Source organism: Odontesthes bonariensis, chromosome 3, assembly GCF_027942865.1.
Source record: "Odontesthes bonariensis isolate fOdoBon6 chromosome 3, fOdoBon6.hap1, whole genome shotgun sequence".
NCBI lineage: Eukaryota > Metazoa > Chordata > Actinopteri > Atheriniformes > Atherinopsidae > Odontesthes > Odontesthes bonariensis.
The window spans coordinates 4,840,707-5,129,064 of NC_134508.1; the positions used below are offsets into that span (position 1 = coordinate 4,840,707).

General features: G+C 41.6%; 7 protein-coding genes across 9 annotated transcripts; 4 read left to right on the forward strand and 3 right to left on the reverse strand.

Moving 5' to 3' along the window:
* Positions 1-5,486: 5,486 nt before the first annotated feature.
* Positions 5,487-27,508, forward strand: LOC142376663 (solute carrier family 41 member 3-like). Its single transcript, XM_075460114.1, has 10 exons — positions 5,487-6,213; positions 8,202-8,309; positions 8,538-8,609; positions 11,141-11,285; positions 11,413-11,559; positions 13,248-13,392; positions 13,508-13,587; positions 18,303-18,437; positions 19,537-19,685; positions 25,031-27,508. Exons 1-10 carry the CDS (start codon positions 6,019-6,021, stop codon positions 25,208-25,210), a joined length of 1,356 nt encoding a protein of 451 aa, XP_075316229.1. The 5' UTR covers positions 5,487-6,018; the 3' UTR covers positions 25,211-27,508.
* A 43-nt stretch (positions 27,509-27,551) lies between these two features.
* Positions 27,552-58,591, reverse strand: LOC142376664 (carbohydrate sulfotransferase 11-like). Its single transcript, XM_075460115.1, has 3 exons — positions 58,084-58,591; positions 39,200-39,279; positions 27,552-29,021 (listed from the first exon to the last, which is right to left on the reverse strand). The coding sequence occupies exons 1-3, from the start codon at positions 58,169-58,171 to the stop codon at positions 28,176-28,178; spliced, it is 1,014 nt and encodes a 337-aa protein (XP_075316230.1). The 5' UTR covers positions 58,172-58,591; the 3' UTR covers positions 27,552-28,175.
* A 15,867-nt stretch (positions 58,592-74,458) lies between these two features.
* On the reverse strand, positions 74,459-92,061 carry txnrd3 (thioredoxin reductase 3). The gene is made up of 16 exons (XM_075460117.1): positions 91,691-92,061; positions 90,590-90,650; positions 87,860-87,969; positions 87,344-87,451; positions 86,457-86,529; positions 86,231-86,350; positions 84,497-84,639; positions 84,087-84,202; positions 81,953-82,178; positions 81,740-81,832; positions 80,953-81,029; positions 78,557-78,713; positions 78,322-78,429; positions 77,274-77,369; positions 77,064-77,198; positions 74,459-75,477 (listed from the first exon to the last, which is right to left on the reverse strand). Exons 1-16 carry the CDS (start codon positions 91,805-91,807, stop codon positions 75,415-75,417), a joined length of 1,803 nt encoding a protein of 600 aa, XP_075316232.1. The 5' UTR covers positions 91,808-92,061; the 3' UTR covers positions 74,459-75,414.
* A 5,721-nt stretch (positions 92,062-97,782) lies between these two features.
* bin2b (bridging integrator 2b) lies at positions 97,783-114,663 on the forward strand. 2 transcript variants are annotated; one of them, XM_075460119.1, is made up of 12 exons: positions 97,783-98,124; positions 100,372-100,452; positions 102,385-102,439; positions 102,903-102,997; positions 104,008-104,103; positions 104,270-104,377; positions 104,499-104,584; positions 104,690-104,765; positions 104,864-104,946; positions 110,587-111,271; positions 111,786-111,878; positions 114,245-114,663. In XM_075460119.1, the coding sequence occupies exons 1-12, from the start codon at positions 98,032-98,034 to the stop codon at positions 114,356-114,358; spliced, it is 1,665 nt and encodes a 554-aa protein (XP_075316234.1). In that variant the 5' UTR covers positions 97,783-98,031; the 3' UTR covers positions 114,359-114,663. The 2 variants fall into 2 exon arrangements, with proteins under 2 accessions (XP_075316234.1, XP_075316233.1); XM_075460118.1 differs by having other exon boundaries at positions 97,788-98,124; positions 110,584-111,271.
* A 16,597-nt stretch (positions 114,664-131,260) lies between these two features.
* LOC142376667 (integrin alpha-5-like) lies at positions 131,261-207,981 on the forward strand. The gene is made up of 30 exons (XM_075460120.1): positions 131,261-131,621; positions 146,250-146,374; positions 148,369-148,469; positions 150,737-150,860; positions 151,022-151,083; positions 151,261-151,306; positions 151,864-151,989; positions 153,415-153,459; positions 153,665-153,708; positions 153,861-153,917; positions 156,518-156,570; positions 157,587-157,795; positions 158,925-159,116; positions 159,201-159,246; positions 159,326-159,439; positions 162,354-162,409; positions 163,317-163,474; positions 165,557-165,694; positions 179,366-179,433; positions 186,471-186,621; positions 188,111-188,203; positions 188,493-188,572; positions 190,573-190,653; positions 190,759-190,864; positions 190,975-191,133; positions 191,255-191,362; positions 204,591-204,704; positions 205,858-205,959; positions 206,085-206,207; positions 207,301-207,981. The coding sequence occupies exons 1-30, from the start codon at positions 131,428-131,430 to the stop codon at positions 207,382-207,384; spliced, it is 3,159 nt and encodes a 1,052-aa protein (XP_075316235.1). The 5' UTR covers positions 131,261-131,427; the 3' UTR covers positions 207,385-207,981.
* A 1,437-nt stretch (positions 207,982-209,418) lies between these two features.
* On the forward strand, positions 209,419-218,047 carry fbxo2 (F-box protein 2). 2 transcript variants are annotated; one of them, XM_075460121.1, is made up of 6 exons: positions 209,419-209,544; positions 210,862-210,920; positions 214,384-214,510; positions 216,380-216,472; positions 216,555-216,693; positions 217,543-218,047. In XM_075460121.1, the coding sequence occupies exons 2-6, from the start codon at positions 210,884-210,886 to the stop codon at positions 217,675-217,677; spliced, it is 531 nt and encodes a 176-aa protein (XP_075316236.1). In that variant the 5' UTR covers positions 209,419-209,544; positions 210,862-210,883; the 3' UTR covers positions 217,678-218,047. The 2 variants fall into 2 exon arrangements, with proteins under 2 accessions (XP_075316236.1, XP_075316237.1); XM_075460122.1 differs by having other exon boundaries at positions 209,424-209,544; positions 210,859-210,920.
* Positions 218,048-223,224: 5,177 nt separating this feature from the next.
* Positions 223,225-227,776, reverse strand: svbp (small vasohibin binding protein). The gene is made up of 3 exons (XM_075461987.1): positions 227,614-227,776; positions 224,726-224,858; positions 223,225-224,630 (listed from the first exon to the last, which is right to left on the reverse strand). Exons 2-3 carry the CDS (start codon positions 224,837-224,839, stop codon positions 224,544-224,546), a joined length of 201 nt encoding a protein of 66 aa, XP_075318102.1. The 5' UTR covers positions 224,840-224,858; positions 227,614-227,776; the 3' UTR covers positions 223,225-224,543.
* Between the last annotated feature and the right edge of the window lie 60,582 nt (positions 227,777-288,358).

Consider the following 288,358-nt stretch of genomic DNA (forward strand, 5'->3'; position numbering starts at 1 on the left):
CCAGTATTGATTAAAAACAAAGAAGAATTTGGTTACCCTCCGTTATCTGACTAACAAGGCTCTCGCAAGAGTATTAAATGTATTAAATGATGGATTTTAGTTTCCGCATACGCTGTATGTAGTCTGTGCATGAGTCTGTGGATATCTGAGGGGAGGAAACGTTAGTTTTGGGATAGTGGTGTGGCTCTGGAGGTCACAGTGACCCTGTAGATTAGAGAAGGGACCTTGCTCCACGGCAATAAATACACAAACCGGAGTGATAAAACGCTGCTGAATCTACACATGAATTAATCTGCAATCATGGGAAACAACTGAGAATGAGCTGAAGTCCCTTAATGATTTGTTATGTTTGTGTTTAAATGACTTCTTCTATGACTTGATAAAGTGCTACTCCTGCGATATATCTTTTTTCTTTTTTTTTTATCTCAGTAGCAACACCTACTATTTGGGCAGGAGACTGCAGTGAATCCATTGCACTTTATGCACCAGTATAAACACACTGGAAAAAATCTAAATCTTAACAAGTATATTTGTCTCATTGAGTATCTTATTACACTTAATATAAGACACAACTGCCTAACAAGTACCATTTCAGCCAGATATAGGGACTTGTTTTAATATGATACATCTTGAATATCTTGTTAAGTGAAAAAGTCTTGAAAACAAATTGTTTTGAGTCATATTTCACATGAAACAAGCTTTTTTTTTCATTTGAAGAGGTTTTTAAGCTAATTTCAAGATCACTTTTATCTCAAAAGTCCTAAATATCACATTTTATTTCAAGAAATCTTGACAAGCCGATTTTCACTAGTTCCATTGGCAGATTTTTTAGCTCATTTCAAGCAAAAACGTCTTTTATTTGTTGTTTTTTAACTTATTTTTGGAGGGGCATTTTTTCCAGTGCAGTTATGGTGCCACGTTGACGTCTCAATTCCGTTGTGCAACAACTAATGCAGTGAGCATAATCAGCACTTAAGTCTCACTCTTTGAAAAATAACTGCTGCCATGTTAAAAAAAATGGCTATATGGATCATGACTTCATCTTGTTAAAATGAGGCGCATTGTTTAAGATTTGATTAACATCATTAAAGGGTCTAGTTCTTGTATGATCTCGAAACATTTGTCTTGGATTTTCATATAAAAGTTGCCATCATTTTTAATCAAGGTTCTCACTCAAGCAGCAGAAGCTAAAACAGTAGCCTAACATTAAAAGAGTGAGAGCTGGCAGCTCTGCATGAAGCTTTTTTTAAGCTTTAGTTTAACAAGGCTACGCTAATGAAGCATTTGATTAGCTACACTGTCAACTAAGTATTACAGGAATTTCCAATAGCAGCAGTGTTTGCTCTTTACAGAGTTGCATCTATCTCTCACTGAGAAGCATCTTTACAATGGAAATTTTACCAAGATAACTTGGTATCAAGCTAAAGTTAGCTTTTGGTATCTTCATGATGCTGTAATAATACAGCTACTTAACTAGCTGGTTAGCAATCATGTGATTTTTTTTAGCTAAACAAGTAGCAAGTTAGCTTTTTTTATTAACACTATCAACCAGCTAGTTTATGTCTTTAGTAATATTCTGACATTTTTAGCACTGTTTTAGCTAACTCTTAAGATTTGTCAGGCTTGTGACTAAATTAAAAAGAAAATGACAAAAATAAACTTAAAGCATCCGATTACTTACATTAACGTCTTTGGTTTGAATAAGCTGATGCCGTATTATGAATCAAAATTTGAATTTTCACAAAAGAAATCAAAATTCAACCCAAACTGTATAAAGCCAGGTTCTAAATCTTTGCTAAATGTTGTTCGTAATTTTGTGTTTTGCCAAAGAAAAATGAGGAAAATATCCTCAAAGATATGGACTATTGATTGATTGAGTGTTTATTTCAAGCTTTTTTTTTTCCAGGCAGATTACAAAATAAATACATTTCCATAATACATATGAATTTACATATTCATCTAGAACAAAGGTAACAGAAGTCAATACTCGCTCGAAAGGGAGTGAGATGAAGTAAAAATACTTATTTGCTCCCACCCCCATTCGAAATTACAATTTGTATGGATGCGTCTTACATACATTGGCATAGATTTTAACTTTCAACCTAATTTTAACATATTATTACACATATCTTCTCATCTCTTATTTGATGTTAATCACAATTTATATGATGATAACATAATAGCCCGTGAATATACATTTCGAAATTTTGTAATGAATATTCACAGATATAAAACAGATGATTTTTTTTTTTATTTGTTATTTTTTATAAATACTATAAATTCTAAGTTCTGCTTGGATACGCATATGTTTTACTACCCTAGTTGATACTTCCTGTCCTGTTCAAATCTGGACAAGAGGACAATTTCCAGTTTTTATGATATCTAATTTGCCACTGAGAGAGGTGGAGATGCTATGAGTCATCACTGAAACTGTAGTGTTGGCAGCCTCTGCACTCCATTTACTTCTGTGTAAGGAAACTAGCCGTGACCAACATTCGACAAAACGTCCCCGATTGTGACCTGAGATTAAAAACCCTCTCAACTTATTATTCATTGCTGCTTTTTTATAGTCAGTTTCCGAAGATATGGCAAAAGATCATCTTCAAGAAGAGAAATGAAGCCCACTCCATGTCCAGTGAGTGAGCTGATCTGTTAATTGGTGCATGTGAGCAGCACACAGCACCTATACCGCTCAGTCTTTAACAGCTGTCAGGAGGGGGAGCTGCAGAGTCCGGAGCCCCTGCAGAGCCGTGCCTCAAGGACACTTTTCAGCTGAGTCACCGTCCTTCTGTCTGAGTGTCTGTGAGGAATGTGAGGACGTACTTTTTCGAAGCATTCTGCACACATTTATGTTTCTTTACACTTTCTACTTGATGTAGTGTGGCCAACGGAGTGCCCAAATGCACAAAACTGGAGCAAAGGGCCGGAACATGTTGAATTTCTATCTCTTTCTCACATTGGAAACTGAATTTTAGCCCAAAGGGGTTTGAATTTCATATCTTTCACTTTTCACTAAACATGAAGAAGCAGCATTTAGCTGTTATGCTGCAAACAAGTGGAACAAACTGCCAGTGGAGATTAAACTTTCACCAAATGGAGACATTTTTAAATCCAGGTTAAAAACATTTCTGTTCTCATGTGTCTATGCATGAAATCTGCACGATATCTTTGAACTTATCTGGACTGTTGCTTGTTTTTAAATTCATTTAAATGATTTTATTTGTTTCTCTTTATATTCTTTTATGTATTTTTAATGCTTCTTCCACTCCCTGCTGCAATGCTTTTATTTTATGTAAAGCACTTTGAACTGTTTTGTACATGAAATGTGCTATATAAATGAATTTGATTTGATTTGATTTGATCTCTGTCCAGACAGTTTTATCTGTTTACATTTACAATTTATCGGAATTGTAAATGACAGAAGAAATAGAGTGATGTGTTTAGAATAGAATCGCATTTATTGTCATTATAATTTACATTACAATGAAATTTGGTTGCAACTCCAAAGGTGCTTATAAAACAATCAGAAATTAAAACAAAACTATGTTTAAAATAAATTTAAATATATTTAAATAAAATGAAATAAAATGAAGGCACAGTATGAAATATAAAATAATATATGGTAGTGAATAGAACAGAGTTATTTAAACTAATAAAATATTGCACCTTTTTCCGGAATGAGACTGAAAAAAGACAATTAGTGGCAGCTTGTCTCGTGTGTCTATGCATGAAATCTGCACGATATCTTTGAACTTATCTGGACTGTTGCTTGTTTTTAAATTCATTTAAATTATTTTATTGGTTTCTCTTTATATTCTTTTATGTATTTTTAATGCTTCTTCCACTCCCTGCTGCAATGCTTTTATTTTATGTGAAGCACTTTGAATTGTTTGTACATGAAATGTGCTATACAAATAAATTTGATTTGATTCGACTTGTATGTTCCCTCCAGTCGGGGAGGAAAATCTGTGTCCTTCTCAGGCAGCAGCAGCACCACGTGTTGGTGACAGGTACAGCACCTGCTTCTACTTAGTGCGTCACCCACTTAATGTGAGGACGCTGAGGTGGAGGGAAAGGAGGAGCTATCAAAGAGCACAGCTGCAGTACCCTCTAAAGTGGTCTGCAAAGAAGCCAGAAGGAAGAGGAAAACTCTCGTCCCCTTATCATTCGTCATCCATCTCGCCTCTCAGCCTGGACGGACGGCCCGGCTCTCCCCTGCTCAAAATGAAGAAGGGGCTCCGGTCAAGTGGTCAAGCTCCCACGGGGCATCAGCACAGCAGCGAGGAAAAAGAGACAGAGACGTGGACGGACAAGAAGCAGAATGAGTGGCAGCACAGGAGGGCTGAGAAGAAGCTGCTGGCCTTCTGGATGTCCCTGTCCCACAGAACCTGGACCCTCTTCAGGCTTCAGCGCTCGGCTTCGGCCGCCCGGCTGCTCAAGAGTGAGCCATGAGGAGAGAAAGTGTGTGTGTGTGTGTGTGTGTGTGTGTGTGAGTGCATGTGTGTGTGAAGGCCTTTCAATAGCAGAGTGTCAGAGGAGACATCACAAACCTGCCGTCAAGTGGACCTGTGGGAGTGATTAAAGGTTGCGTGCCACCATTTACAAAAGGACTTTTTGCTGCTGCCCTGTTAGAACTGGAGTACAACCGAGGGGTGAAGCACGCTCAGCAGGCTTTTTTTCTTTCTTTTTCACAGAGGAAAACCGTCACCTGTGATCAGAGATCGGGACTCGAGTCGCCGTGACTTGGACTCGAGTCGACTCGAGTCGCTGTTTCGATGACTTGAGACTCGACTCGGACTTGGAAGTTAAAGACTCGGCACTTGACTTGACTTGAGACACGATGACTTGAATGACTTGAGTGTTAAGCATCTAGCATAACTTCCAACTTTGTTCGTCATTTGAAGATCCATTCTGACCAGTAAGTGCTCGTCAAATTAGCTAATATTATCCTGTTAGCCTCATTGGTAGTTAGCTAACGTTAGCTTGATATGATACGGGGTGGACAGGTTGGACAGATTGGCCAATGATGTTTACTGACAGTTACTTATATCTTGTCTTTTCACTTTATTAAGATCAGATTCTGCAGGTAAAATTGCAATAATAAGGTGACTTTACTTTGACTTGACTTTGACTTTGACTTGACCTATTACAGGACTTGGACTTGGACTTGACTTTGACTTGACCTATTACAGGACTTGGACTTGACTTGGACTTGGACTTGACTTTGACTTGATCTATTACAGGACTTGGACTTGACTTGGACTTGGACTTGACTTTGACTTGACCTATTACAGGACTTGACTTGACCTTGACTTGACTTGACTTTGACTTTGACTTGACTTTGACTTGACTTTGACTTGACTTTGACTTGACCTGTTACAGGACTTGGACTTGACTTGGACTTGGACTTGACTTTGACTTGACCTATTACAGGACTTGACTTGACCTATTACAGGACTTGACTTGACCTATTACAGGACTTGACTTGACCTTGACTTGACTTGACTTGACTTGACTTGACTTGACTTGACTTTGACTTTGACTTGACTTTGACTTGACCTGTTACAGGACTTGGACTTGGACTTTGACTTTGACTTTGACTTGACTTTGACTTGACCTATTACAGGACTTGGACTTGACTTGGACTTGGACTTGGACTTGACTTGGACTTGGACTTGACTTTGACTTGACTTGGACTTGGACTTCACTTGGACTTGACTTTGACTTGACCTATTACAGGACTTGACTTGACTTTGACTTGCCCAAGAAAAAATGACTTGGGACTTACTTTTGACACTTGCACATGTGTGACTTGGTCCCATCTCTGCCTGTGATTCAAAGAGCCTTGACCGAGGTTTGACCACCTGGGAACATTAAGAAAAACACGTGACACCTCCAGCTCAGCGGGATCGTCAAATAGCCGTCAAACCAGCCGTCAAACCGGCCGTCCTTATTCTACTCCCTTTGGGACTCAGAGGCCTCTCCAGACAGGGACGGGTTAATGTGTCACCTGCAGCCATGGTGGTGACACATCTGGCTCTGGAGCTGCGTTTCCAGGGCAAGAAGCTGAGAGGCTTCACCTGCAAACTGACCCGCTCGGCCCACAACTTCCTACCCGAGAAGTCGTGGATCATCGCGGCACAGGTCCTCCTGCCGTTCCTGGTGTCCGGCCTGGGCATGGTGGCGGCCGGCATGGTCATGGATATAGTGCAAGTATGGGAAACTAGAGCTCTCGAGTGTGTTAGTGTGTGAGACTCATTCCGTACACGTAATTCTAAAGTTCGAAAGTGTTACTACAGAAGGTGAATCTTGGTCATGCTTTGACTTTTCATGATCACCACTCTTTTTATGTTTCCTTCAATTGAGTAAATCTGAGTGGTCGGGATGAATGTTGACGCTCATGATGCTAACAGGCCATGAAGAAAATATCGTAGGGCTTGGCAACAATTAAAATCTTTAATCTAATTAATCACACGATTTCCCCGATTAATCACGATTAATCGCATTTGTACGCAGAATCCAAAAATGAATCCAAAAGTAGTGTATAGCTTTTAGCATTTAGCTTTATTTTAAATGTGCTGCCATATGAATGAAAGTGCCATAACATTTGTTGTGCAAACACACTTTTAACATCAGCATCTTTCTGTAGTTTTTATGTAGAAGCCTCGCTCCACTGTCTGTTTCCTTGAATGACTTGCTGCTATCAGTTGTGTGTTTTGCCTTTAAGTGATATTTTAGACTGGAACTACTACGCTGAGAAGACAATTCAACTTGGCAGTGTTTACAGATGACTTTGGTTCTGTCGACTCCGCCGTCTGGAAGAACTTTTAAAATGAAAATGGCCGAGTAAAAGTTCCGTACCCTTCTCCATGTTTGGTGGATCCGCCGATTACTTTCTTTTCCGGTTCCGCAGCAGACAGCAACAGACCTTTACAAAATAAAAGCCTGTGAGCAACAGACTTTTACAAAATAAAAGCCTGTGAGCAACAGACTTTTACAATAATAAAATAAATAATAAAACAGGGGTGGTCTATGGCGTAGTGGGTTGAGCAGGAGCCCCATGAACAAGAGGCCCTGTGCTGCGTGTTGTTCCCCCTCTCTCTGTCCCCTGCTTCCTGTCTCTCTGAACTTTCCATTAAAGGCGCAAAAGCCCCCAAAAAAAAGTTTTAAAAATAGTACCTGCGTTAATGCGCGATAAAATATTTATCGACGTTAAATAATAACGAGTTAACTCGCCCAGCCCTAAAATATAGACATGTTAAACAAACTTTACAAATTGAGTCAGGCAGCACAGAGCCTGCTTATAATTTAACCCACCAGCAGTGCAACATGAGTGGCAGTGTGAAATATTCAGCCGGTCAGGGTCCTGCTTGTTGAAGTATAAATATCTGTCACATCTGTCAGGTTTTAAGGGAGATACACGGAAATTCAGGCACTCATCAAATCAGTCTGCACTGATGTGTCAAATACCTCAGGACGTCGAAATCTTGAGAGATAGTGAAAAGAATGGTTAGTCATTTTGAATGCATATGAACGTACAGCATAAAGGTCACTTAATACATACAACCCCGATACCAAAAACATTGGAATGCTGCGTAAATTTCATCAAAAATAGAATGCAGGGATTTGCGAATCTCTTAAACCTAACATTTTACTCAAAGCAGTGGTGAACATATAAAATGATGCAAATGAGACATTTTATTATTTCATGAAAGACATTAATTCGCCTTGAATTTGGTATCAACAACACGTCTCAAAAAGGTTGAGGCAGGGTCTTGTTAACCACTGTGTAGCACCTCCCTTTTTTTACAGCCTGTAAGTATCTGGAACTGCAGGGGATTCAAAGATCACGGGCATCCAATATTGCCTTTTGGTCGAATGGCCTGTTGGCAGTGATGTTTCCAGAGTCTCTGAATCTTTTGATGAAAATGGAATATCCAAACTTTTTGTAATTCTACAAACAAAAGTTCAATATAAAATATTTTGTCCAAGTATTTTACAATAGTCTGCATGAGGAGATTATTAACTGAAAATTAAATATATTGACCACATTTAGCAGGTCTCTAAGGTATATAGTATTCAAGGGGGAAAAAATACTAAATTAGGCTAAAAGTCAGGTTGAGAAAAAGTTGATTTGCTCGGTGGTTTCCCTGGGATACATTTAGACAGTGGCATCAGAGGCCCACTTGTGTGTTTTTCAGCACTGGGAGGTGTTCAAAGAGATCTCAGAGGTGTTTATCTTGGTGCCAGCTCTGGTGGGACTGAAGGGAAATCTGGAGATGACATTGGCATCCAGACTGTCAACAGCAGTGAGTGCAAACACACAAACACACACACACACTCATCAGCAAACCACACAAGTATGGAAACAAAAAACGATTGAAAATGTTTAATACTGAATTGATATCAATGTTCTTAAGTACAATGTTGAGCACTGTCCTCACTCTTGGCGCCAGCTTCCTTGAGAAATTTCCACACCAACACTTGAGACCATGTGATGAGAAAATAAGGTTATGTAAACTTGTTTCCACCCGCAGGCCAACACGGGGCAGATGGATGAGGCCGAGCAGCGGTGGAGGATGGTGCTCTGTAATCTGGCTCTCATTCAGGTGACACTGCATCCTATTAATAACACCCACTATCACTTGATTCTCTCTCTGCTGGCTTCAGGACAATTTGATTTAAATCAAGACTCTGCTAGTGTCATAGCATCACCTTCCATTTCAAAATACTCCACTTACGCAACTGTTCTGAATGGTAAAATCCCAAAGTTCGACGCTTTCTTTTATCGCCTGCTGGTCGTGGATATTATTCTCTTACAGCCTCAGTTGGAAACAGAATAATTTACAAAAATAAATAAATAATAATAATAATAATTATGATAATAATAAATAAGACTTCAAGTTTCAAGTTTATTTATTGAACAAAGGGACAGCATATATTACTAGCATTTAAAACAAAATGCAAAATATACAAGATTGTAGTCATATGGCTAATTTCTATCTTTAGTCCCTTGACAGGTTTGATGTTCCTTAAAAAAGAAATAAAAAACAAGTATTGCACACAATTGTAAAATTAAAAAGTCAAAGATATCTCACTCATTTTAAAATAAATAATACAAAATACAAATACAAAGTTAAATACAGCAATAAGTTAAGAACAACTGCCAGTACCAACTATATTGAATTATGTTGACAGTATTGTTTATCCAATTTTGATAAATTAACCCTAAATGAAACCACAAAATACAGTGGGTGAAAAACAGCAGGTCAGTTCACGATAACAAGTGTACCTAAACTGGCAGATTTACAACTAAATCTGACTTTTTTTGATGGAATATTATTCTCTGTCTAATCCCTGTGAGTGAGACGAAGTGGCAGTCTTGCTTAAAGCTTGAATTTTAAGATAGATACTAACTGACTTTCAAGGGATGGAGGTAACGTTTAATTAGGCACATTGATTTTGAAAATGTATTTGTGCAAACAAGCATGTAGGAGATTTATTCATGTTCTTAAGCCCTATTCGGACGGGACTAGTTCAATGGGGGGACGCATGGTAATGTTGGTTAACCAAACGACGCCAGGGAGAAGAAATGACCAATTCGGACGGGACAAGAAATCCCTGTAATATTCATCTAACATGGGAGGAGTTGTTGGTTATGCACAACCATCACATCCTGCATGCTGCACGTCTTCATTTCACTTCCGTAAACCCCATCTGTAAACAGACATGGCGCCGACCATGCGTGCTTGCAAGCAGCGCTTCATCCAGAACCTCCATGTTTGCAAACAGACACACCTAATTGTTTCTCTCTTTAAAAGGATGTGACGACATATTCCATTCTTATTACCGAAGGTCGCATTCGCACGGGATTAGTATTACCTATGGTAGATACTCCGGACCGTTTCACAGGAGGTAGAATTCTCAGCAAAGTTTACCGACATACTCCGCTATCTTTACTGACATGGCGCGTTCGGACGGGACTAGATTTCCCGGTTATTATTACTTTACCCCAGGTCCCCCCATTAAACTAGTCCCGTCCGAAAAGGGCTTTAAACACGACCTGTGACGGTGTCCTTTAAAGTTTAGGCCTTACAAAGCTACAGGAGGTAGATACGTTTCTAGTCTTTCTTTCCACAAAGTACTGATAAGGAGGATTTAAAGACAAAAGCTTTACTAATATAACTACGTCACTTCCTGGTGGGTTTAGATGATAACGTTACTTGGTAAGGGCTGGAAACCCATCACGATTACATTTAAAATACATTCTTCATACAATTCAACCACACTGTCATAGAAGCCATTTTTACTCTTCACATGCAGTTGCTCCCACGACCACTACTGGTCGAATACCCGTCATAGTAATTAGGCGTTCTATTTTCAATTCAATTCATTTTATTTATATTGCGCCAAATACAACAAATGTCATCTCAAGGCACTTAAATAATAAAGTCCAATTCAAGCCAATTGGAATTCAATTAATTGTAATCATAATTATTTATAAAATAATCCAATTCGTTCATACATTGGCCTGCATAAGCCTTCGACCCATCGAAATGGTTTGAGCAGGATATCAGTTCTAATATTTCGTGGGGGCATTTTTAGGTTTTAAAAAAGTATTTGATATTGATTATAGATTATAAATGGAAAAATTGAGAGGCATGGCATTAAGATATTACATACTTAAAAGTTAAGTTACTATCATAACAAATATCAGTATGTACAACTCAATAATGTGAAGTCTTTTTTTAATTGAAATGTACTTGTGTGGTTCCACAGAGTTTATTGCTGGGCCCATAACTTTTTATACTGTATATGAAAATATATGTTTTGCGTCTTAATGACTTTAAAAGATTTTACTTGCAGATGATACTAACTTATAATCTGAAAAGTGTGGAACAGAACGTGGCCACAAAACAGTGAACTTTTGCCTTTTGAAAACAACTCAAACCTCAAAACTTTGCCTAGCTGCTAGCTAGGGTTAATTATCAACATTAATTTATTCTCTGCCTTGTCTTTCTCACATATTTCCCCCTCTGCTTTCTCATCATAAACCTTTAAACGTTTTGTCCTTTTGCGATGAATAAACATAAAAAAGAAGAAAAAAATCACATCTTTCTGCTTTGTTTTTTGTTTTCAGGTGCAGGCCACAGTTGTGGGATTCCTGGCAGCGATAGCAGCCATGGTTCTTGGTAGTCTGTCCAGAGGAAGAGTGGATGTTACCCAGGCTGCCATCCTGTGTGCCAGCAGCGTCACCACTGCTTTCATCGCAGCGCTCGCTCTAGGTCAGACAACGGCATGAACCGCTGCAGAGGAGTGAATTGCTGAGAATGTGACAGACACACAGAACATCACTGATTATGTGAGGTTGATATTCTGCTAACTTGAACTTTTTGTCATGTGCCATGTCAGGTCTTGTGATGGTGGCAGTGATCGTTTTCTCCAGGAAGGTGGGCATCAACCCTGATAACGTGGCTACGCCCATTGCTGCAAGCCTCGGAGACCTAATTACCCTGTCTTTGCTCTCTGGTGTCAGCAGCTTCTTCTTCTGTTACAGAGGTCAGAGGTCATTCACTACATCAGCATACAACCACAGCCATTATAACTAACAGCCTTGCCACTTACTATTAAGCCCCATTGCACCGGCTTTTGGCTGCAGTTCCACCAGAATTCCACTGGGGGCGTCGGTGGAGACCAGAATGAATGGGGCCCAATAGAGCTAGATGCTACAAATGGTCAATTTCACCTAAGTCTCCTCAAGAGCGCTCAGATTTGAATGTAGTTTCTGAGAGCTCAACATGGGTTTCAAGTCAAAAATCTACTGAACGAGTACATATATCGCTTTGATTTCTTACAGGTTGGCTTCTTGTTGTCCACCACGCGCTAGCATTGTGCTAATGACAGCTGGTCGACCGGCGAAATAATGAATTACGACCAGAGGCACCGCTTGACGGCTCTCTCCATACTAAGCGACAACAGAATTAAGATGGACTTTTTCCGCTTATGTTACCACACATTCTCTCTTACTACAGCTCTTCCTTGAAAACGCTGCTGCCTTTGAGACCAACAACAAGCAGGATTGTTGCCGTAAAGCGGCATCTCCGGTCGTAAGCTATGTATGACGTCATATACACTTAAAATCCTTTTTTTAAGCAAATGAGTGGCTCTAAAAATCTAAAACTCAGCCATGGGTATTTTCTAAACACCCTTTTTCGAAAACAACATTCAAATTACTAAAGAAAAAATTATATCTTGAGATAAGGGCACGAAAGGGCGTATAGCTCCATAGGACTCCATTCATTCTGGTCTCCAAAATTGAGCGCCCCACGTGGAAAAAGGGTGGAACTGCAACCAAAATCGCCTCGTTGGAAACCGGAAATGCACCGTGAGTTGCGAATCTGTAGTATTATAGAATCTGTGATACAACAGAACTACATAGTATGTCCATATGCATTTGCAAGCACACTAATTTGCAGATCAGATGAGCGTCTGAAATACGAGACTGTTAAACGTATGGACTAAGCAAGAAATGTTGTGACGGGGTGGGTTGGCAGGACACGGATGCAGACTCAGAGGTGTAAGGCAAAAAAAATCTGGGTTTTATTCATAAAACAAAGTTAAACAAAAGGTGCGGCTGAGCCGGATGACAAAAAAAACTAACCCTAACCCGAAAACGAAAACAAAAGACTTGACATGATATTGGGAAAAAACACTTATCTTGGGTACGTAGCGTTGTAGCATGAAGGAGTGAAAATCAGAAAAAGGATTTCACAAAATAACAGGGGAGCTTGGAAACTAAATAGGGAACTGGGAGTGCAGCTGGGGACAATGACAAACAGGTGACGTGAGTGAATCCAATGAGCAAACAGAAACTATGGGGAAGGCAACGGCAAAACTAAATACAAGACCTGGACTAGAAAACTAAAAACCAAACATGAGCCAGAAAACCAAGACATGAAACAAACCAAAACATGATAAAAACACAAAACCAAGAACTCTAAAACATGGGGAACAACCCCCATGGACTTGACAAGAAATAGATCAGAATTCACACAGCTGGATAAAAGAAATGTTGTATTGCTAGAGGGGTGTTTCCGTCAGAAGAGGGCAGCGAAATCCCTCTTGCAAAAGTTCACTGAGCAGAGGCAGTAAAACTCTTCCTGTTTTCATAATTCCTAGAACAGCTAGATATGTTTATTTCCTGTCCACTGAGTGTCAGATATAATCTCTGCTACGTTGCTCTGCAGACATGTGGTACCTGCCCTCTGGGGTGTGTGTCTTCTTCCTGCTTCTCATCCCAGTGTGGGTCATCATTGCCAGCCACTCTCCACCAATAAGAGAGGTCCTGAAGTCAGGCTGGCAGCCAGTCATTTTGGCCATGTCCATCAGCAGGTGAGCCAACCGGAGACAGGTCATCTTCCTCTCCCTAATCTGACCTGATAATAATTTTTCATCATATAAGTGCCCCACTGAGACTCTGACGAACTGTCATTTCTCTTCGGCTCAGCGTTGGTGGTCTGATTCTGGATAAAACTGTGAGCAACCCAAACTTTGACGGTATGGCAGTGTTCACTCCAGTCATTAATGGTGAGTCGAAGATGGGGTGATGGGGTGCACATGAAAATGATCCATTTGGCAGTGAAATACAGTATACAAACACATTAATTAATGGTTTATAACACACAATGGTAGACCATAATTTTTTGTATTTTTTTCTTATTTCAGGCCTATTGCATGTTTAAAAAAAAAAAGTTGAGAGGTCTAAAAAAAAGTGGTTTGTTGCAAGTGATTGTGATCACTATTGGTTACACAACCAGTAACCACCAAAGGCTGAGTCCTATCCTGGCAGTCTTCCTAAATAAATATTTGGATGGGATTTGCATATTTGAGAAAATCATTAATCCATTCAAGCAATCTGGAGGATTTTCAGTGCGGAAAGGGGAAGATTGATTGAGTGTTTATTTCAAGCTTTTTTTTCATTTTTTTTTTTCAGGCAGATTACAAAATAAATACATTTCCATAATACATATGAATTTACATATTCATAGAACAAAGGTAACATAAATCAATACTCGCTCGAAAGGGAGTGAGATAAAGTAAAAAATACTTATTTGCTCCCACCCCCATTAAAAAATTACAATTTATAAGGATGCGTCTTACATACATTGGCATAGTTTTTAACTTTCAACCTAATTTTAACATATTATTACACATATCTTCTCATCTCTTATTTGATGTTATTATTTATTGTTTAATAACAATTTATATGATGATAACATAATAGCCCGTGAATATGCATTACAAAATTTCTTCAGTTTTGTATTTTGTCATTACTTCCACTTTATATCTGGCCTTGAACTGATGAATAGAAATACACTGCTTAAGTTGTTCCTTCAACCCATTCCAGAGCCGAACCCCAATCACAGACACACACATGCTTTTTAACCACATGGAAAAGGGATTAAAGTGGGAAAACCTTTTTCAAGCATTACAATGCAAAGGTACAATCACAAATGTCACAGTGCAAAAAAGAAGCCTTATGTTAAAGGGATAGTTCGCCTCTTTTGACATGAAGCTGTATGACATCCCATATCAGCAACATCATTTCTGAACATCTTCTTACCCCCTGCTGCGTCCTGTGAGCAGAGTTCCAGCCTCGTTTTGGTGTTGACGAAGGTAGTCCGGCTAGTTTGCTAGGGTCCCGAAAATAAAGCGTCTTGCTTCTCAAAACAATATGCGTTCCACAGAGTAATACATTTGTATCACAAAATCGTTCATCCAGAAAAAGTCAGACCTCACAATCGCTTGGCCCTATTTTCTCTCCCTTCTATTTTCATATCAATGCGTTCAGCCACCTAGCGACAGCCGCGCCTGTTACGGTGTTTCCTGCTCGGTCTACACAGCAGGCAGTGATACGAAGGGAGAGAAAATAGCACCAAGCGATTGTGAGGTCTGACTTTTTCCTGGCGAACGATTTTGTGATGCAAATGTATTACTCTGTTGAACGCATATTGTTTTGAGAAGCAAAACGCTTTATTTTTTAAACCCCAGCCAACTAGCCGGACTACCTTCATCAACACCAAAACGAGGCTGGAACTCGGCTCACAGGACGCAGCAGGGGGTAAGAAGATGTTCATAAATGATGTTGCTGATATGGGATGTCATACAGCTTCATGTCAAAAGAGGTGGACTATCCCTTTAACCTCATGGGCTCAGGGGCATCTGGGATGGACCATCACACTGCAGGAACGTGTTCTGTGGTCGGACCAATGAGTGTTCCAGATCGTTTTTTTTTTGGAAGAAATGACTAAAGGCATCCAGAGAAGTCATAAACCAGCCTCTGGGGTTCGGGGTTGTTCTTCGTTTACACCTCTGCGATGATGGCAGCATCAATGCAGGAAAATACGATGACACGTAGAGAAACAGGGACTGCTTGGAAGACCACATCTTCTTCAGAGACCTTCGTGTGTTTTTCGACAACACAGCGTAAAACCACATTCTACACACAGTACAAAGGCATGACTGAGAAGGAAGAGGGTACGAGTACTGAACGGATCTGCCTGCAGGGCTGACCTGTCCTCACTGTGGTGCAAAGGAAAATACAGAATATAAAACTAAAACAGAGTTTGTGGAATACTTAACGAGCTTGAAAGTGATTCTTTATCATTTATCACAGCCTGAACCCTCTCAGACGAGCTTTCTGGCCTTTCTTTAAGGAGTCTTCAGGAATAGTTCTCCAGGCTTCTTGAAGGACATCCCAAAGCTCTTCTTTGGATGTGGGCTGCCTTTTGTTGCGTTCTCTGCCAACATGATCCCACACTGCTTCAGTAATGTTGAGCTCCGGGCTCTGGGGAGGATTCATCCCTCCATCAGACCTGCTGCCGCTGATTTTCAGCCCACTTCTTGTGTCCTTTGGCACAGCTCAGCCTTTTCTCCCTGTTTCCCTTCCTTAAGAACGGCTTCCTGACAGCCACCCTTCCATGGAGCCCATTTCTGATGAGGCTTCAGTGAAAGGTAGATGGATGAAGGTCCAGATGCATCTCTCAGGTCCATAAGGACATCACCTTTAGACACTGTTCATCTGCTGTAGATAGTTCTTCTTCTTTTGTCCTCCACTTGGCCAGTTTTCTCAAATTTCTTGAGGACACACTGTTCACTCTGCTGAGATATACCAAGTTTTCAGCTAAGAGCTCTTTGGGAATCACCTTTTTGGTGCAAAAATAGTATTTCATGTCTGTCAAACTGTTGTGTCTTTGGTATTTTTCATAGATGCAACTAAGGAAAATGGAAATAAACAATGTGTCTGCAAATGGCTGCTACTAAGTGCTTAAAGTGCCAATTTATCATTCAAATAGTTTCTTCACTAAGTTGCCCATTATCTGTAGACACAACACTGGCTCATCCAATGAGTTATGTTTCTTTTATATGCTTGAATGATTCATAGGTCAGTGTTAAGAGATTTAGCAAACAAAAAAAAAATCACATTCCTCTTTAAAAATGCTCAGGAACGAGGACTGGACTGAAAATGAGTGAAAATGCAGCCAACGTCCAAAGAAACACTTTCAGAAAGACCTTCAGAAAGGCTAAAGAACTATAGCTCAAGACCACTTAAACATATTACATGAAAGTCTGGCTGCTTGGAAGCTAAATCTAATGAGATGAGGAGTGAATCAAGACTTTTGCACAGTACCACATGTTTATGTAAAGATGTGAGTTACTGCTTGTTTGCATAAAGAGGAACTAAGCGATGAGGGGACGAGGGGCCACGGCCAGCGATCTCATACTGTGTCTGCAGGCGGCCTCGCAGCCTTGCATAGAACTGTTCATGTGCAAGTCATAACAATTTAAAAGTTTCAGTCACAGGACCTTCATCACCGCAACTTCAAACGGACTCTTCGGGTGTCAATTTTCTCAGGTATTGTTCATGTAGGAACGAAATCATACTTCTATACTTAAGTCTCAACAGCTTTTTGTGTTTTTTTCTTTGGTCCACCTGTTTTGGAAGCCCCAAATATTTAGGGAGACTTAATTCTGCCAGCCCTCCATTTGTGAGCCTTAAGAGTGTAAGAAAGGATGATAATGCACATTACTTTCCCTATAATAGAGATCATTGTGGATTTTACTACTTTAATTGTGCTGAAACTATGTGTGACATTTCTTCCAGATGCCCTAAATGCTGTTGGAGTAATTAAACCCCGACAGTGTTTTCCTGAGGGAGTGAGCAGAGCTGGGATTTGTAGTTGTGGTTGTTTCAACATTCTTAATCTTTAAAATAAATAAAAAAAGGCTTTGAAACTTCATACTCTGCTTATTTGCTCAATCAATAGCAAAAAAATGAAGCCTAATGCCAAATTATGACATGTGGAAATTGTTTAAGCATGCAGAAACCAGGCGGTTAATTCTGTTATTTAATAAGTTGTGCTCTTTGTACATGTCCTGACTACGAGGCTGTAACACCACATGCTGAGGCTGAGCTCGACTCCAAATCTGACCTGTTCATTATTCACGAGGCACAAAAGTGCCGCCAACGTTGAGGATTCTCCTCTCGATCGAAAGAGCTTCGGAGGGGCGCACACGGCCAGATCTTCCCTGACTGAGATCTGCTGACTGCAAAGCGGCATACTAAGTGGAGACGAATAACAACGCTCTTTACATAAGCCACAAGCCTGATCCGAATGCCAACCAAAGACTCCTGCATGTATTGCCGTCGCAGTCAGAGAAGTGCATTTGTATTCCTTTTGAGTTCTCTCCTCTCATGCCTTGTTGACCAGAAACGCTCCTCCTGCTTTGTTCAAATGATCCATGTGCTTCAAAGCTCTGCAAGCCAAGAGTTTTTTGTTCTGCTCCTAATGAAATCAGCCCGAGGGGTGAGCAGCTTTATGACAAATATGGCATAACAATGAGATTGCCTTTCCAGACGTTCTGAGGAAAAAAAGAAAAAGACACTGGAACTCCTCAGAAGGAATAACTGTCAGTACAGAGAAAACTCTTCTGTGTTTCAGTGTGCTTACTCTGCAGCGGCTGCTCAGCCTCTCATGTCACTCCCAGATGAAAAGAGGACATTGGGCTGAACAATCAATGCGACTCTACGACGAAACCTGCTCTGACTGCCAAAGCAAAGCTAAAAGTACTAAATATAAATGCTTGTCTTGGACATGAACCCATTTGAAATGAAAACCTTACTTTCTGTCACAAAGAGCAGCACCAATCCCCAACACTGCTGTCAGCCAAACACGAAATCCATCTCTGTTTTGTATCCTCTCGTTGCTCCCAGTGAATGCTCCATCTTACTGTCCCTGCAGGTGTAGGGGGGAATCTCGTGGCCATCCAGGCCAGCAGGATGTCTACCTACCTCCATTACTGGAGTGTCCCTGGAGCTCTTCCACTCAAAATGGGCGCACGCTGTCCTGGACCCTGTGATGCCTTCTGCTCCTCGGGTTAGACACTGAAAACTGTTTGGCAACTTTCTTCCTTAACCGTGTAACTTTTAAGAGCATGTCTTAAAAAGTAATGACCACCCAGCTCAGCCTTTGTGCTTCATCCACATTCACACAAATCAACTTATTAGCTGATCTCAGACATAGAAGCTGGAGTTCGGCAGGGGTCAGCTCTATGTTCCCACAGCCCATTGGTCCCACATCATAAAGACTTTTAACATTGTTTCTTAGGCCCATTGGTCTAAAATTTTGAATTTTGATGAAAGTTTTCACTAATCTTTATTGTCACTTAGCACAGTGAGGGAGGCCCATACAGAATTTTTTATGTGGGGTCTGCATGGGAATGTTCCTCAACTACATGAGGAACACATATATCCAATAAATAAATTTTATTTTATGGCTGCTTACCACCGGGTCATGAATGACACTGGTCAAGTGCGCCACCCCGGACTGTGATGATATTTTATAGGCCACTTTTTATTGTGTAAAGCCAATTTAGCCATGAAATACATATTATTATTGTTATTATTAGTAGTACCAGTGCAGTTGTAGGTGAAATGAAGCTAAAAAAAACAGCTGAGGAAATAATAAAAAAAAACTAATTAAAAAAAAGGTTAGCATGTGCAGGCCAAATGTCTTTACACCTTTTTTGCTATTAGTTTACTCAGAAATGTGAGAACATGGAGTTGTGGGACATAGGGCCTAAGCTGTGGGACCAGTGGGCTGTGGGACCAGTGGGCTCTGGGACCAGTGGGCTGTGGGACCAGTGGGCTGTGGGACCAGTGGGCTGTGGGACCATTGGGCTGTGGGACCAGTGGGCTGTGGGACCAGTGGGCTGTGGGACCAGTGGGCTGTGGGACCAATGGGCCTAAAAAATAAAAAAAGTCTTAGTGACGTGGAACCAATGGGCTGTGGGAACATAGACACGCTCCCGTTCGGCAGCTAGCTTAAAGAGCAACATTTCAAGAGTGGCTTCAGTTTGCCCAGATCACGTATTCTACAAACCATGTGGGGGGCCAAATATTTAATCCCAAATAGTTGTTTTGGAAAAAAAAGATGACAAGTAATGATTGTTGTCTCTCTTTCTATGTTTACACAGATGTTAACTCCAAGTCAGCCAGAGTGCTGCTCGCCCTTGTAGTCCCGGGTCACCTCCTCTTCCTGTACACAATCCAGCTCCTGCAGGGAGGCCACGCTGCCATGACGCCCAGCTTCATTATCTGCTACCTTTCTGCAGCTCTGCTTCAGGTGATAAACACTTTATTGTTCACAAAGAAAAAAAAAACCTGTGCACTCTTACATCTCTTCTGAGCCAAACCGACGTGCAGAACCAGAAACGATGAGAGGCCCCCTGCTGGGTCTCCTTGCATCGCCAGCGCTGTAAAGACAACTTCCAACTGCTGGACAGGACGGACGATCTGTGCAAGAAGACATAGCTCAGCTAAGCAGAAGGAGGCTGTAGCGCGTATGCTATACAACAAGGCCTAGATTTAAAGCGTAGATTTAAAGGAAAAATGTTGGTTGGTAATGACAAACAGAACTGGTCTCTCTTGAGTCATGATTATCAGCTGGGCTTCAGTTTCTTCACTCTACATGGATGTTTTGCTGTGGAAGTATTGCTTGTTTTGGAGAAATGAAAATGACAAATTAGAGGAGATTGTTTGTGACAGAGATGGGACCAAGTTACACATGTGCAAGTCTCAAGTAAGTCCCAAATAATTTTTTCTTAGGCAAGTCATGTCACCTTATTATTGCAATTTTACCTGCAGAATCTGATCTTAATAAAGTGAAAAGACAAGATATAAGTAACTGTCCCCCACCACGTATCATATCAAGCTAACGTTAGCTAACTACCGACTAGGCTAACAGGATAATATTAGCTAATTTGACGAGCACTTACTGGTCAGAATGGATCTTCAAATGACGAACAAAGTTGGAAGTTGTCGTCTGGCTGTCTGAGATGTTGATGCCGCATGTCTTGCACTGAGCTGTTCGTCTTTTGCCATCAAAATGGTAATTACAGAAGCCGAAGACAACGACTCTCGGTCCCACTGACATGTTGATGCATATCTGATATGAGTTTATTCTCTCCAATAAACACTAAGGTATGTAGAGAGGGCATCGCTGATTGACAGGGTAGGGATCCAATCATGACGCCATTCTCAGCCTGCGCTCCCACCGGGTAATCAATGTTATTTTTTTAAATTAATTTATTCATTTTAGATTCAAACTGAAAACATGAACTGAATAACACTCAAGTCATTCAAGTCATCGTGTCTCAAGTCAAGTCAAGTGCCGAGTCTTCAACTTCCAAGTCCGAGTCGAGTCTCAAGTCTTTTATTTTTTGTCAAGTCAAGTCACAAGTCATCAAAACAGCAACTCGAGTCGACTCGAGTCCAAGTCACAGTGACTTGAGTCCCCATCTCTGGTTTGTGATATGTTAGGTAAGCCATTAGCTTTCTTTTGTTACTCCCGCCTCCCTTCTTGCGCACTCATTGGCTACTCTGAACAGCCAATTAGATTGAGCTCTATGACCAACAGACGCAACGCTGATTCTACAAGACAAACCGGCTGAAAAGAGATAGGGACGATTTCAGAAAATGGCAATGTGGAACATATACTGAAAATACGCCTTGTATGCCTTATAGACCGTAATGGCTATTCGTCCTCTTGTGTCAATAATCAAAACTAAAAAAAATGTCAAAACCATAATAAACTAAATTAAATCAAACGGCCAGTGAGACACCTAGGGAGTGAATTTACGCAGGTAAAAGGAGTCCATTGTTCAGGCAAAAAAATTAGGTTTCTTTAGGTTTATTTCTCCAACCGCAAGCAAACAAACAAAGAACAATGGGCCTTTGCTGCCTCTCTTGCCCTGGTAAAAAACCATTAGCCCTCCCAGTTGCCTGCTCACCTAAATGAACTCTCCCAGTGAGCCCCAGCTAACCAGTGCTTTCAAAATAAAAGCATAATTAAATACCCAAATTAACTCAAACAATACTAAACATCATAAACAACCAAAAAAGGTGTATTCCCCAAACTAACCCCCCAAAAGATAACTAAATAATAAGTGAGCCAAATATACAAAATAACAAATAGCTCCTACACAGACCAAGCCGTGGGTCATCTGGAGTGTCACTTAACGCCCGTCTCTCTTGTGTTTTTGGTACGTACACCTCATTGCCACGTCATACTTCGTCAGATTCAACAAATTGTTATCGCATCTATTTGTGACGGAGCCCACCCCGATTGGCTGCTCAATCTGTTAACTGAGTGCACGAGAAGTTAGATGGCCAAAGAAAGCTAAGGGCTAACTTTACATGTCACACGGTCTCTTCTTAAAGCAATACTATGTAACATTTCTACCTTAAAATAACAGCTTGAAAAAAATTGTGCGGCTAGAATGAGTTTTAATATTACGATTGGCCTGTCTCCTATGCCCTTCGGGGGTCTGAGTTGGAAAAACTGCGCTATGTAACTTTGCTGGAGCGGCCCGGGAGCTGAGCGGAAGTACTTCGACTTGCTTTCTGGCACACCTACCGCAAAAACAAATAGACCCCTCTCACGCTCCCAGGTATAAGGCTAAGCTAGCGCAACATTGTCAGTACGATCATCATGGCAGAGGCACCGAAGAAACAGAAGAAGACGTTGACTGATGAAGCAAGGAGAGGCCGACAAAGCAAGAGACCGGACTAGAGTTGCTGTCGGAACAGCCTTTACTCGTTGGCGAGAGCTGAAAGAAACATTTGGATACAAGTTCGATTCAGAGCTAGCCACCTTTCTGCTGGATTAGTAAGTAGCTTATTTGCTGCCACGCTTTGTGCTGTGTTGTACTTGCTTGATGTTTCAATGTGTTCAGAAAGTGACTCGCTAGTTTGTTATAACTGACGAAAACTATTTTCAACTGATTTCGCTAGGTTTAGCCGCTAGCAAGACCTCTCGTTAGCGATGTTAGCAGTCGTATTTCTGTAAAACATTTGATTACTCTTACCTTCTCGGTCGACATAGCTTGCACTTTCTGACTCCTCGCCGGTTCGTCAACAAACGTGAAACGTGAAAGCGAAAGGGTGTTGTATTTACGACAGTGTAACCGTACATTACCTCCAAGCCTGTAGGGGGAGCTCCATAGTGGGCTTTTTGAGAAGTTACATTGTATTGCTTTAATTGTCTTCTTCATTCTCTAAAACAAGAAACATTGCCACAACAATGTGTCAGTGTAAAGTGAAGAAACTGAACACCAACTGATGGTCGTGACTCAGGAGACACACAAAGCACATGCTGCCACTTGTGGTTTTTATTAGCTACACAGTCTTTTGGTTTCCCTTATAGTATGATATATACGCACTACTGGCCCCTGGTGCACTGGCGGGTTATGTCTTTCTGCATCGCACAGATTGTACATCCCAGCCAGCAGTTGGACGTTATGTTGGCAGAGCCAGGAGTTGTTCAGATGCTGGCAACACGAGGAGAACCAGCTCGGTGTCTCTCGTCACTGCTGGTTCGTCACATCTGTTTTGCATGTAAGATCCCTGAGTCAATATCAATTAACAATGACTTTTGTAGGAGTCTTTCTCTTCTACTAGTCTGAGATATTCTTATTGGAAACTGTTGTATGATATGACATACTTCATTGTACCCGTAGGGAAATTGGTCTTGGACTCCAAGTGCTGCGCATTTAGCTGCCTAAGAAGAAACAAAAGTAATAATAACAATCCACCCTGCACAGCTGGGGCAAATTCCAATGGAAAGTCATACAGTGCATCACTCATGTTGCACAATCCACATAAAATAAATTTAAAAAAGACTTCAGATGAGCAAAATACATCAGAATGGATAAAGATAAAGAGAATTAAGAAAGTTCATTCAATATTTTCATTGAGGTTGGAACTAATGAGTTTTTAAACCGGTTCAATTTACATTTGGGTACCATGAATTGTTTGCCAGATGGTAAAAGTTCATACTCAAAGTTAACAGTGATGGACATGAGATGGGTCTGCCTACCTGAGAACAGTCTGTTCATATATAGATGGTACAAAGGGGTTTCAGTCCTCCTCACAATCTTCATCAAGCTGAGATTTGAACTGAACAGAGAGATTCCCACACCACACAGACATCCCATACTTTATAATACTCTCCAACACAGCCTGATAGAATAAATACATGGTTTTCTGACTGATGGCAAACATCCTGAGTCTGCTTCGAGAACACAGTCTTTGCTGTGAGTGACCCACTGACCGAGGGTCCAGCACCATCTATTCTGTTTTCTTAACATTTATAATAAGATAGTTGTATGAGATAACAGCCCACTAACAAATGCCTCTGCCTCCTTAAAGGCACAATGTGCGATTTTTATGTCATTTTGAAGTGTATTGCATACAAAAAACACCTATACATACCATAAGAGTGTGCAGAAATAATCCTACTGGCATGTCCTAACCAAAGTTTATACGCAGCATAGCTGAGTTTTACTGCAGAATTAGCAGGCTAAACTGATAGCGCCGGCCCGGCAGTTTTTCTGGCCAGGAGGTGGGGATATAGAGTAAAATCAACCTCCGTTCAACCCCAGGCAGTAGAAGAAATCGCTGCTCAAAGCGAATTTCCATGGTCTCCATTAGTTGCCTCCATCTGATGAAAGCATTCCCTATATTAACGCGGGCTTGCCCCCTTCTTTGTCTGATATTCTTTTAGACAAACTTCTTTCGGATTTTCCGCTAGCATCTGCCATCTCGTTAGCCTCTCTGAAGCCACTAGCACCTGCTCTGAGGAGGAGTGAGTGGGGTGGGCCGGCGGGGGCGGGGCCAGCGCCATACCAGCGATTTCTTCTACTGCCTGGGGTTTAACGGAGGTTGATTTTACTCTATATCGCCACCTCATGACATAAAAATCGCACATTGTGCCTTTAAGGTATACTGGAAAAAATGCCCCTCCAAAAATAAGTAAAAAAACAACAAATAAAAGACGTTTTTGCTTGAAATAAGCAAAAAAAATCTGCCAATGGAACTAGTGAAAATCGGCTAGTCAAGATTTCTTGAAATAAGATGTGATATTGGGGACTTTTGAGATAAAAGTGATCTTGAAATTAGCTTAAAAACCTCTTCAAATGTAAAAAAAAAGCTTGTTTCATATGAAATATGACTCAAAACAATTTGTTTTCAAGACTTTTTCATTTAACAAGATATTCCAGATGTATTGTCTTCCAACAAGTCCCTATATCTGGCTGAAATGGAACTTGTTAGGCTGTTGTGTCTGATATTAAGTGTAATGAGATATTTTGACTAGAAATGAGACAAATATATTTGGTAAGACTTTGATTTTTTCCAGTGTAAGATGTGATGTCAGTGTAGACCGTCCCGGTCCCTGTAAGCAAACTGGAATAGGTCCATCAAATATTGAACCTTAGTTTTTAAGATGGATGCTGTATTATTTTTTAAAACATTTCATGAAGGTAGAAGTTAAAGCCACGTGTCTATAATAATTGTTTTCAACTGGACAGGGTTTTTTTTTAGGAAATGGAGTAATTGCAGATTGTTTTGAATAATAAAAACATTGTAATTGTATATAATTGGGTAATAAGTGTAGATTGTTTTACCCAGGTGGTGATTCTGCTTTACATGGCCAGCTTGATGGTGCGCTGGCTGTGGCGAAGGGGCCTGGATCCGGACAACTACTCCATCCCCTACCTCACAGCTCTGGGTGATCTACTGGGGACCGGCTTCTTGGCTCTGAGTTTCAGACTTATCCTGATGGTCAGTTCTACAGGGACTGGAACTTGACACATATGTAGTGCTGCATATCTCAGTGCACGGATACCAATATGCAAGTAACTGAAAAACAGTGTTTAGCTCGTTGGAGTCAAGGAAAAAAGAAGACGAGTGGTTAACTCTGGTCTGGTCTTCATGTATCACTACTGAACAGGTGATGGTGCCGTTTAGGATAAGTGAAAATGTATTTTCAAACCACATGCTTATTATGTAAAACCCTTTGTGCGATATTTATAAAAAGGGGTTCTTCTGCACGTATGACATTGAATTAAATGTCATCAAATTCTCCCTTAGGACCTAAAGTAGATACTCATTTAATTATTGAGGAATATGATCCAAAATTTAATTAAATTTGTAGAATTTAATTGTTATTAAATTATGTGAAGACCTTATGTTAATGGAAAAACACATTCTGCAACTAAAAGGCTTCCTACAAGCAAAGTGATCAGACTGGTGGAAACATTGGTCTTGCTTTGTAAGATTGAGAATACAATTCCCAAACCAAATCATGATACGACCGCCACCATGTTTCACTGATATATTAGGTTCTGATGCAGTATTTTCCTTTTATGACAAATGTCCTCCTCTTTTAAACCAAAAAGCTATATTTAAGTCTCCTTCTTAAAAAACTTTTTCAACAGCCCTCTGTTTTGTTCATGAAATCTTAGGCCTAATGCAGACAGGCAGCTGCTTCGTTATTCTTGGAAATGAGCACAACTGTTCTTCAGTGTTCTAATATGGATTGTTAAAGTTAAAACAGAGTTTTTACTACTATACAAGCTTAAACAAGCCTGAAAGTCAATATTTGGCATGACCACGCTTATTCTTCAACAGGGCCTGAACCCTCTTAGACAAGTAGTCTTCAGGAATAGTTCTCCAGGCTTCTTGGAGGACATTCCAAAGCTCTTCTTTGTATGTTTGAAGTCACAAGAAACGTCATCTCAAGGCACATCGATCATCATCACTTCATTCATCCCAATAATCCTACTATCAATACAAGTGGAGACTTAAAGAATCCGTGGTAAGACTTATTGACTGATGTATGGCAATACTTAGGCCAATATCGATAGAAATACTTGCAAAAAAAATCTTGTTCAATTCAAAAGTTGTAAATCCACAAAACAAAAAAAATTGGAAACAGGGTGAATACTTTACAACACACTCTAACACTGTGTCACCTCGACAGCGAGAGAGACACCAGATGTGCAACAGTTTGGGAGCACACGGCCCAAAGTACACAAGTCCAACTATGTGAGAGGTTATTAACGGGCTTTTATGTACATAGTTGCGTAGACGTTTATGGACCACAGAAGTGATTTTAATAAGCGAAGTTCCAAGTTATTCTTCTTGTGGTAAAAGTTCCTCCTCAGAATGTAACTTGTACTGCGTGCTTGCTTACAGTTGTCTTATTTATATGTACATGTTGAGACTGCAGGCACAAGTCCAACACACGTTAGAAAGAAAAGACAAAGAAATAGACAAAGTTAGACAAAGTGGTCAGAAAACAGAAAGAAAGGGAAAAAAAGGGGGAAGGCAGCGCGGACTTTGGTTCCTGTATGTTCCAGCCCACTGTGGTCAATATTTGTACTCTGTTCTCTGAAGTTCCACTGGCCACGATTCAAATCAATTCAGTTTATCTATATAGCGCCAAATTACAACAAATGTCATCTCAAGGCACTTAGACAATGTAGTCCAATTCAAGCCAATTGGAGTTCAATTCATTGTACTCCAATTGGCTTGATGTCCTCAGCACTGTTTACTCAGTGTACACTGTCAGCTCTTCAATGTTAGACTGCAAATGATTGTATGAAGGCAAAAATATATATGTAAGAGTGTAAATGTTTATCAGTTTAAACTAGACACTGCACAATCTGGGTGGATGTTTGTTTTGTGTAGATTTGTGCCTTTAAACGGTGATAGGCCTTCAGTTGGTCAAATTTTTACTGAATATTTTATTTTCATGTGCACTAAGAGCCTGTTGTGTTGAAGTCAATGTCTATATGTGCAAGTATGTGTACCAGCTGATGATTTTAACAGTTTTTGTGAAAACAATTGGTTCAGTATCCACGTGGAGCCTCTTCAGTACTTTAATATGCAATTTTTTTGGAAAGGTGCTCGTCCTTACCGAACCGGTAAATAGCATCTGAAAGCAGTCGTAAATCTATTTTCACAGACGTGAGGATTGACTGGACTTTTGAGTGCTGTTTTATTTTTATTTTTTAAAAACTTGTAGATGTTAACTTTGCATCCATGAGTGCTCAACTAAATAAAAAAAATAAAAGAAATGCAGGTATTAACTGCTGCACTGCATTCTGGCCTGAATTTCTTCAAGAACTCAAGAACACATTCTCGATTTAATGCATTTATTTGAAAACTGTCAGAGAAATGATAAATCTATTTTGGTTTGACTTTGCAAGGTCGTAAGTAAGACAATAAATAAAAACCACATCGTAGTTACACAAAAAAAAAAAAATCTCCTCCTACAGTACAAAATGGGAAACAAGAGTCACAATAAGCTCTCACTGGTGCCTGGTGACAGAAGAAGACCCACGATCAAAGGCACACGTTTGGAGACATTCACTGTCTAAATCTTATTTGAATATTTGACATATTATGCTACTGCATCGTGTAGAGATAACATTAGTCGTGCAAATTCACTTGTGAAACAGCAGAAAACCAACGACAGTTGCAGTGACCGACATCCATTTCATTATTCTCAACAATAAAATCTCAGTTGCCTTCTTCAAGCAAAAACCTTGATCTTGCGATGGAAGGTACTCTCAAACTTGAATCTGTTTTGGGCACAAAAGTTCTTCATCCCGACACTCTTCATTTGAAAATAGTTATTTTTTTCTTTTCTTTGTGTCCGTAATAAAGCCTGCAAAGAAAGAGTAACACCCCAGAAACAGCTACTCAAACATGCGCCTGAGCCCCGGTAAGTTCGGCTTGAGTTCCACGGGTGGGTGCCGTCCCAGCCTCATCTAAACTTGAGGTAGGCTGGCACAGAGTAGTTGAAAAGCAGGAAGTCCATGCGATAGAGATTGTACAGCTTCTTCTGATAAAAAGGGCTGATGTTTTGGAAGAACTGGGCCGCCATGTCTCCTGTAGTCCTGGTGCTTTTGGACGAGGCGGGGAAGCTGACCTGGTCCTCCACCCCGGCCAGCTGCAGCACGTAGCGGGAGTCCTGCTCCAGCGTCTCGTATTTCCCCACCACGTCGTAGTGGATGAGGCAGGGGTGGCACAGCGAGTGCACCCGCTCCCAGTGTTCGTTGAAGGGCTCTTCTCGCTGGGTTGCCGGGTCCACGAGGTAATACACAAACTCCTCGAAGGAGACGTCGTTTCCCTTCTCCAGAGCTTCCGGCTGAGGGTCCGGCCTGTGCCGTCGCACTATCTTTGTGCCGTATCGTTTGTGGAAAGCCGTGTTGTAGCTCCGGGTGAATTTGTTGCGGTACGCGGACACCAGACGCTCGAAAGGCTCACGAACAAAGATAAACTTCAGGTACGAGCGCAGGCGCTGGTTGATCTCGGAGGTGGAGTACTCCGACAGGGTGCGGAGGTTTCCTGCCACGTGGGCCTCGTTGGCGGGGATTGCTAGTGGGTCGCTATGGGCGCCGGCGACGCCCGTCAGAACCATGAGCACCCGCTTCCAGTTGGTGCAGGCCACTTTGGGCACGTAGCAGTACAGCATGCCGTGCTGGTCATCCACAATGACATGCTTCAGGTCCTCTGGGATCAGGACTCTGCGTTTGCGGGTGTATGAGCGACAGGCTTCTTCTAACAGCTCCCGCCGACCCTGATGGATGGCTTGTACTGCCGACTCAACCTGCAGAGAAGAAAAGAAAAGGAAAAATCAAGTCCCCCACCACATTTACTTTCAACCTTGCTATTATGTCCAGAACGAATTTCCCGAATTTCCATGTTTTTTATGTGCGAAAAGACATATCATGAGCAAAATCGGCTATCTGTGCTATGGCAGGGTAGCCTAGCAAGCCAGACCCGTACAGCAAAAAGATGTACAGGGGTCTAGTGATGCTGGATAGCAGTGTGGGCGGGATAAACGGTTGTCTGTCAAGTTGCCTCTGCACTCGCACGCAATAGGATGGCGCAACAACCAATCAGAGCGTCGTCCCACCAACGGAGCAAGCTGGTAAATTAAACTTTTATCGTACCCGGTGAGCAAAACTCAGAAAACGTCCTTTTTTTTTTTCAAGAAAAACTTAAGTGCAGTTATCTGTTCGTCTCGCAAAGAAAAATGTATATTTAAATCTTCCAGAGTCGCTGCCAAAGCCAAATCGAAAGACTGTTCGCTGGGCGCAGCCATTGTTTACCTCTCTCTGGAACTACACACCGAAACGTCGCACCTCTGTCGTCACCAGGTAGCCCGGCCTCCGACCCCGCTCCTCACGATTTGATTGGCCCGATTAAGTTTCGATTTGCAGCCTCGCAAAACGACCACAAGTGACTAGACTAGCCCCGGAGCAAATTCAATTTGCGGTCGCTAGGGCCGTCTAGATTTCTAGGCTAATGGCAGGGGATTTCTGCTTTGAATCAGCATGGCGCTGCCTACAGTCTCAGAAAGACGAGGTCAGACAATCTGTATGTTCCACGTAGAACATTTGAACCAATCCTGACCATCTGCGGGGGGCTTTACAGATAGCGTGGGCGCTGAAGCTTTAAACCAGGTTGACTGGATGCAAAACAAGAAACGTCCACAGGACTCCGGTGTAAAAGATTAACGCAATGTATTTATTCCAAAGTTTTCCGAGGAATCTTGTTACAGGAGTATTCCAAATCAAAGTTTCTCATCCGAAAAGGTACTGCGGTTAGTAAACTGTGTCGCTCGGTCCTTAATTAAGCCTCAACTGTCTCCAAACACCTGTGTGCGCTAAAGCGCTGCTTTCTTAAAGCGACAGTAATATAAACAATGGCTTCTAACAAAATGTTACAAAATTCTATTCAAATAAACATGAATTCAATCAAATGAATTAAATAACCTTCCACCTATTTCTAATCAATGTTTTATTAAATTGACATTCATATGAACTTTCACACTAAACAAACAAAAGCATGTAGAAACACCCATTGGCTGTAAATGGGGTTGCCAACCGTCAACTTGAAAAACGGAATCGTCCCGTATTTAGACACAAAAGCCGTTCCTAAATCCCTTCCGATTCAGCTTTTCAAGTTGACGGTTGGCAACCCCATTTACAGCCAATGGGTGTGTATTGTGAGGAACAGATGAAAACGATAACCTCAAGCTGCAAGTATCAGAATGGTAATGTTCTATCAGTTTCAACAGTATTAGAAATGCACTCTTTGTCAGCTGAATGAGCAAGTGAGCAGGCGTTAGCAGCCCCAGCCCTGCGAGGTGCGGCTAAAGGCCGTAGCTCCTGGGCAGCCACTAGCATCTGCAGCTAGGCCAGCCAAGCTTGTGAGCGATGCGTTTCCAATGGTGTTACACTTGCATGAGACTTTGTACAACTGAGAGTCGCTCTCTGGTTAAAAGATCTGGTCACAGCATAGCAGAGTCTGAGTAAACATAGCTAGCAGAGGGGCTAATTACCATCTTCCCCATTCACTGTATGAGGAAAAAGGTGATGTCTCATCTCCAAGCAATTCAAGGCTATGAGATGTTGTTTTTTTTTTTTTTTTAACAACCAAAATCAATCTTTATGAACACAGAAGAGTTTTCAGACAAGTAATTACAGTTAAAGTGGGACTTTAAACACGATAATTCATGATGATCACAATGATCACTTCCAATTTGTTGCTCAGTTTCGGTTTATTTTCAGTTTTGCTGAAAAAAAAGAAAAAAAAAAAGAAAAAAAAAAAAAAAAGAGTTGACCTGATAAAACATCTAGAGAAGAAAACCTTAAACTTGTTGAACAAAAACCACCATTAAATAAATAATATTAAAGGAGAATTCCGGCCATTTTACAAACATATCCCATCTGTTGGAGACCCAGGAAAGTTGGCCAAAGGGAAAACCGCGAGAAATTTTCATGCCCGCTACGCAAAGTTGTCCAATTGCGCTGATTTCCATGAAAGCGGGCTCTATCGGGCAAGCGTTTAACCTTTCCTGAGGCTCTTAACGTGCATCAAAATACTTTTGACCGAATTGGCCGTGGTGTCAGTAGCAATACAATTCAACCCAGGGGCTAACCATACCATTAGCTAGCACAGACATGATACATTTTGAGATTTCAAAAACAGCGCACTTACCTCTCTCAGCTTCCGTGTTCCACAGGCGTGCGCACAAATTAATCACCGAAGTCATACACTATAGTATTCCAAAATTGTCTTTTTGTCCACCAAAAACGACCCTCGGGAACCGAACTACACATTGCCATGTTTGTTATTGTTTCCTATCGAACAGCTGACTCGTTTCAACACCCATTTTCGCCGTGATGTCATGAGGTGTCACATGACTGCTCGAAGGAGCGCACCTCCGCCTGTGGAACACGGAAGCTGAGAAAGGTAAGTGCGCTGTTTTTGAAATCTCCAAATGTATAATGTCTGTGCTAGCTAATGGTATGGTTAGCCCCTGGGTTGAATTGTATTGCTACTGACACCACGGCCAATTCGGTCAAAAGTATTTTGATGCACGTTAAGAGCCTCAGGAAAGGTTAAAAGCTTGCCCGATAGAGCCCGCTTTCATGGAAATCAGCGCAATTGGACAACTTTGCGTAGCGGGCATGAAAATTTCTTGCGGTTTTCCCTTTGGCCAACTTCCCTGGGTCTCCAACAGATGGGATATGTTTGTTAAATGGCCGGAATTCTCCTTTAAGGTTATCCAAATTTAGACCAAAACTCTCTTAATCAGATTCTTCTCCTCCGGTGGTCCTCATAAAAAAAAAATAAATAAATAAATAAAAAAAACGGGTCTCCCCATGCAACCCGCAAACTGCATTAATAAAATAAGGGGTCATCCAGTTCATCTCGGTCTCTTCCTGGCACAAATGTCTTATTTACTCCTTTCATTTATTCAGCCTGGCTCACCCCTGCGGCGGTCAGAGCCCTGGGACTCACAGTTTGACTCTGTGTCCGACCCTATGTGTGGCTCTCTGTGTTTCCTGGCCGACACAGAAACATCAAGGACACACCAGAGTGGTCAAACCCTGTAGCGCCAATGCTTCGGTACGAGTTTGTGCTCCGCGTGTGTTAAACAGAGTCTTTGAATCTCATGTTTTAATCTCCTAATGTGAACGTTGAGCATAATTTTGTACAGAATTTATACAGTAGAGTAAAACCTATGTAAACTTGTGTATCATGTGTCATCATTAAAGTTTTGGCTTCTACATAAATCAGAGGCAACATGATATACATGTTGTGCAGCTTAGCAACTAAATCAACAATGACGATGATGATAATTTAATTAACATTGTAGCACCCACAGTTGCAGATATGCAACTGCCAATAAACCATAAATATTGGTTTATTCCCACCCATTTTTACATAAAATGTAATGTAAAAAAATATTACACATGAATGTAAATAATGTATGTAAATTTAAAAAAATCAAATAATTTAATGTAAATAAAAATATAAATAAAATATAATGTAAAAAAATAATGTAAATAAATAAAAAGCTTGTTGCATATCTGCAACTGTGGGTGCTACAAGGTTAAATTCAGTTTTATTTATATAGCGCCAAATTACAACAAATGTCATCTCAAGGCCATCTATAGTCCAATTCAAGCCAATTGGAGTTCAATTCATTGTAATCATAATCCAATGATATCCAATTAATTAATTTAAAAATAATCCAATTCATTCATATCGAGCCAATTGAAAAACAATTTCCTAGCTAAGGAAACCAACAGATTGCACAGCCCAATAATAAAGAATTACAGTAGTCCAATCTTGAAGTAACAAATGCATGGAGCAGTTTTTCCTGCATCACTCTGAGACAAGATGTTCCTGATTTTAACAATATTACGAAGGTGAAAGAAGGCAGTCCTAGAAACCTGTTTTATATGCGAGTAAAATGATAAATTCTGGAAATACAGGAAATCCAAGGAAATACCATCTCGAGTAACTATGTAGCTAGACAGTTTCTCCCCGAGGTGCTCAGGTCCAAAGATAACGACTTCAGTTTTGTCTGAATTTAGAAGCAGACAGTTCCGAGTAATCCAAGTCTTTATGTCTTTAAGACATGCTTGTAGTCTGACCAACCTATTGGGTTCATCTGGTTTTATAGATAAGTACAGCTGAGTATCATCAGCATAGCAATGGAAATTTATGCCATGCTGTCTAATAATGTTACCTAATGGAAGCATGTATAAAGTGAAAAGAATCGGTCCAAGCACAGAACCCTGAGGAACTCCATGACTTAATCTGGTGTGTGAGGAAGATTTTTCATTTACAAGAACAAACTGAAATCTTTCAGATAAATATGACTTAAACCGGCCTAATGCAGTTTCTTTTTTTTTTTATTTATTCAGACACATTGTCAGGTTTGTGTGAGGAGGGAGGACACGGATGCGGACTTAAGAAAAAAAAAACTGGATTTATTCACCAAAAAACAAAGTAACAACACAAAGCACGGCTAGGCCGGATTCAAAAGTCAAACTGTGGAAAAACAAACAAAAAGACTTGGCATGGAATAAATATATAAATACTTAGCTTGGACAAAACTGGTAGCATGGGTGAATAGACATGAATGGCAACAAAGATCCGGCAAACTAAGAGGGGAGACTGGAAACTAAATAGGGAATGAGAGTGATTGGAGAGTGAGTGCAGCTGAGGGAAAAAACACAGGTGAAGTGAGTGAACTAATAAACAGAGTGCAGGGAAACTAAGACATGACTAAACTAAACATGGACTAAGAACCAAAAACCAAGGCATGAACACAAAAACCTAACCTAAAACATAAAACTAAAAACGAGTCCATGGGCGTGACACACATTGTTTCGAGTTTTGCGCCCTGACGCTTTGACATATTCATTTATCGACCCGTATGTTTCCCTTTCACACCTTCAGAGACATTTTTTTTTGCCACACTCCCTTTCATCATCTGCACTGACAGCTCTCTTGATGGGGCCATGTTTCCTATCAGTCACCTCATTGAGCTCTGAGAGCACCCTACTTAAACTGCAGACTCATTTGCATATTTAGACTCGTGCAGATATTTCTTTTAGAACTGCAAATTACAAGGCAATTCCATCATTTTCCCAATACTTTATCTGAAAAAAGACAAAAGAATCACAAGTAAATAAATCTGTTTTTTTTTTTTTTACTTCCAAAATGAAAAAACTGAACATCCTACAAGTGTGGGGATTCAATTCTTTTTGCCAGGGGTTGTAAATGCTGGACTGCCCAAGTAGGCAGCATTATTCAGGCATAATTAACTTTAATACCTTTTATTGGCAACAGGTGCTTTCGCCCAGAGGAGCCATTAATTCCAGTCTTTATATTGAATTTAGCATCAGTTCTGCTTAAAAAAAAAATAGATAACCAAAGAACTATATACATCTCAGGGTACTCATTGACATCATTGTCCATGTGCTCTTCCTTGGTCAAACAAAAACCCAGTCACTATGAAATGTATGATTAACTATTGATTTTAAGAGCTTAATGTACCTCTTCAGGGCGTTGTGCTCCACTTAAGTTACTTATTTTCCCATCTGATCATTAAAAGCTATCAAATAAACAGAAAACAAAAATGCACATTCTGTTTTTGCAGAAATACACATTCAGGTCATTCTGTTTCCATTCTGACAGCTCCGCAGAAGCCTTTAAGTGGAACAGAATAAAGAAAATACCAGGAGCACTTAAAAGTAAGTGATGCCTGCTCGTTTTTATTTTTTATTTATGACAGCTCCACTTTCCTTCCCCTCACACAGAGACTTAACTAAAAACAGCTGTTACAGAGGTGCTTTTACAGGACTGTGTCTCCAAGCACAGCTCATGGATGAATTACTCAAAAGGCTTGTTGAGTTATCTTTATTCTCACAATCAGTCTGTTCCAAAGCACAGTTTGGGATATAAACTGACCCCAGATCCTGGAGGCTTTGTTAGAAACAGCCTTACACAACCTGAAAGTGTTCTGGGAAACTTAAAACTGTCCACTAAAATATTTTAGAGGACTCCTGGAGGAACTTTGGTCCACTCTTCTTTACAATGTAGCCTCAGCTCATTGAGGTTTGCAGTATTTATTTATGCACAGCTCTCACAGCATTTCAGTCAGGCTGAGGTCTGCACTCTGACTGGACCGTTGCAACACCTTGATTCTTTACTTTTTCACACATTCTGCTGTAGATCTGCTGCTGTGTTTGGGATCTTTGTCCTGTTGATGAGCCAGTTTCAGCCCAGCTTTAGCTGTCAGACAGACGGCCTCACATCTGACTCTAGAAACTTAAACTTTCATCAAATGGAGACATTTTTAAATCCAGGTTAAAAACATTTCTGTTCTCATGTGTCTATGCATGAAATCTGCACGATATCTTTGAACTTATCTGGACTGTTGCTTGTTTTTAAAATCATTTAAATGATTTTATTTGTTTCTCTTTATATTCTTTTTTTGTATTTTAATGCTTCTTCCACTCCCTGCTGCAATGCTTTTATTTTATGTAAAGCACTTTGAATTGTTTGTACATGAAATGTGCTGTATAAATAAATTTGATTTGATTTGATAGAACACTTTGATATCCAGAGGAGTTCATGGTGGACTCAATGACTGCAGGGTGCCCAGGTCCTGTGGCTGCAGAACCAGCCCAGATCATCAGCCCTCCACCACCGTGCTTGACAGCTGGTGTGAGGTGTTTGTGCTGATGTGCTGTGTTTGGTTTGCTCTAAACGTGCTGCTGTGCATTATGAGCAAACATCTGTACTTTGGTCTCATCTGTTCCAGAAGTCTTGTGGTTGTTTCAGATGTAACTTTACAAACCTAAGCTGTGCTGCCATGTTCTTTTTAGAGAGAAGAGGCTTTCTCCTGCAGCCCTTCCACACAAGCCATACTTGTTCAGTCTTTTTCTAATTGTTCTGTCAACATGCTAACTGAGGCCTGTAGAGTCTGAGATGTGGCTCTTGGTTTTTTTTCAGCTTCTCTGAGCATTGCACAGTCTGACCTTGGGGTGACCTTGCTGGGACGTCCACTCCTGGGAAGATTGAAAGCTGTCTTGAATGTTCTCCACTTGTGAATAATCTTTCTCTCTGTAAAACGATGGACTCCAGATAGTTTGTAAACGGCCTTATAATCCTTCCCAGGTTGACGGGCAGCAACAGTTGCTTCTCTAAGATCACTGCTGATGTCTTTCCTCCTTGGCATCGTGTTAACGCACACCTGAATGCTCCAGAGCAGCAAACTGCCAAAACTTCTGCTTTTTATAATGATCATTTAATCAAGTGTGTTTGATTAGCAGCACCTGGCTGCTACCTACCCTCTTTAAGACCTCATAAGGACTAAATAGTTTCTGACACATAAAACCTTAGAATTTAACGAGAGTGTACCTTCTTCTTGTCATGACTGTAGTCAGAACTCTGTAATCAAACATAAACTTTATTGCTGTGTTCAGTGCCGTTTAAGTTGCTGGAGGGTGCGCTGAACAAAAACCAATCAAATAATGTATTGCATTTCCTGACTGATTTTAATTATGCTGTTATGTAACATGCATGTGAACCAAAGAAATGCCTCAATAATCCTAACTCCTCTCTTGCCTCTGTCAAAGGCAGAGCTATTATTTGTCTGCAGGCTGACGGCAGGATTAGAATGTAATAAATCTTGTGTCATTCAGCAAAGAACTTTTTTTATACGATGACATAAAAACAACATTAAGGCAATTGTGCTTGACATAAACATTACAGCTGGCAGGAGGGGGATTTGTCTATTGGATATATTCAGAGCAGTTTATGAGGGCTGGTGCAAAACAGATGCATTTTATTGCCTTTATCTCAGATGCTGACAACTCAAATCAGTGCGTTTCATTGCTCCATCGTCCCTGCCGGTTCATACTGAGGTTCAAACATTCCAGGAGCTGACTTGTTTATCTTTGCTGTAGATACGCAAGCAAATTAATGTCAGCAAAAAGACAATCTCAAAGATTCTGAGTCTGGAGGGAGAACATACAGAGTTCCATGGGACACAAAAATGGGATCAAAGCTCATAAATGAAACTGCTCAGTTTGCTCTGAATGTTCAGGCGTTAAAAGCTCATTTTTAAATGATTTTGATCAGTTTTGGGTAACTTAGAGAGAGCCCCGCTGGTCATGCTCCAACATGGCCGACAATATCTAAATTCGTATCAAAACCAGTCATTCATTTAGTTTGTTATCGTGGACATTTTGCCTGTAAACATTCATCTGACTGGAAAATCTTTACACTAAATTTATGTGGAACATTTGGTGTAAGTTTGGTAGTTTTTAAAGGAAGCAGCAGGAGTTTCACAAGCCATGTGTCAAAGGCAGCTCAAAATGAGGATGTGTTCACGGCGTGTTCTACACTCCGAAAAGTCCCTGCTCAGATGGAGGCGGCGCGTTGGAAAGGTGTCAGTTCTGAACGCTGCAGATGCGGCAACTCTGTCGGCCCCTTTCCCGACCACTTCACAACATAAAGCCTTCACTGAAGGAGTTCTGAATCAATTAATATTTTACTGTTATTTCTTAGATCTTTTTTTTTGGCTTATCATGTATGCAAATTAAAGAAAAATCATCATAAAAAAAATAATAATAATAAAAATGACTGTCCCCTGCTTATAAAAGAATTACCGTAAATTCCGGACTATAAGCTGCTAATTTTTCCCAGGCTTTGAGCACCGCGGCATATAATACGGTGCGGCTAATATATGCTTTTTTTGTTTTGTTTTCATGCAGCCAAAAACATTTTGCCTCGTAACATTAGACCAATACAATTAAGGAATAGTTCAGTGATCCACTGAAATTGTACAATAAATCAAACACACTTACACTACTAAATTATTGTAAATCGGCCATTTGTACTCATCCTCAACATGGAAAACAAACAAAGAAATGCGTATGATGCAGCTTTTTTTTTTTTTTTTTTTTACCAGCCGTGTTACAGGCACTGTTCGGGAAAAAAAAGCATTTTCAGTATGTATTTGTTTCTGTTACCATATGCATTTAATTAAAAGTTTTAAAATTTCTAATTTCTCATGTTTCATCTTTCTGTGTAAATATCTCATATTACTATGTGGCCACCCGCGGCTTATAATCCGGTGCAGCCTATTCTAGTACAAAATGGATTTTCTATTTAAATTGAGAAAGTGCGGCTTAGGCTACGTGCCCACGACAACGCTCTGAAGCATAAACGCAGATGTCCGTTTTTTTCCTCCACAATTTATCTGCGTTCTCACGAGCGCTTGGGGGTGGATATCTGTCTATCCATGGGAACAGGGAAAACGTATAAAACTCATAGTTTGCCGATGTAGTATGCACGCCCCGGACGTAGGTGGCAGTAGCAACAATACCTTTGGTATTGTTATATGAGTTACATATATTAATAAATATGAGAAATTTCTGTTTTGTGGCTACTTCCTCCGCGTCAGTTGGAAGAAAATGGCGAAGCGTGGCGGCAACAACAGTACGGTCCAGTTGCTCCTGAACACGACACTGAACTACAAAGCCAGGAAGGCAGTGGATAATGTGGATTGGGAGAGTGTCCAAAATAAATATAGTGAGATATGTGAGACGTTCATGGAGAACTACCCACTTAACGTGTGCAAAAAACGCACTTCTGCATTTTGAATTGTTCCTACGGCGACGAGAGGTTGGATCGTTTTCAAGATCTCCACTCTGGAGGGCGTTTGTCTTTTCTCCGTTTTGAACTCCTAAAAACGCCGTCGCCGTGTGCAAGATAGGCACATCTGTCGAAATGTTCTGCGTTTATCTGTCGTTATCGTTGTCGTGGGCACGTAGCCTTATATTCAGGTGTGCTCTATAGTCCGGAATTTACGGTGGTCATGCTAGGAACACACAAAGATGCAAAAGAAAAAGAAGAAAAACGTGCTGAACCGAGTCCAGGCCGAGCAGCAGAAACTGGACTGACCTGGTCGCCATCGTACAGCGTCTGTAAGGGACCCCTCCTCGACTTCTGCCCACTCCTCCTGTCTCCCAGCTGCTCCGAGGCTGAGGAAACAGAACACATCTGTAACCGAAGCAGCCCAGATTTGATGCAATGTACACGGAAGCCGAAACTGAAATAATGCAATGATGAGTAATAAGAAACAACAGTTCTTAGTATATTCAACTTCAAAAAGTGATATACAAACAATCACAAACATCAAATACACAAGAACTGGAATACCCTAGTAGATCTCTTTTGAAAGCAAACACTATTTTTGCCCCTTAGACTGTCAGAATCACTCCAGATGTTACAAGGTCAGAGTTACAGATCTTTGAATGCACTAAAAAAAACATATTTCTCATGCCCAAACCCGAATATTTTTGCAAACCGAGTGCTGTAGATGACTGTAGTTTTGACCCATTAGTTAGAAAACGCAAGCTCGATGTCCCACCCTCATGTAGGAGGTTAAAAAATAGCTGCCGAAATACTGCATCGTCAAAAAAAGCTCGAAAGCAGTAAGTGCACCGCCAAACAGGAGAGGAAACCGACAATAAAAATGTCATCTGGGAGCGGGAAAAGAAAAAAAGAAGATTGGTTGGATTTTTACAGTTTCATCTGCTGCAGTGCTTGTGTAGTAAAATGAAAAAGTTTTGGCAGTGAAAAACGTACAATTTGCTTTGTGTAAAAAGTTGCTTTTTTTCAGTCTGACAGACTGTTAAGTTCCGAGAAGCATCGTCGGGTAACAAGCCGGAGATACTGTTCAGCACGTATGAGCTTTCAGTCTGGAGTCCAATTACACAGCTTCAGAGGCTCAGAGTCTGGGGCACGGCTTCACCTGAAACCACAATTTAATTTGGGCAAACGTAGTGAACCCATTGTATCTAAGAGAGGACCCGGTGGTGCAGCTTTGTAAAGGAAAACAAAAGACAACTTCAGGCCAACCTCTACCGATTAAAGTTTCCAACAAAATGTCAAAGACTTCTCTGCACTGGAAAAAAATCAAAGTCTTACCAAGTATATTTGTCTCATTTCTAGTTCAAATATCTCATTACACTTAATATCAGACACAACTGCCTAATAAGTACCATTTCAGCCAGATATAGGGACTTGTTTTAATACAATACATCTGGAATATCTTGTTAAATGAAAAAGTCTTGAAAACAAATTGTTTTGAGTCACATATCATATGAAACAAGCTTTTTTTTTTTCATTTGAAGAGGTTTTTAAGCTAATTTCAAGATCACTTTTATCTCAAAAGTCCTAAATATCACATCTTATTTCAAGAAATCTTGGCAAGCCGATTTTCACTAGTTCCATTGGCAGATTTTTTTGCTTATTTCAAGCAAAAACTTCTTTTATTTGTTGTTTTTTTACTTATTTTTGGAGGGGCATTTTTTTCCAGTGTGCACACCTGATACAGTGCACAGTGAAAATGAGTACACCCCTGTTGAAAAGTAACATTTTGAACAATATTTTAATACACACACAAGTTATTCCCAAAACCTGCATAGAGTAAGTTTAATACAACATCTGTTCAGCTTACAACAGAAAAGAAAGGTCAATAATATAACTTAAATGACATATTTGTCCATTTTTGTGAAATTATGCTGGTGTAAAAGTGAGTACACCCCTATGTTAAACTCCCTTGTCTCCTCAGAGACAAACAAACTAAGGATATGGATTGCTGGAACCATGTCCTGTGATCTGATGACACCAAGATGAACAAATTTGCTTTCGATGGTGTCAAGCATGTGTGGTGGTAAAAAGTGATTTGTACAAAGAAAAGTGCCCCATGCTTAAAGTCAAGCATAGTAGTGGGAGTGACATGGTTTGGGGCTGTATGGATGCCATCAACAGTAGGAAGCTGAATTTCACCAAAAGAAACATGCTTGTCAACATGTACTGTGACTACTGAAGCAGATCATGATACTCTCCATAGGATTTCAGTCAAATCTCACACACGTCTCTTTTAGCCTGGTGCAGACTCAAAATGTAAAATTTCAATGTAAGGCAAGGATGAATCGCACAACGATGACCTCCCTTTTAATGCCTTTTCATTTCATGACATTTCGGGCCAACACGGCCCATTCTCAGGGAGTTTAACATAGGGGTGTACTCACTTTTGCACCAGCATAATTTCACAAAAATGGACAAATATGTCATTTAAGTTATATTATTGACCTTTCTTTTCTGTTGTAAGCTGAACAGATGTTGTATTAAACTTACTCTATGCAGGTTTTGGGAATAACTTGTGTGTGTATTAAAATATTGTTCAAAATGTTACTTTTCAACAGGGGTGTACTCGTTTTCACTGTGCACTGTATCTACCAACAGCTTTTAAATGACTTCAGATTGCACTGAGCAAAAGCACAATGATGAATTCTTCTCTTCTCTCAAATCGACACTTTTGGAAAACACATTTGTTTTCAACAGAGTTCAATTAAAAGACCGAAAGCTCTCACATATCAGTCCATTACAGCTTCAGGGTGTAGATGTGAAAAAAATCCCATCCCAAGTTTTCTAAAAAGAAATGCAATGAAAACTTAAATCTGTATTTTTTCAAACTTATTTGAGCCTTTAACTGGGATGAGAATAATGAGACAACCAAGAAATGTCGAAAAATTGATTTCAGCAAGAACGGACGGATCCATCTTACGAGACTTCAACAGTTAATATAATCAGTTATTAAAAAAATGTAACTTCAAAAAAGCTGATGTGCCACAATGGGAAACATCTCAAGCAGCGTTTGCTGAGTGTTCTGCTGGTATCAAAATATGGGTTTATTCATATTTTCCAAATACAACGTCAAGTTCGTCAGTGGAGACACGAAATCTTTAACAGACAAGAGTACAAAGGAAATCATTTTCAAACACATGAACAAATGACAGATCTAGCGTTTTCCAGAAATAGTTTGTAGCAACATCGAGCTGCGACTAACTGAATAACCCCCCCCCCCCATTCTCTTGGGAAAATGTTAGTCACTAATTGTTTCTTAGAAAAATAGCTGAGATGTCACGTCATGGCAAAATATCTTAAAAAAAAAACACCAAAAACTGAAAAAGTAGTGAGATATAATCACATTTAGCTTTAGATATCTGAACTGAGGGGTAGCGATGGCTCGGGGAGGTTTACTTCCACAGATCTTCAATAACATACATTAAAGTGTCTGAAAGAAGAGTTCTAGCAAACATTAGAATCAGATATTAAGGGTTAAAAAAAAACAATTAAAATACATAAACATATTGATGTGCTCAGCCAGTTAAAAGTTAGACCAGGAACTACTGTTGCAGTTGCTTTTGTTGCTAATAAAATTCAACCCTCTTTTCTTCGTTTTTCTCTTCTTTAGACAAATAAATTATTTTTGTTGTGTATTATATTATATTAAGTATTATACATCCTTTGCACACTACCATAGCCTACAGATACGTAGCTTTGAACAGCTTCATGCAAAGCTAACGAAATCCGACAGCCAGCATCACGCGTTTGTTTGGCGCGTTGTTTGTGCACGTCCTCAGAAACTAGCGCTGGATTTATAGGTGAGGCGTCGCTCACGGTGACGTAAAAATGACGTTTCAGGCCAGGCGCGACATGAAAAGGCGGCGCAGCGCGTTGTCGTGCACCAGTTGAATTTCGTAACTTTGCGCGCGCTGAGAACGACAAACCGGATGGACCAACTGGAAAACAGGCTAACGGCTGACGGTTCTTTCATGTAAAATACTTTGTGCATTTATTTGTAAATAAATGATGTCGTTAGGAATTTGTTGTCGTTTCATTCACTGGAAGCGGCTTTGAGTATTAGCGCTATATAAATCCGACCCATTATTATTATTATTATCGTTGCATCCTGAAAGGTAACAATAATTCCCAAGTGTGTCCATTGAAGCACACTAACAAACAAACAAAGAAAGCGTAACACAATACGCTAGGTTCTAAGCATTTCATCTTCTCGACTTTCGTCTTAGAGTAGTTAGCGGTAACCTTCACGAAGCAGAAACGCCTCTGTGACGGAGAAGATTGCAACTACTGGCGCATCGACTTGCGCCACCATAAACACCCGGCACAAAATCGTGACGTCATCAACACTGCTCGCGCTAGCCGACACAGCAACCATGCTAGAGCCTTTAGAGCAGAGATACTCATTGCGCGGCTCGCGAGCCACATGCGGCTCCTCAAGCTTTAATTGGCGGCTCGCACTCGCATAGTAGCTTATAACAATATGGTAACAATAACAATACATTTTTTTCAAATAACGTACAGCGAATACTGCACAGTATTAAGTATTTTTATTAAGTTTGCGTTTTTGTAGTATTAAGTATTTTTATTAAGTATTAATTAAGGCTTAATGGTGTTTCCTAAAGGGGGAACTGTTAAACCTGGTAACGCAGCCCGCTTAAACCACCGTCACACTTGACCGCAGAGCACGCTAGCTCCTTTAGCCATGGGTTTTTAATTTAAAAAAATGGCAAAAACCAGCACAAAAACCATGCTCATCCTGAATGTCTCACTATGATTACAACAACAAACTACAAGTACAACATGAAGAAAGTCAAGGGCATGCATGCCAGCTTCTGCTCATCCCAGTTTTAAGGTAAATGTGGTCTGAATTGAAAATGTATTGGCTGTGTTGTTCCTTTTTTTGTGGGATGTTTTATATGTAGAAATGCATATTTGCAAAAGGGGACTTTAGTATGTTGTCGTAAAAGTGGCTCTTCCCTTGATTTTGCTCTGCCAATGTGGCTCTGGTGAACAAAATAGTGAGTATCACTGCTTTAGAAGGTGGCCGGCGGCAGTGTAGGGCCAAATCTGACTGGGATGTAGGATCTTAAGGCTGATTTATGGTCGGAAACCAGGTCGTCTGCGTGTGTGTCGCAGTTAACGCAGACATGCCCCCCCCTTACGCAGACACTCTGGTGCACCTCCCCAAAATTGTAACTCATCGCAGACAGTGCCGCAGATATCACCGCAGGGAGGAGAGAAAGGAGGCCTCTGATTGGTCAACTTTACATCCGCTCTACACTATGCGTATTTCCGGTTTGCTAACCTGCTAATGGTGACGCTAACCGTGCTAACCGTGACGATTGTTTCGCCTCTCTGCCAGCTCCAGTAGTAGCAATATTTCTTCTATTTCTAGATCGATCAGCTGCATCTCAATCAAAGTGCGCATTCGTCCAGTCAACACCCACCACACCCACAATCCTAGCTTGTTCGTGATTGTCCCTCTTGCGTTGTGGCGTGGGATTAACATAGAGCAGACAGCGCTTCAAAAGTAGGCATAAATCAAAAATAACTGCGTCGTGTCTGCGACAAGCTCACTGCGACACACTGCTGCGAGAGTATACACGGCCCTTTAAGAGTCACCAGCGGTAACTTTTTGCTACTTAACAGTGAAAAATGTGTTTGTGAAAATAGCTGGCGAGAGATCGATACCACTTTAGAAACATTTGCGCACGGAGAAAAACTTTGAAGAAACAGAGTGATGACAGTGAGTCATCTGGTGTGCCCCCTAGTGGAAACCTCCTGTAACAGGCCTAGCACACAGGTGTGTGGACACCCACAACAGAGCAAGTTGCTTACGCAAACATGCGATGAAAGTTTATTCCTTAGATGTTTGATTGTGTTGTGCTCTAAGCTTTCCCTTCCCTTGAGAGGAGGTGAACAACTGGCTCTATAATGTCAGCCATGTTAGGTCCTCATGTAAGAATCTAGTTTTAACACTCCTGACTGTTTTAGAATACATTGAGTTAATGTGTAGTAAAAAAAAGTTTGTTGTTCTATAGGCTATATGAGAAATGTAAGCTTCAACCAACACTTACTCTCATTATTATCTTGTTTAGTCAGAAAGTAAAATGTCAGAAACCGTACAAAAAAAAAAAAACTTTCCTAGTTGGAATGAATGAAAGTCAGGTCAGTAGAAGTTCAGCGCACACATTTTTGCCGCTGGGTCCTTTCAGGAAGTTAATCCCATCTTGTCTCTTCATCTAAGCAAAACTTTTCTAAAATGATGAAATAATAAGCAATAACTCAGTGAAAACAAGACATTTATTCAGGAAATTGCTCAACTCCGTCCTACGAGTGTACCGACACTTAGAATAAATTTGATTCATATTCCTCGTATGAGCTTCTCTTGTGCTCAGCCTATCACTTCAATTTATCCAACAATACTCTACACCTGGGTTCATAAATTAAAAAATCTAGCTCTTGGGGGGAAAAAAACAAGCAAAACTGGCATCATGTCCACTCCATTATTTGATTCTGCATTAAAACCGACAGCTCAGAGCTAAATTCAGAGAACGTTTAAACACACATGTGTCCTGTGTGAGCGTAGTACATAAACAATGGCATAATAATCATCTCCTCCCAGAAAGAAAGATGGATTTCTGCTGAAAGTTCTGTTGCTTCTCACTTTCTCTGCGGGAGATCACTGAACATGTAATCAAATTGACTGCACGGTTGTCTTTAAGTTACTTGAATCTGCTCTACATTATAGGCAATCAGTAATCTCCAGAGATCCATAAAACAGCAATTTGACATCCGTAGCTTTTACACACACATTCAGGATTAAAGGGATAGTTCGCCTCTTTTGACATGAAGCTGTGTAACATCCCATATCAGCAACATCATTTATGAACATCTTCTTACCCCCTGCTGCGTCCTGTGAGCAGAGTTCCAGCCTCGTTTTGGTGTTGATTAAGGTAGTCCGGCTAGTTGGCTGGGGCTTAAAAAATAAAGCGTCTTGCTTCTCAAAACAATATGCGTTCAAAAGAGTAATACATTTGCATCACAAAATTGTTCATCCAGAAAAAGTCAGACCTCACAATCTCTTGGCCCTATTTTCTCTCCCTTCGTATCAATGCGTTCAGCCGCCTGCCGACAGCCGCACCTGTTACAGTGTTTGCTGCTCGGTCTGCACTTTGGACTGCACAGCAGGCAGTGATACGAAGGGAGAGAAAATAGGGCCAAGCTATTGTGAGGTCTGACTTTTTCTGGATGAACGATTTTGTGATGCAAATGTATTACTCTGTTGAATGCATATTGTTTTCAGAAGCAAAACGCTTTATTTTTTAAACCCCAGCCAACTAGCCGGACTACCTTCATCAACACCAAAACGAGGCTGGAGCTCTGCTCACAGGACGCAGCAGGGGATAAGAAGATGTTCAGAAATGATGTTGCTGATATGGGATGTCATAAAGCTTCATGTCAAAAGAGGCGAACTATCCCTTTAAGTGTAGAGCCCGTGCTCCAACATAATACAAAAAGTGCCTAAAGAGGACCAAAACAGCACCACGCTCCTGTATGTCAACCTAATTCTTGACTTGGGTGTGTGTGGTCAGTCATAGTTGCCAAGCTGCTTAAGAGCTATAAACCCACTGGTGCACGCCAATGTGAGAAGAACACAGAAAAAGATGAAGTCATAACGAGACAGGAGGAATAAGTTCGTCTGAAGGAAACGCAGCAGCCATTCCAGTAGCAGTGTCATACTGCCAGATGTTCAATGTTAGATTTACGCCTTTGCAACAACACTACAAGCCATGCTAAAGTGTTTGTGTAACCCTAAAAGGAAGTAAGCAGTAACAAGCTGCGGTACTACCAACAACGGATTAAAGAAAAAAAAAAGAAAATCTAAATTTGGCTCTGACAACTATTACAAAAAAGGCTAAATGACGCTAATACACCTGACAAGCTATGTGCTAGCATGCTATGCAGTCAAGTTAAAACAATTCAGTTACAATAACTCCATCCTCTCCTTTTTCTGTTTGTTCCCTAACCTCCGCATTTTGTTCACTTGGTTAGACGAAAAGTTACTCAAGAATGAAAATAAATCTTACCAAGTTAACAAGGTTGCTAACGGTTAACAGGCTAACTCACTGCATTGTTAGCTTTTCTTGATTTTTAGTGGGACAATTTCACTGTCAAAAGAAATTTGTCCCTGAAAATATACACTCTACTTGCTGTGCTGTGGTACAAATCTACATATCTTACATTCTTGGACTCACGTGTTTAGACTGATAAGAATTGTTTTTACAGCAATGTTTTGCCATTTTTCCAATCCTGGAGAGTTTTTTTACAGGCAAAGCAAGATCTTAAGGCTCTAGTTCAGAGATACCACAACCTGGCCTTCAGTACAATGTCCACGTGATATTTATACCATTGAAGGGTGTTGTGCCAAAGATAAGTCTAGCGTAAACAATCAGTGAAGTGGCTGTATGAACAGAGACAGTTTCACAGCTGGAATGAACTCTCGACACATGCACTAAAACCCTCCGTTTAATGGATTCACTTCTGCCGACAAGCTGACTGACTGGCAGGAACACTCAGAGATGAATCAGCTACCGACGGGAGGTTTTGTCAAATGTGAGGGCAGCAGTCTGCTACAGTAGATGTATTTATCCAACCCGTTTTCTAAAGACATGACCACTTCCTTATGGAAACTGCCAGTGACTCAGAAGCACATTTCCAAAATGCTCACTCCCAAAGCCGACATTTTCCCCCTATTAACACCAGTCAGCGAAGGTAACGTCTGAAGCAATTTGGGAACGGACAAATACCGGGCAGACGGTGTTTTAGCAACAAGCTGAGATGTCACACTGAAGGAGCACATTGGGTGACATCACTCCCCTGCTCATCCAGCATCACTCAGCAAAGCAAGAAAATGTGCAATCCACATTTTATCAAATCAAATTTATTTGCATAGCACATTTCATGTGCAAAACAGTTCAAAGTGCTTTACTAAAATAAAAGCATTGCAGCAGGGAGTGGAAGAAGCATTAAAAATACATAAAAGAATATAAAGAGAAACAAATAAAATCATTTAAATTAATTTAAAAACAAGCAACAGTCCAGATAAGTTCAAAGATATCGTGCAGATTTCATGCATAGACACATGAGAAAAGAAATGTTTTTAACCTGGATTTAAAAATGTCTCCATTTGGTGAAAGTTTAATCTCCACTGGCAGTTTGTTCCACTTGTTTGCAGCATAACAGCTAAATGCTGCTTCTCCATGTTTAGTCTGGACTCTGGACTGGACCAGCTGACCTGAGTCCTTGGATCTAAGAGCTCTGCTGGCTTTATATTCTCTGAACAGATCACAGATTGTAAACCATCAGCAGGCTTTTAAAATCTATCCTGTGACTGACTGGAAGCCAGAGTAAAGATTTTAAAGCTGCTGTGATGTGTTCAGGTCTCTTAGTCCAGGTTAAAACTCCAGCAGCAGCGTTCTGGATGAGCTGCAGATGTTTAATACTCTTTTTGGGAAGTCCAGTTAAAAGAGCGTTACAGTGATGGAGTCTGCTGGAGAGGAATGCATGGAGGAGTTTCTCCTGGTCTGTTTGGGAGAGGAAACCTTTCATTCTGTTGATGGGTTATTTTAACAGAGAGCTAAATGAAATGATCAGGACATTAAGGGGTATAAATAGCTGAATCTGATCTGATGCCTATAAGAGAGCGGGTTAGTGTGCATTGTGAGGAAACCATCGTAAAATTAAGCAATATTTTTTGCCACTATATAGTACAATTCCCCAAAGAAAGGTCTTTGAAAGCGAGCAGCCTAAACTCCTCTACCGAAATGAGACTCGTGAGATTCGTCAATGATCCCGCCTGATGACTATGCAAAGCAGTCCAGTTGGTTTAACCCCGTCTGGACTGAAAGTGCTGCAGCATTCCTTGTGGTACTCCCAGAAGCACGAGGTTAGGAAATGCAAAACATAGAAAGGCCCATGTGTGTTTGTCCCGTCCAGGTCATAAACGGAGCTCTGTGTTTGGGTGCCACTGGGGAAACTGGGGCCCCTTCTCCTCAATTTCTCCTGCCAAAGAGCCGCTGTACTGAGAGACACTGTAAAAGGGGAAAGCCTGATCCTTTTAGGCCACAAATGTGTGTGTAAAGGGTGTTAGTGCACAGGCAGCAGTATGTGGGTGGTGGAGTCAGTTTACTGAATGTTAAAGGGAATGCATGCAGATGTGAGAGTCTTTCCGATCCCATTTAAAAAGGCACAAAGATCCAGGAGTTTGATTTGTGGGGGGTTGCATTAGTTGGCTTTGGGAATGTTTCAAACACACACCGATGTCTAAAAAGCGGTAGGTGCAAATCTCTACATCTACGACCAAAACTGACGATTCGATCCACCACACTGCCATGAGCATATCTCGACGTTGCGGCTCTAAGTAAGAAGCCTTTACCGAAACTAGGATTCTGGAGAACTTACTGGACAATTTCAATCGTAATTGGGCAAACCTGCTAGCCTGGGTGCCAGCCGAACTTAGCCCCGCCCATAAAATTTTTGGTCAGTTGGGAAATCTCTATGCTCGACATCGCGACAGTCGACCCAATCAGATTGCCAGGGCGGGCTTTATACGATGATGGACAGATGATCAACAGGGACGTTATCGACTACGTCACTAAAGAGCGCTTGGTTTGAATTCGTTTGAAACAAACATGGCTGCCGCTGGAGAGCTAGGGTGTGTAGATTCTGCCATCGAGTCTGTTCTACAGGATCTCCACATTGCATTCATTTTGAAAGACGAACAGAGGAACGCGATAAAGGCTTTTATCGATAGAAAAGATGTTTTTGCCGTCCTTCCTACAACAAGTGTGTGTTGCTTAATCTACGTCACATACTACGTTGCTCTGATTGGTTGTAGGTCTGTCCAATTGAGCGAAGAGGCATTTTTTCTCCTGGTTCGGTTGAAACTCGCCCCATACTCAAATCTCTATCGAGCGGTATCAGACTCACATTCTGACTAGAATCGTGAGTATGATGAAGTCAGGCTACAAACCTGCAAGTCACTTGAGAGAATCAGTTCTTGAAGCAGATGGTCTCAATGAAATTCTGAGAAAACAGCCAAAGTCCCGGCTCTATAGTAAGCTCCTTTGGTGTTATGTCATGAATATGCAGCTGTCGGGAGGAAGAAGCAGCAGGCCCACGCTGACCTGTCATCAGATAGCCCAGGATGGCAGGCGATCTGACAGCAGCTGGAAGCCAAAAGTGACTTCAATAGAACATCATGTGGAGATCAGGTCACATGCTGTTCCTTCCTGGATCTTTTGTTCTGTTTTTTTAATTTGATAATGCCACATCCAAAAGTTCTCAACAGCTTCGAGGCATTAAAACTGATGCCATGAATTCTGTCCAATGAAGCCCAGGAACAGGATTTTTTTTCCCCTCTAACTCACTTTGTGTGCTCTGATGAAGCTGAACAGTTCATTCTTAGGACTGCGTAGGACTCATAGGTGCACGTCAAGCCCCAACAAGGAAGGAATGAGCTGAGGGCAAGTGATAAAGTCAGCTGCCCTGAGGCCCAAAGAAAAGTCCCAGGTTGTGCTCGAGACTTAATAGCTAGAACATACAACACGAGAGCTGTCAGCCCACATCTGTATCTATAAAGTTACTGGCGACTTATAAAGCGGTGCTCCTTGGTTTTACTTCCCAGACCATGAAAGGAGGAGATCCTGACAACGCTGTAAAACGTGACACCACATTCCTGAACATGCTGCACCACACAGCCTCTTTAGTACCTGCGTTTGTGTAAAATAAGCTAAGAGCGGAACCACAGAGGCCCTTCAAATAAAGTCAACACTATGAAAAGCCCAGGACTGGTTTTTAGAAGAAAAAAAAATGTATTATACATGTATACACAGGACATGAACAGCGAAACCAACCTGCTTCTGTGTAATTATCCTGAATTTAGATCAGCGCTGCGAGTCCAGGGCACAGAAGTCTGCGATTCAAAAGACACTGCAATTTTAAACTAACTTTATACTTTGCAATGCATTCCTTTGTTATGTGGCCCCTCTCTTGCAGCTTTATATAGCCTTTGAGTAAACATTATAACTTTTACCCCAGATGGAGCAGAAAAGGGGAGTTTAAAGAGCTCCAAAAGCAGATAGGAACAGTGTGGCTTTATGTCTCAAACCAATTCATTTGAATTTAAAGCCAAAGAGAAACATGCGCTGCTTTCCAAGTACATTCAAACTACAAGAAACCAAGCACACGGAGCAACCTCTGTGCAAAAGTTGCTTTTATAGCCGTGTTAATCAATACACAAAAGCTTATGAGTTGAATATAAACTAATTGTTTTAGTAATAAGTAAAATGTCGGGGAATAGATCACTTTCTTTCTATTTTTAATATGACTCTTTTGTATTGTTGGTCAGTTAAATTCGTGACAAAACAATTTAGTTAAGAAACTAATCCGTAGATTAATGGATAGTAAAAATGACAATCTGAGATGTACTCTACAAAAATCTGTGGTTGTTAAGGAAGAAATTCTGTTGTCAACCACGTAATTATAGGGTATAACGTGTAATTCAACTTAGTCGGTCATGACTCGAGGAGCCCAACAGAACTACATTACCTGCAAAGAGCAGAGATGCAACCCTGAGGCTCCCACACCAGACACCCTCCTCTCCCCGACTACAACTCATTCCAGCCACGAACGCCACAAAAGGGATCGGAGGCAAGGGGCAGCCCTGGCGGAGTCCAACACGCACCGTAAACAGGTTCGACTTTTAGCCGAGGTTGTGGACACAGCTCTTGCTTTGATCATACCAACGGTCCCATCTATTTAAAGTTAAATAGATGATAAAGAAAAGCATTATTTATAATGGTGCTACCTGGTGATTAACAAACCACTATCCAATACATAGGCTGTGTTCGAAACCGCATACTTCTCCTACTACTCCCACTACTCATTCTAACTTTTTGAGTTAGTATGCGAGTTTGAGTAAGATTCCCAGATGCATGCTGGATTCTCCGAAATGTTGGGTATGCATCATGAGGTTACTACTCATACTCAAACTACCCAAGATGCAACGTAACATGACGTCGCCGATCGTCATTTCCTGTCAAAACGGCAGTTTCAAGCTAGCTACAATGAGGCTAGGTTCTGTTTTCAAAACAAAAGCACCAATTGTATGGTAATGGCTTTCCCTATGATAAAAGGCAACGGGTATTTTATTTTGTGAAAATAACAGGAAGTGCGTTGCTCACTGCGGCTAGCTTTAGTAGCGCCGAATTCGTCGGAACAAGATTGTAAACAGCCGGTATTTTGTCAGGTTTTCAACACGTTGGGGATCTAAACGACTACTTTCTCACCTGAAAATGTTTCAAATGTTGCTAAAGTTTACAGAGTTTAGAGCTTAAGCGAAATCAGCTTCAGGCAGGAGCGAAATGCATTGTGGGTAAACGCTCTGCATACTGTCTGATCGATCAGTATGCAGAATGGAAGTATGCAGTTTGCAAGTATGCAGTAGTATGTAGTATGTAGAATGCGCTTTCAAACACAGCCATAGTGTGTTTGTTCTGAGACAGATCTTTATCTTGCAAAGCAGCTGGATTCTGGGACATGCCAAGCTCCAAAAGTAACTTGTGGTACACCAACCCTGCTATAGGGACGCAGGTCACTCGTCCAGAAGCTGACCACGTCTCTTTGATGGTATGCAGCTGCCCTGGCATGGCATTCAGTGGCCGGTGCTGACTAATTGGTGATCAGTCGCTGCTCTAGGATGTGATGTACTGTAGCAGCATGTATCGATTCCACAGCAGTGAGTCGCTGTCCTCGGATGACATGCTGCGTGTATTTAAACATCAAATGACTTTTCAATGCAAGGAGCCGCTGGAGTGACAAAACATGCCTGAATTACATTAATCACACTACGCTTAGAAATCTCGGGGTAATATTGGACTCAGACCTGAACTTTAACAGCCACATTAAATCAGTAACATCAGCAGCTTTTTACCATCTAAAAAAAAAAAACATTGCCAGAATCAAAGGAATAGTGTCTAAGCCAGACTTAGAAAGACTGATCCATGGCTGTGTTTGAAACCGCATACTTCCATTCTGCATACTGATCGATCAGACAGTATGCAGAGCGTTTACCCACAATGCACTTCGCTCCTGCCCGAGCCGAAATCAGCCGGCCTGAAGCTGATTTCTCTTAAGCTCTAAACTCTGTAAACTTTAGCAACATTTCAAACATTTTCAGGTGAGAAAGTAGTCGTTTAGATCCCCAACGTGTTGAAAACCTGACAAAATACCGGCTGTTTACAATTTTGTTCCCACGAATTCGGCGCTACTAAAGCTAGCCGCAGTGAGCAACGCACTTCCTGTTATTTTCACAAAATAAAATACCCGTTGCCTTTTATCATAGGGAAAGCCATTACCATACAATTGGTGCTTTTGTTTTGAAAACAGGAAGTGAACCTACCCTCGTTGTAGCTAGCTTGAAACTGCTGTTTTGACAGGAAATGACGATCGGCGACGCCAAGTTGCGTTGCATCTTGGGTAGTTTGAGTATGAGTAGTAACCTCATGATGCATACCCAACATTTCGGAGAATCTAATATGCATCTGGGAAAAAAGTCAGTATGAGTAGCAGGAGTAGTAGGAGAAGTATGCGTTTGTCTCCAGCAGGTTAGACTGCTGTAACGGCCTGCTCACTGGGCTCTAAACGGGCTGCAAGACAGCTGCAGAACATCCAGAACGCTGCTGCTCGAGTCCTGACTAGAACCAGGAAATACGACCATATTAGTCCAGTGCTCAGGTCTAGCCTAGGATCCTAGTCAGACCTTAATCGATAGCTGAGGATTCAAGTCATTAAGACCATAAAGTTTCCTACACATTTAGAATGTATATTATGAATTACACCCTCCTGATGCGACAGTCTAATTAACCAAGAGTGTCACGTTTAAATTCATGTGGCATGCAGCTGACCACTGTAGAATCAATAAGGTTTTTTTCCACTCCAGTAGTGGCACATTCCAAATCTGCAGTGGTCGGCCGCTGCTCGGGTGGAGCAGGACCACCAGGTGCTGCTTGATATTCGTTGGAAGGCTTGGTTGATGATTCGACTTAAGACGTATTGTAATTTGATGCCAATTACTATTTCAATATGTGTACTTTATAGCTGCTACATTTTTCGGATCATCAATGCAAGACAAATAAGCTTGGGGGGAATATAAAACTCTCCCAGTCGGTTTTTAGTCGGATAACATGCTTCCGAAACAAATACTTGGATAAGATTAAACCATCTGGCTCTACAGTTTAGTCAGATCGGGTCATTTTCCAAGAACCAACAACGATGGGTTAGGGCAGAGATACTCATTGCGCGGTTTTGTTTAGTTGGTGGCTCGCACTCGCATAGCAGCTTATAACAATATGGTAAGAAATAATAAATACATTTTTTCAAATAACACACAGCTAATACTGCACAGTATTAAGTATTTTTATTAAAGGGACACTATGTAATTTCTTCCCCCATCTAGTGGTGCAATTTTATTTTGCAAAGTCGAATGAATTTGCTCTCTAGCGCCTCGCATTTTCAAATGTGCGTTGCAACTTGTTGAACTACGGCAGGCGGTATGTGTCAAGATTCTCTTTTTCGCTTTTTTGGCGACGAGGATCCCTTCTCCTGTGGCGTGGCATAACTATGGTCTTCCATTGCGAACAAAAGTGCAGGCCGTTCAGGCTGGTTTACACCAGAGAATGTCTAATGGCGTAGACTGGCTCTGTTTATATACCTGCGTGCAAACGTGACGTCAAAATGACGTCATTTCCGCTTGCAGGCCTGGCGTTGGGGAAAACGCGATTCGAAGTGCTTTATGTCCCTCTCGGCACTTTGTCGTTTTTCATAGAGCGGAAGGACATGGCAGCCTCCATAGAGCTTGCCCGCTCTATGTAGATACAGACAAGTTATTCTTCACTCTGGAGGATAAGTGAGATTTTTGACAGAGAATTTTACACCAATGAGGACTAACTTATGAATGAATATGTTGATTTGAGCTAATAAATGACTTAATATACAGTGTCCCTTTAAGTTTGCGTTTTTGTAGTATTAAAAGGTAGGGTAGGAGATCCTGGATTTTGAGTCCAGCGAAGCTGCATTTTGAAAATACACCGGTAAAAAGTCCCAACCCTTTTCTTCACTTTCCCCCCGAAGCCACGCCTCTAGAGTACATGAAAGCGCACGAGCACGAAGGTGCACGAGTGCTGTTCTGACAGCAAGCATCGATCGTTGCCGTATTTAGTATATGATAACTATACCTTTAATAATGCTAGCTGCTAGCCAAGCTGGCTCTAGTTTAGCTTCCTGCCAAGCTTCTGGACGAGTAATTCGTTCACGGAGCAGGGTACGCGCACAGGGGGGGGAGGAGGGGGAGGGAGGAGCAGATTGCAGTTTGATAGACGGCATCAGAATCCAATCATTGTTAACGGTCCGTTCAGTATGATTGGATAGTGTTTTTCCTAGATTGTACGTTCTAGAGGCCACTAAAACTTTTCATATTTGTGTCAAAACTTTTAATTGATTGGTTGCAATGGGGGTGTGAAGAGTATTTCAAGCAATATGTAAAAAAATGTTCCAGAAAAAGATCCCCTACCCCACCTTTAAGTAATTTTATTAAGTATTAATTAAGGCTTAATGATATTTCCTAAAGGGGGCTCTGTTAAACCTGGCAACGCAGCCCGCTTAAACCACCGTCACACTTGACCGCAGAGCACGCTAGCTCCTTTAGCCAGTGGTTGATGCAGGCACAATGGATCGGTTTTTAATTAAAAAAGGGCAAAAACCAGCACAAAAACCATGCTCATCCTGAATGTCTCACTATGATTACAACAACAAACTACAAATACAACATGAAGAAAGTCAAGAACATGCACGCCCGCTCATCCCAGTATTAAGGTAAATGTGGTCTGAATTGAAAATGTATTGGCTGTGTTGTTTCTTTTTTTGTGGGATGTTTTATATGTAAAAATGGCTCTTCCCTTTATTTAGCTCTGCCCAATGTGGCTCTGGTGAAAAAAATAGTGAGTATCAGTGGGTTAGGGGATGGTGGTTGTTGCCATCTTTTATAATACAGATTATGAGTGAAGCGCAGCGCCCCAAACCAATTATCGCATAACTGGACAGGAAGCGAAACACAACTATCATCTGCTGGACCCCAAACACTGATGAAACTTCATATCAGAGAGAAGAAAAAAACTACTTAAAACAACAAAGACGTGTTCACATTTTACAGTTGGGACGAGAGTGAACTCAGTTGTCAGAACAAGAGATCTGGAAACCAGTGACAAGACCTGTCGCAAAACCTGTGACAAGGTTTTTCTTTAAACAGTGATGAGAGGACAGGATTTATTTCATCTTTTTTTTATATATATATATATATATATATATATATATATATATATATATATATAAATATAAACAAAGCAGGGAAAACTTGGGATTTTAAAAATCATCAGCATACATTTTGACTAGGCCTAAGATGTTTTCATAAAACCCCTGCACAGGTGTGCCTACTAACGCTAACAATGGCTCTCCTCAGTGCCCCATTAAGTCGTTTGGGTCATTAAAACACACCTGCGCTTTCCTTGTGAAGACATGCCAACAATCGGTCTTTTATTAGCTCCAGTAAGTGGCCAAACACGCCCCGGAAGTCATTACACCAGCTGGTAACCACAGAGTTTAATATTAGAACATGAAATTGGGGATCTCAATCCGTCTGCAGCAAAAAAAGTCAGCCTGTAATTGTTCAAACATATCGGAGCTTCTCCATCAAGAGCATGCGAAGTGCTAAAGTTCCCCTTGAGACGAGAAACAAAGAGTATCGGAGCAAAAGAACTCCTGGAATGCACGGAGCGCGACAAGAATGATGAAGCACGTACGCTCAGCTCGTGGATTTAAGGTTTACTTAGACCACGTGAACTTCTAATCGCCACCGAAACATTTCCTCGAGCTGTGCAACAGCGCATCGATAGTGTTAAATTGCTCAGGTCTGCGTATGAAGCCGTTCCTTTCACAGATTCCCAAAAAGGAAAAATAGTGACGTTTCATACACGTTCGGAACCAACTGAGCTCTTTTTCAATAAAGTATATATATATATATATATATATCTTTAGGCCCCTGACACAACATGTCTGAATAAGGCTATTGTATGTGGCAGAGTGAAACCTGGGAGAGGTGGAGGCAGTTCTCAGCGTGAGCCAACGCAGCTACCAGCCAGCTGCAGCTACTCCCAGCCTTCCTCCACAGATCAGAGGAAACACTCCCTCAGTTTGGCAATTAAACTCTTCCTAGATCATAAAGGACATTTCATCATGGGCTGACAGCACAGCGATCCCAGGGATCCATAGCACACACCAGATAAGTCCTTTAATTGAGCTCAGAATGACTCGCCCGCCTTATTTTCGTGCATTTACTGACATCTGTGCTGAAGGGGGCCTCCATTATTTAGACATGTGAGTCCCTCTGTTCTGGAAACCAATAGGTCAACGTGTGCTTAGTTGTCCAAATGTGATCAACAGTAAATATAGGATGACCCCTACGGAAGAGTATTAGGGCCAGGCATAAGACAAAATAATGATATTTTATATTTTATTCTCGACATGTCGACTTTATTCTCGACATGTTGACTTTATTCTCGACATGTTGACTTTATTCTCGACTTTATTCTCGACATTTCGACTTTATTCTCGACAGGCAAAATATAAATATTTTTTCTTATGCCTGGCCCTAATACTCTTCCGTAGTCCCCTGCATAAACTGATGAAGAAACGAGTCCCTAGCCTCTAAATTCTCTGTTTGTTCCATGTTTTTTTTCTTTTTTCTTGCCAACAGATGAGATGAACTCCTACTTAAACATTTATAATTACTTGCAGAGGGCTGGAGATAAGCTGATGGAATTAGATTGGATGTGTGCCATACCTGAAAAGAATTTTGGTGAGGACCTTCATGTCGGAGGTAGTGACAGAATAAAAGAGGTTTGTGTTCCAGAAACGTAAAAAAATGTAGAGGCTGGTTTTAAATTAACAATGTAAAAAAAAAAAAAAGTGTATTTTAATAGATGCACCTCGGATGAAACTGTATTGATGCTCACCTGGCCTCAGACTGCTGTTAAAGTGGTAGATGACCACAATGAAACATCCCAGACACAAGGCAAAAACCATCACTTTGGGTTTCCTCATCCTGAGCCGCTGGATCGGATTCCTCCAGGGTTCATGCGACAAACTGTTACCTTTTGTGCGTCTATTTCATCTCGGATAAGAGCATCGAAGCGGCTCGTTGACCTTTGACGCCCCTTATTTTTCTGCGCATCTTCGCATGTCCGGGTAGAAGAAAGAAAAGGGCAGCATGGTGCGAGCCCCCCCGGGCAGCGGAGCCCGTCGGTCCGCCGTGTCTCTGTCGGTTACCGCTGGAGAGGCAGCGGGGCCGGCTTCATTCCTGCTAATGTGCTCCGAGCAGAGGGCACCGGCCGCTCTGCTACTCTGAAGGGGATTTGTACGACCAAACGATCTCTTACTGAACGGTGAGTTAACCGTTTCCTCCCCAAAAAAACCCCAAAGGTTCGCTGTGACTCCACCAGCTGCGGCCAAGCTGCAGCCGGCACGTTCCGGAGGGAGGAAGTGGCTCTTATTCCTTTCAAAGTAAAACTGCACAAATGTTCCGTGCCACTTTTATTTTTCTACTCCCCAACATTTTTTATTTTTGACCAATCGTACATTTCCATAACGAGAAAAAGCAAATACATACAAGAACCCGGACCCATTTCTACTTAAATGAAAATTAAGGGGGTCATAACACAAACTAAATTCAGTGTTTCTCAATTCCGGTCCTCGAGTACTGTACCACTGCCCTGCATGTTTTCGATGTTTCCCTCCTCCAGCACACCTGATTCAAATGATCAACTCAGTGCAGTGGCCTGTTCAGGAGCCATTCATCTGATTCAGGTGTGTTGGAGCAGGGAAATATCTAAAAACCTGCAGGACAGCGGCCCTCGAGGACCGGTTTTGACATCCCTGCGGGTGACTGCACTGACAAATAAATTTAGTCAGTAAATAAAAGAAAATTAAACAACAAACAGCTGTTCCAAAAGCTCTGGTAATACAAATACAGAAAAGTGGAGTACACTTATTGGTGGTGTGAGACTCGCAATTTCACGATTTTATTTTGAAGGACAAAATGAACAGACATCAGCAGTGATTCTGTTTGTCTTTATACATTTTGGAGACTTGCAATCCACACATTAATCCAAAATGTGACAAATTGTTTGATGGTTATGTCATTCCCCGTCGGTTTGTCAGAGAATATACACTGCTCAAAAAAACAAAAGGAACACCTAAACAACACAATGTCACTCCAAGTCAATCCCACTACTGTGAAATCAAACTGTCCAGTTAGGATGCAACACGGATTGTGAATCAATTTCAGCAGCTCTTGTGCAAATGGAACAGACAACAGTTGGAAATTAGATGCAATTAGAAAGACAGCCCCTTAATGTTATGATGTGTTGGTTTTGCGAGGCGTAAGGACACGAATGCGGACTTTAAAAACAATTATTTATCACAAAAAACAGAACAAGGTTAACATAAGGCTGAGCCAGATGACAAAACTAGATCTATGAAAACAAAACATGACTAAGACAAAACAAAGAGCATGACTTGGAAAAAACTTGACTTGGCGTGGCATGAAAGGTATACGTGCATGACGCAAGGATCTGAAACTGATGACCTGGCATGGGAAGTGAGGGAAAACTTAACTAAACATGGACTAGAAAACTAAAGACTAAACACCAAAGCATGAGAAACTAAAACACAAAAGTAAAAACATGGCACCAAACCCCATGTTTATGACACTTATAGAGGAGTGGTAGATTCGCCATTGGCGCCCTGTGCTCTTCACGGATTGGAGCAGGTTCACTCTGAGTCTGGAGACGCCGTGCAGAGAACGTTCTGCTGCCTGCAACATCCTCCAGCATGACCGGTCTGGCGATGGGTCAGTAATGGTGAGGGGAGGCATTTCCAGAGGGCCGCACAGCTCTCCATGTGCTAGCCAGAGGTACCCTGACTGCCATTAGGTACCGGGATGAGATCCTCAGACCCATTGTGAGCAGTGGCGCCACCACGTGGTGGCTAGGAGTGGCTACAGCCACCATCAGATCACTCGCTGCCACCCCGTTAGCCACCACAAGGGAGCGCATTGGATTTGCGTGGATTAGGGAATGTATTTTAAACAGTTAATAATGTGAAAATGGTGCTATCACAAGAGCAACGACAACAACAATAATTAATAATATCTAATTTAATTAGAATAATAGGAATAAGAAACAGAGCACAGTGGGGTCTTACGCACTTTGGTGCTCTGAACCTAAAACCTGACGCAGCTGCGTTCCTACGTTCTCATGCCCTGCCCCCCCCCCCCTTCGGAGCTCTAATTTGGAGTGGAGAAATTTCGCAAAGATGCACATGGAAGCAAATTCAAGCAACAAGCATTGGTTCAACGAATTCTGAAGAGAACTTTTATAGGTATGTATGGTATACAGTGTTTATACGTTTTATACAGCACAAATTTTATTGGAAATACTTGAATATACTTTATATACGTGTATACTGAAATGTGTCGCTCGTTTGCATGCTCTCTGAAGTTAGCATGCTAAGCGGAAAGTTAGCTAAGTAACTAAGTTAGGTCAGTAACTGACCATTTTGCTCAATTGTCAAACTACAGCGGTCAGCGCGTTTTTTTTGGTCGGGTATGCCACCCCAAGATTTTGCCTCGCCCCCACCAGCCATCCTTAGGATTTATTTCTGCTGGTGCCACTGATTGTGAGACCATATGCTGGTGCAGTGGGCCCTTGGTTCCTTCTGATGCATGACCATCGCCGCATTCGGACAGAGCAGCTCTAAGAACGCCGTTCCTCGAATTCCGTTCTGATAACTGTCCTTCCCCTGGGGAACTGTTTCAGTTTGCATTCCCACATGAGTTGGACCTGATAGAGACTGATGCGGCGCAGCCGTCTGCGACAGCGACGTGTTACTTTAGCGCCACATTCAACAACAAAACAAAACAAAACAAAACCCGGTAAAAGTAAGGAGAGAAGAAAAAAACAGCACCAAGAAGCTAACATGGAGAGCGGGGAGGCCACCGTGTTCATGGTCTGCATGATGGTGATATTAATCATGGACGATCACATGGGGCGTCTAACATGGAGGCTGGAAGAGCTCACAGAGAGAGTCAGGAGACGAAGGATGGAGCGCAGGCCATACTTCTTGGTTTCATGAAGGAAGGAGAGCAGAGCGCCGCAGACAAAGGAGACCACGTGGAGGTTTAACTTATTAAACACGCGCAGGTTGTGTCCGTGTCGTATGAGGAAACATTTCAGCCTGACAACATGACAAGGGGCGGAGCTACCAACCACCAAGGGGCGGAGCTACCGACCACCAAACACCTCCGTCAGATGTGTTCCTATAGAACCCAGAACAGACCCAGCTGAGGAGAAGGAGGTGAAATGGTTCCAGGAACTGAGGGCTGTGGTCCCGAGTTCCTGTATGTGCGAATGCAGGAAAAAACGGCCCCGTTCCTGAAAAGGTTACAGGAACTGCCAAAGGTTCCTACAATGCGAATGCGGCTGCTGATGCTATGGACGTGCCCGTTCCCCAGACCTGAATCCAATCGAGCACATCTGGGACATCACGTCTCGTTCCGTCCACCACTGCCTGTCCAGGAGTTGACTGATGCTTTAATCCAGGTGTGGGAGGAGATCCCTCAGGAGAACATCCTTGCAGGGAGGTCATAGGGAGGCATGTGGAAGCCACACACACCACTGAGCCTCATTTTGACTTGTCTCGAGGAATTTCCACCAAAGTTGGATCAGCCTGTAATGTGATTTATTTCTTATTTTTCTTCCCACTCTTATTTTGAGTATGATTCCAAATCCAGCCCTCCATGGGATAATAATTTTCATTTACAATGATCATTTCTATGTTATTTTGTTCTCAACGCATTCCACGATTTCAACTGGAGTATTTAATTCATTGAGATCTAGGACGTGTTATTTTAGTGTTCCCTTTATTTATTTTTTTTGAGCAGTGTATTATACCCTGATAAATACAAGAAGAACACTGAAAAGATCTGAACTATTTCAACTATTCACCAAATCCTGCTTGACAAACATCCTGATTCATCATCTATACAGCAAATGAGATTTAAGATTACAATTCTAGAAAGAAAATGGGTGTTTAAGTGGGTGATAAATTCATATATCTTGACTTTGTGGGCTCAATAAACATTGACTATATTGTTTTTACAAATCTATTTCCAAAAAGTTGGGGCGCTGTGTAAAATGCCAATTAAAAAAATAAAAAATTGATTTGCAGATCACATGAACCTACTTCCTTTTCACAGTAGAGCACAGTAGGATTTCAAATTTTCACTATTTAATTCAGACATATTCCCACAGTTTTAATTTGATGGCAGCAATAGGTCTCAAAATAGTTGGTATAGGGAAACAAATGGTTGGAAAAGTAAATGGTACTAAAAGACTACCAAATTAAATCTTTCTCTCAGAAGGCCTTGCATATTTCAGCAAGACGGTATTAACCCATTTAGAGCGGGAAAGCATTGCCGCATTTCTACCTTTAAAGCCAGAGGGCGCTGTTGTGTTATTCTACCATTAAGGCCGGGAAAGCGTACACGTCTTTTTTTTTCCTGTATAAGGGTTGTTTTGCACCAATTTTCTTCAGATTATTGTGGAAAAAGATCTGTAGACCGAGTACTACTCAATGGATAAGACAGGTGTTAGCAAGCCTTCCATTGGAGAGAATAACTTACATATTAAAGGCTAAACAGTGATTATTTGAAGACATGTGGAGCCCTTCCATCATCTACAATGTAGATTCTACATCAAGGACTTGGATTTAATAGATGAAGAAGTGGATGACTAGCCTAGAAATCTAGACCGCAAATTGAATTTGCTCCGGGGCTAGTCTAGTCAGTTGTGGTTGTTTTGCGAGGCTGAAAATCGAAACTTAATCAGGCCAATCAAATCGTGAGGAGCGGGGTCGGAGGCCGGGCTACCTGGTGACGACAGAGGTGCGACGTTTCAGTTTGTAGTTCCAGAGACAGGTAAACAATGGCTGCGCCCAGCGAACAGTCTTTCCATTTGGCTTTGGCAGCGACTCCAGAAGATTTAAATATACATTTTTCTTTGAGAGACCAGCAGATAACTGCACTTAAGTTTTTCTTGAAAAAAAAGGAAGTTTTCGGAGTTTTGCCCACCGGGTACGGTAAAAGTTTAATTTACCAGCTTGCTCCGTTGGTGGGACGACGCATGGGTCTCCACACCCCGCTGGTGGTTGTTGTGTCACCCCTTTTGGCACTAATGGATGACCAGCTACAGGAGGCCGAAAAACTTGGACTTAGAGCAGCACAACTTGGTGTTTTGGAAGGAGTACGCTCACGGTGACGTTTCTGCGCGCTATCTGAAGTGGAGGCTTCCTCGTTTTCATCCTGCACCCATCTCCAGAGCACCGGCAGATCAAGTCCTATTCTCGTAAAAAACCTTAGACAAACTTTACAAATTCTGTTTGACTTTGCCTGTGTTTTTAATACCGGCACTCCAACCTGCGTTAATTTCTCGGCAATTGTTTGTTTTTCTTTCTGTCTTTCAAAAATATGAGCTGAATTTACAAAGACGCCAGAAATCTTCTAGCCTGACTACGTCATACTCACGATTCTAGTCAGAATGTGAGTCTGATACCGCTGGATAGAGTTTTGAGTATGGGGCGAGTTTCAACCGAACCAGGAAAAAAATGCCTCTTCGCTCAATTGGATAGACCTACAACCAATCAGAGCAACGTAGCATGTGACGTAGATTAAGCGACACACACTTGTTGTAGGAAGGACGGCAAAAACATCTTTTCTATCGATAAAAGCCTTTATCGCGTTCCTCTGTTCGTCTTTCAAAATGAATGCAATGTGGAGATCCTGTAGAACAGACTTGATGGCAGAATCTACACACCCTAGCTCTCCAGCGGCAGCCATGTTTGTTTCAAACGAAGTCAAACCAAGCGCTCTTTAGTGACGTAGTCGATAACGTCGACCGATTCTTGGTCGGGCATAATGATTTCCCAACTGAGCAGAGCCAGACCCAACTTCCCGACCAAAACTTTTATGGGCGGGGCTAAGTTCGGCTGGCACCCAGGCTAGAAATCCTCATATTCTTTTTGCAAAAACGGCAACTGTCGTGTAGTTCCATTCTTCCACATTACTTGCGTACAGTTTCTACATTAACAGATTGGAGTACCGGTTTTGAAAACACAGGCAAAGTCGAAAAGAAAAATAATATTCTTTCCTCTCTGACATTAGACTACACACCACGATGTACTTTCCGTCGCGCTGACTACGTAATCCTTCTTCATCGCTCTGATTGGTTGTTGCGCCATCCTATTGCGTGGCGTTGAGTGCAGAGGCAACTTGACAGACAGCCGTTTATCCCGCCCACACTTCACTAGACCCCTGTACAGCTTTTTGCTGTACGGGTCCGGCTTGCTAGGCTAGTGGATGACTAATCTTTGTGGGCAATGCAGATCCTGACCGTGTAAGATTTGTATGTTTTCTCTATATTTGTGTCTTATTTTGCATTTATTAATAATACTTGTTTGTATATAGATTATCACCTCGGTTAACAGGAGGAGCATCCTCGTTTTGAGCATTACGTTTTGTTTTACTTTTACTCGTCTTTAAACAAACGCCGAGACCTTTTGTATGGAAGTTGAATGAAGATATACAAATGTAAAGGCTGTATGTAAAAGTGTTAAAAACTGAAAATAATAAATGTCTCACTGATATGTTTTTGATGTTTTATCGTGAATCAATGATTGATTTATGAGATTTCCAACCAATTGCATTCTGTTCATATTTACATTTTACACAGCATACCAACTTTTATTAAATAGAGTTGTTGGTATTTCGGAGGCAAAAAGACTCAGAAGAACATTCGAGGTTTCCGAACGTAATACCCTTTAATGATTGTGCTCTTCTTGTGGATCATCTTGCCAGGCCACCAGCATGAGGCTGTTTTATAACCTCCAATGTCAGGACGCAGGAAATTCTCTTCTCTCAGACTTGCCAGCATCGAGAAAAAAAGATCCCTCCACGGAAAACCGTTGGAACAAATTTCAAACAAACATGACCTGATCATCCATTTTGTGCCAGGCATGGGGAAACAAGAGAGCCTAATAAGAAAATGTGAGACACTTTATCACATGAAGGCATCATGGGGAGAAAAGCATCCAAAGGAGAGAGCACATGACCGCTGCAAGCTGATTAATGTGAGGTGGGATATGCCAACTCTCATTAGGAATCTTCATGCCCTGAAACAATGAAGCACGCGGTGTCTTGTCGCTCCATTTATCCCACAACAAGAAGCCAGCTTTAGCTAATTAGAGTGGGAGGGACTTCCTGCAGAGCTATTTTTGACCTCTGACCTCCCCTGCATTCCTCATGTCCATCGTCCCAGGTGTCACACTTTCAGATCCCCGGGAGAAGTCGGGATGGGTTTGGAGACACGCGACTGATCAAACCTTGAGTCTGCTGGCACGGCGGCGTGAAGCCTCTCACTGTTTACGGTCAGATAGTGGAATGATGGCTAAAGGTCGGCGGGTTAGCTCTCGCCACGAGTCAGTGCACATTTATCTGGTGGCTGGCCAATCAGACAAGAGTTGTCAAGCAGACTCGATTTTTGTGGTCAAAGGTTACGGAAGCAGACTTGGAAAGGAATGGCTGCCGGTTTGAATCTGGTCTGTGAGGGAAGCGATAAACTTTGATTAAACACCAGACTAAACATGGAGAAGCAGCATTTAGCTGTTATGCTGCCAACAAGTGGAACAAACTGCCAGTGGAGATTAAACTTTCACCAAATGGAGACATTTTTAAATCCAGGTTAAAAACATTTCTGTTCTCATGTGTCTATGCATGAAATCTGCACGATATCTTTGAACTTATCTGGACTGTTGCTTGTTTTTAATCATTTAAATTATTTTATTTGTTTCTCTTTGTATTCTTTTATGTATTTTTAATGCTGCTTGCACTCCCTGCTGCAATGCTTTTATTTTATGTGAAGCACTTTGAATTGTTTTGTACATGAAATGTGCTATATAAATAAATTTGATTTGATTTGATAGCAGTGTCTTAGTTTTCTTCAGATGATGTCATAATACAGGGAAGCAAAGTCATTTTATTCAACCCAGCTGTGGTTTGTTCTTTTCAAAGGTTACCTCCTCGCTGGAGGTTGGTCGGGTAAAAAGAACATTTTGAATTTGCAGCACTTTTTTAAAACTTTTTTTAAAAGTATTGAAATGGGCCGCGAGTCCAACAATTTTGGTCATTGTTTTATCAAATATATTTGTGTGTTCTATAATGTACACCGAATGACTTTTATTTGATTACCGAACTGCTTACATAGGCACAGGCTTCAATTTGGCTAAAACTGTCAATCAGAACTGCAAAGAAATTGAAAAAACAGCAAGAAAAGTAAAGCTAAATGAGACACAAAACAACTGCAAAGAAATGCAAAATGACCACAGACAGAAACAAAACACAAAGACATGCATGATCCCAGTCTTATACGTTTTTACTACAAAGTCTTTGAGGTCAACTTCCCATTAGTTCCAGAGCCTGAGGCAGTTTTGCAGACTTCAAGAAGTCGTGATCACTCCGACATGTAAAGAGACAACAGTGTCAAATCTGTGGAACAGTCCATTATAAGTACGGTAAATACACCTATGTAACAAAGAGAGAGCTGTGAGGACTCCAGGACATTTTCCCCAAACTGTCAATAATCTGTGTCTCCTTTGTCCTTGGGGCTGATAACACAGTGTAGAGAGATCATCTCTGTCTCCACAGGCTAAAACCTCAGCTGAACAGACATGCGATACTCTGCACAGTCTTCGTCTGTACAAGCAAACCTGCCCTGAAGATTCATTACAAGCACATTTTGTGTAGACAAGGAGGACTAGGAGGAGGAAGAGGAGGCTCAGGGTGATTTATGGGGAATGTCTTGTACAAAAAGAGCAGACTGGAAGCATAATGCGGGGCTTATCAATGCAAAGGAGAGAGGCAATCTCCATTAAATAAATAACAATGCCCTGTTGGCAAGATTCAAGATTCAAAGTTTTATTTGTCACATGCATAGTTATACACGGTACAACATGCAGTGAAATGACCTTTGACCGCCGTCCACAAAATACAAACTATAAACTACAAAATATAAACTAGGTAGCAAAGTAACATTAATAGAAAGTTAAAGTAAAATTAAAAATTCCTAAATTAGAATAGTAGAATATCAAATAAAATATATAAGCAAGATTAAAATACAAAATAAGATTAAAAATATAGACATATAGAATAAAATAGAGTACAAAATAAAGTAAAGTTAATATATGTATGTTGGCAAGCAATTTGTGTGAATGAATAAACCACTTTAATCATTTCAGCCCATTCCGATGAAACAAGGTTCGAGTGTTACCACTCCTCAGCAGTGAGCATCCCTGAGCATACAGTATGTTAAGGATATATGTTAAAGGACGAATTGGAATAAAAAGTCATCACGTGATAATAAAATACAAAGAGACTTCACACTGCTTGGACGCTGCACCAAAATGCAAAGATTTGAGGGACGGAGCTGCCCTCTGAAGGCCAGTGACTGTCAGCAGCAGTAGAGAGCACAACTAATAGAGGAGAAACATGCCGGGCATGTGAATCAGGAGCTGGAGGGCATTTACTGTAAAGGTTTCCCACAAAAAACATGAATGACAGTGAGGCAATCCTCCTCTGATATGCTAAAAGTCACAAACTCGTATATAAACCTTTTTTTTCATTAGGTATATCAATAAAAAAATAAATAAAATCAAATAAAAAAGATTTTTCATAATGTGAAAGTGTGTTGATTTTTTTTCTATATTTAATTTTTTTTTTTACTGCAGTTGCTTTGCAGTCTGCAAGTTTAAACAAGAATTTCCTGATTTGTTTCAGGAAACGGGTGAAACGTTTCCTGATTGCATGCCTCTATTTCTAGTAAAAGCGGCTAAAATCAAATTAATAAATAACCATATCAGACAGCATCCCATTATACAGACGGTAATTAAAAATTGACACACGATGACTTGTACTTATTTTATGCCACGTGGGTTAATAATTTACAGAAAGTACAATACGAAGGCATTTGTAATCACTGTGTGAGAACCTCTACAGTGTAAGATTTGATTATGTAAGCACGAGTTTTAACAGTGCTGCCCAGTGATAGCAGGATGTTGAAATCAGCAAGTCATAGTGAAACTGGGCTTTTGACTTCTCTGATTACGCGTCACTGTCCGTAAAGGTTTGAGTTTTCTTCTGGAAACTTTCATTCTTTCCAGGACACTTTATCCTGACTCATGAAGCTGCTGTCTGCAGCGGAAATCACGGAAACTCTTGGCCGTACAGATGCCTTTTTAAAATTCAATTAGAATTTTAAACTTTCCCCAAATGGAGACATTTTTAAATCCAGGTTAGAAACATTTCTGTTCTCATGTGTCTATGCATGAAATCTGCACGCTATCTTTGAACTTATCTGGACTGTTGCTTGTTTTTAAATTCATTTAAATGATTTTATTTGTTTCTCTTTATATTCTTTTATGTATTTTTAATGCTTCTTCCACTCCCTGCTGCAATGCTTTTATTTTATGTGAAGCACTTTGAACTGTTTTGTACATGAAATGTGCTATATAAATAAATTTGATTTGATTTGATAGCAGTGTCTTAGTTTTCTTCAGATGATGTCATAATATAGGGAAGCAAAGTCATTTTATTCAACCCAGCTGTGGTTTGTTCTTTTCAAAGGTTACCTCCTCGCTGGAGGTTGGTCGGGTAAAAAGAACATTTTGAATTTGCAGCACTTTTTTAAAACTTTTTTAAAAAGTATTGAAATGGGCCGCGAGTCCAACAATTTTGGTCATTGTTTTCTCAAATATATTTGTGTGTTCTATAATGTACACCGAATGACTTCTCTAATACATTTGGTGTTTAATAACGTCAGCAATATAAAACAAGACAACAAAAAAAACACTTCAAAGAGAAAAAACGCAACGACACAGTGAGGCAAAACGATTTAAATAAGTCTAAACAAGGAGATAACGACAGGCAACGACAAAACAGCCACAGAGACACAAAACAGCCACAGACACATGTCAATTACAAACAGAAACAAACGACTGGAAGGAGATTAAAAAAACACAAAAGAGACACAAACAACACCTGAGGGACATCACCCCATACTGACTAAAAACAAATAAAACAAATACAGAATAAACCTTCACAATAGGTAGAAATACACAAAGAAAAATAAAACAGACAACAACATCCACAGAGAAACAAAACAACTAACAAAGAGATGCTAAACTATAGAAATGACACATAAAAGAACAACAAAGAGACACAGTTAACAGTTAGAAAGAGTTTTATAAAAAAAAAACAAGAGGCACAAACCCTCACAGAGATAGAAATCGACTTCTTGAAGTCAATCTACAGCGACAGACAAAACATTCATTCACACAAACTGAGAAGAGACACAAAACAGCTACAAATTGATCGAAAAAACTAAAAACAACCACATTGAAAAGACACATAATAACCGCGAAGAGACACCGAACATCAAAGAACTACTTGCTTTGCTCGTTTCTCTACACTCTCTAAACTGGTGCAGCAACAATGGCACCGTGGAAAAGTACAATCAATATTCCTCTGTGACGTTGCTTTTGCTTTATTAAGAGAAACTTTTAAGATACAATCTGAAAACCTTTACATGTAAGTAACGTGCCATCACGAGAAAGTTCTGGGAAAAAGAGAAACTAATTTGTGGATGACCTCTTTCCCAAGTCAGCACTTTGGCAAACTGAGATACTTTTGGCTTAATATTCCACTCGTTGCTTTTGTAAGTTAAAACATGTAAATAAACTATGCACGAAAAAAGTTGATAAGGCATTTTTTATTATAATGTTTTTATTGGGAGGTAAGGCACATTGGAATAGAAATCAATCTCACATTTACATTGAGCATTGTTTTACCACAGTGTCAGTTTAAGCAAACATATTGACACAGTCAAAATAAAGAAAGAAAGAAAGAAAGAAAGAAAGAAAGAAAGAAAGAAAGAAAGAAAGAAAGAAAGAAAGAAAGAAAGAAAGAAAATAAATAAAATAAGGCGTCGATTATATTAAAATGACAATGTAATTAAAGTGACAATAAAAAATTAAAGTGACATTGTGGTTAAAGTGTCGAGGTGATATTGTAATTTGCACATCAGCGGCATAGACGGCGTCTAGCTATTAACGAAGTGAAGGGCTGTGTTCGAAACCGCCTACTACATACCGCATACTCATTCGATCAGACAGTATGCAGAGCGTTTACACACAGTGCATTTCGCTCCTGCCCGAGCCGAAATCAGCCGGCCTGAAGCTGATTTCTCTTAAGCTCTAAACTCTGTAAACTTTAGCAACATTTGAAACATTTTCAGGCGAGAAAGTAGTCGTTTAGATCCCCAACGTGTTGAAAACCTGACAAAATACCGGCTGTTTACAAGTTTGTTCCCACGAATTTGGCGCTACTAAAGCTAGCCGCAGTGAGCAACGCACTTCCTGTTATTTTCACAAAATAAAATACCCGTCGCCTTTTATCATAGGGAAAGCCATTAGGATACAATTGGTGCTTTTGTTTTGAAAACAGGAAGTGAACCTACCCTCGTTGTAGCTAGCTTGAAACTGCCGTTTTGACAGGAAATGACGATCGGCGACGTCACGTTACGTTGCATCTTGGGTAGATTAAGTATGAGTAGTAACCTCATGATGCATACCCAACATTTCGGAGAATCTAATATGCATCCGGGAACTTAAAAAAAGTTAAAGTTAGTAGGAGTAGTAGTCGGTTTCGAACACAGCCAAGGCTATGATATCTAGCAGCTTGGAAGTAAACCGGTTGAGGTCTTCCGGGAGCCCAAAAAATAGCGACATGGGGAGAAACCTTTATGATTGTCAAAAGTATTTTTGACATGGTATGAAAATAGTTCTGCCAGAAGCGACAAAGTAATGAACAAGAGTAGAACACAGGGGCGAGGCTAGGGTATTTTTAGTGGTGCCAAGGCACCACCGTGAGATAGCTCGGCACCCCCTGGCTCAGCACATTTTTAAAATATTATATTATGCAAAAAACTTGCTCTGCCCCTGCGCAATACTTTGGTGCGACTGGCCAATCTGGCAACCTTGTGTGTCTGGCAACCCTGCTTCAAAAGGCAAGGCAAGGCATCTTTATTTACATCGCGCATTTCATACTACAGGCAACTCAATGTGCAACTCAAAAGGTTTCTCGTTTTGAACGAGAAAGAGACCTTATTTATTTATTTAATTATTTTCAAAAGGCATTTTTGATATTATTACCCTTGGGTGATTACAAAGTGGGTTTTTTTGTTTGTTTTTTGCTCAAGGATGCATTATTTTAGTGACCATTTTATTTATTTTCTAGCATTTGTTTTTGTTTTAACTCTTTACTCCCAAAATAAATGTTGAGTTATCTTCAATATTTGTCTCAGGCTCTCTGTTATCCCTGTCAAGCCCACAGTCTTTTGAAATGAGTAGGTCAATATTAAATGTTGTAGAGGAAAACAATACTCAAAGCAAAACTAATACGGCTCCAAAATTTATAAATGTACTAGTTCGCATCAATTAGTGAGAAATAATGTGCCTCTGTGAGCACTGGGGGCTGGGCCCCCCTAAAGACCAGATCCTAAAATCGCCCCTGGTAGAACATGTGTGTTAGATTGCAGGGTGAAGCTTGATGTTTGTCACAGTTGTCGGCGATATTAGGATAAAATTGTGACAGTCGAGTTTTGGAAAGATGAATTCTGAATAGTACCTTGAATTGTATAAGTGTGAGACGAGCGCAAGGTGAGCTTTTGTAGATATTTTTGAAGAGCAGCGTCCCACCAGCAGTTTTAACTTCAGTAACTGATGAGCTATCAAAAGACAAGAGTTCCTTATAAACTTTAGAGATGAGGGACTTTTGGTAGGCTATATTTCTGTTTGGAGCCCATCGGAACATCTTCACAAACACTCGAACAAGCCTCTGTCTCTGTGTTTATCAGCACAACAAACACCAGTGAATCATTTAGCTCAAATTGCCGATACCGTCTCTCAATCAAATGGGTCTGAGCCGAATAAAACTCATCAAAGTGCAAGTTGTCATGACAGCCCGTGCAGGTGACAGTGCTTTCAGACGTGAACAGCTGAACCCAACAAAGGCTTCTCACCAGCCCAGACACTATTGATCGGGAGCGCCACTTGTGGAGGCTGAATAGTCCCACAGACACACAGAGAAAATGAGGCTATTATTTCTCCCAGGCCTCTGATGTAGGTGATATGAATAGGCTGCCTACTTCAATGGTGTGATTCCACCGTTACCTGCGCACGAGCTGTGCTCAGAATATCAACCCACATGATTCTCCTGATTATTCATTTTGTGCCACATCGTGAGTGGCTCAGGGTCAACTGGAACCAAAGAGCTCCAAAGTGGGCCAGATGTTTCGCTAAAAAAAAAAAGAACTCATGCAAAATCTTTGTTGAATCTCTTAGTGGAATCGTTTAGGAGAGTGATTATTATTTGATTAATTCTCAACATAGCCACCATTTGAAGTAATTTCTCCCTGTGATGTATTTATCAGTTTAACTCGTATTTTCTTAAATATAGACATTGGGTACCCTGATGAAGAGTTTCAATCCAGGCTTATTTTCAGCGCAGTTAGCAAGCCAGCTAGTTAGCAAGTGTTTGATATTGTAGTAGCATGCAGGTACAGTATCAGTATCAGCCTTGTAACAATACACCAATATACTGTTTAATATATGAAAGAAGAGACTAGTTGGTTAATACTTCTGAAAATGGCTCTTTTTTTTCTATAAACAACCTAGCTCACAAGCTTTAGCCAATCTAGTTGGCTAGCTAGTTGGTAAGTAGCTTTAGCAAAGAAATTTAACTTACCTCCAACTTGTTCATATTAATATATATATATATATATATATATTAATATAAAGTATAATATAATGTTTTATATTTTAAATGTTTTTATATATATATAAAATTTATAATTAATTTAAATTTATTTTAATGAAACTTCATTAATGCCCAAAAGGAAATTATAGGCCTATTGCTATTATTATGTCAGTGAAAAAAATAATATTGCCACCCTGATGTGTCCTCATCAGGAATCCAAGCTCGTCCGTTTTATCTAGCAGTGATCTCACACTTGCATGATTATCAAGGGTAAAAAGTGCTTTAACCCTCTTTCACCTTTTTCTCCCTCTTGTTCCTGCTCTGCATCCTAGATGTTTCCTCTTCAACTCATCTTGATTTGGGGTCTTATCCCATTACTTGGGTTAGCAACTTTCCTCAAGCCATTGTTATGCATAATAATTCAATGGTTATTTGAAGAAGATTTGTGAAACTAAGAGGGGAATAACACCAATAAATACAGTTACTTTTGGCACACTTTCATTACTAAACATCAGTATGGTACAGAAACATATGACATATATGTCTGAGGAATACATGCATGTATAAAACATTTAACTATGATGTGAGATAATGGGAAATTACATATATTGATTATAATTCAGTTTAATTCAATTTAGTTTAATTATATATTGTGCCAAACACAACAAGTGTCATCTCAAGGCACTTCAATTTACGGTATTTAATTTATTTCGGCTCCATAGGAGGCGCACAGAGGGGCTGTAACACCACAGAAAACTCAGTTAGAAGTGAATCCATCAGCAATGCCACATTTATGTGACATGTCCATGGGGCAGCCACACATGGCATGTGTGGCAGTGCATCATATGTAGCCGTGGAACTATAAAAGGTCACACCACATATGAAACCATGAGCATTTTCCACTCACAGAACATTTTTGTCATGCTTTTTTCCTGCCGCTTTAATAGTTTGCATCATTGGTGGCTTTATTAACGGTACAGTTATTTCTACAAGCCGATTGATTTTTGTAGTCATTTCTAAAACCTGAGTTAGAAACCTTTCAGTTTACTATATGAACAAAACGTAGCAAGGGTGTCAAATGTAGCTTCATCCCATGTTCTGGAAATTAATTCAAATGTTTTTTTTCCTTTAATGTGAAAATTGTTCAATTGAAAAGATATAAAGACTTTTGTGACATTTGTTTTTACATTGAGGGGTTTTTGACCAGCTTAAAAAAATAAAAATAATAATAATAAAGTGGTGAGGAACCTGCCATCACCTGTGAAATGGAGAGTCTTTTATTCTTAACTTAGATGCAGCAAGAAATGATACTGTAAAGAATATCATAACCTGAAAATTAAGATATTTATTTTTTTGAGAGTGTGCAGCATTCAGGTCAATCTGAAACTGGAAGTGAAAGTCGAGACAAATGAAAGTGAATCCATCCTTTAATATTAAATGTTGAAGTCTACAGTGGGTCAAGACCAACAAACAAGTCATTTATACAGATGACCAATGTCACTCACTGAAAGTAATCAGAAAACTGTCTCCGAGAAGACTTAATATATCTTTATGTACATAATGCAGAGGCAGACAGCAAGCAGCAACAAACAAGCGTTAAATTAATTGCGTAAACACAGTCAAAACAATTCAGGTGGATTTTTTTCGTTCAGCCGGTTCAAAGTTGTTGTTGTGAAGCAGCACTCGAAGATTTGAAAGTTTGCAGGCTCCGCAGAGACCAAGTTCTCTTCCATGCAGAAAACTTCTGGCGTCTGTGTAACAAAGATATACCGCGACAGCAACAAGTAGACACATCAAATTCATCTTGAAGACCTGTAAGAGGAACGCGTGGAATGTTGCAGAGCCGTGCATCCGTTCAAACCTGAGTTTTTAAACATGTGGATTTCTGCCTGTACACCCTCTGTATGGGGCGAATTATAACTGCACTAAGTTTTTTTGGGGGGGGGGGGGGGTTTGGACGAAATTCGGGCCACCGTCAGCTGCCTTCCGCAGAGGGACATCGATCCTCGCCCACCTAAGCGTTTCAGGTTACGAGCCAGGACGTCACAAACAGCCCGAACACACACACACGCAGGTGATGTGTGCTCGGGCTCCTCTGAGAAGGACGCGCTGGTGGAGCCCAGCAGGAACATCAGCAGAGTCACCCCGCTGTTCAGCAGGCTGCCCTCACATTAAACATTACCTCTTAGCTCCCGGGGAGCCTAAACGAGCGCCTTCACTGGCCACGGTGTCTATTCATCCTGAGAAACAAGTGCCCTGCAAACTCAGCGGCTCAGCTTAAAGGCTGACTGGGAGCTAAGAAGAGAGGTGGCGCGCTTCTGGAGTTTAATGTGGGGGCAGCCCGCTAAACGAGCAGGGTTTAACCTCAGCAGCCCGACTGGGTGATGTCTCCCCCGGAGCTCTTGGTCACCTCCAAAGTGGTAAAGATCTAAAAAAGGTGGAGGACACATACAGTTACTGCAGCATTTGTAAAAGCCTCCGAATTCACCTCACAGTGTGTATACAGGTATAAACAAGTTAAATTTAAGACTTTAAGACCTTTTAATACCACTTCTAAATGAAATTTAAGACCAAACGTAAAATGTAAATACCAAGTATTTCCAAGTAAACACACTGACAGTAAAACAGTAAAATGACGGTTGAGTAATGCGAAAAGATCACAAAAATGTCACTGTCCTAAATTAAATTTATTACAATATTTTCAGAACATTTAAGTCCCATGAACAAATGCTTATAAAATCAAGTAAATATATATATTTTTTTAAATATTTAAGACCCATGCAATCTGAATTTAAGACAATTTAATACTTTTTAAGGTCTTATTTTCCAGAAAATTGATTTACGACTTTAAGGACCCGCGGCCACCCTGTCTCAAATGTACAAAACTGAACTGCTGTAATGAGACGGGGGGCGGAATAATGTTGGATTTGCTGTTAATTTCCAATGAAGATATGCAGGACATCACTTGTTAATTTAAAATGAATATGCGAGTAATGTAAAAACATCAAACAGGACGAAGCAGAGTACCGTAATGCGCTGTAATTAACACCGTGACACATTAACATAACGAATGCAGCTCATTATCAAGCCAACGCCGCATGCATCAACACATACTGGAAAAAAAACTCAAATGGAAAACATTAATTCAGCTTAAGATCTCCAGTTAAACATCCTGATCCACAACACCTGAAACAGGAAGCACTGCGGCAGTGTTTCCTTTTAAAATCAGGCTTCTTAAAGACTTTAAAGATATTAAATAAAATATGAATCAAAATGTATAATTCAGAATTAAAAAGATTAAAATAGACCCACCGGTAATTAGGTTGTTTTTAAATAAAGAAAGGAAAAAAAAAAAGGATAATAATTCTACTCCCTACCCCATCCCCCTTTAAGGACTACGGATGGAAAATAGCACTCCTGCTAAATCCGACGTAACCATCTTGTTGTTGATGATGAAATGGCAATGATTTATTGTCCTTTAAATAAATAAACTCATTCATAGTCGAGTCGCAACGTGAGCTGGGCTGTTTAATGCTTTAAGTGCAGCATAATGCGTTTCACTAAAACATGTTTGTGTGCCGAGAGGCATTCAGTTACACAGCTCCCCGCTTTACTGGAACTGTGCTGTTTGCAGAAAATGTTTATTTATTTATTTTAGTATTATTGTTTTAAATTATATAGCTGTTGTATGTCTTTTAATCTATCCTTGTATTTTATTCTTTTAATTTTTTGTTTTTATTTTTCTGTACAGCGCTTTGGTCAACTGAGGTTGTTGTAAAGTGCTTTATAAATAAAATGGGATTGGAAATGTTGGGGTTTCATTTGATGACAGATCAAGAGTTCCACAAAAACCATTCTGCTCCTCCAAGTCATTTAAGATCTGACGAATTCAGACATTTGTGTGGTCAAAATCTCCTCGCATCTTATACACGGTGAACTGAATCTGAATGAAGAGAGATGAAGGATAAATAAAATTTTTTAAAAAAGGCTAAAATTCAGAGCTGCCCCCCTTACCTCAGCACAGGTCGGGTGGATGCCGATGGTGCCGTCCAGCTGCTCCTTGGTGAGCCCGCATTTCATGGCTACACCGTAGCCCTGCGTCACCTCTCCTGCGTTTGGACCCAGGTAGTGGAACCCGATGACTCGGTCCTGAAAGGTGACGGTGAGAAAATGTCAATCTACGCACAGCAACGAGGAGCTAAAGCTGTGTGGAACGATCCTTACGTTGTCGAGTTTATTGCAGATGATCTTTGCGTAGCATGTGTTGTTGTCTCGGCCTGGCACGGTGAACTCCAGGGGCCAGAACAGACTGTGGTACACCTGATCAGACAAACTGTAATTATACGACAAGCAACAACATCCAGCTGCACATGCAACGACCCTCAAGGTTTTTATTGTCCAACCAAGCGTGCTGCCAAAGCCTTTCGACACGCAGATTTTATGGATGGGAGATATCACACCGTGTGCTTGTTTGCCGGCACACTGATGAACACAAATATGCAAACAAGTTCCAGTAAAGCCAGACTAGAATTCCTCAAAGGAAACACGCCTGACTGGCACAGCAAATATTTACATTTAATCTACTCAAACATTTGATTAAAAGGGATTTAAAAAAAAAAAAAAACACCACTAGATTTAGGCTGTGTTCGAAACTGCATACTACTCCCACTACTCATACTAACTTTAACTTTTTTAAGTTCCCTGATGCATACTAGATCCTCCGAAATGTTGGGTATGCATCATGAGGTTACTACTCATACTCAAACTACCCAAGATGCAACGTAACGTGACGTCACCGATCGTCATTTCCTGTCAAAATGGCAGTTTCAAGCTAGCTACAACGAGGGTAGGTTCACTTCCTGTTTTCAAAACAAAAGCACCAAATTGTATGGTAATGGCTTTCCCTATGATAAAAGGCAACGGGTATTTTATTTTGTGAAAATAACCGGAAGTGCGTTGCTCACTGCGGCTAGCTTTAGTAGCGCCGAATTCGTGGGAACAAAATTGTAAATAGCCGGTATTTTGTCAGATTTTCAACACGTTGGGGATCTAAACGACTACTTTCTCACCTGAAAATGTTTCAAATGTTGCTAAAGTTATATATTTACAGAGTTTATAGCGGGCACGAGCGAAATGCATCGTGTGTAAACGCTCTGCATACTGTCTGATCGATCAGTATGCAGTATGGAAGTATGTAGTATGTAGTAGGCGGTTTCGAACACAGCCTCGGAGTCGGGTGAACCAGACGGCTCAAATGGTTCAGGTGCGTTACCTCGAGGTTCTCCTGTCCGTAGACCTCGGTGGCCTTTTCCTCCGACAGCCCACAGGAGCCGTACTCCAGCGGGGTGAAAACAGTGGTGGGCACGTTGACGTAGTCGCACTGCATGAACACAACACAAAGCAAGAAAAAAAAAAAAAAAAAAAAAAAGGGCCGTCAGACATCACATCAGTCCGAGGCAGACTTGGGAAACAGATTAGATCTGGGCCGTCTGCAGATGGCCGTGTACCTTGAGCGTCGCTCCCCGGTAGAGGCGGCGGGCCAGTAACTTCCCGGCTTGGATGGCCACAGGCGTCAGCTCCCACTTTCCCTCCAGAATGTCTCCGATGGCGTAGATGTGCGGCACGTTGGTCTGCTCCTCGTCGTTCACGGGGATTTTTCCATTCCTGGTAGTTTGAACAGGGAGGTCAGTGAGGAAGAATAAAAACCAAACTTCAGCTCAGCCCGAGCTCCGTTATCAAAAACAGAAAAGGTTGTAGTTAGGGCTGGGTGGCTGATATCGACAGTCTTACACTTCTCCTGTAATCTATCATCACTGCCTGCAACTTTGTCCTCACACTTTGACAAAAGAAAAAAAACAAAAACAAAACACAACTAGAAAGCTGTAAGCAGCGTACGTACGAGCACATAATAACCCCAATGCGGAGGGGTTTTTGAACATTTCTAGGGGGCGCCACTGAGCCATTTATCTCCGCCCACACACACAATACCCTTTACATACGTACGAGGTGGTCAGGGTGGACGTGTGTGCCAAGTTTCATGACTTTGCGATGATGATAAGGCTTTCAAATCACAAACGCCATCACACGATTTTCACCGCCTGGCCACGCCCACACCGTTCAGTTTGGAAAAGTTTCTCCATGATTTCCCCGCCCATGGCTTAAGAGTAACCTGGCCAAGTTTGAAGCTGTTACCATGAAATCTGTAGGAGGAGTTCGATCAAATGCAAGGTGTGGGAAAAAAACAACAGATGTTTCCAACCCCCAGCAGGTGGCGCTATAGGTGGATGTCACTGTGATAATATGTACGCGTTCAGGCTGGGTCCAGCATTCACCGTATGAAGTTTGGGACAGATTGGATAATGTATGTGGGAGTTATAAGCGACTTCATTTTTTGTGGCGAGTGATGGCGAGTCATCAAACTTTGAGGCGTCACCACGGCCACGCCCTTTAAGTTTTGAAAAAGTTTCCCCTCGATCCCCCCTAATGTATTAAGAGTAACCTGGCCTAGTTTGAAGTCTGTAGGACGAGTTCGATCATATGCAAGGCGTGGAATCGGGCAAAAATGGCACTAAAACACACTTTCCATCCAAAATGGCCGCCTTCCTGTGGACGTGGGACCATGGCGGCAAGAGACTTTTTTGTGCGTCTGGGCATGATGAATGAGTGTACCAAATTTTGTCGTCCCATGCTAAACTAACCCCATTGCGGGGACCATTTTAAAGTATCGTAGGGGGCGCTACAGAGTCAGTGAGCGACTCCCAAAAATATAAAGTTTAGATTCTTTCATGTCGTCGACTGGCAGGTGGCGCTCGCAACATTTCATGAGTTTGAGCACCTTTTGCAAGGAATAATAATAAACACTACAGATACAACAGGGTCCTTGCAGTTTCACTGCTCGGTCCCTAAAAAAAGCAACCTGCATTAAATGTTGCTACTGGGGTCATACAGAGGTCCCATATCCAGGCAACAGCTAATTTAGGTTTCATTTAGTTTTAACAACACAGTAACTAAAGTGATTTGTTACTTATAGGCACTATTGTACCCCAAAAAGGAACCCTACTAATGGTAAAACATTACCCAGCCCTTCTTCCACCTGTGTACACAGTTAGAAATGATTCACGGCATTTTTGCATCATCTTGTTCAATTGTTGCAATGACTGAATACATGTTTTTTTTTTTTTTATCTGTTATTTATTCCCTGTTTATTCTTAACTGTTTGGACCTTTTATGAGAACAGCCCAACTGTGCATCTATAAAAACTAAAGCAGAGATAAACAAACTGGGTGTAAGGTCACGCAGAGCGGGACAAACTGCAGTTAAGAGTTGTATTTATGAGGAGATGTGTTAATGTGTGGCGGTTTGCAGGCAGCAGCAGCACAGCCGACGGCTGGCTGAATGTTCATGTGGTCATAAGACCCGAGCATATGACTAACGCCGCTCTTAATCTGGCCCCCCGCTTTCTTAATCCCTGCCGCCCGCGCAGGCTTAACTGTCGACTCATTCACAAAACAGAGAGAAGACTTTTAACTTTTCTAGACGGTTAACTTCCTTCCACTTTTCAAACCGACACTCTGGCAGCAGAAATTAATAATACTTTTTTTTTTTTTTAACAGGCGGGAATCGTATGGTCAAAGTCATTTTGCAAATCAAATTAGAGCTGGTCCTAAAAATGTAGATAAATCCTTTTCCTGCGGTTAACCGCACGCTGACAAACCATATAACAAGTCGGCCCTTATCTGGCCCTAACAAATCCCCCAGCACCGCCGCCCCCCCCCCCGCAGAGCCATGAGACGAGCAGAACTGCTGAATCACCGTGACTGTGCCGCGAGTCTTAAAGGCACAGCGACCGCATTTAACAGGACCGACGGACACGAGCACCACAGATGAAATGAAGTCAACTCACTTGGGGTTTACTTTGACCCCGGCCTTGTCCAGGCCAACCTTATCCGTGCACGCGTCTCGACCCACTGCTACCAACACCTGGGGAACAGAAAAAAGGAAGTCCTGCTTTATTTGCACAAGAGTGGAGACAAATTACGAGAAAACTACTCAATCACACCAGTTCCTTCCTCTTAAGATCCTTTAAAGACTTTGTTCTTGCCTTAAGCTTCAGAATTTTTTTTTTCTTAATGTGCATAATTTTTTTTTTTTTTTTTTTTTTAAATGTAAAAAATATATATATATTTAATATTAGATTCCATGCAAACAATTTAAAAAAAAAAAAAAAAGTAATTTAAAGTGATTATATTATATATATATATATATATATATATATAAATAAATAAATAAATAATCACACACTTTTAATTAAATTAAAAAAAATCTAAAATGGTATTTTTTAATATTATATATATATAATATAAAAAATATCATTTTTAATTTAATTTTATTAAAAGTGTGTGTATATACACACACACTTAATTTAAAAAAAACTTTTTAATTAAAAATGATATTTTTTAATATTAATAATATATATACACACTTAATTAAATTGAAAAAAAAAATGTTTGCATGGAATCGAATATTAATATGTGGCTTATTTTATATATATATATATATATAAATAAAAAAAATATTTATATTTAATAAGCCACATAGTTAATATTCGATTCCATGCAAACAGTAAAAAATAAACCTGATGACATGTGTAACAGATGGGATAGTTGAGGGAAGGATGAACCGATACGTACGGTGTTGTACTCGCCCTCGATGAGCTCATCGGTTTCTGTGGACTTTGCCGTCACTTTCAGCTTGCCGGGAGCACCTGCCTCCAGCTCCTCGATCTGACACACAAAGAGGAAATGCTGAACATCTGCCAAAAGCTGAGAGCTAAATCGTGACGTTACACAGTTCAAACTCCGAAACCAGCTCTTAAAACGAAACTGTTGGGCATGCGGTCACACCTTTACGGGGACATATTTGCGGAGGAACTTGACACCGTGCTCCTCCATGTGTTCCCCAGCGCGGTTGGCCATCTCCTGGTCGAACCCCCTCAGCAGGATGGACCGCACCATGACGGTGACGTCCAGCCCGAGGCTGGCCAGGAAGCCGCCGCACTCCAGAGCCACGTAGGACGCCCCAATAACCAGCGTCTTTCCCGGGCAGTAAGGCAGCGAGAAGAGGTCATCACTGGGGATCAAAACACAGGAGCGTCAAGAAAAAACAAACAAACACACAAAAAGGCTTTTCTTTCAAAGCTCCTGGCTGAATAACGGGAGTGACACACACCGACAGCTGGGTCGGTACGACGGGTCCTCGCTTGCATGATGAGGCCAGTTGAAAGACAGATGATTTAATGACACACGGTGGGCTGGTTGAAGGACCCCTGCGGCACAGAGAGCCTTTCCTTCAGATCTGCAAATCAGCCCCCGTTCAGTGCCAATTCATGCCGTAGCCGCTACTAGAAACGGTTGGATTTTGGGTTTCTTTGAAGGACCCTAACAGCTGCATTCGCACTGTAGGAACCTTTTGATCCATTTAAAGCAGCGTTGGAAATTAGCGAGGGCCAGCCCAGAGTGCCCTGATTACAACTGGCACCACTGTGGTCATTACTTTACACATGTTCTCCGCTTCCTCTTTAACCCCCTGGTCATTTTTTTGAGCTTCTCCTGCTCATAGTGCTACATCTATCACTGCTACCTTCTGTTGCTTCTGTCATTCGCCGCAGTCCCACTGTAGGAACCTTTGGCAGTTCCTAGAACCTTTTCAGGAACAGGGGCTGTTTTTTCCCCTCATTCGCACATACAGGAACTCGGGACCATCGCCCTCAGTTCCTGGAACCATTTCAGCTCCTTCTCCTCAGCTGGGTCTGTTCTGGGTTCTATAGGAACACATCTGACGGAGGTGTTTGGTAGCTGAAATGGGGGGGTAAAAGGAGAAGGATTCTATGGGCCCATGCTTAAGAGGGGCCCAGAGAGGCCCTAATAAAATTATAATATGACACTAAGTTATGCACTAACTTCTAAATCACAAATATATTTTATTTACAATTTACTGGTAACAATAACTTTGTTTTGGAAACATTACATTTATGTTTTGTATTTTTCAGGTAGCCTAAGTATTCTAGTCAGAAATACCATTAAAATGCATAGTTTTATGTAAAATAGCATCACAAATTTTCGCCGACCTCCTGGCCGGCTGTTTGGGGGCCCAGTAAAAATGATTTTCATGGGGCCCAAAATCCCTAGCTCCGCCCCTTGGTGGTCGGTAGCGCCGCCCCTTGTCATGCTGTCAGGCTGAAATGTTTCCTCATACGACACGGACACAACCTGCGCGTGTTTCATAAGTTAAACCTCCACGTGGTCTCCTTTGTCTGCGGCGCTCTGCTCTCCTTCCTTCATGAAACCAAGAAGTATGGCCTGCACTCCATCCTTCGTCTCCTGACTCTCTGTGAGCTCTTCCAGCCTCCATGTTAGACGCCCGATGTGATCGTCCATGATTAATATCACCATCATGCAGACCATGAACACGGTGGCCTCCCCGCTCTCCATGTTAGCTTCTTGGTGGTGTTTTTTCTTCTCTCCTTACTTTTACCGGGTTTTGTTTTGTTGTTGAATGTGGCGCTAAAGTAACACGTCGCTGACGCAGACGGTTGCGCCACATCAATCCTGACCTGGTCCCGACCCATGTGGGAATGCAAACTGAAACAGTTCCCCTGGGGCAGGACAGCTATCAGAACGGAATTGGAGGAGGACCGTTCTTAGAACTGCTCTGTCCGAATGCGGCTAATGTTACTCGAGTTGCAGCGACTAGCAAATTTACTGGAATCTAAACACAGCGCACGATTCTGTATCATTTCACACTGCTTTAAGAGTTTCCAGGAGTAACTGAAGCAACAAGAAACAGCAGCATAATCACTTAAAGACGGAGGATAATCTGACAAAGCTTTCAGACAGCAGAGCTCAAAGAACGCCTGCCAGACCATTAACAGGTTTTGTTGGCATCGATTCCCCCCGTGGCCAAACACGCATTAGCTGCAGGACCCCCCACTGGGATCAGCTGTGGTGTTTGCAGATCCACCGTATGCTGTGTGCTCACCTGGTGATGCAGTGCTCCTTATCTCCAGGGATGCCCAGGTAACGCGGCCTCTCGCCTGTAGCCAGGATGAACTTGGCCGCGGTGTAAAACGTCTCCTTCCCCCGTTTGCTTGTCGCCTGTTATAAAAAACAGAAGATGTTGGCGCCTACGGTTCTATAATATTCCGCTTTTTTAATCAGATGTCCACCTGCTGCTTTGTTTGAGATACGAGTAGAAACGCCAACAATGTTAGAAATGTTCAGCAAAGAGTTCTCAGGAACTGGTTACCACAACAGCTCAGAAGGTGAACCGTATCAAAAGTAGAAGCAGGTTACACTCAAAATGCATTTCAACTTCTAAACCAGGAACCAAAACAGATACCCAGTAAAACGCATAAGTTTACTCAAGGCTCCTACGAGTTACAAATTCACCTTGATTTTGTGCGGGTCGATGAATTCTGCGTACGCGTTGACATAGTTGACGTTCTTGTCCCTCAGCGACACCCTGTAGCCCCAGTTCAGGGAGCCGATGTAGTTGTTCACAGCCGATTTCATCGTCTCCCAGTTGTGCTTCACTGAGAACAAAACGCTAAGTTACTCATGATGGAGAAGTGACACACTGATCCTCTCCCAAAAAAAGTTGAATAAACAAATAAGAAATTCTACACAAAAACAATTTGCAACAATCCAATTATAAAATAAAAAGCTGTATTTATTTAACTCGATAATACCCTTATTCACTAATTATTTACCTTTCAAGTTAATTTATCAATCAACTTTTTTCTTTTTAAATTTAAATCTGTGTCGTCCTCCATTATTTGCTTTGAATAATGAAGCAGAAATGCTTGCAGAGGGAAGATAGTTTATATGCATATTATCTTTATATAAACTAGGGCTGGGCGAGTTAAAGGTGGGGTAGGGGTTCTTTTTCTGGAGCATTTTTTTTAACATATTGCTTGAAATACTCTTCACACCCCCATTGCAACCAATTAATTAAAAGTTTTGACACAAATATGAAAAGTTTTAGTGGCCTCTAGAACGTACAATCTAGGAAAAACACTATCCAATCATACTGAACGGACCGTTAACGATGATTGGATTCTGATGCGTCTATCAAACTGCAACCTGCTCCTCCCTCCCCCTCCTTCCCCCTGTGCGCGTACCCTGCTCCGTGAACGAATTACGTGTCCAGAAGCTTGGCAGGAAGCTAAACTAGAGCCAGCTTGGCTAGCACCTAGCATTATTAAACGTATAGTTATCATATACTAAATACGGCAACGATCGATGCTTGCTGTCAGAACAGCGCTCGTCCACCTTCGTGCGCGTTCATGTGCTCTAGAGGCGTGGCTTCGGGGGGGAAAGTGAAGAAAAGGGTTGGGACTTTTTACCGGTGTATTTTCAAAATGCAGCTTCGCTGGACTCAAAATCCAGGATCTCCTACCCCACCTTTAACTTGTTATTATCGCGTTAACTTGTTAATTATTTAACGGCGATAAATATTTTATTATCGTGCATTAACGCAGGTTTTATTATTGTAAAAGTCTGTTGAATGCATCACATTCACACAGTTACAGCAAACACCACAAAGCATGGAGTAATAAAATAAAGATAAACTAGCAGGTAGCATCATCGTTACAGGTGCTCCTCGGTCTACTTCCTGTTTTACTTGTTTCAACATAAAAGCACGCATTTTGAAATGTATTTAAAAAAAAAAAAAAAAAAAAAAACTCCTGCATTTACAGCCAAGTTGAATTGTCTTCTCAGCGTAGTAGTTCCAGTCTAAAATATCACTTAAAGGCAAAACACACAACTGATAGCAGCAAGTCATTCAAGGAAACAGACAGTGGAGCGAGGCTTCTACATAAAAACTACAGAAAGATGCTGATGTTAAAAGTGTGTTTGCACAACAAATGTTATGGCACTTTCATTCATATGGCAGCACATTTAAAATAAAGCTAAATGCTAAAAGCTATACGCTACTTTTGGATTCATTTTTGGATTTTGCGTACAAATGCGATTAATCGGGATTAATCAGGGAAATCATGTGATTAATTAGATTAAACATTTTAATTGTTGCCCAGCCCTAATAAAAACACCCATTAATAGTTAAAAAAAAAAAAAAAGTTTCAGTTTGGGTCCTCCATACGGGAGCGTCCCTGCCCTCACCCGACTCGTCCAGCTCCCAGCCGAACTTGCGTGCGTCCTGCATGGCGGTGCCCAGCAGGGCCGTCTGGTGCATCAGCTTCTTTGGAATGCAGCCCACATTCACACAGGTTCCACCGAGACCTGTGGGGAACGCACGGGACAATGAAACGTTTCCTGGACTTCAATTAGATGCGAATAAACCCGAAATGCATCCTTCTACGCGTCACAAAAGGAAGTATTTTTTTACCCCAGGAGGTTCCTTTGGGCGTGGGCACAACATAGTCCAACACCATGACCTTCTTCCCCATTTGGGCTGCTTCCTGTTGTCAACAGAAACAGTGTTAGAATCAGAAAAGGTTTTATTGCCAAGTAATTTTTACTTCACCAGGAATTTGTCCTGGTCTGTTTGGTGCCATAAAAATAAAACATATAATAAATAAAATAAAGTAATAAAAGTAAAAATTTTAAAAATATATGTACAAAGTATTTGTACATATATCACCCACATTTGTCATTTCCTACCAAGTCTCCACCGCTTACAGTTATTTCCCCCAAGTTTACACTAGCAAAAATCAAAGTCTCACCAAGTATATTTGTCTCATTTCTAGTCAAAATATCTCATTACACTTAATATCAGACACAACTGCCTAACAAGTACTATTTCAGCCAGATATAGGGACTTGTGTGAAGACAATACATCTGGAATATCTTGTTAAATGAAAAAGTCTGAAAACAAATTGTTTTGAGTCACATATCATATGAAACAAGCATTTTTTTTTTTTTACATTTGAAGAGGTTTTTAAGCTAATTTCAAGATCACTTTAAATCCCAAAAGTCTCAAATATCACATCTTATTTCAAGAAATCTTGACAAGCCGATTTTCACTAGTTCCATTGGCAATTTTTTTGCTTATTTCAAGCAAAAACTTCTTTTATTTGTTGTTTTTTTCCTTTGTTGCATTTTCTCCAGTGTACACTTATGGTGTAAAACTAAGTGGAGCAACAGATAACCAAATTGCACCTGCAGCTCTAGTTTCACATCGTTTGTGACAATTCGCCACAAAAATTGCAAAACAGACAAAAAGAAAAAAGAACAAACTGCTGCACAGGACTCGCTAAAAACAGCGCCAGTCACCTTTGAGCACGCCAGGCCTCCGGAGCCGCCTCCGATGACGATCAGGTCGTAGTCGTAGGCCTCGTTTTCCCCGCTGAGCAGCTGCTGCAGGCTGCCGTCATTATGAGCCTGACACGAACATTAACACCGTCCCATCAGTACAAAACTAAGGTATGCTGATCATGCAGTAACAATGTGACATCACACACAGTCCAGTGGAGGCGAACAATCGCTCTGAAATAAATCGACCATTTAATCTTTTTACATCACTCTGGGTGATAATACGGTTCCAGCTTCTTCCACTGCCTTTATCGACATTTTCCTGAGCAGATTGGGGGAAGGTAGCGCCCATATTTTCAATGTTTTACACCAACTTAAAGCCTGCTCTCCATATCCACCAATTGATGTTTCCACATACCAGAGAAACACAGATTTTTTTTTTTTTTTTTATCTCTTTATGCCCAAAGGCTCCTTTTTCTCTTAGTTCCTTACATGGGTTCAGTCACCAGGAAATACTTCTGAACAGTCGATCCTCACCTGCAATGTTTTGTCACAGCCGCCGAGATGCGTCTTGTTGATGAAGACATTGGGGACCGTTTTCTGCCCGGTCATCTCAAGCAGCATCTCCTGGTAGGTCGTCCCATTTTCTGGACACAAATGTTAATATTTCATGAGCGCAACAGAGTTTAAAGGGACAGTTCACCCCTTTTGACATGAAGCTGTATGCAGAGATGGACGACTCAAGTCGACTCGAGTCGCTGTTTTGATGACTTGTGACTTGACAAAAAATAAAAGACTTGAGACTCGACTTGGAAGTTGAAGACTCGGCACTTGACTTGAGACACGATGACTTGAATGACTTGAGCGTTAAGCATCTAGCATAACTTCCAACTTTGTTTGTCATTTGAAGATCCATTCTGACCAGGAAGTGCTCGTCAAATGAGCTAATATGATCCTGTTAGCCTAGTCGGTAGTTAGCTAACGTTAGCTTGATGTGATACGAGGTGGACAGGTTGGACACATTGGCCAATGATGTTTACTGACAGTTACTTATATCTTGTCTTTTCACTTTATTAAGATCAGATTCTGCAGGTAAAACTGCAATAATAAGGTGACTTGACCTACTACAGGACTTGACCAAGAAAAAATTACTTGGGACTTACACATGTGTGACTTGGTCCCATCTCTGGCTGTGTGACATCCCATATCAGCAACATCATTTATGAACATTTTCTTACCCCCTGCTGCGTCCTGTGAGCAGAGTTCCAGCCTCGTTTAGGCGTTGATGAAGGTAGTCCGGCTAGTTGGCTGGGGCTTAAAAAATAAAGCGTCTTGCTTCTGAAAACAATATGCGTTCAAAAGAGTAATACATTTGCATCACAAAATTGTCCATCCAGGAAAAAGTCAGACCTCACGTCGCTTGGCCCTATTTTCTCTCCCTTCATATCAATGCGTGCTGCCACCTGCCGACAGCCGCACCTGTTACGCTGTTTGCTGCTCGGTCTACACAGCAGGCAGTGATACGAAGGGAGAGAGAAAATAGGGCCAAGAGATTGCGAATACTGACTTTCTGTTGAACGATTTTGTGATGCAAATGTATTACTCTTTTGAACGCATATTGTTTTCAGAAGCAAGACGCTTTATTTTTTAAGCCCCAGCCAACTAGCCGGACTACCTTCATCAACACCAAAACGAGGCTGGAACTCTGCTCACAGGACGCAGCAGGGGGTAAGAAGATGTTCAGAAATGATGTTGCTGATATGGGATGTCACACAGCTTCATGTCAAAAGAGGCAAACTATCCCTTTAAGCGTCACTTTAAAGAGTTTGCTTTGACAACATACCAACAAAATGGAAACGGTACACGGGGAAGGGACATTAGGCCGTGAAACAAATATCTTACAGAGTTCACTGATCTCCATCAAAGAGCCGTGACGCTCAGATTAGAGACAACAGACGGGGGCTAAAATAGTCACATCGAGCCTAATAAACGCCTGGATGCCAGACGGACCTTTGTCATAGGCTGTGCTGCAGCTTCCCGATGCCACCCCACACCTTTTCAGTTTGTTACGCTGCGCTTTCCATTTCGCTCAAACACCCCGCCTCGGTTCAACAAAAGCAAAGTGCCACCGAACCAGATCTGCTCGCGTTACCAACCTGCCGCTGTAACCTGCTTTCTAAGAAGCTGAGTCACAGGCTCCGCCTCCAAGTCACTGAGGAACTACAGACCAAATTCAGCTGGTTAGGTCTGTTCCACTGACTGTTCGCCATTATCGTTAAAGAAAGCACCTGCCAATACAGATAAGATGCAGATAAGATTGAACCTCACCCTCAATAATCTGCTAAAGTGGGAGGATATTTACACATAATCTGTCAGACCTCTACTTAAAGCAAACCTACACCAGCAACTTAAAGTACTACAGCCCAGTAGTAAAGTACTTTATATAACTAGTGGTAGCACATGTCACCATTTTATTTCCTTCTCCACCGCTTTGGCAGTTTCCTCTGAAAGCTAACAAGGCAAACAAAGCCTTGACATAATTAAGTCTGCCAATCTTTCACCGATAGGTCAGCAACATCCATTCATGCTTCAATCAACTGTAACATCCGACACCGCAACAGAGGTTACGGATATGACTCAGCACTTTTTAGTGCAGAGAACCAACATAACGGCTTTACCAGTGAATCAGAGAGGACAGCTTTTAAAATGTTATCAAAATCCCACCATGAAATAACAGATTTACTTCACACTCTGTACATTACACATACTTTTTCCACACGGATTAGCATGAAATGCTGGCAAGGAAGAGAAAAACAAAAGCCTGGAATGACAAAGCAAAATGTAGGCAATACAGGGAAGGGGTTGTGGGTGTTTAATAACCCGGTGCGTCTCTGTTGAAGACACTAAACAGCAACAGAACTGTATGGAACTTGGTTGTTTTAGGGTACCAGTGTCCATTACCTGCAACACCTGCCTCAGTTTTCCCTTGTGGGTGAGCACATAGTAAGTAGACTCCTTTACAAATACATTTAAAAGCAATTCCATCCCCTGCCACCACCAGCAAGCTGATAAATAGGCTTAAAAGCGTCACCAAATGTAACAAAAGTGACTGTCTCTGCAAGTCTTAAATGTGTCAACTTGTTCTAACAATTGTTTGTTTGAGTGGTTTCACCAACCTGCTACCAAACACTACAAATGTAACACATAACATGCACTGTGTGGCATTTAATCAGCAATACAAAGGGCAACAAAACTTCTCAGTCTTACCCATGAGGTCCAACTCCACCACGTTACAGTCGACTTGCAGCTCTTTGAACAAGTCTTTTACCTACGAACGACACGTCACATTACTATTTTTTAAACACACAAGAACAAACCAACATGTTTCTGCTTCAACACATTTAATTACAATGCTCCATTTTCCATTATTTAAAGCGCTGGACAAACATTACATTTCAGTCTGATAGCCAGGGGCGAGACTAGGGTATTTTTAGTGGTGCCAAGGCCCCACCGTGAGATAGCTCGGCACCCCCTGGCTCAGCATATTTTCAAAATATTACATTATGCAAAAACACATTTTTTTTGCTCAAGGATGCATTATTTTAGCGACCATTTTATCTATTTTCTAGCATTTGTTTACTCCCTAAATAAATGTTGAGTTATCTTCAATATTTGTCTCAGGCTCTCTGTTATCCCTGTCAAGCCACAGTCTTTTGAAATGAAGAGGTCAAAATTGAATGTTATAGGGGAAAACACTACTCAAAGCAAAACTAATACGGCTCCAAAATTTATAAATGTACTAGTTCGCCTCAATTAGTGAGAAATAATGTGCCTCTGTGAGCACTGGGGACTGGGCACCCCTAAAGACCAGATCCTAAAATCGCCCCTGCTGATAGCTAATCCCGTTCGTAAGTAAAATTTAAAGAGGTACGCATGCATTACGGTATGTTTCGACATATAGTGTAAAAAGTGTGAATTTAAATGTGTAAACAGGAAGTATGTCAGGGTGACGGTGCATCTGAAAAACTTAAAAGTCTCACTAATTACGAGTAAAGTGAACTTATGTAAGCCAACTTTTCACACAAAGTGTCACCACATTCAGGCAAGTTTCAGTTTTATCTAATGTCATTATCTCTAAGCTAATGTCAACCGAGGTTCGCCACAAAGTCTAATTTGACTTAAACAGAAATATTTAGATTTAGGTTTAAAGGACGGAGGTTGACTCGACACAGCAAGGACAAGCCTTGCAAATTAGGCCGAGCCTCGCAGCTACTTCGCGGGAGAAAAATGGAAGTTTCCGACCGGCGCAAGCGAAGGTCTGCCCCGCTAGACAAAACATAAATAAATAAATAAATCAAACACCCTTACCTTGACGCAATACGGACAGTAGCTTTTACTGAAAACAATCACTTGATTGGAGTCAATAAGCTGCTGTATTTGAAATTTCAGGTCATTTTTCCCAGCGTTATTTTCGATGGGAGGCATTTTTCAGGTCGTTTCCGTCTGCCTGCGAGGACAGGGTTACAAACTACTTTACCCACACCGACTCCCTCTACCAACAAGAGAAACCCTCGGAGTTATAGGATTCTTGGTTCTTTCTCCGAGACGAAATAAAGAGCCGCAGCCAGTCCGTGGGTCTGCCCTCCTGTTCGTGTCCCTCCGCTGTCGGCAGCTAGTCATCTATCAACCGCGCCAAACGTCTGCTTTTCTTATCTTCTTCTTCTTCTTCTTGTAATTGATTGGATGTTAGCATCCCTAATGTTGAATTACCGCCACCAACGGTACAATTATGTAACTGCGGGTGTGGAGCGTCGACGAAGGAGTGACAAAAGAAAAGAAAAAAGAAAAGAAAAGAAAGAAAAGAAATAGACAAATAAATAGACAATTCACTAAATAAAAAATTAAACTAAATCCGTCATCTATCAACCGCGCCAAACGTCTGATTTCCTCCTCCTCCTCCTTCTTCTTCTTCTTCTTCTTCTTCTTCTTCTTCTTGTAATTTATTGGCGGTTAGCATCCCTAATGTTGAATTACCGCCACCAACGGTACAATTATGTAACTGCGAGGTGTCGACGAAGGAGTGACAAAATCAAAGAAAATAAATAAATAAAATAAATAAATAGACAAATAAATAAACAATTCACTAAATGAAAAATAAACTAAATCCTTTCAAAAAGTCCTGTAGTCTTTAAGAAGTCTGCTTTTCTTATCTTGCTTACTCTGGGTGCGCTCGATGTGTATACCCGCCTTCACCGTACTCTTCATTGCGAACTAATGGGAACCGGGGAAGACCCCGCCCGGTAGGGAAACCTGGCGTTTAAAACGTACGTACCCATGACATACGTCATAAAGCCGGATGTTTAAATGCCGTAAAAAAAGCCCAAGAATGATTACTCACTCGTAAAATGGTCGTTAAAGTCTGGATAGTTTAAAATCTAAACAACCGATTTCGTAAATCAAAGTAGATAAGGCAGCTATATGATCGAAGTCGGGTGACTTTCAGGCGTTTTCTGACAGACAGCAAGTCCTAATGAATCAACAATGAAAATTAGCCCTACAAAGTTGCATTAGAATACAATTTTTTGCTAGCAACAGACTTTTAAAGTCGTTGAGCGATATTATGTTTGTTTTGGACGTTATGCATAGCGTTATGTCTAATCGAATACTGGTGCTTGACACAGTGGCGCATATAGTCTGGTGTATTGCGCCATCTGTCGGTGAAAGTACGCTATAACAAGTACAACTGCACTGCATATTTCCAAGTAACCCGAAACACCTTTTAACAACCACTTCTTCCTTCTCATGTGCTCTCGCCGTTTTCCATGGTTTATTCTTTCAAGCATAAACCAAGTTTGCAGACAACAGGCTGCGGGCTCAGTTGATTTATCAAATCAAATCAAATTTATTTGTATAGCACATTTCATGTACAAACATTTCAAAGTGCTTTACATAGAATAAAAGCATTGCAGCAGGGAGTGTAAGAAGCATTAAAAATACATAAAAGAATATAAAGAGAAACAAATAAAATCATTTAAATGAATTTAAAAACAAGCAACAGCCTAGATAAATTCAAAGATATCGTGCAGATTTCATGCATAGACACATGAGAACAGAAATGTCTTTAACCTGGATTTAAAAATGTCTCCATTTGGTGAAAGTTTAATCTCCACTGGCAGTTTGTTCCACTTGTTTGCAGCATAACAGCTAAACCAATACTTTTATTTCTATTCAATGTGTTACAATTCTGTGGTCATTAATTCAGCCATGGAGCTTCAAATAGTACAACAACAACAAAGCAGATTCCTTAAGATGGAGGATCCACAAGAGACAGTATCATCACTATCCTGAATTTAACACCTGGTTCTGAATCACGACGACTATAAGGCAAATACTCAAGCTTCAGGTGGCTAAAAGCCAAAGTTGCTCACATTCGAACCATAACCCAAACGTAATCAGCATAGTAAAATGACAATACTACTACTACCACCACCACCACCACCACGAATAATGATAATAATAATAACAATAATAACAATAATGCTGACATTCAACGTATGTTTTGTGGACCACACAAAAATCCACGGCAATTATTTAGGACAACTTGTCCACACAACCTGTCCATCAATTTGGAGGGTATCACTATAGATGTACATTTACTTCAAACTTACCCCCACCTTAACCACAGCTACTACCTAACCTTCACCTAAAACTAATTCTATCCCACTGTGAAGTAAAAGAAATATTATCAGTCTAAAATGTAACTCGATCATTTGCATGTGATTTAGATACTGTATTCAACTGATTGCTTTCTTTTTGTTTGTTCAGACACTATACAATGTGTGTCGAAATAGTGTGCGGGTGGCAACAGAAGACTGTAAAAGTTGCATCATGCTTAAAAAAAAAACATTGCTGAAGCTTTCATAAATACAGACAGGGAGGAGCACCACTCGCTGGAAGACTGATTGGGCAAATAGTTAAATAATTACGGAATAAAGTTTCATCATGTAAAGTTGAATCGTTTTGAAGAGTGTTGCCATCCACAAGAAGTTTTCCCGAATAAGATACCAAAGCAAGTCCTGCACGTAATACAATAACTAGGCAGCTGCACGGGCCACCTGCAACCAGAGCTGTCACTCACTGAGAACAGTCGGCTTATTATAAAACAGAAATTTAGCCAAAGGAGAACCGAAAGTGTTGCGAAACTGGAAGAGGTGATGCAACATTTGATACGCTGTCTCTGTAATATCTGAATGTAAATATAAAGGATTCTCAAGAGTTATCAGATTCTGTTTCAAATAGGGCTGGGCAACGATTAAAATGTTTAATCTAATTAATCACATGATTTCCCTGATTAATCCCGATTAATCGCATTTGTACGCAGAATCCAAAAATGAATCCAAAAGTAGCGTATAGCTTTTAGCATTTAGCTTCATTTTAAATGTGCTGCCATATGAATGAAAGTGCCATAACATTTGTTGTGCAAACATACTTTTAACATCAGCATCTTTCTGTAGTTTTTATGTAGAAGCCTCGCTCCACTGTCTGTTTCCTTGAATGACTTGCTGCTATCAGTTGTGTGTTTTGCCTTTAAGTGATATTTTAGACTGGAACTACTACGCTGAGAAGACAATTCAACTTGGCAGTGTTTACAGATGACTTTGGTTCTGTCGACTCCGCCGTCTGGAAGAACTTTAAAATGAAAATGGCCGAGTAAAAGTTCCGTACCCTTCTCCATGTTTGGTGGATCCGCCGATTACTTTCTTTTCCTGTTCCACAGCAGACAGCAGCAGACTTTTACAAAATAAAAGCCTGTGAGCAACAGACTTTTAAAAAATAAAAGCCTGTGAGCAACAGACTTTTACAATAATAAATTAATAATAAAACAGGGGTGGTCTGTGGCGTAGTGGGCTGAGCAGGCGCCCCATGTACAGAGGCTATAGTCCTCGCTGCAGCTGGCCCCGGTTCGAGTCCCGTATCAGACAGCCCTGTGCTGCGTATTGTTCCCCCTCTCTCTGCCCCCTGCTTCCTGTCTCTCTGAACTTTCCATTAAAGGCACAAAAGCCCCCCCCAAAAAAAATCATTTTTCTTTTTCTAAAATAGAAATAAAAAAATAAATAAAACCTGCGTTAAACGAACGTTAAAAACATCCTGTTAAAGTTTCACTCCTGCAATTACAATCCTAAATTGCTAAAGACAGCAGAAGGGTTAAAACATTGTAATGTTAAGAGAACATTAGGGAACGTTTCATGGGGTTGTAGGCTTCTATGGAATTAGGGACACATGTTCAGCCAGTTTGGCTGTGGGATAGTAGCTGTGGGCCATAAACTTGTTAAAAAAAAAAAAAAGTTAATGGTTTGAACATATTATTGAGTAGCAGATTGGTTACCTGAGCTCTGCTAAACAAGCTGACTCGGCAACAAATGAAACAGGCTATCGTGTGTCATTTATTTATTCATGAATATCACTCAATAAAACGACAGGAGTTGATGATTATACCCTCCCTTCTGACTTGTGACTTCACAAAATGAGCTTTGAGATTCTTGAACTTTTTTTTTTAAATACTTTATTTAAACAGAAATAAGTATACAACAAACAAACGAATGAAGTATACAATATAACATGACAGTTATGTAAACCAACAAACAACCAGGGGTGTTAGATGAAAACATGCAAAAACGTACAAATAGAAATTGTCCTTAGAGCCTTTTCATTAGTAGTCTGTTATTGATTTAAAATGTATGTCTATATCTTTAATAAAATGGGGAAAATATGGCGTTTATTAGCAAATTTCCATTTATGAATAGAAAATTTAGCAAAAAGAATAAGCGAGTTTATTATAAAAAAAAAACATTTAGCATCCTTTCTGGGGAAGCCATAGAAACAAAATAAAACATTTTCCCAGCATAAGGACAAAATCCTTAAAATATGGTCATTAATACAGGGCCGGTTTTTGTTATGGGCCCTCTATATGAAGGGGGGGGGGGGGGGGCAGACTGATCCCATACCACACAAAACAAACTGCTTCCAATCCAAATAAACTGTATTTCATTCCTAAAATTAACATAAAGAAGATAAAGGGATGCAGATTTCTGTGAGTGACCTGAGTGACGTAGACCAGGGGTTCCCAAACTTTTCCATGCCAAGGCCCCCCAAACAGTATCAGCTTCTGGCCCCCTTTGGAAACCACAGACAACGCTACAGAATAAGTAAAGAAACATCAACTTTTCTTTTCTTTCTTTTCTTCACGGACAGTAGCTCGCCGTGTGAATGCAGCCTGACTAAATGCTCTTCTTTACGTCTGAAGAAGTCTGCCGTTTTTTCGGACTCTGACGGATGTTTTTGTATCGAGTGACGCTGAAGTTTCGAAGGTTTTGAACACTCATTTGAGAGGGTCTCCAGACGCATTTCGGGCAATCGTAGCTTTTTTTCGGTATGGCTGCAAAGCCAAACTTAATGTATGCTGCCTCATACTTTCTGATCTTAGTCGGCCAGTTCTTTCAGTCTCTTCCAAGTCAAAAATCTGTCCATTTTGGATAGCTAGCTACATGCTAGCTTGAGGAGCAGCGCAGCTTGAGAACAGGCGCAAACCGCCAGGTCTACCATGTTTTGACTGGCAGCCAATCAGAAAGACAAGCATGGCTAATAACATTTCCATATGACATATTATTATAAATTGTAATTTACAATACTGATTAAAAAAAATGTGACAATTTTTTATAATGATGTTTAAAAAAAATGTAATTCTATTTTTTTATTTTTGCATTTTTTTCGTATCTTCATTCCAATTTTCTGAGGCCCCCCTAGCGCGCCCCGGCGGCCCCCCACTTTAAAAACCCCTGACGTAGGCTATTGGCTATCTGTTAGCCTCTTGCTAATATGTTGCTATTAGCCACGACTGTGTTTGATTTTTAGTTTTGCTGAACTAGAATTAGAATTGAGGCATCATGTCATGCAACTAATTTCACCCAAAAGCAACCTGGTCCAGTTTGTGTTTGCAACACAACAAGTGCAAATTCACACAGAAGTTCCGACTGTGGATTTTTTTTTATTGTTATGAGCTATATGTTAAATTAAATAAGTTAAATAACTTCTAATATACATTGACATGGCATTTTGTAAGCTACATGTGGTATCTTTTTGTATTTAAGATTATATATAATAAAATAATACAAAGGGATGGTTCGCCCAGGGCGTAAATCTCGCCAGGACCGCCCCTGCATTAATAAACCTGCTAAACTCCATCAAAAACCTTGGTGTGGAAAGGCAGAGCTTTGAGATCCTTGAACTGGAAGCGGTCTTTCAGCCGCTCCCTGCTTACGTCACGTCGCCGAATCAGATCCACATCATCACACAAACGTAATTTGCGCACATAATTTTCAGGTGAGTGTTGTTGGATGACTTTGCAGCACAACTGGTGGGAAGTTTCTCAACAGCTCAGACTATGTTTACGGGGCATCTTTGCGCACGCAGAGGCAGGTTGGAACAGGACGCGCAGACACCCGCTGACGCGCGTCTTTCCTGCTGAGTGGCTCCCGATCACCGCCCGTTTAAGAGCGCGTCTTCACACTTGTTGCTCCACCTCCGCCGCCTTGAATCGAGGTCGCCGCAGAGTCGCACAGAGCAAGCAAACGGAAGGAGGAGGAGGAGGAGGACTGTGTGCCGAGAGCCACGGCAGAGAAGCACAGAGAGAGAGACAGAGACCGCTGACAATGGCAGACAATAAGATGGGGCCGAACCTCCAGGCCGGGGCAGGATTCCTCGCGAAGAGGGTCCAGAAGTCTTTGAGTCGAGCTCAGGAAAAGGTTAGTCAGAAAGTTTGAGTTTGTGCCCGGGCCAGTTTGGACCAGTTTGGATCTTTAACTTGGCCGTTAAGCGTTGTCATGAGGCTGGCCACTCATGAGGTTATTGGCCAACTTCAGATTTAAAGTTGTAAACCTTTCCAAACGTTGCTTTAGAATTGCCCAACTCCGTTTCCCTGGAAGTGCAGAATGACGCATAGCTGCCTCCAGCTGCCTCTAGCTGCCTCTACCTGCTTTTTTTTCATGGCTTTCAAGCAGGTTTCAGATGAAACATGATGGCAACTTTTAATTAGATAAGAAAACGTGTAAATAAAATGTCTGCTTTACCTGTGAATGATATGATCTGTTGCCACTTCTACCTTCCCAGTATGAACCCTAGTACTGTAACCTAGGTTTAGTTGAAAAGGGTTAAAGTCAGCAAAGCCACTAACAGGACCTGATGGTAAGTGCTTAAAGTGACTGTGATGGGAGGGGGGGGGCGAGGCCGCATCTGTCCAGCGTTGACTGTGTTGTACAAGCTGTGTCTGTCTGTGTTTTCCACCTTTCTGCAGTATCTGGAGCTCTCTCTGTGTGCCGTTCAGAGACGTGAAGCTGTGTGCGGACGTACAAAAGCTGCCACTTCCTGACTGTGCACTTCCTCTTGCCTGCTGTGACTTTCTCAGTCAGTTTGCGGTCGACTTGTTTGATTGCACTGCTTCCCCGTATAACAGAGAAAGTATAACGCTTTGCACAGCAGTTGTGAAGAATTGAAGCATCGACATGCTATTAGGATGTATTTCTGAGTGATTCATTCAAATTGCTCCCTGCAGTGGACCCTGAAGGAAACTCTCAATAGTTAGCCACATTTGCCTAATTTGTTTGAGTATGTCTTTCAAAGTTTAAAGTGCTCTAATGTTAAATCGGCTGTCTCAGTGTATTTCTGTGTTAACTTATTGCAGATGCATGTCTGTACTGCCGACCAATAAGATGCCATGTTCCCACAACAAGGAGTGACTGGGTTGATGGGTTTATTTATTCTTTTTTTTTCAGTTGTAAGATGTCTTTCACATAACTCTTTGATCTCTTAAAGGGATAGTTCGCCTCTTTTGACATGAAGCTGTATGACATCCCATATCAGCAACATCATTTCTGAACATCTTCTTACCCCCTGCTGCGTCCTGTGAGCAGAGTTCCAGCCTCGTTTTGGCGTTGACGAAGGTAGTCGGGCTAGTTTGCTGGGGTTTAAAAAATAAAGCGTTTTGCTTCTCAAAACAATATGCGTTCAAAAGAGTAATACATTTGCATCACAAAATCGTTCATCCAGAAAAATTCAGACCTCACAATCGCTTGGCCCTATTTTCTCTCTCCCTTCGTATCACTGCCTGCTGTGTAGACCGTGCAGACCGAGGAGTAAACACCGTAACAGGTGCGGCTATCGGCAGCATATTGTTTTGAGAAGCAAGACGCTTTATTTGTTTAGCCCCAGCCAACTAGCTGGACTACCTTCATCAACGCCAAAACTCGCCTGGAACTCGCAGGGGGTAAGAAAATGTTCATAAATGATGTTGCTGATATGGGATGTCATACAGCTTCATGTCAAAAGAGGCGAACTATCCCTTTAAAAGAGCAAAATGTTGGATTTGGTTTAGTGACATCTAGAGGCAAAGTTGCGGACTGCATTGCACTGAAAACTATCCCACAGCTAACTCTAAAGCCTGTGTTCAGCGTGTCTGTTGGAACATGCCAGTTTAAATTTACTCGCGCCATATTTAACCTTGTAGCACCCACAGTTGCAGATATGCAACAAGCTTTTTATTTATTTACATTATTTATTTACATTATATTTTATTTATATTTTTATTTACATTACATTATTTGATTTTTTTTTTTTTTTTTTTTTTTTTTTTTTTAATTTACATTAATGTGTAATATTTATTTTACATTGCATTATATGTAAAAATGGGTGGGAAAGAACACGCTGCGTTCGTCAAATCTTTTTTTTTTTTTTAGTCCTCTGACAAAAGAAACAGAAAAATATGTGACTGACATAAAAACATTGCATTTTATTTAATGGGGATAACCTTTTCGGAGATAGAAAAAGGAAGAACTGGATTTAAAAAAAACTCTTAGAAGCTCACTTCTTTCTGCTTTTATACCGTGAAGCTTCATTTTTCACACATTCAGCACAATGCATGCAAATGGGCTTACTGTGAAATTTGTGGAGTTTCCCTTATTACTGCAGCTCTGTTTTTCTTCTGTTTCTCTTCTCAGGTCCTCCAGAAACTGGGAAAAACCATGGAGACCAAGGATGAACAGTTTGAGCTCTGTTTCCAAAACCTCAACAAACAACAGGTACTCCAACACACACACGTTAGCTTAGCTTTAATCAGTATCTATCGCTGTTCGAGCTTGTTTCACACCCCGTTCACCTAAAATGTCCATATGACATGAGATTTGTTGAGACTATGAACGCAGTGTTTTGCTTCTGACTGTGCTCTGTCTCAAGCCACGAGTTGAGAAAATCGTCATGGCCTTGAAACCAGGAAGGATTGACACAAGACTAATACTCTTTTATTTATTTATTTTTTCTTGTCTGTTCTGAATCAAATCCAATTGTTATGTCTTCAGTACAACTCTCTGCAGCAACATTACCTTAGATTGGAAAACAATTTAGAAAGTGAATGTCTTTTCACATGCTTCTGCTAATAATTTGTCTCAGTTTTGGTCTCTGAAAGGATTCTTATCTTTGGAGAGAGAGAACTAAAAGAGCTAAAATGCACCCTCCCAAAGTGTTTTTGTTTTTGCTACTAGCTTACTTGCTGGGGTTTAGCGTTAGCATATTCGTATTGCGTTTATCTGGCAAAGATAAAGATGATGTGACTCACCAGCTGTTTCCTTCTTGGATTACCAACCTTAAAAATAAAGGCATATTTTGTAGAATTTTGATTGGCCATCTTGTTTCAGTGCTACAGACCCACATAACAGCTTAGTGTAAGTGTGGTTGGATTATTATTTCCTGACCGTCTTTTCCAAACTTCTTTGTCTTTCCTTAATCTGATGACGTTTTCCAACGAGTTTAAGGGAAAGAGTTTGGGAAAAGACAACATGAGGGAACTTTTTTTGACCACTCGACCATATCCCTCGTTTCTTGTCAGGTTAACTACTTCTTTTATTGAATTAAAAACTAGTAGAAATGTATCCTATACCACCACCCTCTGGTGACACTATGAAGCCTGCTCATTTCAAATCAGTTCATGGAAACTTGTCGGATTTACTTTTTCTGTCTTTCTTTCTTTTTTTTTATTTATGTGGCCAATGAATAGAAACCCCAACTAGAGACTGAGTAAACTGACTTTGTGGCTTTTTTTTTTTTTTTTCTTACACCATCTTAATTTTGTAGTTGTCACTTGTAGCTTCAGCTTCTTCTGTTTGGCAAATAATTTGAATTCAATTTGTAAGTTGCTCAGAGCTCGTTGAATGTTACACCAGCAGCTGCTGTATGCACGGGAGGGAAAGTGCTGAGGAGCGACGGGAAGGAAGTCTACGTACTGACCAGAATCGCTGCTTTCACTTTACTGCTACTGACACCACATCAAATGTTGTTTTAATCTAATTTGGGCTACTACTGTGGCCAGACAGTAAAGTATCCGTGTTTTAACGCAGAAAAAGTTGCACTGCAAACAAAAAAAAGCAGTCTTTTGTCCTAAAGAAGGACACGGACTTACTTTTAGGTTGTCAAGGAAATGTTTAAGCAAGTGGTTTAGATCACTCAATCAGATACTGTTGCTGGGTGTCACAAAGTGTAACTTCTTTGTGTTATCTGCTTTTTTTCCCACACACAGATGGATGGAAACGGGTTGTTTAAAGAATTTAGAAAGTGAATGTCTTTTCACATGCTTATGCTAATAATTTGTCTCAGTTTTGGTCTTTGAAATTATTTTTATCTTTGGAGAGAGAAGAACTAAAAGAGCTAAAATGCACCCTCCCAACGTGTTTTTGTTTTTGCTACTAGCTTACTTGCTGGGGTTTAACGTCAGCATATTTGCTCATGTTAGCATATTTGCTAATGTTTGAGCTTATTGTGGCCAGACAGTAAAGTATCTGTGATTTAACGCAGAAAAAGTTGCACTGCAAACAACAAAAAGCAGTCTTTTGTCCTAAAGAAGGACACAGACTTACTTTTAGGTTGTCAAGGAAATGTTTAAGCAAGTGGTTTAGATCATTCAATCAGATACTGTTGCTGGGTGTCACGAAGTGTAATTTCTTTGTGTTTTCCACACACAGATGGATGGAAACAGGTTGTTTAAAGATGTCAAAGCCTACTATACAGCAGTGAAAGGTGAGTGAGGTTTTTAAAGCATGTACAGCATATTCGGGCTCAAAGCAAAGTGCTTACAGAACACAACTCTTTGCTCAGGAAAGCTGGTGAAAATGAGGGAAGTGAGTTTCCTCTATTATTGGATCATCTGTTGTCTTTTGCAATTCTGTCTGTGCTCCCAGGTTGCGCAAGCATAAGTAAAATCCTGCGGCTGAAAAACCGCAGCACTGCATGCACAATTCACGGGCAAGAAAACATTTCTTTCTGTATGGTCAGCTCCTGCTCTTGCGTTGTTGGTACCAGTCAGGAAGCCGGTGTTGTTCTGACCTTTGTGGTGTGGGTGTAGCAAACTCGTTAATAACAATGCCACAACAGGGCTCCAATGTGCTGCTGAAACTACACGATAAGCTGACGCTTATGGAGTCATGATTGCATTTTAAGATTTTCCCTTTTGTGTCCCTCAATGTCCACTTCCTGTCCACAGCTGTGCACGAGACGTCCAAGCGGCTGTCCCAGACGCTGCGAGACGTTTATGAATCGGACTGGAATGGAGTGGAGGACCTTGCTGTCATTACGGAAGTAAGACGAGGACGAGCTTTTCTGCACATGTGCCTCATCGGTGTTCTGCAAGTGTTTGATCTGGGTTTTTCAGACATCTTTAGAGGAGGGAAAATTTGAGTAATCATGGAGGTAGATGCTTACAGTTTCAATTGTTTAGTTTTTTTTGGGGAGGGGGACATTAGAAAAAAAAAATGCTGTAGTTTGCATCCGATATGGATCATACTGAAAGTAGTGTTTTGGCTATGGATTTAAAGGGATAGTTCGCCTCTTTTGACATGAAGCTGTATGACATCCCATATCAGCAATATCATTTATGAACATCTTCTTACCCCCTGCTGCGTCCTGTGAGCAGAGTTCCAGCCTCGTTTTGGTGTTGATGAAGGTAGTCCGTTGGCTAGAGTCCCGAAAATAAAGCGTTTTGCTTCTCAAAACAATATGCGTTCAAAAGAGTAATACATTTGCATCACAAAAAAGTTCTCCAGAAAAAGTCAGACCTCACAATCACCTCTCTCCCTTCGTATCACTGCCTGCTGTGTAGACCGTGCAGACCGAAGTGCAGACCAAGCAGTAAACACCGTAACAGGTGCGGCTGTCGGCAGCAGGCAGTGATACGAAGGCAGAGAAAATAGGGCCAAGAGATTGTGAGGTCTGACTTTTTCCTGGAGAACTTTTTTTGTGATGCAAATGTATTACTCTTTTGAACGCATATTGTTTTGAGAAGCAAAACGCTTTATTTTTTAAGCCCCAGCCAACTAGCCGGACTGCCTTCATCAGCGCCAAAACGAGGCTGGAACTCTGCTCACAGGACACAGCAGGGGGTAAGAAGATGTTCAGAAATGATGTTGCTAATATGGGATGTCATACAGCTTCATGTCAAAAGAGGCGAACTATCCCTTTTAAGCTGCATTGAAAAGCAGAATCATTTCTTTGCAGGTGTATTCTGTATATTGTCGAAGATGATGTCTCCTGTGTAGATGTCGGAGACGTTCCAGTTGCCCTACTTATGCAACTCAAACTGTGTCTCTTAGAGTGAAGACTTGCTCTGGAACGACTACGAGGAGAAACTAAGTGACCAGATTGTTCGCACCATGGAGAACTACACAAGCCAGTTCCCGGAGGTCAAGGTACTTTGTTGTTTCTTCATTTAAACGACTTCCCGCACAACTCCACCCAAATGCTAAAATAACCAAATGCTGAGATGATTTTCTTCTTTATCCTCTTCCTGGTGAATCACATGTTTTACCCTGGTGGGGGAAAAAAAACTAAACAAAAAAAACAACGATTCTTCAGGAACGAGTTGCAAAGCGCGGCCGCAAACTGGTGGACTACGATTCAGCGCGTCACCACCTGGAAGCTCTGCAGAGTGCCAAGAAAAAAGACGATGCCAAAATAACCAAGGTCACGATTTAAGCTCACACACACACACACACACACACACACGGCACATGGCGTGTGCTGAGAAGCGTGGTTTCTGGTGTTGTTTTTCTTTTAAAAATGGTTTCAATTCCCTCTTTAACAGGCCGAAGAGGAGTTTAACAAAGCCCAGAATGTGTTTGAAGAGATAAATAATGAGCTGAGAGAAGAGCTGCCCGTTCTCCATCAGAGGTACGGCTCACTGGTTGATGCGTCAGAAGTCCAGTTTCTTTTAAACCTTCTTCTGAGTGTCCTGTGGATGATGAGCAAGACATTCTGCTTTCTGTGTGTCTGCAGTCGGATCGGTTGCTATGTGACTGTGTTCCAAAACGTATCAAACCTGAGAGACGTCTTCTATAAAGAAATGAGTGTGGTAAGGTATCACACGGACCCCTCTGATCCCCCCTCCGCCTCTCTCATGCTGCTAATAGGATCTGTAACATTCGCTCATGTTGCTCTTTTGCATTGCAGCTGAATCGCGAACTGTACAACGCCATGAAGAAACTAGAGACTCAGCATTCCGGCAAAGCCTTCATCGTCAAGGGTTTGACTAGGTGAGGCATTATTTTGAATCCATTTCATTTGTGGCTGCAGGAAATGCCTTCGCCTGCGAGTAAATTACACAAACAGATGTGGTTTTTGTCAGTCAGTGGGGTCACATGGCACTGAGAGGATCGGATTATTGGCTAAATTACAATGAGACTGTTGCTCCTTATTTGAGCAAGGGTAATTCTCCTTGGATATATGGCGGTGAATGAATCGAATCATAGGCACAAAGCGTGTCATACCCCGGTATGATAGGTGGCGCTGTACCCATTCCAGCTGTTGCTAATAGAGCCACTTCCTGTTGACCTCTTCCCCACCAACAACAACAACAAACTCAGGCATTGGAGAAAGATGGAGAACGCAGAGCCAGATGAAGCTACGTCCCTCTACATTTGCTCTGTGATGAGCTGCTTGTTGCACAAACTCGATGCCCAACGGAGCATTCTCCATCGCGTTGTTTGTTTCTTTCTGACGGCGACAACAACAGGAATATCGTCTCCTTTGACTTCCGGGTCACGACCCCGGGAAAACATCTGGAGCATGCGCAGAACGCAAAGTCTGATTCACCACGTGCTTCAGCGTCTACAAGCAGGTTTAGAGTGACTTTCAACCCAGTTATCTCGGGGTCTGAATCCCATCCGATCCAGTTCTTAGTCAGATTAAGGTGTCTACATGCACTTAATAACTCAGTCTGATTGTAATTTAGCCAATAATCCGATCCTTTCAGTGCCATGTGACCCCACTGATTAAAACGATACTCGTTCTTCTTGAAGTGTTGAAATATAAAATATTCTTTTGTGTGAGAAAACCCAACTTCTTAAACGGAGTAAGAAAAGGAAAAAGAAAACTGGAGTTTGAACAAGCTGACAAGTTTCAGTGTTTCTGAGAGACTGTTTAAATCTGGCTGCAGTCTGTCACAGAAACTCCACGTATTCACAGCTGTTTATCAGACGGACAAAGATCTTTTATGTCTTCAGGAAAGAAATTGAGAACATTAATTTAAATGGTGAAGTATCTGGCAGACCTTATTTTTATTACCGCAGTTTTGCACTTACCGTTGCCACGCAAAGCCAAGTGTGAGCACTGAAACTTTACTTTTTGGAAAGCGCCTTCCAGGGTGAAGATTTTTCACGGACTCCCAACTGTTTACGTGTGGACTGTAGAGCTGGGGTCCGTTTCACAAAGCGGGTTTAGTGAAAACTCTGAGTTTATTAACCCTGAAATGAGGGGAAACTCAGAGTTTTCTATCTCAGAGTAGATCAACTCAGAGTTCAGGAATAGACGGAGGCTGTGTTCGAAACCGCATACTTCTCCTACTACTCATACCAACTTTTTGAGTTGGTAAGCGAGAAGTTCCCGGATGCATACTAGATTCTCTGAAATGTTGGGTATGCATCATGAGGTTACTACTCATACTCAAACTACCCAAGATGCAACGTAACGTGACGTCGCCGATTGTCATTTCCTGTCAAATCGGCAGTTTCAAGCTAGCTACAACGAGGGTAGGTTCACTTCCTGTTTTCAAAACAAAAGCACCAATTGTATCGTAATGGCTTTCCCTATGATAAAAGGCAATGGGTATTTTATTTTGTGAAAATAACCGGAAGTGCGTTGCTCACTGCGACTAGTTTTAGTAGCGCCGAATTCGAGGGAACAAAATTGTAAACAGCCGGTATTTTGTCAGGTTTTCAACACGTTGGGGATCTAAACGACTACTTTCTCACCTGAAAATGTTTCAAATGTTGCTAAAGTTTACAGAGTTTAGAGTTTAAGAGAAATCAGCTTCAGGCCGATTTCGGCTCGGGCAGGAGCGAAATGCATTGTGGGTAAACGCTCTGCATACTGTCTGATCGATCAGTATGTAGTATGCGGTTTCGAACACAGCCTCAGAGTTTGTTGAACCTGCTTTGTGAAACGGACCTCCGGGGTTTTTGGCTTGCACTGCTCTCTCCTTGGATTGGACTGGTCTCCAGTATGGGCCATTCTTCTTCGTTTACATGGCAACAGTGAACTTAGCTGAGATGCTAACCTTGCAAACAGGAAGTACTACATGTTTGCACATAAATGTAAAATTACAAGCTGGTTGTATTATGCGTCATTGGCAACGATATGCATAAGGGAGTACATTGCTATATAAAACAACACTCCAATGACACAGAAGTTTTAGTTTGAATTGGCCGTCTACAAAAAAAGAACAAGCTGCACATAGTTTTGATGAATAATGGTTGAAAAATAAGAGCTTTGGGCCTCAAAATGAGTAAATCCACCCCTGGTTATGCTGTTGTTTAGCTGCGGTAGGCACAGGTTGTCCTGACACTGCACAACAACATGACGTCAGGGGATTATGAAGGTTAAACATAATGCTCGTGAGATAATTCTGGTTTCTACTCCTGCAACAGGATAATGACCTACAAAGAGTTATGTGGCAACTACAGTGCTGAGTAATTCAGTTTTAATGAAGAACGCCTACGTTTGAGGGCCTTTCCCTTCAATATTGGAAATAAAATCTGTTTAGAAACATTTGGTGAGAAAGTGTGAGAGGAAGGAGGCCACAGTTCTGGGGAAAACGGTTTCATCTTTCCACAGGACAACATGCTGACTCACTCCGCACTGTCAGTGAGGCAGTTATTGGCAGAAGAATGCAACACAGTACTCCACCCACTCTTGCAATTAAACTAATTTCATTTGAAAAAACAAAATAAATAAAAATACCTCTGTCGATTCTAAGGTTTCACATGATTGGGGAGAAAAAAAAAACACATTTGGTCCTCACCCAGTCTTAAAATGAGGTAAAAACAACCTCAAATGAACACCAACACATGACGTATTACACTGTCATTGTTAATTTAACACGAACGAAGCCAAGATGCAGAAGCTGTAGCTGAAAAACTAAGTACACCCTCGCTGCTTCCACAGGAATTTAAACTGATCATCAGTAAGTGTGAGCACGTCTATAAAAGCAGAAGTTTTGCAGTTTGCTGCTCTGGAGCATTCAGGTGTGCGTTAACACAATGCCAAGGAGGAAAGACATTAGCAATGATCTTAGAGAAGCAACTGTTGCTGCCCATCAACCTGGGAAGAGTTATAAGGCCGTTTCTAAACTATCTGGAGTCCATCGTTCTACAGAGAGAAAGATTATTCACAAGTGGAAAACATTCAAGATAGCTTTCAGAGTAGAGAGTAAAGTAGAGTACCATTTATTAATCCCGAAGGAAATTAAGGTGTCCAGTAGCATATACACAAGGCACATATACACATATAAAGATTATTCACAAGTGGAAAACATTAAGGACAGTTGTCAAACTTCTGGGAGTGAACGTCCCAACAAGGACAGACTGTGCAACGCTCAGAGAAACTTTGAAAAATCCAAGAGCTACATCTCAGACTCTGCGGGCCTCAGTTAGCATGTTAAAGTTTATGACAGCACAATTAGAAAAAGACTGAACAAGTATGGCTTGTTTGGAAGGGCTGCAGGAGAAAGCCTCTTCTCTCTAAATAGAACATGGCAGCACAGCTCAGGTTTGCAAAGTTACATCTGAACAAACCACAAGACTTCTGGAACATTGTCCTTTGGACAGACCAGAGCAAAGTGGAGATGTTTGCTCATAATGCACAGCAGCACGTTTGGAGGAAACCAAACACAGCATATCAGCACAAACACCTCACACCAGCTGTCAAGCACGGTGGTGGAGGGCTGATGATCTGGGCTGGTTCTGCAGCCACAGGACCTGGGCACCTCGCAGTCATTGAGTCCACCATGAACTCCTCTGGATACCAAAGTGTTCTATCAAATCAAATCAAATTTATTTGTATAGCACATTTCATGTACAAACAATTCAAAGGGCTTCACATAAAATAAAATCATTGCAGCAGGGAGTGGAAGAAGCATTAAAACACAAAAAAGAATATAAAGAGAAACAAATAAAATCATTTAAATGAATTTAAAAACAAGCAACAGTCCAGATAAGTTCAAAGATAGCGTGCAGATTTCATGCATAGACACATGAGAACAGAAATGTTTTTAACCTGGATTTAAAAATGTCTCCATTTGGTGAAAGTTTAAGTTTCTAGAGTCAGATGTGAGGCCGTCTGTCTGACAGCTAAAGCTGGGCTGAAACTGGCTCATCAACAGGACAAAGATCCCAAACACAGCAGCAGATCTACAGCAGAATGTGTGAAAAAGTAAAGAGTAAAAGTATTGCAGCGGTTGAGCTGTGCATAAAGGAATGCTCGATGAACAGATGCAATGTGGTAAAGAGTGGACCAGCATTCCTCCACAACAATGTGAGAGTCTGATAACATTGTGTAGAAAATGATTAGTCACTGCTGCTAAAGGTGGTTCTGAATCATGGGGTGTTCTTAGTTTTTCGCACACTGCTTCTGCATTTTGTCTCACATTTTGTTCAGTAGAGACAGACGCAGTGTAATATGTCCCGTGCTGCTCATCCGAGGTTGTGTTAGCATAGTTTCAAGACCTGCTAAGGACCACATGACTTTTACATTTGTGTTCTGATATATGAATGGTAGGATTTAAAGAGTCTACTTTCTTTTTCACATGGCTGTCATCTGCCACCATGCCAGTTTTTTATTATATATTTATTTATTTTTCCATTTCCTTCCCACTAAAGTCAAGTCTGTGCATGAACCCGAGTCTGTCCCAGAAGTAAGAACACAGCATAGCTTCTGCGACAACAACCTGCTCTACTGCTTTGATCAGTGAACACCTGAATTGGAATATATTGCAGGGAAAAGGACATGAAATATTTTACTGATTGCAGTTTGTTGTACATTATCTATCTCTCTCTCTCTCTCTCTCTCTCTATATATATATATATATATATAAAGTGTCGGCTGCTGACTTTTAAAACAGGGGAAGCCCATATTACGCTTGGCTAAAAGCATGTCAACTACATTTGGTGTTGCTAACTGCTTAGCTGCGAGACTAGCCGCCATTGTGACAAAACTACTAGCTAACACGACAAACAAATGCACAACAGGAATATGATTGACAAAACTTCTAAACAACAAGGATGTGTTTCTTATTTGCAGTGTAATATTTACAAAAGTGTATGTGTGTGAGGATGGAAATGGAAACGATGGGAAATGAGTGAAACTCCGACAGCACTTTCACAGACAACCAGTCTCTTTGGTATCCGCTTTGGGACTGAAGTTCCAGCGTACTTCTCCCCGCTTAAAAATTCGGCTGCCACAGAATCTCTCATGATGGACAAACACTGACTCCAATCATCCCGACACAGCCCCTCATATTGACACGCCCACGTCTAATCTACCCCCAGAGACGCCGAGCAGCCTCGGAAGTGATGAGTTTTTGTCGATTTAGCCAATGATGACCTAGAATTGTAGAAAAAAACTTGACTCTCCATATAACATGATTTCCTCAGTGAACGGCGGCGATTTTAGAACAAATCACTTCATTAAGCTACAGGACAACATCATGTAGTCATGAAAGTAAATGCAGTATTGGGCATATCTTGTGTTTTGTGAATAACTGTTTTATCGTCAATTTAATATTGAAGATGTAGCAATTTCGCCAGAGAATGAGAGAGGCTGCCCAGCTTCCCCTGTTGTCTCTGAATAGCCGCGGCTGATATATGTGTTTTATTTTATTTTTTTTGTATTTCCAGCAGCTCATCCAGCAAGTCAAAGAAGAGAAAGTCGTTGGTTATCTCTAACCCCATCCCCTGCAATACAGCTTTCCCAGACGATCACACCTCCATCCATTCCTCCACCCAGAATGGCAAAGACGCCGCTCCCTCTTCGCACGATCCACGGCCTCAAAGCATCTGTGAGGAAAGCGGCACGCCAGAGGACGGCGTTGTCTCATCCAAACCCGTCAGCTCATCAGACTCTGATCTCAGCTCCAGCGGCACCAACACCCCCAAGAGGCAGTCGACGTGCAACAATGAGAACAGTGACGGGAGCTCTCAGAGTCCAGAGGAGGCGGAGGTGGAGACGGAGGTGGAGACGGAGGCGGAGGCAGGACTTCTTACAAACCAGGCCGATGACTCCGGGGTGGGAGTACCGAAGTCAGACGCTGCGAGTCAGGAAGTGAGCGGTTCCACAGAGAGCGATGCCACGCAGAGTCTGGGTCAGGGCTCTGTGGGTGATCCACCATCAGAGGAGGCCGACACCAAACCTCCACCTGTTCCGGCTCCCCGCGTCTCCTTCCGCTCCACGGACGGCCTCTTACCCGCACAGGAGCAGGAGCAGGAGCAGCAGCAGGAGGAGGAGGAGGAGGCGCCGGTCAGCCCAGAGACCGCGGAGTCTGGAGAGGACTCCAGCTCCCACAATCCACCTGGCTTTCTATACAAGGTATATGATGGTCATTTCTCTGCTCATGTCTCCTAGGCAAGGCATCTTTATTTATACAGTGCATTTTTTCACCGCAGGCAACTCAATGTGCTTTACATAAAGAAAAGCATAACGCAGCTTAAAAACAAGCAGTTTAAAGAGAAAAAAAATAGAATAAAAATTAAAACGCAGTTAAAAGCAATAAAACAAGAGAGGAAAAATAAAAATATAAACTCAACCATAAGCACACGGAAAGAGAAATGTTTTTAACCTGGATGTAAAAGTGCTCACAGTTGGGGCTGATTTCAGTTCTGCTGGTAGTTTGTTCCAGTTGTGTGCAGCATAACAGCTAAAAGCTGCTTCACCGGGTCCAGTTTGAACTCTGGGCTCCACTATCTGACCTGAGTCAGCATCTTAAATAGCATATTTCAGGTTTTGTTGCTTTTTTTTTTGTTTGTTTGTTTTTTTAAGCCAACAGATGTGATAATTGTGCTGAGGGATAACAGCTGCATCACCATGTGTTGTCATACACCAGGGGGCGGCGATAGAGAGCCATGAAGCGTCTGAAGAAGGAGCGCTGCAGTTTGAACAGGGGGACGTCATCCTGGTGCTCGCTGACACTCTAGAGGTTTGTGTGTGTGTGTGTGTGTTTGTGTGTATAAACATCTCACTTCCCATGACCCCCCAGAGATTACACACTTCCTGTAAACTCTGGACCCGGATATGTCATTCCAGCCAATACGATGTGGGGATTTTGTTGTTGTAGCCCTTTATGTGCAGCCGGCAGCTGATCCGCTTTTCATCTCATGCCTCTTCTCTTTTACTCATCCAGTTATGAATACGAATTTATTTCACTCTAGATTTTACAATAGTAAGTTGTTCTTAAGTTTATAGTTGGCCACTAAATTACTTTGCAGTTCTGATGGGTTTGGAAAACAACAGTTATTTCTCTGAACTGGTAATGGAACCAAAATGCACTCCATCTTAACACATACTCCTGTGTGTTTTAAGTAGGTATATCTGGCTAAAACCAGTAGTCTAATTAAACAATAAAAACGATGCACTGTTTTAGAGAGGTGTTGATTCAAGCTGAAGGTACTTTCTGCTGTTGCACTGTGTAGAATTAAAGGGGTAATTCAGGTATTTAAAAAAATGGAAGAATAATAATGGCACCGTTTATAGCTTTTTGGTTAATAGTCACTTATAGTATCTCTTCAACTAAACTAGGTTGCACAAAGTGCATTACATTATGTTTCCCATTTATATATTCATTCTTCAATTGTTTTTTAAAATAATACACGTGCAGGCATGTGAAGAAGAAAAAAGTCAACTTTATTTATATAGCACCTTTCACAGATAAAGATCACAAAGTGCTTTACAATCAAATACATAAAAAACAATTATAAGAAAAGAAAACGCCACCAATAAAACAAATAAATAATTATAAAGTCATAAAAGACGAACGAGACCATACAAAGATAAAAAAATTATATATATATATAAGTGGAGACATAGATAAGTTCACTACTGTCTAACTAAAAGCTTGCTTAAATAAAAAAGTATTCAGCTGCTTCTTAAAAGAGTCCACAGATTCAGAGCACCTTAGTGAAAGCGGAAAGGCGTTCCAGAGTTTGGGGGCCACTGCCTGAAAGGAACGGGTGTGGAAGTGTGTGTGAGGAACAACCAACAGCCTCTGACCTGTTTTTGGAAAAGCACGCCCTCTTTCAATCCTAAGGCGTTTCATATTCTGACCTGATAAAACTGCATCTGATCCTTATCGGGGCTTAGAATGAGGTAAATGAAAACCTCGGATGATTTAACCAAGACTAAGCCGTAATGAAGAAATAGTGTGAGACAAAACAAGCCCAAACCATCAGCCCTCCACCACCGTGCCCGACAGTTGGTATGAGGTGTTTGTGCTGATTTATTTATTTTTTTTGTCGGTGAGTTGCTGTAGTCGGTTTCACAGCATCCACATGAGACGTTAAAGTTTGTAGGCATGTGTTTCCGTGTCTCAAAAGTGAACTGTGCTTATTTTTCTGCTGCCCCTACATCAGCATCCTCAGTGAAAATGAGTGTGTGCACCTGTTTCCCACTGTTGGCAGGCCGAGCCGGAGCATATTAAAACCAGAGTCTACTCTGGTTTTAATCACTTGATGCCGATTAAACACTTTCCTATTGCACTCAACAGCCAGAGTCTGATCAGGGCTTTAGTTTTTCACAAACTACTTCTATATTTTGGATTAGTTTTAGTTAATCAAACAATGACCCAATGTCGTGTATTGTTGTTCATCTGATGTTATATTTACCTTAATTTAAGACCTGGTAATTAGTAGGGGTGGGACGATATGCTTTGGTCACGATTCGATTTGTATCACGATTCTTGATAATTGCGATTCTACTAACGCCTTTATTTTCTCGGCCTCTGAAGAAACTAGACATATAAAATAAAAAAGCAAATTAGAGGCTAAACCCTAAACTTTATAAGCCCTTATTTCTTATCAATATTTGTTGGCTTGAAAATGACAGTTATAGAACCGAGACCACTACATGCATTGTTAGATTTATGCACCTTTTGTATCCTCCAGAGTCAGACCAACCTCGCTTTGATTATACTTTGGGAGACTTCTGGGGTTGAATTAAAACTGAATAAGTTCAGAAGAAAAGAAAATAGATTAAAAACACAAACATCTAAGTTCTGAAGTCTCTAGTCCAGTCTACCTGCTTTTCATGCTGCCATGTGTTACTGATGTTTATGGTCTCTCACAGCCAATCATCAACATCATTCCTCATCTTTGTTTTCGAAATTGTCTAGTTTATCTGTAAAAAAAAAAAAAAAAAAATCTGAAAAAAGTTGCCTCCTGCAGCTTTGTGAACAATGATGATGCCACTTTTGACGATTGTCATGGTGACGAAACATGTTTTCATACAAAGCAGGCAGATTTGTTCCTTTTCCTTAGTATCTTGCACATGTTTGCTGTTTGTTTCTGGCAGCTGGAAGGCCTGGTGAGGGGGATCAGGGAGGAGAGCTGGAACCAGCACCACGATGTAGAAAGCCACTCTGGGACCTTCTCAGAAAAACTCATCCAGCCCGTTCAGGCGGAGTGATGCAATGGCCACTCCTCAGTGTGTAATGCTTCTTCCTCCATCCAGCAGACACACACACACCCACACGCAGAGGGAGTCATCCCAGATGGTTTGGATGCAGATGCTTGCCAAAGAACAAAAGCAACTGAGCTGAACATTTTTTTTATTTTTATTTTTTTAACCAGTATTGTTTGAAAATGTAATAGTATTTTGCTTGATTTTCCTTTTCCTTTTTAAAGTTTTTCTATGAGACACTGTGAAACAATCTTTTTAACCTGTTTTTTTTTTTTAAAGATCCTAATAAAGTTCTAAGTAAAAGAGACTAAGCCGTCGTTCTGGTGTAAGACTTTCATATGATACGGGTTTATTTGATCGGTGGGTGGATCTTCAGTCCTGAGGAAGTAAATGTGATTTCCATTTTGTAAATGGGGAAAGATTTTTAATGGGAGGGAAGACAAGTGGCCTCAGTTTGATGAGAAGCGTGATGATTCACTTTACCGGATCATAAAGCTTATTGTCAAGAGCTGGAAACCTTCCGACCGACTGTGGGAAGTTTATGGAGGAGGGATGTGTCTTTATAGAAAACCTATGAACATGATGCTCTGTGCTGGAGCTGAGTGGAGCGAACGCTTCCTAATTCTCATTCTCCACCTGGCAGGGGGGGGATTAGAGCTAAAACGCTGTAAATGTACTTAATGTCCTAATGCGGAGTCAGGGTTAGACTTTTGTGCCATTGGATTTGTTCCAGTTGGAGTTTGGAACGTCTGAGTTCCCTGTGGTCTGCAGTCAACAGACACCATCAAGGAGACGAGCTACTTTCCAAAGGTTAATGTGCAACAAAAGATGCATCAGACAAGTTAGTTCACTCTGTACAATGAGGCACGTTTATTCTAATCGGACTACATTTGGGTTTTTTTCCCCCATGACTTCACGTTGGGCACAATGAAGCCACTACGCCTGTCTCATCAGCAGGTTTATCAACCATTAAAATCAAAATATTTTAACCTTTCACTGATTTATTATTATTTTTATATATATATATATATATATATATATATAATTTAAAAAATATATATATAATTTTTTTTTTAATTAATTAAAAAAAAATTTATTTATTTTTTTGGGGATTTTTTTTTTTAAAAATTAAATTATTTTTTATTTTATTTAATTCATTGAGTTTTTTTTTTTTTAATAAATTTGTATTATTATTATATTTTAATTCTTTTTTTTTTTTTTTTAAGCCCTTTGGTTTATTCCAAATGCCAGATGTATGTTTATGATCCAGGATTTCCGGTTGAATTAAATTGTAGGGTTCTCATACCAAAAATACTTCAAACTTTGAACTTTTGCATTCAAATACAGTTGGTTGATGATGTGAAGGTCAAGTGATGAGTTGCCACTGAAGGGCACCTCTCTAACACTGATCTGAAACATCCCACAACCCTGAATTGGATTAAGCAGGAGTAGAAAATGGATGGATATTGAAGCATGAAGCGGTATAGAACTCTCTCTCCTCTTTTCCACAGATTGTTTAAATCCAAAGATCACCACCGAGGCATGTTAGCATGTTTACACAGCCAGCTCCTTTCATAGGATGCCAGTGTGAATAAGAAAATAATTGAAAAGCTTCAGAGGTTCCACACACTGTATGCTTATACAGTTTATGGTTTACAGTTTATTTATCATCTTCGCCATCAAAGTGTGCTATTTTATCATATCAGGATTTACTGATCAGCCCAAATATACTTATGCTTTAATTAATTGTAAATTATTGTTGCGTTACTTAGTCTAAATATCTTTTCCATCGGTAAACTTCTGTATCTGCTCCTGCTGAATAAAGGCACCGCAGATAAAAGATGATGTAGTGTAACACTGGCCTGAATCGCATTAGACTAAAACTGACACAGCCTTTCATTTACAGCTGTTGTTGCCATTGAAACTGAGATTTCATTTTTCTGCTTTGCCCAGAAGCGTTCTCGGGTGGGTGTAGATGTTTAGATTTCCTCTGCACTTCATAACAAACACCAGACGATCAATTATTCCATTCTGTCTTTCTCTTGGTTGCGGCAATTTTTTTGATTTAAAGACTGACGGAGAAGCCTGACATTACAATGTGTTCCTCCATACTGGGATTTTATTAGAGCAACCTGCAGAAAAAAACACATTGACAGCTGGCAACCAAACTTTCAAATATCCCATGAATAAAGGAATCCGGCTGTAACTGCGGTTGTGTTATTAATAGAGTTACTCAGTCACTGTGAGGTTAATGTTGAAAGGAGATACTCACAGTGGAAGACTCTGGGCTATGCTCCAACATGAATATAATTCATTGGTACTTATCTTTTTCTGAATGAGGGGCCTTCACTGGGTGACAACATCTCAGAGGTCTGTTTCTTCTCCGCTGACCTCGTGCTGCTCTGCTTGTTTGCGGTGGGAGTTTTTCTCCAGGCTCCTCTGAGGGACAACCAGGAAGGTTACACGGGGCTAACTGCTGTGTTTGCTCAGGACCATTTGGAAGCAGCGTTGAGTTGACCAGGCAGATGATAGATAAAACTTTCTGGTCACATTCCTCAGCCTGCAGTTCATTCTGGATCAGGGTGATGAAAATGAGACGGATGCTGAAAACGGCTCACGCCTCTGAATCCAAGAGCGGGACGGCTACCACTTCATCTATTGCCTTGTGACGTTGTGATACTTTAAAGAAAACTTGTGTGATAGACCGTGAACGAGCAAGTTATTCTCTGTGGATATGAGGTGGGGAAATCTCTTATCAGCGTTTCTTCCTGTAACAATATTCCTTTGCCTCTACCCCCCGCTCAGGAAGATTTCAGGTCAGGGAAAGGTCAGGCTTTTGCTACGGTATGAAAAAGAAATAAAGAAAAACTGTGTTCGAAACCGCATACTACATACTTCCATACTGCATACTCATCGATCAGACAGTATGCAGAGCGTTTACCCACAATGCATTTCGCTCCTGCCCGAGCCGAAATCAGCCGGCCTGAAGCTGATTTCTCTTAAGCTCTAAACTCTGTAAACTTTAGCAACATTTGAAACATTTTCAGGAGAGAAAGTAGTCGTTTAGATCCCCAACGTGTTGAAAACCTGACAAAATACCGTCTGTTTACAATTTTGTTCCCACGAATTCGGCGCTACTAAAGCTAGCCGCACTGAGCAACGCACTTCTGGTTATTCTGGTTAAAATACCTGTTGCCTTTTGGCGCTTTTCCACCAGCTCGCTTTGGCTCGACTCGGCGAGCTATTGCGTGTTTCCACTAGCACGCCGTACCTGCAACCAGGACGATTTTCCGTACCACCTCAGCCCTGGTTCCAAGCGGGCCGAAGCGTTACTAAAACGTGATGTCAGCCGACTGCCTTCCACTGATTGGGCGATGAATGTTGTCACTGGAAGCGTCATAAAGCGGATAATAAAAGCTGGCGTTAGCAACCGTTAGCTTACCTCCAAACGTCGTCTTTTTGAAGCTCGTAACAAAACTCTCCGGTACTTTTCAATACTGTTTTGTCTGGCGGCCAAGGAGTCTTCTCTGGCTCTGTTCTCTTGCCTTCTGTGCGACAAAAAGCCACAGGGTGAGCAGCAACACGCGCAGCCGTGTTACGACGACCCCTCCCACGTCGAGGAGGCACGAAGTGTACTCGTTCGTAGTGGAAACACAACCAAACCGAGCCGTGGCGAGCTAGTGGAAAAGCGCCATTTTATCATAGGGAAAGTCATTGCGATACAATTGGTGCTTTTGTTTTGAAAACAGGAAGTGAACCTACCCTCGTTGTAGCTAGCTTGAAACTGCCGTTTTGACAGGAAATGATGCTCGCCGACGTCACGTTACGTTGCATCTTGGGTAGTTTGAGTATGAGTAGTAACCTCATGATGCATACCCAACATTTCGGAGAATCTAGTATGCTTTCGGGGAAAAAAGTCAGTATGAGTAGTAGGAGAACATCTTGCCAACCCACAATCAGTTTTTGAGAGCTCAACCACCTGGATACCTTGGAAGTGCTACCATGGCTAAACCTTTTCTTTGCCCCCTATCGATGTTGATAAATTAATAGAATGGTTCAGATACCACAATAAATGGTCAAATGAGCAATGGATCTAGGTCAATAATTGTTCATGCTTCTTTCTTGTACAGGGTAGATTTATCCCAGTTGCCTGACCCCAGCTGTAAAACATGGTGGAGGTTCTGTGAGGGTTGAAGCAGCTATATAATGGAGTTTTCTCCTCACTACTGTGTGGTAGGGTCATTTCTAAAGATTTTATTTCTTCAGCTGTTTGCTGGTGCAATTGTACAGGAAAATGAGAAATAAATTCATGTTGCTAAAACCCGTCACAAAAAGCATGCCAGTGATTAATGTGAGACTTTAATTGACCCTCAAATTATTATATAATCAAAAGTCTCCTATGTGTTTTGGAAGAGAAAGTGAGGAACTTCTTCCCTGTGCCAGCATTCCTGAAAGACCTGGAACAGTTCTGCTCGAGGGATTGATACAAACTGCCCTAGTCTCTCTCCAAAACTTTTATTGCTGTTTGTTGAGCTATTGAATCAGTTAATGTTGCCAATGGAAGACCTCAATGTCAAATAAAGTTTCCGTTATTTTATCCAACCCCTTAGAAAACACTTAAATCTCTGCGAATTAAAGAACGCGTCGCAGACCTCCCTTTAGTATGTGTAGGGATCCTGATGCAACTAATGACTGTACCTGTGCCCATGTTCAGAATGCTTCCCGTGTCTTAGCAGCTTATTAGGTTTATGCCCCGTTGCTCTCCTGAAGACTCTAATGTCTTATCATTGTTGTATTAGTTGCCAAATACATCTTTAAATGGCAGGAATATTTTGGGCTTCCATTTCCACACAAAAGTTAAACTGTTGGCTAATAAAATGCGGTAAAGGAAAGAACTTTTCCCTCAAATAAAGAAGATTAAGCTATGTCAACTTCAAAAAGGTTAGATATACAATATTTTGAACCTTAAAAACAGCATTGAATGTCACAGCTAGAAGTCTAGCCGCCCAAACAAACAGACTCGAATGCAGACACAGAACTCGAGAGGAATCAGAGTAATTAGTATTTAATTGTAAAAGGAGTTTGTGGACGGACGAGAGCTGAATCCGGCAGGACGTGGAACTCTGTGGGAGGAGGTTGGAGGGATTTCCAGGATGGTGTAAAGTCCAAAAGTGGTTGGTTTGTCCTTACTCATTTCCAGAGGGAATCCAAGGTGGAGGGGAGGGTGCTGGCTGTGGTGCAAGGTTCCTGAGTCGGCGGAGGGGCGAGCAGGCAGGTAAGTGGAATTGAATCATCTGGGCCAACCATGGACGTCGATACTGGCATGAGAAAACCGGAGCACGAGGAGACAAAGGCAAGGTAAATACTTGGGAGAAAAACACCACTGGAGTCAGCCTAATTACCACTATGGCTGTGTTCGAAACCACATACATCATACTCATCGATAGTATGCGGAGCGTTTACCCACAATGCATTTCGCTCCTGCCCGAGCCGGAATCAGCCGGCCTGAAGCTGATTTCTCTTAAGCTCTAAACTTTAGCAACATTTGAAACATTTTCAGGTGAGAAAGTAGTCGTTTAGATCCCCAATGTGTTGAAAACCTGACAAAATACCGGCTATTTACAATTTTGTTCCCACGAATTCGGCGCTACTAAAGCTAGCCGCAGTAAGCAACGCACTTCCGGTTATTTTCACAAAATAAAATACCCGTTGCCTTTTATCATAGGGAAAGCCATTACGATACAATTGGTGCTTTTGTTTTGAAAACAGGAAGTGAACCTACCCTCGTTGTAGCTAGCTAGTTTTGACAGGAAATGACGATCGGCGACGTCACGTTACGTTGCATCTTGGGTAGTTTGAGTATGAGTAGTAACCTCATGATGCATACCCAACATTTCGGAGAATCTAGTATGCATCCGGGAACTTCTCGCTTACTCAAACTCGCTTACTAACTCAGAAAGTTAGTATGAGTAGTAGGAGAAGTATGCGGTTTCGAACACAGCCTATGATAGTGAGACAATCTGGTGAAGAGTGGTTGCTCCTGCAGCTCCTAAAAAAAAGGTGTCCTGATGAGGGCAGATGGGAGACAGGTGTGACAGCAGGAGCGATCCAGACTCCGCCTCGGGCTCCTAGGAAACATGCCCAGCCCCACCTAAGACCCAGAAACACATCCAAGCATGATGGTGACATCAAACAACTCTCTCTTGGTGGCTAAATCTAAATTACTGTCCTGTAGAAGGGAGGAAACTTGAAACCGAGTCCTTCAGCAGTTGCACAAAGAGAAGGATGGCACCAAAATCAAGCTAACCCTGATCTTGCTGAGACAGAGGAATACACGATTTGCCTGAAGGACTCCAACTTAGGTTTCACATTTTGCTTTAAGCCCTTTTTTGTTTTGGACATGAGTTCTGCTGCTCTATGGATTTTCAGTCGTTTTCTAAAGTTGATTGGCTTGAGCTGATGTACTTGTTCAAAAGGGCTAAAAAATGAGCCATATATGTGCTATGACTGGATTTTGAAATTGCACCTTGTCTCATTGGGATTTTATCCAATGTAAACTGTCCGTTAGCTCAGGTTTGGTCTCCATCAACACCACGTTAGCTAAATGTTCTGCCGTAAACATGCTAATTGCTAACTCTGTGTGTCTAATATTTGTTGATGAGCTAACAAAATTAGCAAAAAGATGGAAACTATTCTGTTTGGTTGTGGACAGCAAAGTTGCGTGATGATTCTCTGTAAGTTCTTCACAATAAGTGGTGCTTTTCACATCTTGTGAATGCAATATTGTTTATTGTAGCTTTGGCATCCACCATTTATGCTTGTTTCCCCATCCAAGTGGCTACTACTCATTGTAACTAGAGATAGAAAGTTGCAAAATCTAACAGATTACTCAGATTTAGCCTACCTGAAATCAGCTCTGGAAGCATTAGCTTTCAGTTTGAAAATGATTGCATATTCATTGTGACATTTGCACAGGAAACACCTTCGTAAAGTCAAAGTCTGATCCTCCAGAGGCAAGTCATTTCAAGCTTTGTAAATACCTACACGGTGATTTAAGTAGGTACTCCCCAAAAACTCCCACATTAACAGCCATGTTGTTGTTTTTAATTGTGGTAATTCTGTGGCTTCCTGGGTGTGTAGGTGGCCTTGTGTATGCATGTGTGTGCACTCTGAGCTTTTTTTCTACGTATTTCAGTGCTGGAGACGGCACCCAGACACTCTAATACGTGTGCGTTATGTCTCTTATCACCTTTACTCTGACATAATGCAGACAGTCTTGTGTGTGTGTGTGGGGGGGTAAAGTTTGGGAGGGGTGGCTATTTTGGCTGTGAAAACACATAAATGATATCCCCGACATGGCTGGCGAGTTGGGCAGTTAAGAATGAAAGCCTTTAAACTACAGGCACCCACATAGCAAAATGATGGCAGAAATGCTGAAAAAGTGTTTCTGTGTGCTTCTGTTCTCAAGCCTTTCCAATTAGCCTGCAGATATAACCAGCACAGCAGGTCTTAAGCTTTTGCAGCTTTAGAGTGCTCCTCCGCCAAGAACATACTTTTTTTTTTTCCACAGTTCTGAGCCAAATCTGTTAAGATCACCCATGTTCACTTTTTTCCCTTTTTTTTTCTTTGAAAATAAACTTTAAAAAGACAAAGTCCACAGAGTCCATGCACCAGATGAGAATATCACTTCCTTTCTCAAGGTTTTCAAGTCGGACAGCTTTTTTTTTATGTGATTACTTTAGCTGGAGGGCCTATATTTGGTATCGTCAGTGTGATGTACATTTGGAAAGCCACACATTGCACAGAATACATCCTTACCACAGCTGTCTTAGTTCTTGTGGGCTAGCATGTTAATACCAGTAAAAAGCAAAAAGCTTCCTCTGGTTTTAGTGTCTTTTCTCAGATTCATGCACTGAAAAACAAACACTTGATTTGGGCTAGAGAAAGTTTTTTTGTATCTGATAACTTGGGTTTGACGCACTTTCTTTGATGTTTGACTACCGTAATTTGACATATTCCAGGATGTTGAAACATACCACAGGAAGATCAGGAAAGTTCAGGAACTAGGGAATGTCATAGGAAAAGAAACATTTGTGAGGTAAATAGGGGAAAAACGCTGTTACAGCATCACTATTTACAGTCGTGCTGCGGACTTTACTTGACGTTACTTTTTATTTTTATGTCCCTACCAGCATTACAGTAAAAATGTAAACACAACCACGACCAACAGTTAAAAAAATGTTCAGCAGTGAAGTTCAAGGACCTGCATGCACTTACACAAAATATTATTCTGAACATGCTCATTTCAAGCTTTATAGAGTACCAAACTACACAGCCGTGGCAGGGAACTACCAAAGCATTTTTACGAATACGAATACTTTAAATTTGTCTTCAGTTTCACCATAGACATATAAACATTTAAGACAATAATTTCACAATACACAAGCATTCAAGCACTGCATTTGTACAAAGCAAAAGAGGAGAACAGAAGTTATAAAATACAATTTTAAAATACTAAGTTAATATGAAAGTACATTAGCACTCAGTAGAGTATTTAAAAGCTGATGAGTAGTAAATATGGGGAATACACTAATAAATAAATAAATAATTACACCAATAAAGGACTGGGGGGTGGATTAAGTGTGAATTCCTATGTTATTTATCGCCCTTATTCCTTTAGGGACAAAGGAGTTCTTAAAAATGTTTTTATTAGCATTGGGGACCCTAAAACGCTTCCCAGAGGGTAGGAGTTCGAATTCACTGTGGAGAGGATGGGAGGGGTCATTTATGATTTTCCTGGTTTTGTTCAAAATCTGTTCATCATACATCACACTTAAATGCTTTTGCTGCTGTCCTATGATCTTTGTGGCCATATTCACTATTCTCTGTAATTTATTTTTTCGCTGCATGTTCAGGTTCCCACACCACATTATCATATTAAATGATAGAACACTTTCTACAAGGTTTTTATACACTGTTTGCAGGATGTCCTCGTTCACGCCAAAGTTTCTGAGCCTACGTAGGAGATACAGTCGTTGTGAACACTTTTTATAAATAAAATCTGTATTTTCTTTAAAACTAAGGTTGCTGTCTAGAAGAGTGCAAAGATATTTAAAAACATTCACAACTTCCACTGTCTGTCCCTTTATGGTTATTGGTAAAAGGTCCTTATCATTTTGAAAGGTAAGTTCTTTAGTCTTACTTACATTCATTTCTAAAAAACTATTTTGGCACCATTGCTGAAGAGATGATGTGTGGCAGGCAAAGGCATGTTCTCTTTCTACATTATCTTTCTGCATTAAACCAACCAGGGCCATGTCATCAGCATATTTAAGTAATCTAAAATGTTGTTCTTGAATTTTGAATTCATTTGTATATATAGAGAACAATAAGGGAGATAAAATGGTACCCTGCGGTGCTCCAGTGTTTAACACAGTGGGCTCTGACTTAATATTCCCCAAGATAACCTGTTGAGGGCGGTCGGAAAGAAAATCCCTAACCCAATGAATAACTCCTCCATTAACCCCTAAATCAACAAGTCTTTGCAGCAGTACATGAATTTGCATAGAATTAAAAGCAGATATAAAATCTATAAACAGGACTCTAGCATAATGAGAGGAAACCTGTAACTGTTTGGTTAAGACATTGAGAAGTGTTGTAGTTGCATCATCTGTACCTCTTTGACATTTGTATGCAAATTGTAGTTGGTCTAAGGTGTTGGACACACTGGACATTACATGTTTACTCACTACTCTCTCCATGCATTTGCATAGAATGGAAGTGAGAGCAATGGGTCTAAAGTCATTCATTTCAGTTGCGCCAGGTTTTTTTGGAACTGGCACAATATTTGACTGCTTCCATGTCTTGGGAACTGTGAATGTCTGTAGCAGTATCTGAAACAAGTTGGTCAGCACACCCTTTAGCTGGTAAGAGCAGAACTTGAGGACTTTAGCACTCAAACCATCAGGGCCCGGGGCCTTATTGGGCTTAATACGGGTCAGGCTTGAGAGGATTTCATATTCAGTCAGATTAATTGAGTTGTATTCCGGCACAGATTTACAGACCTCCTCCCGCTCAGTGCTGAAGTCCATATTATCAAATCTACTGTAGAAGGTATTCAAGTCATTTGCAAAAGACAGGGTAGGGGGTGGGCCACCTCCTTGTTTTGTTTCCCTCCCCATCATTTGATTTAGATTTTGCAATGTTTTACTTCTCTAACCCGAAAAGGTTTCGTCAGTTCAGAACAGAAAAAGCTTTTTGGATGAGAGGTGAAGCGTTCAAGCTCCTATGATTACCTGTTGCATTGCAATGCAGGTGAAACTGATTTCTACTTGTTTTTCGCACAACTGCATTTGATTTGTTGTATAAAATTAACCTTTTTTTTTTTCAAGCTGGATGCTATAGATAATTTACCTTGGGATAAAACTGCAGATTTAAGTACTGTATTCTTTAACAAATCCATTCCTTCTCCAGCAGGCTCTAAAATCTATGAACTAAATAACAGAGGGAGGCTTTATCTCTGGAAAATGTGACTTCTTGTTTGTGTCAGTGAACACTGCTGAAGACTATTCCTCTGACAACACCATGCCTGCACTGTCAGGTTGTGCTGTTTGGTAGTTCACACTCCACACCAGTAGAAGTCAGTAATGATCACATATTGCTGGTGCTGCTTTTAGACGGAATAGGATTCCACATCATTTTTACCAGATACTGTAGGGTGATTTAATTTAATTTAATAAGCCGGATCCTCATCGCAACCTTAAGCCAGTCTATACCTACACTGTACAGATAGTTAAAATACAGGTCTTGACTGGTAAAGACAGGTTGCTCTGAGGAAATGTAACTTTTTGTGAAAGTGAAATTCATGTATGACATCGGTCAGATTTAACAGAAAGCTGAGGGATGCCATCTATCCCACACACCTTAGACTTAGACTTTCTTTGTTGTCATTGCACAAAAAACACAGGTGAGTCTTGACAACGAAATGTCGTTCCTTGGCTTCCGGTCAACAGCGCTAAAATTTTGAATGCTATACAGTACTATACAATAAAAATTAATAGTTATGGAAGTGCTATGTGCCAGCACTCGGAATAAAAAATAAATAAAATGCACTTAGTGCAAAAATATTGCTAAATATTGCACTCAGCCGTAGGGAAATTGCACAAACAGAAGTGTCTAGTTCGACCCCAGGTACAATGTAAAATACAGAAGTGCGAGTATTGTCATTGTCCATGTCCATGGGGGGGTTGTTCTTATGTGGGGGAGATAGATGGATGTGTGTTAAGCAGTCTTATGGCCAGGGGGAAGAAACTGTTCCTCAGTCTGGTTGTCCTGAGGTGGGCCAGCTGAGATGGGACCAAGTCACACATGTGCAAGTGTCAAGTAAGTCCCAAGAAATTTTTTCTTGGGCAAGTCAAGTCAAAGTCAAGTCACCTTATTATTGCAATTTGACCTGCAGAATCTGATCTTAATAAAGTGAGAAGACAAGATATAAGTAACTGTCAGTAAACATCATTGGCCAATCTGTCCAACCTGTCCACCCCGTATCATATCAAGCTAACGTTAGCTAACTACCGACTAGGCTAACAGGATAATATTAGCTATTTTGACGAGCACTTACTGGTCAGAATGGATCTTTAAATGACGAACAAAGTTGGAAGTTGTCGTCTGGCTGTCTGAGATGTTGATGCCGCATGTCTTGCTCTGAGCTGTTCGTCTTTTGCCGTCAAAATGGTGATTAAGAAAGCCGAAGACAGCGACTCTCGGTCCCGCTGACATGTTGATGCATATCTGATATGAGTTTATTCTCTCCAGTAAACACTAAGGTATGTAGAGAGGGCATGGCTGATTGACAGGGTAGGGATCCAATCATGACGCCATTCTCAGCCTGCTCTCCTACCGGGTAATCAATGTTATTTTTTAAATTAATTTATTCATTTTAGATTCAAACTGAAAACATGAACTGAATAACTCTCGAGTCATTCAAGTCATCGTGTCTCAAGTCAAGTCAAGTTCGAGTCTTTAACTTCCAAGTCCAAGTCGAGTCTCAAGTCTTTTATTTTTTGTCAAGTCAAGTCACAAGTCATCGAAACAGCGACTCGAGTCGACTCGAGTCCAAGTCACAGCGACTCGAGTCCCCATCTCTGGCAGCCAGTCCATCACAGGGCCACACAGAGTCAAACAGGACAAACAACCACACTCACGCTCACACTATATATATATATATATATATATATATATATATAGGTGTGCTATTTAACTTGATGATAAAATAAACAGCTGAGTAAAATAACAACCAGTAACCAGTAAATCAGCTGGAATTAAACTTTCTACAGGGTGCAGTTTGCCAGTTCTGTTACACGTGGAAATGTGTGTTTTTTTTTCCAGAGTGAAAACCTTCTTTGTTGAAGTCCTGTTGCCTTTGGCAGGTAACACGCCGTGACTCACTGTTATTCAAATCAGATGCGCCGATCTACAGCATGCGGAGACCTACAAATAACTATGTGTGCCGAGTGCTCGCCTGCCTGTCAGGCTGCCATCTGACAGATTAATGAGGGACCGAGCTGAGCTGTGCTTTCCCACTTGAGTCACGCTGAAGTGCCTCGGCATGTCGATCACTTTCCGACAGTAAACAGCTCGGGGTTTTGGCCTGTAGAATGTACAGGCAGGAAGTTTACTTACACTTCAGTGAACTTCTGCTGCTGCACCGGCTGAGAGACAGCAACAACCGAGATGAAAGAGGACGTTTCTTCCTGCTTTCTCTCCATACTGGGATGGTCATTTCTGTGTATAATGACTGTGAAAATAATGTCGCGCTGTCAAGTGGAGCAGAGAATCACGAGCTCAGTCTACAGCTCCCCTCCACTTTATGGAGCTTTAACACCAGAGGTGTGACCAGAATGGCATGTGTGGGGGGGCAGTTAGCTCATCTGGGGGGGCAGAAAACACTACCTGAAAAAATGGGTGGAAAACCACTACTACAACTTCAAGCATAATAATAATGATAATAATAATAATTCAATTCGGTGATGAAAATATGGTCACACTAGCATAAATCATGACCGTCAATTTGAATTTTTAATTTTAATTAACATGCTCCACATTCTCCATTGAGGGTTTAAATTCAAGTAGATACTTTGGGGCAAGACATCCAGCCAACTCCAGCTTTTTATTACCTTCATTAAGTCTACATTTCAGATCATTATATACAACAAAAACATCCGAAAATGTGAAAATCGCCTTTTTTTTTCAATAAACTATGCAGATATATGCTTTTTTAAAATCACCACCTGCATTTATTCTATCAATACAAGACACAAACAGAGATAATAAATCATGGCCAGTTTTCTTTGGATGGACAGGGCATTTCTCAGGGGGGCAGTGCCCCCCCCAGCCCCCCCGTAGCCACGCCCCTGTTTAACACACTCATTATTTGGGAGGTACTTCTCGCAGTGCCTCTTATCAGGACTCGTGTCAACAGTATGTCAAAAAAGAGACAAGAAAAGGCCCAAATTGGCTTACTGTTGCAAAGATGTGAAACTAAATATGCTCTCTGCTTGGATCCGTTCCTTGTTTACATTGCTTGTTGATAGAATGACGTTTTTTGATTAACTTTACCCACTTTTATTCTGTCGTTTTTGCTCTGCAAAGCTCTGCTTTGACCTGCTGTGCGACAGCAACTATCTGGCAAACATAGATGAGTGTTTAGCAGCGAAAAGAAAAAGGGCAAATATGTGTAAAATACTACCCAGATAGCATGCGGATGTGGGCCAGTTGAGGCAACGACCCGGCACTGTAGGCGTTCTTCTGGCCCGGACAAAACAGATGTGAGCCTAAACTGGCCCATGTAGTCAAGGCTACGTTTGGGCCAAATATCACAAAACAAATACGGCCCAGCTTTGGCCGATATATGGCAAGTTAGCAACGACTAATCCGGATGTGAATTTTTTTTCACTACCACAAATGAGGTTGAGCAAGCAGATATTGGGTCAGTGATCAGGCATAATATCAACTATATCTTCAGATTAATTGTAATTAAAAACAGACTTGGTTTTGAAATTGAAGTTTTGAAAGGCATCAACACAATATTATAATATATAACTTTATATAACTTCACAGGGCCTTTTTTGTTTGGTCTCCTGGTGAGGTTTTATGTTTTGCACTTCACTGCCACCATATACAGTAACCACAGTAATGCTTTACTGAACCAGCTAAATCTGTTCTTTTGTGTATTTCTTAAAGGGCCACAAGACGGATTTGGATTTTTGTAGGTGAACAACTCTGTTCCTTTGGCCTGGATTTTGTTTTGTTTTGCCATTTTATTTTCTTCAGTAGGTTTCCTCGTCTTAGACCCCAAGATGAGTCCCAACAAGACTGGACCACTGCATGCCACCATTCAAACGGTATCTGGGGGTACCACAATGGCATGTAGCCACAAATTCAGACCATTATTCTACGTTTTCATATTTGAAATACCATTTCATCATGGTCGTGACTCCCTAAGTGTGCAGGTTAGTCCAGGTCATAGAGTGTAAACCATTTCTGGCCAGAATTAAAATGCACGGTGGCCCACATCCGGTCGAGTGCTGGTTTATTTGGTCTGTTTTTGGTTGACGTCTGGCATTGTGATGGCTTGGTTGTGGCCCACTTTTGGCAAACATGAGTGGACCGCCCAAGTGCCCATGCTGTGTGTGGGCCGGATGAACATGTCAGGTGTGGGCCGGATATGGGCTAAAAGAGTTTTGCTTCCACTACAGAGGTGTGTAAAATGTTTTCCCTTGACAAGGAAAAGGGTGGAATGCCCTCTCCGGGTCGGGAATGAGATCCTTCCCCAAGTGGAGGAGTTCAAGTATCTCGGGGTCTTGTTCACGAGTGGGGGATGAATGGAGCAGGAGATTGACAGACGGATCGGTGCGGCGTCTGCAGTGATGCGGGCTCTGCACCGGCCCGTCGTGGTGAAGAAGGAGCTGAGCCAGAAGGCGAAGCTCTCGATTTACCGGTCAATCTATGTTCCTACCCTCACCTATGGTCACGAGCTGTGGGTAGTGACCGAAAGAACGAGATCCTGAATACAAGCGGCCGAAATGAGTTTCCTCCGCAGGGTGTCTGGGCTCTCCCTTAGAGATAGGGTGAGAAGCTCGGTCATCCGGGAGGGGCTCGGAGTAGAACCGCTGCTCCTCCGCATCGAGAGGAGTCAGATGAGGTGGCTCGGGCATCTAGTGAGAATGCCTCCTGGACGCCTCCCTGGTGAGGTGTTCCGGGCCCGTCCCACTGGGAGGAGACCCCGGGGAAGACCCAGGACACGTTGGAGAGACTATGTCTCTCGGCTGGCCTGGGAACGCCTTGGGGTCCCCCCAGAAGAGCTGGAGGAAGTGGCCGGGGACAGGGACGTCTGGGTCTCTCTGCTCAAGCTGCTGCCCCCGCGACCCGATCCCCGGACCAGCGGAAGATGATGGATGGATGGATGGAAAAAAAAAACAAAAAAAAACACAGAAAGTTCCATTTCCTGATTTAAAAAAATGCAAAACCCCCAAATGTCACATATTTCTCATCTCAAAGGTAAAATAACACGATGGCTTTCTCTTTTTCATCAAATACTCAAAGTAGGCTACTTGTGTTCCGACATCCCTCACACCGTTTTTCCAGCAGGGAGCTTCAGGTTCTGCAACCAGCTTTCTAAAGTGGAACTGGGGGGGGGCATGATGCTTTCAAAGACCCTTTCATTGTTTTTCCCTCATAAGATTTGCCCATGACACCAAATTTCCAACTCCAGGTCCTGCTGCATGATTCACAGAGACAGCAAACTGTCTAAATTACAAGGGATCGTTCCACATTAGGTCCACACACCAGACTGGCACTGATTTGGTGGAAATACCCTAACAGATGCCCATTGGACCAGGAAAAAGCCTCCCAACCAGTCATGATGTCAGAAATCCCACACAGCAGCCTCAGATGAGCTCAGAGAAACTCCATGAGTGAAAAACCTTCAGCGGACGCGGTTGGAGGAGCCTCCGGAGGGTGATGACAGGTTTGAAACAACTTCAACTGCTCAAATGAAGTGTGCATTAAAAGGAAAAAAGATTCAGTTTCATAATGCATTAAAACCAAAGGGATCAAACTCATCGAACTATGATATAGTTGTAGAAGGATGCCGCTGAGTTTGTTGCTGATCGTTTACTGGGACCCAAATTTTGATTGTAGTGGCCATTTGTCCTTAAAAAAACAAATTAAACTTAAACCAAACAAAATCAAAAGGCCACTGATGCACCATGGGGGATGTGGTTTAACGCAGGCAAAAGAAGATGAATGTCCAAAGTGAAATCTTGCGTTTTCTGATGATTTATTTCAAAACAATAAAACAAACAAAAGAACAGAGAAAACCTGCTGCTCTCTCCTTTTCCCTGGTAAAAAAACATCGGCCCACCCAGGTGCATGCTGGGACTCCAGGTGCCCTGTGTGACCCAATTACCAAAAATATTCTAAATAAATAACTAACAAGCAATATTAGCAAAAAAAATCTAATCTAAATAAAGCACTGAAATTAATCAAATAAAGTTACTCATAATTAACGAATTAAATTTACAACTAGAACCAAAAAACTAACTTTACAAATAGCTCCTACACTCAAGAAACTCCATAAATGATCCTTGTACTTATATCACTGTTTTCACTTAATAGTAATTAACAATATATGATGGGTTTTTTGTTAACTGCATCTTATTCTAAGGCAGTTTCATCACCTCTCTCCCTTCAAATGTTTTAATCCCAGACTCAAAGTTCTGCTGTGATCTGTGTTTGGTTCTGTTTGGACTGTCTGGGAATATTTAAAGCTCCACCCCACATTAGGCTGCTCTCCCTCCCTCCCTCCCCCGCTCCCCTCCTCTCCTCTCACTCTCTGTTTACATTGAACAGTTCGCTCTGGACCACCGCACCGGACCTGTGTGGAGCTGGCTGGATTCCTCAGGACGCAGATTCATGTGGAAAGACCCCGGAGTGGCCCAGATAAGGACCGGCACGGATGATGCGCATTGCGCTGCGCTGCCATTCAATGAGAGAAGAGACGCGCAGCAGAAGAGATGGGCACCGTAGCTGGACTTTCACCTCCCCGGCCGTGCGCCGCGCCGCGCGCCGCGCTGCTCGTACCTGTGGTGGCGGCTTTTCTTCACCTCTGCGCCGCTTTTAACTTGGACACGGAGGGGCGCGTCGTTTTCACGGGACCGCGGGGGAGTTATTTCGGCTATTCAGTGGAATTCTTTGACAACTCTTCCAGGTAAAAGCTTCAGGCATCAACGCACGAAAAAATCTGAACTGTGTCTCCGAGTCAGGGGCGATTTTAGGATCTGGTCTTTAGGGGTGCCCAGCCCCCAGTGCTCACAGAGGCACATTATTTCTCACTAATTGAGGCGAACTAGTACATTTATAAATTTAGGAGCCGTATTAGTTTTGCTTTGAGTAGTGTTTTCCCCTACAACATTCAATTTTGACCTCCTCATTTCAAAAGACTGTGGGTTGACAGGGATAACAGAGAGCTTGAGACAAATATTGAAGATAACTCAACATTTATTGTGGGAGTAAAGAGTTAAAACAAAAACAAATGCTAGAAAATAAATAAAATGGTCACTGAAATAATGCATCCTTGAGCCAAAAAAAAAGTGTTTTTGCATAATGTAATGTTTTAAAAATGTGCTGAGCCAGGGGGTGCCGAGCTATGGACACGGACTAAAAATACTCTAGCCTCGCCCCTGGTACGAGTCATAGTTTTTGGCATTTTAAAGCCTTTTAAATGTTTTTTTGCCTTGAATATGTTCCTCACTGGAGGTGGCTTTATTGTTCCTTAAGATCTTGTCATTTGTTGTTTATGCATCTGCACGCGTCACATGTACATCCCATAATACACTACACAACGTGCCAGTATGTACACCACATCATGCCCCAAAACTCCTAATGACACAATAATCAGTCTGTGTTCTAATAAAAAATAATGACATCATTTTAGGGTTTTATAGTGCTCTTTGAAAGAAAAACTGTTGCAAAGGATATTAAGTATAAATTCATTCATATTCACATTCATGTCTTTCACACACACACACGTGCACACACACACACACTGGATTCCTGCCCAAGTATGATTGGAAACAGACATACAAGTCTCACTCCCTCTTTGTGTGTGTGTGTGTGTGTGTGTGTGTTCAGAGAGGAGGGGGTTAACCTACTAAAAAGTAAGAAAAACACAGCTCTCAGTCTGAAAATGGGTCCAAAGGGGCTTTGTTTTATTGACAGATGAGGAACTGCTGAGTGAGATGAAGTCAAAGATCAAACATGTTCTTCTTCCTCGACAAGCAGCCTTTCTTTTAGTCGCTGCGGTGCTGATGGTCACACACACACACACGCATATTCACAGCCAGATTTCAGAATGGGTATGAATGAGGTGTGAGGTGCATCAACCAAAGCTGATGGCTTCCGGTAATAAACTGCACCCGGGTCAAGCCTTTTACATTTTTACTCAGGAATGCAAAAAGAGGTGTCCAGTGATCTATGTAAAACTGGGAAGGTCGCACGAGGTGTTTTATGATATTCTTCAAATCATCACAAACTCCTTTAAACTGTTGAATGGAGATATTCCGCCTCCTGCCACAAAAAAAGCAAAACATTTCTTGTTCCCTTGTTATAAGTGGGACTTTAATAAAGACAGTAATTTGATACATTTCCATGACATGAACTACGAAACAAAAAAATTTAACGATCATAAATATTAACATATATGTTTGTTACATTCTATCTTTTTTTATTTTAATGAAATGAAAAACAATACAGTACATTATATATTTTGTGGATTTGTGAAAGAACTAATCACCAGATTTGTTTTGTTCACCCAACTTTAGAATTTGTGGGAGAAACGATCAGTTATTATAAAAAACAAAACAGCTAACTGTTAGCAAACAGCTAACTGTTAGCACACCGCTAACTGTTAGCAAACAGCACCGCTACCTCCAGTCCCAGACATTGGTTAGCATAGCTTTAAATTCCATGCAGACAAATGAGACACTAGGCATATTTTTAGGTTATTCTAGTCTTTTTTAAATTTCTTTTATTAAATAAGTTCATAATTTAAAGCTATGTTGTAGCTAAAACTAGCCATTAGTACAACAAAGTAACACGTTCAGTTGCTCAAATTTTGTACTCTTCTTCTATGATATTGCAGGTTATGTTTTGACCACTTTAAGAAGGTCATAATGTTTACATGACATAAGAAAAAACTGAAGGATTGTCTTAGTCCAACTAAAACTGTAAAACACGTTATAAAACATGTCATTAACATGCAAGTCTGACTGAATGTGTTCTAAATCAAATCTTTCAAAGTCAAACTAACACACCAAGATAATGTGAGTGTGATGAATTACTCCAGCGAAGAAAAAAAAAACACAACGGATAGCGTCTCATTTGTGAAGAAGGAAAGCAAAAAGGCACCTCTGAAATGTATAGAGATGTGAAGCTGTTTGACATGGTAGCAGTTTGCCGTTACCTAAATTGTTTGTCAATCGTTTTGGTCCATGACGTAATGGGTCAAACTTTAAAAAAAGACCACAGAACCATTGATAAGCTTAATGCTGTCAGACTTATTTCTTATTTCTGTAGAGAGAGTTAAGAGTTTGGCTTGTGCAGCCAAAAACAGACTCTTTAGCCTAAAGAGGATGCGATGCATCACCTGAAATCTCTTCATAGATGTTGACAGGGATGTTGTCCATATCAGATGGTTTGAAGCTTCGTGGTTTGTGATAAGCTGCTAGACAGCAGTCTGTAACTTGTAACATGTGGAAGCGAAAGGTCAGACAGCCGCGACCTTTACCATGTAGCCTACAGTAAATCTCATTTACACCTTCGACAGCCCCCTGCGCCGCAGTTTTCCTCCACTAACATCCTCGGGGGCTGACACACTAAATGTTGTGGTAATAGCTGTAGATGTTTCCCTGAGAGGAAATTGGTTAAGATTCTCTGTGTTTTCGTAACTGAGCTTCTGGTGGTTAGAGGACATGTTGTGGGCTAATTACTAAGGTTATGATTTCAACCCATTTTGTTCAGACTTCGCCCTTCTTTGCAGGCAGCAGTTATTTCACCGAACAATGCCACACTTTGTCCTCGCTCAAATTCACGTGCGTTGGCAGCAGAAAATTGCTGGTGAACATCTTTGTGTGAATCCAGGCTGTTGTTTTGTGGTGGGTAAACAACACAGCAGGAAAAGGATCGTGTTCCTAAAATGTGTTCTGCTGACGGCATTGTTTTCCCTGTCATGCCTTCTGAAAATGTGACTGTGTTGTTTGGCTGTAGGGAGCCGTGTAAAGAGTTCCATCGGTTGCTGTTTTCACTGTTCGGCTAAATCAAATCAAATCAAATTTATTTGTGTAGCACATTTCATGTAAAAAACAATTCAAAGTGCTTTACATAAATTAAAAGCATTGCTGCAGGGAGTGGAAGAAGCATTAAAAATACATAAAAGAATATAAAGGGAAACAAATAAAATCATTTAAATGAATTTAAAAACAAGAAACAGTCCAGATAAGTTCAAAGATATCGTGCAGATTTCATGCATAGACACATGAGAACAGAAATGTTTTTAAGCTGGATTTAAAAATGTCTCCATTTGGTGAAAGTTTAATCTCCACTGGCAGTTTGTTCCACTTGTTTGCAGCATAACAGCTAAATGCTGCTTCTCCATGTTTAGTCTGGACTCTGGACTGGACCAGCTGACCTGAGTCCTTGGATCTAAGAGCTCTGCTGGCTTTATATTCTCTGAACAGATCACAGATTGTAAACCATCAGCAGGCTTTTAAAATCTATTCTGTGACTGACTGGAAGCCAGAGTAAAGATTTTAAAACTGCTGTGATGGGTGATGCTAAGTCTCAAGTGTACTGTTGGAGGCAAGCAGCAAATGCATGAAGGTGGTGCCTCCCCCGTGTGAAGTGTTGTGGGACATTATTTATATTTATGCATTTCTTTAAAACTTACGTCACACTGCTATAAGATTCAGTAGGCAGCAGAGATGGGGACTTGAGTCACTTTGACTTGGACTCGAGTCGACTCGAGTCGCTATTTCGATGACTTGTGACTTGACTTGACAAAAAATAAAAGACTTGAGACTCGACTCGGACTTGGAAGTTAAAGACTCGGCACTTGACTTGACTTGAGACACGATGACTTGAATGACTTGAGTGTTAAGCATCTAGCATAACTTCCAACTTTGTTCGTCATTTGAAGATCCATTCTGACCAGTAAGTGCTCGTCAAATTAGCTAATATTATCCTGTTAGCCTCGTTGGTAGTTAGCTAACGTTAGCTTGATATGATACGGGGTGGACGGGTTTGACACATTGGCCAATGATGTTTACTGACAGTTACTTATATCTTGTCTTTTCACTTTATTAAGATCAGATTCTGCAGGTAAAATTGCAATAATAAGGTGACTTGACTTGCCTAAGAAAAAATTACTTGGGACTTGAAAGCTAAGACATGAGACTTACTTGAGACTTGCACATGTGTGACTTGGTCCCATCTCTGGTAGGCAGTGTGGAAATGTCTGTTGAAAACCATGCGGCCTAATGTCAGTGAACCCGTTATGCTTACCAGTTTCAGTGTCAGTCCATAATTAAAGGACACCACAGGCACCGCTTAAATGCCAGGCAGGTTATGTATAGCCCTTATCTGTCAGCAGGTTAATGACCACTTCTGATATCAGTGTAGAGCAAATGTACAGAACAGCAGCAATGGGACACCATTTATTTTTAACTGCGGACGACAGCATTCAGTTTGTTGCCATCACTTCATTTTCAGGCAACCGGTCACATGAAATATGCGGAGACTGTAACTGTGATAACCGAGAAAACGACGCAGAGTAAGCGGTCCTGACTGCATCCATCTATCCTGAGTTGAACTTGCGTGACAGAAATTGTCCCAACTGTGGGAGCAGATCTCCTGGAAACTAATAGTTGCTGAGGAGTGTTTTGCTTTTAGGACGGTGCAGCTGCAGGCTCGCTGTGAGCGGTGTAGTCAACACTGACGTAAATGAAAGCACTTTTTTGTTTTTTTTTGGACTAAGGGTGGGGATGAAGCAGTTCCCAGCACCCTGCCAGAAGTTTTCTGAAACAGAAACGAAGCGAAAAAAAACCTATAAAACTCTTATGTGGACACACGCCCTAATAAAGTCACTGCACATGAGTAGTTCTAAACCATTTTGGCTTGTGACTCTTTGCGACAATCTGCCCACCGATAGACATCTTATTGCACTATTTCTATGCTGCACCAGTCGGTGGAGGCAGACCTCTGGAGTCACTCAGGCACCTGGGCCTCTCACTTCTTTGCTCTTTGCCATAAAACCCTCATCCACACACTCACACTCACACCACTGATGATACCGAGCGTCTCTTTGTTCCTTTTGAGTTATGTTCATGTCTTTGAGAATGGTCTCTGATATGCGCCAATAGCTGGTTTTCAGTTACGTCATCACGGGAGCGCGCAAATTTAAGTTGGTGGGCTGGACGCTTGACTACAGCATAGCAACAACATGGAGAATATGGAGATGAGTGAATATTGTAGTGGTTTGGAGTGGTTTTCAGCTCCTCCAGTCTGTAAACGTAGGTTAACTATCCACTTTTTGTGGCGTTGTTCTGTGAGTTTTTTCCATTTCTCACCTCTATGGGCGATTACCTTAGGTACTCGATAGTAACCCTTTCCCTTCTCTCGGTTAGACCGATTGCAACATCCAAAAATGGCACAAAACTGAGGCATTTTGGGCAAAAAAGTGGCAGACAAAACACAGTGTTTTCAATGGGCTCCAGCTCCAGTTGCCCACCACTTAGGTTTGCGCGCTTAGAAAATACGGAAGTGACGTCAAGTGAAACCCAGCTATTGAACTGAATGTGTACCGATAGGCGACTTTCAGTAGTAAAAGGTCTGATACATATATTTCGCACCTATTTAACCTTGGCTAGGCTTTGCAAGATGCTTTATTGTGTTTCCCGTTCACCCATTTACACACATTCACACGGCGCTTCATATTCAAGACGTCCTTTTTTCTTTCATACGCACAGACACTCAAACCCTAATGAGCAACCTGAGGCCTATGTGGGGCTCAGGGACACCTCAAACCTCTCTACAGCAAGCAGAAGTTTAACTGTTGCTTATCCCTTATCAGTTAGCCTGTCAATATTGCCATATTAAGGCCCCAGTATGCTTCTCCGTCGCTATCCGTCAATCCGTCTCCGTAGTCCGTCCTTTGGAAGTTCTCCGTCGGGCTGTCGGATACGCAAGGCAGTTCACCTCCCGGTCTGTAGGCGTCGCTACGTTAGACGACCCAATCTCGGGACGTCTGTCTATGGAAGTTTTTCTGTGCCATCAGAGTTTACTAATATTGAATTTTTACAGCATCAAAATCAGACTTTGAATTTGAAAAACGAACAGTGTAAAAAAAAAAAAAAATCAATTTCTAAAAACAAAAATTCCGTGGAAAAAAATTCAACTTCAAAAAATTCAGTGGACTCAACATCCGGGTAAACAGGGTGTTGTGAATTATTATTTGAATCCAATAGTAAATTGACATGATTTATATTGTTTAGTTTAAAAAGAATTAAGAGAAAGTATTTACATTATTTACAGGGAATATTGGAGAATATGTTACTTCCTGATGGTAGAATTATATTAGTTTGAATGTGATGACTGAAGATACTTTTATTTTGATGAACAGGAAGTAATGAGTAATGCTTATACGTTCGTTGAATGAAGGATTCTATGAGATGAAGTTGCAAGTTGCAAACCTGCCTTAGTTTAAATATATACTCCTTTTTTGTAATACTGTGCATTTGGAAAGTAAAGTTCCGTTAATCAAAGAAAACCGTTTGACCATCATTCGAAGCTGAAAACTACACAACACAGGGAGAAGCAATCGATCCCTCAATAGATAAATAAAAATAAATAAAAAAATCAGCTCAATAGATATTAGTAATATCTATTACTCAATTTTATTAACACAAATGGCAAATAAAGTGAACTCACTCACCGAAGCACCATCACCCGCGTTGGTGGACATGGCTGATCTGTCCAATGGAGCGTAACCTGATTGGCTGCCGTTGGATGAATTGAGACAGGGATCGATTGCTTCTCCCTGTTTACCCGGACGTTGAGTCTGGTTCTTTTTCCACTGAATTTTTTGAAGTTGAATTTTTTTCCATTGATTTTTGTTTTTAGAATTAGATTTTTTTTTTTTACACTGTTGGTTTTTCAAATTCAAAATCTGATTTTGATGCTGTAAAAATTAAATATTAGAAATTTGTATTCAAACTCTGATGGCACAGAAAAACTTCCATATCTGTTGTGAAAGTGGTTGATTGGTTGTTCACCTTCCGGCTCCGTTCCACTCCTCACAGCGAACGATGGCGACCGACAGAGAAAGGCTGTTGTTGGAGTTGGAGCTTGTTGATGTTGAAATGCAAATAATTTTGACCAAATGTTGACCGGCACACAGTAAACTCTTTCAGAAATGGCGGTGTTGTTGTTCTGAGAGGAAGGAGCTAAACCGGAAAAGTGATTCCGGAAATGATGTTGTTAGCCGACCAATCGCAACCCTTGCGGTCTCCGCGAGTCTCCGCCTCCTCGACGGATAGATAGACAGGAATGTTGGCCGACGCACGCAAGCGACGGAGAGCGTCTCCGGGAGGGTCACCGTAGCTCTCCGTAGGCGACCATAAATCAGCCTTTAGTGTGACATCCCTATCCTCAAAATTCATGGGGGGTGTAGTTGTGCACAGTATATAGACATATTCTTCAGTGTGCCTTGTCTGTATCCACCTTTATCTATCGAGTTTACTGGCTATGACTTGTTGAGGTGCCACACACGTTCCTGTCCTAACTATGAGCAGTCCAGCCATATGCTTGTTTTCACATAATCTTCCAGAAAAGCTTTGAATACTTGACTGGAACACAAGCCTAGGAAAGTTGCAAAATGTGAAAAATCTTTTACATCTGTGAAGCCTCCGTTAATTCTGTGTGATATATAGTCTGCAGGCTGTGAAGCTGTCTGTGCTAAACTCCACATGGTGTGTTATTCAGGGAAAGGCTTGTGCAGCATTGCTCCGTGAAAAAAAGTGAACCTGTACTAAACTAGCTTTTCTGCAATCTAGACGTGTTTATGACAAAAAGGGGCACAAACTGTTAAACTGAGGTCCTGAGTCAAGCAAAAGTTAAAAAAACAAAACAACAAACACTCTTCTTTCAAACTAGACCTCTGTCTCCTCTGTTTCCAAATGCTTGCAAACTGTTTTTTAAAAGAAAAGATGATGCAACATTTTTGAAGTGCTTCTGGCATCAAATTCAAAATGAACATGTGTTTTTTTGCATGTTGAAATTGCTCCTCTTCATTTCAGCATTGAGAATGTCGTCTTTTGTGGTATTTTCGATGACATCTGACGTTTGTGATATTTGTAAAATTTTTGGATTCTGTCGTTATATATTCATTTTTGTGCCGAATGTGTTTGTAAAGGGAATAATGGAGAGCTTTAAGGGGAGCTCATAATTCTTTCAGTGAAGATTACATGTTTGACCTCACCGTGCCTCTGAGTCACTTCCCTGTTTGCAGATGCTCCGTTAACTCATGCCGAACACGAGTTAAAGGAAAGGAATCCTGATTTCAGGCCTCAACAGATGCAGTTGTCATCCCACTGATACACATCACATTAAGTTTTCATTACCTGTGCTTTTAATTGACTCAGAGGTATATGCTGCAACTCCACACGTGCAGAGATCACAGGAGGTGGTGGGTGATTAAGTCAAGGCAAAGAGGCCCATTGAGAGCCTGCAGCTCGGTCGTCTCAGTAGCTGTGGAGTGATTGATTTACAAGGAAAGCTTATCCTGCCATGTAAATATTCCATTTATGCTCTGCAGACATGTTGGGGGATGGGGGCAAGTACAGAGTCTGGCTGATTTCTGTTATTGTCATTAGTCACCAGCGTCCTTAGTTGTGCCATTTGCTCAGAGCTAGTCCGTTTTAGCTGTCTTAATACACATATTTTTGCAAGATGTTCATCTACAAATGCATGTAAACAAATGCAACAAAGCTAAGCTGTCGCATGTGTTTTGTCGTATTTATCTTTCGTTCTTGCCTGTCATTTATCTCTGCATATTTTTTACAACATGAAAGACCAGACACATCCCCCAGATCATTTTTGTGCGGTCTCACTCACATATTCCTTCTAAATACCTTCTACTTTCTAATTTCCTTCAAATCTAAAAAGCAGGAGGGTAGCTAGCAAGCGGTGACTTTTAAAAGATGCTGGCACAGCAATGTATACTTATGCAATTTTGGTGTTTGGTTTTGTAAATGCTGATACCTTTTCTAAAAAAAAAAAAAGTTGATGGAATTCTTATCCGTTAACAGTAGCAGTGTTCAGCTTCAGCACTCCAAAGGCTAGCATTTTCACAGAGCTGTAGTTTAGCCCATTAACTACCACTAACTGCCAGGATAAAAGCCTGTAGGCTAGCACAACATGTACGGCACTGACATTACCTGGTATTCTGTGGGCTGAGGTGGACTACAGTTCCTGATTAGTATGACTTTTTTTCACAACCGGACTATGAGGACATTGTCTTGCAGACAGCTAAAATCAATCAGTGTTTGTTGTTGCTCCAAAGCCTCAATTAGAGATGTTACGGTCGGTAGATGTGCGTTTCTGTAAAGCTAAAGTTGCCCGTTCCCACTCTTGCTGCCCCAGGCGCAGCTTGCTCAATGAAAATGTGTGCGTTCCCATCAATGATGATCGAAGGCAGAGCCGATAAGGACCCGTGACTACAGTAGCGTCATTTGACATTTGACTGACTTCTTCATACACAGTTTCCCTTTGCACTAAAAAGCCAGATGTCAGTGGGTGTTAGCATTTTCTTTTTACCTAATGAGCTGCAGAGATAGTTGCTGTTGTTCACACACCGCCCCAAATCAAAATCGCCCCAAATCAAAATCGCCACAAAATCAATCAAGATCAAAAAAAATGATATTTTGCTTTTTGTGAATACATATTCCAGAAAATGTAAAGTGAACAGAATAAAGCATATTAGAATGCATAGCAACCACCTTAACAACGGTACAAAACGCTTTATTCTTACGTTTTTTCAAGGAAATACTAAAATATTCGTCGAAACTTATGAACGAAATATCGTCTACATTCTCTGAACGAATATTATGAAAATATTATGCATAGTTCTCGCTAGAAATGCCATCGAAATGCATACAAATGCAGATGCTTTCTTAAAATGTTATGGGTTTCACAGAAAAAAGGTTGACAGTCGGCCAACATGATAGTCACGTGACCTGGTTGTGAAGCAGGCCAAATAAAACGTGGTATTGTCACAATTTGGCCCCCAAAATTGTGACAATACCACATTTTCTCTTGTGGACCAACGTAGCTATTACACGTTTTTCTGTGAGACTGGGTTGCCCCTCTCTAACGATCCACTGTAAGACCAAACACAGTACGCCATTTTTTATTCACCTTTTTTCTTTCTGGCAGATGGCCACCTCCTTCCTGGTAACATCGTATAGGTTGGAAAGCTAAGATTGTTTTGTAGACCGATGTGGAGTCTGTCTTGTGTCTTAGCTAAGTCGTGGCAAAAATTATGACAGTGACCATATCAGACAAAAATATTGCATCATCTAGACTCAGCATTGGATTGAAATCTATGTGATACCCTGACTGGAACACAAAGTCATCTCGCTTCTACTGGATTCATTACACAGGACGAGACGCTGTGATGTTGAGGGATTATTAAGGTACGATTATGATGACTACTTTAGCACTGACCTTTACTTTCTGAGGCCTTGGAGCTTCAATTTAACAATATGACCAGCATCTTGTTATGTTAGAAATTGTAAAAGTTAATACAGAGGTGCAACAGTATCAGTTACATCAGACCTGAAGAATATTTAAAAAGAACTAGTTGGCTCCATTCTATTGATTAGACTTGTTGAAGCTCACCCGTGATACTGAGATGGTCCACCCAATCACTCGCAAGCCTTTGCACTTGTTCTTTAGCCAACAATAACTTTTAAGACATTCTCATTTTACTGTACAGTAACATCTGCTGTAACAGTCAACTGTTAAAGGCAGAAATCTCAAATAATACCGCTACTGAAGTAATAGCAGCAAATTGCTCTTTAATTCTTCCCTACGTAAGCTCATAAAACAGAACCTTACAAGCCCACATAGACGGAACAACTTCTCATATGTGTTTGTGGCGTTGAAATGTACACAGTTCAGCTTTTCTTTTTCATGACTCAGATCACATTAAATGAAAAGTTGGAGATTTGGGGAAATACACCAATTTGCGCTCTCTGCATGAGTTTAATAACATTAAAACCAGTGTTCGAATTATCCACCGGGCTTCGGGGGGGTCGGACTTTTTGCGGATCAATTGATGACGTCACCCCCCCCCCCCAAAAAAAAAAAAAAAATCATGATATGCAAACACAACAATACGTTATCATTTGCAAACTCCCTCATATGAATCAAGTGACCACGTTTGTGGGAAGATCACATCAAAGCACTCGTCTCCGTAAACTCCGTGTTGCCAGATTGGGCTGTTTTGGATGACCGTCTGCGGGTAAAAATGGGTAGGCCTATTGGGCGAGTTTTTCTGTATCTGTATACGGCTCTATGGCCATAGAAATAAATAGAATTCAGTTTAGACTGGTTTAGTTTAGATTTAGTGCCTCCAGGCGGGGTTTGAGCATGTTTGGAAATCATCTGGCAACCCTATAAAATCCGCGCTGCGCAGGTGAATTCAGCTCAACTCTGCACGCAGCACTGTCAAGTTCAACCACCTAGCCAAAGTTTGTCTCACACACGTTGCTGCAGCAGGACGTTGCTAACTTTCCAGTTAGCAACAAGCACAGCAGCAGAACCAACACATGCAGAATAATACATAAATATTAAACATTGCAACGACCCAACTTCAAACAGCTGTATGGCTTACCAAAAGCCCACTAGCAAACTAGCAACTAGCCTACATTATGTAGTGCCCATGAGACGCAATCAAGAAATGTCAATCAGCAAAGTGAACCCAATGACGCATACAGAATCAAGCTGTAAATTATCAGACTACAACTGCCAAATTCAACATAGCTTGTAATGTCCGCTGTAAACAGTGTGCGCTTTTCTTGAGATTGAAAAGTGCTATAGACAGCCCCGTGGTGCTAGTAGTCATGGTATACTGCTAGCTGCTACATGAAATGGCTTCAAACACAGTCAAAATTATGATTAATCCTATATTTGTCACGGCGGACATATGGTAAGGAATCCCATTTTTCCTACCTGTGGGCATGCTACCCTTTTTGCCTTCATGCTCGACACAGCTATCCTTGCTTCTTGCTTGGTGGAGTCACACTATCCATTTGCCTTTTTCTAACTTTGTTAAATGATCATATTCCAATTGTGCTTTAAACACATGATAAGCCTTGTATTTTATTTTCTGACATCAAGTATGTTGGTTGGTGTATTCTGGATTAGAGCAGTCCGCCTCTGTCTTTGAACTGAGACTACTTGTGCATGTTGACTCGATGGAATTCCTCTGATGTAGTCCTAGGCTAACTTTTTTCTCATGGGAGAAAGGGAAGGGCGGTCACCTGTCTTGAGTGTTTGTAAGTTCAGTGCTTTAAAGTTGAAATAATATTAGTCTGATTTGTTAGTTTCATTTAACAAATCACGGGAAACCTCCACCTTGACAGCTTAATTCCACGCGCTCGCATCTCAAACATCATTTTAACGGGCATCAACACCCTGTATCTCAGTGCTGCCGATGTTTTGGACTATGCGCGAGCTGCCTGCGAACATGCGAAACGCCCGCTGGTGGTACAGTCCATTGAAGGGGTGTTCCAAAACGCATTTTATTTGGTTATTCATAGTACACATTGAAAAATACTAAGGAACAAGACATTTTCAACACCTGATTTTAATAATAGATCAATTTTTTCAGTACCCCCCAAAAGTGTAATTTAGTCCCATTTGGGGGGTATCAAGTCTCAATCGGGGGGGTCAGACCCCCCCGGTACCCCCCGTAATTCGAACACTGATTAAAACCAGTTCCATATCTGGACTAACTATAAAGCAACAGTAGGAGACATTTGATGCAGTTTTGTTCTTTTGAAATGATTCATATATGTTTACCCCTCCATATCTGAGTTCCTAGTTATTATCACCCCAGTTCTCAAGTCTTTACATCGGCTCCCGGTCAGATACAGAATAGATTTTAAAGTTCTGCTACTCGTCTACAAATCACAGAATGGTTTAGGTCCAGAACACATGAATGACATGCTGGTAGAGTATAAACCCAGCAGAGCTCTGAGATCTGCTGACTCAGGTCAGATAGTGGAGCCCAGAGTTCAAACTGGACCCGGTGAAGCAGCTTTTAGCTGTTATGCTGCACACAACTGGAACAAACTACCAGCAGAACTGAAATCAGCCCCAACTGGAAGCACTTTTAAATCCAGGTTAAAAAAATTTATCTTTCCGTGTGCTTATGGTTGAGTTTATATTTTTCTTTTTCCACTCTTCTTTGATAGCTTTTCAATAGGGATGGGAATTGATAAGATTTTTACGATTCCAATTCCATTTTCGATTCTGATTAACGATTCGGTTCTTTATCGGTTCCCTTATCGATTCTCATTTGGAGAAAAAGGACAACAAACCGGTCAATCAGCATCAACTTTGTTTAGTTTAGAAGTAACACGAGTCATGACCTCACAAACCCAACAACGGTGAGGTCCACATTGGTCTATCCTGGCCTGGGTAATTTAACTCTTCCTGCTCTGGTGAAAGGAGAAGCTGGAGGTAGAGGTGAACTGGGGGTAGTACCACCAGCCTCTGGCTCTGAGCCAGTCAGGCTCTGTCTCTCATGATTTCATCTAAATGTAATGCCTGAGAAGGCATTCATTTAACCTTAACCGTTACTAACAGCAGCTTTTACAATGAGGCAAATGGCGCTAACATGATAGGCAGTGTTTGTTAGTTAGTTAGTTACCTGCAGTGTTAGCCGAGGACATGCTAACGTTGCTAACGTTGCTGGGTTCAGATTCACCGACGTTAATCATTCATTCATAGTTATTGCATGTTGGTAGTATTTCCTCCCTTTGGTGAAATATTCACTTTGCAAGTTGCCCTGTTGTCGTCTTTTTTAGGGATGTGTAATCAAACTTTGGAGCGTTTGTAGCGCTTGGGCGCCATGTTTACTGTTGGCTGCTGGCTGCGCTGGACTCGCCACACAACGTTGCGTGGTGACGTCATTCGTGCCCACTGGAATGGATAAGGGAATTGTTTGCAAAATCGCCAAACGATTCCAAGGAATTGAAACACTGGGAACCGGTTCTCAACAAGAACCGGTTTTCGATTCCCATCCCTACTTTTAACTGTGTTTTAATTTTTAAATTCTTTAAATTGCTTGTTTTTATGCTGCTTTATGCTGTTCTTTTAAATGCCTTGTCTTTATGTAAAGCACATCGAGTTGCCTGCTGTATGAAATCCGCTATATAAATAAAGATGCCTTGCCTATGCTCAGCTGAGCTTAGCAAAACATTGCTTCCTATTGCAGCTTAATGTTTAATAGACCGAGTTATAGTAGTTATCATCCAACTCACTGGCAACAAGCAAACACGTATATATTCTTACAAATATAATTTACATCCAGGGGAAAATCAAGAATCTAAAATTCCCTGGCCCCACAGTTATCATTCCTCCCCTTATTACCCTTTTCACTTTCTGGTCAAACTTTTTCCCAAGACAGTTTAGATATGTATGATTGAGCTCCAAACTGTTTGATCTCTTTGCGTTTCGGATTTTTTACGTCTTTGTTTACCTTTCTGCCATCTAGTATCAGTGTTTTGATCGGCGCTCCGAAGGCCAACACCAGCCAGCCCGACATCACCGAAGGAGGAGCCGTGTACTCGTGTCCCTGGAGCCAGACTAACTGCAGCGTTATCGACTTTGACAAGCAAGGTAGGGTGTCCCGTTAAATCTGAATTCACCGTCGGTTTCTTTGTACCCACGCTGACAAAAAAACGTCATCTTTTAAAGCACTGAAGAAGACACTCTTTCATTAGAATGGCAGCAGTAGTTTGAAAGTCAGATTGTTCCAAGAGCGCTGTGAAACAGTGGAGAGAGGCTATATAGTAAAGTCTCATCTGTCCCTACCCAACCATAAAAGTGGCAGAGGGGGGCTTCAGGTAGCATCCTGAGTTAAGCACCTCAGTGCGTGACCCTGAGGTCAGAAGTGCGGCTGCTGCCATCGTATTAAAACCAGCCCTTTTATGTCTCTCCTGAGGATTAATGGTGGTTAAGTCCTTTTTCCCTGCGACCCCACCCACGGCGAAGGCCTCCCATTTCGGGACATGAACTCTTGAGTGCAGAGTTTTCGCAGAGCTTTGATTTTCTGCTGCACTCTGGGCCACGTGCTGCGAGCGCCCTTAAATCAGCGCCGAGCCACGATGGAGACAAGAGCCCCAGAGGACGTGGGCTGCCCCCGACCCGGCCAGGAAAAATAATCGTCTCCATCAGAAACGCAGGAAGCGATAAGGACCACCGTTTGACGATCACAGGGTGTAGCTTATCGCCGGCGGTTGCGCTCAGATATCGAGTTGCAGTTTACACAGAGCGAGAGCTGCGACTGTGCAAAGCTCTGCATACATAAACACACACCCACAGAGTGTTTACTAACACAAACCGCCTCAGAAACTCGATGCGTCGCCGGAGCATGTAAAACTACACGCTTTAACGTTTGCTCACACACAAATAGAGTCTCACATCTCTCACAGCCAGCTCCAGGATTCACGGCGTGTTCGAGGACGCGGGCCATTAACCAAACAGGCACACTTCGTTTAATGTAAACAGTTCAAAGCTTACAGTTCCAGCCACATTTTAAGTATGATTTACATTCATTAGTGCTTACATTGAAGCAGAAGCAAACCTTTTTATTCCCACTCTATACATCCAAATCTTGTCTCGACTTAGACCGCTGCTATTTCTCCAATTCATTTTTTCAGTAGAATATTCTTAAAAAGAAGAACTTTAGGACCAATGCTACATGTTACATATTCTGTTAATGATTGCGAAGAAAATGATTACAGTTAATTGGAAGCAGCCACAAAAGCTCAATGGATACAAAAGATTGAGCAGATACATACTATGGAAAACATGACTGCTATTTTACAGTTTAAAATACCACTATTCATAAGAAGATGGGCCCCGGTCATTCTGGGACTGAAATTAGGTTAAAACCTTAAATGTAATGTTGCAATTTTATATCATGCTTGTACTTTGACCCTGTATAATCAAGTGATGTATAACATTTAATGACAAGGTGACCTTTTTGTTTGTCTGTTTTGTTTTGTTATCTCAGTTTTTGTAATTGGTTTTGTTCTTATTTGTCTTCCTGTGTATTTTTTAATTGAATGTGTGTCTGTGTTTGTATTACCTGCAAGTTTGATAAAGGCAATAAAGTAAAAAAAGAAAAAAAGAAGAACTGTATGGTGGTTAAAATGTTGCTGAAGTTGCAACACACACACATCCCGGCGCTCCACCCCCCCGTCTGTTATCACTCTGTCAGTGCTGCCAGGACCTCTTGTTAAAACAGATCCCGTCAATGAAGTACAGCCGTTTGGGTTCCTGTAACAACAAGCTCCAAGTCCCTTTGAGCTCTTTTATGTCAGCCATAGCATGCAGGATGGATTCAAACAGCAGAGCCCTGGAACAAGGCCATAAAGTAACCATGTAAAAAAGCTGAGAGCGTACGGGGCCTTGACAGCAACAAGAATCAAACACGGAGATCCGAGTTCCAAAGCAGCTTCTGACATCATTGGAGTTCTCTCCAGGTCCCACTTCCTGTGAACTCAAATGTTCTGTAACAGGAAATAGTTCTAGTTGTAAATGCAATGCATGCTGGTATGTGGAAGTGCACCACTGAATAAAGTTTTTTCTCTATTGTAATTTTACAGGTGACCGATATTTTTATATAAACGATGTGAACTCTCAAGTTGAGTTCAAGTCCCATCAGTGGTTTGGAGCTACGGTGCGTTCCCATGGTAACAGCATCCTGGTAAGAGCAGTTATGGTATAGTTTATACAGTCTGATTGCATACTGTCAGATTACATGCTATGTGAAATGTTGATCCAGTTTAACTGTTGTTTGCATATAAGATGAATTCAATACAGCGTTTCGCCTCCTTTTGTGATCATTTAAAGTGCTTTACAGAACATTTGACAGAATTAGAAATTTGAAAATGTGAAACAAAAATAGCTCCAATACTGCACTGGAAAAAATGCCCCTCCACAAATAAGTAAGAAAAACAACAAATACAAGACGTTTTTGCTTGAAATAAGCAAAAAAATCTGCCAATGGAACGAGTGAAAATCGGTTTGTCAAGATTTCTTGAAATAAGATGTGATATTTGGGAAAAAATGATCTTGAAATTAGCTTAAAAACCTCTTCAAATGTCAAAAAAAGCTTGTATTATATGATATGTGACTCAAAACAATTTGTTTTCAAGACTTTTTCATTTAACAAGATATTCCAGATGTATTGTCTTCAAACAAGTCCCTATATCTGGCTGAAATGGTACTTGTTAGGCAGTTGTGTCTTATATTAAGTGTAATGAGATATTTTGACTAGAAATGAAACAAATATACTTGGTAAAACTTAAAAAGATTTTTTCCAGTGTGCGGATGAAAATACTTTTTTACAAAAGCTTCATCACTTGTCTGATTGGCTCCAGAATCAGACATCCTAAAGTCATCCTCAGCATGTACAATATGCTGCAATGTCCTTCTAAATCTGCATTTAGACGTGTTAGCATGAGCAAAATCTTATGAAACTGAGCTTCTTAAACTAAACAGACAGAAAATGAGTTTGGGGATCAACTCATTCTTGCATGTATACAGTCAATTACATTCTGATGGGCCTAGGCACTCTGTACATGCTCCAAAGTTCAATCTTTTTTGTAAAAAACAGCAAAGTATAAGGCTTCATTAATAGGCTACAGCCAAATTCCCAATAAAGCTGATCTTATTCACATATTTCACATGTTTCTTTGGTTAGGCGGCATGGCAAGTTTATTTGTACAGCACAATTCAACTACAAGGCGATTCAAAGTGCTTTACAGAGACATTAAAACAGTAGAAATAAAAGCATGATTTAAATTCAAACAAAAAAGAAAGAAATAAGAACAATAGACAGAATCAGATAAAATCAGTGGTTAAAATGTGATTAAGTTTTGAAACTCAAGCTTCTACGATGGAGTATTGCATTCACTCAAAAATAAAAAAAATTCCCAGGTTATCATAATTATGAGATATTTTCTCATAATTACGAGATAAGATCTCAAAATTATGAGATAAAGATGAGATACTATCTCGTAATTTTGAGATCTTATCTTATCTTAGTTAGTACAATACTCCACCGTAGTGTACTGACTAACTACTAAGCCAGCCTGGATGCATTTCAAATGCATGAATCTGTAGCCATGCAACACACCATATTGGTTTAGTTGCTCTTGCACGAAGAGCACAACTTCCAGCAGGTCAGATTGGGCTTTCCTCCTGTACAACCCCAACGATTTCAGTCGCCTTCGTAGCGTTGACATGCTTATTTTAATCCCATCCATCCTGAGAAATGCTAATATTTCCCAAAGCCTCATGCCAAGAAGGAAATAAAAACAAATTCCACGAGAGACGTCCATTATTGTCTTGCAAATCAGTCAGACACTAGTCGAACTAAAGCGGCTGAGTCTATTAGCGGACATATCATCTCATGCAGAGAGTTATCTCATAATTACGAGATACTATCTCGTAATTTTGAGATCTTATCTTGTAATTATGAGATAACGTGGTGAATTTTTTATTATTAAGTAAATGCAATACTCCATCGTAGCTTCAGATTTGGAAGAACCTTTTTTTTAAATTATAAATCACTCCATTAAGACTCAAGGTAGCATAAATTATTTCCAGACTGTTGCCCTGCTCTAATAAAATTCTGGTTTTGTAACAGCTCATTCCCACAAAATCTCCATTCCAGTAACTTAAAGACAATATATACAGTGAATGTGGCTATAATTACATGTACCATGACCAGAGAAAGTTAGAAGCAGTGTTGCAGAGTCGGACTAACTCGATTCAGAGAGTAATTCAATCAACTGACCAACAGCTGACTGAGCTTTGCATGAAGATAGACCGACTTTTACAAGAATAGAAGTATTTTCTACAGCCGAGTTCAGTTCCCATGAGGACTATATGCTCTGCTCGGTTTCAGAACTCTAAGCTTGAGACGCAGTTTTTGTTCCTTAGCACTTCTCTTTTCCTTCTCACCAGGCTTGTGCTCCCAGGTATTACTGGAGGACAGAACACGACACACCCTTTTCCGATATAACAGGAACCTGCTACCTCTCTGTTGACAACCTCAAAACGTTTGTGGAGTATGCCCCATGCCGGACAGGTGAGCTACTGCAATAATAGCCAACCTTCGGGGGGTTTAAAGCTGCATTAAAGGTAGATATACACAGCCACAAACAAGCTAGTATGGTCAACGTTTAGGTGTTTTTCATGAAGCAAATGATTTAACGGCGCTTCCTGTGTTTTGGTGTTTGGTCACTGCAGAAAGACACGGACCTGCTGGACAGGGCTATTGTCAGGGGGGATTTAGTGCTGAATTCACCAAGGTACGAGACATATTTGTTGGAAATTTGCTAAATTTGACATCATCACACAGTCAGTGTGTGTCTGTTTTGGCTGATGTAAGCAGTGTGCGTTACTGCTTGGATCTTACACTAGTTTGGTTGAAACTGGTGACACGCAGATGTCTCAGCTCTGGCTACTGTTGTGTGTGTGCGTTGCAGGATGGGAGGGTTGTGCTTGGAGGACCAGGCAGCTTTTACTGGCAAGGTGAGCTCACAGGAGTGTGAATCTGCGTGGACTTTGGGAGCACACTGGAAAAAATGCCCCTCCAAATATAAGTAAAAAAACAAAAACAAATACAAGATGTTTTTGCTTGAAATGAGCAAAAAAATCTGCCATTGGAACTAGTGAAAATCGGCTTGTCAAGATTTCTTGAAATAAGATGTGATATTTGGGACTTTTGAGATAAAAGTGATCTTGAAATTAGCTTAAAAACCTCTTCAAATGTAAAAAAAAAAAGCTTGTTTCATATGATATGTGACTCAAAACAATTTGTTTTCAAGACTTTTTCATTTAACAAGATATTCCAGATGTATTGTCTTCAAACAAGTCCCTATATCTGGCTGAAATAGTACTTGTTAGGCAGTTATGTCTGATATTAAGTGTAATGAGATATTTTGACTAGAAATGAGACAAATATACTTGGTAAGACTTTGATTTTTTCCAGTGCATTTCATGCCTTTGACTTTCCAATAATGACTCCCAAAGTTTTTTTTGCCTCTGTCAGATGTCTTTTAACCCACAGATGTGTATCCACCCTGCAGGTCAGCTGATCTCAGCCACCACAGAGGAGATTGTAAAGGCCTACTATCCCTCCTACTTCCTGCTGTCGGTTACTGGGCAGATTCAGACCCAACAGGTTCAGGGGAGCTATGATGACAGTTACTTGGGTGAGGAAATAAAATGAATCAAACAGAACAATTGATAACGAATATCACCGGATTGCTATCCGAGGAGACCCCACCCTCACGTCGGTCAACCTTTCCCCCACAAAAAACAGAGAAAGATGTCAGATTTTTACTGTTTATCTCTAGTCTCATCACATGACTCAGGGTACTGCATGACATAAGCGAATGGGCCAATTTCCAATGAACACACAGAGTTCAGTCATGCTCCCGGGGAGATTCTCTACTCTTATGATTAACATTGTAGAAAGCAAACAGGGTTTATTTCACAAAAACAAAAGTTTAAACAAATAGCGCGGCTGAGCCGGAACACAAAAAAAACCTAAACTGTGGAATAAATACAAAACAAAACAAAAGACTTGACATAACATGGAAAAAAAAAAAACACTCCTCACGACCCCATTGCACCCACTAAAATAGAATGTTTGGAAAAAAAACGAAATATTTTAGTCCATTGTAGAGGGTGTAGCAAGAGGAAATGTCTGACCAATAGAAGTAGAGTTACTTCTATTGGATTCTGACACGCCAATCAACCGTCAGCCCCCCTCCCCCCTCCGCGTTCACAGACTCGTTCATGTGTTTTGAAGGCGTGGTTTCGAGGGGTGGGCTGAAGGGAGAGGCAAGGTTGTGTATTTTCAAAAATATAGCTTGCAGGAACCGTTTTTCCAAGATCTCAGACCCCACCTTTAACTTGGAAGTGGGGTCGTGGCATGGCATGAGGGATATTGACGGGTAGGATCTCGCAAAAACAATGAGGAAACTAAATACTGACTGAGTGCAGCTGAGGGGAAAAACTCAGGTGAAGTGAATGAAGGTGATGGCAGAGCAACAGAAACTGTGGGGAAAACATGGCTGAACTAAATACCGGACCTGGACTAGAAAACTAAGGCATGAGGGAAAACTAAAACATGGCAAAACTAAACATGGACTTAAAAACTAAGACATGATTAACACATAAAACACCAAACTAAAAACATGGGGAGAAATCCCATGGGCGTGACACTGCTGAGCACCATTGTTTTCAAGAAGCAGTTCCCCATTGGATTCTCCATGCAGAGATGTATTTTAGAAAGTTTAAACTGTATGCTGCGAGTCTCTCAGCATTTACACAAAAAGCTAAACATCATAGTGTGGTATTATAATGATTGATGGCTGTAGTGAAGTTACCTTAACCTAGTCCTGTCCCGACTTTAGTCTGCTTTCATATCGTCATGTTATACAGTCTCATTATGTTGTCAACATGTGATTACCAGTGTCTCATCATTTTTAATTCAGACTGTATGCTGACAGTCTTTCTATTTTGTGCATTCAAAGGGCATTCAGAATGCTTTTAATGCAGCCACCAATTCCTGGTTCTGCTGTTTTCCCCGCTCTCTCCCGCTCTGTCCCTCCTCTCCATCTATCCTGCAGGTTACTCTGTGGCTGGTGGCGAGTTCAGTGGGGATGGTGAGGAAGGTGAGGGTCATATTTACAGTACAGAGAGCCCAAAATGCTTGGCTGAGTGCAGGGTTTGCTGCTCAGTCTCGACACACGTGTTTATGTTGTATACGGAAAGGGATTATTAAGTTTTTCAGGAAGCAAGAGCATTTAGAAACCCAAAGAATAAAAAAAAGGAAAAAAATGAACTATGTTTTTTTGCCCCTTGCTTTTCTTTTTGCAGATTTCATCACGGGAGTTCCCAAAGGACTCATGCTGTATGGTTTAGTAAGGAGTTCCTTTGGTTTTTGAAATATACACGGTGTATTCACAGCTGCATGTTCATGATTGAGCTCCAGTTGAATAACCCGGTATTATGATGCGTTTTGGCTTTGTTTGGCACTATTTACAATTAACAGCAACTCTTGCCTGTGTTGCAGGTGTCCATATTAAATGGAAAAGATCTGAAGTCTCTGCTGAACCTAACAGGGGAGCAGGTATGTACACATCTGGCAGGGGATTTCTGTATTTTCACATGTGGGTACACACTTAAAGTGCAAAGGAGCCCTGAAGATGAAGGAATTTGCCCTCCGGGGAGGGGGGCTATATTAGGGTCAAAGGTCCAGCTTACAGTGAACACCGTTCAAGGTTTCTAAAAGCTTCAGATCAATCCCAGAAACAGCAGACACTAAGATGGTGTTGATGTTTTCACTCTATGGTTTCAGCATGTGCTTTTTAAATGGGAAGCAGTCAGAGAGGTAGTGTTGGTGTGGGAGGCTTCAGCTCTGAAACCACATTTCTTAAAATAAAAGCCAGACATGAATCACTCTGCAACCTAAATGTCACCTGCTCGGTTTAACGGGCAGATTTGTTTTTGGAAATTTCCTCATGACCAAATAGTTACTCATAACTGCTGTGCATTTATAGAATGAAGTGCCTTCTACTGACCCCCACTTTAACTTCCTGAGGAGAGGGAAGATCTTATTATGCGATGCACAGTCTGCTGTAGCTGCTTTGAAACTCCATATGAAATCAAAGTGTTGTTTACATGTTTTAGTATGTGTTATATGTCACTAAGTGGATTTTTTTTGGTATCCTTCATGTGGATGTTCTTCTGTCATTTGCCTATCGATAAGAAAATTGATTCATTTTGCACTCAAGATCATAAACTGCTTTGCATTCCATTACAACGTGGGAACGCTGTGCAAAATGTAAATAAAAGCAGAATGCATTTGCAATTCTCATAGGCCAATGTTGAAAGCCAGACATTTTACATTTTCATTAAAAATATAAGCTCATCTTGAATTTGAGAGCAGCAGAATAGAATAGAATAGAATAGAAAAATACTTTATTTATCCCCCAAGGGGGGAAATTCAAATTCGTCAAGTAGCTCAACATTTTTTTAAATATTTACAATGATTGAATTAACAACAGTAAAACAACAATAATAATTCTACTACTAACTAAATAATAATAAATGACTAAATGGCAAAATAAACAAAAATCAATCAATCAATTTGAGAAGAAAAAGGCTTAGAAAAACGTTGGGACATCTGGGAACTGAGGAGACCAGTTGCTGGGAGTTCGAATGTTGTCCCATTCTTTTCTGATATAGGAAACTGAGCTCCTCAACAGTCCTGGGTCTTCTTTGTCATGTTATGCTTTTCATTATTAACCAAATTACGTCATTTGGTGAAAGGTCTGGAGTCTAGCAACTGAACTCTTCTACTATGACACCATCTCTGTGCATATTGTAAGAACATGTGACCAGGCACCCATGGGAAAGCATACTGGGTGTTTGTCAGAGTGTGTATTTGTGTGTTCCACGTGGGAGGTCATTAGCTCAAAGGTGTCAGGCTCGGGGTGGGAGGCGTTGGGTAAACTGTTAAGGCATAGTGAGACTGATCTGAGGTAAACCTAAGGCTAATTGACACTCTGCTCTCTGTGGGTGAATGCTGGTACCTCTGTGGGTGATTGGTCTTTGCTGTCAAAGTCAGCTGCAAAAACATGCCCAAGGATCTTTGTTCAGGAGGCCCTGTTTGTCTGGCAAATTAAACAAGTTTGTCATTGCCTTCAGATCAAGGCATAGACACTGTATCTGACATCTTTTGCCAAATTATCTTACTCTGGTGGTATCACACAGTTGTAAAATATTATAGCACATTTAGTGAGCTGGGCTGTTCTGGTTGTTTGGGAGATGAGGATTTTTTCAGAAACATGATAGCTAGTATCAAAGAATATTTCAGTTAATGAATTTGTCATACACTTAAATGGTGCTTTAGTTGTATACCATGTGTACGTTAAACGTGTAAAACATAATATTAAATTCGAAAATAATGATGTTTTAATGTTTTAGTGCTCCAAGGTTGCCTTTGTAGTGTCTGTTAGCATAGTTAGCATTGTTAGTGAGTGCAGGAAGGTAAATTTAAAGCTACTCTGACATATTTTTAAAGCTAATAGGCCAAACGTGTTAGCGTGCAGTTAATCACTCCCACATCTAGCAAACATAACAATCTTAAATTCAGGCAGATGTTCACTCTGCTTTTAGTTGACTTCTGGCCCCAACTATACCAAACGTATCCAAGGACATTTAGCTGCTAATGTTAAAGCTAGCTCTTTGACTAGCATTTGACTCATTAGCAGTGGCTGCTAACTTCTAGATAAGACCAGCTTGGCAGTAATTTTCTGTGTGGTACAAATACTACCACTTTAGTTATTAGATAGAGGATCATTAGTTCCTAGCATTAAATAATTTGTAGGCTATCTCTGACACAACTCTAAACACTGAAGTTGCATTGTGGGTTTATTGGATGCAACAATTGAGGAACCAAAGAAATCTAATTATCGAGGGTTTATCATGAAAATTCATTGGTAAGCTCTATATTAGTTTGAGTCTGCAAAAACCTCTGAGACCCTGAGTTCAACTCAAGCTTACAGAAGCTCTAACTCTGAGCTCCATCAAAAGGGAGAAAACCGAGACTCTAGGGGATTGTGAGATTGAGGGGACAGAAGATGAAAAGGACGAAAAGAAAGAAAGGGATCTGTGCGCCATGGTGTGATTACAGGCTAACTGGGTCTTGTTTGTAATGCGTTCCAGATGGGGTCCTACTTTGGCTATGCAGTGGCAGTGACCGACATCAACAATGACGGGTAAGTAAAGAGAGTTATGGTGACGCAGAAAATAGTGACACAGAGATGAAATGGTTGGATTGAGAGCAGAGGGAGGATATGCAAGTTAGAAGGTACATTTTGGAGGGTTCCTACGTCTTCAGCTCAATGCGTCATGAAAGTTTCCCTCCTTCTGAACTCCCACCCACAATTTCATTCTATTTGTGAAGTTCTCCTTTTGCTATTTTCACTTCCTCCAATCGTGGTTCAGTCACAATCAGTATTTCTTTCTTTCTTTACAAATTTCAGTTTGACCCTTACAATTAATATTTATTTATAAGACAATCACCCCGTATGTCTCTGTTATTACTCTAGTTCAGCGATACTCACTATTTTTTTTTTCACAAGAGCTACATTGGCTAAAATCCAGGGCAGAGCCACTTTTACAGCAACATACTAAAGTCCCCTTTTGCAAATATGCATTTCTACATATAAAACATCCCACAAAAAAAGAAACAACACAGCCAATACATTTTCAATTCAGACCACATTTACCTTAATACTGGGATGAGCTGAAGCTGGCCTGCATGTCCTTGACTTTCTTCATGTTGTATTTGTAGTTTGTTGTTGTAATCATAGTGAGACATTCAGGATGAGCATGGTTTTTGTGCTGGTTTTTCCCCTTTTTTAATTAAAAACGATCCATTGTGCCTGCATCTCGCACTGGCTAAAGGAGCTAGCGTGCTCTGCGGTCAGTGTGAGGTGGTTTAAGCGGGCTGCGTTGCCAGGTTTAACAGAGCCCCCTTTAGGAAACGCCATTAAGCCTTAAGTAATACTTAATAAAAATACTTAATACTGTGCAGTATTCGCTGTATGTTATTTGAAAAAATGTATTGTTACCATATTGTTATAAGCTACTGTGCGAGTGCGAGCCGCCAACTAAAGCTTGAGGAGCCGCGCAATGAGTATCTCTGCTCTAGTTGTTCCTTTTCTTGCCCTGTCCTCTCCCGCTTTCTTGATTCTTATTTTTCATTCCCTGACTTTGCTGCTGTCTACAGTATGGATGACCTGGCAGTGGGAGCTCCACTGTTTATGCGTAGAGGGTCTGACGGGCGTCTGGAGGAGCTCGGTAAGGTGTACGTGTACCTGCAGAGGGGCCCACTCCTGCTGGAGCCAGGCCGGTCCCACCTCCTTGGTCTTCAAGCCTTTGGTCGATTTGGCTCCTCTCTGGCTCCTCTTGGTGATGTCAACCAGGATGGATTCAATGGTACATGTACACCATATGCCAGTGATACTCACTATTTATTTCACAAGAGCCACATTGGCAGAGCAAAATCCAGGGCAGAGCCACTTTTACAGCAACATACTAAAGTCCCCTTTTGCAAATATGCATTTCTACATATAAAACATCCCACAAAAAAAGAAACAACACAGCCAATACATTTTCAATTCAGACCACATTTACCTTAATACTGGGATGAGCGGAAGCTGGCGTGCATGTCCTTGACTTTCTTCATGTTGTATTTGTAGTTTGTTGTTGTAATCATAGTGAGACATTCAGGATGAGCATGGTTTTTGTGCTGGTTTTTGCCCTTTTTCAATTAAAAACCGATCCATTGTGCCTGCATCTCGAGCTGGCTAAAGGAGCTAGTGTGCTCTGCGGTCAAGTGTGAGGTGGTTTAAGCGGGCTGCGTTGCCAGGTTTAACAGAGCCCCCTTTAGGAAACACCATTAAGCCTTAATTAATACTTAATAAAAATACTTAATTCTACAAAAACCCAAACTTAATAAAACATACTTAATACTGTGCAGTGTTCGCTGTGTGTTATTTGAAAAAAATGTATTGTTATTGTTACCATATTGTTATAAGCTACTATGCGAGTGTGAGCCGCCAATTAGAGCTTGAGGAGCCGCGCAATGAGTGTCTCTGGTCTATACTATTCGTTTTAGACAGACTGATTATAAAGAAGGATGACAAAACCTCTCGTGAAGTGAAGTCGAAATACCTCATTAGCTCTTATTGTTTGGTTGCTGGATAGGCCTTCCACCACTGCTCCAGGTGCACCTATTTTATCCCACATCTAGTTTCTAGTCATAATTAGTACATAATCGTATTACACTGACATACTGTATGTGGACATCTTTTCCAAGTAAGTTTGTTTTTGATTAGTAATTCCATGCTATAGGATGGAAAGTAAAAAGTGAAAGAAAAACAGAAAAAAAAAGACCACAAGTCAGTATCCTCTGACCTATGTAAAACCACTGTGTGCAGTACCCATCTGCACTGATCAAATATATCATCAGAATGCTGCACACTGGTTAGATACTCTGTATATAACCCAGTCTACAGTGAAAATGAGGGAGAATCATTTTGCTGTGTGTTGCTGTTTACGACAGACATGGCTGTCGGCTGTCCCTACGGAGGAGACGACCAGCAGGGGTTGGTTTTCATCTATAACGGCCACTCTGAAGGACTGAAGGATGTTCCTACTCAGACTCTCTCTGGTCAATGGGCTTCCAGCTCTTTCCCAGCCAGCTTTGGCTTTGCTCTGCGAGGCAACAGGGATCTTGATCAGAACGGGTATCCAGGTATGAGAGAAAATGCTCCACATCTGTCGACTCTTCGTATTCTTCTTTGATATCTTCATTTCATTTTCTTTCTCTCCTTTGCAGATCTGGTTGTTGGTGCTTTCGGGGCAGACAAAGCTGTGTTATACAGGTACGCTTGACCACTTAGCAGATTTGCCGCGAAAAATAAAGGCCACTCTTCTGATTCTTTTTCCCGTGTCGTCAATTAGAGCTCGGCCAATAGTGAGCGCCAGCGCATCTCTCACAGTGCAGCCGACCATGTTCAACCAGGAGGAGCAGACTTGTTTGCTGACCACTGGGGATGAAATCGCTTCCGTGTCTTGGTGTGGATATTTTCCTTTAATATGTTTTGCTTCACGTGTTCTTAGGAACATCATAAACTGTTTTGTCCAACATACCTTACTGGCTCTGTAGCAGAAATGTTTAAAAGCAGCTCGAGAGCTGTCTGAGAATAACAGAACAAGGAAAGTTTTGCAAATGTGATGTAAAACACGTGTTCTTTATTTCACGAAAATGTCAAATGACTTCACGCTTGCCAGTTTTCTTTTCCACGATGCTCTGGGCTACACACTCAGTATTCTTGGGTCAAGTAGGAAAAAAAAAGCTAAATTTACCCAGCTTTCAATCTCAATGGAGCTCTTACCACAAGTTCAGTTTAACCCTGAAATTAAATATGGAAAATTTTTACTTTGCGCCAAGGCATTTGCCAAACTAGCTGGCATCTTAATATCAGCCTGGTACGTTAATACAGTATAAGTCTTATTTTGGTGCCTGCTGGCGTTTTCACTGCCTGGAAAAAGAAGCAGGGAGCAGAGGAGGAGGTGGGACAAAGGTAGTGAAAAGGGATTGGAAAAGGATTGTCAACAAAAAGCCTTACTGAGGATCAGGTGTTCCCTTCATTTATGCACATTAAACTCAAACGAAATTTTCTTTCTGCAGAATTCAGTCCAGGGCTGTGTTCGAAACCGCATACTCATCGATCAGACAGTATGCAGAGCGTTTACCCACAATGCATTTCGCTCCTGCCCGAGCCGAAATCAGCCGGCCTGAAGCTGATTTCTCTTAAGCTCTAAACTCTGTAAACTTTAGCAACATTTGAAACATTTTCAGGTGAGAAAGTAGTCGTTTAGATCCCCAACGTGTTGAAAATCTGACAAAATACCGGCTATTTACAATTTTGTTCCCACGAATTCGGCGCTACTAAAGCTAGCCGCAGTGAGCAACGCACTTCCGGTTATTTTCACAAAACAAAATACCCGTTGCCTTTTATCATAGGGAAAGCCATTACCATACAATTGGTGCTTTTGTTTTGAAAACAGGAAGTGAACCTACCCTCGTTGTAGCTAGCTTGAAACTGCCGTTTTGACAGGAAATGACGATCGGCGACGTCACGTTACGTTGCATCTTGGGTAGTTTGAGTATGAGTAGTAACCTCATGATGCATACCAACATTTCAGAGAATCTAGTATGCATCCGGGAACTTAAAAAAAGTTAAAGTTAGTAGGAGTAGTAGGCGGTTTCGAACACAGCCCAGGACATACTGACGTTTTACATCCGTCTTACAGATAGTGTGGTACCTCACAAATTATGGCAGTCAGCTCTGACCACTGTTACAAACATATTGTCATTCAGTTGCCTATATGGTGATGTGCTGTAAGATGTCTGCCACATTCTGCTCTACAGAATGTCCCAGAGAAAGCTTTCCGTTTCAACAAATTGAAAGCAGTACGTTTGAACATTTCTGTGTGCCTTTGAGTTAAGTCACCAGTAAAAGCTGAAAAAGTATTTAGTTTTCATGCTGAACATTTCCAACAGACAGGAACCCAGAGAAAATGGACCGTTGCTACTTTCCTATTACCGTAGCTTAGTTTTGGATATGCTAATGTAGTATTTAGTAGAGTATCCAATATCAAGAGAATTCTTCTAACTGTAGTAGATCAATGTATATCACACAAAACCTGAACAAGAACCCGGTCCAAGAACAAACCTCCGCTGATCCTCCAGAATTACGTTCACTAACACTTTAACTGAGGCTTTTTGCTTTTCTCTGTTGATCTGGAACATTCAGGCCTGAAAATAGTTGCCGAAAAACTGTGATTACCATAAATGTTTGGACAGTTGTGTCAGGACTGAACACAGACAGCAGCGTTAATGGCTAACCCTATATGGAAGGAGAAATATAAAGTGACCTGAAAACACTACAGACTGAGGTGAGATGGAGGATGGGCAAAGACAGGACAGACCACAGACAGTCGGGTCACATTGAAACACCCTCTGTGGTATGAATAACAACATCTCTGCAGCGGTGCACACACATCAACACAAAACATGTTCAAACACTTCCGAACCAAAAGCCTGCTCAGTGCAAAAACTACTCTATACTCCACACATGTAAGTTGCTTTGGATAAAAGTGCCCTCTAAACCAATGTAATTTAATAAACACATACGGGGAAGTTGTGTTTCTCATGTCTGAGTCATCGCAGCTTCATGTATGCTGCAATGATGAATAGCTCATCCCATTCTCTGGGGTTGATAGAAGGTCTTGTAAACTCTTGAACCCTTTAGCTGTTGAGACATCATGACAAAGCAAATGAAAGGCATCCTGGTATTCTCTATCTGCTCTTTATTGGAATACAGTGCTCTGCCACTACACACAAGTATTTCTATATGGATAAATAATTTCTTATTTAATATAATAATAATAATATTATAATAATATATATATAATTATATATTATAAATTATATAATATTATTTTAATTATATAATATATTACTTATTATTAATTTATAATAATAATAATACATTTTATTTATAGAATAGATGAGAAAAATACTTTATTTATCCTCCAATGGGGGAAATTCAAATTCGTCAAGTAGGTTAACATTTTTTTTAAATATTTACAATAAACGCACTTTACATTTACAATAAAATCTCAAAGTGCTAAATTATTATATAATGTATTATAATATATTATAAAATAATAACAATAATATATAAATATATTTAATATACAATATATAATTTCATTATTTCTCCAAGCACATGAGAAATAATGAAACAGCTGATAATTGCATTGAATTAATTTGAAATAAGAAAGATATAAATGAAATCCAAATGGATTTGTGCCCTCCATCAGAGCTAACGCGTCTCATCATGAATGCATCACGTGTTAAGTTTTCTTCTGTTTTTATATATTTTATGTACACATCATTTTTTGTCTGTTAAATCTTCAGCGTCAGCATCAGTTTCTGCCTGCTGGCTAATGGAAGGCACCTCCCCACTCATCTAGGTAAGGCATGCACACACACACACACGCACACAGATGGTCCCCATTGCCTTGCTTTCATTGTGCAGCCACAAGTATGCTGGACCTCTCTGTGGTCAATTTGGCAGTTAAGATAAAGATAAAAGAACAATGGTATAAATAAGGGGTAACTTGGTGCTCTCCGGCAGTTTAGAGAAGTGTGTGTGTGTGTGTGTGTGTGTGTGTTTATTTAGAGTGCGGGGGTGCGCATTGTCTGTGTTCTCTGCATCGTCTTTGTCATGTGGTCTGCAGTAATGCTTTCTGTGTGTCTGTGTACAGAACAGATAGAAAAAACTGAAAACAAAGGCTTTTTTTTACCATAATAATGATTACCATCGTGCATGTGTGCATTTACATGCAGCGAGGAAAGCTTATGTCAGTGAAAATATCTGTTTGTGTGGGGACGCATACATTGTGAGTAACAGAGGCATGCAGATGCACACACTGGAAAAAATAAGTCAGAAAACAACAAATACAAGACATTTTTGCTTGAAAAAAGCAAAAAAAAAATCTGCCAATGGAACTAGTGAAAATCGGCTTGTCAAGATTTCTTGAAATAAGATGTGATATTTGGGACTTTTGAGATAAAAGTGATCTTGAAATTAGCTTAAAAACCTTTTTTTTTTTTGCTTGTTTCATATGAAATATGACTCAAAACAATTTGTTTAAGACTTTTTCACTTAACAAGATATTCCAGATGCATTGTCTTCAAACAAGTCCCTATATCTGGCTGAAATGGTACTTGTTAGGCAGTTGTGTCTTATATCAAGTGTAATGAGATATTTGGACTAGAAATGAGACAAATATACTTGGTAAGACTTTGACTTTTTTCCAGTGCAGAGGACGAACATATTGACCTTTTTCTTGCCTTGTGTGCGTCCTCACCTTCCAGGCTTTGTGGTGGAGGTGCAGCTGGACAGTGTGAAGCAGAGCCAGAAGGAGTTTATCAGGAGGACTTTGTTCCTGGAGAGCCAGCGGCCCAGTCTGGTGAAAACCTTTAACCTCACCAACGGGGAGAGCTTGTGCCATGAGTGCAAGATCTATCTGCGGGTAAGTCACACCAGCCATGTTTTCAATGAACCATCAGCATGATAAAAAAAAAAAAAACTGTTTATGCCGTGTTTCTATCGGGTAGATTTGCAAAAGAAAGTAGCAAATAATACATTTTTAAAAGACATTATTAGTCTCAAAGTATCATTTGGCCTCTGCCGTCTTGATATTTGAACAGCAGGATGGAGTTGGACAGTGATCACTCAAAGCCGATTGGACAAATTTCAGACAAGTTTTTTTTAAGGTCTATTTGTCAGGGTAGGGTGGTGGTGAGCCAGATTCAAAAACTAAACTGTGACAAAACAAATAACTTGACATGGCATGGCATGGAATAAATACTTAGCTTGATACATGGGGTCGTGGCATGGCATGAGGGGGTCAAAATCAGGAGTCGTGGAATGTAGGTATGGTAAGGAAATCACAAAATGACAGGGGAGACTGGAAACTAAATAGGGACCTGGGAGTGATTGGTGAATGAGTGCAGCTGATGGGGAAAACACAGGTGAAGTGAGTGAAAAACAATGGCAAAACCTAACTAAGGCCCCATTTACACGATATTTCCCTGTGGTTTGGCCTCTCTTTTACACCAAAACCCCGTTTTTATCACAGAAAACGATTATTTCTAAAACCTCCGGCCAAAGTGGAGATAACGCCGGTTATGTGTTGCCGTGTCAACTGGGAGAAACGGCGTTTTAGGTTCTTAAACGTCACATTATGCGCCAGAAAATGCTTAACGTCATGCGAGCGCCTTGTGTTTACAGTTTGTTTGGCTACTGATCAGGATTATCATGGATGATGTTAAAGTTCAACTCATTTTTACGTTTGTGGCCTCATTGCATTTGCCACCCCAAACCTGCTCGCACAGTTCAAAGTAGAGGAGCACCACTCTTCCGTGGCCGCTCCTGCGTCCAGTATCCACTGACTGTCTATATTTCCCTCTTATTGCCTTCAGTTTTGTTGTGATATTTGCTCGCGTTATCTCCTCCTTCACATGAGGAAAGTCCTCGATTCTGAGGATTTTGATTGGCTTGCATGGCTTTATTCCTTTCCCTACACTGCCGCCAACAGGTTTGGCACAGTTATTATGGCGCTTGACGGCGTATTTATGCGGGTTGATGTAAATGACAAGTTTTTTGAAAACGATGTTGTGTGCACGATGTTAATATTGAAAACGGAGGGGGGGGATATTCGTTTCTCTAAATACCCGGCTATGTGTAAGTGTGGCCTAAACATGAACTCAAAAACCAAGACCTAAAACATGATAAAACACAAAACTAAAACATAGGAAAAGTCACGTGGGCGTGACACTATTGAATTATGGAATCATTATAAAAATGATCAAAAGGACCGCCTTTTGAGTCACTGTGGTGGTGTCATTAGCTAGATTCTGGAGGAGTAAATCTAGCTAATGACACCACAGTGACTCACTGAAAAAAACAACATGTTGATTTTGTGTTTCATGAGGGAAAGTTGACATTTAGTGAATGGGATTCTGTTAGAGTGAGATGACTCAGAGCCATTACCTGCAGGTCATCTTTCATACTCCACTCCTCCTCATTGGCTTCACTTTCAACGAGGGACTATTTTATTTTTTTAATAGTTTTTGGTCCTGACACGCGTCCAACCGCAGAAGGCAAGGCAAGGCAATTTTATTTATAGAGCACAATTCATACACAAGGCAATTCAAAGTGCTTCTCAGCTACATAGAATCACAAGAAGGCAATAAAATCATTAAAAAAATATATATATATATAAAAAATAAATAAATAAAAATAAATAAATTATAATAATTAAAAAAATAAAAATAAATAAATAAAAAAATTAAAAAACCCATTAAAAATAATCATTAATTAATTAATTAATTAATTTAAAAGGGAAGAGTGCAGATAAAATACTTTCAGGTGTCATATGCACAGCTAAATAGAACTGTTTTCAGCCTGGATTTAAACATTGTCTTTTGCCGTCATACTGACAACTCTTTCTAGAATCTTTTCTCCTGTACGTCCTCTCTTTGCTGGGTCTCACTCTCCTCAGTGTGTAACCAATAACTTGGTTGTGTAATTTCCTTTGTTTTTGTTGCAGGCTGAGGAGGAGTTTCGGGATAAACTCTCTCCCATTTACATCAGCCTGAACTTCAGTCTGGATTCTCAGGCGCCGCTGGACCAACATGGCCTCAGTCCCATCCTGAACTACCAGACAGAACAGCGTATACAGCAGAAGGTATGTGCATTATCTAACCACAAGTAACTCACAGACATACATATATGTAGCCATGAAATGAATCTGAACTGGATATACACACCAAGCACCCTTACATGAGACTTGTTGTGTTAGTCTGATCAGAGCCAGCTTTTTTAAAACACATGTAAACATGCGAGTCCCACAGAATCACTTGAAAATCATCTAAAAAATGATGAACTCAGTTAATGCAGTTGAGATTTCGATCCCTCTGCATGTTTATGCTCAGCTAGATTCAAATGGGCCCGAGATGCTCCGTCTTGATACAGCCGAATAACCAACGAAGCTGCTCTCATTCACACATTTTTCTGTTTCTTCTGTCAGACGGCTAAATGCGTAAAAAGGTGTGACAGAGAAAACTTCAAGCTTTTCCAAACCGTCGCTCTGCTCTAAAAAAAATCCTGATTTTTGTAACTAAAAGGCAACGTTTGTCCACTGAATCCAGCTGTACTTACATACATACTTACATCCGCTCCCCCGCACCCCATCAGCCTTCCTACCCACTGCATTACGCAAAAAAAAATAAAGAATCTGAATTTAACCCTCATACCTGATTTAAAACACAACTTAATTTCTGAAAAGGGACATTTTTGTCCCCTTTTAAAACGACCTAAAAACATTATATGATAATATTTTTTTCCCTCTTTTTTTTCCGTAGATCTTTTATTCCACTTCAGTTCTGATCATAACTGCCAAGTTTTCAATTATTTTCAAAAATGTAACCCTTTAAATACTGGTTTATATGATGTAAACGCCAATTTCTGTAAAAAAAAAAAAAAAAAAACACAAAAACTGCTATATTTTCAATATATAGAATGCAAAGTGGAATTGTTGAGCGGGGATAATTATGGTCTGGGATATGTCAATGATCAGCAACAACATTGATTTTTAGGGATTTTTAATTTTTTTGCTATGTCTGATTTAAAAAAAAAAATTCCTTAATTTCTGAAAAGGGACATTTTTGTCCTCTTTTAAACTAAATTAGTCTGACTTACATTTATCTCTTTCATACAATTAATGCATAGATCTATGCTTTTGATGTGATGTGCAGCCTGACTGACTACATACAGTAGCCCGGGGCGAGAGCAGGGGAAACCAGTGAATGTGGGTTCCCCGGAACTGACCCCCTTTCCACGAGAGCGAGCGGCTAAGCCTTGAGCTGGATATAGGCTGTGTTCGAAACCGCATACTTCTCCTACTACTCCCACTACTCATACTAACTTTTTGAGTTAGTAAGCGAGAAGTTCCCGGATACTAGATTCTCTGAAATGTTGGGTATGCATCATGAGGTTACTACTCATACTCAAACTACCCAAGATGCAACGTAACGTGACGTCGCCGATCGTCATTTCCTGTCAAAACGGCAGTTTCAAGCTAGCTACAACGAGGGTAGGTTCACTTCCTGTTTTCAAAACAAAAGCACCAATTGTATGGTAATGGCTTTCCCTATGATAAAAGGCAACGGGTATTTTATTTTGTGAAAATAACCGGAAGTGCGTCGCTCACTGCGGCTAGCTTTAGTAGCGCCGAATTCGTGGGAACAAAATTGTAAATAGCCGGTATTTTGTCAGGTTTTCAACACGTTGGGGATCTAAACGACTACTTTCTCACCTGAAAATGTTTCAAATGTTGCTAAAGTTTACAGAGTTTAGAGCTTAAGGGAAATCAGCTTCAGGCCGGCTGATTTCGGCTCGGGCAGGAGCAAAATGCATTGTGGGTAAACGCTCTGCATACTGTCTGATCGATCAGTATGCAGGTATGTAGTTTGCGGTTTCGAACACAGCCATAGTGAGGGATGTGTGTGTAGGGGACGAGAAGTTAGCACCATCCAGGATGTTGTGTGCACCCTGCAAACCTTGCGGCCCCAAACCCGCTCCATGCCGTCAGAGGTGGAGAAGGTCATTAAGCTCTGTGTGGCCCGGCCCAGATCTGTCGCGGCATCGGAGCGCTCTTTCTCAGCGTTGCGCAGGCTGAAAACCTGGCTGCGCAACACCATGACGCAGGAGAGACGAACCCGTTTGGCCATTAGGAACGCTCACAGTGACCTTATGGATGAAAGCCACGTCTCGACCCTGCGTAAAATGTTCATCAGTAGGTCAACTGAGAGAATTGGTCCACTTTTGGGAATGCATGAAAGCCCAGAGTGATGAGCGCAGACTTTTCTTTTTTTCATTTGGGGTGTATTTCATCTGCTATGCAAGGCAAGGCAAGTTTATTTGTACAGCACAATTCAACTACAGGGCGATTCAAAGTGCTTTACAGATACATCAAAACAGTAGAAATAAAAAGCACGATTTAAATTTAAACAAAAAAGAAAGAAATAAGAACAATAGATAAAATCAGTAGTTAAAATGTGATTAAGCCTGGGTATGTTGAGTATCGCTACTGAATAAACGACACATTCAAGGATACAAATAATGCTGTTATGTTCCTTAAATGGCTTGATTTAGTTATCAAAGTTTCATTTTCTTAACAATAAAGATGCCGTGTTCATCCATTCTAGTTCTCTTATAACTGCATGCTATTATAAAATAATTAGATCATTAATCATTGATAAGTGTGCGTGCTTCCCCCCCTCCTCTCAGAAAATACATGTACATGTACAATGATCGGATTTGGAGCCGTTCTTTATCATATGTGATTGTTAACGGAACATGTCTGTCTGAGTGTAAATTCCAAGGTTGGCAGGGCCAAAAGCATCTATGATTAAACATCTGCTCTTGGTTCCTGAAGAAGTTTCATCTCTCATGGTGTGACAGGCTGTTTCAGTTCTCACTGTAGTGAGTTTCAGGCCTTTAAGCTCTTGTGGGTAATTCACACCTCGAAAGTCGACCCACCCAACCGGTGTTATTATCAAGGCGTTGTTTACTTGCTTAGACTCAAGCGAGAAGTTGTGGTCACGTCTCACCTTAAAGTGTGAATAGTTTTAGAGGGTGTCTGAGCTGCATTTTTGTGGTTGTGGGGTCATGCCAAAGGCCACTCCATCTGTTGATGTTTTTTTTTTCCCAGTTTAACGAAGATGGCTTCCCTCCTCTGTCAAACATTCCCTTCTTTGTCCAGAATGCGGACATTACTTTACTGGAAAGAGTGTCCCCTTATCCTGGCGGTACAGGGGCAGTGCTGGGTGCACTTTCTTGCGCTATGCCAGGGGTGGCCAACCCGCGGCTCTTACGTTCATATCAACATTTGTGTTTGTGTTTTTTTTTAAATGTGCGTGTTCTCCAACCTTTTTTGCCTCATGGAACGGTTTAATGTCAGACAATATTTTCATGGTGTGGCGGATAAATACTCCAAAATAAAACGATACGACTAACACAGACACTGTGGTATTTAGTAAATATAATAATAAACTTGAATCCACTGTGTACTTGTATGTAACTTTATTAGCAGCGTCCTCCTGACATAACGACTCTCTGCCTCCTAACGCTCTCTGGTCGCTATGGTAACGCTTAAACATGCCTTCAAAATGCAGCTTTTTTTTTCTTAGTGGTCACAGCCTCTTCTTCTGTCTCCTCACTGGGAAGAAGCTTTCCAAACACGCCTGTTTTTGACTCATTTTTGTTTGGTTCGTGGGTTTAATATCAGCGTTGATGCGTCACGTGAGCGAGACGAGAGTTAAGAGTCAAGAACCAGACGGATGGAACGGAGAGAATTCGGTCATTTTTCAAAAATAATGTGGCGCTTTGTGGTCACACAGTAAAAAATGCGGCTCTTAGTCTCTGACCGGTTGGCCGCCCCTGCGCTATGCAGCTGTAGACTGTTGATTCTCACCAATATAATGCATTTACATCACTGCTCAGCTTGTGTTTGTGTATTTTTTCTCAGGGCGAAACTGTTGTTTTTTTGAGTGTTGTTGGATTTTGGCGGTGCACACCAAACCTGGTGTCACAATAGCTGGTGCTCTGGGTGCTTTGGTGGGGTATTTTGAAAAATAAATTGACAGTTTTTGAGTTTTGAGTTATTTTAGATGATGAACATTTGGTCTTCTTCCCCATTCTACTGTCAACTGCAAGTAACACCTCATCCTGACTGAACGCGAGCGAGCGATTGATAAAAAGTGATCAGAATGCGTACTTTTCAATCAGCCTGTCCTGACAGGCCGCGAGCGATGTCGCTCCATCCAGCGATCACGCCGACCCCTTATAAAATTGCTTTATTGGGACGACATTTCGCGGTGGCGTCCCGTTCTTATTGGTTGAAATGAACACGCTGCTTCCTGTTGACAAGCTAGTTAGCAACAGGTTAGCATGACTCAGGGAATAACGGACGAGGAGAAGCTGATCTTTACCGTGGAACAGCACCCCATGGTTTATGACCCCAAACACCCGTACCACAAAGATCTGAACCGAAGGGAGCCAGAGAACTCGGTGTTTCAAGTGAGAACCTTCTGAACCAATAGAATCACTCCCGACAAAATCGTCACGCTGCATATCAGGACACCCTCGAGAAATTTTGTCGTCGTATCGCATCAGTTTCGCTCGCTTTCAGTCAGGATGAGGTGTTAGACTCTTCATGAATAGTTCACACTGCTCCACAAAAAAAAAAAAAAAAAGATCTCACCTCAAAGTGCCATGAAATGGCATGCTGTGATGCACCCTTGCTGTGCCTGAAATACATATAAACATATGTAACCGGTATGAGACCTCTGCGTTGTGTTAAGGTTAATGGAGACCACACCGCTGCTCTTTCGAAGGTCTTTATTTTCCTCCACCTTTCCTCACCGAACATCACAAAAAAAGAGCCGCGATTACAATGACGCAAACATTAGCACAAATAAGTAAAACATGGGGCAACATGGACAAAATAAAAGGCCAAATATAAAAGGCAAAATGGGAGCTCACCTTTCCTCACCGAACATCAGAAAAAAAGAGGAAGAGTTTAGGCAGGACCGTGTCTTTAGTCACAAATGTTGCTCCCCCGTAAAAGAATGTACAGAAACCGAAAAAGAAAACAAAAGTTCCACCTGACTATTCTTGTCAGGTTAAAAACAATAGTTTTGTGGAATTATACACAGCCAAATTAACCTTTTGTTACACATACATGCAGTTGAAAAGTGACGCAGTACAATCCTTACTGCCCTATCTTTACGTGGTCAATGAAGGATTGCCAGATTTTGCAGAATTTTGCGTTGGGTCCCTGCCGAGTGTACCAGAGTCTCTCTAGTTTAAAGTGTTGCATAACCTCCCTGTAAGCACTATGTTTTGAGCAGGAGATTGTGCTTGTTTTCAGTTTAGTAGTTTTCAGGTACATCCCAGAAAGGTTGATAACTTTGCCGCTTTGACCACGTGTCCCTTGGAGGGATTGGGCTCGTCTAAGACCGGCAATATCGGCAACATTGGGTCTGGCTTTGCGTCGCATCCTGCTGGTGCAAGTGTAGTCTTAGTTTTGGACATGACCAAAACAGGTCTGTAAACGAGGCAGGAAACAGCTCACAGAGAGCGTCTGCATCAGGATACATCTTAAGCTGTTTTCACACTGAGATCCGCTACCATCGCGGGTCCAAATTGCCACTTCATCCCGCGTCGAGCAATGTGAACGCTTGGCGTATTAGGTGATCCGTGCCGCCTGGAGCCGAGTTCCGGGGACGTTGCCTAGTGGCAGAGCGTCACACGAAACACATAAAATGCTGGGCGTGTACAATGACGTAGGCACAAGCCATGCGTCGGAGGTAGGGTGAAATACACCTGTCTGCATCAAATTTTTCAAACAAACGATGGCGGGACACCTTGAGGACTTGTTTTTGTTGCTGGCTGTTTGTTCGGTCACGCAAGTGTATATGCAGTTCATGGAGATGTTATTTTACGGGGTCTGTCTTTCGCCTCTTTGGTGGTGGCGCTTGTTCTAAAAAAGAAAATAATTCAAATTAGTCATGTTTGGGGACAGGAGACGGTGGAGTGGGAAGAGGAGCGGGTGCGAGTTCCATGCTGCCCTGAAAGGCAATGGGGTTGGCAGAGTGGCTTCCTCCCCAGATGGCGTGGCACATGTCGAAATATGGCCAGTCCAATCGCCCTCTGCCACTCCTGCCGTTGTGGTCATTAACCGCGTGGAACTTCTTTCTCATGGCTTTCAGTTTGTTGGTCACCTGCGTCTTGCTGCGTGGGAAACCGCGCTCAGCCATCTTTCACCGTCCCCGACATGTGGCGGTAAATAACGTCCTCTGCTCGGAGGCTGAGGAGCTTGTGGACCTCCTTGTCTCCCCAGTTGGCCATCTTGCAAAATGTCTCGAACTTGCAGAGTAGAGCTTGAAGTGAAACTTGTCCTCACCTGTCGCTGTTGTTCTGATCAGCTGTCCATTCTGTCTTTTAAACTCCTCACGTCACGCCCACGTCCGACCCGCGTCAATTGCGTTCACATCAAACTCGGCTCGGCAAAAAGACTAGGGTCTGACGCGGGTCGAAAGGCGAGTCGAGTTGACGCCCCAGCCCGCACCGTCAGTGTGAAAGGAACAGCGGACACGCTAAATTTGCGAATTAAACGTGGGTTCTTCCTCAGTGTGAAAGGGGCTTTAGAGAGCCTGAGCTTTGAGAGATGAAGACCTGTTCACTGCTCCTGTTAGGGTGTTACCCAAGTCCTCCTCCCGAGCTGATTACTCCACTTCTGTTTTCTGTGGAGGAATCAGTTAGGTGCTGGTCAGGTAATGTTACTGCAGCAGTTTAGCCTTGTTTTGTGCTGAAAGGAACACATAAATATGTCTAGGTCTAAAAAGGGGGCTTCACTTTTAAGGAGGGTTTCAGTTCGGATGTTAGTCACTGTTTTTCAATGGAAGCCTTAGTGGACACGAAGTCATTCATCTTTTTGTTAAGTTTACTTTCCTTACATCTACCCAAGCTCAGCCAAGCAGTTTTTTTTTTTTAAAGAAAATCTTTCCAGAAAGATAGATTTAGCCTAACTTTCTAACCACATACTGCTTTTAAATCAGTTCTCCTTTGCAGCTGAACACTCTGTGGATACGATGCGTATCTCTGTGTAGAGTTGTAAAGTGTGTCTATATATTACATGACCACTCTTAGATTGAAGACCGCAGCACTTATACGGCCACACGTCTTGCATTTTAGGAACTAAACAGATGGTCACGACAACTGTTACCAGATGAGATGAGAGCACAGCAGATGACGAATATTTTCGTAACACTTTGTAAACAATCTAAAACCATGTACAAATGTCTGTTCCATAAAAAGGGATTCTATCTCCCAGTGTTACATTTATCACAAGGAAATTTATTTGATTAGCAAAAACAGAGGTCGTCCTTTCTAAACACATCAACTGTAAGGCTGCTGGACCCCCTGTGGTTTGAAGCGCACTGATGCGAGCTGCATTTGGATCTGTGCTGGTATTATTTTGTTAGTGTTTTCCTCTACGAAGAGCTGGAAGGTTTACGTTCGACCGGCGAGCTGCAAAAACACGGAGGGAGGACTGATGGCTCAGTTTGGGTGGGGTGGCGCTCAGCTCTCACACATCTGGTTGCGGTTTGTTTTTGTGCATTGCCAGTGGCCTCCTCCACCCGGCGGGAGCCTGAAAACGTGCACATTTATGTGAGCGATTCAAGGTGAAGCGCGTATGTGATGTGGTTGTGCAAGCGCGTGCATCTTGTAACTGTCTTAATTTCAGCCCAAAATCCTTAAAGGCAATACAACAAATTTCATCTGTAGTTGTTCCCTCACATCTTAAATGATGCCCCCCCCCCCCCCCCCCCCCCCCCCCATCACTCTGTCTGATGTGGTCACATGATTTTTATGTAAACTGAAAAACAAATGAAAAACAATTAGATTGAGATTGAGAAACATAAACCTACAGAAACGTCTGATAAAGAAGCTGTAAATATTTGATACTGTTTCTAAATCAGGAAACAAACTGGAGCAAATTGAACCATATTAACTCCTGTAGAAAATGTTAGATTTTCCTGACTTGTATTCCTCATTGTTTTGCTCATCAGAGTATAGTCAAACTAAATCAAACTGTGTGGTGTAGAGGTGTGTGAGGAGGAGGGGAGACCTATACGTGGGCTCACGGGTGCGGGGCAGTCATTTGAAAAAGACAATTTCATTAAAAAAAAAAGTTGCTGGGACGGAGCGTTACAAAAACAGAAATCCAAAACATAAAGGGAACCGTGGCAGGATCAAAACAATCCTTTGTGTGCGGAAATAAGGAGTGCAATAACACAAGCATCTGCTGAACAAAGGAAAGCTGGTAGTATATATGAGCAGGAAAGTGATGGTTAATACCCTGCAGGTGTGTTGCAGTCAGAAAACTGAAACCTGATGTGACACAAGGGCAGGAGGTAAAACTCAGAGTACTCACGTGTGGAATAGTTTTTTTTTAAAAAAGAAAGAAAAGAGAATAGCTTGAACTTCAAACATGGAAATGTAAAGATCAAAAACTACAAAGAACAAAACAAACCCCACAGACACTGTCAGTTACACTGTCAGTTTAAAACTACAGCTTTTGAAGCTATGGGGGGCTTTCAGCTGAAGACTGAGGGGCTCTGTGGGGAAAGCTGCAAACTGGATCAGTTGTATCTGAAGCAGAAACAGTTTAGGTCACTGTATGTTAAGTAAAGAAAGTGTTACTTGTGTAAGTAAATTCAATTCCTGTCAAAGATAAGTCAGTTTTAACTATGGAAAAAAAAAAGAGGATGAATTGCTTATATATTCAAAAAAAACTTACGCTCATTCAGTTTGAACAGTGATAAATGTAAACAAAAATCGAAATGATCCTGAATCTATTGTTTGATTAACTGAGAATGCTGCAAAGACACAGGCTGTGTTCGAAACCGCATACTGCATACTACATACTGCATACTACATACTACATACTACATACTGCATACTACATACTGCATACTACAAACTTCATACTGCATACTACATACTACATACTGCATACTACATACTACATACTACATACTGCATACTACATACTGCATACTACAAACTTCATACTGCATACTACATACTACATACTGCATACTACATACTACATACTACATACTACATACTACATACTGCATACTACAAACTTCATACTGCATACTACATACTGCATACTACAAACTTCATACTGCATACTACATACTACATACTGCATACTACATACTACATACTACATACTACATACTGCATACTACAAACTTCATACTGCATACTACATACTGCATACTACATACTACATACTACATACTGCATACTACATACTACATACTACATACTACATACTGCATACTTGCATTCTGCATACGGCATACTGATCGATCAGACAGTATGCAGAGCGTTTACCCACAATGCATTTCGCTCCTGCCCGAGCCGAAATCAGCCGGCCTGAAGCTGATTTCTCTTAAGCTCTAAACTCTGTAAACTTTAGCAACATTTGAAACATTTTCAGGTGAGAAAGTAGTCGTTTAGATCCCCAACGTGTTGAAAACCTGACAAAATACCGGCTATTTACAATTTTGTTCCCACGAATTCGGCGCTACTAAAGCTAGCCGCAGTGAGCAACGCACTTCCGGTTATTTTCACAAAATAAAATACCCGTTGCCTTTTATCATAGGGAAAGCCATTACGATACAATTGGTGCTTTTGTTTTGAAAACAGGAAGTGAACCTACCCTCGTTGTAGCTAGCTTGAAACTGCCGTTTTGACAGGAAATGACGATCGGCGACGTCAAGTTACGTTGCATCTTGGGTAGTTTGAGTATGAGTAGTAACCTCATGATGCATACCCAACATTTCAGAGAATCTAGTATGCATCCGGGAACTTAAAAAAAGTTAAAGTTAGTATAGTAGGAATAGTGGGAGTAGTATGCGGTTTCGAACACACCCACAGTATCAATGTCGAAGCAGATATTTAGTCTGTTTTTAAGCAATATAGGCTCATTTTGATGGGGGGGGGGGTCTGGGCAATCCTCTTCTAGTTTTGAAAGCAGAACATTTTCAGGAGTGATCTGCATCACGCACAAATTCTATTTAGTTTGTGACGGGTCTGAAGTACAGGCAGTCCAGTTTAGCACCCAGAGTCTTGTGGCACAAAGCAATGCAGTTGTAATGAATGAATAACCTCGTTTGGCATTCTCTTGCTGAAATAAGAAAGGCCTACCCTGAAAAGGATCCATTCAAGCTCATTCTTTCAATTATATATTTTACATTGTATTGCTAAAATAATCAATACTTTCCCTCAAAAACACCTTATCTGCAGAGCAACACGTTACTCCAAAACCTTTCGAATCTTTGTTAAAACAGCAGCACAGATAGGAAAGGCGAAGTGACGTCATGACTGGAAGGCATAGAAGTTATTTACTTCATGACATGTTAGCTCCATAAATCCTGGGCTTCACTGGTGTGCCTTTTGTTTCTTTGAGGTTTTTAGACGCTAACGTTAAGAAAATGGGCAACTTCTAACCGAAAGTTTCAGAGTTTCAGAGATGAAGGGCAGTGACAATTTGCAAATCAGAATTTCCCATTTCTTACACCGATAAGAAGCTGTATTTCCTCATCTGGATGTAATACATTAAACAAACTAACAGTAGAGTTTTTTTTCCCCCTAAGTTAAGTGCTTTCCTACTGCTGGTAAAAGCAAAGCAAAAAGCAAGAGTAGAAGAGTCCGAACATCCCAATTCTGAGGTACAACAGCTGTAGCATGATTTAAACTTTAATTTGGTGGAAGGTATAACGAGGAGGCTTTGAACAACAAAACCCTGAGCTGGGAGTTGTGATGTGCTTTTCCTCTGAAATCTGATCTGCTCGCTGAATGACAATATCAGACCTACGGGGGCCTGAAATAAAATGACTGGGTGTTGTGACTTTGTTGCCGTTCAGTGTTGGTTTCAGCTTTGGAGATTTCTCCAGTATATTCCTCAAATAATATTGTATACGATAGGGAATAAAATCTTTATCTTCTCTCAAGCCTCTTCAACTCTAGGCTAAAAACCTACTTATTTAAGATTGCTTTTAATACCCAGTAGTATGATGACACTTTTATCTTATTTTATCTTATTGTATTTTGTTGTATTTTATTGCTTTCACTGTTCTTTTATTGTTTTTATTTGTTTTTACTTATTCTTCTCTTTATTTATTACCTGTTGTAAAGCACTTTGGTACACCGTAAGGATTGTCTGTAAAGGGCTGTATAAATAAAATACACTTACATTTCAAATTTTACATTGAGAAAAATTATTCCAAAATCATTCAACTTTTTGCAGACACCTTCATAAAGGCAATATGTCTAACATTTAAACACTGTAAACTTTCTCAGTCTGTTGTTGCTTCTGTATGAAATTTGTTCAAAATCACGGTTTGAACACGTCGTCTTTGTACCGTTTTCAGTAAAATATTGGTTTGAAGTGATTTCCAAATCATTGCTTTCTGATTCTGTTCTGTTTTTTGAAACAGCTTTGTGCATAACCTGTTTTCTTTGATCATGAAGTTGATAGTTGAGTCATACAATTGTCACACTTCTCTTCCAAAATGACCATCTATTGACTGTCATGCATTTGACTTTCCAGTATAGGCTCACCTCTTCATTTTTTTTCATACTTTTATCCATGACTTATCAAATATAATAATATCCTGCGTCACTAGGGATGGGAAATCGAAAACCGGTTCTTGTTGAGAACCGGTTCCCAGTGTTTCAATTCCTTGGAATCGTTTGGCGATTTTGCAAACGATTCCCTTATCGATTCCAGTGGGCGCGAATGACATCACCACGCAACGTTGTGTGGCGAGTCCAGCGCAGCCAGCAGCCAACAGTAAACATGGCGCCCAAGCGCTACAAACGCTCGAAAGTTTGGTTACACATCCCTAAAAAAGACGACAACAGGGCAACTTGCAAAGTGAATATTTCACCAAAGGGAGGAAATACTACCAACATGCAATAACTATGAATGAATGATTAACGTCGGTGAATCTGAACCCAGCAACGTTAGCAACGTTAGCATGTCCTCGGCTAACACTGCAGGTAACTAACTAACAAACACTGCCTATCATGTTAGCACCATTTGCCTCATTGTAAAAGCTGCTGTTAGTAACGGTTAAGGTTAAATGAATGCCTTCTCATGCATTACATTTAGATGAAATCATGAGAGACAGAGCCTGACTGGCTCAGAGCCAGAGGCTGGTGGTACTACCCCCAGTTCACCTCTACCTCCAGCTTCTCCTTTCACCAGAGCAGGAAGAGTTAAATTACCCAGGCCAGGATACACCAATGTGGAGCTCACCGTTGTTGGGTTTGTAAGGTCATGACTCGTGTTACTTCTAAACTAAACAAAGTTGATGCTAATCGACGGGTTTGTTGTCCTTTTTTTGAAATGAGAATCAATAAGGGAACCGATAAAGAACCAAATCGTTAAGCAGAATCGAAAATGGAATTGGAATCGTAAAAATCTTATCAATTCCCATCCCTATGCACAGAACGTCATGTTTTCCTGAGCATGTCTACCTTTCCCGTTTTACTGCCACAGTCTTCTCCGAGGCACAGTTTCAGAAGACAGTTAACACAAGTTCATGCACAGATAGATTTAAACAGCTGTGCTGTATTTTTTCGGTGATCCTTCCTCCTGAAGAGCCACACCGGGGTCACTCTGAATGTCTCTTTATAGCTCATTACTGCTGTTGATGTACTGACATTTTTTAAGCTCTCATAGTTCTCTTACATAAAAATCTGATTTGTATCCTCTTTATTTCTGTTTATCTATCAGGTCTAATCTCAGTTTTCATCATAAATTTAGCCAACAAGCCAACATACTTAATCTATTACTTGACGAGCTGGAGGTAAATATGGATTGAGCATATGGGAAGATGAAGAGAAGAGAGTGGAAAAGCGATTAGAAGCGGTTGGAAGGGAAAGAGGATAAGTTGGGCCTCATCTTTTGCTCTTCTAAGTCTATTACAGAGCACATTTGCTCATGTTTGTTTGGTGTTAAGTGACGGATAGACGGCTGAATGAATGCAAAACCAGCGATTTAAAGGAGGAATATCCACTAAGACACTGTTAACCATTGCCAGGCTGGTGCTCTCTGTAGCATTCTTTTGGAGTCTAATGTTTCCCATATGCTGGGGAGATGAGACCATGACAGCAATGACATGGGGCTCGAAAAGAAAAGAGACAAGAAAGTTAAGGAAAAAAAAAAAGATCAAGAGATTCACTGGAAAAGTAAATGCCAAATCAAATAACACTTCTCTCAGACTGCAGTTTTTACAAAGTCCTCTGTCATAGAAGATGAAGGAGGAAATTAATCCTTTTGTCTTGTGAGCTTTTCTCTCCTTTTGATGGAGGCTTCTCCACAAAAATGTAAACTTTTAGATGGAATTCACCATTATTTCATTCTCCTTAACCTTCGGCATGTTTTCTCAGTTACTCCCTTTTTTTTCCTTTCCACATGTTATGCACATACTTCTTTTATCCAGCGAACATGAAAGGACACTTCGATCGCACAACTTCCTGGCATCTGGTTGTTGCCAATATTGTTAGTTTTGTGCATATATTGAGGGTATAGAGTAGTCTATATTCTCTATTATCCTTTCATTAAAGCACAAATCTAGTGTTCTGGCTTCTGTAAACATCCACTTCCTCCGAAGCTTTTCTCTCTCCATACCTTCTCACCATATCCATCTGTCATTCCTCCTTCCTCCTCCATTTACCTCTTCCCTTTTTTTTCTCTCATCAGGCCCAGATTCAGCTCGACTGTGGGGAGGACAACATCTGCGTCCCTGACCTCAAGCTGGCCGTTTACGGGTGAGAGGAAATCCCCAATCACAACGTTCACTGTTTTTTTCTTTGACCATCATTCAGTATGGGTGTATTGAATCGAAATTATTTGTCGATGAAAGCTATAGTATTAAAGGGATAGTTCGCCTCTTTTGACATGAAGCTGTATGACATCCCATACTAGCAACATCATTTATGAACATCTTCTTTACATCGTCAGATACAGAATAGATTTTAAAGTTCTGCTACTCGTCTACAAATCACAGAATGGTTTAGGTCCAGAATACATGAATGACATGCTGGTAGAGTATAAACCCAGCAGAGCTCTGAGATCTGCTGACTCAGGTCAGATAGTGGAGCCCAGAGTTCAAACTAGACCCGGTGAAGCAGCTTTTAGCTGTTATGCTGCACACAACTGGAACAAACTACCAGCAGAACTGAAATCAGCCCCAACTGTAAGCACTTTTAAATCCAGGTTAAAAACATTTCTCTTTCTGTGTGCTTATGGTGGAGTTTATATTTTTCTTTTTCCCCTCTTCTTTGATTGCTTTTAACCTTGTTTTAATTTTTATTAAATTTTTTTTCTTTTTAAATTGCTTATTTTTATGCTGTTCTTTTAAATGCCTTGTCTTTATGTAAAGCACATTGAGTTACCTGTGGTATGAAATGCGCTATATAAATAAAGATGCCTTGCCTTGCCTTACCCCCCGCTGCGTCCTGTGAGCCGAGTTCCAGCCTCGTTTTGGCGTTGACGAAGGTAGTCCGGCTAGTTGGCTGGGGTTTAAAAAATAAAGCGTTTTGCTTCTCAAAACAATATGTGTTCAAAAGAGTAATACATTTGCATCCCAAAATCGTTCTCCAGGAAAAAGTCAGACCTCACAATCGCTTGGCGCTATTTTCTCTCTACCTTCATATCACTGCCTGCTGTGTAGACCGGTAAGAAAATGTTCATAAATGATGTTGCTAATATGGGATGTCATACAGCTTCATGTCAAAAGAGGCGAACTATCCCTTTAAGCCTTGGAATTGAACATGCAGCAAAGCTTGCTTGATGGACCCTGAATATCTCATTCTGAGGATCTCTATTGCCCAGTCCTTAGCTTGTGGAGGTGGAAAGTAGTCGACCTCCTGTCTCCAGCTTCCTCTGTGCAAGTCATTCAAGGCATGCAGATCCTCTCATATTTTCCCCATACCTGATGGGGTGCAACGACTTCTGTTGCAAGACCGTCTGCCATCCTAAGGATTTTTGCTTTGCTGGCCCCGTCTGCCCTCTGAGAATGAACCTTAACACATTGCCTTCTTCTTTCCCTGACTGTCCATTTCACATGCACCCAACTCTACTCCGTCTATGGGTGAAAACACACAGAGTTCAAAGTCCGAGGTTATCAGTGTTCCCTTTTGCGTTCTAAAAACGATGACTAGAGCTTCCCTATTGCAGATCAATGCTGACATGGAGTGGAAAAAGAGTTCAATAGTCACCATCATAATCACAAAATCACCCCTGGGTCAGGGGCGCCGACTTATGTTTATGCCGGTGGGTGCTCGTGGTTCCCAACTGGGGGTCGCGACCCACAGAAAGACCCGTTTGCATAAAACCTTGCTTTCCAATAATATAACCGTTTCATGAGTTGGTCACTTTATTTGTATGTGTAATAAATGTATCCTATTTATTTTCCCTGCGGATGTCACATCAATATTTTACAATAAAATAGCCTATATTTGAATTGAAATTGATAATGGAATTAGGCCTACGTTACAGTTGGCAAACGCTTTTCTACAAAGCGACTTAAAGGAACAGTTCACTATTTAAGACCTTGAGTCCCAGTTCCAGCTTGTTTATCAAGAATAAGAAATGAGGAGACCATTTTCACAACAATAGCTCATTTCTATCCATTTTGGCTGTTTTCGCTGGTCCATCCTGCTGCTACAGACAGGGTTCCATTGGGCACTCTGTTCAATGTCCTTAAAACAATACTAATGTTAATTTTAAAGAAAAGGTCAACTCACCGGGTGGTTCGTGGTATTAAAAAAAAAAATGTCGGCGCATTTTATGGTTTTCCATCCGTGTAATCCGTGTTCTTTGCTGTTCAGGAACTATTTTTCATGCTAAATCACGACGCACGTAAACATCCGCTCTATATTTGAGTCTGAGGCTCTAGCCCACTCCCGGCCACCAGATGGGAGTTTCACCCTGGCGCAGTGATCTGACAGTGAAAGTGAAAAGTCTTCCAAACGGAATACAATTGGATTACAAAATGCTAAATAAAGCAAGAAATAACTTTTATTTCGCAACGCAATTTTTTTTGGGACACACAGGAACATCCACTAACCACCCGGTGAGTTGACCTTTTCTTTAAAATTAACATTAGTATTGTTTTAAGGACATTGAACAGAGTGCCCAATGGAACCCTGTCTGTAGCAGCAGGATGGACCAGCGAAAACAGCCAAAATGGATAGAAATGAGCTATTGTTGTGAAAATGGTCTCCTCATTTCTTATTCTTGATAAACAAGCTGGAACTGGGACTCAAGGTCTTAAATAGTGAACTGTTCCTTTAAAAACCGATGACATAATCACAACATGCACTGAATTGAACTGAAAATATATTTATACAAACTGAAACTAGTACTGAAACTTATACTCACGACTCGGAGACCGCATCCACTCAGATTCTTATCCTTCTTTATTGGTCATACATAGTACGTCTTCTTAAAATGCACGCGTGCTGGAGCAGGAGCCCCGGGCGCAGTATGTGCATTGCACCGCACATTTGCTGAATTTAATGGTACATGACGTCGCCCAAAGCATCCCTGCATATAGAAACTTCATGTCCCTCATCCGCGAGTTGATCACACTGATCAGAAATTCACCAAAACGACTCGCTTGGTTCAAGGAGTTTCAGGGTACAGGCGCAGCATCGCTGAGACCTCTCTGCCCCACGCGCTGGACTGTGAAGGCGGCCTCTTTACAATCCATTGCTGCAAACTACAGTGCTTTGATGGACTTTCTAGAGGACTTGAGCGCAAAAGAAAAAGGTGATGCAGGGGGGAAAGCCAGTGGCCTGCTCGTGCACTTGCAGAAGTTTGGAACTTTTTTTTCTTTGCGGCTCATGCTCACTTTCTTCTCTCGCGTGGAGGCGGTCAACGCCGCTCTCCAAAAGCGCCAGCTACACACAGAGCGCAAGAGAAATGATTGACACACTGAGAGGCGATCTGAAGGCTATTCGGGAAGGATTCGGTGAATTTTGGGAAAACACTACAGCAGCAGATGACATGGCTTTAGAAAGCCCGGTTTTGCCCCGACCAAGAAAAATTCCCCGCCGGTTGGAAAACGCAATTGCGCCGGCGCGCAGCTTCCAGACACCTGACGAGCTATACTATATAATGGTTGATTGTGTCACTTCAATGCTCGGATTTTTCCGTGGGTGCTCATTAATCCCCGTGGGTGCCCGGGCTCCGAAGCACCCACGCAGACGGTGCCTATGCCCTGGGTAGAATTCCCTCACCTTGACAGTCCTAAGGGAGTGATTTATCCTGGCAACTCGTGAGCAAAAAAAGACAAAAAAGGCACGCGTTAACATTAGTGTTGACTTCTCAGATCACTAGAAGCTTGTTACTTTATGGAGATAAAAAAAAAAGCAGTGTATCTGCTTGTACAAATGAGCTGTTTTCAGTTTGTGATAATTTCTCTCTCATGAACCATTCAAGTTCATTCGGTACAAACAAACTCCACCAGAGACGCCTCTCCTGCATTTTCTCCTCAACCAGGATGACAATTCCTGTCCATGTGAGTGATTGACTACAAATTCTCTGACAGTGTGACGACACTGCGAAGATGGCAAGAGATAAAGAACATATAATGAAAAACATAGAAAGATCATAAAAACACAGTTTAACTGGCATGTGCTGCGATAATCAATTTCAAATGAAATAAAAGAAAAAATTCGAGGTTGTTTACTAAAATCAGGGAAAAAGCTCTGTATATGAGACCTCTTTGATCTTTTTTCTTACACTTTTTTATTTTATTTGACAGTCAAACAAGTTGTTTGTTGACGAGGACGCTCCAACGATCAACATGTCTCCAAAGGTCCAGGCTTAAAAGTAGAATTTATGAAACTTTGGGCACCGATAATACACAGACTTCAGGAGCTGAATATTGTAATAAAATGAGGAAATGAGAAACAAATTTGACAAAGTCTGAGAACAGTACAACAACAATAAGTCTCTTTGTGGTTCAGAAACTTGGCTGCGCTCTGGAAAGAATCCCATATTTTATGAATTAATTGTGTATGCTTGTTTGTGAATGGACACCAGAGAAATATTTATCAGGGTCTCCCCTCCATTCGAAAAAAAGCAAACACACACTCTGACTTTCTCCTCGCAGCCAGCTAGATCTGTTGTGAGGAGTGTTTTGCATTATGTGGCCATGTGATTTCTCTTAGCTGCAGAAATACAATCAGTGCTAAAAGTTTCTCACGAAAACTCAAAGATCTGCATTTATAGTTGCCTCGGGACCGAACTCGAATGATTCAGCACTTTGCTGAACAGAATTTCCTCTCGCTGACACGCTGTAGGACGCAGCAGTGTTCTCGTGCTCGCCAACATTCCACAGTGGGATGTTTAACAGTCGCAACTCACAGGTCTGTCGCTGGATATTTGTTGGATCCCCTGGTTTCCGTTATGTTTTTGTTAGGTTTATGATTCACTATTATATTTTTTTTCAACAAATTAAATTCAGTTCAGTGAAACAAGCTCAGTATCTGTCCGTTCTCCACATCTGTGGAGAGTTTGATTTTATGCCATCAGTGTTGCTTCCTCTACATTTGTTAAACTTGCCCCAGGCCTAATTAAAATCATATGGTGGTTATCTTACCTAGTGAGGGGTCACTGCCCCCAGACCCTCTGATGACAGGGGGAGGGGGGAGGAAACGGACTGAAAGAAGAGCCCTAGTTCCAACCCTCGACAGACTCTTTTCTCCTCTTTCTGCACAATAGAAACTTAGATTTAATACCGCCAAGTGCAGCAGCAGACAGGGGAGGGTTGAAGGGTCGGAGGGTGTCGAGAGGATTTAACATAATGCTGAAAATGTTGGCAACAGGGACGCCACTGTGAACATGCAGAATGCAGTGGGGGTTGGTTTCCTGAGACAAATCACCGTGATCGGAATTGGGTTGTTTCCCAGGTCGGCCGCGGTCAGATATGTGGAAGAAAATGGCCTTTGGGAGTGTCTGGAACAGAGATGCATTGTCTGGACAGACTTCACATCCCTGATTTTCATTACCTTTTAGGTTCCACTTGGGGATTTTGGTCATGCCCTGCACTGAGTGACTTTAAACAGACGGGGCACCACAAGCTAACATGCCCTAGTATTCAGTCTGCGAATGGACGGTGCTGTTTTCAGTCACTTTTATTGTAGCAGATACGAGCACATATTCAAGATGGCCGAAATACAAAACACTCTTTTGAATCTACTGCCATGCTGTTGGCTTTGTAAGGCTGATTCCGTCCGCTAACGCGAGTCACAGAAAACAAAAAACACAAACTGAGTAGGTCAGCAGTGTCGACTAACACACTTGAAACAGGAAAAATACAGCAGACAAACAACAGTAGAGACTCCCACCCTGAGATGAAATGAATCAAGGGCACAGAAGCCCTTTTTACATTGCTAGTTCATGGTGGTACTGATGTGCCTATCTGTCCTCATTGTAAGCTATGAGTACTCAGTGGGGGTAAAGATCGATGCCCTTCTGAGCCAGTCGCAGAAGTAGTCATCAAGCTGAGTCAATAATATGTGTGTGTAAAGGAAAGCCAACAGCGCAGAACACTACTCTCAATGCAATCATGATGTTGTCACTTATCTGATTCTGCAGCACAGGCTTGCTGTTGGAAAACATACATGTTTACATACAGAGTAAAGTTATTGCTTAAAGCTCGATTCACAGCTTACAGTCACGGTTGTAGTTAAACTCGGCCATCTGACTGGGCTACTGTTGTTTGCCCAGTTTCCAAGCACAGGAGGGGAATTGACTCAAGTTTGTCCAACTTGGGTAGGTGTCAGATCTGTGACTGGTGGCAATGCAAATGTTAAAGTTAATGACAGCACAATTAGAAAAACACTGGACAAGTGTGGTTTGCTTGGAAAACCACACTGCCATGTTCTCTCTAAAAAGAACATGGCAAGCACAGCTTAGGTTTGTAAAGTTACATCTTTAGAATGCCTTTAGTTTACCTGAAAAATCTTAAAACGATTTTTTCTGTTTGTTTATATATTTATTTATTTATTTATTTTTCCTTAAATGCTAGTTTTAAAATGTAGCACTCTGAGGTCATTAAGTTGATGTAAAGTGTTTTATAAATAAAATATATTATTATTATTATTATTATTATTATTATTATTATTATTATTATTATTATTATTATTATCTGAACAAACCACAAGACTTCTGCAACAAGTCAACATACCTCAGACTGAAATGCTGTGGTGGGACCTTCAGAGAGCTGTGCATACAGGAATGATGTAAACCTCAATGAGCTGAAGCAACGCTGTAAAGAAGAGCGGACCAAAGTTCCTCCACAGTGATGTGAGAGACTGATAACATACAGACAATTAGTCAATGCTGCTAAAGGTGGTTCTACCAACTATTGAATGATGTTCCTACTTAGTTTTTCACTCACTGCTTGTGCATTGTAACTTAGTTCTTGTTGAATAAATAATGTCATATTGTAATATGATGTATTAAAACCTTTGATAGATTCGATAGATACATTCATTTATTAGGTGAATTGTCAGCGTTATACGGCACATGTCAAACGTTTGGGCACATGTCAAACGTTTGGACACATGTGCAAATTCATTTTGAATGAGCCAGTGAGTCCATATGTTTGACTTTACATCCAAACGGTGAAAGAAAAAGCATTTCTTTAATTGATCTTTTGCACTAAATTCTGTACAATCTAAAGGAAAAGAGCCTCGGTCTGCATTAAATGTTTTCGGAAGAGAATCACCCGAGACCGTAAAAGCTTGAGAGGAATCGTGGTGATGTTGTTGTGGTTTTCTTTTCACAGTGACAGAGCAGAGGTTTACCTGGGCGATGAAAACCCTTTGAGCCTGACCTTTAACGCCAGGAACGAGGGAGAGGGAGGGGCCTACGAAGCTGAGCTGTACGTGGTGCTGCCCCCAGAGGCCGACTACAGCGGGATAGCTCGCAGCAATGTGGTGAGGCGGACGGCAGTGTGTGTAGCTGTACGCTTAGTGAGGGCCTGTCAGCTGAGGGTGGAAAGTCAGAGTCTGAAAATGTCAACATTGCCTGACACAGAATACCAATGATTATTAGTTTTCCTATATTTTATCTCTGAATCTTTATTATAATTATTTATAAGCAAGTGCAAATAACTACGGAAGCCCGGAGCGGCCATGGGACGTATAAACTTTTTTTTGATGGTTTTCTCGAGATAACAAGATAATTATGTCGAATATCTCGAATCTTGAATGCATCGGAATAACTATCAACAAATCCCCACCTCAGCAAAAAAATCCATTGGACACGTGCTCTAACTTGCTTTTACAGTCAACTTCGTAAGATTTTCAAATTGTTCCGATAAAAACCATGTGAAACACGTGCTTGTGCAACATCCCATCTGTGAAAAAAAGCTGAAACTCAGCTCATCTGACAGAAATGTGTCCTTGAGATGAGACGTTGTACGGAATATAGCGTTTATACGTTTATATAAAGCTATAGCTTTATACGTATAAACTTTTTTCTGATGGTTTTCTCGAGATAACGAGTTAATTTACCGATGGTTTTCGAGGCCACTTTTTCTCCCCAGTCCGCCCCTGTTTATATGTGTTTTATGTATTTCTGGCAAAGGTGTATCCATTTTTACCCCCCTTTCATTGAAAACTGAATAAAGTCGCCTATGAATCAAACATGGAATGTGGAGCGTTTGTGTAACAGTTCTGCTGTGAAAATGCACAAAGCAAATCCCGCTGGTGTGACGAGCATTTAGTTTTCTCGAGATAACGAGTTATTTATCTCGTTATCTCCAGAAAACGAAAATGGCACCTCTTGTGCATCATTCGGTAACCATGGAGACGGCCTGGTCCCCTCAGCTGGTCACTGATGAAGTCGACTATATCAGCAGGATCACTGAGGTGTAAACGCCTGCTGAGCTGCAGTCGAGCCGGCCGTCTCCTTAAAGGACGCGGGCTGATATGAAAGTTATCTCTACAAGACAAACAAACACATAAAACACATATAAACAGGGGCGGACTGGGGAGAAAAAGTGGCCTCGAAAACCATCGGTAAATGAACTCGTTGAATTAACTCGTTATCTCGAGAAAACCATCAAAAAAAGGTTTATACGTTCCACTGCCGCTCTGGGCTTCCGTAAATAACAAATCGACAAACTGCACGAGGTAAAGACAGTTTGCTTCGTCCTTTGCCTTTCAAACTAAGTACAACTGCATAGCAGTGAATCACATGAGCTAGAGATGGACACGCTGTACATTCCCACCAGTATCTGAACAGAGTAAAAACACACGATAGAAAATATACAAATTTCCTCCGGTCCAGTTCCCATATTGCTGTGAACCGTTTCTTGCAGCAAAAGTCACGCAAAATATTTGACGTGATGTGTTTTCTTGTGTGGTCTTCTAATGAAATGTAAACAGTTGACAGAATTTGACGTCTTTGTGTTCTTTTCAGAGTTTGACTCAGCTGACGTGCAGCTATGAGGCCGAAAACCAGACTCGCTATCTGGTGTGTGATCTGGGAAACCCCATGAAGTCTGGTACCAGCGTAAGATGTTGTTCTTGGCCCTGTTTCCCTTTCTGTGTTTCAGTACAATTAACTCAAGTCAACTTGTGTGATTCATTCACAAGCAAACTCGACATGTTTTTACAGCGAGCTGTTGAAAATGTGAAAACACAAGCCTAACTCTTATCTAAAGAGAGCGATCAGTTCCCTGTTTCAACATGTTTCTAAGACAAAGAAAAAACAATTCAGGCTCTGCTTCCCATCACTAACTACCTGTTTAAACATGAAACCGTAACAATTGTAAGGCATTAACTGAGTTTTCTGTGTGTAGTCATGGGCCGGCCTTCGGTTCACAGTGCCGAGGTTGAAGGATACTCACAACACCGTCCAGTTTGAGCTTCAAATCCGAAGGTGGGTCAGTTCTTTCTCACTGAGAGCCCTGGACTGTTGGGTCAGACGTTGTCACGTGTGGTCGATGTACGGGATGAATTAGTTCTAACCCTGCGCCCCTGCTGATCGTTCCGTTGTCTCATGCACTCTCAACATCGTTGAAAACATTTTCATTTGGAGGTAACTGACTAACGCACAGTCATGAGAGAACCCTCCATGTTCCAGGATATCTGCTAGAAAGAACGTTCCAACCAATCTTTGTTCTGCACGGATAACTACATGCAGGTTAGAAATGAGTCAGTCCGCAGTGCAGCTCCACTGGGTCAAGTTTGCCGGTGTTGGATAGAAAAAGACGCCTCATCTAATCTCCTGTTTCTGTATTTTTTTGTAAGTGCCGAAGGATTTCTGCAAAGGAGTGTCTGCAAACTTTGAGCCCCTTATATATATGCATGAGCATGTATCAAATCAAATCAAATCAAATCAAATCAAATGTATTTGTATAGCACATTTCATGTACAAAACAGTTCAAAGTGCTTCACATATAATAAAAGCATTGCAGCAGGGAGTGGAAGAAGCATTAAGAATACATAAAAGAATATAAAGAGAAACAAATAAAATCATTTAAATGAATTTAAAAACAAGCAACAGTCCAGATAAGTTCAAAGATAGCGTGCAGATTTCATGCATAGACACATGAGAACAGAAATGTCTTTAACCTGGATTTAAAAATGTCTCCATTTGGTGAAAGTTTAATCTCCACTGGCAGTTTGTTCCACTTGTTTGCAGCATAACAGCTAAATGCTGCTTCTCCATGTTTAGTCTGGACTCTGGACTGGACCAGCTGACCTGAGTCCTTGGATCTAAGAGCTCTGCTGGCTTTATTTTCTCTGAACAGATCACAGATGTAAACCATCAGCAGGCTTTTAAAATCTATTCTGTGACTGACTGGAAGAAAGAGTAAAGATTTTAAAGCTGCTGTGATGTGTTCAGATCTCTTAGTCCGGGTTAAAACTCCAGCAGCAGCGTGTAGTGGAAAACCAGGGAACAACCGGGTCCAGGGAACATTATAGAGGTGTGGATAATGCAGAATCTCCTGCAAAATCTCTACTCAAAACAATCCTCCAGGTTCCTTCCTCTGCAACTCCTCTTCTTTGCCAGTTATGTAGTTTTTTGTGCACCGGTGAGGAGGATAAAAAGTAACGTCAACGAGCATTAAAACAAAAGCTGTGACGGTTGCATGGGCTGAGATGGGCACTCCACAGCTCCATGTTGTCCTGTATGTACTAAAGGATGCCAGTGTGAACAGTGCAGGCTTTGTTTCTGCATTCCACACGCCTCAGTCTTCAGTTTCTACTGAGAAAAAGCCATTCAGAGGTGAATAGAGGAATTCAAGATACTTGACATCATACGTCATCTGAAAATGTGTGACGTCACAGATGTTGAATTCCATCAAATCTGACGCAGTGTTCCAAAGTGAACTGATTTAAGCTGTAAATCTCTTTCCAGTGTTGTGAGCAGTGGAAGCTTTGGCTTTTGCTCACTCGCAGCTGCTCATGGGACAGAATTATTCGCTCAGTCATTGTCCAACTATAAAAACTGTCAGCGAATAAGCCAACTTTAAGACTTTTTTTTAAATCTAAAAACAACATATATATTACAATGATATTAATCACTTAGCCCACAATTGAGCCAAAAGAGTGTCAGTTATATCCTTACTGAAGCAGCTCACTCAACATTTTCACTGGAAAACATCAGTGAGACTTTGTCCAGCAAAAGGCACAACTCATACTTACTATGATTCCACTTCACCTGTAACAATGCCAAAGATAAACGCTTAGCTTTCAGCTTTTTGACTTTAAAAATCAGAGCACATCTTTAAGTTCCCACAGGCTTCCCGGATTGTGACTTTAATATTTCTCATTTTGGCAAATATTCGTCTTAAATCTCTTTTCACAATGCATTTAGTGAGATTGTAAAATCTTTGTGAGTCATCCACCCTTTTGTCTTCCTGTGTGTTGCAGTAAAAATGCTAATAACTCAGAGAGTGAGGTGGTGCTGTTTGAGCTGGAGGTTGCTGCCATGGCTGATGTCATCCTGCAGGGGTGAGGCTCCATTGTCTATCTTTCATCATTTCATTTCGTTACATTCATATAATGAGAATTATCGCGAGCGTGGCTAACGTGGCTGTGTTATCGTGGCTCTTGCAGCGTTTCTCGGCCAGACAAAGTCATCTTTCCTCCTCCCAACTGGACCGTTGCTCACAGCCTGGGGGAGGAGCAGGACATTGGCCCTGAGCTCCAACAGGTTTATGAGGTACACTGTGGTATCTGTTTTTAAAAGAAAGCATTTTCAGATATTCAGCGATGTTTGTACTGCGTTTGCAGCAACAGTATCTACGTTCACTGTATGACCGTCTCTCTCAGTTGGTGAATAATGGCCCCAGCGTAGTAAGCCACTCAACCATGGAGGTAAAATGTCCCCTGAGGGTTCCCGGCCACGGGCTGCTCTATCCTGTGGAGGTGGTCCCTGAGGGGCCGCTCAGCTGCTCCTCCAAAACAACCGTCAATGCACTGAAACTCAAGGTGAAGACACACGTGTCAACACACCAGCAGCTTGGTTGGCATGGAGACGCCATTATCTTTGGTCTATTCTTGGCCCTGAACATTGGATTGTGTTTGTTAATGACTCTGCCAATGTATGCAGCTTCAGCCTCCAGCAGCAGAGGGTCCTGCATCAATGAGGTCCAGCACAGAGCACCACATCCAGAAGAGGGAGGCGCACAGGGGTCCTCTGATTGAACAAGGAAACCTGGTGAGAAAGTAGAATTGCCTTCTGGCAAGCATGGACACACTTAGGCTACGTTCAGACTGCAGGCCTTGATGCTCAATTCCGATTTTTTTGTGAAATCAGATTTTTTTGTGAGGTCGTTCACATTGCAATTAAATGCGACCTGTATGTAGCCTGGCTGACGCGTCCACATCTCGGTGAGATGGTGGTCTGGGAACTAGGTGTGCATTTTCTCGTATTTGAGGCGTGGTTTACGAATGCCTAGAGCCGTTTATTGGGCGCTACGAAAGTCTATCAAATGGCGTCTGGTTCTTCCCATGCACTTATACCAGATGACGTATGTAGAGCGACAGAAATTCAACGAGGAAGAAGAAGAAAAAAAAGTAAAATAAAAGTAAACTTGCGCTCTAAGCTACTTAAAGCACTTTCTAAGGCTGCATCGAAAGGTAACGTTGTGTCCGCTGCCATGTTGGATTAACACTCTACAAGCTTCGGTGTCGCGCATAGACGCATCGTCTTGCTGCCCCCCCCCCCCGTTCTGTGATTGGTTCCCTAACTCGGGCAAAAATAAGGGCGGTGGTTTCCAGGCTGCCTTTGCAGTGTGAATGAAATTGCGCGCAAGGCAGCATGGGAATTCCCAGGCTAACCTGTATGTGGCCTGCTGTGTGAATGGCTTACCGCCCCATACTATCCCGCATGCGCAGAAGAGCGTACGATGACGTCATACGCAGCGAGCGTGCTCAGTGTTTGCGGAAGTAAACATGGATGGTAAGAGTATGAATGCATATATTGCGATTTTAAAGTTGTTGTCCAGCCGGAGCCAGCACATTAATCACGGCATAATTTTAAAGAGGATATTAAAAAGACAAAGAGCTAGGCTTTTGGCCCTGGCCTTTTGTGGGGCAGTGGCATCGTCTATCCAAAGACACGTTCGGGTGCGTCGTCGTAGCCAGGAGTGGTGGGACTGTGATGTGAGCGGCTTTTCAGACGTGTAGGTCGGATAAATGCGCCCTGGCCATTCAGACTGCAGTCGCATGGCAAAAGATCCGATACGTATCGGAATTAGGACCACATATCCAAGTGGCCTGGATCGGATTTTTTCAAATCCGATCTGTGCTGTTCAGACTGTCATGAAAAGATCAGATACAGGTCGCATAGGGCCAAAAAAAATCGGATTTGGGTCACTTCAGTGTGCTGTCTGAACGTAGCCTAAGTTTTCTGGTGCATAGATCTATGTATATTGTTTTGTGCTCTGATTAAACCCGCGTTTCCACTATGCAGTCCGGTACGGGTCGGTTCAGAACGGTTCGCTTATTTCAGTGTTTCCACTACCACAAAAGCGTACCGGTCCCATGGTACCCGTTACCATTTTTGTAACCCTTCTGCTTGGGGTACCTAGCAGAGATGGGACCAAGTCACACATGTGCAAGTCTTAAGTAAGTCTCGAGTCTTAGCTTTCAAGTCTCAAGTAAGTCCCAAGTAATTTTTTCTTGGGCAAGTCAAGTCAAAGTCAAGTCACCTTATTATTGCAATTTTACCTGCAGAATCTGATCTTAATAAAGTGAAAAGACAAGATATAAGTAGCTATCAGTAAACATCATTGGCCAATGTGTCCAACCTGTCCACCCCGTATCATATCAAGCTAACGTTAGCTAACTACCGACTAGGCTAACAGGATAATATTAGCTCATTTGACGAGCACTTACTGGTCAGAATGGATCTTCAAATGACGAACAAAGTTGGAAGTTATGCTAGATGCTTAACACTCAAGTCATTCAAGTCATCGTGTCTCAAGTCAAGTCAAGTGCCGAGTCTTTAACTTCCAAGTCCGAGTCGAGTCTCAAGTCTTTTATTTTTTGTCAAGTCAAGTCACAAGTCATCAAAACAGCGACTCGAGTCCAAGTCACAGTGACTTGAGTCCCCATCTCTGGTACCTAGCACACAGGACCGGTTCTAGACTCTGCTCTCCGTTGTTGGTGAGGAGGCTGTGCAGCGGGAGCTCGATGGCGCTGTGCCAAACCAAAAAGTTTTCCAGCTGAGAGTGGTTTCAACCGGACCGCGAGCCGGTGTCGCATTAAGCTGAAGAAGCTTGGAGGTGGTTCCAAATTATGGATGTTATTTGTTATTTACGGTTTGGCACGCACTCCGCCCACCCCTGAGGTTCCACTTTGTACAGTGGGAACGCAAGCGGACCCCAAAGCGACCCGACCCGACCCGTACCGTACTGCAGACATCCCAAGTCTCCCGGAAGTTCCGGGAGTCTCCCTGATATTGATACTTAATCACGGATGCCCGCGAGTCGGATAAAATATCCCGGATTTTAGACTATTCGTTTTTTTTGTTTTTTTTTTCAATGCGAGTGAGAGCGTGCAGGCAACACAATAACTCGTGCACCATGCGCGTTTGGACTGCGCAGGCACGAGGGAGAGAGAGAGAGAGAGAGAGAGAGAGAGAGAGAGAGAGAGAGAGGGGTGTGAGAGGTTGCTTGTGAAACCTGTGCGTATGCTCTGTTCAACGAGCTTTCAGGGCGACTGCTTGTCAGAGGGCGCGCTGATTGGTTTAGTCAGCAAAATAAGCCAATAACGTTCCGTGTGGGATGGCTTCGATTTACTCTCTGACAGTCACCTAAGTTACTACTCAAAACTGTGCATCCTGCAAAATGGCAGAGGGTGAATCCTCGAGTAAAAAACTTCAGTATTGTCCACGGCGGACTTAATGACTGTAAAACATGTGGAGGTAGGCTGAATGCGCCATCATCTGCATTTTATTTCTGTTGGTTAAATGCTGTTATAAAATAAAGCAAAACGTATCAAACACTTATTTAAAGTATCAATACACATTTAGTTACTAAATTGTGTAGTTCTATATCTAACTAGCCAGCTACAGTATCTAACTATCTATATCCATCCTGTCTAAGCCTTTTGAAAAATCCCCAATTTAATATGTTGATAATAAATAGGATAGATAAATATGCAAAATAAATTAAGCGTAAATTAATTAAAGAAAATATGTGTGCGTGTGTGTGTAAGCATCTCCCTGAAATGAGATTTTGGAACTTGGGATGTCTGCGTACTGCATAGTGGAAACAAGGTTTTAGCTAGTGGTGGACAGAGTACTCCACTCCAGTACTTGAGTCAAAACTTGATACTCATGGTCAAATCTTACTCAACTACAAGTAAAAGTTGCTCGGTCAAAATTTTACTCACATGTAGAACCATTCTGCTACAAAAAGTTTATACTCCCTGTAAAAACTCCAGCTTAAAAATGCAATTAAAAAAATAAGGATGGCTATTTTCATTAAAAAAAAAAAATTATTTAAAACATCCCCAACCAAAAAACAGGAGAGCCTTTTTTTTTCTCCCCACACATTCATAATGGAGTAGAAGTTAACTGTTGAGTCCATTAACAAACAAACTACAACTGTGCTTTGATGAAGATCTTCCAAATCAGAAGGTCAAATCCAGCTTTCTGCTGAGACTCCAGATCTTTTTACACCACTCTGGTGTGGCCAATTGCATTTTAGGAATGAAAAACAGCAACAGCGGATTACAATCCCTAAAAGGAACGAGTAACAATAAGCTTCCTAGAAATGTAGTGGAGTCGAAAGTACAATATTTATCTTTTAAATGTAGTGGAGTCAAAGTCATAAGTTTCCAAAAGAAACCAAATACTCAAGTAAAGTACAGATACTCAAAAAATTTACTTAAGTACAGTACTCGAGTAAATGTACTCTGTTACTGTCCACTGCTGGATTTAGCGTAGCCTTTCTTTAACAACGGCAGGCTCATTCTGAAAATGTATGCAGCAGAACCTTAGCTATCATCTTTTCATTCATTTATCACAAATGTTTTTTTCATTACAACCTTTGTTACCCAGAATGCGACTTTTTGCCCAGAGACTGGGCTGTGATATGCTAGTAGCAGCTAATTTAGCCTTACCGTTAGCCTCGGCACCCCTTGAGCTACGAAGGCCTATCAAACCTTTACTCTGACTTAAAGAACAGAACATTGATAATGTGATAAACCGTCTGTAAAACTGATAAATATTGACCATGTGTGAGTCATTTTCAGCCTAGCTTAGCACAAAGACTGGGAGCAAAGTGAAACTGTTAGCTTAGCCCTGTTAAAGGCAGAAAATGCACAAGCCAATCTAAAATGGTAAACTCAGTGAAGAGTCGGCTTTGGTTTTACTTTTTTCTCTCTAGCCTTTCTAAAAACATTTGTTTCTTGTCAGTGGACTCCATGTGTTCCATAAAGACTCCAGGAGGTCTCTTTGTCTTTGCTCCTTAGCTCAACATGTCAGTTGAGTCTTGGTGATGTGAGTATGCAGATCTGCTCACTCCAAACAGGCCACAACACAGGCTCTCTAATAAAGTCAGTACCCTTGTGTTGGGGGCTGTGTTCGAAACCGCCTACTACATACTACATACAGCATACTACATACTACATACTGCATACTACATACTACATACTTCATACTACATACTACATACTGCATACTACATACTACATACTACATACTTCATACTACATACTACATACTGCATACTACATACTACATACTACATACTACATACTACATACAGCATACTACATACTACATACTGCATACTACATACTACATACTTCATACTACATACTACATACTACATACTACATACTGCATACTACATACTACATACTTCATAGTACATACTACATACTACATACTACATACTACATACAGCATACTACATACTACATACTACATACTGCATACTACATACTACATACAGCATACTACATACTACATACTGCATACTACATACTACATATTTACTTCCTGCTTCTGAAGAGTGCAGACGTGTCTCTGCTTCCTCCTGCTTCCTCCTGCTGCTTATTGCTTTATTCGCTTTTAAATCATTCTACTTCTTTCCACAAGTCTTGGATATAATTTTATTCTTTTATTCTTTTTCTTTTAATTGTGTATTTGTAAACGGTATTAGCCCTCTTGTTTACAAAGAGAATCGGACAGAACAATGTCTCCTAACCCTGCAGTATCAGTGAGCTGCACACAGTGTGAGCTACTCTTTGCGAAGGTAGCACAGCTCGAGAAGAGGATTGAAACGCTGCAAGACATTCGTAACGACGAGGAATTTATTGACTCTATGATAGCTCCTGCGCAGGCTGTGGAGCCTTCATGTGACAAAGGACTAACTCAGATCTTTCTACACGGGATCACAGCTGATGTGGAATCTCACACTGCAGCCCTGGCTGACACACTTCCCTGGATCTGTTCAAATGACACTGGAATATCTGGTGAAGCTCCCAAACCGGACGGTCCGACTGACATCTCCCACTGGAACAGTGTTGGTGCCAAACCCAAATCATCAACCCCAGCCAGGATCTGGTCTCATGTTGTCCGTCGCAGAGGTAAATCCAGCACGAAACCTAAATCTCCAGCACTCACTCCGCCACCTGAAGTTCTATTGCACAATAGATACGATCCGTTGACTCCAAATAGAGTGTGTGATGATGAATGTAACCCAAACATGAAGAGAAACAAGAGAAATGGCCCCAAACCTCAGCCAAGGGCTAACCAGATCATCAGGAGAAGCCCAAATCCCACAACCAAGGTGAGGACTACAGAAGCGATCGACACCTCCACACAAAAAGGAATAGACACCATTCTAATCGGGGACTCTATAACACAGCATGTCAGAATGGCAAAGACGGAAAATATAACTTTTTCTGATACATCAGTCAGGGAACTGATAGATATTTTGCCGACCATTCTGTCTACTCATCCAGATGGCATGAGGATCATTGTCCATACAGGGTCTTTTGATATTCTGAGGAGGAAGACTGGCTCTGAGATCTTGAAGAAGGATTTTTCTCTGCTGTTGGAGAGACTGTGTCACTATGGAGCACACCGGGTCTCCATTTCAGGCCCCATTCCTACTGTGGGTAAAGGAATTGAACTTTTCAGCAGACTTCTTGGCCTGAACACATGGTTGTCAAATGCATGCATCGCCCATGGGATTAAGTTCATTGATAACTTTAATATCTTTTGGAACTGTAAGGAGCGTTTCAGAGCTGATGGCGTGCATCCCAATCGAACTGGATGCAGATTACTTGGTGCACATTTACGTCATGCTGTTGGGACGGCAAACCCAAACATGACTGTACAGATTAGACTGAAGGACACAGCAGCGAGGCAAACAACCCCCAGCCCTCCCCCCTCACCAGACTCTTTACTCCACATCACCCAAGGTCTCCAAAGGATGTCTCTATCCCAGCCAGGACTCCAGCGACCACCATCAACCGAGAAACGCAGGGCACCCCCTCCTCCTCCTCTTACATCATCTGTCCTGGCAGAGCAGGACACAAGGGGATGTGCAGGGTGTTCAAGGAGCAGCACAACATCCAGAGTTCAAAACAAAGATAGTACTGTTCAAAACAAAGATACCATGCCATGATGTGTTCAGGGTCCCTGCTATAGAAGTCCGACTTCTGACAGCTGTTCTGAGAACAAGCTGGGACCCAATAGGCTTCCTGTTTTAGTTAGTAAAAGAAGGAATCGAAAACAGTCAACCTGCTGGGTGAATTTATCTAATTTGTTAACGGTACCACGTACAACTCAGAATACAACAGAGACCAGTGTAAACTCCACAAAGCTAGCCTTACTTAATATTAGATCTCTGTCCAATAAGTCACTGTTAGTTAATGACTTCATAATTTCACATAATTTAGATTTTCTTTTTCTGACAGAAACATGGTTAACAGAGAGCACAAGTGCTACTGTTCTTAATGAAGCAGCTCCCCCAAACTTTAGTTTTATGGATAAATGCCGAAATGGGAGGAAAGGTGGGGGTGAAGCTGCTTTATTTAAAGATACATTCCAGTGTAAAGAGATCTCATTTGGTGATTTCACTTCTTTTGAATATCTGAGTTTTATTTTAAAGGGTGTTCCTAAAATCCTGTTCTTAATCATTTACAGATCTCCAGGATACTGTGCAAGTTTTATTGATGATTTTTCTGAATTATTGTCTGTTATTTCAACTGATTTTAACCATTTTATCTTGACCGGGGATTTTAACATTCACATAGATAATATGACGGATGGTAATGCCAAAGAATTTTCTTCTGTGCTGGACATGTTTGGTTTGTGGCAACATGTAACAGAACCAACTCACCTTCGAGGTCACATTCTGGACCTGGTCATTTCTAAAGGTGTTGATATTTCTTCTGTTGTTGTTACTGATTTGGCCTTGTCTGACCATTTTTGTATTTTATTTGATTTACATATTACTCAGAATGTTCAAACAACCAGCTTCTCAGTTAAGAAGAGGCACATCAATGAGAAAACAAGTGCTCAGTTTAGGGAGGCCATAGCTATGTTACCAACAATGAGTGCAGAGTCGGTTGAAGGAATGCTGGATCATTTTAACTTGAAAATTTTTAATGTAATGGAAGCTGTTGCACCGATAAGAATCAAGAGCACCTTGATCAAACAGAAAACTCCATGGAGAAACACCACTACGGTCAAAAACCTGAAAAGAGAATGCAGGAAAGCTGAACGTAAATGGAGGAAAACAAAGCTTCAGATTTACTATGAGCTGTACAAACAAAGCCTGCGTAGTTATAACAATGAGCTGTGCAAGGCCAGACAGCTGCATTTATCTGAAATGATTAATAAGAATGTCAACAATTCTCAAACTCTGTTTGCTATGGTTGAAAAACTCACAAATCCTCCTAAACAGTCAAACCCAGACCTCCTCTCCACTGAGAAATGCAACGAATTTGCCAACTTTTTTAGCCAAAAAATCAAAACAATTAGACAAAACATTCACGCAACACAGACAAACAAGAAAACTAATCTGTGTCTAAAACCTAGAAATAACTCTGACGTTATGTCACAATTTAATAATGTTAATTTAAAAATCCTAGTGGAAACAGTTCGGCATCTGAAATCAACAACTTGTTCTCTGGACATAATACCATCCGACTTTTTAAAAACTGTTTTTACCTCAGTAGAAAGTGATCTCCTACAAATAGTTAACAGCTCACTGGCATCAGGCATTTTTCCCAAGTCACTAAAGACAGCTGCCATTAAGCCACTCCTAAAGAAGAGAACTCTAGACGCCTCTATGATGAACAACTACAGACCTGTCTCTAATCTCTCTTTTATATCTAAGATTATTGAGAAAGTTGTATTTAACCAGCTCAACGACTTTCTGAATGAAAGTGGAAGTCTTGATAACTTTCAATCAGGCTTCAGACGTCATCACAGCACTGAAACGGCTCTGGTCAAAGTGTTAAACGACATCAGGTTGAATACTGATTCTGGTAATGTTTCAGTCCTGGTCCTGTTGGACCTCAGCGCTGCGTTTGATACTGTAGATCACAGAATCCTGTTGCACAGGCTGGAAAACTGGGTTGGACTTTCTGGAGCGGTCCTTAACTGGTTCAGGTCCTACTTAGAAGGCCGGAGTTATTTTGTTACAATTGGCAGCTATGAATCTGAGCGAGTGGCCATGACTTGTGGAGTCCCCCAGGGGTCAATTCTTGGACCTCTTCTGTTTAACTTGTATATGCTCCCTTTGGGTCAGATATTGCAGAACTTTAACATCAATTATCACAGTTATGCAGACGATACACAACTTTATGTGTCTCTGTCACCGGACGACTGCAGCCCAGCAGACGTACTGTGTCAGTGTCTGGAGGAAGTAAACACCTGGATGAGAGAGAATTTTCTACAATTAAATGAAGACAAAACTGAGATCATTCTGTTTGGTAGCAAAGAGAAGAGGGTCAGCGTTGGTAAATATCTTGAGACTCGGAACCTTACAATCACTGACCAGGTTCGTAACCTCGGAGTGTTGATAGACTCAGATCTGACTTTCAGCAGCCACATCAAAGCTGTCACCAAGGCAGCTTTTTACCACCTCAGAAACATCAACAGAATTAAAGGTTTCCTCTCCCAAAAAGACCAGGAGAAACTCATCCATGCATTCATCTCCAGTAGACTCGATTACTGTAATGCTCTTTTAACTGGACTTCCCAAAAAGAGCATTAAACATCTGCAGCTCATCCAGAACGCTGCTGCTAGAGTTTTAACCCGGACTAAGAGATCTGAACACATCACACCAGTTTTAATATCTTTACACTGGCTTCCAGTCAGTCACAGAATAGATTTTAAAAGCCTGCTGATGGTTTACAAATCCCAGAACGGTTTAGGCCCAAAATACATCTGTGATATGTTCAGAGAATATAAACCCAGCAGAGCTCTTAGATCCAAGGACTCAGGTCAGCTGGTTCAGTCCAGAGTCCAGACTAAACATGGAGAAGCAGCATTTAGCTGTTATGCTGCTAACAAGTGGAACAAACTGCCAGTGGAGATTAAACTTTCAGCAAATGTAGACATTTTTAAATCCAGGTTAAAGACATTTCTGTTCTCATGTGTCTATGCATGAAATATCTTTTAACTTATCTAGACTGTTGCCTGTTTTTAAATTCATTTAAATGATTTTATTTGTTTCTTTTTATATTCTTTTATGTATTTTTAATGCTTCTTGCACTCCCTGCTGCAATGCTTTTATTTTATGTAAAGCACTTTGAACTGTTTGTACATGAAATGTGCTATATAAATAAATTTGATTTGATTTGATTTGATACATACTACATACTTCATACTACATACTACATACTGCATACTGCATACTACATACTACATACTACATACTGCATACTACATTTTACATACTACATACTACATACAGCATACTACATACTACATACTACATACTACATACAGCATACTACATACTACATACTGCATACTACATACTACATACTTCATACTACATACTACATACTGCATACTACATACTACATACTACATACTACACCCTGCATACTACATACTACATACTTCATAGTACATACTACATACTACATACTACATACTGCATACTACATACTACATACTGCATACTACATACTACATACAGCATACTACATACTACATACTGCATACTACATACTACATACTACATACTTCATACTACATACTACATACTGCATACTACATACTACATACTACATACTGCATACTACATTTTACATACTACATACTACATACAGCATACTACATACTACATACTACATACTGCATACTACATACTACATACTACATACAGCATACTACATACTACATACTTCATACTACATACTACATACTGCATACTACATACTTGAAAACGGCATACTCATTCGATCAGACAGTATGCAGAGCGTTTACCCACAATGCATTTCGCTCCTGCCCGAGCCGAAATCAGCCGGCCTGAAGCTGATTTCTCTTAAGCTCTAAACTCTGTAAACTTTAGCAACATTTGAAACATTTTCAGGTGAGAAAGTAGTCGTTTAGATCCCCAACGTGTTGAAAACCTGACAAAATACCGGCTATTTACAAGTTTGTTCCCACGAATTCGGCGCTACTAAAGCTAGCCGCAGTGAGCAACGCACTTCCGGTTATTTTCACAAAATAAAATACCCGTTGCCTTTTATCATAGGGAAAGCCATTACCATACAATTGGTGCTTTTGTTTTGAAAACAGGAAGTGAACCTACCCTCGTTGTAGCTAGCTTGAAACTGCCGTTTTGACAGGAAATGACGATCGGCGACGTCAAGTTACGTTGCATCTTGGGTAGTTTAAGTATGAGTAGTAACCTCATGATGCATACCCAACATTTCGGAGAATCTAGTATGCATCCGGAAACTTAAAAAAAGTTAAAGTTAGTAGGAGTAGTGGGAGTAGTAGGAGAAGTAGGCGGTTTCGAACACATTCATTTAAAATGGCTCTGCTGACTGGGCTTTGTATTTGCATGTGGAACACCAAAACTAAAATCAGAATTCAGAAATAAATTCAGATTGTGAGAAAAAGAAGCCTTGCCTTCTGCCCAGAACATTAAAATTCTAATGAGGTTATTTGTTTCAACAGAGGAAATGGGAACAGATACGATGAGTTCTGGTCAACATCTTCCGCTCCTCGCTGTAATTGTTTGTGAAGTGGAGTTAATTAGCGTGGTGATTTATAGAGTTATTTTGGTTCAGCGTGCGTCAGTGACTGGGATGTTTGACAGCCCATCTCTGATGGTATTTGAAAGCACTATGTTGACACCAGAGAACGCAGCCAGATGAATAAGTAACCGCTCGCCCATCCTCCACATTTTAACCCTGAATAGAATATTAGCATTGCTTTTCCACAGTCAGTACTTATGTAAAGAGTTTTCACACAGCTGAAATGAGTAAGGAAATAGCACCATCTACAGAAACTCTCTGAAAACTGTTTTTTAATATGAACCCAGAAATATATCCCTATCTTTCAGAGGTCTTTTTTGAAAAAGTTAGCCTTGTTCTTTTAAACTTCTTTGTGTAGTGTGAGTCAAACCATAGGAAACTATGCTGTTTTGACTGAGTTTCACCATATTCACGAATGACTTAACAAAGTCCCAACCCCTGCTCATCCCTGGACTCTGTCTTCTGTCCATGTGTGATAGATAGATAGATAGATAGATAGATAGATAGATAGATAGATAGATAGATAGATAGATAGATAGATAGATAGATAGATAGATAGATAGATACTTTATTCATCCCAATTTGGCAAATTATTGTGTTGCAACAGCGTACAGTATAAAAGATATTTGCAGTATAAAAACAAGCAAATAGAATAGAATAAAAATAGAGAATAAACATCAGCTGTAAACAAATCTACAGTATGAAGAGTAGGGTAAATAATAATAATAGTAATAATAATAAACATCAGTAAACTAAATAAAAACAGATTTGTACATTTAACAATAAAGGTAAAAATAAATTTAACTGAGCAGACTGAACCAATAAGAAATATAGGGTATATGGATAATTTACATTATATTGTACTATGATGCAGTTTAAGGGAAGTGCTGTTCGTTGAAGGCCAGCAAAAAATTAAAAAGTGTTGAATGAACTACATATTTTTCAAAAAACCTGTTCTGCTTATTTAAACACATGAATTGATGGACACTTCAGCATACTGCTGAAAAAAGGCTCTGGTCTACAACTCTACTTCTTCTTGAGTCGTAAATGTTTCACCGACCTCGTCCTGTAGCGGAGCCTGTTTTTTTATTTTTTATTTTATTTTTATGCCAGCTCGCTATAAAGCAATCACTTTCAGGTCTTTATAATTTCACTGAGCATTGCTTGACACACGGTCTTGCTTGAAGATTTGGCGACAATTTTAGACGGTTGGAAACCCCACACAGTGCACGTGTCAGTGATGCCAAAACGGTCCGACTGGATGGTGACGTCTGAAAGATGCTGAAAACTGAGGCTCTGTTTACATTAATTCATTTCATTTCTTCGTGTCGGCGTCTTGCAAACTATTTACATTTACACTGAAACGGGGATCGGCTGATTCGCTAGTCACATGACTAATCAGCCATCACATCACATGATCGCCCTTGCATCTGGAGCATGAGCAACTGCTTTATATTAACAGATTTATCAGGGCCGCTCTGGACATTCGAAAGTTCTCGCGCCATTCTTCGGCGACAACAACTTGGTCCGCGAAATTGTCCCACCATGCGCTGCTTCTTCCCGGTCTAACCCAAAAGCGACGCTCCATGTACGGCTTGCGTTGCTGCTGTGGCTGGGTTCTCATTATAAAAGCCGAGTAGCTAGAGCTCATCACTGCGGATCCTCGTTTTTCACCGTTTACAACTGCTAAAATCAGCATCGTATGCGAATGCTTACGTGGGCTCCGGCGTCTTTGAATCCTTCCACCTATGAAGTCATATTCCAGTATTTTAATGTAAATGGATAGTGCATCCGCGATAGAAACGATATAGAAACAGATTAGTATAAATGGCACCTAAGACTGTAAGAACGATGCACGTGTTTATGTTGCTTTAAAAATCCCAGCTGGAATTTTGATATGTGTCAAAGCCTAGGAAACATTCCATCGCATAAAAGTCATCTGAAGTTTATGGCAACAACTATAGTGGGTCATTTGTATTTTGAGATCATGTTATACTTTACTCATGTCTCTTAAGGGAAAATTTGGTCTTGGCCTGAGGCACTGAAGTGCTAAAGTTCACAAAGTGTGGGAGTTTCATATGTTCAACAAATCGAGCTGAGAATGATGAAAATCTAAAGTGCTTTTCAGGGACTGTAAGTCCCCGATGTCTTGAGGGAAAACGATTTAACGATAGAAGTGGTGAATTTTGCAGACGTGCGGTACTGTGGAGTGCTGGGAGCTGCAGTGTGACGTGGGGCGGCTGGAGAGAGGAGGCAGCGTCATCCTGACCGTGCGCTCCAGACTCTGGGCTGAAACCTTCATTCAGGTGAGACTACAGGGGCACACGCCGTAAACATGCGGCTCACTGTCAGTACGAGGAGTTCAAGTCAGGGTAAAAGCCCAGAGCAGAGTCGAGGTGTCAAAAAAAGCGACCCTCTGTCTTCTTTCCTTAAAGGGATAGTTCGCCTCTTTTGACATGAAGCTGTATGACATCCCATATCAGCAACATCATTTCTGAACATCTTCTTACCCCCTGCTGCGTCCTGTGAGCAGAGTTCCAGCCTCGTTTTGGTGTTGATGAAGGTAGTCCGGCTAGTTGGCTGGGGCTTAAAAATAAAGCGCCTTGCTTCTCAAAACAATATGCGTTCAACAGAGTAATACATTTGCATCACAAAATGGTTCTCCAGGAAAAAGTCAGACCTCACAATCGCTTGGCCCTATTTTCTCTTCCTTCGTATCACTGTCTGCTGCCGACAGCCGCGCCTGTTACTGTGTTTCCTGCTCGGTCTGCACTTCGGTCTGCACGGTTTACACAGCAGGCAGTGATACGAAGGGAGAGAAAATAGCGCCAAGCGATTGTGAGATCTGACTTTTTCTGGATGAACCATTTTGTGATGCAAATGTATTACTCTTTTGAACGGATATTGTTTTGAGGAGCAAAACGCTTTATTTTTTAAACCCCAGCCAACTAGCCGGACTACCTTCATCAACACCAAAACGAGGCTGGAACTCTGCTCACAGGACGCAGCAGGGGGTAAGAAGATGTTCATAAATGATGTTGCTGATATGGGATGTCATACAGCTTCATGTCAAAAGAGGCGGACTATCCCTTTAAGTCTTTTATCTTGAGCTCTTTAAAGAATGTCATGAGTTCAAGAAAACTGAAACTAGATGTTCAGTCAGTATTTTTACAAGAAGTGCTTTGGATGCAGTCTTATATTTTGTATATTTTGATCAGAAACAGGTACAGACTGCGCGACAGACCCACTCATGGCAGTCTGTGTTCACATACTGCCCCCTGCTGGAGGATCATAGTTTTTTCACACTGAATTTTAGGCACTCTCTGCATTAATGATCAAATCATCCTATTTCCACACAATAAGTGTGAACTGTATCAATACATAAAGCGTGCTGATTCAACAGAGTTTGATCTAAACTGGTACCCATTGATTGTGCTTTTGTTCTTTGCTTGTGCACAGTGGCCCAACAAGCACTACATCCTGGAGTGCTCCATTCAGTACAACGTCAACAGTATGCCATACTCTATTCCTCCCAAATTCAAGCCATCTGGATCCAAAAAGGTAAATTTATCTGGTTTCATACGTTCTGGATTTTTTTTATACTTTCACAAGCCTGTAAACGTCCTTGTGGTTTGCACATGGACGCCAGAGCAAGGTTTCACGCTCCGCTCTGTGATGTTATTCAGGTGGCAGCGGCTGTGATGTGGAGCAAGCCGGAAACCCACTTCTGGGTTCCAGTGTGGATCATTATTCTGGCTGTTCTAGTAGGACTGCTGTTGCTGGCACTGCTCATATATCTGCTGTACAAGGTAAAAGGCACAGAAAGAACAATTCTACCATACAAGCACCATGGAAGAAGCACACTTAGGAAAGATCTGATGTGATCCAATCTTCATCTTACGAAACCGCACAAACAATGGGACGAGCGAGGCCACATTACGTGCAACGGCGTCCAATCTGTCATGCTTAATTGATGTTGAAAAAAGTGTATTTAAAACACTTTTTTTTTTTTAAGTCTACTATTATTTCCATTTTGAAGTGAGTTTGAAAGTGCAATGTGTCGATGTATTTCCAAAATGGAGAAAGATTGGATGTTTGTAGAGAGTAAGTTTTCAGTGGCTGTGTTCGAAACGTATACTTAATCATACTAACTTTCTGAGTTAGTAAGCGAGTTTGAGTAAGCGACAAGTTCCCGGATGCATACTAGATTCTCCTAAATGTTGAGTATGCATCATGAGGTTACTACTCATACTCAAACTACCCAAGATGCAACGTAACGTGACGTCGCCGATCGTCATTTCCTGTCAAAATGGCAGTTTCAAGCTAGCTACAACGAGGGTAGGTTCACTTCCTGTTTTCAAAACAAAAGCACCAATTGTATGGTAATGGCTTTCCCTGTGATAAAAGGCAACGGGTATTTTATTTTGTGAAAATAACCGGAAGTGCGTTGCTCACTGCGGCTAGCTTTAGTAGCGCCAAATTCGTCGGAACAAAATTGTAAATAGCCGGTATTTTGTCAGATTTTCAACACCTTGGGGATCCTTGGATCTAAGAGCTCTGCTGGCTTTATATTCTCTGAACATATCACAGATGTAAACCATCAGCAGGCTTTTAAAATCTATTCTGTGACTGACTGGAAGCCAGAGTAAAGATTTAAAAACTGGTGTGATGTGTTCAGATCTCTTAGTCCGGGTTATAACTCTATTATTTAATTTAGTTGTATTTAATCAATACAACTCATTCTTTGAACAGGAAAGACAGATTTATCATATATCACACTTGGTTTTTGCCCCCAATACAGACAACTGATAGTGACATTCTAATAGTAATGGTTCTAACGATAGTGGTGGATAATGATATTCTTTCCTAACTTGTGTGTGATCTCTCTGTGTTTCCCTGCAGATGGGCTTCTTTAAAAGGTCAGATCAGTACGGAACGACCATGGAAAAGGCCCACCTCAAACCCCAGGCGTCCTCTGAAGCTTAGATCCAAGACAAGCTCCCCGTCCCCTGCAGCTGTTCCAAAGAACAGGAAGTGTCACCACATTCCCAAACCAGCACCCCCATTTGTGCAGGGACAGTTACGGGTGCTGTATCACTGGAATACACTATCTGGTGCTGCACTAAGATGCCAAAGCAGAGACGACGACAGGGTCATGCAGGTGATTATGCACTGCTGTTTTGGACATGAATCTGTACAGTCCGAGCCTCCTCAGGAGCTCAGGAGATGAACTCTGAAAAACAAATGCACCTCTAACAGAAGGCACTAAAGCTACACCATGTCTTTTTCCAAAGAGTCGTATTTGATGCCATGTTTGCAATCCTAATGTTTGTTATCTCTTGAAATTCCTGCGTTTGTACGATCTATACACCACTTGTTATTTATGGCACAGTGTTTTTCTTATTGATTGATTGAATGTTGTACCGTCTGCAGGAAACACCTGATGAAACTGCAATGTTTGACTTGAATCATCCCTCTCCCATATTGGGAGGTTGTGTGTTTATGATGCAATGTAATGACTGTGTTTGGACCTTTTGTTGATGTGGCTCAGAATAAAGCCTAATTTTGTATACCCAACCACAATGATTGTCGTGGGTCAGCGGTGAGTAAATAGAAACCAAAGAGAGAGTTCAGGCCATGATACTCTGTTGTAAAACGCGTGGGTCGCCCCCTGCAGGTGGGGAGGACTGGCAGGCGGGTTGGAGCTGTGTCTTGGGGAAGTTGCAAAGTGAAGCCCTCAGTTTACCAGACCATTTACACATTGGTCTCATCTATAGTCATGAACTGCAGACAATGTATGATATTTGATCAAGTTTTGAAAATGAGTTTTTTTAAAAGAATGAATTGGATATTGATTGTTAGTTATAAATCTTCCGTAACTGTTATGACAGTAAAAGTGAACGATGAAGTTGGATGTTAACACAGGAGCTACTTATTTTAAAACTCACTTTGATAATAATCACGTAATCTCTAGAAACCAAAACTCGTTTTGTCATGAGGTTCTAATATTTTAGGATTTCAAGCAAGGAAAAAAAAGGCGTATTTCTCGTGAAAACATGAAAACTCCTTATCAGGCAAAATCAAGCTTTGTTATCTTGAGATAACATAATGAATAGAAAACCTCATGGTTTACAAATCTCTATGCATTGATGCATGGTATAAAGTGGGTTAGCAGCATTTTATAGCATATACTGCAGTATTGTGAGTGCTGACGGCTCTCTCCTCTGACATGTGGAGTCATTAGTTCTGGGCCATGTACAAGTCATGAGCTTCACAGGCAGATCAATACTGGTTCGAAGGTTCATATTTTTGTCAGGTCCCACACAACTCAAATCAATGTTGAATCTCATGAATTTCAATCGATGTTGAAATGTTGATGATGAAATCAGAGTGAATGTATCATATAATGACCAGGATGGATCCCCTGACTGGAAATAAAAAAAAATCCTTTTTGGCCATTATACTATTCATTTAAAAACAGCTTGCTTTTAACCACTTGTGTATGCGTTTATGCAGATAAAATAATGGTGTCATGTGCTAATGAGTTGCTCATGTTAACCAGTGTACACAGAGATAATGGCAATACAGTCTTACAACACACAGATGAAAAGGCAAGGCATCTTTATTTATACAGCGAATTTCATACCACATGCAAAAAATATAAAACACAAAAATTAAAACACAGTTAAAAGCAATCAAAGAAGAGGGGAAAAAGAAAAATATAAACCCAACCATAAGAACACCGAGGAGGTGGCTTAAAAGTAATTGATAATCAACTAAATACTTATCAGTCAGTTACTGAGGTATCTATGATCATTTTATGATTTACTGACTGCTTCTGTGAAAAAGAAGCCACTGCAGCTGATGTGTTTGCTCTTATTGATATTTGTGCTGAGTGTGTGCTGAATTCTGCTGGATGGACGCTACTTCCTGCAATTTGGGTGTTTTGTTTCTCTCCTCCTCCTCTCCTCCCTCTCTCTTTTAGTGGGTGTGTGTGAGTGTGTGTGTGTGTGTGTGTGTGAGTGTGTGTGTGTGTGCCTATAAAAGTCTCTCCGTCACGAGGGTGCGATTCTGCAGAGGAGCTCAGAGTGGTGTTCAGGAAAAGAGACGGAGGGAACAGAGGACTCTGCTCGTCATTCCTTGGCTGTGAGTAACGCACATATTCAAACAGCACTGTGAATCCAAACAGGGCTAAGCATGCTGTTTGCAGTAGCAACATGTCATTGATATGCATGCGCTGGATCTCTTGTCCCTGTGACTTTGGGTCTGCAGGGGCAGATGACTCAGCTGTTTGTGTGCCGGGTGAACAGTGAAATGCAGTGCAAATGCAGTGTTTGATGCGCACTAATCTGTTGGACTGGCTGTCCACTGGGCTTCAGATATAATACACCTTCAGATAAAACTCGAACATTAACAAGAGAGTTACTTGTTATAGAAATTCCTCAAATCAAAGAACATTTGGGGGAGATTTTGTGCAGTCTGACCCACTGGACATGAATTGAATGGTTAGCTAAAGTGCTCAGCTGCCCCCCAGTTGTTTTCCTGCCAACAGATGTATGTCTGACGTCTGGTTGATCCTCTGTGATGCCTCCTATTCAGCAAGTAAAGATCCAGGCTTTCTCTCTGTCTGCTGTGCTTTGAGTCAGCACACTGGGTGTTAGTGATTGGGTTTGGAATCTGTGGAGACACCAGGTGCTCCAGTTTTTCTTTCTTTTAACTTTTTGAACCAAGCGAGACACAACACTGTTTGTCAGTGTTTAAACTAACCCAAACTAAAGATTTTGGTTTGTCTAAAGCAGTCAGCAACAGTTTTGTAGAGGTGGATGGTATAAAAAATTATAAAAAGAATTGGACAGAAGCACTGATTTAAAGGTAGGGTAGGAGATCCTGGATTTTGAGTCCGGCGAAGCTGCATTTTGAAAATACACAGGTAAAAAGTCCTAACCCTTTTCTTCACTTTCCCCCCAAAGGCACGCCTCTAGAGTACATGAACGCGCACGAGCACGAAGGTGCACGAGCGCTGTTCTGACAGCAAGCATCGCTCGTTGCCGTATTTAGTATTTAGTATTTAATTTATGCTAACTATACGTTTAATAATGCTAGGTGCTAGCCAAGCTGGCTCTAGTTTAGCTTCCTGCCAAGCTTCGTTCACGGAGCAGGGTACGCGCACGGGGGGGGAGGAGGGGGAGGGAGGAGCAGATTGCAGTTTGATAGACGGCATCAGTATCCAATCATTGTGAACGGTCCGTTCACAATGATTGGATACTGTTTTTCCTAGATTGTACGTTCTAGAGGCCACTAAAACTTTTCATGTTTGTGTCAAAACTTTTAATTAATTGGTTGCAATGGGGGTGTGAAGAGTATTTCAAGCAATATGTAAAAAAATGTTCCAAAAAAAGATCCTCTACCCCGCCTTTAAGCTGTGGCTTCTGTTTTTTTTTTTTTTTTTCTGTACCAAAGTAGCCATCCCGACGCGTTTCCGATCATGGCCAGAAACCTGCTGAAGAATCCTAGTGGGGAAGGTAAGACACCATTATATCTCTGAGGATCTGTGATTATACCAGTAAACAGTTTCGAGAGAAGTAACAATGGGCCTCATGCAAGAACATTTTCATATTTTTATTCTAAATTTCTCTCACTTTCTTCGTAAGGTCTCGTACGAACACGCTATGTCAGATTCAACAAACGCTCTTAGGGGCCGTTTACACGGAAACGAAAACGGGTTAAAAACGCAAAACCTTTTTGCGGATGCACTATATCGTTTAGATGGAAACTGGTTTTGGGGGCATGAAAACGCAAAATAGTGAATCCGCCCTCCAGAGTGGAATTCTTGAAAACGCTCCACTGTCGCGCCACCGTGTAAACGATGAAAACGCAAAACTGCGTTTCTCGTTACATAGAAATAACGTGACAAGCATAATAAAGCGCCAGGAAACCGTGGGAAACACATCAGTAGGCTATCAACATGTCCGTCCCTGCGGACTTTCAACTCGCCTTAGGCGCGGTAATTGACGTTCAAGAGTAATTTCATCAGATAACAGCAATGATGAGCGAGAGTAGTAAAGAACAGACCAAAAGTATGAACTACGTTCTCGAAATTCTTGAAGTTCATAGAGAGAGCAGGCGACCTAGACAGCTGTGGGTGAGACCTGGGAGGACTTCTCAGTGGTGGGATAACTTCATGAATGGAGTGGTAGAAAGACTTGGTCTCGGTAGTATTGCCACCTGGCCATCTGGCGTGTTTACTGCATCGATAATGAAACGTCACACACTTTTGCGTTTCCGTATGCACGCAGAGTTTCACCCTAAAACGCTCGTCTAAATGCAGATTTAAAAGTGAAAACGAAACGCCACTTTTGCGTTTTGGTTTCAGATCGTTTCCGTGTAAAGGTAGCCTTAACTTCAGAAAAAGTGTGTAAACGACCTGTGTAAATGATGAATCCCACCCGTGCGTATTTAAGTGCACGAGGATAGTAGATTTGCATACTCCACGCCCAAAATGATACCATATAAGGCTGTGCTTCCTCGCTCCTGTGCCAGGAAGTGTTGAGTGTTGAGTCATGAGAATGGCATCAAGGTGCAAAAAGAACAACTTTACGGGCTCTGAGACTGAAGTTCTGCTTTCAGAGATCCAAAAAGGAAAATCTGTCATTTTTAGCAGAGTCAGCAGTGGAATCAAGGGACCTGCTAATCCCAAGAAATGGGAAGCAATTACGAGTGCTGTTTATTCTGTGTCACCTGTAGTTCGTAATGTCACCAAAATAAAAAATAAATGGTTTGATATGAAAATGGCTTTAAAAAAAACCTGTCTCGCCATGGCCAGGCGCTCGATGACTGCAACTAAAGTCGTAATCAGTTGTTGCCTCATCATGATGGCTCTTTGATGGGGCGGCCCATGAGGGGGGTCTTCTGGCACCACACCTTCTGGTCTGCCTGGGCTGGTTCAGGTAGTAGGAGACCCTCGTTCATGGCAATATTGTGAAAATCTGGCATGCCTTCTCTGGGCTACAGAGCAGTTTGCCCCCCGCTGTATCGAGACACACCCACCTGGCCTTCAACTCAGTGCGCTCCATGACAGCACGGGTGCTTTGATGTGTATATGTGTGCTCCAATTATGATTGGCAGTCCAGCCACGGCATGAAAGTCCCTCTTAATTTGTACTTGTTGGACAGCGGTGTGTGGGAATCTGATGTACCATGGGTGATAAACTGATGAGAGTTTTGATGACCAAGGGGAGCGCACGACTCACAGAGGACTGGGACACCCCCGATCTGTCTCCAATCTCCCTCTGAAAGGTTCCAGAGGCCAAAAATCCAAGGGTGGTGAGGACCTGGACGTGTGGTGGAATTGGGTTTGATCGGCGTGTTTCTCTCTGGAGTTGTGGCTCTACCAAGCTGCATATTTGCAGCAGCACAGTCCTTGGCAATCTAAATCGCCATGTCAGCCATTCGTCTGTCTCCACAAGGATATCTACACGTTCTCGGAACACACGCTCTCTTCCAAGAGCCTGACGCGCTAAGGCATCCAAAAGTAGAAAATCAGCCGCTAGTTACGCTTCCCATTGACCTTGTTATATACAGATTCATATTAACCTTCAATTAGTGCACAATTTAAGTCAAACAGAATAATGTCAGCATCATTATGGGGTATAATGTATATATTTATTTATGTTTGCTTCAAAGTAATTAAATATACAATCCATTAGTCAAGCAAACTTGATTCGAATAACAGCGGACTATTTTACAAAACTCCTACGACAGGTCTGGATCACTCGTAAATTCTGTCCGTACCTGAAAGAAAACGTAAAATACGAAAAGATTGGTGAATGCGAAAATTCTCTTAAATCACTCGTACGCCCGACTTAAGAACAAATCTGTGCGTACGAACGGTTCTTGCATGAGGCCCAATGAGATTATTGAGTATGCTAATGCAGGCAGATATGACCTACAATTCTATTTGGAGAATATGTGACCTCTTGTGGTCATAAACTGTATGTAAAGTGTAAAAATGGCATCTATGATGGTGCCACATTGTAAAAAGAATGTATTTTAGTCATAAGTAGGATCTTTTCTAACCCTAACCAAGTGGTTTTGATTTCTAAATCCTGACCAATGAAGTGACATCATTTTGTTGTAACGTGTTTACATGTAACCACAGCAAATACTAAAATGGCATGTGACAGTCAGATGGTAAAATCTTGGTCTCGAACACTCATTGTGAGCTCATGAATAATGGAGTGCTTTGTGCACCATTGATATAACGGAAATGGATGTTTGATTGCAAATTATAATATCATATTATATAATGTAACGTAATATGATTTCTATATTCATTATCTTAAAGGCATGGTTGGTAATCCTGTTCAGAAACACATTTTGTAATACTGGGTGAAATGGTCCGTCTGTCCTGAGAGAAATCTATACAAGATGTATTTAGAAAAAGGGACGAAAATAATCAGACCTCTGTGGCAGCTGCAGGACTGAGAAAAAGCTGACCAATCCGAGATCAGCGGGACGCTGATCTCGGATTGGAGCGCCTACAAAAACCAATCAGATGCCTCTGCTTTCTGCCTACGCCCCCCTCTGCCGGCTCCCTGCTCCGTGTGCGCATGCGGTTCTACCGGCTTTGGATGAAGCACTGACGGAATGGGGAGGGGGGGGTGGAGCTTAGAGGAGGGGACACTTTCGAATCTTGCTAGCTCTCTTGCTAGCTCTCTAGGATTACCTACCATAGCTTTAATGTACAGCACTATGGTCAACCATTGTTTTTAAATGTGCTTTATGAATAAATTTGGACTGGATTGGATAAAAAATATAATATAATCCAAATAAACTGATAAAACTAGTTAGACACAGTGTTGGGGCCCTTTGGTCCTGGTCATAACTCAAACTCTATGAAACCTGCTCTTACATTTAAATCGACACATAAAACCCTTCATAGAAGGATAGATAACATAGACTTGAGATTGTGGATTCCCTCCTCCAGAGCAGCTGGAATTCTGGGAACTGACGGAGAATGGTGGGAGCCAATGGAAAGTGGAGGACATGCCGGGAGACTGTGGTTACGACTTCTGCAACGATGGGGTGACCAAATACTTCGCAACTTCCTTTGAGTGAGTGAGACTATCATTGTTACAGTTAATGACAACGGTCTGGTGTAGAGCGGAAAAGCCAAACATATTCACAGCCAAATACATATGTAATGTTCATTACTGACTTTTGGTCTTGGAGGTCACATGAGTAATATGTTAAATAATGAGGCACAAACAAATTGTCATATGTTTTATTGAATGTGTGTATTGACGACACGTGGGTGTGCGGGTCCTGTGTTGCCCTCAGCGGGGAATGAGGGTTGACCAGGCCTGTAAAGGGCAAACATCCAGTTCGTTAGTAGCCTGAAGGCTCTGTGATAAGTATACATTTAGCTAAAGGATGCGATAAACTGTGACTATGCTGTCTGGTAATTGAAACATGTGTGCAAAGTCACTCACCTATGTCTCCTTTTCTGGGGTGCTCGGGCAAAAGAGTCCCTACATTTAGTCTGCAGCATTTGAAGGTTCCGGGTCATACCATGTGCTGATTGGTGTAGGGGGGAGTGCACCAGAATCATTTAGGGGAAGTCTTTTTATAGATTTAGTTCTATGGTTTAGACATGCTAGGAGGTATAATTGATTGATTTTATAATAGATGTATTTTAAAGTTTTTGTGTGTTGTTGTTATGGGGATGTGTAATGGGAGGAGCAGGAATCCCTGAGGGGTTTGGTTGGTAGAGCCAGAGTAGGATATAAGGCTGCCAGTTGTACCACACGTGAGAGAGTTTTCCTGTGGCTCGTAATGCTGCTAGGACCACAGTGCTCCTGGTCCGCAGTATGTGTCTATGTCAAAGTCTGTCTGATGTAAATGTTGGTGAATAAGACACCCGGTTGGGTCATCACTACCTCTGCCTCAAGCCTCCTACCTTGCGTATCCAGCCGCTACGTGCCCATCCTAACAACATATAAACACCCTCCAGAAGGGGAGGGGTAGTTTTTGTGTCGGTGCAGATCTAGAGCTTGACCTTTTGAGTGAGTCTAGGGTGTCGTGTCTGTAAATACTGCATTGTTACTTGTTACTCAATATAAGCAATGCGCCCATTTATCCGTGTTTGAGGGTCAAAAGGGGCTTCAGCCTATCCCAGCTACCATTGGGTGAGAGGTGAGGCGCTACCTAAACAGGTCACCAGTCCATCCTGACTAAAACCATGCAGTCACGCTCAATCTATGGTCAATCACCAAGTTTTTTCTCTGTACTGTGGTTAAACCTGCTAAACTGGTATGTCTTTAACATGTTCAACTCATCTAATGGCGCTTTTCCACCAGCTCGCTTCGGCTCGCTTCGGCTCGGCGCGCAATTGCTTGTTTCCACTAGCACGCCGTACCTGCAACCGGGACGATTTTCCGTACCACCTCAGCCCTGGTTCCAAGCGGGCCGAAGCGTTACTAAAACGTGACGTCAGCCGACTGCCTTCCACTGATTGGGCGATGAGTGTCGTAACTGGAAGCGTCATAACGCGGATAATAAAAGCTAGCGTTAGCAACCGTTAGCTTACCTCCAAACGTCTCGTAGCTCGTAACAAAACTCTCCGGTACTTTTCAATACTGTTTTGTCTGGCGGCCAGGAGTCTTCTCTTGCCTTCTGTGCGACAAAAAGCCACAGGGTGAGCAGCAACACGCGCAGCCGTGTTACGACGACTCTGCTCACGTCGAGGAGGCACGAAGTGTACTCGTTTGTAATGGAAACACAACCAAACCGAGCCGTGGCGAGCTAGTGGAAAAGCGCCATAATGCTATCTGAACTCTTCATATGTCTCTCATGTGTATTTCTTATCATTTAATCTCCGTTTATCCCCTTACGTATATCATTTTTATCTGAAGGTGAACTGACTGTTGACAGTCATCCCATTGCAAACTCCTCTTGGGTTAATTAAAAACCGTGCGTTCCAGGTTGTGTCTGAAGAGACAGGTGATCGACCTGTTAGCAGAGGGTTACTCCTCTGAACAGCTGGATGCTCAGCCTGCCGTCACAGTGGAAGACTGGTAAGGCACAGCAGGATGGGGAGGGATTCCCACTTTCTGTCCTCGAGGAATGCCACAGATTAAAGGCAGGCTCATTCTGCAGGTACTGCGGCAGGTCGGACTGCGGCTGCTCCTATCAGATGATCGTGTGTCTACTGGACGAGAACCACGAGGTCCTGGAGGAGTTCAAAGCTGAGCCAGTGACTCTGGACCCCGAGGGTGATGACTGCTCATGGAAACAGGTTTTCAAGGCCACCGCAATGTTTTTATTCATGGGACAGCAGGGCACAAACCTGGCCAAAGTTAAAATGTTTTTAAGTCGTCATGACCTTGAGAAAGCCATCCATGCCCTAATCAGCTCAAGGTCAGACTGTTGCAATGCGCTTTATGTCGGCGTCTCCCAGTCTTCTCTCAGCCGCCTTCAGCTGGTGCAGAACGCTGCTGCCCGTCTTTAACCAACACCAACAGACGTGTGCACATCACTCCTGTTCTTAACTCCCTCCACTGGCTTCCTGTCCTTTACAGAACTGATTTTAAACTTTTAATGTTTGTTTTTAAAGCTCTTCACGGCCTCACCCCGTCGTATTTATCTGAGCTTTTAACAGTCCTGGTAGAGCTCTGAGGTCAACAGATCAGTTTCTGCTGGAAGTGCCCAGGTCAGAATACAAACCCTGGGGTGAGCGAGCCTTTTCCCAAAGCTGCCCCCAGGCTCTGGAATAAGCCCCCCGTCCAGCTGCATCTTATTTCTGACCTGGGCCTCTTCACATCTAGGCTAAAAACCTACTTATTTAGGATGGCTTTAATACCCAGTAGCATGATGATCTTATTCGATTTTGTTGTATTTTATTGCTTTCACTGTTCTTTTATTGTTTTTATTTGTTTTTACTTCTTCTTCTCTGTATTTATTACCTGCTGTAAAGCATTTTGGTACATCGTAAGGATTGTCTGTGAAGGGCTGTAGAAATAAAGTACATTTACAAAAATCTGCATATTTTATATAAGCTCAAACATGTAAAGCTCTTTCCATTGCGTGCATTTGATGCAGGGGCCTACGCTGATCACTGTGGTTTGTCTCTTTGCTTGGACCCCAGGTCAGCCATACGTTCGCTGACTACGGACCTGGGATGCGTTTTATCTCCTTTGAACACGGAGGGCAAGACACCAAGTTCTGGGACGGCTGGTTTGGAGTCCGGGTCACAGGGAGCTCTGTTACCGTCGAGGAGTAAACAAGAGGGAAGAGGAGAGGGGAGCCAAGAGGGGCCAACGAATAGTGTGACATAGGGAATATGTGTTAAATGAGGGCTTTTGAGAGTTGGTTCAGGCGAATAAAGGGGACCGGCTTTACGTTTAAACTTTTGCTTCTGCCCATGCAAAGGAAATTTAGGGCTGCAGTGATTTCATCAACACCCCCAAAACATCCACATAGCTTTAATAACCTCACTTAAGATAGCAGCTTCCAGCACAGGCATTAACCATAATCTGTAAACTACTACCTCTGCACAGTGACGTATCCTTGAGTTAAATTTGATGGACAGAGTGTGGAAAGCAAACAATTGTTCAAATGGGATGAAATAAACTCTCACTGTTGATACAGAATTCAGTGGTGTGCTGTTGTGGTTTGTCCTTCTCAATCTTAAAACAGTTGTCCAAGTCAAAAATCCACAATCAAAGGTATCAAACTGGGCAAGGCAAGAGCAGGGTCAAAAAACACGGGTATACATACACTTTGAAAACGCTAGAGAGCTTGGAACAAAGGAACCCAGGCAATCTGGCAAGGTAGGTCTGGAAAGCTAAGAGTATAAATGGTACCGAGACAATGATTACTGATGGCCACCAGGTGTGGCAGAGACTGGTGGGAAACTTAACAACAGGAAGTGAAATAAGGATGACAACGGTTAGCAAAATAAAACAGGAAATTAATTGAGTCCAGAAAATGTCTATAATCAGCGAGCAGGACACATTTTTAGTTCAGTCCTCGTACCCGACCATTTTCAGAGGAATTAGTGTTTTTTTTTTGAGCCACTTAACGCAGACCGATGAATTATTCAAGCAGAATCAAGTCACCTACCTCAAGGGATGAACCAGTGTTGTGTAAGGAACCAGTTGTATCTTTAGGCACTTTTTTACTCGCACCCTGCTGCAAGGAGATACCATTTTTTGCCATTTTCTTTATTGAAAAATGGCAAAGATAACAGTCTGACAGACAAAAAAAAAAAAGTGGTTTTGTACCAAGAAGGTGGTAGATGTCAAGAAGCTCCTCTTAAGGAAGGGAAACAGGGAGAAAGGGCCGAGGTATGTTTCAGAAAATTGTGCCCGGTGTTCATCGGTCTTAATAAGTGCCTTTCAGTAATCTTCATTGTGTGCACAGCTGAGCTTACCATAAACTGCTGGTTTGCGTCACACTAGCAGCCTACCCTCTCATTTACTGTACTGTAACACAGTAAAGCTGCAGGCGTCCCGAATGAGAAGGAACTTCTCGATTGCGTAAGGAAGTGGAATAATTTGAATAATGTGCTTGTCACTCTCTTCCACCGTCTGACCTTTCCTTGGAAAAAATAACCACACAGGAAGACAATTGTTTTTCACCTTTATTACAGTCTCAATTTGAATTTTTCCACAACAAACTAAGGCTGTGTTCGAAACCGCATACTACATACTACATACTGATCGATCAGACAGTATGCAGAGCGTTTACCCACAATGCATTTCGCTCCTGCCCGAGCCGAAATCAGCCGGCCTGAAGCTGATTTCCCTTAAGCTCTAAACTCTGTAAACTTTAGCAACATTTGAAACATTTTCAGGTGAGAAAGTAGTCGTTTAGATCCCCAACGTGTTGAAAATCTGACAAAATACCGGCTGTTTACAATTTTGTTCCCACGAATTTGGCGCTACTAAAGCTAGCCGCAGTGAGCAACGCACTTCCGGTTATTTTCACAAAATAAAATACCCGTTGCCTTTTATCATAGGGAAAGCCATTACCATACAATTGGTGCTTTTGTTTTGAAAACAGGAAGTGAACCTACCCTCGTTGTAGCTAGCTTGAAACTGCCGTTTTGACAGGAAATGACGATCGGCGACGTCACGTTACGTTGCATCTTGGGTAGTTTGAGTATGAGTAGTAACCTCATGATGCATACCCAACATTTCAGAGAATCTAGTATGCATCCGGGAACTTCTCGCTTACTCAAAAACGCATACTAACTCAGTTAGTATGAGTAGTAGGAGAAGTATGCGGTTTCGAACACAACCTTGGTGTTAGGAACAAGATTCCGCGAGCGATTCGTCTGAACTTGCTGACGGACAGAGGTCGACCATCTGGGAGATGAGTCTTCAGTTCTACCCTGTGGTGAGTTCAGGGACGAGGGGTTCGACCTCTGGGCCCCCAGAATGTCAGCACTGGGATTCCTAAAGAACCTGATAATAATCTTCTCATTCACAAGAGACTTTCAAATTTTGGTTGAAATAATTTGGAACAGTCTTTGAGGGTATAGAATCAACACAGTGGCAATAATGGCCTGAGAGAGGATCTGAATGAATGAAGTAGAAATTGGTTTACGTAAAAAGACCCTGTTTTTAAGGATCCCAAGATAATTCCGAGGGGTCACAACACGAAGGACTACAGGGGTGAGGGTCTGTAAAACTACTCACAACTCCATCCATCCATTTTCAGTACCTGCTTCATCGTCCTCAGAGATGGGGGAGCTGGAGCCCATCCCAGCTGCTAATGGGCGAAAGGCAGAGTACATCCTGAACAGGTCATCACAGGGCTACACCAAGCTGTCACCAAGGCAGCTTTTTACCATCTCAGAAACATCAACAGAATTAAAGGTTTCCTCTCCCAAACAGACCAGGAGAAACTCATCCATGCATTCATCTCCAGCAGACTCCATCACTGTAACGCTCTGTTCAGAGAATATAAACCCAGTGTAACGTTGTTAAAAATGCATTTTATTATTTGTTATTTCCAAATCGTATTTGTAAGTTTTATTTATCATTTCATGATTATTTTGAGTATTTATGAATTTTATCTCCGAGTTATATTCAATTACCATTATTTTATACATTTTCCCTGAGTTAATTACACACCTGCACTCTGCCCTTTTTGTTGCTCCTGGGCTTCTGTAGCCCCTCCCCTCTGCCCTCACAGTCCCGTTGTGTTTTGCTGAGGGTAAGTTGTGGGGAAAATACAGCAGTGACATCGTGTCATTTTCTTTGAAAATTTGGCCATTTATGATTTAAATATTTGTTGTACATTATTCTCTGTTATATACTTTATGTTACCAAGCTGTCTTGTGTTAATTTTTTTATCGTTAATATAAGTTTTATGTATGTTTTTAGGTTCGCGGTTTTGGCGCGATTTATCCATGCGTTAGGTTAGCATCAGGTTGCTGGTTTGCACTTCCTGGCGGTGTTTAACATTCTATGTGTATATGTTTAGGAGCAGAGGTGTAGGGAGAGACATAAGGCTAACAACCTCTGTTAATGTCTTCTGCAGGTATGTGTTTTTCATTTTTGGGTTATGAATTTTGTTTCTGTTTTGTTACTTCACCCCACGCTCTTGTGTTAATTTTGCCACGAGGTGGCAACGTTTTCTTCTCGTGTATTATTTTTTGTTCTATAAAATGTTCTTCTGCAAAAGAAAATTTAAAGCTCAGACAGTCCCGTTGTGTTTTGCTGAGGGAGCAGAGGTGTAGGGAGAGACATAAGGCTAACAACCTCTGTTAATGTCTTCTGCAGAAAATTAAACACAGAAAAGCAACGTCTTGAGTCCTCTTCCTACATGCCCAAATACACACCCGTTACACCAGCAGAGCTCTTAGATCCAAGGACTCAGGTCAGCTGGTCCAGTCCAGAGTCCAGACTAAACATGGAGAAGCAGCATTTAGCTGTTATGCTGCAAACAAGTGGAACAAACTGCCAGTGGAGATTAAACTTTCACCAAATGGAGACATTTTTAAAATCCAGGTTAAAAACATTTCTTTTCTCATGTGTCTATGCATGAAATCTGCACGATATCTTTTTACTTATCTGGACTGTTGCTTGTTTTTAAATTCATTTAAATGATTTTATTTGATTCTCTTTATATTCTTTTATGTATTTTTAATGCTTCTTCCACTCCCTGCTGCAATGCTTTTATTTTATGTAAAGCACTTTGAATTGTTTTGTACATGAAATGAGCTATACAAATAAATTTGATTTTATTACACAGAGACTAACACACACTCCTAAGGCCAACTTAGAATAAACTAATGCATGCATGTTATTAGAGGGTGGGAGGAAGCCGGAGTAACCAGAGAACCTAAGCATGCACACTCCACACAGGAAAGCCCAGCAGGTTTAAACTGGGAACTGATCACCGTGTAGAACTCATACATCTGAAAAGTAAGACGGGACTTTCTTTGTAAAGCTAGGGTGAGCAGCTAGTCTTAAATGCTTTTACACTACATTTTTTTTAAATGGAAAGAATTGTTTGGAAAGAAATTCTACAGCTCTCAGAAGTGGAGCAAAAGTTGGTAAAAAGATATAAAAAAATGAATTCATATATCAAATGATCCAAAATATTTAAAAAAAATCTTTATTTTCATGAAATCAAATTTGGAAAACACAATAAAAAGTCTGTGACATGTTTTTAAAAAAACACACACAATTGTTTAGATTGCAACGTTTGTGACAGTTAAATAAAACGCAGTAATAAATGCACAGATCATAGCAGATGATGCGTTAGGTGTGAGCGCCGTTTCAACTTTAAAGCATCACCTGCCACTGTGCTTTAAAGCAGGACAAAGTTTCACTTCTGTTCACAAATCACTGAAATTCCACTTCTTTACTTATATCCACTGTGAGGGTTTCTTTGAACCGCACCCCTCCGGTCGTAGCTAACGTTTACCGTAATATTATCATTTATAACAGCGCGTGTTAAGGTATTCTAGCAATTCCTCATCTGATTAGCAGAGGACAGCTTAAAACTCAGTCCCCAGTCAATCTGAAGCTTAGAGGCAGATTTTGTAGCTGTCGCCTCTATTTCTCCAAGAAGCTTACAAGGTGTCGATCAGCCAGCACATTAAGCCAACTGCCCAATGTCGTGCCCCACCCCCCTCATGTTGCCAAAGCGTGGACAGAGGACTTCGTGTGGGTGTCCTGCACCAGGACGTTGGCATCAGATCTTAAAGGGATAGTTCGCCTCTTTTGACATGAAGCTGTATGACATCCCATATCAGCAACATCATTTATGAACATCTTCTTACCCCCTGCTGCGTCCTGTGAGCAGAGTTCCAGCCTCGTTTTGGCGTTGATGAAGGTAGTCCGGCTAGTTGGCTGGGGCTAGAAAAATAAAGCGTTTTGCTTCTCAAAACAATATGCATTCAAAAGAGTAATACATTTGCATCACAATATCGTTCATCCAGAAAAAGTCAGACCTCACAATTGCTTGGCGCTATTTTCTCTCTCCCTTCATATTAATGCGTTCAGCCACCTAGCGATAGCCGCACCTGTTACAGTGTTTACTGCTCGGTCTGCACAGCCTGTAGTGATACAAAGGGAGAGAAAATAGCACCAAGCGATTGTGAGGTCTGACATTTTTTGGAGGGACGATTTTGTGATGCAAATGTGTTACTCTTTTGAACGCATGTTGTTTTGAAAAGCAAAACGCTTTATTTTTTAAGCCCCAGCCAACTAGCCGGACTACTTTCATCAGCACCAAAACGAGGCTGGAACTCTGCTCACAGGACGCAGCAGGGGGTAAGAAGATGTTCATAAATGATGTTGCTGATATGGGATGTTACACAGCTTCATGTCAAAAGAGGCGAACTATCCCTTTAAGGGTCCTGAGGGTTGTGGGGTTCGCTGATCTGGTCTGTTGTGCTTGCCCTGCAACAGTGCTTTTTGGTACATGTCGAAGTAATACCCACGTAAATGCCAGGACACAAAGTTTCGGCCACTTCACCCGACAGTAAATCTAATGCTGCGGCTGATCAGTGCACATTTCTCTAACTTTAGACAAATACTGTGGGGCGGATAACATTGGACTTTCTGTTGCAGAGTGAAGCATCCAGTAAGCATCCAGTAAGGTGGAATTACAGCTGAAAACACACAGTGAAAGCTTTTCCTTCCTACCTTTTAAGCACCTTAAAGTTTAATTGTAAGAGATCGTGCTGAATTTACAACAGTTACAACATCCTCAGCATAAAAAGTAGCGACTTTGTTTTGAATTTTGGAGCGTTAGATGTAAGGACGTAGGTTTAACAACTGTTTACCCCCCCCAAAAAAAGATAATGCTTTAGTTAATAAATAACCTGGTCATTTACAGTACCCTACAGACACAGCGGCAAACCTCAACTTTGACCTGAAAATGCATGTATGCAGATTAAACAAGTACTGACACAGTCTTTACATTGTACATTTGGTTTGTCCTGTTTAAAGTAAACTCAGATATGCTGTCTAAGAAAGCAGGTAACAGTGTTTGAAATAAAATGGGATCTCTTTGACTCATTTTGTGTCGACTGAAACTGTCGACCCCGACAGTGCTGACGCAGAGCTGTTTCTCTCAATTCACTGTCAGCATTCACAGCGGGTATCTCACAAAGTCAGTTACAACTATCAGACTCCATCTTTTTTCCAATAAGCTCATTTAAGAAAAAAACAAAACAAATCTGGCCTCAGTATGTGTACTGAAAAAAAATTGGACAGTAGATGATAAAATGCCTGTTTTGAAGTCTTTGAGCTGCTGAGGGGTCGTATGTAGACCCCCATTCTCACTCTGGTGCTATTTAGTTTGACCTGAAGAGCTTTAACTGGTTAAAACCAACACTAAACTTCACATTAATGAAGCAAATATTGATGTTTAAAGATTAGGAAAGGTCTATACGCTACTCCTCTCTTAGAGTTAACAGCTGGTTTAGGTCATCATGCAACACAGTCAGGAATCTGAGATTATCAAAGATCAGAGTTCAACATCAGCGCCACAAATATATCCGGGTACAAATGAGTGGTTAAAAGTCCGTCACAGTGCAAGAGAGTGTGTAACAGTGTGTTTTCCGACGGTAACGCACTCTGGTCCATGTAAAAGAAGGAGGCAGAGCAGGCGGCACCGTCGTCATTCTCCTTGTGACTGCATCTGCTTACAAAACGCCTCAAACTGCTGCTGCTCCAACTCCGTCATCACTTTGTTCAGAGCATATATCTGTAAATCAGACAGAGTCGATGACACATCGTGCAAGAACGCTTCTACGACCGTCGGTAGGCGGACTGAAAAAGAAAAGCAGGTACGCTGCTCACCTCTGCTCTCTGTCGCTGTTTGAGCTCGTGCTGGGCCGTCTTCTGCTTGGCACGGTCTCCTCTGGTCGGAGTGGAGTTCAGCTTTGGTTTGTCCTTACGGCAGGCGGGCTCCATGGCGACAGCCTCTCACTCACTAGGCCCAGCGGCGTCAAACAGGGGGGAAAAGTCAGACATCATTTTTTAAATAATGTCAACATAAGTTGGTAATTTATGCAAATCCAATGTTCTCTGGAAATACATCTGTTGAAATGTATATCCCAGCCTGCAAACAGGCTATAATCTATATCAGACACCCCCATTATCAGTGCGCATTGGTTTAGTCCGCCTTCTGGCGGACTTTTGATTGTACATGCGCAATAAATTCACTCACTTCATTCTTAGGCATTAAACGCAGCAGCCGGCACATGAAAGATGTCATCCAAAAAATAAAAATAAAAATCAGGCTTTCAGAAAAGAAAAGAAAGGCAAGAGAGACAGAGGAAACAAAATGAAGGAAAGCAACTGCTGACTGATTTCTTTCCCAAGAAAGGTGAGCCCAAATGTCAAAATGACAGCCTACAGTAACTGATTATCCCATTCCGTTGCACACCACTGTGATAGCAGCCGAAGTCAAATAATTAAAAAATAATCTCTCATTTTGTTGGCTACCACGTGATTGTGATATAGAAGCCATATTTGTTTTAAATGTATTTATTTTCATAATAACTATTAGCCTATACAAGTGTCCCAAAAGCTTAACATAGGGTCGATGTTGGTTCAAATATGCATGGTAGTGGTTGTTCCTGGGGCCCCAAATTTGGTGCTACGCCCCTGACTAGGCCTGAAAGGTTTAAGGTCGTATGCTTGATAATTGGAATAGCTCAGAGAAACCGTGTTATGCAAAAGAGAGCATGGATGGATGCATGGATCTCAGGGGCGTGGCTACGGGGGGGGGCACTGCCCCCCCAGGAACAAGTCCTGCCCCCCTGAGAAATGCCCTGTCCATCCAAAGAAAACTGGCCACGATTTACTATCTCTGTTTGTGTCTTGTATTGATAGAATAAATGCAGGTGGTGATTTAAAAAAAGCATGTCTGCAAACTTTATAGCTTTATTTATTTTTTTTGTTATCGTGTCGCCCCCCCGTAACCTTAAAGTGATACTCCGGAGTAGATTCAACCTGGGGTCATTTGAACCGTGATATCCAGCCAAGTAGCCCACCCGCAGTTTTTTCGATATTGGCTGAACATCAGCTGAGTTACTGAGTTTTCCCGAATAGCTTAGTACAAGGGTAAATGGATCCTGGTCCGTATCTCCAAAATTACCACACTAAAATCACATGCCATGACACCAAACTTCTACAGTAGTACAAATATGGTCTGTACTCATAAAGCGATGCATTTGGAAGTTTGTACATAGTCCAGGAGTTAATTATTATCAACACAAGCCTGATAGCTTTTCTGCTGCTAAAGCTGCGTCGACGTCACTTCTGGAGCTTCAAAGTAAGATGAGGGTTGATCTACTACTGTAGACAACAAAGTATATGCTATATTCTACATTTTTTTTTTATGAATTTTTATGTTGTAGAGTTGTGAAATTATTTTATCAATGGAGAAATTGAGCAGCCTTACTTTGTTGTCTACAGTAGTAGATCAACCCTCATCTTACTTTGAAGCTCCAGAAATGACGTTGACGCAGCTTTAGCAGCAGAGAAGCTATCAGGCTTGTGTTGATAATAATAAACTCCTGGACTATTTTCAAACTTCCAAATGCATTGTTTTGTGAGTACAGACCATATTTGTACTCCTGTAGAAGTTTGGTGTCATAGCATGTGATTTTAGTGTGGTAATTTTGGAGATACTGCCAGGGTCCGTTAGCGCTTGTACGAAGCTATTCGGGATAACTCAGTAACTCAGCTGATGTTCAGCCAATATCGAAAAAACTTCGGGTGGGATACTGGGCTGGATATCATGGTTCAAATGACCCCAGGGTGAATCTACTCCGGAGTATCACTTTAAACCCTTGCTGCTGAAAAAAAGGCGATTTTCACATTTTCGGATGTTTTTGTTGTATATAATGATCTGAAATGTAGACTTAATGAAGGTAATAGAAAGCTGGAGTTGGCTGTTCTACATTTCTTTACAAAACAAACAAACAAACAAACAAAAAAAAACTTCCACACTGTTAACAAAATTGACGGTCATGATTTATGCTAGTGTGACCATATCTTCATTACCGTATTGAATTATTACTATTATTATTTATTATTATTATTATTATTATGCTTGAAGTTGTAGTTGTGGTTTACTACCGATTTTTTTCAGGTATTGTTTTCTGCCCCCCCAGATGAGCTAACTGCCCCCCCACACATGCCATTCTGGCCAAACCTCTGATGGATCTGCTGTTTTGTCCTAATGTGGCAAAAAAAAAAAAAGGCTAATCTGTTGGACGATTGCCATTTTGTTCCAACATTTAAGTTCGCTTCAGCATTAGCTTGCTGAAAAAAAATCCAACGAATGGTCAAGTTCTTATTAAAGCTTCTCAAATGTGATTTGCTGCTTTGTCAGCCATAACATGACTGAATAAAAGAGTTTTCCGGTGTAACAAGTCAATTTATTATATACTCGGATGTGGGACAGTCTAACAGTTGTCAAATAATCTCTATTAACCAAGAATACAAGCTAATGTAGTAAAAGTACATCATTCTCATCATTAATTGGAGCGGAACATGCGAACAAATTTAATGTTTAAATCTTAGCGGACAGAATAAAAGTAACACTTGGGACACAAAATTATTACAAACAATAATATCGATAGTGGAAAACGGTGCTCCACGCCAGAGGTTAGCTAACAACAAGTGTTGTCATTCAGAAATAAACATTAGTTAAGTTAAGTTAATGGCGAACTTACCCGGGATAATGTAACAATTTAGGAAAGTCAAAGAGAGCAACAAAATAGCAAGTTATATTGTGTCAAGCTCGAAATTGGCTGTAGGTAGCTACTGGTAGCTACTAGCCGAAACAGCTGAAATCAAGGTGTCACCAGTAAACAAATCCGTGTGGGCCAGTGGAACGTGGAACGAAGGGTCCGGCGTAGAGCCGTGGCACCGCTTCTTCTTCTTCGGCTTTTGTTGTATTAACTACACATTACCCCAAGCAAGTGTTGTCAAATGAAATGCAATGCAATAAAGATTAAATAAATTAGTGATACTTAGTAAGATTACTCTTAATCGTTTCTTCACACATCACTTGGAAAATGGGAAGTAGGAGCAAACATCACCGTGGTGAAGTTGGTTTGATATTGGATATTCGGATATTCGACAGATACTCACAATAAGGAAATAAGGTGTCTTTTTTTCCCCAATACCTCCCAAGCCATGTGACCTAGTGACTCCAAACCAATGCAGAATAGTTCTCCTATGTAGTACCAACCACACACACCTTTTTTAAAGCCAATTGTATGCACATTCTATTTTATAGAGACCATTCCCTACAGGAAATAATGGCGTTTCCTTAAAAAAAAAAAAAAAAAAAAAATAGAATGTGCATACAATTGATGTAAAAAAAAGGTGCCGCCTGACGGCCCCCACCGAGGAAACACTGGGAATATGGAATAAGAACATAAAACTACAAAGGCTAAGAACATTAAATAAATAAATAGATAAAATAAAATAATAATAGGAAATAGCTAAAATGAACTCTGTCGCAAAAAGTAAAAAGAATAAAATAATATAAGGGCTAAAAATATAATATAATGTGTGTACTCTTTTGTACACATAAAATAACAACAATTTAAGATGATTAAACCACTCAAAGTGTGCTTTCAGTCCAGAAGTGGAAACCCACCGTGAGGAAAGTCAATAAAACTGAAAACATGTGGATTTGAGCCTTGGTCAGACGGGGGTTCTTCTCTGGAGTTTTCATGTCTCTTTTTATCACTTGCAACTCCAACCAGAAGTCACCGTCCATACTTTCTGTCCAAGCTTTCAAGAACCAAAGTGCTTTGCCATCTTATTTTTACCTGCTTTCATTCGGTTTTTGCCATTTATTTGAGCCAAAAGTAGCTTGTCTATCTGTTCCCATTGTAGCGATCGGGGCTACGATGTATTCAGAACCAATCCAATCACTACCATGAAGGGATGACGTTACTCCGTATCCTGCAGGCCGTCTGAGGAGCATTACTTTCTCAGAAAATAAGACAAGTTCATTCTTTTTGACTGAATCACATTCATCAGCCTCTTACAGCTGAGACAGCTGACGGATTCAAAAAAGCTCTTTTTGTCTGCGAGTTGTTATGTGTCAGGTTTAGAGCCTAAGTTTGGGATTCAGCGGCCGTTAAATCAGCGACGATTCATGTCAAATCACACCGTCCCTTTTTTTCAGAAAATGATGTAAGTGTATCGAATCGTATCGAATTTTTGGCTGAATCGTATCATATCGTATCGTGAGATTTGTGTATCGCTACAGCCCTACTGACCACGCAGGAAAGCGTTATCCCTAATAGGAGGATGCGTAAAGGCTCTAGCATGGTTGCTGCGTCTTGCTAGGCGGAGCGGTGTTGATGACGTCACGATTTTGTGCCGGCTATATACGGTGGTGCGAGTCGATGCACCAGCAGTTGCAATCTTCTCCGTCACAGAGGTGTCGCTGCTACCTGAAGGTTACCGCTACTCTACAATGAAGAAAGTGGAGAAGAAAACAATGAAGAGCAGGAACACTGTCATCAATGATGCTGCTGCAGTATCTGGAGAATTTAAATTTTTTAATTCAGTTAAAAGAGATGAAGGTCTGAAGCCCCCGGCATCACCACTTGGAGTCTCTGCCCTCTTCTTTGCCTTCACGTATCTGTCCCGTAGCTTCTTCCACACATTCTTACAGAACTCTCCCTCTTTCCCCAAAGTTCTGCCAATCTTTGTCCACCAGATTTGGGAGTTTACGTTGCTCCCTGTGCTGTTTCCCTGCAGTGTCGTACAGCTGCCTGTACAAACGCACCTCCTGACTGAGCCTGGTCTCTGATTGGTCCATCCGGTTTGTCGTTATCGGCCAAGTTACAAAAATCGACCTGTGCACAACAACGCGCTGCGCCGCCTTTTAAAGGCAAGCGCCAGGCCTGAAACACCATTTTGACGTCACGGGTCGGCCGCGCCGTGAGCGACGCAATGACTATAATTCCGCCTTAACACTTAACCTATGAAGTCAGCAGTGGTTGAACAGAGGGGAAGAAACATTCTTAAAGGCAGGACTACGAAACACACACATGGGTGCTTTGAGCGTCCTGCGGGAGACCAGCTGGACAGTCGGCCCGTTTTTATGAGGCGAAACACGGCTGTCTGGACTCCTCTTCAGATCGAATGTTAAACACGGCGCCGTGATGACTTCTGAGTGGAGCTTAATGTAGTGGAGGAGAAGGGCTGGAGTGGGTGTTAGGGCCTCCCCAGAGGGACTCAGGGGTCAGAGCGCCATGGCACGTGGCCCCTAAAAACCCCAGAGAGGCGTCCCTGTCATCTGCCTGTTTGACTCTGAGCATGTGTTGAGCCAGTGTGCACGTGAGCAACAATACTATTACTAACCCACTGAGGCTGAAAGGGATCCTGAAAGTTTTTCATGGCACGCCTTCAGTCTTCAAGGGGAAGAACTGTGTCTCGTCGTTGGTCATTTGTCTTTAGAATAAAAGTGTCACATTGAAGGAGCTTTTGCTTGAAAGAGGGAAGCATCGCGCCAGATCTGGAAGGGATTAAAGGGATAGTTCGCCTCTTTTGACATGAAGCTGTATGACATCCCATATCAGCAACATCATTTATGAACATCTTCTTACCCCCTGCTGCGTCCTGTGAGCAGAGTTCCAGCCTCGTTTTGGTGTTGATGAAGGTAGTCCGGCTAGTTGGCTGGGGTTTAAAAAATAAAGCGTTTTGCTTCTCAAAACAATATGCGTTCAACAGAGTAATACATTTGCATCACAAAATCGTTCTCCAGGAAAAAGTCAGACCTCTCAATCGCTTGGCCCTATTTTCTCTCCCTTCGTATGAAAACTCAGTGTCAGTTTTAAAAAAAAAATCTGCTGATATCGAGCACTACTTTGCAAGATCATACTATATCCTGCGTAAATATCATGTGTAAACCATGAAAAAGTTGATCTTTAACCGTTCTAATGCTGCACTTTGAATGCGAAAACCTAACCGTTGGCAGGTACACTGGAAAAAATCTAAATCTTACCAAGTATATTTTTCTCATTGAGTATCTCATTACACTTGATATAAGACACAACTGCCTAACAAGAACCCTGAGGGACCCCGTAAGAGAGAGGAGCAGTAGAGGACACAGAGTCACCAAGGCTGACACAGAACGTCCGATGAGACAGGTAAGACCTGAGCCATGCCAGCGCCGGGCCCCTGATGCCCACCCAATGCTTCAGGCGAGAGATCAGAATGTCATGATCTACTGTGTCAAATGCTGCAGTTAAACCCAGCAGTACAAGAATAACACAGTGACCAGAGTCAGTGGCTAAAAATATATCGTTAAAAACTCTTAAAAGCGCTGATTCAGTGCTGTGCAATGTTTTAAAACCAGATTGGAAAATTTCAAGCACATTGTGTTCATTTAGAAAGTCCATGAGCTGACAGTAAACAATCTTTTCTAAAACTTTAGAAAGGAAGGACAATTTGGAAATGGGCCTAAAATTGGCCATGACAGCAGGATCCAGACCAGGTTTTTTAAATCAGTGGCTGTACCACTGCATGTTTCAAAAGTACAGGAACCACTCCCGAGGACAGGCTGCTATTGATGATGCTGTGTAGATAAAACCTCCCTAAAAAGTCGAGGGGGGACAGGATCATTGGGAGAGCCTGATGGTCTTGAGTGCTCCACAGTCTCCTGCACAAGAACCAGGGATACAGGCTCAAAGGAGTCAAACACAGCAGTACAGGGAACAGACACTGACGGGTCATAAGCAGGAGGTGAAATAAGTGCTCTGGTGGAAGTGACCTTAGCAGTGAAGAAATGCAAGAAGTTTTCACACACAGAAGGGGAGGGCTCAATTCCCACAGTCTGTGGTGCATTCAGAGCAGAATTTAACACTTTAAACAACACACGAGGTTTGTGGGAATTTGAAGCAATAAGATCAGAGAAATATTTTCTTTTGGCCTCTTTCACAGAGGACTGATATCGACGCCAACAGTCACCCAATATTTGCAGAGACACTTCCAGTTTATCCTTATTCCACTTGCGCTCAGCTCTGCGACACACCTGTCTCGCAGTGCGAGTTGTTTCATTCAACCAGGGCTCTGGTTTAACTTTATGCTGCCTGCTTTTTAATGGAATGGAAAGGAGGCAGATTTTGATGGCCATCGCGATCTGAATTGCGCCGATCTTTGGCGGAAATTCTCAGTTCAAGCAACGTTTGGCGACTATACACCGTCAGGCAGTCAACATGATGTGCAACACATAGTACAAACAGTATAAAAACCCACAAAAGTCGGAACGGCTGACGGAGCGCCTCACACACTGGCCCCCATCTTACTAACTGTTACTAACGAAAGAGATACCATGACTGTTGGAAAGATTGTGCAGCATGAATCTCAATCACGTAACGTCTACTTGTTAGGACAAATTACTAACAAGTAGTGAGCGAGCGAGCGAGCAAGCGGGCGAACAAGCGGCAAAGCGTGCGAGCAAAGCAGGCGAACAAGCGGGCGAGCAAGCGGGCAACCAAGCGGGCGAGCTCAAGCGGGCGACCATGCGGGCGAGCAAGCGGGCGAGCAAGCGGGCGAGCAAGCGGGCGAGCTCAAGCGTGCGAGCAAGCTACAACTAAGCGGGCGAACAAGCGGGCAAGCAAGCAGGCAAGCTAGTATACATCTTGAGGAGGGGGTTCTATTTATAAACTCTGGAGATATCATTTTGTGATGTCATCTATGATAACATCACGGTGATGTCATCTATGATAACATCGCTGTGATGTCATCTATGATAACATCGCTGTGATGTCATCTATGATAACATCACTGTGATGTCACTGATGACATCGCTGTGATGTCATCTATGACATTCCATCTTGTGAATATTGCTTTTGTGATGTCATAACATTTCTGTGCTGTTGTCATCACACAATTGTGGAACTGAAAACATTATTTCACTCCGTTATTGATTTTCCAGAGAATGAATCCGTTATTCATGTTGGTCAGTTTTACTGAAAAAAGTTGCAGTTTCTGTCCATGACTTAGCATGTAGCAGTAGCATCAACAGATCCTTGATCAGGGGTTTGTGTGGGTCGATGACTGGAGAGCAGGTTTTGGGAGGACCAATCTTTTATATAGATCTATCTATATAGAGATAGATAGATAGATAGATAGATAGATAGATAGATAGATAGATAGATAGATAGATAGATAGATAGATTCTGTATATATATCTATATCGTCTGCACCAATGACACCAAGTCAGATTCCTTGTAAGTGCAAACCTACTTGGCAATAAATTCTGGTTCTGATTACGTGTCCACAGGTAGAAAACATCTGTCTGCATCTGGCTCATCTTCCATAAGCACACTTCCTCTGTCAGCACAAGTGTGGCGTCACTCTTTGTAATGACCAAGCGCATAGTGGGTGTGCTGCTATCCCACCAAAATATAACAGGGAATCGTTAAGAGAAAAAGCCTGATGATTTAAAACATCAAAGCAGCTGAAGGAAAGAAAGGGAATCTTTGCAGAGTAAACCTGCCTGAATGTCTGAAGCTGAAGCTACAGCTCTGCAGTCCCGGACTCACAAACCCTGATCAGGGATCTGTTGATGCTACTGCTACATGCTAAGTGAGGCCGATCAGCGACGTCACGTTACGTTGCATCTTGGGTAGTTTGAATATGAGTAGTAACCTCATGATGCATACCCAACATTTTGGAGAATCTAGTATTTTATATAATATTTTGATATACAATCATTGTAAATATTAATCATTTCTTTTTGAGCTACTTGACTCATTTAAATTTCCCCCATTGGGGGATGGATAAAGTATTTTTCTATTCTAGAAGACGCAGACGCAGACAGGCTTCTCGCCCCACCCGTAGGGCCTCTGGTCAAAATCAAATCAAACTTTATTTATAAAGCACTTTTCATACATTAACATGTAGCACAAAGTGCTATACATGTTTAAAAGCAGGTTTGAAAAAAAAGACACCTTATTTCCTTATTTTGAATATCTGTCCAATATCCAATATCAAACCAACTTCACCACGGTCTGTAGCGGCAGGTGCAGCAGCAACATTTCCGGAAAGGTACTGGCTTGATTAAATTCATTCTGGACTCTATATCCGACCACATGAAGACCTCGGGACACTTCGGTTTGGCTTTAGGGACCCTCTACTCACTACCACGTAAGTGTTGTGTTGTTTGGAGCTGTAGAAGAGGTATAAAAATAGCATTTTGTAGCGGTGACATGATATGCCTCTCTCACTTCCAGGCTAACGACTTTTGGCTAAAAACGGTCAAATCGAAATTCTCAAAACACATCCAAATGACATGATTTTGATGTCAACTCAACGTATGTACTCCCAACATCCCGTAAATTGATCTAAAGTGCATTTTACTCCGGATTATCCCTTTAATCAACTGAAGTACAGCCTTCCTCCTTGCACAATAATGTGGCCCAAAGATGAACAGGCTGGAGGAGAAACCCTCACCTAACCCCTGAAACCACCTCTGCAGCTGTCTGAACAGCGCCTCCAGTCTGGGACATTGGACAAAGAGGTGGTAGACTGTCTCTGACTGAGGGCAGAACGGACAGCCATCCCCTGTGCCAGGATCGAGGTCCACCAGATACCTGTTTGTAGCTATGGCCCCATGTACGATCCTCCACTGGATGTCTCCTGTCCGTTTGTCGACAGGAGGTTTGTACAGGGACCGTCAACAGCCTCCCGGGGAAGGTCCCATGCCAAAAAACTCCGTCCACTTTGATGCCTTTAAACCTACCAGGGTGCGCAGGTTCCCAACTTTAATGCTGAGGAGATAGAGAGAAAAGGATCCTTTTAGTCAGAAGTATCTGCCAGTCCTTCAGCAGAAGGATCCTTTCGGTCCTTCAATGGTTTCTTCATGTCCATTTCTGAGTTTGTCCTCTCCTGTAGTCGTGCCTGTAATGTTGGCGATGCCTGAGGGGCTGTCTTGACTGTTTGACTCAATCAGTAAGTGAAACAGTTAGAAAATAACGAGGCTTTCTGTTTCAATGAGAGTGAGCGGAAATCCAAGAAGTTTGTCTTCGGCGAAAGTCGAATCGAAATGAGAAAAAAGTCGGGTGACAGTGGGGTAAATAAGAATTGACATCGAATGGAGTGGAGAATGGAGTGTTGACACGTTGCCATGGCAACCGAAGGAGTGAAATTTTATTCATCGTGTAAGTTATCAGATACTTAGCTAAACTATATGTTTCATGTTTAATTACATGACATTCACTTCCCCTGTCACAGGCTTCTGTGCCGGCCCTTTGTTTTTTCTGTACGTACAGTTCACATCAGCACTCGTGTTTTCATTTGCAGCTGCTTCGTGTCTTTTTTCACAGGTTGTAGCCCTCAGGTCCACCTCATAAAATCCTGTTGGCGTGAATGGAAATTTGTCTTGTTCAACCACTCGTGTCGTTAAAACTTCACAGACACCCACAAATGTTTGTTGAAGCAACGCTAGAGAAGTTTTTGAACCAGAAAAGTGTGTACTTCTCACTGGTTCTGAAGTGCTTTTAGGGGTTCAATCGATGCCCAAAGAGAGCCTCTTAAAGGGGAACTGCGGTATTTTCAACATTAAGCCTCTTTTCTTTGTCGTCTGCAATGTTTTAGAACCCCCCTCACCGCTTTTTTGATGTTTACTGCTGTCTCCGGTATTTGCCTAATTTTGATTCATCTCAACCTGCTTCAGAATGGCAAGTCATGCGCATGTCCAAAAAGGTCCGTAAAAGCACCATAAACGTCCGTTTTCAAAATAATCAACTCATCGGAGTGGTTACTGGTGTGCACTGGTAATCCATATCAAATTTCGTTGCGAAAAGTAGCTTCTGTCGTGTTTTATTTGGCAGCTCGTTCATGCTCGCATTATTTTCTTAGCGGTGGCGGAGTAATATCAACGAACATCCAGTACAAAATGTCAAATAAAACACTCAGAAAACTCAGAATTTAACACTTTAAACAACACACGAGGTTTGTGGGAATTTGAAGCAATAAGATCAGAGAAATATTTTCTTTTGGCCTCTTTCACAGAGGACTGATATCGACGCCAACAGTCACCCAATATTTGCAGAGACACTTCCAGTTTATCCTTATTCCACTTGCGCTCAGCTCTGCGACACACCTGTCTCGCAGTGCGAGTTGTTTCATTCAACCAGGGCTCTGGTTTAACTTTATGCTGCCTGCTTTTTAATGGAATGGAAAGGAGGCAGATTTTGATGGCCATCGCGATCTGAATTGCGCCGATCTTTGGCGGAAATTCTCAGTTCAAGCAACGTTTGGCGACTATACACCGTCAGGCAGTCAACATGATGTGCAACACATAGTACAAACAGTATAAAAACACACAAAAGTGGGAACGGCTGACGGAGCGCCTCACACACTGGCGCCATCTTACTAACTGTTACTAACAAAAGAGATACCATGACTGTTGGAAAGATTGTGCAGCATGAATCTCGATCACGTAAGGTCTACTTGTTAGGACAAATTACTAACAAGTAGTGAGCGAGCGAGCGAGCAAGCGGGCGAACAAGCGGCAAAGCGTGCAAGCAAAGCAGGCGAACAAGCGGGCAAGCAAGCGGGCAAGCAAGCGGGCGAGCTCAAGCGGGCGACCATGCGGGCGAGCAAGCGGGCGAGCAAGCGGGCGAGCAAGCGGGCGAGCTCAAGCGTGCGAGCAAGCTACAACTAAGCGGGCGAACAAGCGGGCAAGCAAGCAGGCAAGCTAGTATACATCTTGAGGAGGGGGTTCTATTTATAAACTCTGGAGATATCATTTTGTGATGTCATCTATGATAACATCGCTGTGATGTCATCTATGATAACATCACGGTGATGTCACTGATGACATCGCTGTGATGTCATCTATGACATTCCATCTTGTGAATATTACTTTTGTGATGTCATAACATTTCTGTGCTGTTGTCATCACACAATTGTGGAACTGAAAACATTATTTCACTCCGTTATTGATTTTCCAGAGAATGAATCCGTTATCCATCATGTTGGTCAGTTTTACTGAAAAAAGTTGCAGTTTCTGTCCATGACTTAGCATGTAGCAGTAGCATCAACAGATCCTTGATCAGGGGTTTGTGTGGGTCGATGACTGGAGAGCAGGTTTTGGGAGGACCAACCTTTTATATAGATCTATCTATATAGAGATAGATAGATAGATAGATAGATAGATAGATAGATAGATAGATTCTGTATATATATCTATATCGTCTGCACCAACGACACCAAGTCAGATTCCTTGTAAGTGCAAACCTACTTGGCAATAAATTCTGGTTCTGATTACGTGTCCACAGGTAGAAAACATCTGTCTGCATCTGGCTCATCTTCCATAAGCACACTTCCTCTGTCAGCACAAGTGTGGCTTCACTCTTTGTAATGACCAAGCGCATAGTGGGTGTGCTGCTATCCCACCAAAATATAACAGGGAATCGTTAAGAGAAAAAGCCTGATGATTTAAAACATCAAAGCAGCTGAAGGAAAGAAAGGGAATCTTTGCAGAGTAAACCTGCCTGAATGTCTGAAGCTGAAGCTACAGCTCTGCAGTCCCGGACTCACAAACCCTGATCAGGGATCTGTTGATGCTACTGCTACATGCTAAGTGAGGCCGATCAGCGACGTCACGTTACGTTGCATCTTGGGTAGTTTGAATATGAGTAGTAACCTCATGATGCATACCCAACATTTTGGAGAATCTAGTATTTTATATAATATTTTGATATACAATCATTGTAAATATTAATCATTTCTTTTTGAGCTACTTGACTCATTTAAATTTCCCCCATTGGGGGATGGATAAAGTATTTTTCTATTCTAGAAGACGCAGACGCAGACAGGCTTCTCGCCCCACCCGTAGGGCCTCTGGTCAAAATCAAATCAAACTTTATTTATAAAGCACTTTTCATACATTAACATGTAGCACAAAGTGCTATACATGTTTAAAAGCAGGTTTGAAAAAAAAGACACCTTATTTCCTTATTTTGAATATCTGTCGAATATCCAATATCAAACCAACTTCACCACGGTCTTCAGCAGCAGCTGCAGCAGCTACATTTCCGGAAAGGTACTGGCTTGATTAAATTCATTCTGGACTCTATATCCGACCACATGAAGACCTCGGGACACTTCGGTTTGGCTTTAGGGACCCTCTACTCACTACCAAGTAAGTGTTATGTTGTTTGGAGCTGTAGAAGAGGTATAAAAATAGCGTTTTGTAGCGGTGACATGATATGCCCCTCTCACTTCCAGGCTAACGACTTTCTCAAATCGAAATTCTCAGAACACATCCGAATGACATGATTTTGATGTCAACTCAACGTATGTACTCCCAACATCCCGTAAATTGATCTAAAGTGCATTTTACTCCGGATTATCCCTTTAATCAACTGAAGTACAGCCTTCCTCCTTGCACAATAATGTGGCCCAAAGATGAACAGGCTGGAGGAGAAACCCTCACCTAACCCCTGAAACCACCTCTGCAGCTGTCTGAGCAGCGCCTCCAGTCTGGGACATTGGACAAAGAGGTGGTAGACTGTCTCTGACCGAGAGCAGAACGGACAGCCATCCCCTGTGCCAGGATCGAGGTGCACCAGATACCTGTTTGTAGCTATGGCCCCATGTACGATCCTCCACTGGATGTCTCCTGTCCGTTTGTCGACAGGAGGTTTGCACAGGGACCGCCAACAGCCTCCTGGGGAAGGTCCCATGCCAAAAAACTCCGTCCACTTTGATGCCTTTAAACCTACCAGGGTGCGCAGGTTCCCAACTTTAATGCTGAGGAGATAGAGAGAAAAGGATCCTTTTAGTCAGAAGTATCTGCCAGTCCTTCAGCAGAAGGATCCTTTCGGTCCTTCAATGGTTTCTTCATGTCCATTTCTGAGTTTGTCCTCTCCTGTAGTCGTGCCTGTAATGTTGGCGATGCCTGAGGGGCTGTCTTGACTGTTTGACTCAATCAGTAAGTGAAACAGTTAGAAAATAACGAGGCTTTCTGTTTCAATGAGAGTGAGCGGAAATCCAAGAAGTTTGTCTTCGGCGAAAGTCGAATCGAAATGAGAAAAAAGTCGGGTGACAGTGGGGTAAATAACAATTGACATCGAATGGAGTGGAGAATGGAGTGTTGACACGTTGCCATGGCAACCGAAGGAGTGAAATTTTATTCATCGTGTAAGTTATCAGATACTTAGCTAAACTATATGTTTTATGTTTAATTACATGACATTCACTTCCCCTGTCACAGGCTTCTGTGCCGGCCCTTTGTGTTTTCTGTACGTACAGTTCACATCAGCACTCGTGTTTTCATTTGCAGCTGCTTCGTGTCTTTTCACAGGTTGTAGCCCTCAGGTCCACCTCAAAAAATCCTGTTGGCGTGAATGGAAATTTGTCTTGTTCAACCACTCGTGTCGTTAAAACTTCACAGACACCCACAAATGTTTGTTGAAGCAACGCTAGAGAAGTTTGTGAACCAGAAAAGTGTGTACTTCTGACTGGTTCTGAAGTGCTTTTAGGGGTTCAATCGATGCCCAAAGAGAGTCTCTTAAAGGGGAACTGCGGTATTTTCAACATTAAGCCTCTTTTCTGAGTCGTCTGCAATGTTTTAGAACCCCCCTCACTGCTTTTTTGATGTTTACTGCTGTCTCCGGTATTTGCCTAATTTTGATTCATCTCAACCTGCTTCAGAATGGCAAGTCATGCGCATGTCCAAAAAGGTCCGTAAAAGCACAATAAACGTCCGTTTTCAAAATAATCAACTCACCGGAGTGGTTACTGGTGTGCACTGGTAATCCAAATCAAATTTCGTTGCGAAAAGTTGCTTCTGTTGTGTTTCATTTGGCAGCTCGTTCACGCTCGCACTATTTTCTTAGCGGTGGCGGAGTAATATCAACGAACATCCAGTACAAAATGTCAAATAAAACACTCAGAAAACTCAGAATTTAACACTTCAAACAACACACGAGGTTTGTGGGAATTTGAAGCAATAAGATCAGAGAAATATTTTCTTTTGGCCTCTTTCACAGAGGACTGATATCGACGCCAACAGTCACCCAATATTTGCAGAGACACTTCCAGTTTATCCTTATTCCACTTGCGCTCAGCTCTGCGACACACCTGTATCGCAGTGCGAGTTGTTTCATTCAACCAGGGCTCTGGTTTAACTTTATGCTGCCTGCTTTTTAATGGAATGGAAAGGAGGCAGATTTTGATGGCCATCGCGATCTGAATTGCGCCGATCTTTGGCGGAAATTCTCAGTTCAAGCAACGTTTGGCGACTATACACCGTCAGGCAGTCAACATGATGTGCAACACATAGTACAAACAGTATAAAAACACACAAAAGTGGGAACGGCTGACGGAGCGCCTCACACACTGGCGCCATCTTACTAACTGTTACTAACAAAAGAGATACCATGACTGTTGGAAAGATTGTGCAGCATGAATCTCGATCACGTAAGGTCTACTTGTTAGGACAAATTACTAACAAGTAGTGAGCGAGCGAGCGAGCAAGCGGGCGAACAAGCGGCAAAGCGTGCAAGCAAAGCAGGCGAACAAGCGGGCAAGCAAGCGGGCAACCAAGCGGGCGAGCTCAAGCGGGCGACCATGCGGGCGAGCAAGCGGGCGAGCAAGCGGGCGAGCAAGCGGGCGAGCTCAAGCGTGCGAGCAAGCTACAACTAAGCGGGCGAACAAGCGGGCAAGCAAGCAGGCAAGCTAGTATACATCTTGAGGAGGGGGTTCTATTTATAAACTCTGGAGATATCATTTTGTGATGTCATCTATGATAACATCGCTGTGATGTCATCTATGATAACATCACGGTGATGTCACTGATGACATCGCTGTGATGTCATCTATGACATTCCATCTTGTGAATATTGCTTTTGTGATGTCATAACATTTCTGTGCTGTTGTCATCACACAATTGTGGAACTGAAAACATTATTTCACTCCGTTATTGATTTTCCAGAGAATGAATCCGTTATTCATGTTGGTCAGTTTTACTGAAAAATGTCGCAGTTTCTGTCCATGACTTAGCATGTAGCAGTAGCATCAACAGATCCTTGATCAGGGGTTTGTGTGGGTCGATGACTGGAGAGCAGGTTTTGGGAGGTCCAACCTTTTATATAGATCTATATATATATATATATATATAGATAGATAGATAGATAGATAGATAGATAGATTCTGTATATATATCTATATCGTCTGCACCAATGACACCAAGTCAGATTCCTTGTAAGTGCAAACCTACTTGGCAATAAATTCTGGTTCTGATTACGTGTCCACAGGTAGAAAACATCTGTCTGCATCTGGCTCATCTTCCATAAGCACACTTCCTCTGTCAGCACAAGTGTGGCGTCACTCTTTGTGATGACCAAGCACATAGTGGGTGTGCTGCTATCCCACCAAAATATAACAGGGAATCGTTAAGAGAAAAAGCCTGATGATTTAAAACATCAAAGCAGCTGAAGGAAAGAAAGGGAATCTTTGCAGAGTAAACCTGCCTGAATGTCTGAAGCTGAAGCTGCAGCTCTGCAGTCCCGGACTCACAAACCCTGATCAGGGATCTGTTGATGCTACTGCTACATGCTAAGTGAGGCCGATCAGCGACGTCACGTTACGTTGCATCTTGGGTAGTTTGAATATGAGTAGTAACCTCATGATGCATACCCAACATTTCGGAGAATCTAGTATTATATATAATATTTTGATATACAATCACTGTAAATATTAATCATTTCTTTTTGAGCTACTTGACTCATTTAAATTTCCCCCATTGGGGGATGGATAAAGTATTTTTCTATTCTAGAAGACGCAGACGCAGACAGGCTTCTCGCCCCACCCGTAGGGCCTCTAGTCAAAATCAAATCAAACTTTCTTTATAAAGCACTTTTGATACATTAACATGTAGCACAAAGTGCTATACATGTTTAAAAGCAGGTTTGAAAAAAAAGACACCTTATTTCCTTATTTTGAATATCTGTCGAATATCCAATATCAAACCAACTTCACCACGGTCTGTAGCGGCAGGTGCAGCAGCAACATTTCCGGAAAGGTACTGGCTTGATTAAATTCATTCTGGACTCTATATCCGACCACATGAAGACCTCGGGACACTTCGGTTTGGCTTTAGGGACCCTCTACTCACTACCACGTAAGTGTTATGTTGTTTGGAGCTGTAGAAGAGGTATAAAAATAGCGTTTTGTAGCGGTGACATGATATGCCTCTCTCACTTCCAGGCTAACGACTTTTGGCTAAAAACGGTCAAATCGAAATTCTCAGAACACATCCGAATGACATGATTTTGATGTCAACTCAACGTATGTACTCCCAACATCCCGTAAATTGATCTAAAGTGCATTTTACTCCGGATTATCCCTTTAATCAACTGAAGTACAGCCTTCCTCCTTGCACAATAATGTGGCCCAAAGATGAACAGGCTGGAGGAGAAACCCTCACCTAACCCCTGAAACCACCTCTGCAGCTGTCTGAGCAGCGCCTCCAGTCTGGGACATTGGACAAAGAGGTGGTAGACTGTCTCTGACCGAGAGCAGAACGGACAGCCATCCCCTGTGCCAGGATCGAGGTGCACCAGATACCTGTTTGTAGCTAAGGCCCCATGTACGATCCTCCACTGGATGTCTCCTGTCCGTTTGTCGACAGGAGGTTTGTACAGGGACCGCCAACAGCCTCCTGGGGAAGGTCCCATGCCAAAAAACTCCGTCCACTTTGATGCCTTTAAACCTACCAGGGTGCGCAGGTTCCCAACTTTAATGCTGAGGAGATAGAGAGAAAAGGATCCTTTTGGTCAGAAGTATCTGCCAGTCCTTCAGCAGAAGGATCCTTTCGGTCCTTCAATGGTTTCTTCATGTCCATTTCTGAGTTTGTCCTCTCCTGTAGTCGTGCCTGTAATGTTGGCGATGCCTGAGGGGCTGTCTTGACTGTTTGACTCAATCAGTAAGTGAAACAGTTAGAAAATAACGAGGCTTTCTGTTTCAATGAGAGTGAGCGGAAATCCAAGAAGTTTGTCTTCGGCGAAAGTCGAATCGAAATGAGAAAAAAGTCGGGTGACAGTGGGGTAAATAACAATTGACATCGAATGGAGTGGAGAATGGAGTGTTGACACGTTGCCATGGCAACCGAAGGAGTGAAATTTTATTCATCGTGTAAGTTATCAGATACTTAGCTAAACTATATGTTTCATGTTTAATTACATGACATTCACTTCCCCTGTCACTGGCTTCTGTGCCGGCCCTTTGTGTTTTCTGTACGTACAGTTCACATCAGCACTCGTGTTTTCATTTGCAGCTGCTTCGTGTCTTTTCACAGGTTGTAGCCCTCAGGTCCACCTCATGAAATCCTGTTGGCGTGAATGGAAATTTGTCTTGTTCAACCACTCGTTTCATTAAAACTTCACAGACACCCAAAAATGTTTGTTGAAGTAACGCTAGAGAAGTTTGTGAACCAGAAAAGTGTGTACTTCTCACTGGTTCTGAAGTGCTTTTAGGGGTTCCATCGATGCCCAAAGAGAGTCTCTTAAAGGGGAACTGCGGTATTTTCAACATTAAGCCTCTTTTCTGAGTCGTCTGCAATGTTTTAGAACCCCCCTCACCGCTTTTTTGATGTTTACTGCTGTCTCCGGTATTTGCCTAATTTTGATTCATCTAAACCTGCTTCAGAATGGCAAGTCATGCGCATGTCCAAAAAGGTCCGTAAAAGCACAATAAACGTCCGTTTTCAAAATAATCAACTCACCGGAGTGGTTACTGGTGTGCACTGGTAATCCATATCAAATTTCGTTGCGAAAAGTTGCTTCTGTCGTGTTTTATTTGGCAGCTCGTTCATGCTCGCATTATTTTCTTAGCGGTGGCGGAGTAATATCAACGAACATCCAGTACAAAATGTCAAATAAAACACTCAGAAAACTCAGAATTTAAAACTTTAAAAAACACACGAGGTTTGTGGGAATTTGAAGCAATAAGATCAGAGAAATATTTTCTTTTGGTCTCTTTCACAGAGGACTGATATCGACGCCAACAGTCACCCAATATTTGCAGAGACACTTCCAGTTTATCCTTATTCCACTTGCGCTCAGCTCTGCGACACACCTGTCTCGCAGTGCGAGTTGTTTCATTCAACCAGGGCTCTGGTTTAACTTTATGCTGCCTGCTTTTTAATGGAATGGAAAGGAGGCAGATTTTGATGGCCATCGCGATCTGAATTGCGCCGATATTTGGCGGAAATTCTCAGTTCAAGCAACGTTTGGCGACTATACACCGTCAGGCAGTCAACATGATGTGCAACACATAGTACAAACAGTATAAAAACACACAAAAGTCGGAACGGCTGACGGAGCGCCTCACACACTGGCGCCATCTTACTAACTGTTACTAACAAAAGAGATACCATGACTGTTGGAAAGATTGTGCAGCATGAATCTCGATCACGTAACGTCTACTTGTTAGGACAAATTACTAACAAGTAGTGAGCGAGCGAGCGAGCAAGCGGGCGAACAAGCGGCAAAGCGTGCAAGCAAAGCAGGCGAACAAGCGGGCGAGCAAGCGGGCAACCAAGCGGGCGAGCTCAAGCGGGCGACCATGCGGGCGAGCAAGCGGGCGAGCAAGCGGGCGAGCAAGCGGGCGAGCTCAAGCGTGCGAGCAAGCTACAACTAAGCGGGCGAACAAGCGGGCAAGCAAGCAGGCAAGCTAGTATACATCTTGAGGAGGGGGTTCTATTTATAAACTCTGGAGATATCATTTTGTGATGTCATCTATGATAACATCGCTGTGATGTCATCTATGATAACATCGCTGTGATGTCATCTATGATAACATCGCTGTGATGTCATCTATGACATTCCATCTTGTGAATATTGCTTTTGTGATGTCATAACATTTCTGTGCTGTTGTCATCACACAATTGTGGAACTGAAAACATTATTTCACTCCGTTATTGATTTTCCAGAGAATGAATCCGTTATTCATGTTGGTCAGTTTTACTGAAAAATGTCGCAGTTTCTGTCCATGACTTAGCATGTAGCAGTAGCATCAACAGATCCTTGATCAGGGGTTTGTATGGGTCGATGACTGGAGAGCAGGTTTTGGGAGGACCAACCTTTTATATAGATCTATATATATATATATATATATATATATATATATATATATATATATATATATATATAGATAGATAGATAGATAGATAGATAGATAGATAGATAGATTCTGTATATATATCTATATCGTCTGCACCAACGACACCAAGTCAGATTCCTTGTAAGTGCAAACCTACTTGGCAATAAATTCTGGTTCTGATTACGTGTCCACAGGTAGAAAACATCTGTCTGCATCTGGCTCATCTTCCATAAGCACACTTCCTCTGTCAGCACAAGTGTGGCGTCACTCTTTGTGATGACCAAGCACATAGTGGGTGTGCTGCTATCCCACCAAAATATAACAGGGAATCGTTAAGAGAAAAAGCCTGATGATTTAAAACATCAAAGCAGCTGAAGGAAAGAAAGGGAATCTTTGCAGAGTAAACCTGCCTGAATGTCTGAAGCTGAAGCTACAGCTCTGCAGTCCCGGACTCACAAACCCCTGATCAGGGATCTGTTGATGCTACTGCTACATGCTAAGTGAGGCCGATCAGCGACGTCACGTTACGTTGCATCTTGGGTAGTTTGAATATGAGTAGTAACCTCATGATGCAACATTTCGGAGAATCTAGTATTATATATAATATTTTGATACACAATCATTGTAAATATTAATCATTTCTTTTTGAGCTACTTGACTCATTTAAATTTCGCCCATTGGGGGATGGATAAATTATTTTTCTATTCTAGAAGACGCAGACGCAGACAGGCTTCTCGCCCCACCCGTAGGGCCTCTGGTCAAAATCAAATCAAACCTTATTTATAAAGCACTTTTCATACATTAACATGTAGCACAAAGTGCTATACATGTTTAAAAGCAGGTTTGAAAAAAAAGACACCTTATTTCCTTATTTTGAATATCTGTCGAATATCCAATATCAAACCAACTTCACCACGGTCTTCAGCAGCAGCTGCAGCAGCGACATTTCCGGAAAGGTACTGGCTTGATTAAATTAATTCTGGACTCTATATCCGACCACATGAAGACCTCAGGACACTTCGGTTTGGCTTTAGGGACCCTCTACTCACTACCACGTAAGTGTTATGTTGTTTGGAGCTGTAGAAGAGGTATAAAAATAGCATTTTGTAGCGGTGACATGACATGCCTCTCTCACTTCCAGGCTAACGACTTTTGGCTAAAAACGGTCGAATCGAAATTCTCAAAACACATCCGAATGACATGATTTTGATGTCAACTCAACATATGTACTCCCAACATCCCGTAAATTGATCTAAAGTGCATTTTACTCCGGATTATCCCTTTAATCAACTGAAGTACAGCCTTCCTCCTTGCACAATAATGTGGCCCAAAGATGAACAGGCTGGAGGAGAAACCCTCACCTAACCCCTGAAACCACCTCTGCAGCTGTCTGAGCAGCGCCTCCAGTCTGGGACATTGGACAAAGAGGTGGTAGACTGTCTCTGACCGAGGGCAGAACGGACAGCCATCCCCTGTGCCAGGATCGAGGTGCACCAGATACCTGTTTGTAGCTATGGCCCCATGTACGATCCACCACTGGATGTGTCCTGTCCGTTTGTCGACAGGAGGTTTGTACAGGGACCGCCAACAGCCTCCTGGGGAAGATCCCATGCCAAAAAACTCCGTCCACTTTGATGCCTTTAAACCTACCAGGGTGCGCAGGTTCCCAACTTTAATGCTGAGGAGATAGAGAGAAAAGGATCCTTTTGGTCAGAAGTATCTGCCAGTCCTTCAGCAGAAGGATCCTTTCGGTCCTTCAATGGTTTCTTCATGTCCATTTCTGAGTTTGTCTTCTCCTGTAGTCGTGCCTGTGATGTTGGCGATGCCTGAGGGGCTGTCTTGACTGTTTGACTCAATCAGTAAGTGAAACAGTTAGAAAATAACGAGGCTTTCTGTTTCAATGAGAGTGAGCGGAAATCCAAGAAGTTTGTCTTCGGCGAAAGTCGAATCGAAATGAGAAAAAGGTCGGGTGACAGTGGGGTAAATAAGAATTGACATCGAATGGAGTGGAGAATGGAGTGTTGACACGTTGCCATGGCAACCGAAGGAGTGAAATTTTATTCATCGTGTAAGTTATCAGATACTTAGCTAAACTATATGTTTTATGTTTAATTACATGACATTCACTTCCCCTGTCACAGGCTTCTGTGCCGGCCCTTTGTGTTTTCTGTACGTACAGTTCACATCAGCACTCGTGTTTTCATTTGCAGCTGCTTCGTGTCTTTTTTCACAGGTTGTAGCCCTCAGGTCCACCTCATAAAATCCTGTTGGCGTGAATGGAAATTTGTCTTGTTCAACCACTCGTGTCGTTAAAACTTCACAGACACCCACAAATGTTTGTTGAAGCAACGCTAGAGAAGTTTTTGAACCAGAAAAGTGTGTACTTCTCACTGGTTCTGAAGTGCTTTTAGGGGTTCAATCGATGCCCAAAGAGAGTCTCTTAAAGGGGAACTGCGGTATTTTCAACATTAAGCCTCTTTTCTGAGTCGTCTGCAATGTTTTAGAACCCCCCTCACCGCTTTTTTGATGTTTACTGCTGTCTCCGGTATTTGCCTAATTTTGATTCATCTCAACCTGCTTCAGAATGGCAAGTCATGCGCATGTCCAAAAAGGTCCGTAAAAGCACCATAAACGTCCGTTTTCAAAATAATCAACTCATCGGAGTGGTTACTGGTGTGCACTGGTAATCCATATCAAATTTCCTTGCGAAAAGTAGCTTCTGTCGTGTTTTATTTGGCAGCTCGTTCATGCTCGCATTATTTTCTTAGCGGTGGCGGAGTAATATCAACGAACATCCAGTACAAAATGTCAAATAAAACACTCAGAAAACTCAGAATTTAACACTTTAAACAACACACGAGGTTTGTGGGAATTTGAAGCAATAAGATCAGAGAAATATTTTCTTGTGGCCTCTTTCACAGAGGACTGATATCGACGCCAACAGTCACCCAATATTTGCAGAGACACTTCCAGTTTATCCTTATTCCACTTGCGCTCAGCTCTGCGACACACCTGTCTCGCAGTGCGAGTTGTTTCATTCAACCAGGGCTCTGGTTTAACTTTATGCTGCCTGCTTTTTAATGGAATGGAAAGGAGGCAGATTTTGATGGCCATCGCGATCTGAATTGCGCCGATCTTTGGCGGAAATTCTCAGTTCAAGCAACGTTTGGCGACTATACACCGTCAGGCAGTCAACATGATGTGCAACACATAGTACAAACAGTATAAAAACACACAAAAGTGGGAACGGCTGACGGAGCGCCTCACACACTGGCGCCATCTTACTAACTGTTACTAACAAAAGAGATACCATGACTGTTGGAAAGATTGTGCAGCATGAATCTCGATCACGTAACGTCTACTTGTTAGGACAAATTACTAACAAGTAGTGAGCGAGCGAGCGAGCAAGCGGGCGAACAAGCGGCAAAGCGTGCGAGCAAAGCAGGCGAACAAGCGGGCGAGCAAGCGGGCGAGCAAGCGGGCGAGCTCAAGCGGGCGACCATGCGGGCGAGCAAGCGGGCGAGCAAGCGGGCGAGCAAGCGGGCGAGCTCAAGCGTGCGAGCAAGCTACAACTAAGCGGGCGAACAAGCGGGCAAGCAAGCAGGCAAGCTAGTATACATCTTGAGGAGGGGGTTCTATTTATAAACTCTGGAGATATCATTTTGTGATGTCATCTATGATAACATCGCTGTGATGTCATCTATGATAACATCACGGTGATGTCACTGATGACATCGCTGTGATGTCATCTATGACATTCCATCTTGTGAATATTGCTTTTGTGATGTCATAACATTTCTGTGCTGTTGTCATCACACAATTGTGGAACTGAAAACATTATTTCACTCCGTTATTGATTTTCCAAAGAATGAATCCGTTATTCATGTTGGTCAGTTTTACTGAAAAAAGTTGCAGTTTCTGTCCATGACTTAGCATGTAGCAGTAGCATCAACAGATCCTTGATCAGGGGTTTGTGTGGGTCGATGACTGGAGAGCAGGTTTTGGGAGGACCAACCTTTTATATAGATCTATCTATATAGAGATAGATAGATAGATAGATAGATAGATAGATAGATAGATAGATAGATAGATAGATAGATAGATTCTGTATATATATCTATATCGTCTGCACCAACGACACCAAGTCAGATTCCTTGTAAGTGCAAACCTACTTGGCAATAAATTCTGGTTCTGATTACGTGTCCACAGGTAGAAAACATCTGTCTGCATCTGGCTCATCTTCCATAAGCACACTTCCTCTGTCAGCACAAGTGTGGCTTCACTCTTTGTAATGACCAAGCGCATAGTGGGTGTGCTGCTATCCCACCAAAATATAACAGGGAATCGTTAAGAGAAAAAGCCTGATGATTTAAAACATCAAAGCAGCTGAAGGAAAGAAAGGGAATCTTTGCAGAGTAAACCTGCCTGAATGTCTGAAGCTGAAGCTACAGCTCTGCAGTCCCGGACTCACAAACCCCTGATCAGGGATCTGTTGATGCTACTGCTACATGCTAAGTGAGGCTGATCAGCGACGTCACGTTACGTTGCATCTTGGGTAGTTTGAATATGAGTAGTAACCTCATGATGCATACCCAACATTTTGGAGAATCTAGTATTTTATATAATATTTTGATATACAATCATTGTAAATATTAATCATTTCTTTTTGAGCTACTTGACTCATTTAAATTTTCCCCATTGGGGGATGGATAAAGTATTTTTCTATTCTAGAAGACGCAGACGCAGACAGGCTTCTCGCCCCACCCGTAGGGCCTCTGGTCAAAATCAAATCAAACTTTATTTATAAAGCACTTTTCATACATTAACATGTAGCACAAAGTGCTATACATGTTTAAAAGCAGGTTTGAAAAAAAAGACACCTTATTTCCTTATTTTGAATATCTGTCCAATATCCAATATCAAACCAACTTCACCACGGTCTGTAGCGGCAGGTGCAGCAGCAACATTTCCGGAAAGGTACTGGCTTGATTAAATTCATTCTGGACTCTATATCCGACCACATGAAGACCTCAGGACACTTTGGTTTGGCTTTAGGGACCCTCTACTCACTACCACGTAAGTGTTATGTTGTTTGGAGCTGTAGAAGAGGTATAAAAATAGCGTTTTGTAGCGGTGACATGATATGCCTCTCTCACTTCCAGGCTAACGACTTTTGGCTAAAAACGGTCAAATCGAAATTCTCAAAACACATCCAAATGACATGATTTTGATGTCAACTCAACGTATGTACTCCCAACATCCCGTAAATTGATCTAAAGTGCATTTTACTCCGGATGATCCCTTTAATCAACTGAAGTACAGCCTTCCTCCTTGCACAATAATGTGGCCCAAAGATGAACAGGCTGGAGGAGAAACCCTCACCGAACCCCTGAAACCACCTCTGCAGCTGTCTGAACAGCGCCTCCAGTCTGGGACATTGGACAAAGAGGTGGTAGACTGTCTCTGACCGAGGGCAGAACGGACAGCCATCCCCTGTGCCAGGATCGAGGTGCACCAGATACCTGTTTGTAGCTATGGCCCCATGTACGATCCTCCACTGGATGTCTCCTGTCCGTTTGTCGACAGGAGGTTTGCACAGGGACCGCCAACAGCCTCCTGGGGAAGGTCCCATGCCAAAAAACTCCGTCCACTTTGATGCCTTTAAACCTACCAGGGTGCGCAGGTTCCCAACTTTAATGCTGAGGAGATAGAGAGAAAAGGATCCTTTTAGTCAGAAGTATCTGCCAGTCCTTCAGCAGAAGGATCCTTTCGGTCCTTCAATGGTTTCTTCATGTCCATTTCTGAGTTTGTCCTCTCCTGTAGTCGTGCCTGTAATGTTGGCGATGCCTGAGGGGCTGTCTTGACTGTTTGACTCAATCAGTAAGTGAAACAGTTAGAAAATAACGAGGCTTTCTGTTTCAATGAGAGTGAGCGGAAATCCAAGAAGTTTGTCTTCGGCAAAAGTCGAATCGAAATGAGAAAAAAGTCGGGTGACAGTGGGGTAAATAAGAATTGACATCGAATGGAGTGGAGAATGGAGTGTTGACACGTTGCCATGGCAACCGAAGGAGTGAAATTTTATTCATCGTGTAAGTTATCAGATACTTAGCTAAACTATATGTTTTATGTTTAATTACATGACATTCACTTCCCCTGTCACAGGCTTCTGTGCCGGCCCTTTGTGTTTTCTGTACGTACAGTTCACATCAGCACTCGTGTTTTCATTTGCAGCTGCTTCGTGTCTTTTCACAGGTTGTAGCCCTCAGGTCCACCTCATAAAATCCTGTTGGCGTGAATGGAAATTTGTCTTGTTCAACCACTCGTGTCGTTAAAACTTCACAGACACCCACAAATGTTTGTTGAAGCAACGCTAGAGAAGTTTGTGAACCAGAAAAGTGTGTACTTCTGACTGGTTCTGAAGTGCTTTTAGGGGTTCAATCGATGCCCAAAGAGAGTCTCTTAAAGGGGAACTGCGGTATTTTCAACATTAAGCCTCTTTTCTGAGTCGTCTGCAATGTTTTAGAACCCCCCTCACCGCTTTTTTGATGTTTACTGCTGTCTCCGGTATTTGCCTAATTTTGATTCATCTCAACCTGCTTCAGAATGGCAAGTCATGCGCATGTCCAAAAAGGTCCGTAAAAGCACAATAAACGTCCGTTTTCAAAATAATCAACTCACCGGAGTGGTTACTGGTGTGCACTGGTAATCCATATCAAATTTCGTTGCGAAAAGTTGCTTCTGTTGTGTTTCATTTGGCAGCTCGTTCACGCTCGCACTATTTTCTTAGCGGTGGCGGAGTAATATCAACGAACATCCAGTACAAAATGTCAAATAAAACACTCAGAAAACTCAGAATTTAACACTTTAAACAACACACGAGGTTTGTGGGAATTTGAAGCAATAAGATCAGAGAAATATTTTCTTTTGGCCTCTTTCACAGAGGACTGATATCGACGCCAACAGTCACCCAATATTTGCAGAGACACTTCCAGTTTATCCTTATTCCACTTGCGCTCAGCTCTGCGACACACCTGTATCGCAGTGCGAGTTGTTTCATTCAACCAGGGCTCTGGTTTAACTTTATGCTGCCTGCTTTTTAATGGAATGGAAAGGAGGCAGATTTTGATGGCCATCGCGATCTGAATTGCGCCGATCTTTGGCGGAAATTCTCAGTTCAAGCAACGTTTGGCGACTATACACCGTCAGGCAGTCAACATGATGTGCAACACATAGTACAAACAGTATAAAAACACACAAAAGTGGGAACGGCTGACGGAGCGCCTCACACACTGGCGCCATCTTACTAACTGTTACTAACAAAAGAGATACCATGACTGTTGGAAAGATTGTGCAGCATGAATCTCGATCACGTAAGGTCTACTTGTTAGGACAAATTACTAACAAGTAGTGAGCGAGCGAGCGAGCAAGCGGGCGAACAAGCGGCAAAGCGTGCGAGCAAAGCAGGCGAACAAGCGGGCGAGCAAGCGGGCAACCAAGCGGGCGAGCTCAAGCGGGCGACCATGCGGGCGAGCAAGCGGGCGAGCAAGCGGGCGAGCAAGCGGGCGAGCTCAAGCGTGCGAGCAAGCTACAACTAAGCGGGCGAACAAGCGGGCAAGCAAGCAGGCAAGCTAGTATACATCTTGAGGAGGGGGTTCTATTTATAAACTCTGGAGATATCATTTTGTGATGTCATCTATGATAACATCGCTGTGATGTCATCTATGATAACATCGCTGTGATGTCATCTATGATAACATCACGGTGATGTCACTGATGACATCGCTGTGATGTCATCTATGACATTCCATCTTGTGAATATTGCTTTTGTGATGTCATAACATTTCTGTGCTGTTGTCATCACACAATTGTGGAACTGAAAACATTATTTCACTCCGTTATTGATTTTCCAGAGAATGAATCCGTTATTCATGTTGGTCAGTTTTACTGAAAAAAGTTGCAGTTTCTGTCCATGACTTAGCATGTAGCAGTAGCATCAACAGATCCTTGATCAGGGGTTTGTGTGGGTCGATGACTGGAGAGCAGGTTTTGGGAGGACCAACCTTTTATATAGATCTATCTATATAGAGATAGATAGATAGATAGATAGATAGATAGATAGATTCTGTATATATATCTATATCGTCTGCACCAACGACACCAAGTCAGATTCCTTGTAAGTGCAAACCTACTTGGCAATAAATTCTGGTTCTGATTACGTGTCCACAGGTAGAAAACATCTGTCTGCATCTGGCTCATCTTCCATAAGCACACTTCCTCTGTCAGCACAAGTGTGGCGTCACTCTTTGTAATGACCAAGCGCATAGTGGGTGTGCTGCTATCCCACCAAAATATAACAGGGAATCGTTAAGAGAAAAAGCCTGATGATTTAAAACATCAAAGCAGCTGAAGGAAAGAAAGGGAATCTTTGCAGAGTAAACCTGCCTGAATGTCTGAAGCTGAAGCTACAGCTCTGCAGTCCCGGACTCACAAACCCTGATCAGGGATCTGTTGATGCTACTGCTACATGCTAAGTGAGGCCGATCAGCGACGTCACGTTACGTTGCATCTTGGGTAGTTTGAATATGAGTAGTAACCTCATGATGCATACCCAACATTTTGGAGAATCTAGTATTTTATATAATATTTTGATATACAATCATTGTAAATATTAATCATTTCTTTTTGAGCTACTTGACTCATTTAAATTTTCCCCATTGGGGGATGGATAAAGTATTTTTCTATTCTAGAAGACGCAGACGCAGACAGGCTTCTCGCCCCACCCGTAGGGCCTCTGGTCAAAATCAAATCAAACTTTATTTATAAAGCACTTTTCATACATTAACATGTAGCACAAAGTGCTATACATGTTTAAAAGCAGGTTTGAAAAAAAAGACACCTTATTTCCTTATTTTGAATATCTGTCCAATATCCAATATCAAACCAACTTCACCACGGTCTGTAGCGGCAGGTGCAGCAGCAACATTTCCGGAAAGGTACTGGCTTGATTAAATTCATTCTGGACTCTATATCCGACCACATGAAGACCTCAGGACACTTTGGTTTGGCTTTAGGGACCCTCTACTCACTACCACGTAAGTGTTATGTTGTTTGGAGCTGTAGAAGAGGTATAAAAATAGCGTTTTGTAGCGGTGACATGATATGCCTCTCTCACTTCCAGGCTAACGACTTTTGGCTAAAAACGGTCAAATCGAAATTCTCAAAACACATCCAAATGACATGATTTTGATGTCAACTCAACGTATGTACTCCCAACATCCCGTAAATTGATCTAAAGTGCATTTTACTCCGGATGATCCCTTTAATCAACTGAAGTACAGCCTTCCTCCTTGCACAATAATGTGGCCCAAAGATGAACAGGCTGGAGGAGAAACCCTCACCGAACCCCTGAAACCACCTCTGCAGCTGTCTGAACAGCGCCTCCAGTCTGGGACATTGGACAAAGAGGTGGTAGACTGTCTCTGACCGAGGGCAGAACGGACAGCCATCCCCTGTGCCAGGATCGAGGTGCACCAGATACCTGTTTGTAGCTATGGCCCCATGTACGATCCTCCACTGGATGTCTCCTGTCCGTTTGTCGACAGGAGGTTTGTACAGGGACCGCCAACAGCCTCCTGGGGAAGGTCCCATGCCAAAAAACTCCGTCCACTTTGATGCCTTTAAACCTACCAGGGTGCGCAGGTTCCCAACTTTAATGCTGAGGAGATAGAGAGAAAAGGATCCTTTTGGTCAGAAGTATCTGCCAGTCCTTCAGCAGAAGGATCCTTTCGGTCCTTCAATGGTTTCTTCATGTCCATTTCTGAGTTTGTCCTCTCCTGTAGTCGTGCCTGTAATGTTGGCGATGCCTGAGGGGCTGTCTTGACTGTTTGACTCAATCAGTAAGTGAAACAGTTAGAAAATAACGAGGCTTTCTGTTTCAATGAGAGTGAGCGGAAATCCAAGAAGTTTGTCTTCGGCAAAAGTCGAATCGAAATGAGAAAAAAGTCGGGTGACAGTGGGGTAAATAAGAATTGACATCGAATGGAGTGGAGAATGGAGTGTTGACACGTTGCCATGGCAACCGAAGGAGTGAAATTTAATTCATCGTGTAAGTTATCAGATACTTAGCTAAACTATATGTTTTATGTTTAATTACATGACATTCACTTCCCCTGTCACAGGCTTCTGTGCCGGCCCTTTGTGTTTTCTGTACGTACAGTTCACATCAGCACTCGTGTTTTCATTTGCAGCTGCTTCGTGTCTTTTCACAGGTTGTAGCCCTCAGGTCCACCTCATAAAATCCTGTTGGCGTGAATGGAAATTTGTCTTGTTCAACCACTCGTGTCGTTAAAACTTCACAGACACCCACAAATGTTTGTTGAAGCAACGCTAGAGAAGTTTGTGAACCAGAAAAGTGTGTACTTCTGACTGGTTCTGAAGTGCTTTTAGGGGTTCAATCGATGCCCAAAGAGAGTCTCTTAAAGGGGAACTGCGGTATTTTCAACATTAAGCCTCTTTTCTGAGTCGTCTGCAATGTTTTAGAACCCCCCTCACTGCTTATTTGATGTTTACTGCTGTCTCCGGTATTTGCCTAATTTTGATTCATCTCAACCTGCTTCAGAATGGCAAGTCATGCGCATGTCCAAAAAGGTCCGTAAAAGCACAATAAACGTCCGTTTTCAAAATAATCAACTCACCGGAGTGGTTACTGGTGTGCACTGGTAATCCAAATCAAATTTCGTTGCGAAAAGTTGCTTCTGTTGTGTTTCATTTGGCAGCTCGTTCACGCTTGCACTATTTTCTTAGCGGTGGCGGAGTAATATCAACGAACATCCAGTACAAAATGTCAAATAAAACACTCAGAAAACTCAGAATTTAACACTTTAAACAACACACGAGGTTTGTGGGAATTTGAAGCAATAAGATCAGAGAAATATTTTCTTTTGGCCTCTTTCACAGAGGACTGATATCGACGCCAACAGTCACCCAATATTTGCAGAGACACTTCCAGTTTATCCTTATTCCACTTGCGCTCAGCTCTGCGACACACCTGTATCGCAGTGCGAGTTGTTTCATTCAACCAGGGCTCTGGTTTAACTTTATGCTGCCTGCTTTTTAATGGAATGGAAAGGAGGCAGATTTTGATGGCCATCGCGATCTGAATTGCGCCGATCTTTGGCGGAAATTCTCAGTTCAAGCAACGTTTGGCGACTATACACCGTCAGGCAGTCAACATGATGTGCAACACATAGTACATACAGTATAAAAACACACAAAAGTGGGAACGGCTGACGGAGCGCCTCACACACTGGCGCCATCTTACTAACTGTTACTAACAAAAGAGATACCATGACTGTTGGAAAGATTGTGCAGCATGAATCTCGATCACGTAAGGTCTACTTGTTAGGACAAATTACTAACAAGTAGTGAGCGAGCGAGCGAGCAAGCGGGCGAACAAGCGGCAAAGCGTGCGAGCAAAGCAGGCGAACAAGCGGGCAAGCAAGCGGGCAACCAAGCGGGCGAGCTCAAGCGGGCGACCATGCGGGCGAGCAAGCGGGCAAGCAAGCGGGCGAGCAAGCGGGCGAGCTCAAGCGTGCGAGCAAGCTACAACTAAGCGGGCGAACAAGCGGGCAAGCAAGCAGGCAAGCTAGTATACATCTTGAGGTGGGGGTTCTATTTATAAACTCTGGAGATATCATTTTGTGATGTCATCTATGATAACATCACGGTGATGTCACTGATGACATCGCTGTGATGTCATCTATGATAACATCACGGTGATGTCACTGATGACATCGCTGTGATGTCATCTATGACATTCCATCTTGTGAATATTGCTTTTGTGATGTCATAACATTTCTGTGCTGTTGTCATCACACAATTGTGGAACTATAACCATTATTTCACTCCGTTATTGATTTTCCAGAGAATGAATCCGTTATTCATGTTGGTCAGTTTTACTGAAAAATGTCGCAGTTTCTGTCCATGACTTAGCATGTAGCAGTAGCATCAACAGATCCTTGATCAGGGGTTTGTGTGGGTCGATGACTGGAGAGCAGGTTTTGGCAGGTCCAACCTTTTATATAGATCTATATAGATAGATAGATAGATAGATAGATAGATAGATAGATAGATTCTGTATATATATCTATATCGTCTGCACCAACGACACCAAGTCAGATTCCTTGTAAGTGAAAACCTACTTGGCAATAAATTCTGGTTCTGATTACGTGTCCACAGGTAGAAAACATCTGTCTGCATCTGGCTCATCTTCCATAAGCACACTTCCTCTGTCAGCACAAGTGTGGCTTCACTCTTTGTAATGACCAAGCGCATAGTGGGTGTGCTGCTATCCCACCAAAATATAACAGGGAATCGTTAAGAGAAAAAGCCTGATGATTTAAAACATCAAAGCAGCTGAAGGAAAGAAAGGGAATCTTTGCAGAGTAAACCTGCCTGAATATCTGAAGCTGAAGCTGCAGCTCTGCAGTCCCGGACTCACAAACCCCTGATCAGGGATCTGTTGATGCTACTGCTACATGCTAAGTGAGGCCGATCAGCGACGTCACGTTACGTTGCATCTTGGGTAGTTTGAATATGAGTAGTAACCTCATGATGCATACCCAACATTTGGAGAATCTAGTATTATATATAATATTTTGATATACAATCATTGTAAATATTAATCATTTCTTTTTGAGCTACTTGACTCATTTAAATTTCCCCCATTGGGGGATGGATAAAGTATTTTTCTATTCTAGAAGACGCAGACGCAGACAGGCTTCTCGCCCCACCCATAGGGCCTCTAGTCAAAATCAAATCAAACTTTATTTATAAAGCACTTTTGATATATTAACATGTAGCACAAAGTGCTATACATGTTTAAAAGCAGGTTTGAAAAAAAAGACACCTTATTTCCTTATTTTGAATATCTGTCCAATATCCAATATCAAACCAACTTCACCACGGTCTTCAGCAGCAGCTGCAGCAGCAACATTTCCGGAAAGGTACTGGCTTGATTAAATTCATTCTGGACTCTATATCCGACCACATGAAGACCTCGGGACACTTCGGTTTGGCTTTAGGGACCCTCTACTCACTACCACGTAAGTGTTATGTTGTTTGGAGCTGTAGAAGAGGTATAAAAATAGCGTTTTGTAGCGGTGACATGATATGCCCCTCTCACTTCCAGGCTAACGACTTTTGGCTAAAAACGGTCAAATCGAAATTCTCAAAACGCATCCGAATGACATGATTTTGATGTCAACTCAACGTATGTACTCCCAACATCCCGTAAATTGATCTAAAGTGCATTTTACTCCCTTTAATCAACTGAAGTACAGCCTTCCTCCTTGCACAATAATGTGGCCCAAAGATGAACAGGCTGGAGGAGAAACCCTCACCTAACCCCTGAAACCACCTCTGCAGCTGTCTGAACAGCGCCTCCAGTCTGGGACATTGGACAAAGAGGTGGTAGACTGTCTCTGACCGAGGGCAGAACGGACAGCCACCCCCTGTGCCAGGATCGAGGTGCACCAGATACCTGTTTGTAGCTATGGCCCCATGTACGATCCTCCACTGGATGTCTCCTGTCCGTTTGTCGACAGGAGGTTTGTACAGGGACCGCCAACAGCCTCCTGGGGAAGGTCCCATGCCAAAAAACTCCGTCCACTTTGATGCCTTTAAACCTACCAGGGTGCGCAGGTTCCCAACTTTAATGCTGAGGAGATAGAGAGAAAAGGATCCTTTTGGTCAGAAGTATCTGCCAGTCCTTCAGCAGAAGGATCCTTTCGGTCCTTCAATGGTTTCTTCATGTCCATTTCTGAGTTTGTCTTCTCCTGTAGTCGTGCCTGTAATGTTGGCGATGCCTGAGCGGCTGTCTTGACTGTTTGACTCAATCAGTAAGTGAAACAGTTAGAAAATAACGAGGCTTTCTGTTTCAATGAGAGTGAGCGGAAATCCAAGAAGTTTGTCTTCGGCAAAAGTCGAATCGAAATGAGAAAAAAGTCGGGTGACAGTGGGGTAAATAAGAATTGACATCGAATGGAGTGGAGAATGGAGTGTTGACATGTTTCCATGGCAACCGAAGGAGTGAAATTTAATTCATCGTGTAAGTTATCAGATACTTAGCTAAACTATATGTTTTATGTTTAATTACATGACATTCACTTCCCCTGTCACAGGCTTCTGTGCCGGCCCTTTGTGTTTTCTGTACGTACAGTTCACATCAGCACTCGTGTTTTCATTTGCAGCTGCTTCGTGTCTTTTCACAGGTTGTAGCCCTCAGGTCCACCTCATAAAATCCTGTTGGCGTGAATGGAAATTTGTCTTGTTCAACCACTCGTGTTGTTAAAACTTCACAGACACCCACAAATGTTTGTTGAAGCAACACTAGAGAAGTTTGTGAACCACAGCTTGCTCATCTAGTCAACATCTCACTCCAGACTGGAACATTTCCAAAGGCCTTAAAAACTACTTTCATTAAGCCTCTTCTAAAGAAGAGCAATCTTGATGCCACAGTACTGAACAACTACCGGCCCATATCAAACCTGCCATTCTTAGGCAAAGTCGTAGAAAAAGTTGTATACCAACAGTTTAGTGACTTTCTCCTGTCTCACAATGCTTTTGATGCTTTCCAATCAGGCTTTAGGCCCCACCACAGCACAGAGACAGCTCTGATCAAGGTGACAAACGACATCCGCCTGAACACAGATGCAAGTAGAGTCATAGTCTTAGTTCTGCTGGAGCTGAGTGCTGCCTTTGACACAGTTGACCATGCGATCTTATTACAGAGGTTAGAAGACTGGGTGGGAATCTCTGGTCGTGCTTTAAACTGGTTCAAGTCCTATCTGGAGGACAGGAAATATTTTGTTGAAATTGGTAACTGTGTCTCAGACCAAATGGCTATAACCTGTGGGGTTCCCCAGGGGTCAATCCTGGGACCCGTATTGTTCAATCTGTACATGCTTCCACTAGGCCAGCTAATACGCAGCTATAATGTGTCCTACCACAATTATGCAGATGACACTCAGATCTACGTGTCACTGACGGCAGGAGAACACGGGCCTGTAGATACATTGTGTCGCTGCATCGAACAGATCAGTGTGTGGATGCAAAACAATTTCCTCCAGCCAAACTCAGACAAAACTGAAATCATTGTCTGTGGCCCACAGAAACCAAGAGAAAGTGTTATCAGTCACCTTGAGACTCTCTCTCTAAAACCTAACTATCAAGTTAGAAATCTCGGGGTAATATTGGACTCAGACCTGAACTTTAACAGCCACATTAAATCTGTAACATCAGCAGCTTTTTACCATCTAAAAAACATTGCCAGAATCAAAGGAATAGTGTGTAAACCAGACTTAGAGAGACTGATCCATGCGTTTGTCTCCAGCAGGTTAGACTACTGTAACGGCCTGCTCACTGGGCTCTAAACGGGCTGTAAGACAGCTGCAGTACATCCAGAACGCTGCTGCTCGAGTCCTGACTAGAACCAGGAAATACGACCATATTAGTCCAGTGCTCAGGTCTCTGCACTGGCTTCCTGTCGCTCAGAGAATAGACTTTAAAACAGCTCTGCTTGTGTACAAGTCTCTTCATGGTCAAGCGCCAAAGTACATCTCTGACATGTTAAAGCCAAATGAACCAACTCGGGCTCTGAGAACCTCAGGGAGGGGTCTCCTGCTGGTGCCCAGAGTCAGGACTAAACAAGGTGAGGCTGCGTTTCAGTTTTATGCTCCTAACATCTGGAACAGTCTTCCAGAAGATGTGAGACAGGCCTCAACTCTGACAATGTTTAAATCCAGGCTGAAAACTGTTCTGTTTAGCTGTGCATATGACACCTGAAAGTATTTTATCTGCACTCTTCATTTTTTTTAATTAATTAATGATTATTTTAATGGATTTTAAATTTCTTTCTTTTTTAATTTCTTTCTTTTATTTGTTTTATTCCTTTTTAATGGTTTTATTTCCTTCTTGTGATTTTATGTAGCTTTAAAGCACTTTGAATTGCCCTGTGTATGAATTGTGCTCTATAAATAAAATTGCCTTGCCTTGCCTACTTCTCACTGGTTCTGAAGTGCTTTTAGGGGTTCCATCGATGCCCAAAGAGAGTCTCTTAAAGGAGAACTGCGGTATTTTCAACATTAAGCCTCTTATCTGAGTCGTCTGCAATGTTTTAGAACTCCCCTCACCGCTTTTTTGATGTTTACTGCTGTCTCCGGTATTTGCCTAATTTTGAATAATCTCAACCTGCTTCCGAATGGAAAGTCATGTGCATGCCCAAAAAGGTCCGTAAAAGCACAATAAACGGCCGTTTTCAAAATAATCAACTCACCGGAGTGGTTACTGGTGTGCACTGGTAATCCAAATCAAATTTCGTTGCGAAAAGTTGCTTCTGTCGTGTTTTATTTGGCAGCTCGTTCACGCTTGCACTATTTTCTTAGCGGTGGCGGAGTAATATCAACGAACATCCAGTACAAAATGTCAAATAAAACACTCAGAAAACTCAGAATTTAACACTTTAAACAACACACGAGGTTTGTGGAAATTTGAAGCAATAAGATCAGAGAAATATTTTCTTTTGGCCTCTTTCACAGAGGACTGATTTCGATGCCAACAGTCACCCAATATTTGCAGAGACACTTCCAGTTTATCCTTATTCCACTTGCGCTCAGCTCTGCGACACACCTGTCTCGCAGTGCGAGTTGTTTCATTCAACCAGGGCTCTGGTTTAACTTTATGCTGCCTGCTTTTTAATGGAATGGAAAGGAGGCAGATTTTGATGGCCATCGCGATCTGAATTGCGTCGATCTTTGGCGGAAATTCTCAGTTCAAGCAACGTTTGGCGACACCGTCAGGCAGTCAACATGATGTGCAACACATAGTACAAACAGTATAAAAACACACAAAAGTGGGAACGGCTGACGGAGCGCCTCACACACTGGCGCCATCTTACTAACTGTTACTAACAAAAGAGATACCATGACTGTTGGAAAGAATGTGCAGCATGAATATCGATCAAGTAACGTCTACTTGTTAGGACAAATTACTAACAAGTAGTGAGCGAGCGAGCGAGCAAGCGGGCGAACAAGCGGCAAAGCGTGCGAGCAAAGCAGGCGAACAAGCGGGCAAGCAAGCGGGCAAGCAAGCGGGCGAGCTCAAGCGGGCGACCATGCGGGCGAGCAAGCGGGCGAGCAAGCGGGCGAGCAAGCGGGCGAGCTCAAGCGTGCAAGCAAGCTACAACTAAGCGGGCGAACAAGCGGGCAAGCAAGCAGGCAAGCTAGTATACATCTTGAGGAGGGGGTTCTATTTATAAACTCTGGAGATATCATTTTGTGATGTCATCTATGATAACATCACGGTGATGTCATCTATGATAACATCGCTGTGATGTCATCTATGATAACATCGCTGTGATGTCACTGATGACATCGCTGTGATGTCATCTATGACATTCCATCTTGTGAATATTGCTTTTGTGATGTCATAACATTTCTGTGCTGTTGTCATCACACAATTGTGGAACTGAAAACATTATTTCACTCCGTTATTGATTTTCCAGAGAATGAATCCGTTATTCATGTTGGTCAGTTTTACTTAAAAATGTCGCAGTTTCTGTTCATGACTTAGCATGTAGCAGTAGCATCAACAGATCCCTGATCAGGGGTTTGTGTGGGTCGATGACTGGAGAGCAGGTTTTGGGAGGTCCAACCTTTTATATAGATCTATATATATATATATATATATATATAAACATATAACTATATATAGATATAGATAGATAGATAGATAGATAGATAGATAGATAGATAGATAGATAGATTCTGTATATATATCTATATCGTCTGCACCAACGACACCAAGTCAGATTCCTTGTAAGTGCAAACCTACTTGGCAATAAATTCTGGTTCTGATTACGTGTCCACAGGTAGAAAACATCTGTCTGCATCTGGCTCATCTTCCATAAGCACACTTCCTCTGTCAGCACAAGTGTGGCGTCACTCTTTGTGATGACCAAGCACATAGTGGGTGTGCTGCTATCCCACCAAAATATAACAGGGAATCGTTAGGAGAAAAAGCCTGATGATTTAAAACATCAAAGCAGCTGAAGGAAAGAAAGGGAATCTTTGCAGAGTAAACCTGCCTGAATGTCTGAAGCTGAAGCTACAGCTCTGCAGTCCCGGACTCACAAACCCCTGATCAGGGATCTGTTGATGCTACTGCTACATGCTAAGTGAGGCCGATCAGCGACGTCACGTTACGTTGCATCTTGGGTAGTTTGAATATGAGTAGTAACCTCATGATGCATACCCAACATTTCGGAGAATCTAGTATGATATATAATATTTTGATACACAATCATTGTAAATATTAATCATTTCTTTTTGAGCTACTTGACTCATTTAAATTTCCCCCATTGGGGGATGGATAAAGTATTTTTCTATTCTAGAAGACGCAGACGCAGACAGGCTTCTCGCCCCACCCGTAGGGCCTCTGGTCAAAATCAAATCAAACTTTATTTATAAAGCACTTTTCATACATTAACATGTAGCACAAAGTGCTATACATGTTTAAAAGCAGGTTTGAAAAAAAAGACACCTTATTTCCTTGTTTTGAATATCTGTCGAATATCCAATATCAAACCAACTTCACCACGGTCTTCAGCAGCAGCTGCAGCAGCGACATTTCCGGAAAGGTACTGGCTTGATTAAATTCATTCTGGACTCTATATCCGACCACATGAAGACCTCGGGACACTTCGGTTTGGCTTTAGGGACCCTCTACTCACTACCACGTAAGTGTTATGTTGTTTGGAGCTGTAGAAGAGGTATAAAAATAGCGTTTTGTAGCGGTGACATGATATGCCTCTCTCACTTCCAGGCTAACGACTTTTGGCTAAAAACGGTCGAATCGAAATTCTCAAAACACATCCGAATGACATGATTTTGATGTCAACTCGACGTATGTACTCCCAACATCCTGTAAATTGATCTAAAGTGCAGTTTACTCCGGATTATCCCTTTAATCAACTGAAGTACAGTCTTCCTCTTTGCACAATACTGTGGCCCATAGATGAACAGGCTGGAGGAGAAACCCTCACCTAACCCCTGAAACCACCTCTGCAGCTGTCTGAACAGCGCCTCCAGTCTGGGACATTGGACAAAGAGGTGGTAGACTGTCTCTGACCGAGGGCAGAACGGACAGCCATCCCCTGTGCCAGGATCGAGGTGCACCAGATACCTGTTTGTAGCTATGGCCCCATGTACGATCCTCCACTGGATGTGTCCTGTCCGTTTGTCGACAGGAGGTTTGTACAGGGACCGCCAACAGCCTCCTGGGGAAGATCCCATGCCAAAAAACTCAGTCCACTTTGATGCCTTTAAACCTACCAGGGTGCGCAGGTTCCCAACTTTAATGCTGAGGAGATAGAGAGAAAAGGATCCTTTTGGTCAGAAGTATCTGCCAGTCCTTCAGCAGAAGGATCCTTTCGGTCCTTCAATGGTTTCTTCATGTCCATTTCTGAGTTTGTCCTCTCCTGTAGTCGTGCCTGTAATGTTGGCGATGCCTGAGGGGCTGTCTTGACTGTTTGACTCAATCAGTAAGTGAAACAGTTAGAAAATAACGAGGCTTTCTGTTTCAATGAGAGTGAGCGGAAATCCAAGAAGTTTGTCTTCGGCGAAAGTCGAATCGAAATGAGAAAAAGGTCGGGTGACAGTGGGGTAAATAAGAATTGACATCGAATGGAGTGGAGAATGGAGTGTTGACACGTTGCCATGGCAACCGAAGGAGAGAGATTTTATTCATCGTGTAAGTTATCAGATACTTAGCTAAACTATATGTTTTATGTTTAATTACATGACATTCACTTCCCCTGTCACAGGCTTCTGTGCCGGCCCTTTGTGTTTTCAGTACGTACAGTTCACATCAGCACTCGTGTTTTCATTTGCAGCTGCTTCGTGTCTTTTTTCACAGGTTGTAGCCCTCAGGTCCACCTCATAAAATCCTGTTGGCGTGAATGGAAATTTGTCTTGTTCAACCACTCGTGTCGTTAAAACTTCACAGACACCCACAAATGTTTGTTGAAGCAACGCTAGAGAAGTTTTTGAACCAGAAAAGTGTGTACTTCTCACTGGTTCTGAAGTGCTTTTAGGGGTTCAATCGATGCCCAAAGAGAGTCTCTTAAAGAGGAACTGCGGTATTTTCAACATTAAGCCTCTTTTCTGAGTCGTCTGCAATGTTTTAGAACCCCCCTCACCGCTTTTTTGATGTTTACTGCTGTCTCCGGTATTTGCCTAATTTTGATTCATCTCAACCTGCTTCAGAATGGCAAGTCATGCGCATGTCCAAAAAGGTCCGTAAAAGCACAATAAACGTCCGTTTTCAAAATAATCAACTCACCGGAGTGGTTACTGGTGTGCACTGGTAATCCAAATCAAATTTCGTTGCGAAAAGTTGCTTCTGTTGTGTTTCATTTGGCAGCTCGTTCACGCTCGCACTATTTTCTTAGCGGTGGCGGAGTAATATCAACGAACATCCAGTACAAAATGTCAAATAAAACACTCAGAAAACTCAGAATTTAACACTTTAAACAACACACGAGGTTTGTGGGAATTTGAAGCAATAAGATCAGAGAAATATTTTCTTTTGGCCTCTTTCACAGAGGACTGATATCGACGCCAACAGTCACCCAATATTTGCAGAGACACTTCCAGTTTATCCTTATTCCACTTGCGCTCAGCTCTGCGACACACCTGTCTCGCAGTGCGAGTTGTTTCATTCAACCAGGGCTCTGGTTTAACTTTATGCTGCCTGCTTTTTAATGGAATGGAAAGGAGGCAGATTTTGATGGCCATCGCGATCTGAATTGCGCCGATCTTTGGCGGAAATTCTCAGTTCAAGCAACGTTTGGCGACTATACACCGTCAGGCAGTCAACATGATGTGCAACACATAGTACAAACAGTATAAAAACACACAAAAGTCGGAATGGCTGACGGAGCGCCTCACACACTGGCGCCATCTTACTAACTGTTACTAACAAAAGAGATACCATGACTGTTGGAAAGATTGTGCAGCATGAATCTCGATCACGTAACGTCTACTTGTTAGGACAAATTACTAACAAGTAGTGAGCGAGCGAGCGAGCAAGCGGGCGAACAAGCGGCAAAGCGTGCAAGCAAAGCAGGCGAACAAGCGGGCAAGCAAGCGGGCAACCAAGCGGGCGAGCTCAAGCGGGCGACCATGCGGGCGAGCTCAAGCGGGCGACCATGCGGGCGAGCAAGCGGGCGAGCAAGCGGGCGAGCAAGCGGGCGAGCTCAAGCGTGCGAGCAAGCTACAACTAAGCGGGCGAACAAGCGGGCAAGCAAGCAGGCAAGCTAGTATACATCTTGAGGAGGGGGTTCTATTTATAAACTCTGGAGATATCATTTTGTGATGTCATCTATGATAACATCGCTGTGATGTCATCTATGATAACATCACGGTGATGTCACTGATGACATCGCTGTGATGTCATCTATGACATTCCATCTTGTGAATATTGCTTTTGTGATGTCATAACATTTCTGTGCTGTTGTCATCACACAATTGTGGAACTGAAAACATTATTTCACTCCGTTATTGATTTTCCAGAGAATGAATCCGTTATTCATGTTGGTCAGTTTTACTGAAAAAAGTTGCAGTTTCTGTCCATGACTTAGCATGTAGCAGTAGCATCAACAGATCCTTGATCAGGGGTTTGTGTGGGTCGATGACTGGAGAGCAGGTTTTGGGAGGACCAACCTTTTATATAGATCTATCTATATAGAGATAGATAGATAGATAGATAGATAGATAGATAGATAGATAGATAGATAGATAGATAGATAGATTCTGTATATATATCTATATCGTCTGCACCAACGACACCAAGTCAGATTCCTTGTAAGTGCAAACCTACTTGGCAATAAATTCTGGTTCTGATTACGTGTCCACAGGTAGAAAACATCTGTCTGCATCTGGCTCATCTTCCATAAGCACACTTCCTCTGTCAGCACAAGTGTGGCTTCACTCTTTGTAATGACCAAGCGCATAGTGGGTGTGCTGCTATCCCACCAAAATATAACAGGGAATCGTTAAGAGAAAAAGCCTGATGATTTAAAACATCAAAGCAGCTGAAGGAAAGAAAGGGAATCTTTGCAGAGTAAACCTGCCTGAATGTCTGAAGCTGAAGCTACAGCTCTGCAGTCCCGGACTCACAAACCCTGATCAGGGATCTGTTGATGCTACTGCTACATGCTAAGTGAGGCCGATCAGCGACGTCACGTTACGTTGCATCTTGGGTAGTTTGAATATGAGTAGTAACCTCATGATGCATACCCAACATTTTGGAGAATCTAGTATTTTATATAATATTTTGATATACAATCATTGTAAATATTAATCATTTCTTTTTGAGCTACTTGACTCATTTAAATTTCCCCCATTGGGGGATGGATAAAGTATTTTTCTATTCTAGAAGACGCAGACGCAGACAGGCTTCTCGCCCCACCCGTAGGGCCTCTGGTCAAAATCAAATCAAACTTTATTTATAAAGCACTTTTCATACATTAACATGTAGCACAAAGTGCTATACATGTTTAAAAGCAGGTTTGAAAAAAAAGACACCTTATTTCCTTATTTTGAATATCTGTCCAATATCCAATATCAAACCAACTTCACCACGGTCTGTAGCGGCAGGTGCAGCAGCAACATTTCCGGAAAGGTACTGGCTTGATTAAATTCATTCTGGACTCTATATCCGACCACATGAAGACCTCGGGACACTTCGGTTTGGCTTTAGGGACCCTCTACTCACTACCACGTAAGTGTTATGTTGTTTGGAGCTGTAGAAGAGGTATAAAAATAGCGTTTTGTAGCGGTGACATGACATGCCTCTCTCACTTCCAGGCTAACGACTTTTGGCTAAAAACGGTCAAATCGAAATTCTCAAAACACATCCAAATGACATGATTTTGATGTCAACTCAACGTATGTACTCCCAACATCCCGTAAATTGATCTAAAGTGCATTTTACTCCGGATGATCCCTTTAATCAACTGAAGTACAGCCTTCCTCCTTGCACAATAATGTGGCCCAAAGATGAACAGGCTGGAGGAGAAACCCTCACCTAACCCCTGAAACCACCTCTGCAGCTGTCTGAGCAGCGCCTCCAGTCTGGGACATTGGACAAAGAGGTGGTAGACTGTCTCTGACCGAGGGCAGAACGGACAGCCATCCCCTGTGCCAGGATCGAGGTGCACCAGATACCTGTTTGTAGCTATGGCCCCATGTACGATCCTCCACTGGATGTCTCCTGTCCGTTTGTCGACAGGAGGTTTGTACAGGGACCGCCAACAGCCTCCTGGGGAAGGTCCCATGCCAAAAAACTCCGTCCACTTTGATGCCTTTAAACCTACCAGGGTGCGCAGGTTCCCAACTTTAATGCTGAGGAGATAGAGAGAAAAGGATCCTTTTGGTCAGAAGTATCTGCCAGTCCTTCAGCAGAAGGATCCTTTCGGTCCTTCAATGGTTTCTTCATGTCCATTTCTGAGTTTGTCCTCTCCTGTAGTCGTGCCTGTAATGTTGGCGATGCCTGAGGGGCTGTCTTGACTGTTTGACTCAATCAGTAAGTGAAACAGTTAGAAAATAACGAGGCTTTCTGTTTCAATGACAGTGAGCGGAAATCCAAGAAGTTTGTCTTCGGCGAAAGTCGAATCGAAATGAGAAAAAAGTCGGGTGACAGTGGGGTAAATAAGAATTGACATCGAATGGAGTGGAGAATGGAGTGTTGACACGTTGCCATGGCAACCGAAGGAGTGAAATTTTATTCATCGTGTAAGTTATCAGATACTTAGCTAAACTATATGTTTCATGTTTAATTACATGACATTCACTTCCCCTGTCACTGGCTTCTGTGCCGGCCCTTTGTGTTTTCTGTACGTACAGTTCACATCAGCACTCGTGTTTTCATTTGCAGCTGCTTCGTGTCTTTTCACAGGTTGTAGCCCTCAGGTCCACCTCATAAAATCCTGTTGGCGTGAATGGAAATTTGTCTTGTTCAACCACTCGTTTCATTAAAACTTCACAGACACCCAAAAATGTTTGTTGAAGTAACACTAGAGAAGTTTGTGAACCAGAAAAGTGTGTACTTCTGACTGGTTCTGAAGTGCTTTTAGGGGTTCAATCGATGCCCAAAGAGAGTCTCTTCAAGGAGAACTGCGGTATTTTCAACATTAAGCCTCTTTTCTGAGTCGTCTGCAATGTTTTAGAACCCCCCTCACCGCTTTTTTGATGTTTACTGCTGTCTCCGGAATTTGCCTAATTTTGATTCATCTCAACCTGCTTCAGAATGGCAAGTCATGTGCATGTCCAAAAAGGTCCGTAAAAGCACCATAAACGTCCGTTTTCAAAATAATCAACTCACCGGAGTGGTTACTGGTGTGCACTGGTAATCCAAATCAAATTTCGTGGCGAAAAGTTGCTTCTGTCGTGTTTTATTTGGCAGCTCGTTCACGCTCGCACTATTTTCTTAGCGGTGGCGGAGTAATATCAACGAACATCCAGTACAAAATGTCAAATAAAACACTCAGAAAACTCAGAATTTAACACTTCAAACAACACACGAGGTTTGTGGGAATTTGAAGCAATAAGATCAGAGAAATATTTTCTTTTGGCCTCTTTCACAGAGGACTGATATCGACGCCAACAGTCACCCAATATTTGCAGAGACACTTCCAGTTTATCCTTATTCCACTTGCGCTCAGCTCTGCGACACACCCAGGGGCGGTTTTAGGAAATCTGAGGCCCTGGGCAAAGAACCATTTTGAGGCCCCCCTTAACTCAAACACATAGAGTAATAATGAGAAAATCAATCATATGTATTGATGCACATATTTTAATGAACATGTGGAAATCATTGAAAAAATAATATACACTGAGAAACAAATACTGAAATGTATATCCTTGTTAAAAGGCATATAAACACAGCAGGTAAGTATTAACTAATTTACAACCTCTCTTTTACAGGATTTTGAGCCAAAATAGGTGATTCTTTGCCTCCAAGTATACTTTTCTAGGAAATAAATTGGCAGCACAACTGGCTCAATGCTGAAATTAAACAATTGGACCAATAAAGATCACGGTCGGACTATCTGGATATAAGCTGTGTGTGTGTGTGTGTGTGTGTGTGTGTGTGTGAGTGTGAGAGAGTGAGTGAGTCTGCCTGCCTGCCTGCCAGTCTCATGGATGGTGGTGGTGGCTAAAGTGGATTACAAAAAGACAAGGGGAGAAAAAAAAACATGTATTAATATGCAGAGTATACAGTGTAAAATTGAAATACATTAAATTATTCATTATTAAATTGTTATAATTTCACTTACTGTGTGCCTAAAACTTGACTTTTCTTGATTTTGCATTGGCAAATGCAGTGACCAAGTCATCCATGTCCAGTTTCCTCCTCACGTCTTGCTCTATCGATATCACTGCCAGATCTGACAGCCTCTCCTGGCACATTGTGGACCTGAGATATGTTTTTATTAATTTCAGGGCAGAAAAACTCCTTTCTCCCGAAGCCACTGTGACTGGTAGTGTGAGGAGGACTCGCAGGGCAATGCTTAGATTGGGGTAACAGTCCAACAGGTTTTCTCGGAATGTGTAGTTGAGCATGTCTGTTGGAGAGGTAAGGGAAGGGAAGCTTCGAACTGCAGCCATTATCTCACGTTCCAAATCAGCACCATCAACATCATTGGTTTCCACTTCCATCTTCTGACAGCTAACACCCAAGGTTCCTTCAGACACAGCTTTTTTCATGTGGTCCAGTGAATAAAGAAAACCATAGAGATAAAAAAAGACTTTTGTCTGTGCAAATCTATCTCTGATGCTGCACATTGCCTTATCAATGAGAGGTAAAAAAAACTCCCTACTGAGGCGCTCTTCAGGTGTGGACTTCACTTCCTCTCTTCCCTCATACAGGCATCTTCTAGCTGTAGTCCGCTTTCTCTCTTCAGGCAGCTTCATTTCAATATCCAATTCCTCTGCAATCTCTCTGGCCTTTGTCTGTGCTGACTTTAGCCCGGTTTCTCTGTATTCCTGTAGAGATTCTTGTAGACCATTTGTCTCTTTTTGCAGAGTTTCAATGGAAATCTTTGGGCTCTGGAAGAGCTTGCTGATATGGTTAACTTGGAAGAGAATGTTGTACCACACCACTAGACAAGTAAGGAATTTCCATGTCTGTATCTCTTTCAATATTCCTGTGCAGCTCGACACGGTCTCCCCATCTTTTTTGCCCGTGGCATGGTCGAGGACTGCCTCCAGGGCTTTTATGAACTGAGGCATTTGGTAGCGCATTGCTTTGACACTGTCAATTCTGCACTCCCATCTGGTGGCAGAGAGGCTCTTGACAGTGAGCTTCACATGCTCTTGCATGATCTCCCACCGTTGTACTGAGGAGCTGAACAGATTGTAAATCCGTTGGAGGAGACCGAAGAAGGCCACAGACTGCACAGATGACTGTGCTGCGTCACAAATCACCAAATTCAAATTGTGACTCCCACAAGGCACATACAAGGCTTTGTGGTTGACGTCTAGCACTCTCCTCTGAACACCCTGGTGCTTCCCTTTCATGTTACTGCCATTATCATATGCCTGGCCACGGCAGTCAGAGATGTTCAGCTGGAGCTTGTTCAGCTGGTCCATGAAAGTATCAAATAGCCCTTTGCCAGTTGTGTCATGCACATCAACAAATCCAATAAAATGCTCCTCGATGGAAACACCAACATCATTCTCACAGTTGACTATGCGGAAGACAATGGACAGCTGTTCAGTATGGCTATTGTCTGGTGTGCAATCCATTATGACAGCAAAGTACTTGGCCTTCTGAATGAGAGCAACAACAGCATTTCGGGTCTTCTGTGCAATTCCTGATATCATTTCATTTTGGATCTGCTTGCTCAGATAATGATCTTTGCGCTCATTATTTTTAATCCTCATTAAATGCTCATTTAGCACTGGGTCGAATTGCGCCATTAATTCCACCTGACCCAAAAAGTTGCCATTTCTGGGCTCATAAAGGTGTTCTGAGTGACCCCGAAATGCTAGATTGCGTTCTGCCAAATGACAGACAATAGCAAACAGTCTCCTCAGCACCATCTTCCAGTGGGACATTTCCTGGTTTATCAGCTGCTGGTTCACTGAATCGATTGTGGCGTTTAGTTTCAATCTCTCCGCTAGGTGGAGCCATTTCTCCATGTTTGCGATGTGGTCTTTACTTCGCTCATGGATTCGAAGATGCTCGGAAAGGTGTTTCCATGAGCAAAAACCACTGGAGCTAAGCGCCGTCTTTGACTCCCCGAAGATGCGACAACCAAAACAATACACTGCGTCTGCACTGACAGAGTAAAGCAGCCACTTTCTGTTAATTCTCTCTCCGTTTCTCATTGTCATGGAGTAGTTTTCTTTGGTAAATTTTCTGGGTGGTTTGTCCATATTGGATGGAAAAGCAAAGATCTTAATTTGCACTGGACCTTTTTTTACTATTTCAATTCTTTCTCTGTCTGTTAACTTTGCTGGCCATAACCCTGGATCTTCGCTGATAGGCCTAATGCCGGGGCTTTCACTTCTGCTCATCATCACATTCGTAAGCTGAACGGTTTCAGTTTCACTCACCGATTCTGTGGCCGTGTCACTGTCATGATCCGTGTCTTGATTGACTGCTTCTTCTGCCTCATCAAGGTGGTCGTTGGGAGAGGAGTTAATTTCTGGTGCTGCTGCTGGTGGTGGTGGGGTTGTCCTATCGCTATCTGGATCTGGATTGCCATCACTAAAACTACAGCAAGTAGCAGCATTGCTGTTGGCAAAAGATGCGCTGGCCTCTTGGGCAGCAGCGGAAGAACTTGTGTGGAAGAATGTTGTTAATTTTGGAAGCTTCTCCACAAGCTGTTCGCTATTCTTTTTCCTCTTCCTTTTTTCGTTCCCACTTAAAAATCTTTTCATCCTGATTGTCAGAATAGCCTACTTGGTTGTCTATCTTCTTATGCTTCCATTACCTCGGTGGCTAGCTGTCACCGGCTGGAAACCTCCTCATAAACTTTACTTTAGTTAGGTTCAGTCCTTGATTCGGGGTCGGGGCACAAATTGTTTGTCAGTAGAAACTTGGGACAAACCGATGTAAAACAAAAAGAAATGTATCTTAGTGATGGATCTGCCGCTATTGCTGTCGATCACCACTACGGGGATTGCTGGTGGACTGCTCACAGAGTTCTTCAGGCACCAGAGCCAGAGCGAATCCAGACCAGTGTTGCCAGATCTTGGACGCGAAATAAGCGATTACCGTCCCAAAAACAAGCCCAAAAGACCGAAACCCGCGACTGCACAAAATCGCTTATAATAAGCGGAATTGGCAACCATGATCCAGACTGCTGTGTGTGACGTGACGTCTGCTGCAGGGTTAGCTACACGCGAATCGTGCTTACTTATATTGCTTTTATTATTCTCCTAGCAATGTGATGCTCATGTCGACCAGAAATGTGTATATTGACTATTATTAATAATATTAATAATTTATTCATTTTATTTATTTATTAAAATAATAAATGCAGGGAAACAGGAATACCGTGACGTGACGACGAGGAGGCCCCTGATTGGATGAGGCCCCGGGCAATTGCCCGACCTTGCCCAATGGACTAACCGCCTATGGACACACCTGTCTCGCAGTGCGAGTTGTTTCATTCAACCAGGGCTCTGGTTTAACTTTATGCTGCCTGCTTTTTAATGGAATGGAAAGGAGGCAGATTTTGATGGCCATCGCGATCTGAATTGCGCCGATCTTTGGCGGAAATTCTCAGTTCAAGCAACGTTTGGCGACTATACACCGTCAGGCAGTCAACTTGATGTGCAACACATAGTACAAACAGTATAAAAACACACAAAAGTCGGAACGGCTGACGGAGCGCCTCACACACTGGCGCCATCTTACTAACTGTTACTAACAAAAGAGATAACATGACTGTTGGAAAGATTGTGCAGCATGAATCTCGATCACGTAACGTCTACTTGTTAGGACAAATTACTAACAAGTAGTGAGCGAGCGAGCGAGCAAGCGGGCGAACAAGCGGCAAAGCGTGCGAGCAAAGCAGGCGAACAAGCGGGCAAGCAAGCGGGCAAGCAAGCGGGCGAGCTCAAGCGGGCGACCATGCGGGCGAGCAAGCGGGCGAGCAAGCGGGCGAGCAAGCGGGCGAGCTCAAGCGTGCGAGCAAGCTACAACTAAGCGGGCGAACAAGCGGGCAAGCAAGCAGGCAAGCTAGTATACATCTTGAGGAGGGGGTTCTATTTATAAACTCTGGAGATATCATTTTGTGATGTCATCTATGATAACATCACGGTGATGTCATCTATGATAACATCACGGTGATGTCATCTATGATAACATCGCTGTGATGTCATCTATGATAACATCACGGTGATGTCATCTATGATAACATCACGGTGATGTCAGCTATGATAACATCACTGTGATGTCACTGATGACATCGCTGTGATGTCATCTATGACATTCCATCTTGTGAATATTGCTTTTGTGATGTCAAAGCATTTCTGTGCTGTTGTCATCACACAATTGTGGAACTGAAAACATTATTTCACTCCGTTATTGATTTTCCAGAGAATGAATCCGTTATTCATGTTGGTCAGTTTTACTGAAAAATGTCACAGTTTCTGTCCATGACTTAGCATGTAGCAGTAGCATCAATAGATCCTTGATCAGGGGTTTGTGTGGGTCAAAGCCACTGTGACATCACAGTGGAATGGAGTGGAGAATGGAATGGAGAATGGAGTGTTGACACGTTGCCATGGCAACCGAAGGAGTGAAATTTTATTCATAGTGTAAGTTATTAGATACTTAGCTAAACTATATGTTTTATGTTTAATTACATGACATTCACTTTCCATTTTAGGTGTGCGGCCCATACACTGAACCTAATTGCAAACAATGAGGTAGACAAATGGCTTGCAACCAATCCAGAATCCAGAGCGACCTATCGCAGTGCTACGGCCAAGTGTTCTTCACTGTGGACAAAGGCCAGTCGCTCCACAGTTGCAGCTGAATGCGTCGCAGAGGTTAGTGATATAAAGTTGATTGTCCCCACAGTGACACGGTGGAACTCTTTTTTTGATGCATATGCAAGAGTCACCGAAATGCCTCTCACTGACATTAATGAACTCTGCACAAATTTTCAGATGAAATGTACGAAATAACAGGGAATACCAGTTCCTTAAGGAATACTGTGCCATTATGAAGCCTTTCACAGTCGCACTTGACATCTTACAGGGTGAGGACACATGTTTCTATGGAACGCTTCAACCTACACTAGAGGTGCTCATGGCCGAAACCTTAGCAATGAAAAATGGTTTATCACCAATGACCACTGGGCTCCCTGATCATTATAGTGAGTGACATTATCACAGTTAATATCTGGACATAAAATAGCATTCATTGGCAACTGTACCTCCCGCAGGAGAACATCTGACCTCCCACAGTAATACAAAACATCTTCTTTGGATAGTTTAGCCCAGGGATTTCCAAAGTCGGTCCTCGAGGGCTGCTGTCCTGCAGGTTTTAGATGTTGCCCTGCTTCAACACACCTGATTCAGATCAAGACAACATTAACAGGCTTGTGCAGAACTTAACAATCTGTTGAAGAGATCCATTTAATCTGAATCAGGTGTGTTGAAGAAGGGCAACATCTAAAACCTTGGTGAGTAGTGACTGTCTGACTCATTCCAGGCTTGTTTGTTTGGGAAGTAGGCCCTCTCTCCTGATTTGCTCTTGGCTGCTCAATAACGCCCAGACGCTGGTTTATGTCTGCAGTGATAATTCGCAAGTCATTGCAGGTGTTTGTTTATATTCAATATTTATTTTTATTTCTATGCATCATATGGCAGGCTGCAATCTATTGAGTTCAAATAAATACAGAATGTTCTAATTTACTGTATATAGTGTTTTTATTCTTCAATCAGTTAATATAAACATATTTGATGTTAAAGATGTTATAGAACGTAACAGCGTTATAGAACATAAAAAATAACGCCATAGTTACTAATTACTTTTACAATGTGGTAACTGAGTTACTAACTCAATTACTTTTTGGGAGCAGTAAGTACTAACTGTAACTAATTACTTTTTTAAGCACACTTTGATACATAAACATACACCTTTCACGTTTTTGTATCAAGACATGAAGAAAAAAAACTCATCTACTTCTTGTCAGGTCTTAAAACAATGTAATACAACCTCAGATGAGCTGGTAGTGATGTTTCCTGCTGAGACTCAAAGACTTTAAGACAAGAAGCTCTGACTAACTTTGACAGAACACACTTGTTGACTGAAAGGTATTTACAGGCCTGTGTTGTTTCATACAGTGAAAGCAAGACTCTAAAAGCATTACTGATGTCTTTCCTCCTTGGCATTGTGTAAATATTTACACCGCATAATATGTCACGTCCATCTTAGGTTGTATTTACTTAGTTTAAGGACATCTATATGATTTGTAAAACCATGGAACTGAAAGAGTGTGTACTTTCTTTTTCACTTCTGATGCATCGCCATGGCAAAATGTAAATTGTGAGCCGTTAAATGAGTTTTCCAAACCCCAAGTAATGCCTGGAATAGGATCCCAAATACAGATGAGTTGAAGAGGCGACGTCAAGGATGCAGAGCAGGAACAAAATGGAGAGAAAGGAGGAAGAATCTTCAAACTATTTCTTCCCTTTGTCATAGTGGAAGTGTGATATCATTGGCAGTTAAAATGGAGGAGCTTGGAACCCTGACGAGGATGCAACAGGGACATAAGTAAGGAAATATTTTTTCACAGAGATCTGGTCACAGGAACAAACTCTGACACCTCTCTGCTCAGGTTATTACGTGGGTAGACAGAGACTGCAGACAGAGCGGTAACGGTAAAGAAGGAGGATTGCAGTGTTTGTTAACAGCAGATGGTGTAATCCTGGACATATCACTGAGAAGGAGACCCCAGATGTCTCAGCGAAGCTCCTGTCCATGTTGTCTACTGATAAAGTTCACCTGTTTCACTTGCCAGCGCTGTGTGTGACATCTTCAAGCTACAAAATCTACAACCCCAATACATTAATGGCATTCTCTAAAGTCACCTCTCTGTGCTACATGTCAGCTGAATTCTAATTTATTTGTCATCTATCTATAGGAATAGCATTTTTTTTAATAACAATTTATACTCGAGCAGTGTATTTTCCCTTTTGAGATAAAGTATTATTATTTTTATTTTTTTATGCCTTTATTAGATAGGACAGCTTAGAGAGACAGGAAGCAGGGGAAAGAGAGAGGGGGAACGACAACCGGGACCAGCTGCAGCCAGGACTATAGCCTGTTGTACATGGGGCGCCTGCTGTACCCACCTTTATTTTCTCATATTGGATCATTGCTGTACCATTCGTGTTTTTTTGGAAGTAAATTGAGGAACAAAAGAGGATCTTGTGGAGTTTTTAATTTTGTCGTGGATGTGGATGACGAGAGAGAAGAGCGTCAAGCTAATGGCTTCAGTAATCATCCAGGAACCTACACACCCCATAAATAAAATATTATTGAAGTGAATAGGACAAAAGTTCTTGCTCTTCGCCCAATGTAAGTCTGGTTCTGCTGGAGATTTCTTGGTGCTAAAAGGGAGATTTTTCCCCTCCACTGCTGCCAAAGTGCTCGCTTGAGGGGAAATTGTTGGGGTTTGCTATACAGTGCCCTGAGATTGTCAGCAAGGTTGGGTTTGAAGGGAAGACGCGGATGCAGAATTGAGGATTAAAGCAAAACTGTAAGTTTATTTCACAAAAAGATGGTAAACAAAAAGCGCGGCTGAGCCGGATACAAAAACCTAAACTGTGGAAATATCTATGACGAAACAAAACAAACGCATGGAAACTTATCTGTGGCGTGGCGTAGCATGGATGGTGACGGGGAAGGATCTCCCAAGAACTGAAAGGAAACCTGGAAACTAAATACTGTGGATGGTGATTAAGGATGGAGTGCAGCTGATGGGGAAAACACAGGTGAGGGACGTGAGGCTGATTGCAGGGAGGGAGAGGGTGGCGTGACATGAAAACTAAACAAGACCTGAACCTAAAACATGAGAAAAAAAACTAAACTAAGACATGAACTATAAACCAAAACATGACCTAAAACTCGTGACATGGCGTTACAGAGATAATTTGGTTCTGAACTGGTGCTCTATAAATAAAACTGAACTCACATGTTCTTCCCTCCCAGGCTTATTTTTTAAATATTTTTTTTATCCACAAATTCCTTCATATAAGATCTTTATATCCTTCCGGTACGAGAGCATAGTTACACTCAGTAGGTCTGATGAGAGATTTATTCAATTCATGTAAGGTGATTCAGTCCTTTGGGAAGAAGTTCCCATTTTCCACCAATCCCAAGCGACAGGGAATCTAACGGGACTGTAGGATATTTTGCATTTCAGCAGTAGCCTCGCAGTTGAGACATAAAAGCGCAACATCACCACTGAAAAGATGTGAGCACATCTTCTGTGCTCGTTAGAAAGATCAATTCTGACTTTAGAAACAAGCAGATTGCTTGACCCTAAACGTTTTACATGCGTGTGGAGAATTACATTAGCTTTTGTTCGTGAACACAGAGCTCAGTGTACAGATGAAATGTGTTCTTTTTTCTTTTCTTTTTACTCCAGAAAGCAGCCCAAAAAAGCCCAAATTCATTGCCACCATAACTGAAATAGGCATGATAAGTAAATTAGTGTAAGACCGGGGTTTGGATGTTTGAATTATTGTCTTACATAAACTATCAGAGGGCTGTGGGTAAAGTAAGAGCACTAGGACAATGTCGGCCATATAACTCGATTCAGGGCCGGCCCAAGCCTTTATGGGGCCTTAAGCAGAATTTCATTTGGGGCCCCCCTACCATCACCTCAGCTCCAGATGCCTCATTATTCCACAGGCTACACTGTTATGTGTGTAACGGACCCAAAATCATTAGCATTATTTGTAATCATCTTGCATTATACAGGTGTCATTCTTGTTTTTAACCTTAAAGGGATAGCAAACTCATAAATATGGTTTAATTAACTTCTACATAAAGAGTGATGTATAAGTATGGCTCATTAATTTAACTATTTGAAAGTAACATCAGCAGGCTGGAGACTGCATTTATAGGACACACGTTAAATAGTTTAATTTCTTTCAGATGTGCAATGGTGTGCAAAATGTTCAAAATACAAATTTATTTAAATATATTTACTTTTTTATCACAACGTCTTGGTGCTCTCTGGGGCCCCCTGGTGGCGTGGGGGCCCTAAGCGATCGCATAGTTGGCATATGCCTTGAGCCAGCTCTGGCTTGGAATATTACTGGGCATGTATTGTTGTAATGTTTTAAATACTTGAACGCAGTTTTTCTAGAGAATATAATTGTTTTGTATATGGGATTATCGTCCATCGACTCTTCTGGGCTTTCACATGCGCGAGCCTACAACCAGCCGGTGAGTGACATGCTGTTTATAAAGTTGTTTTGTAACGTCCCCATGCCAGTAATGTGAGAACCATGCATATGGTTTTGATGGTAAGGCTTGTGACTTTATTGTCGGATGGGTTATAAAGTGGTGTGACGTTTCTGCAGTGTGCAAGTTGTTGTTTTACGTGGAAGGGTTAGCGCTTGCCCCTTAGCCACCACGTATTAGCCTCGCATGACAGGCTGTGCGGACAGAGCGATCTTCACACAGGGAGCGCAGATGTGCACCTCTCTGTGTCCTATTATCATTATTTGACAACCTCTAGCAATGGAAACACGCTTCAAATGCCCCGGAGTTCCCCTTTAATTATTTAACAGAACATGATATAGATGATGAATCCCCTGTGGGATTGCACCTAAATTAAATAAATGAATGGGCTACCATTCAAGCAGTTTCCCTGTACTATTATTGTGATTGCAAAGGACTACATTTAAACTTACACTTTTGCTGCTGCAGCGGTGTTGCACTTATTTCTAAAAACGTATTGAAACTGGCCGTATGAGCGCATTAAGATTTCCAATTCGAGGTTGGTGAAAAACGTAGCCCCTCCTCTTCCCCGTTGCCAAGGTGACTCGTCGAATCGGGGCTCCATTGATGCTGGCTTTTTAAAGTTGTGGTGCACGCGCTAAACTCAAGGTGAACTTACTCAGAGTTGATTAAACTCACTCAAATCAGCGTTTCTGGAACCGAAAACTCAGGGTTTTCTATCTCAGAGTAGATCAACTCAGAGATCAGGAATAGACTCAGAGTTGGTTGAACCTGCTACGTGAAACGGACCCCAGGTCTCTGCACTGGCTTCCTGTCGCTCAGAGAATAGACTTTAAAACAGCTCTGCTTGTGTACAAGTCTCTTCACGGTCAAGCGCCAAAGTACATCTCTGACAATTAGAGCCATATGAACCAACTCGGGCTCTGAGAACCTCAGGGAGGGGTCTCCTGCTGGTGCCCAGAGTCAGGACTAAACAAGGTGAGGCTGCGTTTCAGTTTTATGCACCTAACATCTGGAACAGCCTTCCAGAAGATGTGAGACAGGCCTCAACTCTGACAATGTTTAAATCCAGGCTGAAAACAGTTCTATTTAGCTGTGCATATGACACCTGAAAGTATTTTATCTGCACTCTTCACTTTTAATTTAATTAATTAATGATTATTTTTTATGTTTTTTGGAATGACTTTATTGCCTTCTTGTGATTTTATGTAGCTGTAAAGCACTTTGAATTGCCTTGTGTACGAATTTTATTTATTCTACATATAAAATTGCCTTGCCTTGCATAGCTTCCCAACTGGTTTTGGGGTCAAAGTTATAAAAGTTATAAAGAGCACCCTTAACATTCTTAATTTACTGTACCTAAAACAGGACAAGGTCAACAAAATACTGGCAACAAAAAACAGCTACATTCTCTGTTGTGATTGGATCAGTGGGATGGAGAATCAGAATGGACAACCTCTCAACTAAAGTAGCCGCACCATAAATGTTTGACCACTAGATGTCGCCTTTGGCCAGCAGTCCGGCTATGCACGGTATGCCACTTTACAATATCACTGATCTAGGCATAGATCATACAATTTTAACATTTTTATCTAACTGAAATGATGCATCTATATGAGACAAGTTTGACACAGGTAAAAAGAAAAAAAAAAAAGCCAAACATCATTTTAAGTGTTTTCCCCCTGATTTCACTTTTCATGTAACGAAGTTAAGAGATGAGCATTGCTCAGGCCGTGTACACAGATTTACAGACTGTGCAGTCTGCCCTGAGGGCAGCTCTTCATAAATCAGCTGAGTGATGAGTGAGTCTGATGGTGGCCGAGGGGTGGTCCACTACACATTTATCACCACAGCAACAAAAACAAGCCATTATGAAGGGACAGTACAACTAAACACCCTTTATATGAAGTGAGGAAACGGTCCTCGCAGCAAACTGCCTGATGGCGCTGGTAGTCTGCTGTTGTTGTGAACTTCAGGTCTGAATGTGTGCATGTGTGCCCTCTGGCAGTGCTACGCCACAGAGATTTATCGCAGAGCATACCAACGGTTTACCTGGATTTATCCTCGAACTACAGGAGAGCGCTCTCCCTTGGAATAATATCCTGCCAAAAACAACTCCTGCTAAACACTGCAGACAACAGCCAGACCCACTACTCTGTATGCACAGCCGAGTAAATGAAAAACACACTTACATAAAGTTTGGCAATCACCTGTAGGGTTCAAATATGTCTCTTAGCATACACATATTTTGTTTTTCATGAAAACTCTGCACCTTAAAGTTGTCTTTTAAAGGAATTTAAATCCTATTCCTTAGTTTTTGTTTGCTCTGTTGTTTACATGCAGCATTTCGTACAGATCGGACCAAACCAAGTTCATGAAATCTTTGAAATTTGCTGTCGTAAATCTCCTTGCAGAGGTTTGGAAAAGTTGAGAGAAAGACACACAGGACGTGGTGTGTTTAATCTAGAAAAGTTCACTTGACCGACGAGTGGATGAACTGGGAAGTTAGCGAGTCATCGTGGCTGTCACACCAGACGAAATTCAAGAGGAAAGACGTCACAGCACTGACCACCATGTTTGATTGACAAGTTATTTCTGGGAGGAGAAAAGCACAAACACCCACATTTCTGACGGAACAAGACTTAGCAACAGATCACAGGAAAAAGATGATGCGTATTCACTGAGTAACTATGTGACGCCATCAACCAACTGGTTTATATATAACAGATACGTTGAATCTTTAATCGTAAAACACAGAGGGTCAGATTATATGAGAATTTGGTGAAGTTAAAATGTGGTAAAATTCAAGTCTTTACCTGTTTCAACATGTCCATGTGCTGTTTTCCCCCCTATTTTTTATTATTACACAATAGAACACATATAAGGAGCAAAAATAACTGTCAACATCATGAATGAGCATTTAAAACTTAGAACAAAAATGTAAAAACAAAATGCTAAACATCCCTGATTCATCAGGATTTCATACATATCTCTTTCATACACTGGAAAAAAATCAAAGTCTTACCAAGTATATTTGTCTAATTTCTAGTCAAAATATCTCATTACACTTAATATAAGACACAACTGCCTAACAAGTACTATTTCAGCCAGATATAGGAACTGGTTTGAAGACAATACATCTGGAATATCTTGTTAAATTAAAAAGTCTTGAAAACAAATTGTTTTGAGTCGGATTTCATATGAAACAAGCTTTTTTTGACATTTGAAGAGGTTTTTAAGCTAATTTCAAGATCACTTTTATCTCAAAAGTCCTAAATATCACATCTTATTTCAACAAATCTTGACAAGGCGATTTTCACTAGTTCCATTGGCAGATTTTTTTGCTTATTTCAAGCAAAAACGTCTTTTATTTGTTGTTTTTCTTACTTATTTTTGGAGGGGCATTTTTTCCAGTGTACAGAGCTCTTACACATCAAACCAACATCAACCCCAAGAACCAATGGTGGTAAAGTCACGAATGACTGGGAAAAAAAGGCATTTCCAATTGCCTGCTAGGACATAGCATCTATGCCTGAACAAGAGAACACAACTCTCCAAACAACTTGTGGGTCTCATTAACAACAACGGGGATGAGAGGGAATACAGAAAACTGAACAAGAACTTTGTGACATGGTGTCACCAGAACCACCTCCAGATTAATGCTGGAAAAACCAAAGAACTTGTTGTGGACTTCCGCCGGCGCAAAGTCCGCCCCCCTCTCTTACCAGTGAACATCCAGGGGACTGACATTGACATTGTGCACACGTATAAGTATCTAGGATTTCACCTCAGCAAAAAACTGGACTAGACTGATAACACACAGGCTCTCTACAAAAAGGGTCAAAGTAGACTGCATCTGCTACGGAGACTGAGGTCTTTTGGGGTCCAACAAACCCTACTGAAGACCTTCTACGACTCTGTGGTCTCCTCTGTTGTTATGTATGGTGTGGTGTGCTGGGGCAGCAGCATAACAGCAGCTGAGGGAAAGAAACTCAACAAACTGGTAAAGAAAGCCGGCTCTGTTCTGGGCTGCAGCCTTGACCCTGTGGAGGTGGTGGGAGACACGAGGATTATGACAAAACTGTCATTAATCCTGGGTAACATCAACCACCCCCTGCATGGAACAGTGGCAGCCCTGCTGAGCCCACTGAGCAGCAGACTCCTCCACCCTACCTGTAAGACAGAGAGGTACCGCAGGTCCTTTCTTCCCTCTGCAGTTAGACTGTACAACAACAACAACAACAACAACAACAACAACAACAAGTCCCTGCGGTAGCCATGATGGTGATGATGATGATGATGATGATGATGATGACAATGCTAAGGTGTTACTGTGACCCCCTCTTCTTAATTTAATTTATTTATTACTATTTTAGTCTTTTTATTATTTGTATGATGCTGCTAACACTGCACTACCTCTGGGTTTTTAAATTTTTTAAAGTTTTTAAGCCTTTTTACTAATGCATTTATTTAGACAGGAATATCTCTATTTTTATATAACATCCCTATTTTATTATCTCCCTTATATAGTTTTAACTTCCTGATCCTGTGTCTGTATGTATGTCTACTTTTGCACAAGCTGTATGTATGTGTGTATGTTGCGGCTGCGACGCATGAATTTCCCCACTGTGGGATAATAAAGGGCATACTTACTTACTTACAAAGCAGAAGGACGTGGTGGTCATTTTACAGTATTTGACTGAAGGGAAAATGGAAGATGGTGTGGATAAAGCAACTGAAACAAAGCGATGCGTGCTTTATATTCCACCATTGTTGTTCCCACGCTATAGAAGCCTGTCTGCAGTCCTGGGATATGCTTAGTGAGAACTTTGTTGCTCGAGTGGTGTTGGCAACACTTGCTCTGTTAGTTGTGGAAGAAGAGGAGGGGGAGGCAAAGACAATAAATAAGGAGAAAATGCACACGGTGGGTGAAATCATGGGTCATCCAGCAAGGCTGATCATCCAATCAGAATGATTTCTCTCACCAACAGGAACCAATATTGATTCAACGTGCTGAATAGGCTGAAAAAATGTGGATGAGGGTCAGGTAGTGCGGACGGTGCTTTCCACACAGAAAAGACAAAAGAGGCAGACATTTACAGATGTTCCAGACATTCCTGATGGCCACTTGTCTCCTCGGTATAAAAGGGCATTTTGACCCTGCATCAGAGAGAAGCACCACTGGCAACGACAGGACCCCTGCTGGGTCCTCGCATGTTGCCAGTGTCTGGGGAAACAAAATAGCACCAGATCATGCTGACAAAGTGACTTCCAAATGCCAAGGCCAAGATGTATAATCCATGTTTGTGCTAAAGGGCATTGCCCGTCAGTACAGAGGGGGCTGTGGTACAACAACTCAACTGAAAAACTAAATTTCAGCCAAGTGTGAGAGACTTTACTTCTGTTTCAGTGCCCACTGTTTCATAGAAAGGCCCCTAGTAGCTAGATGGGAATTTTTTTTATTTTTGCTACATTGAGTGAATGTGATTCAATTCATTTGCCTGTTTTAGTTTTTTCGTAAAAATGTTTTATTGTTTCTTTGGCACATTTGAGTTAATTTGCGTGTACACAATAAGATTTAATACACAAAGTCGGTGCAGCAGAGCAGTCTTTCACCTTTATAGCACAATCAAGGACACCTGGCCCCTTTAAATAACACCATTACACTGGAAAAAATCAGTCTTACCAAGTATATTTGTCTCATTTCTAGTCAAAATATCTCATTACTCTTAATATCAGACACAACTGCCTAACAAGTACTATTTCAGCCAGATATAGGGACTTGTTTGAAGACAATACATCTTGAATATCTTGTTAAATGAAAAAGTCTGAAAACAAATTGTTTTGAGTTACATATCATATGAAACAAGCTTTTTTTGACATTTGAAGAGGTTTTTAAGCTAATTTCAAGATCACTTTTATCTCAAAAGTCCTAAATATCACATCTTATTTCAAGAAATCTTGACAAGCCGATTTTCACTAGTTCCATTAGTAGATTTTTTTGCTTATTTCAAGCAAAAACGTCTTTTATTTGTTGTTTTTCTTACTTATTTTTGGAGGGGCATTTTTTTCCAGTGTGTGGTAATATAAATGACAGAATGTTTGAGGGTCTCTAAATAACGAGCGTATGTTTTGGGCAAGACTGGAATTTTCTTAAAAACAATTCAGTCCAGACTTTCTCTGCAGTTGTTCACTTGGTGTGATGTGTCACCTCAGGTTGTATTTACCCAGTTTTAAGACCCAGTAAGGACAAGCATGATATTAGGCCCTGATACTTCATTAAATAAAAGAAGGCCCACTTTCTCCTCCACATGACTTTACAGTACATGTGATTGTGTTTGCACTACATTCTAAGTCTTAACTCACATTTATATTTCACCCACTGCTCCTGGCCTCACTCAGGTTTGTGATCCGCTGCCAACAGACCAAATGCACACATCTTATACACTTTTTTACATTAAGCCACACAATAATGGAAAAGAAAGTAAGTGGGGGTTTTCACTTATTAATGGAAAACTATTACTGTCTGATGTGGGATTATACAAGGGAAAGGTGGGCCAAAAGACAAGGGAAGAGATGGACTGGTTAGGCCAGAGATACTCACAATTTTTTTCACCAGAGCCACATTGGCAGAGCAAAATCAAGGGAAGAGCCACTTTTACAGCAACATACTAAAGTCCCCTTTTGCAAATGCATTTTCTACATATAAAACATCCCACAAAAAAAGAAACAACACAGCCAATACATTTTCAATTAAGACCACATTTACCTTAATACTGGGATGAGTGGAAGCTGGCGTGCATGTCCTCGACTTTATTCATGTTGTATTTGTAGTTTGTTGTTGTAATCATAGTGAGACATTCAGGATGAGCATGGTTTTTGTGCTGGTTTTTGCCCTTTTTCAATTAAAAACCGATCCATTGTGCCTGCATCTCGCGCTGGCTAAAGTAGCTAGCGTGCACTGCGGTCAGTGTGAGGTGGTTTAAGTGGGCTGCGTTGCCAGGTTTAACAGAGCCCCCTTTAGGAAACACCATTAAGCCTTAATTAATACTTAATAAAAAATACTTAATGCTACAAAAACGCAAAATTAATTAAAATACTTAATACTGTGCAGTATTCGCTGTATGTTATTTGAACAAATGTTTTGCTATTGTTACCATATTGTTATAAGCTACTATGCGAGTGTGAGCCGCCAATTAAAGCTTGATGAGCCACGCAATGAGTATCTCTGTGTTAGGAAGTAAGCAAAGAGAAGACAGAGAGACGGTTAAAAGTTTATAGAGGGAGTGATGAGGTGAGCAGAGACAGACCAAGGAGACGGCAGCGGCACAAGTGTGTGTTAGGAGCCTTGTTCTTCTAAATTAAACTCTCTCTCCGGGGGAAGCGCAGCTCTGACTGCTCTTTCACACCAGTGGCCCTGAACATACAAACTTACCACAACCTCCTAACCCCACTCACCAGTCCCCTGCCAAAACACACACACACACACACACACACACACACACACACACACACACACACAGCTAAGCACAGTGTGTACAAACTCCTGTCGACATGCACATGTCCACAAACAAAGTCTTTTAGGACTAAAAATAAACGATCATGTTGAGTGTGCCTAAAATAACTGGAAGCATACACTTACTGTACACACATACAGTACACAAAGGCCATTAGGCATGGACAGACCGTGCAAACACACTGCGTTGCTTTCTTCACACCTGAACCCCAATAGGCTTCCAGATGCCAAAGCAAACATGAAGTGTCAACCAGAAAGAAAAAAAAGATATGGACAGGATGTGACCTGACAAGCAGAGGTTGGTTGAATGATGCAGCATACGCACCACACAAAAGACACCCCCACTTTGACCCCTGTCAGTTTGTATTTGAGGTTCCATCTTTGAAGCCGAGGAAGGTTTTCAGATTTCACGCCTTCTTAAAGTCAGTCTGCCTCACTTTTAGCCACAGAGCCACAGAGGTGAGGGCGCTGCTCATGGGCTCCTCAGCAGTGCCAGCAAAAAGGTGCATGTAGGTAGGAGCTGGGGAAACCCACTCAGGTTGCTGCGTCCAAGTGGATTTACACAAGGTCAAATCCAGATCAAGGCAAGTAAAACTCAAGGGAAGTGTCAAGTGCTTGAAGTTGAGTAGAAATAAACTCTTCTCAGTTTAATCAGAATCAAAATAAGAATCAGAAAATTTTACACAACTAGTGCAACAAAGATAAACGTATTAAAACCAAAAACAAAATAACAATATTCAAAAGAAAAGATAAAGAAAATGAAAAATGAAGTGAGATAAAGCTCAATGAAATAAAGAATGTAGAACTCTACACAATAGAATAAGGAATGTAGAGCTCTGTATAAGAATATGTAAAAACTATAAGTGTCCAAAAACTGGAAAATACTCTCCACTCCTGAATGGAAGTATGTTGAGGTGATTAGTTTTTTGGTGAAGAAAAAACATAGCATTGCACTAATATAGTGCCATTTCATCTTGATTACTTGAATTTAGGGCTGGGCAACGATTAAAATTTTCAATCTAATTAATTACATGATTTCCCTGATTAATCACGATTAATCGCATTTGTACGCAGAATCCAAAAATGAATCCAAAAGTAGTGTACAGCTTTTAGCATTTAGCTTTATTTTAAATGTGCTGCCATATGAATGAAAGTGCCATAACATTTGTTGTGCAAACACACTTTTAACATCAGCATCTTTCTGTAGTTTTTATGTAGAAGCCTCGCTCCACTGTCTGTTTCCTTGA

What these genes read in the sequence shown, in the direction of transcription:
- LOC142376663 (XM_075460114.1), top strand. Translation starts at nt 6,019, where the DNA reads ATGGTGGTGACACATCTGGCTCTGGAGCTGCGTTTCCAGGGCAAGAAG. An exon ending in TTGGCCATGTCCATCAGCAG is followed by an intron (nt 13,393 to 13,507) that starts GTGAGCCAACCG and finishes TCTTCGGCTCAG; the next exon opens with CGTTGGTGGTCTGATTCTGG. An exon ending in GTTCACTCCAGTCATTAATG is followed by an intron (nt 13,588 to 18,302) that starts GTGAGTCGAAGA and finishes CTGTCCCTGCAG; the next exon opens with GTGTAGGGGGGAATCTCGTG.
- LOC142376664 (XM_075460115.1), bottom strand. Translation starts at nt 58,171, where the DNA reads ATGAGGAAACCCAAAGTGATGGTTTTTGCCTTGTGTCTGGGATGTTTC. An exon ending in TAACAGCAGTCTGAGGCCAG is followed by an intron (nt 39,280 to 58,083) that starts GTGAGCATCAAT and finishes CTGTTTCCTCAG; the next exon opens with CCTCGGAGCAGCTGGGAGAC. An exon ending in CGCTGTACGATGGCGACCAG is followed by an intron (nt 29,022 to 39,199) that starts GTCAGTCCAGTT and finishes TCTTCTCTGCAG; the next exon opens with GTTGAGTCGGCAGTACAAGC.
- txnrd3 (XM_075460117.1), bottom strand. Translation starts at nt 91,807, where the DNA reads ATGCCTCCCATCGAAAATAACGCTGGGAAAAATGACCTGAAATTTCAA. An exon ending in ACGGACAGGAGAACCTCGAG is followed by an intron (nt 77,370 to 78,321) that starts GTAACGCACCTG and finishes TTGTCTGATCAG; the next exon opens with GTGTACCACAGTCTGTTCTG. An exon ending in TCCACCCGACCTGTGCTGAG is followed by an intron (nt 75,478 to 77,063) that starts GTAAGGGGGGCA and finishes CACCTTTTTTAG; the next exon opens with ATCTTTACCACTTTGGAGGT.
- bin2b (XM_075460118.1), top strand. Translation starts at nt 98,032, where the DNA reads ATGGCAGACAATAAGATGGGGCCGAACCTCCAGGCCGGGGCAGGATTC. An exon ending in ATCGTCAAGGGTTTGACTAG is followed by an intron (nt 104,947 to 110,583) that starts GTGAGGCATTAT and finishes TTGTATTTCCAG; the next exon opens with CAGCTCATCCAGCAAGTCAA. An exon ending in CACCTGGCTTTCTATACAAG is followed by an intron (nt 111,272 to 111,785) that starts GTATATGATGGT and finishes GTCATACACCAG; the next exon opens with GGGGCGGCGATAGAGAGCCA.
- LOC142376667 (XM_075460120.1), top strand. Translation starts at nt 131,428, where the DNA reads ATGGGCACCGTAGCTGGACTTTCACCTCCCCGGCCGTGCGCCGCGCCG. An exon ending in TATCGACTTTGACAAGCAAG is followed by an intron (nt 146,375 to 148,368) that starts GTAGGGTGTCCC and finishes GTAATTTTACAG; the next exon opens with GTGACCGATATTTTTATATA. An exon ending in GACTCATGCTGTATGGTTTA is followed by an intron (nt 153,709 to 153,860) that starts GTAAGGAGTTCC and finishes CCTGTGTTGCAG; the next exon opens with GTGTCCATATTAAATGGAAA.
- fbxo2 (XM_075460121.1), top strand. Translation starts at nt 210,884, where the DNA reads ATGGCCAGAAACCTGCTGAAGAATCCTAGTGGGGAAG. An exon ending in GCCGTCACAGTGGAAGACTG is followed by an intron (nt 216,473 to 216,554) that starts GTAAGGCACAGC and finishes CTCATTCTGCAG; the next exon opens with GTACTGCGGCAGGTCGGACT. An exon ending in ATGACTGCTCATGGAAACAG is followed by an intron (nt 216,694 to 217,542) that starts GTTTTCAAGGCC and finishes CTTGGACCCCAG; the next exon opens with GTCAGCCATACGTTCGCTGA.
- svbp (XM_075461987.1), bottom strand. Translation starts at nt 224,839, where the DNA reads ATGGAGCCCGCCTGCCGTAAGGACAAACCAAAGCTGAACTCCACTCCG. An exon ending in AACAGCGACAGAGAGCAGAG is followed by an intron (nt 224,631 to 224,725) that starts GTGAGCAGCGTA and finishes TCTGATTTACAG; the next exon opens with ATATATGCTCTGAACAAAGT.